Raw genomic sequence first — 244,104 nt, forward strand, 5'->3', positions numbered from 1 at the left:
TACAACTCCATAGCATGGGTGACATGCGCATTGAGCGTCTTCCTAGGAAGCAATGACTTTAAAGAATACCTCTGTACATATGTCCAATGGAGCATGATTTAGTTTGTGTCTTGAACAGAAATGTAACATTGACAAACGCTCCACCTGTTGGCATTATGGATATGTCTAAAACAGAGCTGTGATGTGCATGAGCCCTAAAAATTAAGACTCTTTTCTTTACCAGGGCGTAGTGTGGATGCAGAAGATGACAAACACAGACTGGTTTCTTCCCAAGCAGTTTTTCTACTGGCATCAAAAGGGAGATCAAGCACCAAGCAATGTGAGTCCCCGCTAAATTAAAGCTACTGCCATAGTTTGCAGAGACGACTCCATGTTTTTAGTATAGAATATTTGGTCATGACTAGTGTTAAACTACCTAATCTCTACCGAAAGCTACTAGAATTGATATGGTTGTACAGATCAAAGGCAATGTAACTTTACTAAACATTTGGTTATGAAGACGGACAATTGTCCCAAGGTGTCTTGCAATAGGTCTGCATTAAATGGTTCAACTTTTTTCCTTCAAGCGCCTATCTATAATCACCATGGTAACAGACTTCTAACGGACCCTATGTAGTCTGATCCTGCACTTGTACTCCAATCTGTCCACTACTTAACCTTACATTCAGTAGAATTGGAAGAAGTTGTGGCCATATTGAAAGCGGTACGACCAACTGCAGGATCAGACTATCATGGCTGGCCAATCTTCCTCCCTCCATATTAACCTGCATGCTGGGCTGTTGTATTCACGTTATGGCTGTAGAAGAGATGGACTTCTGATGGACACCACCAGCTCTGCTTCTTCCCAGATATGACACAAGGATTAGCCAACAGAATCCAACACAATCTTTTGGCCCAGCCGAAGCCTTTTGAAAATCTTCTATACCCCACAACTTGAACTCTTCATAATACAAAAACTTTGGTTTAATAAAGTACTGTGCTGATGTGTTCACTCTTCAGTCATCACTTAATTTATTTTATTTTTCTTTCAGATGAAAACCATCCTCAAGATGTAAATTTTTAAGAAGGCACTTTTGTTAATAAAATTGAGGATAACATTCTTGGTGTTTCTGATAATTTTTGGGCTTATCTGAAGATCAGAGCACTGGTGGGTTAGGGCAACTTGGTTAGCATCCCTACAGCAACATTTTCAGCCTTTGGCTACCCAGCTGTTAAGGCTAATAGTGGCCATGCAACTGGAATCACTCAGCCAACAGCTATTACTCACTACTATACCCATGCACACTTGGCCAACTGCATTGGTTCTGTAGAGGGGCAGCTGCCAGGCACCTGGTGGTGGCAGCTTATCTCCCACCATAAGAGGATCAGGGATGTTGCCCTTAAAGCCCCTAGCTGTCAAGGCAGGCTGGGAGTGGTAGTGAACACAGGCTTAAGGAATGTTTCAGATGTCAATGTGAACGTGCTGTATCCAGTCAGTCAATACTCTTATAGAACCATGCAATCTGATGGTGAAAACTCCTAACATGGCTGTATCTGCTCTGCTAGGGATTCATTTGCATGTGGTGATGGGCTGCTGGACAATACATGAACACCAGATGCAGCTTACATAAGGATAACTTTTTGGTGCAGAGTCTCTGCAACTTGGGCAGAGTCCTAGTGTCCTACATGTGTAGTAGCACAGGTCATGTATGGATAATGTAGACAGGTGGTGGCCACTAGTTCATTGTGGGAAGTGAGGCAGGGTAACTGGTTCGGACTTGGTACACGTTCTCTTTGGTATGAGATAGTGGTGTACATGAGGGGTTGCCCCAGAGCAAAGGTCAAACTGATTGTGGCACTGGGTTTGCTACTAGGACAGAAGGGCTTGTTGCCCCCCCACCCATTTCTATTGAGCTAAATCCCCACTCCATTTGCTAACATTGAAGTTCATAAAGAGACTGGTACAGGTTCTCAACACTTAAAACACTGCATGCCACAGATGCTGTGGGTTCTATAAGGTGTTGCACACAAAATCTGCAGGGAAATACAGCACCAGCCATGTGGATGAGATTTTAATGAAGTTCCTCCCCACGATTCAGATCATTTTCCACATGGAAATCACACCATGCTCATTCTGTTATGGTGGTCACACGTCAATGTAAAAGGGAGCCACTGCAAGATCTACAACAAATCACCCATGTCTGGGTTCCCAATGGAAAAGGGATGTGACAACCAGGACTAGGCCTCATAGCAGCCACATGGTTTGACTACAGTACTAGTGGTGTAACTTGACACTTCCATGCCTGAAGGCAAAATATGTAGTGGGCCCCACATGCCATTTTTAATATTAGTGGTAGAGTAGCCTTTTGACCCACCCTTAGGCACTAAGGCCTGGTATGACTGCCACCGCTATGCCCCTGTAGGGCACATGCAACTTATGATCTATAGGGTGTGAAATGCCTGCTAAGCACTAGCCAGATTTCCTTTGTTTGGATTAAGTGAAAACATTGTTAGGGTGTTCACATCAGCCTTCCATTAATGGGTTCCATTTGACCTTTCCATCAGAGGAACCGAACAAAGCCAAACAAACCGTAGCTTCAGTTTGCATTTCCATTGCAGTTGGCTTCCATTCTGTAAAGTAAAATTTTCAGACAATTGCGTAATAGACAAGGCTATTTCCGCAAGACACTTTATAGAACGGAAGCATTACCATTGAAATCAATGTTAATGCAAATGGAAGCTATGATTTCCATTCATCGGTTTCTCTGATGGAAGTTCAGACAAACTAAACAGAAGCCTGATGCTGATGTGAACAGGCCCATAACTCTTCTATGGGTCATTAAGATTATGGTGATACTAAACTAATATACACTAAAATTGTTGTTTTCCATATTCTGAAAGCCATAACTTATTTCAATCTAGAGCAGTGAGGGTTTGTAACCCCCTTCCCACTCCTGGATGTACTATTGGGTCATGGTAGCTGTATCGTTTGCGCTCCATGACCTAAAAGGTCACGGGAGTAATGTCTTCCCAACACATGCAGGAGCTGTGACAGCTGCTGTCTTGTACAGCAGTTGCCACAGCTCCTACACCGGGGACTGATCTGTGTCCCTGCTGATTAACCACTTAAAAGCCACGTTCAATAGGGATCGAGGCTTTCTAGGGGTTAAGCTACCATCGCTGGCCTGCTACAAGATGGCAGATGGGGACTATGGCATCTGGCTATGCCATTGACGGAAGACTAGTGGATCCTGACTAGAGATGAGCGAACTTATGAAATACTCTGTGCTGCCTTAAACTCTGGACAGGTCAGGATCCTGTTTCTTTTAAATGCTGCTGGGGAACCCGCTCGATCCACTATATAAGGCTGCGCTACAGTGCTGCATTTAAAAGAAACAGGATCCTGACCTGTCCAGAGTTTAAGGCAGCACAGAGTATTTCAGGAGATGAGCACGGCCAGCCGGTCGTTTTTCCGAGCTTTGCTCCCATTATAGAGTATAGGAGCACGGCCCGTAAAATAAAAAGAACATGTTCTATCTTAACGGCACGGGCACCTTCCCGTGAGAAAACGGGAAGGTACCCGTGGCTAACAGAAGTTTATGGGCCCGCTATTTCGGGTCGTAATTACGACCTGTAATAGGTGTTTTTACGGTCGTGTGCATGAGGCCCCGTAATGACGGGTGACTACGTGTGTGTACCCGTCATTACGGCAGCGTTGCTAGGCGACGTCAGTAAATGGTCACTGTCCAGGGTGCTGAAAGAGTTAACTGATCGGCAGTAACTGTTTCAGCACCCTGGACAGTGAATTCCGATCAGAATAGAGTAACCTGTCAAAGACGTTCATACTTACCGAACGTTCTGCTTCCTCCAGTCCGCTCTCCTGGCCGTTGCCTTGGAGACGCATCCCTCGACATCCGGCCCGACATTCCTGGGTGACGTTACAGCCCATGTGACCGCTGCTGCCGCATCAGAAAAGGTCGGACTGGAGGAAGAAGAGGGACTCGTCACCAAGACAACGACCGGGTACGTATGAAATGCTTTTTTATTTTTAATCAGCAGCCTCTTTTCTCTATCAGTGATTGATAGACAAGTGGCTGCCGATTTGTATAATATTTTTGACCGGGTTCGGTCAAAATGGGTTCGGCCGAACCCGGTAAAGTTAGGATTCTCTGCGAACCGAACTTTTCCTGATGTTCGGACCGAAACCGGGTTCGGTTGTCCCGGTTCGCTCATCTCTAGTCAGGACCCACTATGCTTGCTGTCAGTGTAGCTGACAGCTCTAATACACTGCACTACGCATGTAGTGCAGTGTATTAGAATAGCAATCAGGGCCTCCTGCCCTCAAGTCCCCGAGTGGGATAAAGTAAAAAAAATGTGTGAAAATAAAAGTAAAAATATCCCCCTTTTTCCCTTATCAGTCCTTTTATTATTAATACAAATATATAAACAAATTATACATAATTGGTATCGCTGCGTCCGTAACAGCCTGAACTACAAAATGATTTTATTTATCCCGCACGGTGAACGCCGTAAAAAAAAAAAGTAATAAACCGTACCACAATCACAATTGTTTGGCCACTTCACCTCCCAAAAATGGAATAAAAAGATCAGTCGCATGTCCCTAAAAATGGTACTGATCGAAACTACAGTTCGTTACACAAAAAAATAAGTCCTCGCACGGCTTTCTTGATGGAAAAATAAAGTTCTGGCTCTTAGAATAAGGTAACACAAAAAGTAAATTATTTTTTACCAGTATTTTTATTGTGCAAACGCCATAAGACATTAAAAAAAAAAAACGTACATATGGTATCGCTGTAATCGTATCGCCCCGCAGAATAAAGTGAATGTCATTTATTGCGCACGGTGAATACTATAAAAAAAAATAAAAAATAGACTAAAAAAACAATAGTAGAATTGCTGTTTTTTAGTCACCACGCCACTTAATAGAATAAAAACTGATCAAAAAGTCACATGCACCCCATGTAAACTGCAATGAATTACTCAAGCTGTCTCGTTTCCAAAATGGGGTCACTTTTGGGGGGTTTCCACGGTTTTGGCACCACAAGACCTCTTCAAACCGGACATGGTGCCTAATAAAAAGGAGGCCTCAAAATCCACTAGGTGCTCCTTTGCTTCAGAGGCCGTTGCTTCAGTCCATTACCGCACTAGGGCCACATCTGGGATATTTCTCAAAACTGAAGAATCTGGGCAATAAGTATTAAGTTGCATTTCTCTGATAAATCCTTTTGTGTTATAAACATTTTTTATAAAAATGATTTTCTGACCAAAAAAAGTAAATTTCATATTCTTTGCTCTAAATTCCCATGAAACACCTAAAGGGTTCATAAACTTTCTAAATGCTGTTGTGAATACTTTGAGGGGTCTAGTTTCTAAAATGGGGTATTTGATAGGGGTTTCTAATATATGGGCCCCTCAAAGCAACTTCAGAACTGAAATAGAACCTAAAAAAATAAAATAAATTAGCCAATACTTCACTTCTTACATTATACTGATAATGAGCCGTGACCACCCTGAGATGACCCCAGTTTTGACCGTTTGTATAAACGGAGACCCCTATTAGACCATTTCAGTGCCCGGTTTTCCCAAGCATTCACCCCCGAGAAGTGTATTTCTATTGAGTCCTTGGTAGATTTTAAAGGGAGGCTTCAATTCTGCCAGTACCTGCTGAATAAGAGGGCAAGGTATGGCGTGAAGATGTATAAGCTGTGCGAGAGTGCATCAGGGTATACCTACAGGTTTAGGATATATAAAGGGAAGGACACCAGTATTCAGCCCCCATAATGCCCCCCCCCCCTTTACTGTGAGTTAATGCAAATATTGTGTAGGATTTGGTGCACCCACTGCTGGACTAGGGTTACCACCTCTACCTGGATAATTTTTATACCAGCGTCCGTCTCTTCAAGTGCCTCGCTTCAAGAGGTACTGCAGCATGCGGCAATGCTAGAAGAAATCTGAGAGGCCTCCCTAAGACTCTGCTTGGGCAAACACTCAGAATGGGTGAGAGCAGGGCACAATCTAGCAGCAACATATTGTGTGTGTCAAGTACAAGGACAAGAGAGATGTCCTTGTATTGACAACAATACATGGCCACACAAGTACCCATGTACCTGTACGAGTTACCAATACAGAGACCACCAAACCAGACTGCATCCTGGACTACAATAGGTACATGGGAGGGGAGGACTTGTCAGATCAAGTCCTGAAGCCCTACAGCGCCATGCGGTGTGGTATAAGAAGCTGGCCGGGCACATCATACAGATGGCATTGTACAATGTGTACGTGCTACGTCGATGTACAGGCCAGACGGGAACTTTCCTGGAATTTCAAGAGGTGATTATCAAGAACCTAATCTTTAGGGACCTAGAAGGCGGACACCCAGTACTTCTGGAAGCGGGGTCACACGCATCGTACCAGGGCAACACTTTCCAGGAGAAGTTCCCCAAACTGGCAAGAAGAGAAAAAGTCAAAAGAGGTGCAAAGTCTGCTATAAGAGGGGGATAAGGGAGGACACAATATATCAATGTGACACGTGTGCCGAAACACCAGAGCTCTGTATGAAAGAGTGTTTTAAAATGTATCATACATCCCTTGGTTTTTAATCTACCCCAGTTTTACTTACCCTGATGATCTCCGCACAGTTTATCCCCCCTCGTCTTTCCCCTCTGGGCCCTGCTGTGTGCCCAGGCAACTGATAACAGCCACATTGAGGGTATTGCCATACCCGGGAGAACCCACATTACAGTTTATGGGGTGTATGTCTCCGGTCAAAATGCTCACTACACCTCTAGATGAATGCCTTAAGGGTGTAGTTTTTAAAACTGGGTCACTTCTTGCGGGTTTCAACTGTACTGGTACCTCAGGGGCTTCTGCATACATGACTTCGCACCAGAAAATCCCCAGTAGGCCAAATGGTGGTCCTTTCCTTCTGAGCCCTCCCATGGGCCCAAACGGCAGTTTATCACCACAAATGGGGTATTGCCGCACTCAGGACAAATTGCGCAACAGAATGGGGTATTTTATTTCTTGTGAAAATTAGACATTTTCAGCCAAAACTACATATTATTGGAAAAAATTAATTTTGTTTTAATTCCCAGCCCAATTCAAATAAATTCTGTGAAAAAAACGAATCCAGCAAAATCTGGACTCCAAAGAGCAAATAGCGCTCCTTTCCTTCGGAGCCCTCCCTTGGGCCCAAACGGCAGTTTATCACCACAAATGGGGTATTGCCGCACTCAGGACAAATTGCGCAACAGAATGGGGTATTTTATTTCTTGTGAAAATAAGACATTTTCAGCCAAAACTACATATTATTGGAAAAAATTAATTTTGTTTTAATTCCCAGCCCAATTCAAATAAATTCTGTGAAAAAAACGAATCCAGCAAAATCTGGACTCCAAAGAGCAAATAGCGCTCCTTTCCTTCGGAGCCCTCCCTTGGGCCCAAACGGCAGTTTATCACCACAAATGGGGTATTGCTGCACTCAGGACAAATTGGACAACAAAATTGAGTATTTTATTTCTTGTGAAAATAAGAACTTTTGAGCTAAAACTTCATACTACTGGAAATTCAAATAGGTTCTGTGAAGAAACTATGGAGTCTAAATGGTCAAATTACCCATAAATGAATTTCTTGAGGGGTGTAGTTTCCAAAATGGGGTCACTTCTGGTGGGTTTCCATTGCTTTGATAACTCTGGGGCTCTGCAAATGCGACATGGCACCCGAAAACAAATCCAGCTAAATCTGGACTCCATGGGCCCAAAAGGCAGTTTATCACCACAAATGGGGTATTGCCACACTAAGGACAAATTAGGCAACAAAATGGGGTATTTTGTTCCCTGTGAAAATAAGAAATTTTGATCACAAGTGACATCTAATTGGAAAAAAATTACATTTTTTTTCATTTGACAGCCCGAATCAAATAGGTGCTGTGAAAAAAACTGTGCAGTCAAAATGGTAACAACAACCATATATGAAGTCCTTGAGGGGTGTAGTTTCCAAAATGGGGTCACTTATGGTGGGTTTCCATTGCTTTGATACCTCTGGGGCTCTGCAAATGCGACATGGCACCCGAAAACCAATCCAGCAAAATCTGGACTCCAACAAACACATAACGCTCCTTTCCTTCTGAGCCCGCCCATGGGCCCAAAAGGCAGTTTATCACCACAAATGGGGTACTGCCACACTAAGGACAAATTGGGCAACAAAATGGGGTATTTTGTTCCCTGTGAAAATAAGAAATTTTGATCACAAATGACATCTTATTGGAAAAAATGACATTTTTTACATTTCACAGCCCAATTCAAATACGTGCCGTGTAAAAACTGCGTGGTCAAAATGGTAACAACAACCATAAATGAATTCCTTGAGGGGTGTAGTTTCCAAAATGGGGTCATTATTGGGGGATTCCTACTGTTTTGGCACCTCAACACCTCTTCAAACCTGGCATGCTGCCTAAAATATATTATAATAAAAAAGAGGCCTCAAAATGCACTAGGTGCTTCTTTGCTTCTGGGGCTTGTGTTTTAGTCCATGAGCGCAGTAGAGCCACATGTGGGACATTTCTAAAAACTGCAGAATCTGGACAATACATATTTAGTAGTGTTTCTCTGGTAAAACCCTCTTTGTTACAGAAATTTTTTTTAATAAAATTGAAATTCAGCAAGAAAAATGTAATTTGCAAATTTCACCTCCACTTTGCTTTAATTCCTGTGAAATGTCTGAAGGGTTAAAAAACTTTCTAAATGCTGTTTTGAATACTTTGAGGGGGTCTAGTTTTTAAAATGGGGTGTTTAATCTGGGTTTCTAATACATTGGCCCCTCAAAGCCACTTCAGAACCGTACAGGTACCTTAAAAAAAAGGCTTTTGAAATTTTCTTAAAAATATGAGAAATTGCTGTTTATGTTCTAAGCCTTGTAACGTCCAAGAAAAATAAAAGAATGTTCAAAAAACGATGCCAATCTATAGTAGACATATGGGAAATGTGAACTAGTAACTATTTTGGGTGGTATAACCGTCTGTTTTACAAGCAGATGCATTTAAATTCTGAAAATGCTATTTTTTCTAAATTTTCTCTAAATTTTGCAATTTTTCACCAATAAACACTGAATATATCGACCAAATTTTACCACGAACATGAAGCCCAATGTGTCACGAGAAAACAATCTCAGAATCGCTTGGATATGTTTAAGCATTCCGATGTTATTACCACATAAAGTGAAATATGTCCGATTTGAAAAATGGGCTCTGAGCCTTCAGGCCAAAACAAGGCTGCGTCCTTAAGGGTTTAAGTAAGGGACTTGAATAGGCAGTCATTTAATCACTAGTACAATGCACTATTGTAATATTTACTGCTTATGAAAGAAACTCTTGTCCTGTAACATTATAAATGACCTGGTATGTGGAGTTACACTAACTGGTGCCCTCCAGTTGCACCCCTCTACTGTACATCCACCAATTTGGATTCCCCTTTGTGTTATCCCAATGTGGCTGCAGCACTTCTTAGATGGCGTCTGAGACACTCCCACTGTTCTCAGATTGGCCAGAGCTGGGACAGTGGGCAGTTCTGGCCAATCTGACAGTGTCTTAGACTCAGTTTGAGGCGCTTTGGCTGTTTTGCGACTAGAGGTGACCTTAAAGCAGTTGATCCATGGTAGAGGGGTGCAACTGGAGGGCACCAGGTATTACTCCATATAACCCATCATATTTATCACTTTGCCCTGGGACGGGAGTGTTTCACCCCTGGCTCATGTTGCAGGGGCTGATAGAGAGATCTATGTTAATCTAAATGCTTAGATGCCATGGTCCCTATTAACCGTAGAGTCTGTTCTCTCCCAGCTGTTTCAGTGAAGTTTGGCTTTTTTTTTTTGACTGCCACTGACCCTAAAACAGTATCTAACTATAGACTTTAACACCACCTTCACATATGACAGCTATATAATAGCCAGGTAGGGGAAGTATGGAGTGCGCTCCATAAGCAAGCGGGTGTCAGCTGTGTTTTACAGCTGACACCCGGGACTAACCACCAGAAACCGTGATCACGCTGTTCCTGGCGTTTTAATCCATCAAATGCTGCAGTCAATCAAGGCCACAGCATCTGAGGCCTTGAAAAGAGGGGGTGGCCCCCTCCGACATCTCATCGGCACCTACAACGCTATCATGTGGTGCTGATGGTTGTCTTGGCAGTTCTGTGGCCTAATGAAGGCCCCCAGGACTGCTTCTGTTAAAGAGAACCTTTTCACCTGTCCATACGTGTGCAGCGAAGTGCACCATGTACTTGGTAAGTCTGCACAAACCTTAACTAACTTTAAAAAAAAATTCTAGCCTCCTCAGTTATTTAGATATCGGTGCTGTTATATTGGGTGCCTGATATGTAAATAACCGCCTGAAATGGGACGTTTCTTTATTTCTAAGTGGCATGGGGGTGTGTTACTTATTGCCAGGAGTCCCATTCACCTGTACCATGGTAGTGCCAGAAAATCCAGCCGACATTTGGACCGTTTTTCACGGCCCGAACTCGGTCGTGTGCAAGAGGTGTGAAAGGTTCTCTTTATGTCGTGCCTCTGGTACATCTTAAAGGGAACCTGTCACCAGCATTTCACCTATTGAACTTTACTTATCCCTCACTGGCCGCTGCTATAAAGTTCATTGCCATTATCCCCGCTCCTATAATCCTCCTCCGACTGTAAATAACGGTCCGCAAACATTTTGCACCTTTTATCGTAATAATCCGGTATCCCTTTGTGCGCACCACCAGAAGAGGACATCAATGCACAAGCGCGGGATTTTGTGTGCTGGGGGAAGGTGAGGAGGTGGAGTGAACTCGGAAAGACTTGAGGAATGAAGATTTGACTCTTTTCAAATGAAGATATGACTTTTATGCTCATTAGCATACGGTGTGGGAACACTAAAAAGCTGAATACTAAAGCTACAGAGTCGACTAAGAAGACAATTATAGGTTATATAGAAATTATTTTTCACCCACTACCACCAGGTATTGCTGGTTTAATAGGTGAAATGCTGGTGAAGGTTCCCTTTAACAGAAGCCTGTGAAAATTACAATACATTAGTATTGCAGGGTATTGTACCAGTGATCTAAAGGTTGTTGGTTCAAATTTTTTCCCTTCCCTTTTCCCATCCCTTGGTTGAACTTGAACTATGTAACTATGTAAGTCTCCTCGGGGGGCTAATAAAATGTGTTGTTTTTTTTAAAAAAAGTTTAAAAAAGTTATTCGTGCAAAAAATAAATTAAGTTAAAAAAAAAAAACTTTTTCCCCTAAAGTAATGTAAAAAAGAAACAAAATTGGTATCGCTGTGTCCGTAACTATTCTAATTTACCATTGTTTAACTTGCACGGTGAACACCATACAAAACAAAATTTAAAACGCCCAAATCGCTGTTTTTTTTGGTCACCTTAACCCTAAAATAAAATGTAATAAAAAATTATGTACCAATGAAAACGACAGCTCGTCCCGCACAAAGTCAGCGCTCATCCCACCGTTCAACCGTTCACCATCAAACCGATTTATTTTATTTTTTTAAAGTAGTAAAATATAAATAAACCTATACAAATTAAGTATTACTATAACCGTATTGTGCTGCAGAATAAAGTTAAGTTGTCGTTTTTACCGCACGGTGAAAGCCGTAAAAATGAAAACAAAAAAACAATGTAGGAATCACAGTTTTTCCCAATTTCAGTCTGCAAAGATTATTTTTCAGTTTCCTTGTATGTTATATGGTACTTAAAATGATGCCATTAGAAACCAACTCCTCCCGCAAAAAAATAAGCCCTCACACCACTCATGACGGAAAAATAAAAAAGTTATGGCACTCGGAAGGCGGGGAGTGAAAAACGAAAATGAAAAATAAAAAAAATGGCTCAGTCTTTAAAGAGGCTCTGTCACCAGATTATAAAATCCCTATCTCCTATTGCATGTGATCGGCGCTGCAATGTAGATAACAGTAACGTTTTTTTTTTTTTTTTTTAAAACGTTCATTTTTGGCCAAGTTATGAGCTATTTTATATATATGCAAATGAGCTTTGAAATGGACAACTGGGCGTGTTTTTATTCGTATGTCCAACTGGGCGTGTATTGTGTTTTTAACTGGGCGTGTTTACGTGTATGACGCTGACGAATCAGTGACCAATCAGCATCATGCACTCATCTCCATTCATTTACACAGCACATAGTGTTCTTACTAGAACGATGTGCAGCCACATACACAAGTGTCCTGATAATGAATACACATGACCTCCAGCCTGGACGTCATGTGTACTCAGAATCCTGACACGTCTGAATCTTTTCTGTGAGATTTCAGCAAGCCGCGCGTAATCTCGCGAGATTACGAGGTAAACGAGATTTCGTTTCCCTTGCTGGAAATCTCACAGAAAGGATTCAGAAGTGTCAGAATTCTGAATACACATGACGTCCAGGCTGGAGATCATGTGTATTCATTATCAGGACACTTGTGTATGTGGCTGCACATCGTTCTAGTAAGAACACTATGTGCTGTGTAAATGAATGGAGAGGAGTACATGATGCTGATTGGTCACTGATTGGTCAGCATCATACACTTCTCTCCACAACACCCAGCTAGTAAAACAAGTAAACACGCCCAGTTAAAAACACAATACTCGCCCAGTTGGACATACGAAAAAAAACACGCCCAGTTGTCCATTTCAAAGCTCATTTGCATATATATAAAATAGCTCATAACTTGGCCAAAAATGAACGTTTTAAAAAAACAAGCAAACGTTACTGTTATCTACATTGCAGCGCCGATCACATGCAATAGGAGATGGGGATTTGAGAATCTGGTGACAGAGCCTCTTTAAGGGATTAAGGCATATGCCATAATAGGGTTATATGTTATGAATTGGTATGATGCAAAACCAGTTTTCGGTTCTAGTAGAATGCGCTCAACTTACTGTGAAGCCAAAGAATCCATTACTTATAGCTGGCAACTAGGGGGCGCTTACTGCCTCAAAGGTAGTGTGTGGCTTTTACCAATGCCTGTCGGAGTTGCTTGGCTGACAGGTTTCTGCCTACACTTTAATGGGAGAGGGGAATTGGCAGCCTTCAGACACCCTTTCACTGCAGCTCATTTTCCACCGGAGCAAAGAATTAGGTATATCAAAAGCTGACATGTCCATACCCCCCCCCCCCTGACATCTGTGATTGTTAGGCCGCAGTACATGAAATCTGCTGAGTTTGTCGATATTGACTTCTCGTGTGTGGCCACCTTATGCTGTGTTCAAGTCTGCTTTGTTGGTGACTATTCGGATGCAATGGAACCCTCGAAGGAACCAAGTAATTCATTGGGGTCTGTCAGGTGCCGCTGCTATTCTTCATGTGACAGATCCTGAAATGTGTCGTGGCTTCTATTATAAACTGAAGCCACGACACAGATGTGAACGGAGCTCAAAATAGTATTTCGGATAAAAGAAATTCTCGCCTATCCACTGGATAGGTAATAAATATTTAGTTGTTTGTTGGTCTGATCACGGAGTCCCCTAAGAACTGCAGCAAGGAGAAGTTGAATGGTGGTCAAGCATGTCTGCTGCAGCTCCATCCAAACTCTGTAAATAAAAAGCGTAATACATGGTTATTATAGCTCTGCAGTAAACCTTCATACGTTTTATTGTCCCACCGTTGTACTGGGAGCAAGCACTTCTTTGTTGGCTGATCGGATCTTTTGTGCAGCCAGAAAAATGGTTTCTTGTTGGCAGCACCACAATGGATTGTACATCTGTTGATCAATTGAAGAATACGTATTTTACCTCTGGCCAAAGCAAAGAATATGGATGGCATGGGGCTGGACGATTGGAGAATCGCGTGTTGGGCGCTCTTTTGGTCAACCAAACTTTTTTTTTTTTAATCAACTAAAGTGTTTTATGTGGTTTTCCAAGAAAGCTATACTTGAGGTACTGGCCAACAACTGCGTTTTTTTTCTGCCAATCTGAGCATTTAAAGGCACCACAAGTCATAGGCCACAAAGCCCTACCCAGGTTTAGGACACCCTACAGCTGTTTCCACTTCAGTCAGTGCCCCATACTACAGTTACACTCAATTGCATACAGGTGTCTCTTCTCCTGTGACTGCCCCCTGCCTTGCTTTTTGGCTTCCGTTTCCACTGACTCCGCCAACATCTAGTCCATGGTCTCTCCAATGATGTGCGGCTCTGCATTGTCCTCCGCTTCCTTTTTTGTTTTTTTTTCAACTATTGAATATCCTATAAAAAATTTAAATAAATAAAAAATTATTACAATTTTTGATTATGGGTTTTACAATTCCATGTTTCTATATAGATCTTGCTCACAAATATTTTTTATTTATTTGATACAAACATAGAACTGAAATTCTCATTTAATTTTTAGTTTTGTGCAATGTGATCAAATACCCTGATCACGCATTGCGATGTTGCCAGACATTCTGCTCTGCTACATCTGTATTTTTACAATCCAGCACTGAATTATAATCTATTCCATGTCGAACATTTAATCCCTTGTGCAGACGATACCTGAGCATCGTAGGCTATTATGCCAGGTAACTCTGATGCTCACTCCGCATCTGGCCCCGTTTCCTGCTGTTTGGATCTTCTCATCGTGACTGTTTTTTATCATTCCCTTACAGATATGCAAAATCCAACAACTGTCTCCCTCCAAATCAATTAAAATTGTTTACAGTGTTTTCCTAACACCTCCGTGCCCTTGAAGTTGGGGCATTTTATGACCTTTTATCAGGTATCGAGGATGTTATTTTTAGACCCTGTCTGCAAAACTTTAAAGGATATGAGTTTGGGTCTATTAGGTTGTAGTAAATGGGTACAGTTAGAATATACTGTGACCTGTACATTACTGGATTATTTCTTATTTATTGTAAAGCAGCTGCAGTATACAGAGTGCGCTATTTTCTGACCATGTGCTACATCGCCCTGAACGTACTGTTGCTATCAAAAATTACATGCAAAGCACTGGCAGATGCAGAACATCTATGTGACTTGTAACCTGTGGTAATCCTTAACCCCTTCCCGCTTTGGCCACTTTTGACCTCCCTGACAGTCTCATTTTTCAAATCCAACATGTTTCACTTTATGTGGTAGTAAGGGTATGTGCACACGTAGTGACCAAAAACGTCTGAAAATACGGAGCTGTTTTCAAGGGGAAACAGCACCTGATTTCCAGTCGTTTTTTGAGCAACTCGCGTTTTTGCAGCGTTTTTTACGTCCGTTTTTGGAGCTGTTTTCATTGGAGTCTATGAGAAAACGGCTCCAAAAACGTCCAAAGAAGTGTCCTGCACTTCTTTGACGAGGTAGTCATTTTACGCGTCGTCGTTTGACAGCTGTCAAACGACGACGCGTAAATGACAGGTCGTCGGCACAGTACGTCGGCAAACCCATTCAAATGAATGGGCAGATGTTTACCGACGTATTGGAGCCGTATTTTCAGGCGTAAATCGAGGCATAATACGCCTCGTTTACGTCTGAAAATAGGTTGTGTGAACCCAGCCTTACTTCAAAATGCTTTTACCTATCCAAGCGATTCTGAGATTGTTTTCTCGTGACACATTGGACTTTATGTTACTGGCAAAATTTGCTCGAATACATTCAGTATTTCATTGTGAAAATCAGCAAAATTTTGTGAAAAGATTGCAAAATTTGCTTTTAATTTAAATATATCTCTGCTAGTAAGACAGGCAGTTATACCACACAAAATTGTTGTTAACCCCTTAAGGACGCAGCCTAGTTTTGGCCTTAAGGCTCAGAGCCCATTTTTCAAATCTGACATATTTCACTTTATGTGGTAATAACGTGGGAATGCTTAAACCTATCCAAGCGATTCTGAGATTGTTTTCTCGTGACACATTGGGCTTCATGTTCGTGGTAAAATTTGGTCGATATATTCAGTGTTTATTGGTGAAAAATTGCAAAATTTAGAGAAAATTTTGAAAAAATTGCATTTTTCAGAATTTAAATGCATCTGCTTGTAAAACAGACGGTTATACCACCCACAATAGTCACTAGTTCACATTTCCCATATGTCTACTTTAGATTGGCATCGTTTTTTGAACATTCTTTTATTTTTCTTGGACGTTACAAGGCTTAGAACTTAAACAGCAATTTCTTTTATTTTTAAGAAATTGTCAAATGCCTTTTATTTAAGGTACCTCTTGAGTTCTGAAGTGGCTTTGTGGGGCCTATGTATTAGAAACCCTGATAAAACACCCCATTTTAAAAACTAGACCCCTCAAAGTATTCAAAACAGCATTTAGAAAGTTTTTTAACCCTTCAGGCATTTCACAGGAATTAAAGCAAAGTGGAGGTGAACTTTGCAAATTTCATTTTTCTTGCGGAATTTCAATTTTATTCATTTTTTTTTTCTGTAACACAGAAGGTTTTACCAGAGAAACACTACTAAATATGTATTGTCCAGATTCTGCAGTTTTTAGAAATGTCCCACATGTGGCCCTACTGCGCTCGTGGACTAAAACACAAGCCCCAGAAGCAAAGAAGCACCTTGTGCATTTTGAGTCCTCTTTTTTATTAGAATATATTTTAGGCAGCATGCCAGGTTTGAAGAGGTGTTGAGGTGCCAAAACAGTAGGAATCCCCCAATAGTGACCCCATTTTGGAAACTACACCCCTCAAGGAATTCATTTATGGTTGTTGTTACCATTTTGACCGCACAGTTTTTTCACAGCACCTATTTGAATTGGGCTGTGAAATGAAAAAAATTTCATTTTTTCCAATAAAATGTCATTTGTGATCAAAATTTCTTCTTTTCACAGGGAACAAAATACCCCATTTGGTTGCCCAATTTGTCCTTAGTGTGGCAATACCCCATTTGTGGTGATAAACTGCCGTTTGGGCCCAGAAGGAAAGGAGCGCTATATGTTTGTTGGAGTCCAGATTTTGCTGGATTGGTTTTCGGGTGCCATGTCGCATTTGCAGAGCCTCAGGGGTATCAAAGCAATGGAAACCCACCAAAAGTGACCCCATTTTGGAAACTACACCCCTCAAGGAATTCATTTATGGGTAATGTGACCATTTAGACCCCATAGTTTCTTCACAGAACTTATTTGAATTGGGCTGGGAATTAAAAAAATATATATTTTTTCCAATAATATGTCATTTTAGCACAAAAATTCTTATTTTCACATGAAATAAAATACTCCATTTTGTTGCCCAATTTGTCCTGAGTGCGGCAATACCCCATTTGTGGTGATAAACTGCCGTTTGGGTCCATGGGAGGGCTCAGAAGGAAAGGAGCGCTGTGTGTTCTTTGGAGTCCAGATTTTGCTGGTTTGGTTTTCGTGTGCCATGTCGCATTTGCAGAGCCCCAGAGGTATCAAATCAATAGAAACCAATCACAAATGACCCCATTTTGGAAACTACACCCAGCAAGGAATTCATTTATGGGTGTTGTGACTATTTTGACCCCACAGTTTTTTCACAGAACTAATTTGAATTGGGCTGGGAATGAAAACAAAATTATTTTTTTCAAATAATATGTAGTTTTGGCTGAAAATTTCTTATTTTCACAAGAAACAAAATACCCCATTCTGTTGCGCAATTTGTTCTGAGGGCCGCAATACCCCATTTGTTGTGATAAACTGCCGTTTGGGCCCATGGGAGGGCTCAGAAGGAAAGGACCACCATTTGGCCTACTGGGGATTTTCTAGTGCAAAGTCATGTATGCAGAAGCCCCTGAGGTACCAGTACAGTTGAAACCCGCAAGAAGTGACCCCGTTTTAAAAACTACACCCTTAAGGCATTCATCTAGAGGTGTAGTGAGCATTTTGACCGGAGACCTACACCCCATAAACTGTAATGTGGGTTCTCCCGGGTATGGCAATACCCTACATGTGGCTGTTATCAGCTGCCTGGGCACACAGCAGGGCTCAGAGGGGAAAGACGAGGGGGGATAAGCTGTGCGGAGTGCATCAGGGTAAGTAAAATTGGGGTAAATTATAAACCAAGGGATGTATGATAAATTTTAAAACACTCTTTCATACAGAGCTCTGGTTATTCGGAACACGTGCCACATTGATATATTGTGTCATCCCTTATCGCCCTCTTATAGCAGACTTTGCACCTCTTTTGACTTTTTCCCTTCTTGCCAGTTTGGGGAACTTCCCCTGGAAAGTGTTGCCGCCCTGGTACGATGCGTGTGGCCCCGCTTCCAGAAGTACTGGGTGCCCCTCCTTCTTGGTCCCTAAAGATTAGGTTCTTGATAATCACCTCTTGAAATTCCAGGAAAGTTCCTGTCTGGCCTGCACATCGATGTAGCATGTACGCATTGTACAAAGCCATCTGTATGATGTGCCCGGCCAGCTTCTTATACCACACCGCATGGCGCTGTAGGGCTTCAGGGCTTGATCTTACAAGTCCATCCCTCCCATGTACCTATTGTAGTCCAGGATGCAGTCTGGTTTGGGGGTGGCCTTTCCTTCATATATCCTAAACCTGTAGGTATACACTGATGCACTCTCGCACAGCTTATACATCTTCACACCATACCTTGCCCTCTTACCCGGCAGGTACTGGCGGAATTGAACCCTCCCTTTAAAATGTACCAGGGACTCATCAATAGAAATACACTTCTCGAGGGTGTATGCTTGGGAAAACCGGGCACTGGAACGGTCTAATAGGGGTCTCCATTTATACAAACGGTCAAAACTGGGGTCATCTCAGGGTGGGCACGGCTCATTATCAGTATAATGTAAGAAGCGAAGTATTGCCTCATTTATTTATTTTTTTAGGTTCCAGTTCAGTTCTGAAGTTGCTTTGAGGGACCTATATATTAGAAACCCCTATGAAATACCCCATTTTAGAAACTAGACCCCTCAAAGTATTCACAACAGCATTTAGAAAGTTTATGAACCCTTTAGGTGTTTCACAAAAATTTAGAGCAAAGTAGAGGTGAAATTTAAATTTTTTTTTTTGTCAGAAAATCCTCTTTATACCATTTTTTTTATAACACAAAAGGTTTTATCAGAGAAACGCAACTTAATACGTATTGCCCAGATTCTGCAGTTTTGAGAAATATCCCACATGTGGCCCTAGTGCGGTAATGGACTGAAGCACCGGCCTCCGAAGCAAAGGATCACCTAGTGGATTTTGAGGCCTCTTTTTTATTAGGCACCATGTCCGGTTTGAAGAGGTCTTGTGGTGCCAAAACATTGGGAACCCCCCAAAAGTGACCCCAATTTGGAAACTAGACCCCTTGAGGAATCCATTGTAGTTTTCTTGGGGTGCATGCGGCTTTTTGATCAGTTTTTATTCTATTTTTAGGTGGCGTGGTGACTAAAAAACAGCAATTCTACTATTGTTTTTTTAATCTATTTTTTTTACAGCGTTCACCGTGCACTATAAATGACACATTCACTTTATTCTGCGGGGCGATACGATTACGGCGATACCAGATGTTTATAGTTTTTTTTATGTCTTATGGCGTTTGCACAATAAAATACGTTTTGTAAACAATCATTCACTTTTTGTGTTGCCTTTTATTCTAAGAGCCAGAACGTTTTTATTTTTCAATCAATAAAGCCGTGCGAGGACTTATTTTTTGCGTAACGAACTGTAGTTTCAATCAGCACCATTTTTCGGTACAAGCGACTTTTTGATCTCTTTTTATTCCATTTTTTGGGAGGTGAAGTGACCAAAGAATTGTTATTGTGGTACGGTTTATTATTATTTTATTTTACGGCGTTCATCGTGCGGGATAAATAACTAAATAGTTTTGTAGTTCAGGCCGTTACGGACGCGGCGATACCAATTATGTATAGTTTATTTGTTTGTTTATATATTTTTATTAATAATAAAGGACTGATAAGGGAAAAGGGGGGATTTTTACTTTTATTACTTTTAAATCTTTTATTTTCTTATTTTTACACATCTTTTTTTTAACTTTATTACTTTGTCCCACTAGGGGACTTGAGGGCAGGAGGCCCTGATCGCTATTCTAATACACTGCACTACATGCGTAGTGCAGTGTATTAGAACTGTCAGCTACTCACTGACAGCAAGCATAGTGGGTCCTGACGTTGTCAGGACCCACTAGGCTTCCGTCTATGGCATAGCCGGACGCCATTGTTTGGTGTCCGGTTGCCATAGTCACCATCGCCGGCCGCTATCGCGTAGCAGGCCGGCGATGGCAGCTTAACCCCTAAAAAGCCGCGATCTCTATAGAACGCGGCTTTTAAGGGGTTAATCGGCGGGGACACAGCGATCGGTCCCCGCTGTAGGAGCTGTGACAGCTGCTGAACAAGACAGCAGCGTCACAGCTCCTGTATGTGTCGGGAGGACGGCCGAAACGGCCGTTACTCCCGTGACGTACTATTACGTCATGGAGCGCGAACGATACAGCTGCCATGACGTAATAGTACGTCAAGGAGCGGGAAGGGGTTAATGAACATCCCCCATATGTCTACTTTAGATTGGCATAGTTTTTTGAATATAGTTTTATTTTTCTAGGACATTACAAGGCTTAGAACTTAAGCAGCAATTTCTCACATTTTCAAGAAAATTTCTAAAGGCGATTTGTACAGGGGCCACACAGTTGTGAAGTGGCTTTGAGGGCCTTATATTTTAGAAACCCCAATAAGTCACCCCATTTTAAAAACAACTGCACCCCTCAAAGTATTAAAAACAGGATTTAGAAAGTTTCTTAACCCTTTAGACGTTTTACAGGAATTAAAGCAATGTAGAGGTGAAATGTACAAATTTTGAAATAATTTTTTTTGCAGAAATTCAGATTTATTTTTTTGTAACACAGAAGGTTTTATCAGAGATATGCAACTCAATATTTATTGCCCAGGCTCTGCAGATTTAGGAAATATCAGACATGTGGCACTAGCATGCCTATAGACTGAAGCCCCGGCCTCACAAGCAAAGGAGCACCTAGAGGTTTTTCAGGCCTACTTTTTTTTTTTTTAATATATATATATATATATATATATATATATATATATATATTTATGGCACCATGTCAGGTTTGAAGAGGTTTTGCGGTGCCAAATCAGTAAAGACCCCATTTGGGAAACTACACCCCTCAAGGAAATTATCTAGGGGTATAGTTAGCATGTTGACCGCACAGGTTTATTGCAGAAATTATTGGAAGTGGGCTGTGAAAATGAAAGTCTTAATTTTTTTCTAAGAAAATGTAGGTTTAACAAATTTTTTTTCTCATTTCGACAAGGACTAAAGGAGAAAAAGCCCGCAACATTTGTAAAGCAATTTCTCCCGAGTAAAACAATACCCCACATGTGGTCATAAACGGCTCTTTGGACACACGGCAGGGCTCAGAAGGGAAAGAGCGCCATTTGGCTTTAGCAGCTCAAATTTAGCAGGAATGGTTTGCGGAGGCCATGTCACATTTGCAAAGCCCCTGAGGGGACAAAACAGTGAAAACGTCCAAAAAGTGACTCCATTTAGGAAACTACACCACTTGAGGAATTAATCTAGGGGTGTAGTAAGCATTTTGACCCCACAGGGGTTTGATAGATTTTATTAGACATTGGCAGTGAAAATAAAAATAATCCCTTTTCTTCAATAAGACGTATATTTAGCTCAAAATTGTTAATTTTCTCAACAAATAAAGGAAAAAAAGAACCCCAACATTTGTAAAGCAACTTCTCTAGAGTACGGTAATATGTGGTCACTAACTGCTGTTTGGGCACACGGCAGGGCTCAGAAGGGAAGGCGCGCCATTTGGCTTTTGGAGTGCAGATTTTGCTGGATTGGTTTCTGGGCGCTATGTCGCATTTTCAAAGCCCCTGTAGAACCAAAATAGTGGAAACCCCCAGAAGTGGCCACATTTTGGAAACTACACCCCTCAAGGTATTCACCTAGGGGTGTAGTAAGCATGTTCACCCAGCATGTGTTTTGCAGAAATTAGTGTGCACTTTTTTCCATAGATATGCCAATATGTGGTGCCCGGCTTGTGCCACCATAACAAGACAGCTCTCTAACTATTATGCTGTGTTTCCCGGTTTTAGAATCACCCTACATGGGGCACTAATCTTTTGCCAGGACATTCGACCAGGCTCAGGATTGAAAGAGTACCATGCGAAGTTGAGGCCTAATTTGGCGATTACAAAGTATACTGGTATTTCATTTTTTAATGTGGTGGTATATGTAAGCTGGGCAGAGTACATCAGGGGCATAGTCAGGTGGTATAATAATGGGGTAAAAATAAAATTAAAAAGATAATCTATAGATGTGTTTTACGCTGTGACACAATCCTTTCTGCACAGGCCGGTGTTGCACTGATAAATGGCGTCCTTTCTTATGCCCCTTTTGTTCCACACTCCGCACCTTTGCAGTTTGAGGAATTTTGCTGGGAAGTGTTGTCCTGGTATAATACGGGCACCGTTGCTTCCAGCAGATATGTTCGGGCCCTCCCCTTTCTGGTTCCCTAATTTTAGGGCCTTGATAAATCGCCTTTTGAAACAGAAGAAATGTTCCCCTCGGGCTGCACAACTGCATATTTTTTATTTCCTAACTTATTGGAGCCTTAACTCATTTTATTTTTTCATAGACTAAGGCTGGATTCACACGAACGTGTATTGCGTCCGTGCGGGCCGCGTGGTTTTCACGCGCCACGCACAGACCAATACAAGTCTATGGGGCAGTAAAGACAGTCCGTGCTTTTTGCGCAGCGTTTGTCCGCTGCGCAAAAAGCGTGACATGGTCAATATCTCAGCGTATTTTGCGCATCACGCACCCATTGAAGTCACTTCCGTGCGAACTGCCTGTTTCGCGCACCAGCTGTCAAAAGGATGAATGTAAACAGAAAAGCACCACGTGCTTTTCTGTTTACAAACATCCAAATGGCATGTCATAATGATGGCGGCTGCGCGAAAAGCACGCAGCCGCGCATCATATGATGCTGCCTCACGGAGCAGGTAAGAGGCTTTTGCGCAGGCAAAACTCTGCGTGTTTTACGTGCGCAAAATGCCACGCACGTCTGAATCAGCCCTTAGTGGTATGAGGGCTTTTTTTTGCGGGACGAGCTGTAGTTATTATTGGTACCATTTTGGGGTACATGCGACTTTTTGATCACTTTTTTTTTTCCTATTTTTTTGGGAGGCAAGGTGATCTAAAAACAGCAATACTGGCATATTTTTTTAAGTTTTTTTTTTTGTACAGCGTTCACCGTATGTTATAAATTACATGTTACGTTTATTCTGCGGATCAGTACGATTCCGGTGATACCTAATTTATAGAACTTTTTTATATTTTACAAGTTTTTGCACAATAAAATTACTTTTGTAAAAAGACTGTATTTTTTGGCAAGTTGTGAGAACCATAACTTTTACATTTTTTCTTCGACGGAGGTGTATGAGGGTAGTTTTTATAGTTACCATTTTTGGATACATGCGACTTTTTGATCACTTTTTATTCCAATTTTTGTATGGCAAAGTAACAAAAAAACTGAAATTCTGGCATTGTTTTTTACGGGTTTTTTTGTTTGTTTTTTACACCATTAACCGCATGGAATAAATAACAAAGATTTTTTCAATAATAAAGGACTTGATAAGAGAAAAAGGGTGATTTGTGTTGTATTTTATTACTTGAAACTTTTATTATATGTTTTCCAACTTTTTTTTTTTTTACTTTCTTTTTTTTACACTTTTCTTTAGTCCCACTTGGGGATAGTTAGTTATTCACTAACAGCAAGCCATTTAGGCTTCGCCTCCGGGCGGGGCCTAATCAGCTTCCGTAATGGCAGAGCAGGAGGCCGTTGTTAGGCCTCATGTTGCCATAGCAGCAGTCGGCAGCCCTGTAATTGCATGGCAGGGCTGCCGTTCTGCTCCAACCTCTAAGATGCTGCGATCGCTTTTCATCACTGCATCTAAGGAGTTAATGGCAGGAATCGGAGCTAGCTTCGCAATCAGAGCTAGCTAGCTAATGGCAGAACCCATTGCTAAAGCAAGGAACCGCTAGCTCCTTGCGCCAGCATTCACTGTGTGAAGCGGCCATGAGCCATTTAGCACAGACAGGCAGAGATGCAGTGACGTCATCGCACCTGTCTGTGCCCAGCCACTCCTAGTACAGAGGGAAGGAGCAGAGGCATCTCCTCCACTCGTCGTAGGAATGGGGCTAAGTTTGTATTTTATAACTTTTTATTAGGCACTATGGGACATTATACTGTATGGTAGCAGCTAAGGGGGCATTATAATGTATAATGGCAGCTAAGGGGGTATTATACTGTATGGGGCACCTGCTGAGGGGGCATTATAATGTATGGGGCAGCTAAGGGGGCATTATACTGTAGGGGGCACCTGCTAATAGGGCATTTTACTGTAGGGGGCACCTGCTAAGGGGGCATTATAATGTAGGGGGCAACTATGGGGACATTATACTGTATGGAGGCATCTGTGTGGGCATTATACTGTGTAGGGGCAGCTAGGGGGCATTATACTGTATGGGGTCAGCTATTTGGCATTATCCTGTGTGGGAGGCACTATGGGATATTATACTGTATGGGGGCTGCTATAGGGGCACTATACTGTGTGTGGGGTTCTATGGGGGCATTATACTGTGGGGAGGCACTATGGGAGCATGATAGTGTGTGTGGACTAAACTGGGTGTGTATGGGTGGGGATTGGGTGGGGTTAGAGGTGTGGCTTAACAGGGAAAACATTTGTCCCTCTTGACACTGCTTGAAAATTGGGAGGTATAATGCCCCCCCCCCTCACACACAAAAATATATTCTGATCTCTGAAGTTGTCCGGTGGTATCTGGTACCAAGACGTAAGCAGCAGATCCTTTAAATTCTGTAAGTTGTGTTGTGCAGCCTCCGTGGATCAGACTTGTTTTTCTTGCACATCCAACAGGTGATCGACCTTGAACTCTTTGTCATATTCCTCCAACCATTCATGAAAGCTATTTGCACTGTGGAAGTCACATTATCCTGCTGGAAGATGACACTGCCTTTGAGGAATACTGTTACCATGAAGGGGTGCACGCAACAATGGGGCAGCTTACTGTTGGTGTTTCGACAGAATACTGGCAATAGTTGAACCTTCTTTTTGGTGCAAATCATTTTACACTGAGTTTTTTTCATGGCAAGAAAAACTCTGCCTCCAAATTTCCTCAGGCATTTTGAGGCAGATTGTGACCTGCCTGCAAGTTCTTGCCGCGAATTTCACAGCGTTTTTCGCCCGCGGCCATTGTGCGCCGTGGACAAGAAACGTTGTGAACAACTCTTTCTCTGCCTCTGATTTCAATGGGAGGTCAGAGGTGGAACTGCGGCTGGAAAGAGCATGCCGTTTTTTTTACAGCGAGCTAAAAGCTGCCACATAACAAAAAAAACGTCTCTGCCTCCCATTCAAATCAATGGGAGGCGGTTTCGGACGTTTTTTGGTGCTGATTCCGTTGCAGTTTCCGCATTAAAATCAGCGTAAAAAAACCGATATGTGAACTGGGCTTTACACAAATGTATCAATGAAATGCACTAAAAAGAACATATGTTTGCAACTCACCCGACAAGGGGGTGTGACTTAATGGAAAAGGGTTTGGCTTAAGATGAGAGAAATTGCAACTTTTTTCATCACTCGTCAAATTTGGAAATAGACAAGAAAAGTGGTGGTCTCCAAGGGGACGTACATTAGGTTTCTTTATTAAGAAAAATAGAAAAACTGGTGCAAGTGCTGGTGCTGATTTAATTTTCTGACTGGCATACAGTCCAAAATGGGCCAAATATATCAGGATGCATAATAAATTCTGCGCACATCACTCCAACTATCTCAAGTACTTAAACTGGCAGAAGGTACACCAATCTTAGTAAATGTGGGCCATTGTCTCTGCCAGGGGCGTAACTAGGAAAGACTGGGCCCCATAGCAAACTTTTGACTGGGGCCCCCCCTCCCCTGGGTGTCACACAACCCCCCCCCTTGTAGATAGTGCCTTTTTTACAGCCCCCCCTCTGTAGATAGCGCCATACATCCCCCTGTAGAGAACGCCATACAGCCCCCTGTAGAGAACGCCATACAGCCCCCTGTAGATAACGCCATACAGCCCCCCTGTAGAGAACGCCATACAGCCCCCCTGTAGATAACGCCATACAGCCCCCCTGTAGATAACGCCATACAGCCCCCCTGTAGAGAACGCCATACAGCCCCCCTGTAGGGAACGCCATACAGCCCCCCGTGTAGGGAACGCCATACAGCCCCCCCCCTGTAGGGAACGCCATACAGCTCCCCCCCCTGTAGGGAACGCCATAGAGCCACCCCCCTGTAGGGAACGCCATACAGCGTCCCCCCTCCCAAAAAAATGCGACCTACAGTGTGTCCTACAAAATACATGTATCCCCTCTCCACAGGATCTCCACAGGACAGGGGATACATGAGTGATCGCTGGCAGCGATAGGGGGAACGGGGGACTGAAAGTCCCCTGAACTTCTCCATGACAAACCTCTGACTTCCGGCGTCTGCGCAGCTCAATAAAAATGAAAGGAGCGCTGGTCACGCATGCGCACAAGCACGACCGGCGCTCCATTCATTTCTACGGAGCTGCCGACACAGACCCCGGAAGTCCGAGGTTTGTGAAGGAGAACTTCAGGGGACTTTCAGTCCCCCGTTCTCCCTATCGCTGCCAGCGATCACACATGTATCCCCTATCCTGTGTATATCCTGTGGAGAGGGGATACATGTCCTGTGGATATCCTGTGGAGAGGGGGATACATGTATTTTGCTCTATTTTGCGCCTTCAGGACCAGACACCGTTTAGCCATTTTTAGCACGTGTTAGTTAAATGGCTATAACTTTTTTATTTGTTGGGCTAACGACGTGATTTTTGCGACGTTTTTTCCGTAGACAATGCAGGTTTCTTTTTTTTTATCATTTTTATACACACCTTTTTTGCTATTTTAGAATTTTTATTCATAAAGTTTGAAAATAATAGTAAAAAAATAAGCTTTTTTACATTTCAGCTATATTTTTTTGGTAATAACATAGTTTTACCCTAAAATAGACCTTTTATTTGTGATCGTCATTGTCTACCGTAAATTTTTATATATTACATGTCTATATTAGGGTAATTGGGTCAGCGCTAGCGTTACAACAATGATTGGCGGGGGGGGGGGGACGTTTTTTTTTGGGGGGTGGGTATTTTATGTGTATTTATTATTTACATTTTTTTGCACTTGACTTTACTATTTTTTATTACTATGGTCTGTCCCTCAAAGGTCAAAAAAGACCTTTGGGGAACTTTCTATATTTTTTTTCTTTCTTTTACACCATGTTTTTCCACTGTAACTGGAGCTGCACAGCAGCCCCAGTTACAGGGGTAATTAGCCCTCTCATAGTGACGATTGTCACTAATAGGGCTGTGCTGGGTCTAGTAAGACCCAGCAGCAGCCTGCCACTAACGGCACCCGGCGATCATGTGACCAGTCACATGATCACCGGGAGGAATAGAGACAGCGCCGCTGCTGCTGTCTCTATTCCTGTACACAGCGCGCATTCAGCGCTGTGTACAAGTGATCAGAGAAGACAGAAGCAGCGAAAGCTGCTTCTATCCTCTCCTCAGGGTCCCCGGCAGTCACTGACAGCCGGAGACCCGACATTCAGCTGCCCGATCGCGCGGGTAGCAAGTTAAAACCCGAGCCGTAGAAAGTCTATGGCACGGGTTTTAAGGACCCTGACCGCTGGCCGTAAAAATACAGCCAGCAGCCAGGAACCAGTTAATGGCAGAGCGGGGAGATACCTCCCTGCTCTGCCGTAGTGTTCAGTGGCGTCCCGCTGTAGCAGCCATAGCGGCTGCTAGCGGAGCCTCCGGCCATGGTGGGGGCCCGTGCCGGCGGGCGACACGGGCCCCCTCATGCCGCGGGCCCCGTAGCAGCCGCTACTGCTGCTACGGCGGTAGTTACGCCACTGGTCTCTGCCATACTCATTGTTCCTGCCATCCCTATCAGGGCAGATTTTCTATTCAAATTGAGCCAAAATTTGATGAACTATTATTAACTATTGTTAGATACTTTTTGCGCCTCACTTGACGAGGGGGGGTGGCTTGGAGGAAAAGGGTGTGGTCTACTAGGAGGAAACATTGGTGCAAAAAAAGTGGAGTAAATTAAGCCAACCGAGAAGCGGTATAAGAAAGAGAATGGTTTCTAACAGGTCTAGCAAAAAGCACCAGATTTATCAGACTGCGTGCACCACTGTGATGAATTTGGTGCATCGTCTGACTGCCTTATCTAAGGGTCATCTTTCACGGCCCGACATAGGCCATGTAAACGAGCGCCGATTGACAAGATTACTTGTTGATCGACTCTCCTTTCACAAGGAGCTAAGTATGGGGATGAGAGACTGTCACTATGATCGCTCGTCCGCGTACATTTCTACATGTCGGCAGCGGCAGCGTACGCAGGGAAATGGGCTGCCAACAATGATAATATTTTCTGCTGCGTAAACTATGCGATCACCCGATGAACGAGCGTTTTCTCGTTCATTGGCTGATGGTCGTCCTGTTTACACAAGGCAATGATCCGGAACAAGTCACATGAACACTCGTTTGCCCGATAATTTTGTCATGTAAAAGGACCTTAAGTTTACGTTGTCTAAATCTCAGACAGCATTAGTAAATCTGCCCCATTGTCTGTTATTTGCTGATTTGTGATTCTGCATAGTTTTCTATAGTTTAGTATTTTCATAGTCCCTGGCATCTCATTTACTATTCGTATTTCATAATCTGTTATTTTATCATTTGTCATATTTAGGGCATGTTCACACGTGGCGGAGCTTTTCCGCTGCAAATGTTGGTGCAGATTTGGGGCAATTACGCAATGAATCTGCACCAACATTTGCATATTTGACAGGTAATTCAGATGTTGCAGAAAACACAGCGGACGTGCCACAGATTTCAGTTTTTGGCATTGAAAAGGCTGAAATCCGCAGTGAAATTCCGCTTCTTCTCCGCAACAGACAGTGCATGCTGCGGAGGGAAAATTTCGCACTGCAGCCTATGGTCCGCAGCGGAGTTTTCCACAATGTCTGAACCAACTTTCCTAAAAATGTATTGAAACAAATGTAAAAAACGGCCGCTGGAGAATTCCACTGCGCACTGTCCGCAGCGGAATTCCACAGCAATTCCGCCACGTGTGAATATGCCCTTAGAATCTGTCAATTCTAATACTATTTTCCATGTAACACTATTGATTGACTTATTTCTTGATTGAATACATTATATTAGCTAGTCTACCGGTGTCAGCCTTCTGATTTAACACCAGAGTTTCCGTAAGACCTGGTGGTCAGGAGGACTAGGATCAGGACCTTACTTTGGAGCAGATGACTTGCTGCTGTTGTCTATCACTTTACTTTTTGCCTGTTTGAGCATTGATAAGAGCGGAGTTTATAATACCATTACAAGAGGACATGCACTTCTATATAGCAGGAGGGTGAGTCGTCACAACTATTTCCTCTGCGGGGTTACTGTCCCACACTGAATATTGTGTTATTTTATTTCATTCATCCAGCTACATCTAAAACAACCCTGTTCTGCTTAGGACGGGGACAGATTTTAATATTTAATTCAATGCCCTTATAATATTGTTGATTTTTTGTTCTTAGGATCTTCTTTAACAATTTGCTTCACTGATTCTCCGTTTAGGCTTCGTTCACATCTGCGTCAGGACTCCGTCTGAGCTTTCCGTCAGGGAAACCCATGAACGGAATCCAAACTGAAACATACGGAAACCATAGGTTTCTGTTTGCATCACCATTGATTTCAATGGTCACGGATCCGGTGCAAATGGTTTTTGTTTGTCATCATTGTTTAAGGGTACAGTTGTTTTGACTGAATCAATACCGTAGTCGACGTCTCTATTTATTCCGTTAAAATGACTGAACCCTTACACAACGGTGCCAAGCAGAAGCCATTTGCACCAGATCCATCAACATTGGATTCTGTTCATGGGTTCCCCTAACGGAACGCTCTGACGGAAGCCATGAACAGAGTCCCAACGCAGATGTCAGCGAAGCCTTAGTTATTTCCCCAACCAGTTCAATCAATTGAAACTATATTATGCATCATTATTATTATTACTACAGTACAATTTCACTTATCTGACATGTTTAGGATTATGAACGTGCCAGATTATCGAAAATACTGAGACACACCAGAATTTGCCAGACTCATTGGAACATTATCAGTGTGTAGGGCAGGGGTCTCAAGCACGCGGCCCGCGGGCCACATGCGGCCCCTGGGGCTGTCATCTGCGGCCCGCGGGACACAGAGCCGCTAGTATCGGCTCTGCTCCGAGACTCTGGAATTCCCTGACATCGCTGTCCACATATGAACAGCGATGTCTGGGGCTTCCCCTGAGCCGGAGTCCCGAGCAGAGCGCTGGTGTCGGCTCTGCTCCGGGACTCTGTGGAATTCCCTGACATCGCTGCCCATATATGGACAGTGTGTCAGGGTCTTGCCCAGAGCGGAGCAGAGTGCTGGTGTCGGCTCTGCTCCTGGACTCTGTGGAATTCCCTGACATCGCTGTCCACATATGAACAGCGATGTCTGGGGCTTCCCCAGAGCCGGAGTCCCGAGCAGAGCGCTGGTGTCGGCTCTGCTCCGGGACTCTGTGGAATTCCCTGACATCGCTGCCCATATATGGACAGTGTGTCAGGGTCTTGCCCAGAGCGGAGCAGAGCGCTGGTGTCGGCTCTGCTCCTGGACTCTGTGGAATTCCCTGACATCGCTGTCCACATATGAACAGCGATGTCTGGGGCTTCCGCAGAGCCGGAGTCCCGAGCAGAGCGCTGGTGTCGGCTCTGCTCCGGGACTCTGTGGAATTCCCTGACATCGCTGCCCATATATGGACAGTGTGTCAGGGTCTTGCCCAGAGCGGAGCAGAGCGCTGGTGTCGGCTCTGCTACTGGACTCTGTGGAATTCCCTGACATCGCTGTCCACATATGAACAGCGATGTCTGGGGCTTCCCCAGAGCCGGAGTCCCGAGCAGAGCGCTGGTGTCGGCTCTGCTCCGGGACTCTGTGGAATTCCCTGACATCGCTGTCCACATATGAACAGAGATGTCTGGGGCTTCCCCAGAGCTGGAGTCCCGGGCAGAGCGCTAGTACAGGCTCTGCTCCGGGACTCTGTGGAATTCCCTGACATCGCAGCCTATATATGGACAGTGTGTCAGGGTCTTCCCCAGAGCGGAGTACCGGGCAGAGCGCTATTATCGGCTCTGCTCCGGGACTCTGGGGAAGCCTCTGACATCGCTGTCCATACATCGACAATGATGTCAGGGGCTTCCCCAGAGCAGGAGTCCCAGTGATGTCAGGAGCACAGCTGGAGTCCCAGGAAGAGCCTACTAGCGCTCTGCCTGGGACTCCAGCTCTGGGCAAGCCCCTGACATCACTGGGGCAGCCTCTACAGAGGGCACTGGGGCAGCCTCTACAGAGGGCACTGGGGCAGCCTCTACAGAGGGCACTTTGGCAGCCTCTACAGAGGGCACTGTGGCAGCCTCTACAGAGGGCACTGTGGCAGCCTCTACAGAGGGCACTGTGGCAGCCTCTACAGAGGTCACTGTGGCGTTATCTACAAGTGGGTGTGTGACAGTATCTGAAGAGGACACTGGCATTATCTAGGGGTGTGTTGCATTATCTACAGAGGGCACTGTGGCCTTATCTACAGAGGGCACTGTGGCCTTATCTACAGAGGGCACTGTGGCCTTATCTACAGAGGGCACTGTGGCCTTATCTACAGAGGGCACTGTGGCCTTATCTACAGAGGGCACTGTGGCCTTATCTACAGAGGGCACTGTGGCCTTATCTAGGGGTGTGTTGCATTATCCACAGAGGGCACTGCGGCAGCATCCACAGAGGACACTGCGGCAGCATCCACAGAGGGCACTGCGGCAGCATCCACAGAGGGCACTGCGGCACTATCTAAAAAGGGGCTGCCCAATCTTGACATGTGTGCTAACTGAGCCGACGGACTGCATTTAGCGACACTTGGAGAAATATCTTAAATTTTAAACCTAGCGCTATTATTATAGTAATGTAGTATTATTATTCTAGTAATATAGTGTTATAGTAGTTCAAATAACTAATTGATTAACAATAATTTTGTATTGTATCAAATTTGAAAGTAATGCGGTCCGTCAACTTCCCATTTTTTCTATATGCGGCCCACTTACCCGGCCGAGTTTGAGACCCCTGGTGTAGGGCTTGAAGCAAATGCTGTAAAAGCTATTCATACACTATAGATTATAGGGATTATTCCGACCTTTATTTAATCTATTAGTTACAAAGGTGCTATGTCCAGTCATGTCATCTGCCAGCTCTTGGTTACTTCAGCACCGCTATAATGCCCTGCAGTGACCCGGAGCCTTTCTCTGGCAGCTGTGACGTTTGATCTCCTGTATACGTGGCTCTCCGGACTGTCCAGCAGATGTCAGGGGAAATTTGGATCAATCATGTTGGATTTCATGTTGGATTTCATGTTGGATTTCAACTTGCCCGATTCTTTATATGGCTGGGAAATAAGCCACCATTGAAAGTGCCTGGCAGCAGTTTGCCTCCCTCTCTTCATTGAAACAGCATGCATGCTTGACTAATCTGATGCATGTTTATGGGGAGGTTGGGGAAGATAGTTGATGTCTAAACACTCAACTAGCCAACAGATAGGTTGCCACCTACTCCACCCAGAAATAAAGACCATCTATACTGACTGGCACCTGTGATCGAAAGTGACAAAAGACAGAGGCTGTGAATGGCTGCAGCAGTCACATGGGATGAAACGTCATCCCAGGAGGCTGGCCCAAAAGAAGAACAGAAGAAAGCATCGTTATGACAACGTCCAGGTGGTAAGTATAAATTGTTGTTTTTTCTGAGTTGCGATTTTTCCAGTGGAATTGCAACACTTGGCTTTTGTTGCGGGTTTTACATTCCCATTGTATGAAATGAGGAAAACCCACAACAGAAAAGCAACAAAAACGCAGCATAAATTGACAAGCTGTGGATTTAAAATCCGCACCGCAGGTCAAAGTTATCAACGTTTTGGCTGCATTTTTTTTTTTCTGCAGCATGGGCATGAGATTTTCTAAATCAGATCCACTTTGCTGCTACAGTAAATGCTGCGGAAATTCCACACAGAATTCTGTTGCAGAAGTTCCCCAGCGGTTATGCTACGTGTGAACCTGGCCTTACAGTTAATGTACCTCCCCTGGCTCATGGGCTCTGCAGGCAGGCAGTGTGCACATGTCCGGCTGCTGAACTTCTCTGGTTTATTGCTGCTTTGCCCGCTGCAATCTCCCACACTTGATCTAGTTCTGCTGAAGTTCCTAGGGCTGGGATGGACAAAGGAGGAGAATCTAACCCAAATAGAAAGAAATAGCCTTATTATGTAAAAAATACTTGCTATTTCCGGTAAAAAAAAATGTTTACTAGCACCAACTTCCAAGTGTAAATATTGTCTGGGCTGGTTGGCTACCGATCTGATGGCAACCCTATGTATGTGCCATGAGCGTCAGGTCCAATATTCCCTACTTCTAACTTTTACTATACAAGTCCCCAAAGTTGTTCATGGGGAAAGACAATGACTATAAATGCTGTGGTGGTCCTGTCTGAGGATCAGTGCTGAACCTGTTATGAATCGGGGTATGGAAACGGACAGGTGAGCCCTCATCTACCCGCAACTCAGTCCCTGCCTACTTGCACGGCCCGTCCTAAGCGACGGCGTACAACTGGGCGACAGTCCCTACGCTCAGTAACTGCAAGACAGACAACACAAGAAAAGGGCACACAGAAGCAAAGGGGGAAGTAGGGACAGTTGCCCACGGAAACACCGTGAGCAACAAGCAGTGGTGAACGAGCCGAATCAAACCAGGAGAGTACGTAGTAGCAAATCAGAGCAGGAGAATAGTCAGGCAAGCCAGGGTCAATAAGTAACAGCGGTCAATCAGGTAAATAGCAGGAATCGCAGAGCCAGGAAACCAGACAATCACAGGCAAGGAACATGCTGCAAGTGAGGGCATAAATAGACCAAGGGCGGGAGCTAGAACCGTCAGGCCAGGCTGTGAAAGGTTCTCCCTCTCCTCAGCCTACAAGCCTGAGTGGTAACAGATCGCGTCACTCTAGCAGACCTTGGAGGTGATGAAGGCTGATTAACCCCGGGCGTCGACACAGAACCTGTGTCTGGCAAACCCTTTACAGTACCCCCGCTTTTATGAGGGGCCACTGGACCCTTCCTAGGTGGGCCTGGCTTGTTGGGGAACGAAGATGGAACTTCCTGAGCAATATACCGGCGTGAACATCCCGGGCGGGTACCCAAGTCCTCTCCTCAGGCCCGTGTCCTCTCCAATGGACCAGGTACTGGAGGCAGCCTTGGACCATTCTGCTGTCCACAATCTTGGCTACCTCGAATTCTACCCCATCCGGGGTGAGAACAGGGACCGGAGGTTTCCTCGATGTAGCCAAGGACGGGGAGCAGCTTTTCAAGAGGGAGGCATGGAACACGTTGTGTATCTGAAAAGACGGGGGTAACTCCAGCCGGATGAGACAGGGTTGAGGGCCTCAATGATTTTGTATGGCCCTATATACCGGGAAGCAAATTTCTTGGACGGAACTTTAAGGCGCAAATTTTTAGAAGACAGCCACACCAGATCCCCGACCACAAATAGGGGGTTATTTGAACGTCTCTTATCTGCCTGAGTCTTTTGGATGCTATGGGACGCCTCAAGGTTCTTCTGAACCTTGGCCCAGACTGTGCACAGTTCCCGACAAACGACATCTACCTCGGGATTGTTGGAACCACCAGGTGAAACGGAGGAGAACCGTGGATTAAACCCAAAATTACAGAAGAAGGGGGAGACCCCCGACGAGTTACTGACCCGGTTATTCAGGGAAAATTCGGCGAGGGAATGAAGGAGACCCAATAATTTTGACAGTCTGAGATAAAACACCTTAAGTATTGTTCTAGAGACTGATTTGTCCTCTGAGTTTGGCCATTAGTTTCAGGATGGAAGGCCGAGGAAAAGGACAGATTAATCTCCAGGTTCTTACAGAAAGCTCTCCAAAACAATGAAACAAATTGTACCCCTCTGTCAGAAACAATATTGACCGGAACCCCATGGAGACGCAGGACATGTTTGACAAACAAGGTAGCATTGGGTAGTTTCTTGAGGGGTACAAAGTGGCATATCTTACTGAAGCGGTCTACTACAACCCACACCACCGACTTACCTTGGGATGGAGGCAGATCGGTGATAAAATCCATGGAGATATGGGTCCAAGGTCTCTGGGGAATGGGCAAAGAACATAGTAAGCCCGCAGGTCGGGACCTGGGAGTCTTGGACCTAGCACAAATTTCACAAGCGGCGACGTAGGCCTTAACGTCTTTAAGCAACCCAGGCCACCGATAGGTTCTAGAAATGAGGTGCTTGGTACCCAGGATGCCTGGATGGCCAGATAGTGCGGAGTCATGATTCTCCCTGAGCAACCTTAGCCGGAATTGCAGGGGAACAAACAGCTTGTTCTCAGGAAGGTTCTCGGGAGCAGAACCTTGATCAGCCGCAATTTCGGAGACTAAGTCAGAATCCACAGAGGATATGATTATACCTGGGGGCAAAATACAAGCGGGATCCTCCTCAGGAGGAAGGCTGGCCATGAATACGCGACAGAGCATCAGCTTTAATATTTTTAGACCCAGCCCTATAGGTAACCACAAAGTTGAATCTCGTAAAAAACAACGCCCATCGAGCTTGTCTCGGATTTAGCCTCCGGGCAGATTCTAGGAAAACCAGATTCTTGTGGTCAGTAAGGACCGTTACCTGGTGCCTAGCCCCCTCAAGGAAGTGGCGCCACTGTTCAAATGCCCATTTAATGGCTAAGAGTTCGCAGTTGCCAACGTCATAGTTTCTCTCAGTGGAGGAGAACTTCCTGGAGAAGTAGGCACAGGGACGGAGATGGGTGAGAGACCTAGTACCCTGGGACAAGACAACACCCACTCCCACCTCGGAGGCGTCAACTTCCACGATGAATGGCTCAATTTGGTTAGGCTGAATCAGCACTGGGGCAGAGACAAAGCACCTCTTAAGGATCTCAAAAGCCTGGACCGCCTCCGGAGGCCAGTGGAGGAGATCAGCACCTTTACGAGTGAGGTCCGTAGGAGGCTTAGCGATGACAGAGAAGTTAGCAATAAATCTCCTGTAATAATTAGCAAACCCCAGGAAACACTGTAAGGCCTTCTGGGAGGTAGGGCGGACCCATTCTGCCACAGCCTGAACCTTGCCAGGGTCCATGCGGAATTCGCTAGGAGTGAGGATTTGACCCAAAAATGGTATCTCCTGCACCCCAAACACACATTTTTCGGTTTTTGCAAAGAGTTTGTTTTTCCGAAAGGCCTGGAGCACCTTCCTGATATGCTCAATATGGGAGGACCAGTCCTTGGAAAACACAAGTGTATCATCAAGGTACACTATAAGAAATACCCCCAGATAGTCTCTTAAAACCTCATTTATGAAATTCTGGAAGACCACGGGAGCATTACACAACCCAAAGGGCATGGCGAGATATTCAAAATGACCTTCGGGTGTATTAAACGCAGTCTTCCACTCATCCCCCTCTCTGATCCGGATAAGGTTATAAGCCCCCCGAAGATCGAACTTAGAGAACCATTGGGCCCCCTGAACCTGATTGGAGAGATCAGGAATCAAAGGAAGGGGATATTGGTTCCTTACAGTGATCTTATTTAAATTTCGGTAATCAATGCACGGCCTAAGACGACCATCCTTCTTCCCCACGAAGAAGAAGCCAGCACCTACCGGAGAAGTAGAGGGGTGAATGTAACCCTTGGCCAGGCTTTCCTGGATATATTCTCTCATGGCTTCACGTTCAGGACAAGAGAAATTAAATATCCTTCTTTTAGGGAGCTAAGCTCCTGGTACCAAATCGATTGCGCAATCCTACTTTCTATGAGGAGGTAACTTTTTGGAGGCCCTTTTAGAAAAGACATCAGCGAAGTCCTGAATAAACTCAGGTAGAGTGATCACCTAATCAATGACAGAAACCAAATTAATAGAAAAACATGACGTCATGCATTCATTACCCCATTTAGTAACTTCACCAGTATTCCACTTAAAAGTGGGATTATGCGTCTGCAACCAAGGGAGGCCTAAAATAAAATCGGACAATAACCCCTGCATCTCTAACACAGAACACTGCTCCATATGAATGGAGCCAACAAGGAGTTCAAAAACAGGGGTATGCTGCATAAAATAACCATTAGCAAACGGAGTGGAGTCAATACCCACTACCGGGACAGGTTTAGGCAAATCAATTAGTGGCATAGCTAGAGACATAGCAAATTCCACAGACATAATATTAGCAGCAGACCCTGAATCCAAGAAGGCACTGCCGGTGGCCGACCTTCCATCAAAAGAGACCTGAAAGGGAAGCAAGATTTTATTAGGCTTCATGTTTACGGGAAATACCTGTGCGCCCAAGCAACCTCCACGATGGTCACTTAGGCGCGGAAGTTTTCCGGCTGCTTATTCTTGTGCCTGGGACAGGAGTTCAATCGATGCTTGTCATCCCCACAGTAGTAGCAGATGCCATTCTTCCTGCGGAAATCTCTACGTTGTTGGGGAGACACGGAGGCCCCGAGTTGCATCTGTTCATCCGTGTTCTCCGTGGAAGAACGAAACAACAGAACCTCTGGAGCCATCATAGGGGAGCCAGAGGTGAAGGAACCAGAACGTTCAAGTCGTCGTTCCCTGAGACGTCGGTTAAGACGTACCGCTAAAGCCATAGCCTGATCTAGAAAGTCTGCGGTGGGATAGCTAACTAACAGGTCTTTCAGGGCGTTCAACAGACCCAATCTAAACTGGCACCTCAAGGCAGGGTCATTCCACCGAGAGGCTACACACCACTTCCTAAAGTAAGAACAGTACTCCTCAACGGGTCTCTTACCCTGACGTAAGGTCACCAGCTGACTCTTGGCCAAGGCAGTCTTGTCAGTCTCGTCATAGATGAGCCCGAGAGCATAAAAAAAAAGGTCAACAGAAGAAAGCTCAGGGGTGTCAGGAGCCAAGGAGAAGGCCCATTCCTGGGTGCCGTCTTGGAGCCGGGACCTAATTATACCCACTCGCTGGCTCTCAGAACCTGAGGAGTGGGGTCTTAATCGGAAATAGAGTCTACAACTCTCCCGAAAAGAGATAAAAGTCCTCCGGTACCCTGAAAACCGGTCAGGCAACTTGAGGTGGGGTTCAAGAGGTGAGGTGAAGGGCACTACCTGGGTAGCATCACGCTGGTTGAACTTCTGAGCCAGGTCTTGGACCTGTAGGGAGAGACCCTGCATTTGCTGGGCCAGGGCCTCAAGGGGGTCCAAAGTAGAGTCAGGGACCAGGGTAAGAAAAGGTATGTGGCCTGTGATTATGTTATGAATCGGGGTAGGGAAACAGACAGGTGAGCCCTCATCTACCCACAACTCAGTCCCTGCCTACTTGCACGGCCCGTCCTAAGTGACGGCGTACAACTGGGCGACGGTCCCTACGCTCAATAAGTGCAAGACAGACAACACAAGACAAGGGCACACAGAAGCAAAGGGGGAAGTAGGGACAGTTGCCCACGGAAACATCATGAGCAACAGGCAGTGGTGAACGAGCCGAATCAAACCAGGAGGGTACGTAGTAGCAAATCAGAGCAGGAGAATAGTCAGGCAAGCCAGGGTCAATAAGTAACAGCGGTCAATCAGGTAAATAGCAGGAATCGCAGAGCCAGGAAACCAGACAATCACAGGCAAGGAACATGCTGCAAGTGAGGGTATAAATAGACCAAGGGCGGGAGATAGAACCGTTCGGCCAGGCTGTGATAGGTTCTCCCTCTCCTCAGCCTGCAAGCCTGAGTGGTAACAGATCGCGTCACTCTAGCAGACCTTGGAGCTGATGAAGGCTGATTAACCCCGGGCGTCGACACAGAACCTGTGTCTGGCAAACCCTTCACAGAACCATTGTACTATTTCCTACTATGCTGGGGCTATTTCTTCCCAATGATGGATCACCATTAATTCTTTATCCCTGGGCTCTCGATAAATAGAAGTATACTGTATTATTATCATTACTGTGTGTGTATGTATGTATATATATATATATATATATATATATATATATATATATATATAAATGTGTGTGTGTGTATATACAGGGTGGGCCATTTATATGGATGCACCTAAATAAAATGGGAATGGTTGGTGATATTAACTTCCTGTTTGCGGCACATTAGTATATGGGAGGGGGTAAACTTTTCAAGCTGGGTGTTGACCATGGCGGCCATTTTGAAGTCGGCCATTTTGTATCCAACTTTAGTTTTTTCAATGGGAAGAGGGTCATGTGACACGTCAAACTTATCGAGAATTTCACAAGAAAAACAATGGTGTGCTTGGTTTTAACGTTACTTTATTCTTTCATGAGTTATTTACAAGTTTCTCTTTGTTTACAGCCATTGACATGTCGCAGAGGTTAACACGTGAGGAGCGGATAGAAATTATGTTGATGTCTGGTGAACGCAGTACCCGGGTCATTGCAGCAGATTTCAATGCAAGACACCCTACGAGACCACCCATCTCCCATGCTACAGTTTGCAAACTGCTTGCCAAGTTTCGTGAAACTGGTTCAGTGTTGGATTTGCCCAAATGTGGACGCATGAAAACTGTCACTAATGAAGAAACATCAGTGGCTTTCCTAGCTTCATTCAGCAAGAGCCCACAGCGTAGCACTCGCCGCATGTCACTGGAGAGTGGCATCAGTCGAACATCTCTTCGGCAGATATTAGCTACTCACAAATGGCACCCTTACAAACTCCAGCTGCTGCAGCATCTCAACGAGGATGACCCAGATCGGCGCACTGAATTTGCAGAATGGGCAAAACAAAAATTGGAACAGAATTTTTATGTGAATGGTGAAGTTAACAAACAAAACTACCGCTATTGGTCTGACACTAACCCACATTGGATAGATCCCTCCAAGACTGTTGGGACACAAAAATTGATGGTATGGTGTGGTATATGGGGTACAAAGATAGTGGGGCCATTCTTCATCAATGGAAACCTCAAGGCCACGGGATATCTGAAATTGCTACATGATGATGTGTTTCCCTCTTTATGCACTGAAGCTGGCACGTTCCCTGAGTTTTTCCAGCAAGATGGTGCACCACCACATTATGGGTGTCAGGTTCGAGCATTCCTAGATGAACAGTTTCCTGGAAAGTGGATTGGTCGTCGTGGGCCAGTTGAATGGCCCCCTAGGTCTCCCGATCTGACCCCCTTAGACTTTTATCTTTGGTGTCATCTGAAGGCAATTGTCTATACTGTGAAGATACGAGATGTGCAGCAACTGAAACTACGGATACTGGAAGCCTGTGCTAGCATTTCTTCTGCGGTGTTGCTATCAGTGTGTGAAGAGTGGGAGAAGAGGGTTGCATTGACAATCCAACACAATGGGCAGCACTTTGAACACATTTTATAAGTGGTCAGAAACTTGTAAATAACTCATGAAAGAATAAAGTAACGTTAAAACCAAGCACACCATTGTTTTTCTTGTGAAATTCTCGATAAGTTTGATGTGTCACATGACACTCTTCCCATTGAAAAAACTAAAGTTGGATACAAAATGGCCAACTTCAAAATGGCCGCCATGGTCAACACCCAGCTTGAAAAGTTTCCCCCCTCCCATATACTAATGTGCCACAAACAGGAAGTTAATATCACCAACCATTCCCATTTTATTTAGGTGTATCCATATAAATGGGCCACCATGTATATATTTATATAGGACTAAAATTTTCCTTAGGGCTACACACTGTAATAATAACCTGCAGCGCAGTGACAAGAATTGCTAATAGCAGACAAGGTAAAGTAGGTAAGATAACATTGCCTCCAGATGAGCTTACAGTCCAAACAAGTCCATAACCAGCAAATGTCGGGTGAAGAATCCTCCACAGGAGATTCAAGCAGATCAAAGGACGTCCACCACAGAGCGGCGACACTCCAGAGGTGTCAGACTTTTCTCATTTTGATCAATTAGGTCTCACCTACAATGTACCACCAACAGTGACCTGCTAAAGACAAGATGTATATCATTGACACGTAAACTACACCAACCGAGGATGCAGAGGTGGAACATTTACAGAAATGCATCTCTTTTTAGTAGACCTGGAGTAGATGACACTTGCATGTATTATTCTTACAATTATTTATATACCTTAGGGCTTATTCAAACGACTGTATAAATATTCCGTGTGACGGTCGATTTTTTTTAACGGCCGTCACACGGCTGCATGTATTTCTATGGGGCTCTTTACACGACTGTTGTTTTAACTGACCGGGTGAAGGGCCCGTGAAAAAATAAGACATGACCTATTTTTGTCTGTTTTTACGGATCCCTCAATAGATCCAAATCAGCTGCCATTACTTAGAGTGATTCTGAGTAACCCGATATAAGCTGTTCTATTAGGATTTTCCTGACATTTTCTTTGTTGCATGTGACAGTAAAAGCCATGGTCTGTAAAGAGCTTACAACATCAAAGGGATCTGATTGTTGAAAGGCATCAGTCAGGAGAAGGGTACCAAAGAATTTCCAAGGCATTACATATACCATGGAACATAGTGAAGACGGTCATCAAGAAGTGGATTACATTTGGCACAACAGTGACATTACCAAGAACTGGACGTCCCTCAAAACTTGATGAAAAGACAAGACAGAAATTGGTATGGGATGCTACCAAGAGGCCTACAGCAACATTAAAGGAGCTGCAGGACTTTCTGGCAGGTACTGGTTATGTAGTGCATGTGACAACAATCTCCCGTATTCTCCATATGTCTGGGCTGTGGGGCAGGGTGGCAAGACGGAAGCCTTTTCTAACAAAGAAAAACATCCAAGCCCTGCTATGCTTTTTGCAAGGAAACTACATCAAGTCTGCCAAAAGCATGTGGGAAAATAAGTTATGTTCTAATGAGACCAAGGTTGAACTTTTTGGCCATAATTTCAAAAGGTATGCAAATCAAACACTGCACATCACCAAAAGATAGCATACCCACAGTGAAGCATGGTGGAGTCAGCATTATGGAGCATGGTGGAGGCAGCGTTATGGAGAATGGTGGAGGCAGCGTTATGGAGCATGGTGGAGGCAGCATTATGGAGCATGGTGGAGGCAGCATTATGGAGCATGGTGGGGGCAGCGTTATGGAGCATGGTGGAGGCAGCGTTATGGAGCATGGTGGAGACAGCGTTATGTAGCATGGTGGAGGCAGCGTTATGGAGCATGGTGGAGGCAGCCTTATGGAGCATTGTGGAGGCAGCGTTATGGAGCATGGAGGAGGCAGCATTATGGAGCATGGTGGAGGCAGCATTATGGAGCATGGTGGAGGCAGCAGTATGGAGCATGGTGGAGGCAGCACTATGGAGCATGGTGGAGGCAGCGTTATGGAGCATGGTGGAGGCAGCGTTATGGAGCATGGAGGTGGCAGCGTTATGGAGCATGGTGGTGGCAGCGTTATGGAGCATGGTGGAGCCAGCGTTATCGAACATGGTGGAGGCAGCGTTATGGAGCATGGTGGAGGCAGCGTTATGGAGCATAGTGGAGGCAGCATTATGGAGCATGGTGGAGGCAGCGTTATGGAACATGGTGAAGGCAGCACTATGGAGCATGGTGGAGGCAGCGTTATGGAGCATGTTGGAGGCAGCGTTATGGAGCATGGTGGAGGCAGCGTTATGGAGCATGGTGGAGGCAGCGTTATGGAGCATGGTGGGGGCAGCATTATGGAGCATGGTGGAGGCAGCATTATGGAGCATGGTGGAGACAGCGTTATGTAGCATGGTGGAGGCAGCATTATGGAGCATGGTGGAGGCAGCATTATGGAGCATGGTGGGGGCAGCATTATGGAGCATGGTGGAGGCAGCATTATGGAGCATGGTGGAGGCAGCGTTATGGAGCATGGTGGAGACAGCGTTATGTAGCATGGTGGAGGCAGCGTTATGGAGCATGGTGGAGGCAGCCTTATGGAGCATGGTGGAGGCAGCGTTATGGAGCATGGAGGAGGCAGCATTATGGAGCATGGTGGAGGCAGCAGTATGGAGCATGGAATTTCACCTTCCAGCATGACAACGACCCAAAGCAGAACCTCCCAATCCACAAAAGAATGGCTTCACCAAAAGAAGATCAAAGTTTTGGAATGGCCCAGCCAGAACCCAGACCTGAATCCCATTGAAAATCTGTGGGGTGACCTGAAGAAGGCTGTGCACAGGAGATGCCCTCGCAATCTGACATATTTGGAGTGCTTTTGCAAGGAAAAGTGGGCAACAATTGCCAAGTCAAGATGTGCCATGCTGATAGACTTCTACCCAAAAAGACTGAACGCTGTCATAAAGTCAAAGGGTAATTCAACAAAGTATTAGTTTAAGGGTGTGCAGATTTATGCAACAACATTATTTTTGTTTTTCCACCCTAAAAGATTTCAGTTTGTTTTTCAACGGAATTGTACAGGTTATAGGTGACATTAAAGGTGGGAAAAGTTCTGAAATGATTAATCTTGTACTGACTTTGTAACATGACAAAAAACTGGCATTTTAACAGGGGTGTGTAGACTTTTTATATCCACTGTAGGTAATGGGCATTTTGGCACCAGGCCCCTCATTCTACTTTTTTTTATACTAAAAAAAGAGGCACACCTCACGCACTAGACCGTTGGGCCACTCGGGCCATTTTTGTTGCCATCCGAGTGGTACCCGATAGTCTTCAAGGACCCATTCACTTTAGTGGTTGAATCGGGTCCGTGAAAAATGTTTTGAGTCTCCGATTGGCCGGTGCACACGGTCGTGTGCATGAGGTGTAAGGGTCAGAGCTCTGTTCTCCTTGCATAAAACTTGTATACCCCATTTGCTTACACTGCTAGCTAGAATTTTTTTTTTATGTTATAGGAAAATGGAGATAAGCAGCTGCCAGATATATGTGGCTCTGCTTATCTCCCGGATGAACAGATGACCAGGCCTGTTAAAATCTAGACTTTAACTGACTTTGACATTGAATCATGCGCAACAAGTTTTTTGGCATCTATGTAGCCAATATTTTTACACCTTGTCCATTGTGGCAATTCCATGATTGCAGGTTTTATCTCCCCATTTAATTCAATGATGGAAAACCCGTAACAAAAAAAGAGCGATTACGCAAATACAATTGAGATGCTGCGGATTACAATTAAGCACCGCAGGAAAATTTCTGTGCGTTTTATCCACTCATCATTTACACAGCGTGTGGATGAGATTTGTTCAAATCTCAATCCACTTTGCTGCTACTGTATTATGATGCAGATTTTTCGTAATGAAAACCGCTGAGGAAAACCTTCAGTATTTACGCTACGTGTGAACTTAACCTAAGGCCACGTTCAGACGTGGCAGAGTTTTTCCGCTGCAAATGTTGATGCAGATTTGGGCCAATTACGCAACGAATCTGCACCAACATTTGTATATTTGACAGGTAATTCAGACGTTGCAGATATCACAGCGGACTTGCCACAGATTTCAGTTTGTGCATTGCAAAGGCTGAAATCCGCAGTGAAATTCCACTTCTTCTCCGCAACAGACAGTGCATGCTGCGGAGGGGAAATTCCGCACCGCAGCCTATGGTCTGCAGAGGAGTTTTCCGCAACGTCTGAACTAACTTGCCTAAAAATGTAAAAAACGGCCGCTGGAGAATTCCACTGCGGACTGTCCCCATCGTAATTCAACAGCAATTCCGCCACGTCTGAATGTGCCCTAACTGAGATGTCAGCTGCAGTTTTTTGGGCAGGTGACAGATCCTCTTTAATAGTGATGACTGTGGCACATCCTTATATAAAAATGTTGCAAAAATACCTGGATATACACTGCAATGTCTGCAAATATTCTAAATATCGAGTTCTTGGCATTGTTTGTTTGGTTTACCGTCATATCTGTGATTTTCACATTAATAAAGTTTTATTATATATATTTTTTATAAATAGTTATATAAAGTTTTATATATATATATATATATATATATATATATATATATATATATATATATATTCTGTAGGTTTTTCTTATGTAATAATCAAGAGAAGGTGTTTGCTAAGCAGTAATATAAATTATTCACAATCGCTGGAGCCATAGTGAAGGCTGCAATAACTGCTCCTGTATAATCCGGGTTTCTTTCGTCTTGTCTTGTTCTCGTCATGAATTTTTAATAGTTTAATAAATGTTGTGTATTTTGTTTGAGAGTTACAGAATGTTTAACACTTCAGTTGCTGAATGGAAATAATGATCTCTTTATTACAGGACACTTATAAATTGAGATTACCATCTATTATTTTCTACTTATAAAATAGTAAGGCTGGAACCAAGTGGTTTTCAGGGCATGCTGTGTATAAAACAACAAAAAAACACAAATAACAATGGGTAACGGTTTGGTGTTTTTTTACTTAATTGTTCGAACACATTCTATTGAAAATTGCATGTAAACTGTATTATTTTATACAAACGATGCTTTTAGGGGAGAATACCTCCATAATACGGCATGCCATGGAGCGTGACAAAAATTTGGATAAAAATGTAGGCACAAAGGTGCAGTATGGGCGCATAGAATTGGGCCACATATTATACAGTAGGTCTTTTTCCTGACAAATAAACCATCATCAAGCCCATTTCAGGTGTTTCCTCAAATTTACACATGCCTACTTATTTGGAGAGGAGGGCGCAGAGTTTTTTTGACCCCTTTCATTCTTGTTCCTACTTTAACCCCTCAGCGATCTATAACGTATATATCCATCACAAACGGGTGTTAGTTCCCACTTTGTAATGGATATATAGGTCATAATGATCTGTGGGTACTGCCACTGCACCCACGAGATCTGCAGCAGTAGGGTGGCTGTTATACGCACCCAAGCTCCTACCGCAACTGCCAGGGTCGGAGATAACTCTGATGCCGGGAGTTTAACCTCTAAGATGGCGCAGTCAATGGGGACGTGACATCTAAGCTGTTTGACAGAGGGAGGGGCTCCCACTGTCAGCCCATCGACACCCAAAAATTTAATCGAGGGGAGCCGATGTGTTACCATGGTGGCCGGGGGCCTAACAAAGTCTCCCAGGAGCCATGTCTATTAGATATGACCAAATCTATTAGAACCAATAGATTGCCTGTCAATTTTACTCTGACAGGCACTAATACTATGCATTACAAAGCATTATACAAGCGAACAAAAGATCACTTCTTCTAGTCTCACAAAAGAAAAGAAAATAAAATAATAAGATCAATAGAATTTAATAATATAAATCACCTCCCCACCCAAAAATTAAAAAAATAATTTTTTTTAATTAAAACATATTACATTTTTTTTTTTATATATTTATATATGGTACCGACCTGTAGAAAAAAGATAGCACATTATCTAAACCATATTGCATATCGTTTAAAAAATAAATCTAAAACTAATGGAGTTGCTATTTTTTCTGATTGCTTCCATATATTTTTTTATAAAATTCAAACAATAAATTTGTTGTACCTCCAACTCGCCCATCAAAAAACAAGCCCTCACACGGCTATGTTGACAGAAAAAAAAAAGTTGTGGGTCTCGGAATGTGGTGACAAAAATATTTATTTTTGCAGCCAAACATGTTGTTATCTAGCAAAAGTAGTAAAACACAAAACAAAACTATACATATTTGGTATCGCCGTAATTATCCGACTCATAGAATAAAAATAAATTATAAATTATACCAAACAGCGCAAAATCGCACATTTGGAGTTGTTTCTTCTTTTCCACTCCTGCTTCCTAAAATATTTATAAAAGTTAAACAATAAATTATATGTACCCCAAAATGGTGCCAAAAATAACGAATTCTCGTCCTGCAAAATACAAGCCACCACAGAGCTTTGTCAAAGGAAAAAAAAAAAAAAAGTTATAGCTCTTAAAAAGCGTTGATGAAAAAAATCACTCAAGCCTGAAGGCCCAAAATAGGCCGTGTCCCTAAGGGGTTAATGAAGAATGACAGCATGCAAGACCACATCTCTGCCAGGATCATGGGACTGGGCACCACTGTTCTCTGGATATTCAGCAGTCGGTCCTGCTCTGATAAGACGTATCTAGCCGATAAGACATAATAGTTTATAATAGTGGGGAAAACTCTTTTTAAATATTTTATAGCGTTTTTCTTATTTCAATATAAATAACCAGAGACCTTCTGCTTCTTTCAGGTCCAATGTTCCTCACTGGTACACTGGCTGGGGCTGGGTAATCTACCAATGGCCTAGCAATGATGTAGCCTGGTGGTTCTAAGGTTGCTAGACTTTTGGAAATATACTGCATTTATCCCATACTTTTATACATTACATATACTTTCTCATTTTCCTTTTACCAAAAATTTTACACCACAGCCCCCAATAGTTCTATCATTTGTCATGTATACAGGAGGAGGCACAGGACTGTGTCTCAAGTGATAAGTAGAACTCTAGTCAGTTAAGTTCTTCCTTCCCAGGTCTGTCTCGCCAGGAGATCCTCTGCTCTTTGAAGAAAATAACAAGTTTGTCAGGAAGCGTTTCTACCACTCCGACATCCTCTCCTAACACCTCAAGTGAGAAAAAACACAAGACAATTTTAGGAAGCGGGATCAACTTTCAAAATAAATTCCTCAGCTTGTCACTCCAATAAACAGCCAGGAGTAACATCCTTTAGATTTAATGACAAGTTGTAATATATATATATATATATATATATATATATATATATATATATATATATATATATATACACCTATATGTATGCGTGTGTGTAAGTAGATGGTAGTATATACTCAATACAAATGACATTTTATGCAAGCAAATACAATGGGGCATCTCCATCGTTACAGAAGACCGTAAATGCATTACACAGATGAAGATAGAGCAAAACCGTACCAGCTAGTATTGGACCGGTGGGCAAGAAGCCTGGTAATAAAGAGAAGCAAAAAGAGAAACAATGAAAGACTGGAGGTGGAGGGCAGTAATTGGCTAGCAAGCAAACTATGCTCAGTCTTGGGGGATATGTACAGCCAGGTGAATCAGGACCTGGTAGTGAGAGGTTGGGTCTGTCGAGGGTGTGAAAAAAGGTGAGGCGTCAATGCTTCTCAAGGAGAGAACATGTAGGTTATCCACGGGTCCTATATCTTTAGAAAAGACTGTAGGTTATCCCAGGGAGACTGCAGTCAGCTTCCCATTAATCATATAGTATTGCATTCGGACCCTAGCCCATAAAAGTGGCCCTAAAAAATATTCCCTTAATGTGAAAATGCAGTGTTTAAAGAAAAGCTCCACCAAGGAGATAAAATCTCTCTCTCTCTTCCCCAGTGGCTCCAAACAATATTAGAAAATGAAAACTTACCATACATTCCTTCTGACTGGAGGACATATTCACCTGAGATTTTAAGGGGTCATAATGTCGAGAGTACATCATCAATATGTACCAATGCCTCTGAAGAATAGTGAATGACTTTGCTGCTCTCCATAGGAAATCCAACATCGTCACTTCCCGGTTGTACTGCCTGTTGCCAGTTGGCCAAACTTAATCGCTGCCTAACAATCATGATCATAGAGAAAATTATTATTTAAGCACAGGAGAATAGATATGAGATATTTTTGTGATATCTCTGTACTGAACGTATTACACACGGAATATTTTGTTTTTGACAGTATCATCTGACATTAGATTCTTATGGAAAGATCTTCTAGGATCTTCTTTCCTACTTCTTGGAGAAATGTTTAAGGACTTGGTTCATTTCAACATCTCTGGTCCTGCCAGAGGGGTAAATCCATGGCCACAAATACACATACTAATAAGAACCATCTACTAAGTTACAACTTTATTACCTCACAAAGTCCTGTAAATTATTAGAATTATTTTTTTTTATCTTCCACTGCAATATCCGATCAATATGTCTAATTGCAGTTACCATAGTTCAATATTAATAACAAGCATTACTCGCTCCACTTTCTTCCTTACAATTGCTTTATTATACTGTTTATTGCTTTCTCTGCACTTATAGCCTCACTCAATTCAACATCTAAAAAAAAAACAGACTTTATTGCAGTCAAGAAAAATCTCTCAGTCCTCCTTAGGGTATGTTCACACGCTGAGCCAAAAACGTCTGAAAATGCGTTTTTCGCGGCGTTTTTCGTGCCGTTTTCGCTGCGTTTTCGCTCCGTTTTTTCGGCCGTTTTTGGAGCTGTTTTCAATAGAGTCTATGAGAAAACAGCTCCAAAAACTTCCCAAGAAGTGTCCTGCACTTCTTTTGACGAGGCTGTAATTTTACGTGTCGTCTTTTGACAGCTGTCAAACGACGACGCGTAAATGACAGGTCGTCGGCACAGTACGTCGGCAAACCCATTCAAATGAATGGGCAGATGTTTGCCGACGTATTGGAGCCGTATTTTCAGACGTAAAACGAGGCATAATACACCTCGTTTACGCCTGAAAATAGGTCGTGTGAACCCAGCCTTAAAGGGAACCTGTCACCAGCATTTCACCTATTAAACCAGCAATACCTGGTGGTAGGGGGTGAAAAATCATTTCTATATAACCTATAATTGTCTTCTTAGTCAGCTCTGTAGCTTTAGTATTCAGTTTTTTAGTGTTCTCTAAGCGTATGCTAATGAGCAGAAAAGAGTCAGATCTTCATTTGAAAAGAGTCAAATCTTCATTCCTCAAGTCTTTCTGAGTTTACCCCGCCTCCTTACTTTTGATTGACAGCTCTTTGCCTTACCCCAGCAGACAAAATCCTGCGCTTGTGCATTGATGTCCTCTTCTGGAGTGTGCGCACAAAGGGACACCGGATTATTACGATAAAAGGCGCAAAATGTTTGCAGGCCGTTATTTACAGTCGGAGAAGGAGTTTAGGAGCGGGGATAACGGCAATGAACTTTTGATAACAGCGGCCAGTGAGGGATAAGTAAAGTTCAATAGGTGAAATGCTGGTGACAGGTTCCCTTTAAAAGGGATGTCTCTTCACGACAATCTCAGTCCATATACCCTATTATGGCATAGAAATGTCATAGACCGCGGTCTATGAGCTAAAGTACCAGGACAACAAAGTAAGAGCAGCTCCCAACAAGGCTATATTCACATTACGTTTTTTACCTATGTTTGAATCGTGCAGTATATGTTTTTTTGCGGGATCCGCTGGGATGGAGAAGCGTAGTCTACTACGATTTTCGATCCTTGACGTCTACCAGCGTGACAGAGGCCAAGAGGACTCTCTTTTGGCCTGCGTCGGGCTTATGAAGCCCTATGGACGCATCGGGAGCTCTTTCGATGTACACTAATCGGACATAAGAAAACCCAGTGATGTGCACAGGGCCTGAGCTGCACGGCTGAGTATTGCTTAAATAAATTATGGTGGGGGAGACAGCAAACCATTCGGTTGAGGTGGTCCAGGCAACAAATTGTCCTATCCGTCTTTCTGATTATAGGGTCCCCCAAAACCACTAATTGTTGTTGTTTTTTAACTCCACTTGTACACAAGCCACTTAGTACAGCAAGTCCAGTCAGTGCAAGCTTAGCATCACGGGTGTAACAGGTGTAACTAGAATTCATAGGGCCCCATAGCCAGAGATTTGATCCTGTCCTTGGCACACTCGCGCACAGAGCCGTAATTAATCAAATCTTATGCAGCAATTGATGGATAGCAGTGCCATATAGCAGATCTTCCTCAGCAAATAGGAGCTAAATGATTGCACCTGAGTGGGGGATCCTTAGCCCCTGGGCCCAATAGCAGCTGCTATAGTTACACCCATGCTCAGAATAAGTGTCTGATGTGTGTGTGTGTGTGTGTGTGTGTGTGTGTGTGTGTGTGTGTGTGTGTGTGTGGTATGTGTACAGTGCGTATCCAATAAGGGTAGATTTACTAAGCAAAATGTGCCTGAATGCTGACACAAATTGCTGCAAAAAACTGGCGCCAAATTTATAATGCGTTTTAGACACTTTTTGCACCTTCCTCAACTGAAGAGGAGTCGGGAAAATGTGCAACATTTTTTAATCGCATGCACATTTTTTTAAATGCAAAATATTGATGCAAAATACACTAACCAAGAGGTGGCGTAAGGAAGAGATAAGTATTATCATGTCTGGAAAGATCTGCCAAATTTATCATACAGCGTGTCTGGTCTAGTTGTATACTATTTATATGTATGATATCTATTTTTAAGACAGTATTAATAAATCTCCCCAATGTGTGTAAAACGTGTATTTATGTGCGGAGTGTGTCCGATGTATGTGTAGCATGTGTCGGGGTTGTGCGACGTGCCACTGAAGGTTTGGGGCACACACAGGGCTCCTTGACAGTGCACCTTTGCCGTCAGCGTCTAATCTCTATAGTTAGATTATACGGAAATGCTCTTCTCCACAGTCATGTGCTAGTCCTGTAGTGTAATTTTTAAGCGACCTCTATCAGCGACCTTAAAAAACATTTAATTCAAAATAATAAACTCTTAGAACTGAATTTTGCTGCAACAAGAAACCGATTGTGCCAAGAGGACGTATTTCTGAAACCTTTCATCAGTTTTATGTAGGTTTGTATGGGCTGTAAGTGCAGGGGAGGATATCATTGTCCTGGAATAGATACTTCAGCGTTATGGGTGGAATAAATTACATTGTGACGCTCGTATCTTCCGGCTCATATTTTCGATGGAAGCAGAACTGAGGGACAGGTTGTTAGATTACACAGGCCACATACCATGAATTTTTATCTATACCCATCTGTATCATAAATGTGTAGATTTGTGACTGTAGTAAAAAGCAATTTCTTCTTTAATATTGCCGGCCGTGCAGTTTATAATGAGGGAGTCGTAGTGTGAGATTTCATACCGCCCTAGTGTGACCTTTACATCCTTATCCATCAGGGGATATCAACTCCAAAATATCATTGGATATAAGATTTTGATTTTTGTCAGCTGCAGTTTATGTTGTTGTTGTTCTTCTTATTTCTGTCCCCCCTCTTCATATTATTCAGAGATTCTCTTGTGACTGGTATAGTGCTAAGGGACTGGCGCAGGGAAAATGTGGTGCCTATTTTCAAAAAGGGCTCTAGGTCTTCCTCGGGTAATTATAGACCAGTAAACTTAACATCCATTGTAGGGAAAATGTTTGAGGGGCTATTGAGGGACTATATACAGGATTATGTGACAATAAATAGCATTATAAGTGACAGCCAGCACGGTTTTACTCAGGACAGAAGTTGTCAAACCAACCTGATTTGTTTTTATGAAGAGGTCAGCAGAAGCCTAGACAGAGGGGCCGCTGTGGATTTAGTGTTTTTGGACTTTGCAAAGGCATTTGACACTGTCCCTCATAGACGTCTAATGGGTAAATTAAGGACTATAGGTTTAGAAAGTATAGTTTGTAATTGGATGAAAGCAAAGTTCTTTGTGTGGGACCCACCCCTTTTGATAAGCCACACCCCCTTGTTAAACGTGACGAAAAAAGTGTCCAAAATCGGTAATTAATGTAGTGCACTGCATGTAGTAGTTAGTATACCATCACAATGCAGAACAGCAACAGTTAATGACAAATTCAGCTCTACTACATCTGTGCATACAAATATGGTTTTGCCCTTTAAATGACTAAAGCCCTGACGATTCTCTGGTTTGACCATTCAAACACAATAACCCTGCAGCTGCCTAATGCAAATATCTTGGCTTGGACAGTGTCCACTAGAAGAGCAGATGTAAGTGGTAACATTCATTCCTCTATTTATAAGTATGTGAGTCGAGTTTGGGCGCTTTTTGTTAATGGTGATGAATATTACGTGCCAGGCGACCAGTGTCTTCTAAAATTAGCCAAGAACAAATAATCCTGTTAGGATCCTCACACACGAGCTTTATCTATGATGTTGGGTGTCACTGCCTCTCCGCGGAACTACTGTCCCGTACTGAAAACATGATTACAGTACGGCACAGTTGTCCTGCAGCGAGGCAGTGACACCCAACATCATAGATAACTATGATGCCTGCGGTGTGTTCGGTCCGGGAAATGCGGCCGACATACGGACCGTATATCACGGACTGAACACGCTCGTGTGTGGGAGGCCTTATAGAGTTCATTATGAAGCGTTTTACATCATCCAAGCGCCATTTCCATTTGCTTTGTTGCAATAATGCATGGCTCAGAAATGATGAAATGTATAAACTGGTGACAGATAAGCTAAGAGCCACTAAATGCCAACAGGACGGCTCAGTTACCAGGCTGAACGTGTGTCACTGCCCCCCCCCCCCCCCAATCTTTCAGAGTTTTCTCATTACTGGCTTTACACAACAAACACGCAATATATACGTTTTTTTAAATAGGAAAACATTTGTTGTTTATATGCTAAAGTGCTGTTTGGGGTATAGAAAAAATTGAAAGAATTCTACTTACTATATTACTTTAGTATCATTTATCAGCAACGCAGCATTATCACTGAAAATGGTTTAACACGTCTTCTATGCCCCCTTTTTATTACCTAATTGACTTATGATTTTTAACTGAGTTCAGTGGCCCGGCGTGGACGGCATGATGCAGTGACGTCATAGTGCCGGGCAGTTGACGTGCTCCTGATCTCTTGTAGGCCTCAGGCCTAAATCAGGCTGTGGCCTACAAGAGCAAACGGCGGAGCAGGGAGACAATGGCCAGGGGTTGGCTGGCAAATTTTAGTCTGGGGGGCAAGCAAACAGCCCTGGCCCAAGAGTAGCAGCCCATTCTGGGGGCACTGGGCAATTGGCGAGATTGCCCCCCCTAACACCGCTACGGAAGAACTCCTGTCAACGGAAAAATCATCCGGCAAGAGGAAAAACGTTTCTTGATGGCGGAGTACAAGAAAGCCTCACCTGGGAATTAGACTTTCTTGTACTCCGCCATGGGGAAACATTTTTCCCTCTGGCGGATGACTTTTCAGTCGATAGGTAGCAGAGTTACATGAAGGGGAATTATTTTTCCTTGACCTCTAGTTTCTATTGTGACAATTTTAAGTTTTTTTACATTTTTATACTGCTATCTTTTTTTTGGTAGGTTCTGCTGGACCGTTTCGACTACATCGTAGATTCACCGGACTACTCCGATGATCTACTTTTTAAAAAAACAAAATAATAAAATGATGAAAGAGGGTTGCATGGGGGGAGTTTTGATCTCAATAATTTTTTTTTTTCTTATGTCTGTTTTTTTTAATACTTTATTATGGCCTTAGGGCTGCTGTCTGATTGACAGCGTTTAATTACTAAGGCTGGGGCTTAACATTAGCCAGTAACAAAGCTATCACTAACCCCTATTATTGCCCCGGTTCCCACTGTCGCCAGGGATACCGTGAAGAGCCGAGTACGATACAGTACCTGACCATCTGAAACGGTTAGGCAGCGGGGCGACCGCAGGCTGGTATTATCAGGCTGGGAAGGGCCAAAAACCGTGGCCCTTCCCACCCTGGTAATGCTAGGCTGCAGCTGCTTTATTGTATCTGGCCAGTTATGAAAAATAGGGGGAACCCCAAGTCATTTTTTTAAAAATAAATTGAAAAAAAATTACGTGAGATCCCCTCCATTTTTCATAAACAGCCAGATACAATAAAGCAGCAGCAGCCTAGCATTACCAGGGTGGAAAGGGCCACGTTTTTGGCCCTTCCTAGCCTGATAGTACCAGCCTGCTGCCACCCCAATACACTTCACTTCAGATGGTCGGGTACTGGATCTTACCCGGCTCTTCCCGGTACTCCTGGGGGCAGTGGGTACCGGGGTAATAATAGGGGGTTAGTTGCAGCCTTTTTACCGGCTAACACTAAGCCCCTTCTTAGTAATGGACGCTCTCAATCAGACAGTTGCCATTACTAAGGCAGTAATGAAGTATTGAACAACAGAGACATAAGAAATGTATTTTATTCAAATAACAACTCTTCCACACAATCCACTTTAACCATTTTATTAAAAAAAAAAAAAAAAGAAAAAAAACTTAAATCAGCGAAGTAGTCCAACGGATCTACGACGTAGTCCAAATGGTCCAGCGGAACCTGCAAAACAAAAATTAGCAGTATAAAAAATATAAATAAAGATGGCTGCCCCCACAAAAGTACAAATATATGAATAAATAGTTACTTTGGGGAACATATTAAAAAAATTAGAAAAAATATGCCCATAAAGTAAAACATATAAAATTTTAAAAAATTAAAAAATTATAACACCTTTCCTTTAGGCCCCATGCACACAACAGTAAAATAGACTTCTATTGGCCACGAGTACCTTCCCGTTTCCTTACGGTAAGGTGCCCTGGTGCCGTTGAAAACTTTAGATCATGTTCTATTTCAGGCCGTAATTACGGCACGGGCAGGCCTATAGAAGTCTATGGGGCTCCCGTAATTACGGGTGGCTACGTGTGTGTACCCGTAATTACGGGAGCGTTGCTAGGCGACGTCAGGGGATAGTCACTGTCCAGGGTGCTGAAAGAGTTAAACGATCAGTGCAGGATAGAGAGAAGGGGCTGCCCTGATCGGCAGTAACTCTTTCAGCAGTCAGGACAGTGACTATCGCTGGACAGTGAGTAAAAACCAGCAAAAAAATAATAATTCATACTTACCTAGAACTTCCTGCTTCTTCCTCCAGTCCGGCCTCCTGGGATAACGTTTCATCCCATGTGACCGCTGCAGCCAATCACAGGCTGCAGCGGTCACATGGACTGGACTGGATTGGATTGGATGTCGGACTGGATGTCAAAAGAGGGACGCGTCACCAAGACAACGGCCGGGGTACGCATGAACTTCCTTTTCTTTCTATCGCTGCGTTCCGCTGTAAAAACTCTGCCCAAAAGGGCTACCCCTTCTCTCTATCCAGCACTGATAGAGAGAAGAGGCTGCTGATTAGAGTTGGATAGAGAGAGAAGAGACTGGCGATCAGTGCTGGATAGAGAGAAGGGGCTGCCCCTTCTCTCTATCCAGCACTGATCAGCAGCCTCTTCTCTCTATCAGTGCTAGATAGAGGGAAGGGGCTGACGATTAGTGCTGTGCAATATAGCAGAGAAAACGGTTCCTTAAATACGGGTGGAATAAGGGTGACAACGGACCTGTATTTAAGGGCACGGGTCCGTAAATACGGGTGGAATACGGGTGACAAAGGACCCATATTTACTCTAGTATTTACGGGAGGGAAAAAATACGGTCGTGTGCATGGGGCTTTAAAGAGAACCTTTCACCTGCCCATACGTGTGCAGAATGTAATGGGCAGAGCTGCACAAACTCTGGGGCACTTAATTTTTTTTTCCTATCCTCCTTCGTTATTTAGATATCGGTGCTGTAATATTTGGCGCCCGATATTTAAATAACCCCCTGAACTGTCAATGGGGAGGTAATTGGCAAGGGGGCGTGTAACATCACTGTGACACTGTCCAATCAGCTACGGACAGCGTCACAGCAAGAGCTGGAGTGAGGAGAGCGTGTGTGCGTGAGCGCGCAGCTCCGCCACCACTACGGAACAGAAGAGGAGAAGAAGAGTGTGAATACTTCTTCTTCTGTTTCATGGCATTGGAGCTGTGAGCGCACGCACGCTCTCGCTCTTTAGCTCTCGGCAGACAAGGAAGACAAGTCTGATCTCTCGCGAGAGATCACACAGTCTTGTACTTGCCTGACCGAGAGCTGAAGAGTGAGAGCGTGCACGCGCACATGATCTCCTCTCTCCAGCTCTTGCTGTTGACATTGTCCGTAGCGGATTGGACAGTGTCACAGCGATGTTACACGCTTCCTTGCCAATTACCGCCCCATTGACCGTTCATGGGGTTATTTAAATATCGGGCACCAAATATTACGGCACCAATATCTAAATAAGGAAAGAGGGTAGGATTTTTTATTTTTAAGTTTCCCAGAGTTTGTGCATTTATTACATGCTGCACTCAAATGCAAATCTATGGGCAGGTGAAAGGTTCTCTTTAAAGTGTAACAACTTTTAAAAAAACTTTTGACATGTCAGAAGTTTTGATCAGTGGGGTCCGAACACTGAGACCCCCCACTAGTCGCTAAAACGAAGCAGCAGAAGTGCTCAGGTGTGCAGTGTGCCGCTTCAATTCTGTTTGGCTTTCCTTGGAGCAGTGTACAGGCTCAATAGAAAGTCTAGGAGTCCGTACATCCCTCACTCGGTCGATCATAAATTAAGCGGCACAGCGCTCACCCGAGCACTTCAGCTGCTTCATTTTAGCGATCGGTGGGGGTCTCAGTGCTCGGTCCCCCACCGATGAAAACTTCGGACATGTCACTATGACATGATAAACGTTTAGTTACAGTTTAAAGGCTATGTACACCTTTAAAAACGTATTTTATATATATATATATATATATATATATATATATCCAAAAAAGAGAACGTGAAGCAGCACTCAAATAAAGTGAATTTATTCATCCAACATGGAACCACAACGTTTCACCTCCTCTATGAAGGCATTTTCAAGTTGAAAATGCCTTCATAGAGGAGGTGAAACGTTGTGGTTCCATGTTGGATGAATAAATTCACTTTATTCGAGTGCTGCTTCACGTTCTCTTTTTTGGATATCTAACACATAAGGAGAGGTCACGCCTTTATTTTTGAAGCTTTGCACCAGCCTAGTCAGGCATTTGTTCACAGTGCTGCTCCAATCCTATGCTTTTTTCTATATATATAAAAAGATATCGATCAATGTGATTGGTGCAAGTTTTAATTACTTTTTATTGAAAATTATTGTTACTTTTTTAGATACAGCTGCTTTGTATCCTGTATACAGAGCAGCTGTATATAGCGCTGACGGATACAGGATTCAGTGCTATATAAATTATATATATATATATTTGAATTAGCGGGGACAGGTTTATGGGGAAGAATTAGGGCCTGTTCACATCACCGTTCGCTTTCCGTTCCGGGGTTCTGTCTGAGGTTTCCGCAACGGAAAGTCAAACTGAAACCACAGCTTCCGTTTTCGTCACCATTGTTATCAATGGTGACGGAAACATTGCTAATGGATTCCGTTCGTCATCGTTGCGGCAGGTTTCCGTTTATCCGACGGAATCAATAGCGCAGTCGACTGCGCTAATGGTGACGGAAACAGAAGCTGTGGTTTCAGTTTGACTTTCCGTTGCAGGGTTCACCCGACGAAAACCTCAGACGGAACCCCGGAACGGAAAGCCAACGCTGATGTGAATAGGCACTTATACTGTGCTCAGCTTCCTGCCCCTACTAATTTAAAAGGGGTCGGCCAACGCTGGGGGGCCGGGAGTATACTGCAAGGGGGCGTCTGACAGCAGAGGGCTCTATAGGAGGGAATCTCCCCATAGAGCCCTGACTAGTTACTATACTGCAAGGTTTAGAGCATCTGACTGACTGCTCTAAAAGGGGGGCAGAATCCCCCCCTATAGATCTCTCTATAGTAAGTCAGACGCTCAGACCCCCTCCCTCCCTTCCATTATAGTGATGTGAGGGCTCTATGGGGTGGATTATTCCAGCCCCATAGAGCCCTTGGATGTCAGTAAAATGCCCAGACCCCCCTTGCAGTATACTCCCGGGTCCCGATTCCAGCAGCTTCGGCCGACCAAGTTAAAGCAGGAATGTACCTCGTGCGTCTCGCCACTTCTCTTCGCTCAACCGTTCCTCCTGCAGACGTGCTCCTCTCTGGCAGTGCGTGCTGCGTACAGTGAGGAGGAGGTGTGTTACACACGTGCCCATCATGCGGCACGTCTGCTAAGTGTGCACGCCCCCTCCCCCCGGTCCAGTCCGTCTATGGCTGAAAATGCCGCCCCCCGTTTTCAGGTAGGTGGCGGCGCCTGAGGCTGTCGGCTCACCACGCCTCATGGCAGGTGTGGCACTGGCCCTACTCATGCGCTACTCACATGTTGAACACATGCGCCACTCACCCTGGATATATGCCGCAGATGCACCACTTACACATAGGACACATGGTGCTCATGTACATCTCACTGCTGGACACATGTCACTGGCATGCCACTCACACATTGCACACTTGCTGCACACCAGTCACTTACATGTTATGCACATGCCGAAGAAGCAGCAATTACTTACACGTACCAGAAATGTTGAGATCCAGTGTTGATTCTTGGTAGACACTTGGTGAGACACATTTTCCATGGTGAGAAAGCCATGTCCATGACATTGTTAAGCAATGCCGCAAAACTCAAATCTTTCCCTAAGCCCTACAGTGACAGAGAGAGCCCCCTCTCCACTCTGGATCCCTGGCGACACAGGTGGTATCTGCCCATCCCCAGGTAAAACAAGGTTAAACTGTATGGCGGAACTTGGAGTCTCCTGCCGATCCATACTACAGAGCTGAAGGAACCGTATAGTGCCCCACAGGAATATTATCCCCTAGAAACAATACCTCTAGGGAAGGTTACCTCTGTAATATGGCTTCCAATAGAACAGGGCTTCTCAATATTTTTCTACTGGGGCCTCACCAGCCAGAATATGGTGATTCCTGGGACTCATCAGTGGTCGTTGACCATGCCAACATTTTTAAACTTATCTTTATTTATCTTCAAATTTGTCCCCTGAATCCAGTATAACATTACAAGTAGCAGAAAAGGAGGCCGTTTTGTTGCTAAACCAGGGATTGGCGCAACCATAGAAAAGCCTGTGCAGCATATGATAATTTCCATAAAATCAGCCTGTCCTGCTGCGTCTCACCAACTACTGGGGGACGCCTGACCGGTGATGCCCATCTCACCATTTGAGAAGCACTGTGATAGAGCAGAAAATCAGACAGAAAAAACACCCATATGAAAACAGAGATCCATGGAGGGAGGTACAGTAGAGGCCCCATGCACCTTTATGGATGCCCTATTATTGCTCAGAACAGCACGGAGCTGTAATACGGCTGTGCGCATGAGGCCTAAATTGTCCAGAATTTAGAAAAACATCTTCCAAAAACAGTGCCACACCTGTCCATGGGTTGTGTATGGTATTGCAGCTCAGCTCCATTTAAGTAAATACTACACACAACCTGTGGACAGATGTGGTGCTGTTTTTGAAGGAAAGCGGTCATGTTTTCTAATCCATGATAGCTCCTTTAACCTCTTCCTGCACCATGACGTACTATTGCGTCGTGGTGGGGGAGGTAATGTTCGGAGCGGGCTCACCCGCTGAGCCGGCTCCATACGCAGCGGGTGTCAGCTGTGTTTTACAGCTGACACCCGGGACTAACAGCCATTATTATTCCAATCAATCATAATAATAATTGCCCAGAAAACATGGTGGCACATAGAATCCCTACAGGTTTGTATGATGATCTCGTAGGCACTCTGTGCCAATGTATGGTGACTCAATGAAAACACTTCCGTAATATAGCATTCGACGGAGCATGCCATGATTTGTTTTAGAAGCAAATAATGTGGGGGGAAGTTAATAACGGCTTTACACAACTTTTGGGGCGTTATAAAAATATTTGTACACTTTATAATTGCGCTAAAATTTGTGACTTTTACTCTTCTCGACACTTTTCAAAAGTCATGAGGAAAAGGAAGTGGGGTTAGTCAGGAGGGGCGGGGCCACCATTTTCTGATCGCTGGGACAGCCACCACTAGGACCCCCACTGTAGCTTGTCCGCATGGGTTGGTACTGTAGCTCATCCCATTCAGTACCCACGGCTGTGGCCTTGAGGCCTCAGAGGTCAGAGGTCCCAGAGGTCGGATCCCCAACGATCAAACATTGAAGGTTTGCCCATGAAGTCCTGGGGGACCCCTATAACCACCAGGAACACGGCCATCTTTTCTCACATTGCTATGCACTTCGTGTAGGAGCCTCTGTAGGACGGCATGGCATCACTTGTACTGCAGGATCGCATTTCTGCTTTCTTTGCAATTATCTCTTCTGTTCCTACAACAGACAATAGTTCAATTCTGCAGACATCAATAATGACGGGAGAAAGTACGTGTCAATAAGTGAAGGCAGAATCTGCAGACACTTATACAACACACAAGAAGTGTCTTATCAGATAATTACCTCCCTTAATAATTCATGAATTAAGAGCTTGCGGATTAATGAAGACCAGAGAATTTACGCTCTGCATTCAACATTATTCGTAGGCTGTAACTTTAACCCTCCACTGTCTGTATCATGTAGTATTCATGTTATTGATCGCTGAGACACCGGTCTGCAATGTACTAAATGACACTTTAATGGATTTTTACAGGATTGGTGGTAGTTGTATAACTAGATGACTGTGGAATTAGGGTCATATTTCTTCTAAATGTAATAAAGGATAAAAAAAAAAAAAAAATGGTCAGGTGATACAGCAAGGCATGATGGCATGATGAGAATATGTCCCCTTTTTTCCCCAGAAACAGCGCCACTCTTGTCCAAATGTCTGGTGGTGCTATTTCAGGAAAAAAGCAGATTCTTTTTCTAATCTCAGACAAGCCTTGAGGTCATCGAAACTGCTATTATTTACTATCGAGAATTATAGGCATTGCAATGGGCTATGGCAAATATAATGAAAAATTGCAATTGTTTGAGGGAACAATCCCTTTCCATATGCCCTGTTACGGCATACGCACATTATGGAGGGGGGTCCCCCCAATCAGGACCGCCCTTTTATGAGCCAAAACGGAGAGCAGCTACATCTCTCGCAGACCCATCCTGTCCATGCATTACATGGTTGGATATCCATGTTTTTCTACATTTTCCCCTCTGGCCACCAGGATGTTAGAGAAGTCTGACCCGCTTCATGAGGTAACCCCTTTAACAATAATGCAATTTTAGTTTTCATGACACGATTAAAAATTGACCGAAATCTTTTTTAACCTAATTATTTTCCACATACTTAATATCAAAATTTGTTTTCCTTACATCCACCCTTATCGCCTATTCCCTCCCCCCACCTTTCCTTCCCTCCAACCCATCCAGCACAGGTGAAGTATATTCCAGCAAGAAAAAATATATTAAAGTGTAGCTAAACTTTTGACAAACTTCTGACATGTCATAGTGACATGTCAGAAGTTTGGATTAGTGGGGGTCCGAGCACTGAGACCCCCACCAATCGCTAGAGCGAAGCAGCTGAAGTGGTCGTGTGAGCGCTTGGCTGCTTCGTGTCTGTTCGGCTATTTCCGGAAATAAATGTATCGGTGTACGGACTCAATAGAATGTCTATGAGCCTGTACTCCGATACATCGGCTTTCCGGAAAAAGCCGAATAGAAACAAAGCAGCTGAACACCCACACGAGCACTTCAGCTGCTTCGTTCTAGCAATTGGTGGGGGTCTCAGTGCTCGGACCCCCACCAATCCAAACTTCTGACATGTCACTATGACATGTCAGAAGTTTGTCGAACGTTTAGCTACACTTTAAACGTATCATCATCTTTATCATCATTATTATTTACTGGTGATCTTAAAAAATTAAAAAAGCGCTGTGTATAAGTACACGGCCTGTCTGTCCTGGCCCCCATAGGGAATTGTGGTGCAGTTTTTCGGCCGGAATGTCCGCTGCTGAAAACAGAAGGTGAAAAAAAAAGCCTATATTCACCCGTAGTCATGGCGACGCGTCACACTGACGTCCTGTAGCCCGGCTTCCTGGTATGACGTTTCATCCCATGTGACCGCTGCAGTCTGTGATTGGCTGCAGCAGTCACATGGGATGAAACTTAATTTTTTCAATTCCCATTTGGGAAGTTAAACATGCGATTGTTAGTTTACTAGTACCAGACACTAAAATACTTATGTATTGCAGTATATTGTACTTTTACCGCTTTCCTATTAAGCCCTGCCATTACAACCATCGGCACCCTGTGGTCGCAGCACGTGGGGGGGATCAAATAAGAAAGGGGACTTAGATGCCGCGGTCGCTGTGACCGCCCCGTCTCTATTACTTCCCATAAATGACCAGTCTCCTGCAGCATATATATGAACAGTTTTTAATAGTCATTAATTCTTGTTTTGACATACCCTTGACCGTCATACTTCTAGGTCCACGTGGCTATAATTTACCTGGTGTTCTAAGGCTATGTTCACACGGAGTATTTTGGGGGAGGAATATCTGCCTCAAAATTCCGTTTGGAACTTTGAGGCAGATATTCCTCTCCCTGCACGCCGATTTTCGCGGCAATTATCGCGCCGTTTTTCGCCCGCGGCCATTGAGCGCCGCGGGCATAAAACAGCGAGATATACGCTTTCTCCTGCCTCCCATTGAAGTCAATGGGAGGTCGGAGGCGGAAGCGCCCGAAGATAGTGCATGTCGCTTCTTTTTCCCGCGAGGCAGTTTTACTGCTCGCGGGAAAAAGACGCCGACGCCTCCCATTGAAATCAATGGGAGGCGTTCTCGGGCCATTTCTGCCGAGTTTTGCGACGCGGTTTCCGCGTCAAAAAACTCGGCAAAATACCCCGTGTGAACATAGCCTAATTCTTCACCAGTTTGAAGATTACGTTTTTTGAAATGTATCAGCATAGGCAAGTGTTCTGGATCCCCCTCTCTTAGGCTCTGTTAACAACTGCATCGTGGCTTTCATTTAAAATGGAAGCCATGACTCAGTACCAGATTGGTCGCACAATGGATACCAGCGGCGCCCAAGGGACTCCATTGATTGAAGTGTTCGTCGTTTTGACGGGAAAAATTGTGCAGTAACGAATTTGACAGAACCTGCTCCGGAGCCTCCAACGCAAATGTGAAAATAACCTTAGCCAGAGCATGGAGCTGCTAACAAAGGACCAGGTCCTCCAGAAAGTTTTTTTCTGGAGGGCCTGGTCTGTCCATATATTACATATTTGGCCATTGGTTTGAACAGCCAACATGTAATATTAAATTTCCCCTGCAGCGCCTGCTTCAGGGAATATGTATAGATCTGAAGTCAGACCTGTGAAGATCAGCTAAATGCCGGGCCATATGTTTCCATTTATTGACAGCAAGCAATGGTGAGTAATTGAAGCATACATTATATTGACATATGTGTCTCCATGGTAACAGACTACAAAATAAACCCTGTGTAGTCTGATCCTGCAGTTATACTTCATCCATCTGCACTCAACTTCTTTGCTCAACAACCCTACACAAGGTGTGTTTGTTTGTTTGTTTGTTTGTTTGTTTGTTTGTTTGTTTGTTTGTTTGTTTGTTTGTTTGTTTGTTTGTTTGTTTGTTTGTTTGTAGTCTGTAACAATGGAGACACATAGGGCTGCATAGGACCTGTACACTCAGATTGTTTACAAAATTGCTTTAAATTTAAAAAAATATATTGCAAAGGACATATCCTTTAAGCTTACATTTGCAGAAGACTAGACAAGCCGGGGATATGTGGTCGTTACTATTTTACTTTATGTGGGGATTGTAATGTACTCGGGGTTGGATTTTGTTTTCTTTGCACACTGTAGTGGATTTCTATACACTTATTACTTTCAATTGTTTTGTTATTGTGAGAAATGTTGAGCTTAAGTATAAAATCTCAATGCAAACATCTTTACCTTCTTACACCATTATACAATGCAGATATTTCCGTGACTTCATTTTCTATTCATTTATATGCAAAGGAAATTTACAGCAGCATATTTACAAGAACTAAGTTACCACAGGCGATGTCCTTTATAAATATGCAAAGAGTCCTTGACAGCGTGTTCCATTTATGATCGGATACAGTCAAATTCAGTTCCTGACCATAAGGATCCGGCCTAATGTTGCTTTGAAACCATTTTTACCTGACGTTTCTAGTTTTTTTTAGCAGGGAACTTAAACAGCTAGAAGGGACTAAAGGCATCATTTCTATAGACGGGGGTAAGAAACAAGGCAACTATTTATCCTAAATTTGTCTTAGTTATGTGTATGCCATCTGGACCCATTGACTTATCTGCACTTCTATTTAGGTTAGGCATTGACATTTAAGGGCTTATTCACATGAATGAGTACAAAGTCGGATGTGAAAAACGGCCATATTTCACATCTGAGTTGCACCTGTGCTGGACTCATTTTCACGAATCCCTTATAAACTTGAGTCTATCAAGGGGTCCATGAAAACGGAAGAAAAGAGGAAATGTTTTATTTTTCAACGGACCCTTCACATGATCCAATAAAACCGCGGCCGTGTGATCAGCCCCATTGAAATACATGAATCCGCGTGACGGCTGTTGTTTTAACGGCCATCACACGGACGTATACAATGTTCGTGTGAATAAGCCCTAAAGTGTTGCCTGTTTTATAAAACCCCTTATCAACAACCCTATTAGTGAAATTTGTGATGATAGAGAAGAATCCCAAATTCAGAACCTTTATCAATTACCAGGAGCAGAGAACTGCCACAAAGAGTGTCTTGCTCTCTGGAGGACCCATCAGGGCATGACAGTTCATTAATTTCAATGGACCCCATGCAATACTTCATTTTGCCTGTGGTGGCACTGCAGCAGGATTAAACACTTGCTACCAGGTTTTCCCACAGATTACACCTGATCGCTTGTGGTTCCGGTAGCGAGTCAACCTATGATCAGTTTATTTTCTGGGACTCTAACAAAAAAAGCGATTGTCCATTTTAATGCTGTTTACTTTAAAGAGGCTCTGTCACCACATTATAAGTGCCCTGTCTCCTATATAAGGAGATGGGCGCTGTAATGTAGGTCACAGTAATGATTTTTATTTAAAAAAACGATCTTTTTTCACAACGTTAGGAGCGATTTTGGTTTATGCTAATGAGCTTTCTTAATGCCCAAGTGGGCGTACTTTTACTTTCGACCAAGTGGGCGTTGTACAGAGGAGTGCATGACGCTGACCAATCGGCATCATGCATGCCTCTCCATTCATTTACACTGCACTAGCGATAGAGTTAGATCACTATGTGCAGCCTCATACACAAGCCCTAACATTACTACAGTGTCCTGATAATGAATACACATGACCATCCAGCCTGGACGTCATGTGTACTCAGAATCCTGACACTTCTGAATCTTTTCTGTGAGATTCCAGCAACGGATACGAAATCTCGCGAGATTACGAAGTAAACGAGATTTCGTATCCGTTGCTGTAAATCTCACAGAAAAGATTCAGAAGTGTCAGGATTCTGAGTACACATGACGTCCAGGCTGGATTTCATGTGTATTCATTATCAGGACACTGTAGTAATGTTAGGGCTTGTGTATGTAGCTGCACATAGTGATATATCTATATCGCTAGTGCAGTGTAAATGAATGGAGAGGAGTGCATGATGCTGATTGGTCAGCGTCATGCACTCCTCTGTACAACGCCCACTTGGTCGAAAGTAAAAGTACGCCCACTTGGGCATTAAGAAAGCTCATTAGCATAAACCAAAATCGCTCCTAACGTTGTGAAAAAAGATCGGTTTTTTTAATAAAAAGCATTACTGTCACCTACATTACAGCGCCCATCTCCTTATGTAGGAGACAGGGCACTTATAATGTGGTGACAGAGCCTCTTTAACCCTTAACCTGACATTGAAATTTCACCTGACATTATTCATGTAACTAAATAACACAAGATTGAAATTGTTTTTATGTACAGGTTGACTGTTTGGTTTACTGGATGACCAAAGACTGTTCTCCATAGCCTTTAAAAGCTGGCAGTAGTTAAAACTTTTTTTGTTGCAGAGCACCGTCTCCTCCTGGCACCTATTGGTTTCTCTCGGCTCTCTGTGAGGATGGGCCTTGGACTGTAATGGAAGTCTTTGGCTCATGTTCCCCTCTTAAATAAAACCAAGAGGAGCTGAAGGGGCATGGTGCCATAAAGGGTACCGCAACCCCTTAATTCTAGCAATGGGTGGAGAACACAGAGAAGGGATCCTTATACCCCTTTCAAAGAGAGGTTTTGTATAGCTGGAAATAAAGAGCAACTCCACCTCATGATTTTAATTTATTTAAATAATTCAATCTATTAATGTGAATGCTTGTTGCTCCAGGTCAACTGCTAGTGTGCTAAATGTTACAATGCTAAACAACATTTTTGGGAGTTCGGAGTTCTTCTAGTCCTGTTTGGAGATTATTCCAAGCTAGGAGAAGTTTAGACTAGGATATATTTGATTGCTAGTAGATGTTTGAGAGCTAGGCGATGTTGTAGGGGTAGGAGATGGTAGAAGGGTCACTTTACCCCTCCCTGTTTGTTCCGTTGCCATGTGGCCTTTCACTAGTAAACAAATACTCTGTTGTCCGCTGCCAAGAGAAATCCATCTCCCTAAATGCTTTGCAGTGAATACGCATTTCATCCGGTTCTTTGCCACAAGCGTGTGCTCCCGCAGGTTATTCCGGAGTACTCTGCTCTTACAGGCAGTACTTTGGCCATTTCTGGCAGTCCTCGTCTCTGCGCTGAGGTCGTCTGCTGAGGTAGAGGCTCAGTGCTGGGACAGGTTCTGTGCGTGCTCCCAATTCGGTTGCTATGGATTATGGGCAGTGAGGACAACGGCGTCAGTGCTGTACGTACTGGCAACTGCAGAGCAAGGATCATCAGGGGCATAGCTAAAGGCTCATGGGCACTGGTGCAAGAATTCAGCTTGGGCCCCCCTACCCCTCCCCAACACCACAAGACCCCTGCGCATGCCTATGCTTATACTATGTCTTGCCCGACAGCCCCTAGATGCCCCCACAGTATAATGCTCCCCATAGCTGCCCCCACAGTATAATTCTTCCGATAGCTGCCCCCACAGTATAATGCCCCCCATAGCTGCCCCCACAGTATAATGCCCCCCGTAGCTGCCGCCATAGTATATTGCCACCCGTAGCGCCCCACACAGTATAAGGCCCCCCATAGCTGCCCCATACAGTATAATGCCCCCCAAAGAGTATAATGCTCCCTCAGCAGCTACCATATCAGCCCCCCTCCCATACCCAGTATAATGCCCCCATTTGTGCCTAATAGAAAAATAATAACATGCGTAATTACTTACATATCTCCATTCACACGATGAGTGGAGAAGATCTTTCTCCTCTTCTGCACTGTGCTGTGAGTGACTCAGCTCAGACAGGTGCTTTGACGTCACTACATCGCGCCTGCCTGCGCCTGAGCGCTCACGGCACAGAGAATGCTGGAGCAAGGCTCCAGCATTAAATTGAACTGTATCTGCCTCCTGATGATGCAGATACAGTTGGAAGCAGGACCAATGTAGTCAGCGCTGTGTAGCAAAGGGGGGGACCGGTGGGCGGCTTAGGGGCCTGGTCAAACTGCGAATATTGTGACCCCTATAGCTACGCCACTGAGCATCAGGATTGTGAAAAGAGGTAACAGTGTGTGGGGAGATTGAATTAAGCTGAAAACCGGGTCAAAACTTAAACAAAAAAAAACGGACTGCATTCCTTTAAACCGGATTGTTACTCTTTTATGGCGCTTTTAAAATTCACTTTGTGAAATGATAGGTACACTTTAAGGCTAGGAAACGTTGGAGGGCTATGAAATGTTTGAGGGCTAGGAAATTTTTGAGGGCTAGGAGATGTTGGAGGGCTAGGAAATGTTGGAGGGCTAGGAGATGTTGAGGGGCTAGGAAATGTTTGAGGGCTAGGAGATGTTGGAGGGCTAGGAAATGTTGGAGGGCTAGGAGATGTTGGAGGGCTAGGAGATGTTGGAGGGCTAAGAGATGTTTGAGGGCTAGCAGATGTTTGAGGGTTAGGAGATGTTGGAGAGCTTTGAGATGTTTGAAAGCAACAAAGGATCATGGTCCAACATTTTTAAGATCTGGAAAAATACATATAGGGACACCTTTTAAAAGCTTTATTAATAAATGGATTCTGATTACAACCATCTTTGGGTGGAATTGTTGCTTCAAGAAAGACTCCAGTCACTATATTTATGAGACTCCTAGAAGACACAAATGATGGCAGAGCCATGACTATGTGCACCTGACAAGTGACACCTCTATAGGAAGAGGTAATTAACACATGACCGACATATTCTTTTGTTTCATGGAACATGACCCACAGGCCATAGGAAACATAAAGCCTAAATCATCTACAATTATAAAAAACATATACACTTGTTTTTCAGTTTTTCACTTTTGACCTAAGCAGCATACAGTATACACATACAGTTGCCTAACAATACTATACAGTGCTGCCACCATACACTGCAAACATAATATACCGTACAGTGCCTAAGTAGCAGTGCCACAAAATGTAAATACAACCACGCATTGCTCAAATAATACCAACATACAGTAACAAAATATCACAAATACCTCTTTTGGGGTCTTTCAAACTTCTTATTTTGCCCTGATGTGCACCACCAATAGTAGATAATACATAAAGGGAAAGGGGAATATGGATAAGAAAAAAGATGGGCAAGAAGTGTTTGGATGAATAGATTAATTCAATCAAACTGGCTATAGTGGGTATAGATTGCCTTGCAGGGATAGGGTGAACGGTCCCTTAATTTAGAACGCCCTATTATTGACTTCAAATCCCATTTAACGTTTATATTTCTGTATGTTGTTTTATACTTTACTTTATTGGTATTGTAGTAATAAACAATTAAATGGGACTAGTGAGGGAAAGTTTGGTGCACAGATCTGAATCTATGCAGTTGGAATGTTCTCAATAGACAACAGAATAGTTATATTTGTGTGTTGCTGTTTAGACCACAGTAATGTATAACCTACTGACAAGTTAAGTTGCTCTTATACTGAGCTTCAGTTGTTTACTACATTGCCAGACAATGCTGTTCAGACCCTTATTGGAAGATACACTGTATATGATCATATGTTACTATTAAACAAACAGAAGTGACCCTATTTTGGGAAACTACACCCCTTTAAGGAATTTATCATAAGGTGTAGTGAGCATTTTGACCCCACAGGTTTTGCAGAAATTAGTACACAATAGATATTGCAATTGAAAATGTAAGTTTTTCCATAGATGTGCTATTTCAGTGCCCAATTATTTGTGCTCAGATTGTGCCACTTTAGACACACACCCCATAAATTGTTAAGCGGGTTATTCAGAGTATAGTAATACCCCATATGTCAGATGTGCGGAGTACATCAGGGTATATGTAAGCTTTGCGGAGTACATCAGGGTATATGTAAGCTGTGCGGAGTACATCAGGGTATATGTAAGCTGTGCGGAGTACATCAGGGTATATGTAAGCTGTGCGGAGTACATCAGGGTATATGTAAGCTGTGCGGAGTACATCAGAGTATATGTAAGCTGTGAGGAGTACATCAGGGTATATGTAAGCTGTGAGGAGTACATCAGGGTATATGTAAGCTGTGCGGAGTACATCAGGGTATATGTAAGCTGTGTGGAGTACATCAGGGTATATGTAAGCTGGGCGGAGTACATCAGGGTATATGTAAACTGTGCGGAGTACATCAGGGTATATGTAATCTGTGCAGAGTATATCATCAGGGCATATGTAATCTGTGAGGAGTACCTCAGGGTATATGTAATATGTGCGGGTACATCAGGGTATATGTAAGCTGTGCGGAGTACATCAGTGTATATGTAAGCTGTGCGGAGTACATCAGTGTATATGTAATCTGTGCAGAGTATATCATCAGGGCATATGTAATCTGTGAGGAGTACATCAGGGTATATGTAAGCTGTGCGGAGTACATCAGGGTATATGTAAGCTGTGCGGAGTACATCAGTGTATATGTAATCTGTGAGGAGTACATCAGGGTATATGTAAGCTGTGCGGAGTACATCAGGGCATATGTAAGCTGTGAGGAGTACATCAGGGTATATGTAAGCTGTGAGGGGTACATCAGGGTATATGTAAGGCTCTGTTCACATCTGCGTTGGGGTCCCGCTCTGACGTTCCGTCTGAGCTTTCCGTCAGAACGGGACCCTGAACAGACACAAACTGACACCGACGGAAACCAGAGGTTTCCGTTTCCATCACCATTGATTTCAATGGTGACTGATCCGTTATACTTCCGGGAAAACGACGGCAAGACCCCAAAATGTCATAGTTTCCGCTGCATTTACAGGGTCTACCAGTGGGGCCAGCAAATGATGACGTGGGGTTTTAGGTGAAGAACTGCTGCACATATAATTTAATCTGGGCCGTCCTTTTTCATTATTGCGTTCCGAGAGTCATAACTTTTATTTTTCCGTTGACGAGCTGTGGGAGTGCTTGATTTTCATGGGACGAGCTGTAGTTTTTATTAGTATCATTTTGGGGTACATACGATTTTTTTGATCAGTTTTTATTAAATTATTTGGAATGTGAGGAAACCAAAAAACAGAAATTCTCACTGTTTTTTATAATTTTTTACCGGCGTTCTCTGTGCAGTATAAACAACATGTTTACTTTATTCTGCGGTTCGATGCAATTCGGGCAATACCAAATTTATATAGTTTTTAACTGTTTTACTACTTTTACACAATAAAAACCCTTTTTCTAAATAAAATAATATTTTAGTGTCGACGAAGCAAAGTGTGGGCTTGTTTTTTGCGTAACAAACTGTCGTTTTTATTGGTACCATTTTGGGGTACTTGTGACTCCATTTTTTTTAAACATCGCGACCAAAGAATGATATTCTGCCATTGTTTTTTATTAAAAAATTTTTATGGTGTTCACCGTGTGGGATAAATAATTATATTTTTATAGTTCAGGCCGATACGAATGCGGCGATACCTATTATGTATAGTTTTTTTTTTTTTCTAATTATAAAGGACTTGATCAGGGAAACCTTGGGACTTGAAGATCTGATATTCTGATCCCCTGTATAATACACTGCACTACTTATGTAGTGCAGTGTATTGCAACTGTCATTTTACAACAGACAGTAAGTCTATTACAGGGGCCTCAAACTCGGCCGGGTAAGTGGGCCACATATAGAAAAAATGTGAAGTTGACGGGCCGCATTACTTTCAAATTTGATACAATACAAAATTATTGTCAATCAATTAGTTATTTGAACTACTATAACACTACATTACTATAATAATAACACTACATTACTATAATAAAACCACTAGGTTTAAAATTTTAGAGAATTCTCCACGTGCTTATATCAACAATCCAGTTTTCCAGTTTAAGTGTCGCTAAATGCAGTCCGGCGGCTCAGTTAGCAGTGTTTGGCAGACACACATGTCAAGATTGGGCAGCCCCTTTTTAGATAGTGCCACAGTGCCCTCTGTAGATGCTGCCACAGTGCCCTCTGCAGATAATGCCACAGTGCTCTTTGTAGATAATGCCACAGTGCCCTCTGTAGACAATGCCACAGTGCCCTCTGTAGATAATGCAACACACCCCTAGATAATACCACAGTGTCCTCTGTACATACTGCCACAGTGCCCTCTGTAGATGCTGCCACAGTGCCCTCTGTAGATGCTGCCACAGTGCCCTCTGTAGATGCTGCCACAGTGCCCTCTGTAGATGCTGCCACAGTGCCCTCTGTAGATGCTGCCACAGTGCCCTCTGTAGATGCTGCCACAGTGCCCTCTGTAGATGCTGCCACAGTGCCCTCTGTAGATGCTGCCTCAGTGCCCTCCGTAGATGCTGCCACAGTGCCCTCCGTAGATGCTGCCACAGTGCCCTCTGTAGATGCTGCCACAGTGCCCTCCGCAGATGCTGCCACAGTGCCCTCCGCAGATGCTGCCACAGTGCCCTCCAAAGATGCTGCCACAGTGCCCTCCAAAAATGCTGCCACAGTGCCCTCCACAGATGCTGCCACAGAGCCCTCCAAAGATGCTGCCACAGTGTCCTCTGCAGATAATGCCACACACACCCCAAGTAGATAGCTCCATTGGGGCTCCCTCTAGGAGTGAAATCCCCAGCCAGAGCGTTGCCGACGCTTTGACTGGGGATTCCTCTACTGTTGGAGCCCCTGACATCACTGTCCATACACAGTGACGTCAGGGGATCCTCCTGGACCCGAATGTGATATCAGGGGCAACCCCAGAGTCGGAGTCCGGAACTCTGGGGAAGCCATTAACTTCAGTGTCCATATAAGTCCCGGAGCAGAGCCGCTTCTAGCACTCTGCCTGGGATTCCAGCTCTGCTCCTGACATCACTGTCCATATATGGACTTGGATATCAGGGGCAACCCCAGAGCTGGAATCCCAGGCAGAGCGCTAGTAGGCTCTTCCTGGGACTCCAGCTGTGCTCCTGACATCACTGGGACTCCTGCTCGGGGGAAGCCCCTGACCTCACTGTCGATGTATGGACAGCGATGTCAGAAGCTTCCCCATAGCAGAGACTATGCTAGCGCTCTGCCTGGGACTCCAGCTCTGGGGAAGCCCCAGACATCGATATCAATATGTGGACAGCGATGTCAGAAGATTCCACAGAGTCCCGGAGCAGAGCCTATACTAGCGCTCTGCCCGGGACTCCGCTCTGGGGAAGACCCTGACAACACTGTCAATATATGGACAGCGATGTCAGAAGATTCCACAGAGTCCCGGAGCAGAGCCTATACTAGCGCTCTGCCTGGGACTCCGCTCTGAGGAAGACCCTGACACACTGCCCATATATGGACAGCGATGTCAGGGAATTCCACAGAGTCCCGGAGTAGAGCCTATACTAGCGCTCTGCACGGGACTCCGGCTCTGGGGAAGCCCCAGGGAATTCAAGAGTACCAGGGCAGAGTCTATACTAGTGGTTCTGTGTCCCGCGGGCCGCAGATGACAGCCGCAGGGGCCTTCCGTACCTGGCCGACCAGGAAGCCGTTGCTAGGCTTCCTGGTTGCTATGGCAACCATCAGCACCCTGTGCGGGGGGCCAATGGGGTACAGATGGAGCCCCCTTGCTCCATGTCAATCACTTAAATGCCACTGTCACTATTGACAGCGGCATTTAAGGGGTTAAATGGCTGCGATCGGAGATAACTGTGATCGCCGCCGTTGCAGTGTGATGTCGGTTGTACATTAGAGCCGACACCCGCTGAAGATGAAGTGAGCAATTTGTGGGAACGCTCCGCTTAAAAGGATGTACAGTAACACCCATTTTTTGGGAAGGGGTTAATTTACAGACATCATAATTTTTATTATGTTATTGTTGTTTTTATTATTATTTTTATTCTGTTTATTGTGGTTAATGTTTGTTATTTTTTATTTTTATTTTTAATTATTTGGTTTTTATTTTATATATATTTTTTTTTAAATTTGTATTTGCTAATTATTTTTTTTTTTTATAATTAGATATTTTTATTTTCATTTACATCAACATAGAAATAAAAAACAGTAGCAAATACAGATGTGCAGGCACAAAGTGGATGCACAAAAGAAAAAATTTGTACATTACATTGGTCGTCCATACATAGGTCAACACAATATTACCACAATGTAGTATTAGGACTCAATGGGCGGACTATCTAAGATCTATTTATACATTATGAAAACATTAATGAGGCTATTGTCCACTCGGAATATGCAGTAAGAAATACAAAGCTTAGCTTTATGCTATTTCACGTCAGCATCCACCGCCTACACGAGATAAGAAAAGATTCCAACAATAATAACATGACAATAGACAGATACACTAGGGTAGGAAGAAGGTAAGGTAAAGATGGATCCCAGGAGCTATCATATTCCATACATTAGGCCTAAGTGTACTTTGAGAGCAATGGTCTCTATCATGGTGGTCTAGAGGAGTCATACATGTCCCAGAACCTCCACACACTTGTAAAGCGATCTACGCAATTATTCAATGAGGCCGTCAGTGATTCCATTCTCTTGACTTCCCTAATTCTGTTATGAAGGGTATTCAACGTAGGAGGAGTATTGCGTTTCCAATTGGCCGCACTAAGACACTTCGCAGCTGTAAGTATATGAAGAAGCAACCGGGACTGGACCTTCCCCCATCCCTTCGGCGGCACATTTAGAAGATAGGTCAAAGCTTGCCTCGGGGGTCTAACCCCCAAAACCCCCTGAATAAGGTCTCCAACTTCCCTCCAGAAGGGTCTTATTAGTTGACAGTCCCAGAAGATATGAGGAAGCGACCCCACGTCGCTGTGACATCTCCAACACCTATCTGATACCAAAGGGAAAATGCGATGGAGGAATTCCGGAGTATGATACCAATGCATCAAAATTTTATATTGGTTTTCTTTATAAGCCGCACATAGAGATGATTTCGCTGCCTGGGACCAGATGATTTGCCACAGCGACATGGGGAGCTCCCTGCCAAGGTATGCCTCCCACCTGGCCATATAGCTATGTCTGGCCATCTCCTGAAGAGGCGAATCAGCAAGAATAGCATATATCCCTGATATTAACCCCCTAGTTGAGACAGTCGTTTTACAGAGCGTTTCAAAGGCTGTGGGTTTAGAAAAACATGGTTCCGCTCGCATAGAGTTAGCAAAATGTGTGATTTGCAAATAACTGAAGTAGGAGTTTTTTGGTAAGTTATATTTAGCTTGCAACGTCGAGAACGGTAAAATCGTTCGTTGACAGGGGTCTACTATGTCAGCAAAGTAAAATAAACCGGCTCTCGACCATGGCTGGGACATATTTGTAGTAAGGCTCACAGGTATGGAAGGATTATATAGGAAGGGTGTCATTAGGGATTTTGAGGAAGACAGTGCGTACTTCGCTTTAGATATCCTCCAAATATTCCTAGTGAACGTCATTGAGTGTAGGAGGGGGGTCGTCAGGGTGTCCGCCGTTCCAGACCACAACAAAGCATTTGGGTGTGTAGGTGTGATCCATAATTTCTCAATCTCAGTCCATTTATTATATGCCCTTAGTGAGGTCCAGCATGGGATCCTTCTCAAATGTACCGCCAGGTAGTACCGGTAAACGTCTGGGACAGCTAAGCCACCCGCCGTAACAGACAAGAGCAGAACTGAGCTTGGGATTCTATGTCGTCTACCCGCCCAAATGTATTTCAAAAGAGTCGTTTGAAATTTGCACAGGTCTTTTCGTGGTATAGGAACCGGAAGGGTTTCCAAAAGGTATAGATACTTTGGTAGGATAGTCATTTTAACCGCCGATATTCTGCCGAAAAAAGACAAGGGCAGGACAGACCATCTAGATATGAGTTTGTTTATGTCTTGAAAGAAGGGGGTATAATTATGTTTGTACAGGGAGGCATATGAACTAGAAATCTGAGTGCCTAAGTATTTTATTGTGTCCGTCTTCCAAGTATATTTAAAGGAAGACTGCAGGGTCGCTATAAGTGACGGGGCCAGATTAATCAGTAAGGCTTCTGTCTTAGAGTTGTTAATTTTATAACCCGATTGTCGACTATATTCTTTTAGGACCGAATGTAGGTTGGGCAAGGAGATCTGTGGATTGCGCAGAGTCAGGAGGACATCATCGGCGAAGAGGGATATTTTAAATTCCCTATCTCTTACCATGATACCCTGAATATCCGGATTTCTCCTGATATAGGAAGCCAGTGGCTCTACGCAAAGCACAAAAAGGAGGGGAGAGAGCGGGCACCCTTGACGGGTACCATTGAAGATAGAAAGGCTTTGAGATGTAGCATGTGGCAATTTTACCGTTGCGTTCGGGGAGGAGTATTTTCTCAGCGTCCAGACTCAAGAGTAGGCCCGATGTTTCTGATTTATTGATAACATCTATCAGATCTATAGTTCTTCTAGTGTTATCCCCCGCCTGTATTTGATAATTATTAATTCCATATCTCGAACAATATTTATTTCTAATATGTGTCATAGATTCATTTCACCCTCTATTCCGGACTGTTATTTTGAGGCCAAGATTTTAGTTCTATTTTTTGTTGTCGGTATAATTATAAATTATTGTCATTATTATGTATTTTCTCTATTCGGATGCAGAATTACAGGCTCTAGCCGTGGCTAGTACATAATTTAAAAGCCAACTTATGGCTAGGGCTATGCCAAAGAGTATAGGAATTTTCTCCAAGGTAGATGGACAGTCCTATAGTGTCCATCATGTGGGTGGACTACAAAAACATCCAAAATTCAACGATTCATTTAGTCCATTCGGACTCACTGATTTCATTCTGTAGATCCATTTACTCTCTTCTCTTAATAAGAAGTTGTCCAAATCTCCTTCTCTGATCCCCACAGACAGATGACAAATGGCCCAGCCAGTTAGGTCCTTCAAATTTAGCTTGTGCCTAAGTTTGAAATGTCGACCTACGGGAGTGGGTTGGAAGGGCTTGTTTCTCCTTTCTGCTTCTTGTGCCACGCTGTCATAATGTGTTCACGTATCCTTATTTTTAGCTCCCTCTTGGTTTTTCCAACATAGTATAGAACACATTTAGCAGTGTAGCATGTAGATGACACATTTGTGGAGCAGGAGATGGGTTCTTTAATATTGTAAGGCTTCCCTCAGCCACCTACAAATCACACATTCCACATGGGAAAATCCCTGGGAATTTTTGGGTTTCCTTACGAATACATTCTCTTGAGAAATGGCTCTTGACTATATGCTGGCCAATTGTATTGTTCTTTCAGTAGCCTTGAGGCTGTAGGGCCTAGATGTTTTTGTATATCTGGGTCAAGAAGTAATATCTTCCAGGGGCTATTGATGACATCTCTTCCTATTTGTCGTGAGGTGTTGTGATGAAGATTACCTTGTTATCATTATTTCTCAATTTTTCTTTGGTTACCAATAATGTGTTCCGATCTGTACGAAGAGCTTAATTGTAAGCATTTTGAATTTGGCGTCCTTAGTAATTTCTTTCTCTCAAGCGGTTTTTTAAATCTTCTGCCCCTAGTTTGAATTTCTCAAAGTTTGAGCAATTTCTTCTCAACCTCAGAAATTCACCCGTACAGATTCCCATAATTGTTCTCTACAGGTGGGCACTTCTCATTTGTGGCTGTGTCTTTCCTATATAGGTCAGTCTTAATCTCACGTTTGTGGTTGATACCAATTTTGATATCCAGGAAGGGAATTTAGATTTTTCTGTAATTCAGTGTTAATTTGATGTTCAATTGATTTTCATTCAGAAGATTCACGAACTTGAGTAGTTCCTGTTCTGATCCCCGCCAAATAAATAGGACATCGTCAATGTAACGATGCCATATCGTTATGCTATTCGTGTAATCTTGTAGCTGATCACAAAAGACGAATTCTTCTTCCCACCACCCAAGGAACAGGTTGGCAAAGGTGGGCACACAGGCTGCACCCATCGCTGTTCCTTGGGTCTTTAGGAAGAAGCGGGCATCAAATAAAAAATTAAATTTCTAGATAAGATAAATTTGAGTGCACTCACTACAAATTTTCTGATCTTTGGATTATAGTTGGGCTCTCGTCGTAGGAAAAATTCAACTGCTTCGCGTCCCAAATCGTGCGATGCATGTATGCAGGCTGTCAATCACAATCGGCTTTTAAAAGACGCCAGAAACTGAGCGCCTCCGCCCCTAGAAGAAGCTGACTGACGTCAGCGAAACGCACGTTGAGACAAGTCCGGTTCTAGGTCGTTGAGGAGTACAGTTGAGGGAAAGCTTAGAATATGCTCTGTTACCCAGAATTTACTTATACACATGTTGGCATGCTCGCCTACAGCAATCGCCAAGCGGGAGAGCAGCAGTTGAGTATCGGTGATAGACGCTGCTCCCATTGAACCACTGACGTGCACATCAGCTGTTTGAATCTACAGCTGAATACCGCCACGTTTGCTCACAGCGATTGCATAGGGAGAGAGCGGCAGGTCAGACCGCTGCTCCTCAAACCGAACAGCTGACTTGCAGTCAACTGTTTGTTTTACAGCCAGGCATTGGCAAGTTCGCTTTCTGCAATTACTGAGGAGGAGAGCAGTGGCCACAAGAGCCGCTGTTCCAACTCAGCAGATCATGTTGCCAGCCCTTAGTCATGAATAGAACTGCTGGCAACATAGTCCATTATTGGAGCTCATATGTTATGTAATTGCAATTTGAGCAATTCCCCAAAGGCTGCTGGAGAGTGCCGGGAGAGAGCATGCACATAAAACTGCAACCTCTAATCCATCACAACTCTGATCGACAGTGTCTAAGTAGACCCTGAGGTGTTCGCCAAAGCCGACCGCAAGGTGGGATGGACTTTGCTGCTTAGAACCCAGGTTGTCTTAGCAGAGTTGAGCATTGGATAGGAGGTGAAATGCAGACGAACCTGAGCAGGAAAACAGACAGCCAGGGGTTAAACAGAAAGTCCAAATCAGAAGGCAAGCAGATATCAGGAATAGCACAGTTCAAAACCGTCCGGTAGCAGATAATCCAAAATCATCAAACAAGGAGTTAACGAGAGACAAGCCGAGATCAGTTTCCTAAAGGTCCAGAAGTCAGGAGTGCAGGGAATGTAGGAAGCTTGATCAGACACCAGAAGATAGGAACATTCACAAGCAAAGACAGGTGGAGAAAGACAGGTATAAATACAACCTCACAGCTGATTGGCAGATGGACAGAGAAGTGAGATAGGCTCAAGGTAAAAGAGGAACCGCCCAGAAGCTAGACAAGTTGTCATAGCGACCTTAAAGAGAACCTTTCACCTGCCCATACATGTGCAGCTGAGTGCAGCATGTAATGGGCAGTGCTTCACAAACACTGTCCAACTTTAAAAAAATTTAATATCTTCCTCCGTTATTTACATATCGGTGCTGTTATATTTGGCACTCGATATGTAAATAAGCCCCTGAACTGTCAATATAACTATTCTGTTGTCTATTGAGAGCACTCCAACTGCATAGATTCAGATCTGTGCACCAAACTTTCCCTCACTATTCCCATTTAATTGTTTATTACTACAATACCAATAAAGTAAAGTATAAAACAACATACAGAAATATAAACGTTAAATGGGATTTGAAGTCAATAATAGGGTGTTCTAAATTAAGGGCTGTTCACCCTATCCCTGCTAGGCAATCTATACCCACTATAGCTGGTTTTATTTAACCAAGAGATCTATTCATCCAAACACTTCTTGCCCTTCTTTTTTCTTATCCACATTCCCCTTTCCCTTTATGTATTTACAAAATAACAGCTCCATACATAGAGTAATCTAATAACAATGCTATACAATGTCAAACAGGTTGCACACCCCAAGGCCGACCCTGGATAGATATGAGAGATAGATAGAGAAATAGTGTAGCTATAGGGGTTGCAGTGGTTGCCCACTTGATATTTGCCTGAGAATTGTTGTATACCTAAAGTTTGTCTTGCAAATGGTCTCCTAGTGTTTTCCAGTTCCCAGTGTCACCCGTTCCTGCTGCCTGTACCCTGTATCCCGTGCTACCGTGCCTCTGTGCCATCTACAGTGAAAGTCAAGTTGTGTCACCGCTGCTGTCTACATTGCCTCAGGTACCCTTTCTGGACTAAAGACATTGTATTGTATCTAGTTGGCCAGCTGCTATCCCGCTACGCGGTACGGCTCAGTGGGTCCAGAACACGCGCCGTGACACCTGCCTGCTGCCTAGTCCCATCCGAGCCTGTCTTGCTACTGTCTGAAGCTACCACAGGTAGATAGATAGATAGATAGATAGATAGATAGATAGATAGATAGATAGATAGATAGATAGATAGATAGATAGATAGATAGATAGATAGATAGATAGATAGATAGATAGATAGATAACTAGCATTATATACCGTACATTGTAAGTTAAGAGAGCTGCAGTCCGGTACTATCCATACATAAATGACATATAAAATTCCTAAATAGACATAATTCTCCCCCACTCTCTGAAGGGCGATTAAAAATAAAGTTTCTTATTTACTTGTTGGGCTATACATTTCTATCCCAGGAGTTAGTGCAGCTGCTCCTTACTGATAACACTAGAATGTGTAATTACGTTGGTGATTAAGCTGTGTCCTCTGGTATATAATATGTGGTGTCAGGGCGCTGATGATTAAGTGTGCTTGTTCTTATAAAATGTGATGTTTTTATTGTATTATTTTAATAATTCATCTCAGAAGAGTTAGAGGTTGTAAGTACAATCCGTAACTGAGGACCTTTAGTCAGCAGAGGGACTGCAAGAAATTGTCCCCTTACACTAAGGGCTTATTCAGACAAACGTGATGCACGGACCTATATTAGTCTATGGGGACGAGCAGACATGTGCGATATTTTTACGCAGCGTTAGTCCGCTGCGTAAAAGTCACGACATGTCAGTTCTTTGGGCGTTTTTCGCGCATCACGCACCCATTGAAGTCAACTTCCGTGCGAACTGCGTGATTCGCGCAACAGCTGTGAAAAGGATGAATGAAAACAGAAAAGCACCACGTGCTTTTCTGTTTACAAACATCCAAACAGAGTGTCATAATGATGGCGGCTGCGCGAAAAGCACTCAGCCGCGCATCGTATGCTGCTGCCACACGGAGCTGTCAAGTGCCTTTTGCGCAGGCAAAACGCAGTTTTTTTTGCGTGCGCAAAAGGCACACGCTCGTGTGAATCCGGACTTAGGCTGGGTTCACACGACCTATTTTCAGGCGTAAACGAGGCGTATTATGCCTCGATTTACGCCTGAAAATACTGCTCCAATACGTCGGGAAACATCTGCCCATTCATTTGAATGGGTTTGCCGACGTACTGTGCCGACGACGTGTCATTTACGCGTCGTCGTTTGACAGCTGTCAAACGACGACGCGTAAAATGACTGCCTCGTCAAAGAAGTGCAGGACACTTCTTTGGACGTAATTTGAGCCGTTTTTCATTGAATACAATGAAGAACAGCTCAAATTTACGGCCGTCAAAGCCGCCTCGCAAAACGCGAGGAGGAGCAATTACGTCTGAAATGCAGGAGCTGTTTTCTCCTGAAAACAGTCTGTAATTTCAGACGTAAAAGGCAGCTATCGTGTGCACATATCCTAAGGCCTTATTCACACAAACGTGTATTACGTCCGTGATACGTGCGTGAAAATCACACGCGTCGCACGGACCTATGTTAGTGAATAGGGCCGTTCAGACAGTAAGTGATTTTCACGCAGCGTGTGTCCGCTGCGTAAAACTCACGACATGTCCTATACTTGAGCGTTTTTCACGCATCACCCACCCATTGAAGTCAATGGGTGCGTGAAAATCGCGCACAGCACACTGAAGCACTTCCGTGTGTCGCGCGTGATTCGCGCTACAGTTAAATAAATGAAGGGAAAAAAAAAAGCACCACATTCATTGCAGTTTCTAAGCATCGAAACCGTGTGTCAATAAGGATGCCACATGCGTGTAAATCACGCTGCCGCGCACCAAACACTGATGCCACACGGAACTGCAACGCGCGCAAAACTATGTGTTTTTTCAGCACGCAAAACGCACACGTTCGTGTGAATTTCGCCTAAGACTGAGATTTCTGTCATTCCCATTGATTTTAATAAAGAGTAACCTTGCATTCGCGGTCGCCTTTCCAGTGAAAACAGGGACCATGACCACATTGTTCTTTAGGTTGATGGGATCTCTAGTCCTTTGACACTTGAGATTTTGAAAAAATGTTCAATTCATAAGATATTTTTTTTCTCACTGCTGGAGCTCTCTATTGTTAAAAAAAAAAATAATCACCCGCCATTTCTTAATTATATGTACATTTTAATATAGCCTCTATGAAAACGTCCATGGGGCAAATCTAATTAGCAGCAAAACAGGAGCAGGAAGTTTATCATTGCACTTGTAGTCCAATTTGCCCTTTAGGAGTCTGGGAAAGTTGGATGATGTTATAACTCAGAAGTTTCTGAATACAATTTTTAACCTAAAGATTAATATTTACTATACAGTTTATTTGTTTTAGGGGTAATATTCTTTAAGCATTTTTATTTTTAACGTATTATACATTGAAGGGAGGGGGAGTATTGCTGTTTCATATAGGCGGCACTAAGGACAGAATACATATAGAGCTCACTATGGATGTATCCCAATTATCCAGTCCACATAACAGCCTGTATGAACAAGATTCAGGTACATATACATTCCCAGCCCTTCCCCCGCCTCATGACATAGATTCCTATGATCAGTGCTTAGGGACCAATTCCCACAGTATATATTAGGAATCTTTAGTGCGTGACGTACTGAAAAATGTTCACCTTTTTTACTATCATAGAATCCCTTAAAAGGTTATTCCCAACTCACACATTTATGGCACATCTTGCCCCCCCCCCCCCCCGTCCCACCTGGTGGGGCAGCCACCGGCCATTACATCCAGGCAGAGAATGAATGGGGACGTGGCCGCACGAGTCTCTCCATTTATTCCTGTGGGATTTACAGAAAACAGGGGATAGGTGCCGGTCTCAGAGTTGGGACCCGCATCTATCAGACATTTATGGCAAATCTTGTGGAGTTGGGAAAAACCTTTTAAAGTGACCCTCAGGGAAAAAGCTGAAAATGCCGCTTTTGAACAGAGGACTTGCGCATATCCTTACGCAGACAGGTATTACATGTACGGGACCCCAGTCGGCTCATGACAACTGCTGTTCGGGACCTGAAAATATTTTGCATGTCAAATTCCAGGCAAGACATGACTTGCTGTGACTTGTAGTTCCACTTTATATAGTAAATCGCCCACTGCCTAATAGACCTGATAGTTATAAAATTTGTTAGATTGCAGTGCCAACTGAGACAAATGTTGGGCAGCAGGTTATTTATGCTGGAAACAAGTCAAATGACCTTGACATTTGTTTTGCATTGTTTACACCGCCCCGGTATAGCCTCAGACCTGAATCTTAATGTGGTACAGCTGCTGTAATGTCACCAGAAGTAGAGAACAGTAATTGGGTTGATCCCAGAGGAGTCGAATGTATTAATTATGTTATATTCTTTATTAATGCATCATCGCAACCTACTTCGTCTGGAAGCAACTTTTACTGAAAGAAAAATAGACTGTAGAGAAGATATGGAGAAAGTGATATATACATGACCTCACATAAAAGAGAGGGTGAATCGTAGCATGAATCTAAATGGGCCCCTCTCATGGTGCTGGTTCTTGCTACCATACCAACCCCAACGGTCCAGGAGAAGACAACCCTATTTGAAGATGACTTCGGAGACAATCAATTACCACTAGGATCTATTTCCAAATAGGGGATTCATTAAGATGACATTAAAAGTAAATGTGTACATGTTCTGTATAGATGGAGGGTGGACCACCAAATCATTTCCTCTGGTGGACCCAAGGAACCTCAGTCGGACACTGGTCCCTTGTCTTGCCCCTTCTGCGCAGGAGCCCTTGATTATCTATAACACCCCTTCTAATACCTCATTCTGAAGGGCATATTATACCTGTGTTTAACTGTCCGTATTCTGCATGCAACACCCACCCCCCTCTTCTTCCAGCACCATACAGCTGTAAATTCAAAGAGCGGCGGTGGGGGTCCAGGTTTTACATGGCGAATATGAACCGTTAAACATGGGTACAATATGCCTGTCTGAATGAGGCCTAACTAAATGGTCAGTATGATATAATATTACTTAAAATAATTAATTGACAATCATTTGCCTATGTAACAATGAGCGTAGAAAGCAATACGGACATAGCACTTACTCTACAAATTTATTAACAATAAAGCATCATCATCCGCATTAGATATAAATACATTTACTAAATTGTGCAATTTTGTGCTGTTCAAGCTCATCTCTTATATACAAACAATACCACATACAGCACCATAAGAAATATTTAAGCAGTATACAAGAGGAAAAAAGTCATCATCTGGTCCGCAAAAAGTCCTCTCTTCAAAAACTCTCAAGTTCCAAGCAACCACAAGCAATTGTCCACTTACACTGGTCATTAATCGCTTGGTATTACAACCAGCCAGAGGTGTCCATCACTGATAGATCAAGGAGGACTTGGTGGCTTAGTCCTGATACTTAGATGAATCCATTGTGTCCAAAACAGATCTCAATACAATTATGTTCCCTTAGTGTTGTTGAGAAGGTTGGTAAGTTCCTCAATGTAGGAAATGGTGCATTTTAAAGTCTGGATCTTAGTCAGAGGTTGTCTACCTTGACTGTAGACAGGTGGTAAATTCCTCCTTAGGGTATGGAGGGCCTCAGCTATGGCCCTCATCCTCATCTTCTCCCTCTCACTGGCCTTTCTCCTGCGTTGGTCATTCATGGAAGCTTTGGGATTGTGGTGTCCGTGTTTGTTGTTGTGACCAACTTTGCCCTCTCCCATATCATGTTGGCAGTCAGTAGGGTATTGCAACAACCTGTACGTCACCATGTCTTCACCGTATGGCATCTCCTCCAGGCTTATTGGATGTGAACAACCAGAAAATGGAGACTCATAGGAGGCTGTTGAAGACAAGCTCTGAGGAGACGGAGTTTGGCTTAGAGAGTAGTTCTCAGGATTTTGTTTCCAGTCCCAAGATGTGGATAAGTAAGCAGAATCAGGATCAGAATCCGAACATAGGGCATATTCCTCCTCCATCTTTATGATAGGTTGGTGGACAGTCTGCATGATAGACATAGAAGCTGGAGATGTGGTGTCTATGTTCTGGACAGATGATAGTCAGCTTCTCCCTGTGGTGGTGGAGCTGTTGTGACTAAGTTCTCCCTAGGTGGGAAACCCTTTTTATATAGACCTGCTAAATCTGAGATGGTTGTCTAAATGGGACAGTTCAAAGGAGACAGCAAAGTGTTAACATGGAAAATGAACTCCTGAAGTGTGACTTTACTCTCATGGAGAATTATCAGCCTTCAGCTAAGTTGTCTTTCAATAAACAAGACTAGCTGAGGAGAAGGAGGTTGGGGCGGACAGATCTTAAGGTGACAACTCAACATATTAAAAGATTAAATGCAAGATCTTTTCCAATTAATTCTTATATGAACCAATAAGACAATAAACAAAAGCCCTGAATGTAGAATATGGACCATAAAATATTATTACTGCAAGTCAACCAAGAATCCTTCATGAACTCCCAATAGAGGCTCATATTCTGCACGGCCTGTTTTTATCGGGCTCTATCTATAACTCCTCTTCATGTATTTAATTGCAGGGATTTTGTCGCTGCGTTTTATTAGGCATTTATGCCGGCCTCTAGTCTTGCATTTATGAACATTGAGAGATTATTTGCAATAAAACGACGCTAAAGGTAGATATCTACAAAAACATCCACATACAAGAAAACATAAAAGTAAAAATCCACATAAAGGGCTGAGATAAATAAGGTAATAAGGTTAGAGAAATAAAAGTTTGTACTAAAAATAATTTAGACATAAGAAAAAAGGTCACTCTACAAAAAAAAACAAAAAAAACTGAAATCATTTTGGGATACATGCAGAGTATGGCTATGTTGACATTTGGTGTGTACGTTCGAGGTATATGTTAACCCCTTAACGACCGCCAATACGCCTTTTCACGGCGCTCTGACATAAGCCCGGCACAGGTGTCCTGTGCCGGCTAAAGCGGGTGTCGAGCGGTCTAAAGACAGCCGGACACCTGCACTATTGGGCGGGATCGATTTCAACATTGATCTCACCCGTTTAACCCCTTAGATACGGCGCTCATTAGCGAGCGCCGCATCCAAGCGGTTTTGGAGGGAGGGTGCTCCCTCTCTCACCCCATCGGCACCCTGCAATTGCAATCGCAGGGTGCCAATGCCTTCTATGGTAGCCGGGGCCTAACAAAGGCCCCCAGGTCTGCCCATAGTGGATGCCTGCTAAGCCATGCTTGAGGCAGGACCTACCATAGCAGGTGCCTGTCAGTTTTAGGGCGGATTTACACGAGCGTGTGCGTTTTGCGCGCGCAAAAAAACGCAGCGTTTTGCGTGCGCAAAAGGCACTTAACAGCTCCGTGTGTCATCACCATATGATGCGCGGCTGCGTGATTTTCGCGCAGCCGCCATCATTATGACACTCTGTTTGTATGTTTGTGAACAGAAAAGCACGTGGTGCTTTTCTGTTTACATTCATAGTTTTACTGCTGTTGCGCGAATCACGCGCGTCCCACGAAAGTGCTTCCGTGTGGTGCGCGTGATTTTCACGCACCCATTGACTTCAATGGGTGCGTGATGCGCGAAAAACTCAGAAATATAGGACCTGCGCAAAACTCAAGGACTGTCTGCACGGGCCCATAGACTAACATAGGTCCGTGCGACGCACGTGAAAAGCACGCGCGTTGCACGGACGTATATCACGTTCGTGTAAATCCGCCCTTACAGGCAATAATACGCTGCAATACAGAAGTATTGTAGTGTATTATAAAAGTGATCAGAAGATCGCATAGTGAAGTCCCCTAGTGGGACTAAAAGTAAAGTTATCAAAAAGTTTAATAAAGTTAATAATAAATAAATAAAAATCCCAAATAAAAAAATGAAAACCCCACTTTTTCTCTTACAAAATACTTTAATATGAAAAAAATAAATAAAAATGAAAACATTACACATATTTGTTATCGTCGTGTCCGTAACAACCCCACCTATAAAGCAATTACGTTATTTAACCCGCACGGTAAAAGCTGTAAAAAATAAAATAAAAAACAAATGTCAGAATTGCTGTTTTCTGTTCATCCTGCCTTCAAAAAAATGTGATAATAAGTGATCAAAAAGTTGCATGTACTCCAAAATGGTACCAATGCAAAAAAAAGCCCTCACACAGCTGCATCGGTGTGAAAATAAAACAATTATGGCTCTTAAAGCATGGCAATACAAAAACTAATAATTTTGAAAAAAAAGTGTACATACAAACTCTATATAAATTTGGTATCGCCACAATCGTAATGACCCACTGAATAAAGTTATAATGTTATTTATACCACACAGTAAACTGCGTAAATCTAAGACGCAAAAAAGTGTGGCGAAATGTATGGAGTTTTTTCCATTACCCCCCCAAAAAGTTAATAAAAGTTAATTAATAAATTATATGTACCCCAAAATGGGGCTATTAAAAAATACAACTTGTACCGCAAAAAACAAGACCTTATACAGCTGTGTCGATGCAAAAATAAAAAAGTTATAGCTCTTGGAATGCGACGATGGAAAAAACGCAAAAAAATAACTTGGTCATTAAACATATCCATAGCCTGTAACAGACAGGATGTTTTTTGGATCAGACTAGCCGTAAGGGTATGTTCACCCGGCCTATTTTCGGACGTTTTTCGGGCCGTAAACGCTCGAAAAAAAAAAAAGCAGAACGCCTCCAAACATCTGCCCATTGAAATAAAAAAACGTAATTCTGTTCCGATGGGCCATTTTTTTAAGGCGGCTGTTTTGAAAAACGGCCGCGTAAAAAAACTGCCACGAAAAAGAAGTGCAGGACACTTCTTGGGACATTTTTGGAGGTGTTTTTCATAGACTCTATTGAAAAAAGCTCCAAAAACAGCCGCAAAAATTGCGAGTGGCTTAAAAAAACCATCTGAAAATCAGTTGTTGTTTTCCCTTGAAAACAGCTCCGTATTTTCAGACGTTTTTGAGTTAGCGTGTGAACATACCCTGAGAGTATGTGCACACGTAGTGTTTTCAGGCGTATTTTGGGGCGTTTATGCTTCGAAAAACGGCTGTAAAAACGGAAACAGAACGCCTACAAACATCTGCCCATTGATTTCAATGGGAAATACGGCGTTCTGTTACGTCGGGGCGTTTTTTTACGCTTCGTTTTCCAAAAACGGCACGTAAAAAGACGCCCATGAAAAAGAAGTGCATGTAACTTCTTGGGACGTTTTTGGAGCCGTTTTTCATTGACTCTATAGAAATACAGCTCCAAAAACAGCCGTAAAAAATGCAGCGAAAATTGTGAGTCGCTTGAAAAAACTTCTGAAAATCAGGAGATGTTTTCCCTTGAAAACCAGACCAAACCACCTAAAACATAAATTAATAATTAAAACAATAAATTAAATGTGACTGTACCATCACGTGTCCCCCAAGCAATACTGCCCTGGAGGGCCCCTGTCATTACAACCGAAAGGCAGAGGCGTAGCTAGGTTCTCCAGCCCCTCGGGACAAAGATTCCGTTTGCCCCCCCCTCCCACCCCGAACCCATTTCCCAACATCTCCTTCCCCCTCGCCATATTTACTTTCTCTACTAATCAATGAGATGTAATTTTTTTTCATCTTTTTTTTGTGTAACTCGAGCATAAAGCCATTTGCACATTTTACAAGCAATAGTTATATAAGGGAGTTAACGTAACAATAAATTAAAAGAAAATAAATAAAGAGGTCAGTGCCGGACTAAAACAGATTGTATAACTGAGGCTAATGAGACTATATGGTGACATAATGAACAGCCTCCTCTTGTAGATAGTGCCACACCCCTCTTGTAGATAGTGCCACACCCCCCTTGTATATAGTGCCACACACAGGCCCCTGTAGATAGTGCCACCCCCCTGTAGATAGTACCACAACCCCCTGTAGATAGTGCCACACAGCTTCCCTGTATAGTACCAAATAGCCCCCTGTAGATAGTGCCACACAGCCCTTCTGTAGATAGTGGCACACACAGCCCCTCTGTAGATAGTGCCACACACACCCCATTGTAGATAGTGTCACATCCCCCCTTGTAGATAGTGTCAAACATACCCCCTTGTAGATAGTGCCACACAGCCGCCTGTAAATAGTGCCACACAGCCCCCTGTAAATAGTGCTACACACACCCTCCTGTAGATAGCACTACACCCCCTCCTCCATGTATATACACTACCGTTCAAAAGTTTAGGGTCACTTAGAAATTTCCTTATTTTTTAAAGAAAAGCACAGTTTTTTTCAATGAAGATAACATTAAATTAATCAGAAATACACTCTATACATTGTTAATGTGCTAAATGACTATTATAGCTGCAAACGTCTGGTTTTTAATGCAATATCTACATAGGTGTATAGAGGCCCATTTCCAGCAACCATCACTCCAGTGTTCTAATGGTACATTGTGTTTGCTAACTGTGTTAGAAGGCTAATGGATGATTAGAAAACACTTGAAAACCCTTGTGCAATTATGTTAGTACCGCTGTAAACAGTTTTGCTGTTTAGAGGAGCTATAAAACTGACCCTCCTTTGAGATAGTTGAGAATCTGGAGCATTACATTTGTGGGTTCGATTAAACTCTCCAAATGGCTTTCATGTGAAACTCGGCAGTCTATTCTTGTTCTTAGAAATGAAGGCTATTCCATGCGAGAAATTGCCAAGAAACTGAAGATTTCCTACAACGGTGTGTACTACTCCCTTCAGAGGACAGCACAAACAGGCTCTAACCAGAGTAGACAGAGAAGTGGGAGGCCCCACTGCACAACTGAGCAACAAGACAAGTACATTAGAGTCTCTAGTTTGAGAAATAGACGCCTCACAGGTCCTCAACTGGCAGCTTCATTAAATAGTACCCGCAAAACGCCAGTGTCAACGTCTACAGTGAAGAGGCGACTCCGGGATGCTGGCCTTCAGGGCAGGGTGGCAAAGAAAAAGCCATATCTGAGACTGGCTAATAAAAGGAAAAGATTAATATTGGCAAAAGCACACAGACATTGGACAGAGGAAGATTGGAAAAAAGTGTTATGGACAGACGAATCGAAGTTTGAGGTGTTTGGATCACACAGAAGAACATTTGTGAGACGCAGAACAAATGAAAAAATGCTGGAAGAGTGCCTGACGCCATCTGTCAAGCATGGTGGAGGTAATGTGATGGCCTGGGGTTGCTTTGGTGCTGGTAAAGTGGGAGATTTGTACAAGGTAAAAGGGATTTTGAATAAGGAAGGCTATCATTCCATTTTGAAACGCCATGCCATACCCTGTGGACAGCGCTTGATTGGAGCCAATTTCATCCTACAACAGGACAATGACCCAAAGCACACCTCCAAATTATGCAAGAACTATTTAGGGAAGAAGCAGGCAGATGGTATTCTATCTGTAATGGAGCGGCCAGCGCAGTCACCAGATCTCAACCCCATAGAGCAGTTGTGGGAGCAGCTTCACCGTATGGTACGCAAGAAGTGCCCATCAAGCCAATCTAACTTGTGGGAGGGCCTTCTGGAAGCATGGGGTGAAATTTGTCCTGATTACCTCAGCAAATTAACAGCTAGAATGCCAAAAGTCTGCAATGCTGTAATTGCTGCAAATTGAGCATTCTTTGACGAAAGCAAAGTTTGAAGGAGAAAATTATTATTTCAAATAAAAATCATTATTTCTAACCTTGTCAATGTCTTGACTATATTTTCTAGTCATTTTGCAACTCATTTGATAAATATAAGTGTGAGTTTTCATGGAAAACACAAAATTGTCTGGGTGACCCCAAACTTTTGAACGGTAGTGTAGTGAAATTGGGTCTCCCTAGAGGAGCCTCTGATGCCACTGCCCATATACGGATAGTGACGTCAGGGGATTCTCCAGGAGCGGAATCCCCGGGAAGAGCGTCGGCAACGCTTTGGCTGGGGATTCCTCCATACCTCCCAACTTTCAAGTATCACAAAGAGGAACAACCGATGCGGCACGCATAGCAATACAGTATAATGCCCTCCAGCTGCCCTCTCACAGTATAATACCCTCTAGCTGCCACCATGCAGTATAATGACCCCATAGCTGCCACCATACAGTATAATGCCCCCATAGATGCGTCCATACAATATAAAGCCCACACAGATGCCCCCATACAGTATAATGCCCACACAGATGCCCCATACAGTATAATGCCCACACAGATGCGCCATGCAGTATAACATCCACACAGATGCCCCCATGCGGTATAATGCCCAATCAAATTCCCCCATACTGTAAAGGATCTGCCAGGCACTGCGGGGTTAACTCCCAGAACTAATCAGTCAGCACCTGAGAATACATCCCTGAGACTGACTCCTGCTTCCACCATTCAGGCTGGCAGGCTTAGGAGTGGGAGAGCCTATCGTAACCTGGCCAGACTCAGCTAGCTCCCGCCCTCGGTCTATTTAAGCCTGCACTTCCTGTCCCTCGGTGCTTGTTATTGCTTTTGTTTCCTTCCTTGTGGTTCCTGGCCCAGCTACAGCTCCTGCTATTTTTGATCCTGCTCCATACCGACCCTGGCTTACCGACTACTCTTCTGCTTTTCGTTTTGTACCTCGCACACTCCTGGCTTGACTCGGCTCGTTCACCACTCTGCTTGCTCACGGTGTTGCCGTGGGCAACGGCCCCTTTTCCTTGCTTGTGTTCCTTGTATGTTTGTCGTGTTTGTCGTGCACTTACTGAGCGCAGGGACCGCCGCCCAGTTGTACCCCGTCGCCTAGGGCGGGTCGTTGCAAGTAGGCAGGGACAGAGTGGCGGGTAGATTAGGGCTCACTTGTCCGTCTCCCTACCCCCTGCCGTTACATAATAACAAGCCCATACCTAGTCTACCCCTGGTCCCTGACACCACTATGGATCCCCGTGAGACCCTGGCTCAGCAAATGCAGGGTCTCTCCCTACAGGTCCAGGCCCTGGCTCAGAGGGTCAACCAGCCTGATGCTACCCTGGTAGTTCCCCGCACCGCACCTCTTGAACCCCACCTCAAGTTGCCCGACCGGTTCTCAGGGGACCGGAGGACTTTTCTCTCCTTTCGGGAGAGTTGTAGGCTTTACTTTCGTTTAAAGCCTCATTCCTCAGGTTCTGAGAGCCAGCGGGTGGGTATAATTATGTCCCGGCTCCAGGAAGGGCCCCAAGAGTGGGCCTTCTCCTTGGCTCCTGACGCCCCTGAACTTTCCTCCGTTGATTGTTTCTTTTCTGCTCTCGGACTTATTTATGACGAGACTGACAGGACTGCCTTTGCCGAGAGTCAGCTGGTGACCTTAAGTCAGGGTAAGAGACCTGTTGAGGAGTATTGCTCTGACTTTCGGAAGTGGTGCGTAGCTTCTCGGTGGAATGACCCTGCCTTAAGGTGCCAGTTTAGGTTGGGTCTGTCGAATGCCCTGAAAGACCTGCTAGTTAGCTATCCCTCTTCTGACTCCCTAGACCAGGTTATGGCTTTAGCGATACGACTTGACCGACGTCTCAGGGAACGACAACGTGAACGTTTATGTGTTTTCTCCTCCGACTCCCCCATGATGCCTCCCGAAGCTCCGTTGCTTCGTTCCTCCCCGAAAGATTCAGAGATACCTATGCAACTCGGGGCCTCCGTGTCCCCCCAACAACGTAGAGAATTCCGCAGGAAGAATGGTCTCTGCTTCCACTGTGGGGACGACAAGCATCAAGTGAACAACTGTCCTAAGCGTAAGGTTGCAGCCAGAGAACTTCCGCGTCTAAGTGATCATCGGGGAGGTCACTTGGGCGCACAGGTATTTCCCGTAAATATGAAACGTACTAAGATCTTGCTTCCCTTTCAGGTCTCTTTTGGTGGTAGGTCTGCTACCGGCAGTGCTTTCGTGGATTCAGGGTCCTCTACTAATATCATGTCTGTGGAATTTGCTATGTCCCTTGCTATGCCTCTTATTGATTTGCCTAAACCTGTCCCGGTAGTGGGTATCGACGCCACTCCTCTTGCTAATGGTTATTTTACACAGCATACCCCTGTTTTTGAACTCCTTGTTGGCTCCATGCATTTGGAGCAATGCTCTGTACTGTTGATGCAGGGATTATCGTACGATTTGGTGCTAGGTCTTCCCTGGTTGCAGTTGCATAATCCTACGTTTGACTGGAATACTGGGGAGCTAACCAAATGGGGTAATGAATGTTGTACGTCATGTTTTTCTGTTAATTCTATTTCTCCCCCTAAGGAGGCGAATACGCTACCCGAGTTTGTTCAGGACTTCGCTGATGTTTTCTCTAAGGAGGCCTCCGAAGTGTTACCTCCTCATAGAGAATATGATTGCGCTATCGAATTGGTACCAGGAGCTAAGCTTCCTAAGGGTAGGATATTTAATCTTTCTTGTCCCGAACGTGAAGCTATGAGAGTGTATATCCAGGAATCCCTGGCCAAGGGTTACATTCGTCCCTCTTCTTCTCCGGTAGGTGCTGGCTTCTTCTTCGTGGGGAAGAAGGATGGTGGTCTTAGGCCATGCATTGACTACCGCAGCCTGAATAAGGTCACGGTAAGGAACCAGTATCCCCTTCCTTTGATTCCTGATCTCTTTAATCAGGTTCAGGGGGCCCAATGGTTTTCTAAATTGGATCTACGGGGGGCGTATAACCTTATTCGCATCAAAGAGGGGGATGAGTGGAAGACTGCGTTTAACACGCCCGAAGGCCATTTCGAATACCTCGTCATGCCCTTTGGGTTGTGTAATGCCCCTGCGGTCTTCCAGAATTTCATAAATGAGATTTTGAGAAATTACCTGGGGATTTTTCTGGTAGTGTACCTTGATGACATACTGGTGTTTTCCAAGGACTGGTCCTCCCACGTGGAGCATGTCAGGAAGGTGCTCCAGGTCCTTCGGGAAAATAAACTGTTTGCCAAAACCGAAAAATGTGTGTTTGGGGTACAGGAGATTCCATTTTTGGGTCAAATCCTCACTCCTCATGAATTCCGCATGGACCCCGCCAAGGTTCAGGCTGTGGCGGAATGGGTCCAACCTGCCTCCCTGAAGGCGTTACAGTGTTTTTTGGGGTTTGCTAATTATTACAGGAGATTTATTGCTAACTTCTCGGTCATCGCTAAGCCCCTTACGGACCTCACTCGCAAAGGTGCTGATCTCCTCCACTGGCCTCCTGAGGCTGTCCAGGCTTTTGAGGTCCTTAAGAAGTGCTTTGTCTCGGCCCCGGTGCTGGTTCAGCCCAACCAAATGGAGCCATTTATCGTGGAAGTTGACGCATCTGAGGTGGGAGTGGGGGCTGTGTTGTCCCAGGGTACCAGGTCCCTCACCCATCTCCGCCCCTGTGCCTACTTCTCCAGGAAGTTTTCGCCAACTGAAAGTAACTATGATATTGGCAACCGCGAACTCTTAGCCATTAAATGGGCATTTGAAGAGTGGCGCCACTTCCTGGAGGGGGCTAGGCACCAGGTAACGGTCCTTACCGACCACAAGAATCTGGTGTTCCTAGAATCTGCCCGGAGGCTAAACCCGAGACAAGCTCGATGGGCGTTATTTTTTACCAGATTCAATTTTTTGGTTACCTATAGGGCTGGGTCTAAAAATATTAAGGCTGATGCACTGTCGCGTAGCTTCATGGCCAGCCCTCCTTCGGAGGAAGATCCTGCTTGTATTTTACCTCCAGGTATAATCATTTCCTCGATCGATTCTGATTTAGTCTCTGAAATTGCTGCTGATCAAGGTGCAGCTCCCGGGAACCTTCCTGAGAACAAGCTGTTTGTTCCCCTGCAATTCCGGCTAAGGGTACTTAGGGAAAATCATGACTCCGCACTATCTGGCCATCCAGGCATCCTGGGTACCAAACACCTCATTACCAGAAATTATTGGTGGCCTGGGTTGCCTAAAGACGTTAAGGCCTACGTCGCCGCTTGTGAGGTTTGTGCTAGGTCCAAGACTCCCAGGTCCCGACCAGCGGGCTTACTGCGTTCGTTGCCCATTCCCCAGAGACCTTGGACACATATCTCCATGGATTTTATCACCGATTTGCCTCCATCCCAAGGCAAGTCGGTGGTGTGGGTGGTGGTGGACCGCTTCAGTAAGATGTGCCACTTTGTGCCCCTCAAGAAACTACCCAACGCCAAAACGTTGGCTACCTTGTTTGTCAAACACATCCTGCGTCTCCATGGGGTCCCTGTCAATATTGTTTCGGACAGAGGGGTACAATTTGTTTCATTGTTTTGGAGAGCCTTCTGTATGAAGTTGGGGATTGATCTGTCCTTCTCCTCTGCCTTCCATCCTGAAACCAATGGCCAAACGGAGAGGACTAATCAGTCTCTAGAACAATACTTAAGGTGTTTTGTCTCTGACTGTCAATTTGATTGGGTCTCTTTCATTCCCCTCGCCGAATTTTCCCTTAATAACCGGGTCAGTAACTCGTCTGGGGTCTCTCCTTTTTTTTGTAATTTTGGGTTTAATCCACGGTTCTCCTCCGTTTCACCTGGTAGTTCCAACAATCCTGAGGTAGAGGTCGTTCATCGGGAACTGTGCACAGTCTGGGCCCAGGTTCAGAAAAACCTAGAGGGGTCCCAGAGCGTACAAAAAACTCAGGCTGATAAAAAACGTTCTGCTAACCCCCTGTTTATGGTCGGGGATCTGGTGTGGTTGTCGTCTAGGAACTTGCGTCTCAAGGTTCCGTCCAAGAAGTTTGCTCCCCGGTTTATTGGGCCGTATAAGGTCATTGAGGTCCTCAATCCTGTCTCCTTCCGGCTGGAGTTACCCCCGTCTTTTCGGATACACGACGTGTTTCATGCCTCCCTCCTCAAACGCTGCTCCCCGTCCTTGGCTCCCTCGAGGAGACCTCCTGTTCCCATCCTCACCCCGGAGGGGGTGGAATTCGAGGTGGCCAGGATTGTGGACAGCAAGATGGTCCAAGGCTCCCTCCAGTACCTGGTCCATTGGAGAGGATACGGGCCCGAGGAGAGGACTTGGGTACCCGCCCGGGATGTTCACGCTGGGGTATTGGTCAGGAGGTTCCACCTGCGTTTCCCCAGTAAGCCAGGTCCACTTAGAAAGGGTCCAGTGGCCCCTCATAAAAGGGGGGGTACTGTAAAGGATCTGCCAGGCACTGCGGGGTTAACTCCCAGAACTAATCAGTCAGCACCTGAGAATACATCCCTGAGACTGACTCCTGCTTCCACCATTCAGGCTGGCAGGCTTAGGAGTGGGAGAGCCTATCGTAACCTGGCCAGACTCAGCTAGCTCCCGCCCTCGGTCTATTTAAGCCTGCACTTCCTGTCCCTCGGTGCTTGTTATTGCTTTTGTTTCCTTCCTTGTGGTTCCTGGCCCAGCTACAGCTCCTGCTATTTTTGATCCTGCTCCATACCGACCCTGGCTTACCGACTACTCTTCTGCTTTTCGTTTTGTACCTCGCACACTCCTGGCTTGACTCGGCTCGTTCACCACTCTGGTTGCTCACGGTGTTGCCGTGGGCAACGGCCCCTTTTCCTTGCTTGTGTTCCTTGTATGTTTGTCGTGTTTGTCGTGCACTTACTGAGCGCAGGGACCGCCGCCCAGTTGTACCCCGTCGCCTAGGGCGGGTCGTTGCAAGTAGGCAGGGACAGAGTGGCGGGTAGATTAGGGCTCACTTGTCCGTCTCCCTACCCCCTGCCGTTACACATACAGCATATTGCCCCTAAAGTTGCTCCCATACAGCATAATTCCCCTATAGCTGCCCCATACAGCATAATGTACCTATAGCTTCCCCCATGCTGTATAGTTCCCTATAGCTGCCCCATACAGTATAATGCCCCCACAGCTGCCCCATACAGTATAATGACGCTATAGCTTCCCCCATACAGTATAATGCCCCCATAGCTGCCCCATACAATATAATGCCGCCTTAGAGGCCCCATACAGTAAAATGCCCCATAACTGCCCCATACAGTATAATGCCCCCTTAGATGCCCCTAGTGCCAGTGCCCACATAGATTGTCTATATATAGACAGTGACGTCAAGGGCTTCCCTGGGCACAGTGCTCTGAGTAGCGCTGTGCCCGGAGAGTCCTCGGCTAGCGGATGAGCTCCTTCTGCTCCTCAACTCTAAGCTAATGCTGAAGCAGGGAGCTTACTGTTCCTTGCTTCAGCATTAAGTTCAACTGTATCAGTGTCCTGAGGATGCAGATACAGTTGACTGCGGGACAGGCTGCCTGGGATGGATGGCAGCTATGATTCCTCTCTTCAAGGAGGAGCCTCTGACGTCAATGTCCATATATGGATATTGACGTCAGGGGGGATTCCGCTCCAGGAGGAGTAGTCAATTGTACCTGCGCCCGGCGCGCCTCCTCCCATCTCTCCCAGTTGCGCTTGGGGCACATGCCCCGCCTGTCCCCACCTAGCTACGTCCCTGCGAAGGGGCACGGAGGTGTTTTTTAAAAAAAATGCCCTAATAGTTCATTATTGCTTGTATTGATCAGATGTTGAAGATAAAGGTAAAATATGTCCTCCACTCCTGCATCTACTATATATTATTATAACAGTGGTGTTGACCCCTCCACACACAACCAACACTACATATATTTTTATCCGGTTAGTAATAATGCACATAGACTTTCACAACAAGTTTAGTGACACCCAATTAAAAATGTTGGGGCGGGTTCCCACGGGTCGGATACGCTGCGTAAAAACTGCAGAAGCATATCTGACCTGGAACCCGCAGCACCTTCTGTCTGAAAAATCGCACCACATTGTGGTGCAGTGTTTCGGACAGAATTTTAGTTGCGTAAAAAAGCGCTCACACTTACTCCCTCCCTCCTTTGACGTCCATTTTGGCCTCCTACGATGAGGTTGCAGGCCATGTGACACCGCAGCCTGTGATTGTAACATTTGAAACGTAATCCCAGGAGGCCGGACTGCAGTAAGAAGGAGGGCATTGTGGGTAAGTATGATTTTTTTTTTGCGGCGTAATCACTGATATTACGCCGCAAAAGTTGCAACACTTGGCTTTCTGTTGCTGGTTTTGCATCCCCGTTGAATTCAATGGGGAAAACCAGCAACAGAAAATCAACAGAAACGCAGCATAAATTGATATGCTGTGGATTTAAATTCCGCACCGCAGGTCAATTTATTAACGTTTACGCTGCATTTTTTCCGCAGCGTAAGCATGAGATTTACTAAATCTCATCCTCTTCACTGCTACTGTAAATGCTGCCGAATTTCCGCACACAATTAGGTTGCAGAAATTCTGCAGTGTTTACGCTATGTGGGAACCTGGCCTTATAGTCACAGAGGCAATGAACCATCCCCAGCGCATACATGGCATAATGGTGGTGACCTACAGCATGAGCCAGCACCAGCCAAGTGGCGGCAACTCCAAGGATAATTATGATTGAGTATAACATTTTGTAGAATATTTTTTTAAACTTAGCTTGCAAGTCAAGCAACAACATTAAAAGCCCAAACATAAGACATTCTGGAAAAAAAAACAGGCAATTCGTAAAATTCAGCATGATAGCTGTTTTATGAGCAATCTTTCAGCTCACATTTATCAGCCTTGATTTGCTCAGTAAGGCTCTGTTCACATCTACATCAGATTCCGTCACAGATTCCATCAGATTTGACTACATGTAGTGCTATTCTTCCCATCAAGAAAACGGACACCAAGACAGACCCCACTATAAGTCATTGGGGTCCTTCAAGCACCAATGGTATCCGTTGTACAACGGCTTCGGCACTGCGCAGATGTGAACAGAGCTTTACACGCATGTATGGCTTCTGCTTATCATGCATGTCATATCCGTGTGTGTAACATTCATATACTGTATTTATAAACGGTTTTGTCCCACAGTGGTAGGCAATTAGAGGTGATTGCGTCCCCCAATTGCACCCTAGTGGACTGCCTACCCCTCGTCCCGGGCACATATGATAATAATCAAATTATATCTACCCCTCCAGAGGTGGAACTTGAAGCCCCTTGGGTAGGTGAAAAATCTGTAACAGGGCACTCAGCTTGCCTATGCCATTTTTATTGCTAGAGTCCACTTATGCGGCAGAGGGCTGTTGGACCTTCGCAGGCACCAGGGAAAATATACAAAAACATGCAAGACGCCATCTGGGAACGTTATATATAAAAAGAACCCAGCCTGCAGCTCTATGTACTTATGAAGGCCCCCATGCTGACCCCTTGTGTCCTTCTTCTTCAAACCAGGGATCACAGTCTTTGAAGTAAATATTGGAAATGTTCCTAGAATCCAAAGTGGATACTCTTTTGGCATACGTCTGCCTAATAGAAGTCCATGGGCACGTTACATATATAAGCATACAGTACATACCACGCAATGTGCTTGCGCTTTTTTATATCTCTGTGGTCTATATTCACCCCTCGCTCCAGTCCACAGTTTGGCACCATTGATGGTTTGCTGTTTAGCTACATCCAGTAAACATTATCACAAGGAACCCCCCCAAGACCTCGGTATGTAACCATGGAATTTTCCGGGACCTACTTTAAAAAAACATTGAATTGTAACATGACTCTGACAGATAAGTAAAAAGTTTAAATGTGGAAAAAAAAGGGTCATTAATTATGTAGATGTATGAGGCCCCTTCAACCTTACCACCCCATATTGGTGCCTTTAGATCTACATGGTAAATGCCACCTTGACTCCAAGTACATGTCACAAATGGACAGTAGTCCCTCACACATGGTAATAGGGGCTTATAGTTTACATTTGCTGCTCTTTGATCTCTGCTTATCGAAATGGGAATGGAATGGGAATAAGTCTTAGCACAACCATAATCAGTGATTTATAACACCGGGCAATTAATTATGTAAATGCTGGAACCTTCTCCTGGAATTTGCGCGGGTTTACACCAGGGGACCAGGAAAGAAACGAGATAAGAAGATTATCAGATCTGGGAACATGGGTAGACATGACAATATCTGGATATAGATAGCAGTGAAGCCAAGGCTGTTGATGGAAAGATTTTATCGGAATGTTTTTGTAAGGACAGGAGGGCGACCACACTATAAGTCAGATTCCCAATCAACTTGGAGAAGGTTTTATTGGACAGTCAAGCAGGGACCAACAAATTTCAGGACTTTGGGTCCGTGGGAATGGTAAAATTCTGAGCAAAAAACAGATTTTTATTAGAGTGAGCCAATCTCCCACCCTCCAAACTTGACTTACCTGGAGTCTAGCCATCCAGAAGAGGCTGGACGCAGCTGCAGGCTTGAGGGAAGCCGACATGACCGTCCTGGTAGGGAAAGGGTTAATGTTAAGAGGTGAGGGAAAGGTGAAGGAGCTGAAGGAGGGACGGGGAGGAGCTAGGGGGGACGGGGGGGCCGTTACTGCGCTTCCCGCTGTTTCTCGGCATTGAGCCGGAAGCAGCGGGAGGAGTAATACACAAGAAGCAAAGCTCCCCGTTGCCCGGCTTTTTAGTATGGCAGAGGCCCTGATTTTAGAGCGGCTGCGTGCCGCTGCTGTGCACCACGGTCCCGGATGGCTGGAGGAGACCGTGGCTGCATTAACGCGGATCCCGGACGCCGTTTCGCCACGTCGGGCACGGCGTTCGGGGTCTGTTGTAAGGGACGGGCTCCCCTCCCCCGGCCCCCCTACGAGCATGGCTATGGCGGCGGGGGGGGAGTCGGCAACAACCGCTCCTGCGCTGGGCAGGCAGAGAGCGGTAGCAGGGGTGACGGCGATGCAGGCTGTGTCGACCCGTCCCTCTCGGCGGTCCCGACCTCCAGAGCGCCTGAGTCCGGAGGTAGTCCCGCGGACACGGCGTCGCAGAGGGAGCCCGATCCCGGACGCTGCAGGCCAGGCAGCTGGGAGGACCGCCCCTTCCCAGGCCCTGCGTCCTGGCAGGAATCCCAGGCCGCGACGGGGTCCGGCGGTAAGCAGGGAGTCGCAGGCCGGGCTCCCTGTCACCCCTCCCCCATCAGATGGAAGATGTCGAGAGCAAGGTACGGCCGCCCCGCATGGTGATGTTCCGGCCAGGGGGCAGGCTTCGTCAGGATCGTCTAGACGGACGACTAGATCTGCAGCGACGTCGAGGCAACAGGTCCGGTCGGAAGTCTGGGTCCCGGCGGTCGGGCGGCAGGTTGCCGGCCCATCGGTCAGCGCGTCCTCATCCCCTTTCCGAAGAGGTCGTTGGGAGGGACAGTCGTCGGCGAGAGAAGAACTGGAGGAAGGTGAACTGGACGTCTATCGTCGAGGTCAGGATGGTCCGGCTGACGGGAACACAGCGCCTGTGCAGCCCGGTGAGTGTATAACTCCATTATTGTCTTATCCAGCGATTTTTATGTCGGGTGTCGGCGGGGGGGCTGCTAGCATAGCATCGGGGGCCGGTAGTGGCGCGGGCGGACGCGACGGAGCGGGTTTGGCAGATTTAGTGGGTTGCTTACGGGAGCTGGTGGGGCGCCTGGATAGGGCCGCGGCGCCGGTAGTAACGGAAGTGTCCCCTGCGGTAGTTTGGGAAGGCCCCAGGGAGGTGGGATCGTTGCAGGCGCGTCCTGTGGTGGCGGTTAGAGAGGCGGTCGCGGTGTCGGTGCAGACTGAGGCACAGAAGGACGGCGATCGAGTGCGCATGGACGATCGTGCTCGGGGGGAGGTGTATGTTTGTTTTGAGGGTCCGTTGGGGGCGCATTTAAAGCAGGAGGTGCGTGATCGGATCTGGAAAGATGAATATGTTGAAATTTTTTCTCTCTTGCCGCTGGCTAAATTCAATTTGGATAAGGGCAAGCGGGATGAGAGTAAAAAGGACGAGGAGGAACGGCGGCGGTATAGGCTTATCCCGCAGACGTTCGTTAATTGGTCGCAGGCGTTCGCCATATTGGCTAGTGTGATAGGGGAAAAGGCGCCGGAAAATTGTTCGGCGTTATTTTGTTATTTTGATGCTATTGGGGAGGCTCATAGGGCGTATGGGGGTCAGGCGTGGCTGCGATATGATGAGCAATTCCGTCAGCGGAAGGCGGTTCGGCCGGCGATTCGGTGGGACCAGAAGGATATTGCTCTCTGGTTACGGGTTACGGCTCCGGTTAGGCAGCCCTTTCCCGGGAGCGGTGGCCAGGGAGGCCAGACTAGTCAGAGTGGACCAAGCGGCGGGGGAAAGGCGGGGTTTTGCTGGCAATTCAATGAAGGCCAGTGCAAGTTCGGGGCCACGTGCAAGTTCAAGCACGTGTGCTCCGAGTGTAATGGGGCATCACACGGGGCGGCAAAATGTCTGCGGAAAAAGAGGTCCGGGAACCAGCACGGGGCTGGTCAAGGGGGTGTCGCCGGTGAGGGTGGAAAGGATGGCCCCTTATCTAAATGAGTATCCGGATAGGGCGGCAGCTAAGTTGCTTTATGAAGGGTTTAGTGTTGGTTTTGTTATTCCTCCGCCTCCTTATGAGGTTCCGGTTACGCGGAGAAATTTAAAATCGGCTTACTTGCATGCGGAAGTCGTGTCGGAAAAGTTGTTAAAAGAAGTTTCGTTGGGGCGCATGTCGGGGCCATTTGTGGAGTCGCCGGTGAAAGATTTAGTTGTGTCCCCTTTGGGTATTGTCCCTAAACGCGAGCCCGGAAAGTTTCGTTTGATTCAACATTTATCGTATCCCAAAGGTTCGTCGGTAAATGACGGGATTGATCACGAGTTGTGTTCCGTAGTTTATACCTCATTCGATAAGGCGGTGGGGTTAGTGCGGGCTGCGGGTCCGGGGGCGCTGCTAGCAAAAACCGACATCGAGGCGGCGTTCAGGTTGTTGCCGGTGCATCCAGAAAGCCAACGGCTGTTGGGTTGTTTTTGGAATGGGGCCTTTTACGTGGATCGGTGCCTTCCGATGGGGTGTTCTCTTTCTTGTGCATACTTCGAGGCGTTTAGTAGCTTCGTGGAGTGGGTAACGAGGGGAGTATCCGGGGTCGATTCGTTGATCCATTACTTAGATGATTTTTTGTGCGTTGGCCCGGGGGGTTCGCCGGTTTGCGGTAACTTGCTTCATGCCCTGCAGAAGGTGGCGAGGGATTTTGGGATCCCTTTGGCGCCGGAAAAAACGGAGGGCCCGGTAGCGACGATTTGTTTCTTGGGAATCGAAATTGACTCAGTGGCAATGGAGTGTCGGCTCCCGGCGGATAAGTTGGGTGCTTTGAGGCTGGAGGTGCGACGGGCTTGTAGAAGGAAGAAAATGTCGCTGAGGGAGCTTCAGTCGCTGCTGGGGAAGTTGAATTTCGCCTGCCGGATTATGCCGATGGGGAGGGTGTTTGGTAGAAGGTTGGCGGCGGCAACGGCGGGAGTGCGGGCGCCGCATCATTTTGTGAGGCTCAAGGAGGAGCACCGAGCTGATCTTCAGGTTTGGGATGACTTCTTGGGCCAGTACAATGGTCGCTCGCTATGGATGGCCCCAGCGCAGGATACGAGTGATCTGAATATTTTCACGGATGCGGCTGGGGCGGGTGGCTTTGGAGCTTACGGGGGAGGTCCGTGGTGCGCAGGTCAATGGCCGGCTAGCTGGGTGTCCAGTGGATTGACGCGGAATCTGGCCCTGCTCGAGCTGTTTCCCATCGTGGTGGCGGCTACCATTTGGGGGGACAGGCTCAGGGATAAGAAGGTCCGTTTTTACTGCGACAACATGGGGGTGGTGCTTGCCATTAATAACATCACGGCGTCCTCTCCTCCGGTAGTTCAATTGTTGCGACATTTAGTGTTGGTGTGTTTGTCGCTGAACGCGTGGGTGGTGGCGGTGCATGTCCCGGGTGTACGGAATTGTGTTGCTGATGCTCTTTCTCGCTCGCAGTGGGACCGGTTTCGGCAATTGGCCCCGGGAGCGGAACGTCTCGGTTTGGCGTGTCCGGATCATCTATGGGATCTGGTATCGGTCCCGTAGAGCAGCTGTTACAAAGGTCTTTGGCGCGCACGACGTGGAGGGCTTATGCTGCTTGTTGGAGGCAGTGGGAGGAGTGGGTAAGAGAGTGGGGTGATGTTAATACGGATAGAGACAGGTTGGTGGCACTTTTGTATTGGTTAGGGGATGCCTGGGAGGGGGGGTTTTCAGTAGCGAAGGTGAACCGGTTTATATCCGCGGTGGCGTTTGGGCTTAAGTTGCGGGGCTTGCGGGATGTATCGAAGGAATTTCTGGTATCGCAGGCTTTGAAGGGGTTGCGCAGAGGTAGGGTGGAGGCGGATAGTAGAAGGCCGGTGTCGTTTGCTTTGCTGGGCTTGTTGGGCGGTTCATTGGCATCGGTATGTCGTTCTTCAGATGAAATGGATTTGTTTCGGTTGGCTTTCTCGTTGGCGTTCTTCGGAGCATTTAGAATAGGTGAGTTGGTGTCGCCAAGTACTAAACAGGCAGGGGGGCTGAGATCTGGGGAGGTGAGCCTTTTTGCAGATCGGTTGGAGGTATGGTTGCGTAGATCAAAAACTGACCAATTAGGGAAGGGAAAACTGATAGTTTTGTTCGCTCTCCCGGGGTCGGTCATGTGCCCAGTAGAGTGCATGCGGGGTTTTACAAAAACCAGGGGGTCTCCAGATTTGCCTTTGTTACGTCATGTGGACGGGTCGTTCTTGTCCAGGTTTCAGTTTGGAGCTGTTTTTAAAAAATGTTTGACGGCGGTTGGGGTTGCGGCAGGCTCATATTCATCTCATTCCTTCCGGATTGGCGCAGCAACGGAAGCAGGGCGCTGGGGGTTGGATGATGAGGGGGTGAGGCGTATTGGTCGTTGGGAGTCAAAAAGGTTTAAGTCCTATGTCCGCCCCCATATGTTGTAATTTTGTTGTTTATGCTTGCAAATGTTATATGGTGGTGCCTAACTGTGTTTTCCGTTTCAGATTCGCCTCCTTGTCTGGTGTGGTTGATGGGTCATTCGTACGTGCACTGGGGGGCTTTGAGGGCGGATGTCCGCCCGGATGGTCGCCAGTTGCGCATTCCGCGACAGGATGCGGTTGTGCATTGGCTGGGGTTTAGAGGTATGTCGTGGAACAGGGTGTTGGCGGAATTCCAGACATATGTGCGGCTTGATAGGGTTCCGGAGGTTTTAGTGTTGCACGTGGGTGGGAATGATTTAGGAGTCCGCCCTTTTCGTGAGTTGGTGCGGGATATCAAACATGATTTGTTGTGTTTGTGGGTATCTTATCCCAAGTTGGTGGTAGTGTGGTCGGACATAGTCCCAAGGAAGCATTGGCGGTTAGCTAGATCGGTGGAGAGAGTCAATAAGGCTCGGATAAAGGTTAACCGGGCGGTGTCCCGTTTTGTGGCAAAGAACGGGGGCATTTGCGTGAGGCATAGGGATTTGGAGTCAGGATTGGGGAATTTCTGGAGGAGTGACGGGGTTCATCTGACCGAGGTTGGCATTGATATTTGGAGCTTGGCTATAGCAGAAGGCATAGAAAGGGCGGTGGTGGTGTGGAGGAACTCACAGGCTTAAGGTGGTCAAGGCCTGTTTCGCGGTGGCGGGGGGAGTCCTTGAGGCCAGTCAGTACAAAATGGTGGGGGGGTCGCATCGGGGGTATGCGTCCCCCAAAAAAGGTACATGGTTGAAGACTTCATCGGGTGTTATCCCTTTGAAGTGGTCTTCTGGTAGAAGGTATGTCACTTGAAGGCTTCATCGGGTGTTATCCCTTTGAAGTGGACTTCTAGTGGTCGGTATATCACTTGAGGGCTTCAACGGGTGTTATCCCCTTGAAGTGGACTTCTAGTGGTTGGAGCCATCTGCAGAGGTGAACGGTGCTTCCGAGCTGGTTTACGGCTGGAGGTAATTAGTGGTTTGCAGATGGCTAATTCGGTGTGTTCTTGAAAGGAACATCTGAAGGGGCTTCAAGGACTTCCTCTGCTCGGGTTAATGTTAACGTTAATTGTTATTTATGATTCTGACCCATGTTGGGTCATGTGAATTATTAGGAGGAATTCTCTGGTGGATTCCTAACTAGTTATCCGAATGTTTCGGATTTAAATTGTTTTTATAAAACTGTGAAATTAATAAACGGCTGCTGTGGCCATTTCACATCCAACCTCGGTGTCATGTGTCGTTACTAAATGGGGGTGGGGGATAGTATGGTTTAAGGTTAACACACGACTCTACCTAGGCAGGTCAAGAAGAGGCTGGACGCAGCTGCAGGCTTGAGGGAAGCCGACATGACCGTCCTGGTAGGGAAAGGGTTAATGTTAAGAGGTGAGGGAAAGGTGAAGGAGCTGAAGGAGGGACGGGGAGGAGCTAGGGGGGACGGGGGGGCCGTTACTGCGCTTCCCGCTGTTTCTCGGCATTGAGCCGGAAGCAGCGGGAGGAGTAATACACAAGAAGCAAAGCTCCCACCCTCCCACCCTTGTTTTGTTACTCCTTAGGTCTTCTGTACGTCCGTATATGAGCGTTGTGTTTTATTTTGTGTGTTTATTTAACATGTTTTTCTTTTTTCCGGAGTAGGTTCTGTTGTCATGGCAGCTGGCGGGGGGAGTCCTTGAGGCCAGTCAGTACAAAATGGTGGGGGGGTCGCATCGGGGGTATGCGTCCCCCAAAAAAGGTACATGGTTGAAGACTTCATCGGGTGTTATCCCTTTGAAGTGGTCTTCTGGTAGAAGGTATGTCACTTGAAGGCTTCATCGGGTGTTATCCCTTTGAAGTGGACTTCTAGTGGTCGGTATATCACTTGAGGGCTTCAACGGGTGTTATCCCCTTGAAGTGGACTTCTAGTGGTTGGAGCCATCTGCAGAGGTGAACGGTGCTTCCGAGCTGGTTTACGGCTGGAGGTAATTAGTGGTTTGCAGATGGCTAATTCGGTGTGTTCTTGAAAGGAACATCTGAAGGGGCTTCAAGGACTTCCTCTGCTCGGGTTAATGTTAACGTTAATTGTTATTTATGATTCTGACCCATGTTGGGTCATGTGAATTATTAGGAGGAATTCTCTGGTGGATTCCTAACTAGTTATCCGAATGTTTCGGATTTAAATTGTTTTTATAAAACTGTGAAATTAATAAACGGCTGCTGTGGCCATTTCACATCCAACCTCGGTGTCATGTGTCGTTACTAAATGGGGGTGGGGGATAGTATGGTTTAAGGTTAACACACGACTCTACCTAGGCAGGTCATGAGGTCTTCAGGTTCTCTTTTTGCCTTCTTCCTCTGTAGTTCACCATCTTGAGCATGTGACTTGTATCTTCATACATCTCATTCACTGCATAAATAATATTCCCCCTATTGGCTCATGTAATATGTGGCAGGGTATTTATTTAGACGGATGACCAGGTGGTTCACATAGGAAGAATTCCCAAGATCTCAGTATTGTGGGATCCCAGGTGAGTAAGCTTTTGAAAGGTAGATCAAACCATCCCCGGGAAAAATCCTTGAGATTATTATTACTAGAAGATATCAGATGGCCATAGACGTTGACACAGATTCATTATTGTCTTGTAGACCGCTTAAAACTTGACCAAGCAGGCAGAAGATGCCCCAAATTGATCACAGTTGGCACAAGTCATGCATGTCAGGTTTCTTTTGCGCAAACTGAACCAGATTTCTGGCGTATTTAGATTAGTAAATATCCTCTATTAAATATAACAAATCCAGACAATTGTGGTGATCACAGGTGGCAGCGGTCACATGTGCCGCAGCGACATCCTAAAAGACCGGGCTGCGCTCAGAAGGGGCGCGTTGCTAAAACAACGCTTGGGGGGTAAGTATTGGCAGCTTTTTTTGCGTGCGCAAAACGCACACGCTCGTGTAAATCAGGCCTTAGGTTGTTGCTACAAAAAGGTCCCATTATTTTTTTTAGATGTTTTGATTGTATATAATAAAGAATATTTTTTGGAGATTATTGAATATCATGGATATGCGCACTTTTCCGGTTTGTCGCTTTTGCGTGCGATAAGCTTCGTCTTCTATTGGCTGATCTCAGTTTCACTTGGGAGCGCCATTGTTGCGTCATTTACCATGATGTCCTGACATCACATCTCCCGAGTGACACCATCCGGATCGGCATACACATCACATGTCACCGTGCCGCAGCCCCTTTGTACTATTGATCAGTGAGGGTCTTAGCACTATTGTCTAGGACATGTGATAAGATGCAAACTTATACACAAAGATACACATTTACTTTAACTGTTTCATCTCTTTCTACATATATTTGTATTCTAAGGAGTTATCCCAGTTAACTTGCTGAAATCCATAAAATGTGTTATATACGATGCCCAGGGGTCACACTTCTATTTTCTCTATGATGGAATTATTAGGTAGTTGTAGCCAGTGATGCACATGATATATGAAATTCATCACATTACATGCAGACTGCATTAGAAGTGGGATTATAGATACAATCTAATTCCACCGGCATCAACAGAAATTCAGGAGCCTCCGGCAACGATGCGTGGAATATACCGAATATATAAAAAGCCTCTAAACTGGTATTACATAATGAGATCCTGCAGAGCTGTCCGTGTGTGAATGAAGAGTAAGGCCTTATAAAGAAGAGCGTATTATACGTCCGTGTGCTGTCCGTTAAAAAAACGGACAGCACACGGACCTATGCAATTCAATGGGGCTATTCACACGTCCATGGTTTTTTACGCAGCGTGTGTCAGTTGCGTAAAACTCACTGCGTGTCCTATTTTGGTCCGTTATTGCGGACCACGTCGAACATTGAGGTCAATGGGTGCGTGAAAAACATGGACAGCATCCATGTGCTGTCCGTGTTTTTCACGCCCCAGTTGCTTAAGAAATGATGAGAAGCAAAAACAAACAAACAGGAACACGGATACCACACTGCACTGAACCGCATGAAATACGGTCCGTTTTTTTGCAGACGCAAAACGGACACGTTTGACTGAATCGGGCTTAAGTCTGGTACCACACAGGTTTTTTTTGTCTGCCATTTTAAACTGCATGTAAAAACGGAAACGTTTTTTAAAGGTAACATACGTTTTTGGGTGGCGTATTTTTTTTGTATAATTTTGTACATACCCAAATCATGCAGCACAAAAACACCACAAATCAAAACACTGTAAATGTAGACTTTTAAATAATTTGCTGTAGTCATTAACCCCTTCCCCTCGCAGTCATAACTTTTTTATTTTTCCGTCGATATAGCCGTGTGGGGGCTTGTTTTTGCGGGACATGTTGTCGTTTTTCACGGCACCATTTATTGTACCATATAATGTACTGGGAAACTGGAAAAGTTTTCTCCATTGTTTTCTGGGCTTCGTTTTTACAGTGTTTATCGGAGAGCTATACTTTTTTTTATTTTTCTGTCGATTGAGGCGTGAGGGATTATTTTTTACGGGACAAGCTGTAGTTTCTATTGGTACTATTTTGGGGTACATGAGCCTTTTTTAACACTTTTTATTCTATTTTTTGTGGGAGATGTGGTGACCAATAAACAGCGATTTGGGCGGTTTACATTTTTTCTTTTTTTTTACGGCGTTCACCGTGCGGGCTAAATGTTATACTACGATAGTTCGGACTTTTACAGACGACACCAGCTGTGTTCATTTTTGGGGGGGGGGGGGAATGTGATTTTTTTAAACTTTTAAAACGTCATTTTTTTTTTTACACATACTATAAAACTTTTTTATTAGTCCTCAAGGGGACTTGAACCAGCGAACGTTGGATCGCTTGCATGATATACTGCAACACTAATATAGAAGTACAAAGATGGTAGACCTGGGGGTCGTCATTAGGTCGCGATGCGGTGGGCGCGATGGAATGTGAGAGGGGGCCGCACCCTATTTCTAACTGCTTAGATGCCGCGGTCGCTATTGACCACAGCATCTAAGGTTAAACGAGCGGGATCCCGCTTTTTACACTAAAGTGTCGGCCGGTGCGCTCTTTCTATGAAGCGGGCTCAGCCCGTGAGCCCACTCTGAGGTCATCCATCCGACCTCGGCCACATATATATATATATATATATATTTATATATATACACACACACACACGGCGGATGTCAGTAATTGTTTAAATAACATCTGGCAGCAGTGTTTTTAACCTACAAGAAATTCACGAAAAACACAGCAAAACACTGCGTAAATCCAGCACAAGTTCAGAGTTTTCGGCAGGTAGGATAAAACTGCCTCAGAATTCCTTTTTTTCCACACTTTTTGCTGCATTTTTCACTCGCAGCCTTTAAAGCTAATGAAAGGACCACGGGCAAAAAACACTGCGAAAACAAGGTCGTGGGTTTTTTCTGCCTCCCACTGATTTCAATGGGAGGTCAGAGGTGGTGACCGCGGCAAGTCTGAGTAGTCTGATGCTAGGCAACAGATTAAACATTTTCAGCCGCTTAGCAAACATGTCCCTTATAAAAACTAAAATAAAAATAGGGGATTTGAAATACTCCCCAATGAAAACTTATGGATGACATCAGTGGCGTAGCTATAGGGGTCTCAACAGCTGCAGTTGCAACCTGGCCCCTAAGCCTGAGGGTCCCGCCGAGCCCCAGTTGCCACACAACGCTGGCCGTGCTGGTCTCGCTTTCAACTGTACCTGCGTCCTCAGGTGGATAGGTCATCAGTTGTCAGAAGTTGGAAAACCCCTTTAATGGGTTGTCTGTATAATGCAGGACAGGACAGGTTCTCCAGAGAAAGACGCTCTTTGTAATCGCTCTACACTCTGGCCAAGAGATGAGGATCCTGACAGGTCCCCCCCCTCTATTAAAAACAGCATTTTTTGCCAATTTTCGACATAGAACGGTGGAGGAAAACCCATGCCAGGTCTGGAATAGCACGGGTATTAGCCAATGCCAAAATCAGCAACGCCCACACTTAGGCCTTATTCAGAAAAGCGTGTCAGTTTTGTGACCGCAAGAAAATGGACCGTATTTCAGTTCCGTGTGGCATCAGTGTTCCTGTTTTATTTTATTTCTCATAATTTCTTTAGCAACTGGTGCATGAAAAGCACACAGATGTCTGTGCTGTCCGTGTTTTTCACGCACCCATTGAGTTCAATGGGCGACATTGTTCGCAAAAAGGGACCAAAATAGGACATGCAGTGAGTTTCACGCAATGGACACACGCGGTGTGAAAAACCACGGACGTGTGAACAGCCCCATCGAATTGCATAGGTCCGCGTGCAGTTTTTTTTAACGGATAACACACGGACGTATAATACGCTCATCTGGATAAGGCCTTAGGCTAATTACACACAGGGTGAAAACGCTGTGTAAAAGTATACAGCGTATCCGCCCTGATCCCCGCAGGGAATTTCTACTGCAAAACAACACTAAATTGTGGGGCAGTTTTTAGGTAGAAGTTCCACTGCGGAAAGCAGCGTTTATAAAAAAAAAAACGAACTTATACTTACTTCAGGCCGTAGTCATGGCGACGAGTCCCTCTGTGCAGTCCGGCCTCCTGGAATGACGTTTCATCCCTTGTGACAGACTGCAGCAGTCACATGAGATGAAACGTTATCCCAGGAGGCCGGTCTTGACAAAGAAGTATAGATATCTGGGTAAGTATAAGCTTTTTGATTTTTCTGGGTTGCGATATTTGAGACGGAATCTCAGCTTTTCCGCCACATAAATCGAATCACAAGCGATTTTTTGTGAGTCTTACCTGCAAAACGTCAACAGAAAACCAGCAATTCCGCAGCATAAATAGAAATGCTGCAGATTAAAAAAAAAAAATGCACCGCAGGTCAATTTCTGAACGTTTTTTTCAAATCTCCTCCACTCTGCTGCTACCGGAATACGCTGCAGATTTTCAGCAGTAAAATACATTGTGGATTTACACTACGTGTGAACTTACCCTTACTCGGTGAGACTGCCGCATTGCTAGCCCAGTGTGCCAGTATGAATATATTTTTGCCACTGTGAGAAACTCAGCTCTGCTACATCTGTATTACGTTTTTGAAGAGTCATTACAATACATCTCTTGTAGGGTGAGAAAATTATTCTCATCAGCAAATTCTCGTCCCTATTTTACGGCAGTGCAGGTGCTCCAATTTTCTTACTATTGAAGAGCAATTCGACCCAATCTATACAGGGATGTCCTGGGTGCCAGGCCGAGAACTTTCATGCGAGATAGGGAAGATGTATCAGGATGGAGATTATTAACACACATCCGCTTTATTGAGAAAAATAAAAAACGTGCATAAAAAAAATAAGGCGAACAGCAAAAAAAAAAAAAAATATATATATATTTAATGGAGTTAATAGGTGGTGGAAGTGTCCGGGCTGGATCCTGTCTTTTCATGTCTGTGAAGGTGCTGCTCCCTGCTGAACTATATCCCTACATAAAAGGCATTCACTGCTCCCGGGACTCATAGACCCTGTTCAAACCCAAGTGCTAGTGTCAAATCCCATAAAAGTGATGGCTTGTTTTACACTCTCCGGTGCAGGAAGCGAACACTCCCCACAACCTGCACACCCACTTCTCAGCCTCGTCTCACAGCTCCGTGACAAAACAAGAAGGAAAAACATGCCGGCGGTCTCGTAGATTCTTGTGACTGGGCTGAAATACCGGCACACAGGGCTCGCTCTGTACACTGCGTTCTGTGGCGCTTAGGCCTCGTTCACATCTGCGTTGAGGTCCCGTATGACATTCTGTCTGAGGTTTACGTCAGAACGGGACCCTGAACAAACACAAATGGAAACTAGAGGTTTCCGTTTCCATCACCATTGATTTCAATGGTGACGGATCCGATGCCCATGGTTTCCGTTTGTCTCTGTTGTACACCGGACCCGTCGTTTTGCCGGAAGTAATAGCGTAGTCGAAGGCCTCAAGCACATGACCCTATTGTATGGCTCTGATCTTATATCTTGGCATGTTCCTACACATGCAGCATAAAGTGGAGGTGTTGTAAGGTGGCAGCCGGAGTGCCACCAGCTCTGTGATCCAGCTTGGCTGTGTACATGAGCCTAAAAGGGGCTTTAAAAGGAATAGAAAAGCATGGCTGCCTTCTTTCAAAAACAGCGCCACCAGTGTGCATGGGTTTTATCTGGTATTGCAGCTCGGTCCCACTGAAGGAAATGAGGCTAAGCTACTATACCACACACAACCTGTGGACAGGTGTGGTGCGGCTTTTGGAAAAAAAAACAGCCACGTTTTTCTAATACTTAGTACAGCTTCAGCTCTATTGATGCATGTATATAACGATGAATAATGATGAATTAGTAAGAGGATTGATACTATCAGCACTATTTATACTGAAAAAAATAAAATAAATCACTAATACTGGACAGCCCCTTTAAGGCTGGGGATACACAGACTTTCGTTACGCGACGGCTCCAAATATCAACAGTTCCAATACGTGCGTGCAAGAGCTTCAATAGAAATAGTAACACAGTCTGCAGAGGACTAACATCACATCTACGTCGGGACTCTGTTCAGGGGTTCCGAACGTTGGACCTTTCTGTCGGGGGAACCCAGGAATGGAAACTAAACTGAAACAAACGGAAACCATAGCTTTCCCTTTGCATCACCATTGATTTAAATGGTGACGGATCCGGTGCAAAGTTTCCATTTGTCACCACCTTGTAAGGTTTCCGTTGTTTTGACCATAGTCCACTGCGCTATTCATTCTGTCAAAACGGAAACCTTACAGAGCAGTGACAAGCGGAAACCATTTGCAACGGATGCATTAACATTGAAATCAATGGTGATGCAAAGGGAAAGCTATGGTTTCCGTTCATGGGTTCCCCTAACGAAAAGGTCAGAGAGAACCCATGAACGGAACCCCGGTGCAGATGTGAACGAAGCCTTACATGTAACTTATGCTAAACTTTTTTCATTCCTGTTTGATATATTTGTTGCAAAACATCTGCATGAAAGTAGAATGTACATGTGATACAGATTAACCAATGGACTGCAAGTATTAGGTTGGGGCCAGACATAGACGTTTTCATTTTAGTGAGCGATAAATCGCTGTCCATAGGAATGCTAGAGGCTTGACCTAATTATCCCACTTTGCTGCTATTGTATTTGTTGCGTATTTTCCGCAACTAATTCCGTTGCGGAAAATCCGTAGTATTTACGCGACGTGTGAACTGACCCTTAGGGCTCGTCCACACGCAGTAGAATACAATAGCAGCAAAGTAGTTGAGATGTAACAAATCTCATCCACACGCTGCGTAAAATTTCCGACCAGAAATTGACCTGCGGTGCGTATTTTTCGTACCGCAACATGTAAATTCCTGTTGCGGAAAGTGGACAGAATTGCGGCGTTTTTGTTGTCACCATCTCCCAACATTGAAAAAAACGCAGCAAAATCCGCACCATTTTCTTCAGTAATAAACGCAGGAAATGGTGCGATTTTTCCGCGGCGGAACGTCTGCTAGTTTTAATGGAAATGCTGCAGAAATTTTCTGCAGCAATTCCGTTACGTGTGGACAAGCCCTTACTGGGAGGTAAAACACATCAGGACGGAGAGCTCATAAACCAAATACCCAACTATTTATATATTAATTACATACAAACAGTGGTTCAAATGCAACTAAAAGTGGAATTTTGAAAGGTGTGTCTCTAGAATAAGAATAAACAGCGCCACCCTTGTCCATAGGCTGTGGTCTGGTATTGCAGCTCATCCCCCATTAAAATGAATGTGGCTGAGCTGTAATACCAGATGCAGCCAATGGACAAGACTGGCGCTGTTTCTGGAAAAACATAAGACCCTTTTTTCTAATCCTGGACAACCGCTTTAGGTCTTGATTTACATGAATGTGTTTTATGACATGTTCTGAGAGACCGAGCAGATAGACCCAAATCAACTCTTATCTTTACAATGACCAGACTTAAATTCTGTATTGAAATTTTAATTATTTAAACAGACGGCATTCACAAGAAATTCATGATTTCCCAATGTCAACAATAGTGACTGCGCTTCTTTAAAACTGACATTTCAGATGTTGAAAAAAAAAAAATATTTAAAACTCCACTTTTCAATTATATTTTTACAACTTTCACATTTTAAGTCTGCATAAAATATTTAGCAAATTTGCTTTATTTACATTGCACTGAATTTCTCAAATGCGTTCTTCTCTGATTACACCCAAAGCAAAATTCAGAGATAACAGAAAGCAGCCATATAGAAGCCCAGATGAGAGCATCAAATGTAAAGGGGTTGCATGGGATTAAAGAAAAGGGTCTGCTTTTTGTTTCCCAAAACCGTGCTGTTCTTATCATTGGTTAGGTCTGTGAATGGAACTGAGTTGTAATACTAGAGACAACCCATGTACAAGAGTGGCGCTGTTTCTAGCAGACCCTTTTTTCTAATCCCAAACAACACCTTTATATTTTATGTAGACAAACTGTAAAATGTTGACGTGTGCCTAAGAAAAATGACAAAGGTGAGACAACATTGCACAATTAAAATATTCGTATTCCATAGTTTAATAGTAACTTAAAGTATCTTGTACTGATCCTGAGTTATATGAGGTTTTCTTCTCTGGTCATGTCTAAAGCAAGGTTCTGAATTCTGCTGGACTCCTGATACCAGAGAGAAATGCATTGTGGGAGCTCAGAGGACAGTCAAAGCTAAGCTGTTAGGTCACATGTCTGACAGCAGAATGGAGATAAACCGTTGACTGTTTCCAAGACCAGCCAGCAGAATTTTGACAAGTCGTTTTTATGAATGGAAGAAACCTTATATAATAAAATATCTGTAGAGTTTACTCAACGTTTCATGCTGATTTTCACTATGAAATGTTTAAAATGACTAGACACACATAGACAAGGAATAGAAGAAAAAGGAAGAGTATAAAACATATAAAAATACTATTAACTGTTCTGTAGCAGTCTGAGTTTTAGTCTTTCAGACAGTGGCAATGGACTGTCCACAGATATTATAGAGTCATCATCATCACTCAACTCATCTGGAGACCGGGCATGTAAGGCTTTGGCTTCAGGACTTGAAAACACATTGTCTAATACATTATCTATACTGGGAATACTAAAGTTATCGGTAGTTGTTGGCAGAATAGAAGCCATTTTGTTCACAGGCATCCCTAATTTTGCGCCCTCTTTCTTGAAGGCATGTTTATGTCCACCACCGGGTGCTGGTTCACCGTCGTCCTCACTTGAAGATGTCATTTTTTGGCAGACACTTTTCTTTTGGGTCACTTTCGTCGACATAGGTGCCATTTTGCTTGAAATGTTTCCATCTGATAACGGTCTCACAGAAGCAGGAGGAATCTTCTTTACAAAAGTGAATGATTTGGTGGTGGGACGTTCGGGTGCCCTGCAGTTAGGGTCAGGCTTTCTGGTTAGATAGATTTGCTTTTCACCTTTTTGATAGTTGTGTTTGTTTGTTGACTCGTTTTGTTTATGTGTTTGAACATTTTCCTTAGAAATGACATTATGGTTAAACATGGACTTTGTAGCGTCCCCCATATTGAGGTTTCGGGGTATAGGCTTTAAAGGTAGGCATTTCAACAAGACATTGCGTTGCTCTGAGGAGGCATACTGGCCAGCGTTCTTCAAAAGTAACCTCTCTCTCAAAGGAAGATTCTGTAGATGTGTAATACAAGGAGAGTCGGATAACACCAAGATCGGTGGTGCCGATTTAGCTTCCAAATTATCCTTATTTGTTCCTATAATTTCTTGGGTTGGATTGCGGACATTGTAGGTTGCTTTTACAGGTTCGCCAGTGTATCGCCCAACTTGGACACCATGTGTCTGATCAACGCCTGTACGAGATTCAGCTTGAGGTGACATGCTAAATGAGGTGGCTTCCCAATCAATGCTACTTAGCTGTAGATCTGCCACCACGAATGAAACATTAGTAGAAGCCGCTGTAGACTCTGATTTATTACCCGGTACTGGAGAAGACCATTGCCCATCAAGTATGTCTAAATCATCTCTGATATAAGCAGGTGTTGTGGAAATATCCAGGTCTTTGTTCCTTGATACCAAGGTGACCATAGTTGGTAAAGGACCTTCATTGCCTGGTAGGTCCTTCGACCGACCACTTCCATCGAGACAAGTGGTGGTTTCAGAGTCTTCACTTACTTCTAGAATCAGTGGTGATACATTTGTCTCTACAGTTGGGGTTAAACTCATTTCAGACATGAGTGAAGCAACGTCATCCACATTAGGAAGAACCTTGGGTTTAGGTTTACTTTTCTTACCTAAAAAAAAACAAAATACATCTTCATAAACGGTTTATATTCATCATCGAGAAACATCCACTCTAGAAGAATGATCAATCAGATTGTCCATTGTGTTTGGGTAATTAGAAGATTTTGCTACTATAAGAATATTCTGTCTATGACAACCGCTGGTATGTAATCGGTTAACAGTATAATTGACCGGCATCTAAACCGAAGTGGGAAATAGACAGCGACAGAGGTGGTTAAATTCTGCCCATTACCTCCGCTACACTTTGTTAGGTGTCTTATTGAACACAGGTCTATAGAATCCGAGGGAGAAAAGAAAAGCAAGTAACGGGAAAAAGGAATAGATGTAGAATTCGAGCGGTTGTGACTAGACGAGTGACCAATATTTTATACCAACGGCCCATCACAGCTCAGCAATTTTCTGCTAACTGCAGTTATATTTCATCAGCTCGCATTTAATAACACAAACAAGAGCAACGATGCTCGGGAAAATGCTGACGCTGCATTACAATAGCTGTATACAGAAGACGAGATACTCTGAAGAGAAGCTGCCAGCACTCCTAATACGTCTGTTTTTGTGAATACTTGTATTCCAAATAAAATAATACTGGAACCTCTTCTCTTAAAAATCTGCATTATGAGGTTCCTCTGTTATGCCTTTTGTAAATGTATGAATAAATTGAGAACTGTGTGATACCATTGCCCTTGTCAATGTGGTGTGTTCCTACACTGGTCCGACTTGGTAGGGACATGCCCTGTTGACAAGTAGAATGGTAACGCCCAATTGACAATAAATTCTGAGGTAGATTTTTTTCTCTTAAAGGGGTTGTCCACCTGACAACTGATGACCTATCCACCAGAAAGATCATCAGTACGTCATTGGTGCTGGTCCGACACCAGGATCTCATGCTGATAAGCCGCTCTGGTGGCCTGCAGGCACCGAATGTTGTGGCACATAATGCTATGTACGGAGCCCGGAAGCAGTTGGCTCCGTACACAGCATAGTGGCCGTGCTGCAGAACTGCAGGTCCGCTATTATTCACTATTATGTATATTCGCTTCTCTTGGACACAGCTGGGTCTTTGATGCTGGGAGAGCATGGTGTGTTGTTGTTTGGCATAGCAAGCAGGGTAGCCCGCTCTATGAATTATCAAGGCGTCACAAATAGGCTTCTACCTGGCTATACACGTTGTGCCTCATGACGTACACACTATCCCTCCATGTTTCACTCACTTGCACCCCATTATCCATTTATTTCTATTGAGGCACTTCATTTATTACTGCCCCCTATATTTCACTTATAGTATTACACTTGCACACACACTATTCATTTATTATTTCTTACTACACATCCCATGCACCACACACCACTCCCCTCAAGACTAGTGGGAGTGGCTATTATTATTTAAAGCACCTGCTCGCCCTTTCATCAGCATTTCTGGCCTGGCTGTGTCCATTTGTAAGCATGGCCTTTTTCGGTGTTTTTGTATATGTCCCTGTGTTTTTATCGGTTCTGTTTGTGCATCTGGAACGTTCTGTTCCAGTTTAGGATTTAGGGACTCGCAAGTCTGGGGATCCTTGTCGTGGATTGCGAGCTTGCGTCCTTTTGGCCAAAATGATTACCAATACCCCAGGTATTTTTCATTATTATGTATATTCGCTTCTCTTGGACACAGCCGGGTCTTTGATGCTGGGAGAGCATGGTGTGTTGTTGTTTGGCATAGCAAGCAGGGTAGCCCGCTCTATGAATTATCAAGGCGTCACAAATAGGCTTCTACCTGGCTATACACGTTGTGCCTCATGACGTACACACTATCCCTCCATGTTTCACTCACTTGCACCCCATTATCCATTTATTTCTATTGAGGCACTTCATTTATTACTGCCCCCTATATTTCACTTATAGTATTACACTTGCACACACACTATTCATTTATTATTTCTTACTACACATCCCATGCACCACACACCACTCCCCTCAAGACTAGTGGGAGTGGCTATTATTATTTAAAGCACCTGCTCGCCCTTTCATCAGCATTTCTGGCCTGGCTGTGTCCATTTGTAAGCATGGCCTTTTTCGGTGTTTTTATTATTCACTTGAACAGTACTGCAGCTCCACCGCTATTCTGTGGCTGCAGCAAACTGCTTCCGGCATGTACTTCCGGGCCTGGGGGTCGGACCCCCACAGATAGTGTACCGATGACCTATCCAATGGATAGGTCATCAGTTGTCAGAAGCTTGAAAACCCCTTTAAATGTTTTTGAATCCTTGTGTCATACACCCTGCACTAGGAATAATGAGTCCTATTACACGGCCGGACATGGGCCGTGTAAACAAATGCCGATCAACGAGACAGCTCGTTGATCGGCGCTCGTTTGCTCCTTTCACATGCAGAAATGATTCTATATGTATAGGAACGAGCGATCATTACTACGATCGTTCGTCCCTATACATTTTGATCATGTCAGCAGCACATCTTCCTTATTACACGGGCCAATGATCGGGAACGAGCGCTCATATGAATGCTCGTTTGCCCGATCATTGGCCCGTATAATAGGGCCTTAACAGTGTATGCTTCTATGGTTTCAGTAGCCAAGTCTTAAAGAAACTGAAAAACCATTCAATTCTAACACAAGTAACATCTACTTATAACAGAAAGGAATTACAGAATTCATTCTCATCTCATATCAAGCATAAAGGAAGAAGCAAAGAGGATAATCCTTGCTTTAAGTCACATTATGGGCAAGCCACGATGCCCTGCGGCATGGAAAATGCCTCGCACACTTAGCTGCCACTGATTGGATCGACTTGCTCTTAATGTGATGCCCTGATTACCAATCCTAGATATTTTACCAGTGAAATGTGCATGCTGATTGGCTGTCTCTTCCAGGCAATCACCTATGCCACAGATCAGAATTACCAGTGGAATTGTAAGATGAATGTGATTACACGTTACAATGGACCAGGAAAGACGTGTGTAAAGTAAAAGTATTAACAAAATATCAAGATGTTCCGTTTCCCATCCAAGATTCAGTAAGGCCTTGTTCACACGGTGCTAAAAAAAACGACGTAAAAACTTTTCAAAGTACAGTAGTTTTTGACGTGTTTTCTTATTGACTGGGGATTAGACACGTTTCCGTCGCGTTTTACGCTCCAAGAATTGACCGGACGCTTCTTTTTTTTAAACATGTGAGCGTAAAAAAAACGCATTGTATGCGCTACAATGTGTTTTCCCATTGATGTCAATGGGAAGCTTAAAGCAAGCGTTTTTCGACATGTAAAACGTGGCAAATGAACGGCGTGTGAACAAGGCCTAAGAGAGCTGCAAGAGATATAAGATCGCGCCCACAAGACTTTCACAGTACACAATCTATAATTCCTTGCTGTACTAGATCATTATAGGCTAAAAGTCAAAAAGGAATCCAGCAACTTTCCAGGCAAAACAATAAAATAATTCCGACTATGTTGCGACCATTTCCTTCAGGATTCACTAAATTCACACCTTAGAGAATATATACAGTGAAGGAAATAAGTATTTGATCCCTTGCTGATTTTGTAAGTTTGACATGAACAGTCTAGAATTTTTAAGCTAGGTTAATTTTACCAGTGAGCGATAGATTATATTTAAAAAAAAACAGAAAATCACATTTTCAAAATTATATATATTTACTTGCATTGTGCACATAGAAATAAGTATTTGATCCCCTACCAACCATTAAGAGTTCAGCCTCCTCCAGACCAGTTACACGCTCCAAATCAACTTGGTGCCTGCATTAAAGACAGCTGTCTTACATGGTCACCTGTATAAAAGACTCCTGTCCACAGACTCAATGAATCAGTCTGACTCTAACCTCTACAACATGGGCAAGACCAAAGAGCTTTCTAAGGATGTCAGGGACAAGATCATAGACCTGCACAAGGCTGGAATGGGCTACAAAACCATAAGTAAGACGCTAGGTGAGAAGGAGACAACTGTTGGTGCAATAGTAAGAAAATGGAAGACATACAAAATGACTGTCAATCGACATCGATCTGGGGCTCCATGCAAAATCTCACCTCGTGGGTTATCCTTGATCCTGAGGAAGGTGAGAGCTCAGCCGAAAACTACACGGGGGGAACTTGTTAATGATCCCAAGGCAGCTGGGACCACAGTCACCAAGAAAACCATTGGTAACACATTACGCCGTAATGGATTAAAATCCTGCAGTGCCCGCAAGGTCCCCCTGCTCAAGAAGACACATGTACAGGCTCGTCTGAAGTTTGCAAATGAACATCTGGATAATTCTGAGAGTGATTGGGAGAAGGTGCTGTGGTCAGATTAGACTAAAATTGAGCTCTTTGGCATTAACTCTACTCGCCGTGTTTGGAGGAAGAGAAATGCTGCCTATGACCCAAAGAACACCGTCCCCACTGTCAAGCATGGAGGTGGAAACATTATGTTTTGGGGGTGTTTCTCTGCTAAGGGCACAGGACTACTTCACCGCATCAATGGGAGAATGGATGGAGCCATGTACCGTCAAATCCTGAGTGACAACCTCCTTCCCTACACCAGGACATTAAAAATGGCTCGTGGCTGGGTCTTCCAGCACGATAATGACCCGAAACATACAGCCAAGGCAACAAAGTAGTGGCTCAAAAAGAAGCACATTAAGGTCATGGAGTGACCTAGCCAGTCTCCAGACCTTAATCCCATCGAAAACTTATGGAGGGAGCTGAAGATCCGAGTTGCCAAGCGACAGCCTCGAAATCTTAATGATTTACAGATGATCTGCAAAGAGGAGTGGGCCAAAATTCCATCTACCATGTGTGCAAATCTCATCATCAACTACAAAAAACATCTGACTGCTGTGCTTGCCAACAAGGGTTTTGCCACCAAGTATTAAGTCTTGTTTGCCAAAGGGATCAAATACTTATTTCTCTGTGCACAATGCAAATAAATATATATAATTATATAATACAGATTTGGGATGTGGAAGTTTTTTTAAAAAATACTGGAGCGGTAGAGCTATAAATCGCATGGTCAGCAGCTTTGAGCCCTTAAAACTGCACACAGGTTCCCTTTACTAGAGGGAGTCCTCAGTTCAGGATCCACATCTTGTGAATAGCAATTACAAAGATTGTCTCCCGTTCTGGAGGACCTCTCCTGTCCTGCATTACACAGACAACTAATTGATAGAAATGGACACTGGGTAATGCTTAATTTCCCCTGGGGTGGCGCTGCAGGGAAATTGAACACTTACTGACAGTTTTCCCCACAGATTACCTATCATCGCTGGGGATCCCAGCAGGGGGACACTTTGTGATCAAATTATTGTCAAGTGACTCCTCTAACAAATAGGTGTGATCCAAAGTGGACAACCCCTTTAAGTGTATGGGCAGCTTTAGGGTTATGTAGGGAGATTGCAAATAATGGTTAGCGATAGGTTACAATCTGTCACGGGATAGTAAGAGGAGATAACAGGGGGTTGTTTTGCCAGAATGTTGGATATAATCGCGTTATCTAAACTATAAAGAAAAGGGGATAGTAAGGTATAAAGGGCCTTTTACACGAGCCAATGATCAGGCAAACAAGCGGTCATATAAACGCTTCTTCCCGATCATTGCCCTGTGTAATCAGGACAATGATCGGCGGGCAAACAAGCAAACGCTCATTCATCAGCTGATCTGCAGCAATAAAAATCATCGTTGTCGGTAGCACATCTTCCCGTGCAAACAGAGAAAGGCGCTGCCAACGTGATGCAAATGCATGGGGACGAGCGATCACAGTAACGATCAATCGTCCCCATACACAACCAATCGTTGCTCCTGGTGAAAGGAGAAAACGAGCGCTCGTTTTTACAGCCCATATCAGGCTGCGAAATAGGACCTTAATATGGAAAGGACGTGATATGCGCTAGAAATGTAAAGATATATTGAGGAATAGAAAACAATTAAAAAAATCAATAGTGTTTTTTATGTCTCTATATATTTATAAATAGCATGTGGTTTGTTTAATATTAAATTTTATATGAATTTGAAGTGAAACCGTATCGGAATCAGCGCCAAAAGACGGTCCAAATCGCCCCCATAGCTTTCAATGGGAGGCAGAGCGGGCATGCTCTTCCTCCAACCAGTTTCTGCTTCTGACCTTCCATTAAAATCATAGAGAGGCAGAAAAAAAACGGTGTTTTTTGCAGCAGTTTTTGCTCGTGTTTTTTGCATTAGATTCAACGGGAGCGGGCAAAAAAATGCCACACAGAATGCGGAAAAAAAGTGTCTAATAACGCTGGCAATTAAAAATGGATGGAAGTATACACCGACGTGAGCTTGATTTTTCCGGTCACTCAGTGAGTGTCACCTGAATGAGGAGGAGGTTTTATTGCATTTATCTGAACTATTGCGGCTTTTCTCGTAATTTCTCTGAATTGCTATTTAAGCTATGAAACGGAAAAATTATATTGCCTGAAAGGTTGCTGGATTTCATTTGGTGTAGAGCAAGCGATTATTAATTGTGCAAATTGAAAATATTGTAACCTAAGGCCAATGTGACCTAAAAGAACTCCATGTATTTTCTTGCCTCAAATCAGTAAATTGACCATTTACGTCTAGGATTGGCAGCACAAGGACAGGAAGAGACGTCATCTACTAGAAAAGGGACGGAACAATATGGCTGACCGTAATAAGTAAAAAGAAAAAACGGTCAATAGTTCCATAAAACTGAACCTGTACAAAGTAGAGATGTATGTGGTGTAATACGGTCATTTATTACATTGACGGTTCTGTTATTTTCAGCTACATGGTGTTATTTTCGAGGCTTCCCCCTTGTCCTTGGTTCCCATACATTTGGCAGTGTATTTCCAGGCGGTTACTTTCTGCAATAAAGTAAGTTATGTCATAGTAAATGAGAAGGAAAGGATTGAATGATACTTACATTGCTGCTTCAGCATCTCCGCTTCTAGTTTGTCTTTTTGGAACAGTTCTACAATATGTGGATAGGCCCCTGTGAAGAGAGATTCTTCTTCAATGGTCAACAGTGGGCCATCGGGTGGGTGATCATCGGGGAAAATGTAGCCGTCTGTCACAGATAAGGGAGAATGAGCAAATACCCAATCCATCATCTCTATAGTATCTATCACGAATCTCACCATCTATCTTATACCAGCCCTCCATATCTCATATCTATCTATCTATCTATCTCATATCTATCTATCCATCTCATATCTAATCTATCCATCTCATATCTAATCTATCCATCTCATACCTAATCTATCCATCTCATATCTAATCTATCCATCTCGTATCTAATCTATCCATCTCTCATATCTATCCATCTCTCATATCTATCCATCTCTCATATCTATCCATCTCTCATATCTATCTATCTCTCATATCTATCTCTCATATCTATCTATCTATCTATCTCTCTCATATCTATCTATCTATCTATCTATCTATCTCATATCTAATCTATCCATCTCATATCTAATCTATCCATCTCATATCTAATCTATCCATCTCATATCTAATCTATCCATCTCATACCTAATCTATCCATCTCATACCTAATCTATCCATCTCATATCTAATCTATCCATCTCGTATCTAATCTATCCATCTCTCATATCTATCCATCTCTCATATCTATCCATCTCTCATATCTATCCATCTCTCATATCTATCCATCTCTCATATCTATCTATCTCTCAATCTATCTATCTATCTATCTATCTCATATCTATCTATCTAATATCTATCCATCTCTCATATCTATCTATCTATCTCATATCTATCTATCTAATATCTATCCATCTCTCATATCTATCCATCTATCTATCTCTCTCTCTCTCATCTCTTCTCTATCTATCTCATCGCTTCTCTATCTATCTCATCGCTTCTCTCCCTCTCTTACACTCATCTATCTAATCTCTAAATGACCAGTCCAATTAATTAGGGCTGAGTGCTCCAGAGTGGGCGGGAGAGAAGGGGGGCACAGCATGTAAAGCAAAAAGTTCAAAATACATTTTGTGACATTCAAAAAGAAGCAACAAATGGTTAAATAAATATAGAAAATAACGTAACAGTACCTTAGTGTTTAATCACGCGGCGCTAAACCTACAGGCAGATCTTGCCATTCACTTGAGTATCCTAATTTGTATCCCTTGCCATATAATCCCCTTATCTCCACTTAGCACTTCCCAATGTCAGTCACGTGTGACAAATCTCTCACAATTCATTAGTGGCAGCGACGCCGGGTGAGAGTATTGGCACTTTGTAGAAAAGTTCTGAACAAATTAAATTAAACTCAGAGAAATTTTATCTGCACAATGGACCCCATTTATGAAAACGAATACAGAAAAAAGGAAACTAAAAGTTGAGGAGTTTCCCAGATTTGATCTCAGCTTCATTTACTGATATGCACTGGTTGGAGAGTAGATTTTCCACATTAGATCTTTATCAATGGATTTCTCCAATCTTGGCAGATTTTGCCAACAGTATAATGTTTATAGGGGCAATCTAACTGCCCCCTTTCCTATTCAAACAAGGGTCAGACAGGTTGGATACATCCTCATCTGATTCCTTTGTTTTCCTTGGAGATAAGCAGCGCCACAGATACTAGGCAGCCTCCTTTATATAAATTACATCCACGCTCGTCTGGACTGAACATGCATATTTATGGGGAGCAAGGGCTGTCGGCTGAACATAATTGCCCTCTATTATTTCTATTATTGGAGTCAGGCTCAGGCATGTCATTTTTTTTGGTGTTTGTTATTTCTACAGACCTGGCTTTACCCACTCAATCTCAAAGCAGGGAATCCCATTTCTTACTCGTGTCTTAACAATTCTGAAAAAAAAAAAAAAAAAAAAAGTTTCACATTTTCATAGTCACAAAAAAATAAATATAACATAAATCAAAAAATAAATAAACACATTGCCTCTAGGGAGAGAAAAGGGTCTTATGTACGATCTCCGCTAGGGCTCCACAGGATATCAGCACCACATGATATACCATACGAATGTGTACACGAGCCCTAAAGTAGTGACCATGGTGAGAAGGATTTTTTACTAATGGCCGATAAAAGGGGAACAATAAATCACACCGCAATGCATATCAAATATAAATTAGATATATGTTTAAAATTACATTTAGATATATTCCATACAAAAAAAGCAGAGCTGTTTGCAAATAAATTAATTTACACCTGAACAGATTTCAGAGTTCGATTCTCCAAAGTTTTCCCTGCTGGAACAATGTCTGCACAGTTCGCACTATGGGAATTGTCGTTTTTAAAGCAAGGACTGTAGACAAGGTCTCCCGCCCGCTCTGGAGCACTCAGCCCAATCTTGTAATACATTCACTCAAGCGGGCACCCTGGCAAATACAGCTGATAGCCACAGTTCTGGCTGAAGCTAGATGATCGGCTTATCATTGGGAGGGGTGGGGGAGGATTTCTTAAGGGTTTTCCTGAAGGGGCAAAGTCTTTAATATTTTTCATTTGAGTATTGCATTGATCAACCTAGCTGGTACATGGCACTTTTGCAGCAGGCAGGAAAGCGTCACACTCTATTACCGGACAGCCTGTAGCTGGGCATCATGTCTTGGGCCAGCCTTCCTCTCATGCATATCATAGTATGTCAGCAGGATCAGGACCTTCTCACATGAATAGTGTTTGGGCCACTCCATCCATTCCAGAGCAAAATTCTAAGAACCGAGAGCAGAAATTTCAGGTTATATTACAGTCCATCGGGGTAAAGAACCTCTTAATTTTAAGATCTCCATTACACAGGTTTGGGGTGTGCAGGAATATTTGAACAGTCAGTGAATGTATCTGCAATTACATCCTACACGACAAACATATTACTGCTTGGTCATTGTGGTAGACATCTACAAATAAGCCTTAAAGGGGTATTCCATTTTCAAGAAATAAAGGTTATTCAATGTAAAATGGAAAGCTTTACATTTTTCGAATGTACTATGCGTATTAATGCATGGTCTTTTTTATAAAATTGAGGGCGAAAAAAAGAAAACTGGCTAAAATAATGACTATTGAAGTATTAAAGGGGTTGTCTGGTTTACAAAAGTCATATTCAAATACTCTATTAGGCATCTCTTGTTTTGGAGGACCAATCAGGTCTGTGAATTACACAGACAGCCCATTAAATTCAAAGGGTACTACGCAATAACTTATTTCCCCTGAGGTGGCGCTGCAGGGAAACTGAACACTTGCTGCCAAGTTCACGAACAGATTACCATTGATTGGGGGTGACAGCACCCTGTGATCAGCGTATCATCGGAGAACCTTCCTAACAAAAAAGGGTTGTCTGCTCTGGACAATCCCTTATAATCATGGAATTAATCTGAATCCAAACATGGAGTCTAAAAGGAACTGCGCTGAAAAATTATAGTAACTCAGTTTTTTTTTAAGGAACAATAGAACACAAAACTTATGACAAATTTAATTTGTAGGACGTGTGTTTGGTTTCCAGGCACATTTACTGTACGTACACCCACTTGAGATATTCACGATCTATAAAATTGCTTAAGGTGGAGAGAACGAGATATCGACTTAGGTCATGTTATAAAAAATAAAATAAATATAATAAAAGAATAAGTACAACTATTTCTCCATGTTTAATACCACAACATTTCCAGGTGTTTATAAGCCACGTAGAACCAGGTTACTGCGTAAAATAGAAATTTAAAAGGAAAAAAAAAAACGAAAACCTTCTAAAATTCTCACTTCTCAGCTTAGTTCCTGGCTGGAAAGAAGATAAAAAGGGCCAGCTTAGTAGTAAAATGTGGCCAGCACCTGGAGGCACGCAGCCGGCCACAGCCGGAGTATAATACTGGGAAGGGGGCACTTGGGCAGGTCCTAATAATGAAAATGAGGAGATCTGCATAACATTTTTAGAACTTTTTAATTTTCCCCATGCAGGGACCTACATTAACCATCACCTCCTATGGAAGGAAAATACATCGAATGACTATACCTGGAAACACAATAGACTTGGCCTCATCCATTTGATCACTTTTACCAATTTATCCTTATTTACGAGAAATTCCTGAATAACCTGGAAAAATCAGAAAGGGAATGTTATCGCCACATCATCTCCATGCTGAAAAAAATCTAGAGGCAAAATGAAGTCTACTCACCTCAGGGTATGGGAATCCCTCACGCTTCTTGGCTTTCCTGTGATAAGAGGCAGAGGTGACAGAGATCAAAAATAACTCGGTCCCATGATATTTCTATAGGGATAGTAAGCATCGATCCACCCGATTCACTAGTCAGGAAACACCGGGCAAATCCAATTCTACCTGTCTGAGGTTCACTTTTGGACAATTGAAGAGAATAGGAGAATCAATTTGGCCATTTTGTCACGATCTTGGTGGAATGAGCGGATTGGCCAATCAGTTCTCTAATCTCCAATGATAACTTACGTACATCTTAAAGGTATATTCCATAGAATTGTTCTTCTTTTCTTTTTCGGCCTTGTGCCAGTCACACGGACAGCAGTAGTCATAGTCGTGAGGCTCGCAGTATTTCTTGCTGCCACATAACTCGCAACCTTTCCGCTCGTGCTCTTTAGTAGAACCTAAACAGGAACAACCATAACATTTCAAACACCTTTAGTTTTCAATACCGAATAAAAAAACAAACAAATTTAATGGTATTAGTACAACAACAAAAAATTGCATATTAAGTATATCTATATTTTCTTCTCTCTACATCAATGACATGAGGTGAAAATGAAATTGTAGTATTATATGGCAGCTATTCAATTGAATGGCCGTCTATGTAATGCATGGCAGCCGGGTCAACCAGAGCAGGAGCATCGGATACTTAGAGGCTATTAATTAGGTCTCATAGAGGAGGGTCCTGAGCAGGAGACCCCTGTATGTCGTCCATATACCCGAATAGGATATATGGCCAGGGGTTGTCTTAGTGAGACAGCTCCATTATATGAGACCTTAATAGAACAAATATTAAGGACCCAGAATGTGCATTAAAGACGACCTGTCTGCTCTTCTAAAATATTTGTAAGGGTATGTGCACACACACTAATTACGTCCGTAATTGACGGACGTATTTCGGCCGCAAGTACCGGACCGAACTCAGTGCAGGTAGCCGGGCTCCTAGCATCATAGTTATGTACGATGCTAGGAGTCCCTGCCTCTCCATGGAACTACTGTCCCGTACTGAAAACATGATTACAGTACGGGACAGTTGTCCTGCAGAGAGGCAGGGACTCCTAGCGTCGTACATAACTATGATGCTAGGAGCCTGGCTCCCTGCACTGTGTTCGGTCCGGTACTTGCGGCCGAAATACGTCCGTCAATTACGGACGTAATTAGTGTGTGTGCACATACCCTTACAGTAAATACTTGTATTCTCTATGAAATAACAATTCTGGAGCATCTTTTTTTTCTAACTCTACATTGTGCCATTCCTTTGTTATTCCTCCTACATTGGCAACTGGTAGTAACTAGATGGGGGGGGGGGTGTCCCTACACTTATTGAAGAGAAATGTGCCAGGGCACAGAGTCCCAATTTCCCAGCCACCAGTCGACTAGTCGATAAATGTCAGTAAAGTCAGTTAAAATATAAATTTTATTATGTATCAAACAGACAGACAACACTAAAGAGTTAAAATTATATCAAGAGACGGCCAGTGTGTGTCAAGGAGTCAGTGTGCATGTACCCAGTACAACGCTGGACGCAGTGGGAAAGACTGATTCGGCAGCTGCAGACTGCCGTGCATAGAAACAGTCCCCCACGGGTATAGGCAATGACTAGACCGTCAATGATGGATTAAGATGGCGTTAGCCCCCCCGACATGTTTCGCTGCAGAAGCAGCGTCCTCAGGGGATAACACGGGGCTAATGAGCGCGCGTTTGAAAAACTGCTCCCTATAAAGGCTCGTGTATATGACGTCCGCATGACGTGTCGCGGCAAACACCCTCCTCTGGGCCAATCAGATAATCACAAGTGACAAGCCCCCACGCCAAGATGAATGGCATGGCAGCAAGCCAATGGGACGCCGTGGTCAGGCATCCAATCACCACGAGAGCTGGGCGCAAGCGCACACCAGTCAAAACGGGTGATAGTCATTCAGAGAACTAAATATACGAGGAGACTGACAACAAGGGCAGCCAGTAAAGAATGCAGAACGGCTCCCAATCAAAATATATAAATCCAAACGAGTGGATAAAGCTAAGAGCCTCAATCGATAGTGGCAATAAATGTCAAGTACCATATAGAACAGTATAAACGTCATGATAACCACAGGGAGAGCATAAATCCAGCTGCACAACGTAGCATGCAGAGTCAATGCACACAAGTGCATGATACTATATACACATACATACGTCCAGTGGACAGAACCAAAAATAAGAGAGCAGGGATCAAAGCAAGTCGTGTGTTGTGTCAAATAACAGCATCAATGATAATTAAAGTGCTTATCAAGCATTAGTATAGTATAACTAGATATACATCAAAACTGTATATGTGGTGATCAGTGTATCACATAACTGTCAAACCGACAGAAATATCACAAGAAAAAGTATGTTCAGCAGGAACGATTAATTCAGCAAAAAAGGTTTCGCAAAAAGGTTTATGACAACAGAAGAAGAGGGTTCAGTACCTCCTACAGAAAAGCCATGAAGGTGAACCCCTCATTTAGGCCATTAGGACTCAGAGAACTGAGCCTATGTATCCATCGTGCCTCCTCCTGCAGTAGCCTCCTATCTAAGTTACCGGCCCTGGGTCCAAGTTTCAACTGCGTAATGCCCCAAAATTGAAGGACCCTGGAGTCACTCCCATGGAAAGATCTCACGTGTCTAGAAATAGAGGTGTCCTCTTTCATATTAATACTGCTAACATGTCTAGAAATTCTTCTCCTGAGTTGCTGGGTGGTCTTGCCAACATACAGTTTGGGGCAAGGGCATCTGGCGACATATACAACGCCAGTAGTTTGACAGTTAATAAAGTGTTTGATGGAAAATTGACAACCATTTAGGGGGTTGGTAAAACACTTGGTTTTGGGCATATATGTGCAGAAGGAGCACCTACCACAGGGGAAGGATCCCACCGTGGGGGCTGAAAGCCATGTATCACGAGGGATAAGTGTACTAGAGTAATGACTCCGCGTGAGAAACTCACGAAGGTTCCTACCGCGTCGAAAAGTCACATTTGGAATGTCAGAAATAGCATCCGCTAAGTCAGGATCAGACCGCAGAACAGCCCAATGCTTCCCTAAAATCTTAGATATCTGAGTGGAACAGGTGTCAAAGTTGCCAATACACCTAATTTTGGAACCTACAGATCTTTCCTCAGCATTAGTTTTTCTGCCATAAAGCAGTTCCTCTCTAGGAGTGGCCTTGGCTTTGGCATAAGCTCGATGTAGGATTTTTTTGGGGTAGCCTCTTGCCAAGAATTTGTGGAAGAGGGCATCACATTCTAATTTGAAAGTGTGTTCCTCGGAACAGTTCCTTCTGGCCCTGAGGTACTGACCAATAGGTATCCCCCTCTTAAGTGCTGGCGGGTGAAAGCTACCATATTGTAAGAAACTATTGGTAGCAGTCTTTTTTCTAAAGACATTAGTGTGGACACCGCCACCAGAATCCAGAGAGATCTGAAGATCAAGAAAATCAATGGTGTTTTTGTGTATGTGGTGAGTGAATTTCATGCCAATATCATTGTGATTAAGTATATCCATGAAATCATGAAAGAGTGTAGTGTCACCATCCCAGAAGACCAGTATATCATCAATATACCTCCCCCAGAATAGTATATGACACGTGAAAAAAAGTAAATCTTCATTAAAAATTAAAGTGTCCTCCCACCACCCTAAAAATAAATTTGCATAAGTAGGTGCACAAACTGTGCCCATTGCTGTGCCCTTTACCTGGTGGTAGAATTTACCGTCAAATAAAAAATAATTGTGAGTTAATAGAAATTTAAGAAGTGAAAGTATCAGAGTGTTGTGTGCCTGGAATTGTATTCCCTTGGTATTCAAAAAATACTGGACCGCCTGTAAACCCAAATCATGCTTGATATTAGTGTAAAGTGATTCTACATCAATAGTGGCGATTAAGGTAGTGTCAGTGACATTGATCCCCTGGATTCTGGTGAGGGTGTCCTTGGTGTCTCTCAGGAAAGAGGGTAAGGCCTTAACAAAAGGTGCCAACATTTCGTCAACATATGTGCTGATGCCCTGTGTCAGGTTGTCATTTCCAGAGACAATGGGTCTCCCAGGAACTGGTCTTGTAACCTTGTGAATCTTTGGGAGTGCATAGAAAGTTGAGATAGTCGGAGTGGAATTGTACAAGAATTTAAATTCGTCTGAAGTGATAAGTTGTCCAGACTTAGCATCATCCAATAGGGAGCATAGCTCAGATGTAAAAAGATTTGTAGGGTTCCTTTCAAGGATGACATATGTAGATCTATCATCAAGTAATTTGTGGACCATGGATGTGTAATAAGTACGATCCATGACAACAATATTACCACCCTTGTCTGAGGATTTTATAATAATTTCATCGTTATTACACAGTGTGTCTAGTGCATCCTGTTCCATTTTATTCAAATTATAATTAATGCCATGTTTGTTGGCTTTGAGTTTCCCCAATTCGGAGCTCACCAGTTTAACAAAGACATCGATATGTGCGTATTGTGCAAAGGGAGGGGTCATCCTAGATCGAGGTCTTAAAGAAGAGAAAGGGCCAATAGCTGAGCTGATGCGATGTTCGTTTTCATCAGACAAGTCCTCAAGGGCCTGTAGGGTCCTGCGTTCACTAAAGTCCATTTGATGTTCATCATTGGTCTTGGTCTTAAAATATTTATGCAATGCCAGCTTCCTGGCAAAAAGATGAATGTCCTTAACCCAAGAGAACTCGTCAAAGGCAAATGTAGGGGTATACGAGAGAAATTGGGACTCTGTGCCCTGGCACATTTCTCTTCATTGTCTAATTATCCCTGCCAGCCACTAGAGGGTCTCCTTTTTGCCTTTCCCTACACTTATTGACACTGTGTAGGGACAAGGGGAATGACATCACCCAGTTTTTAATTTATTCATGAATTTTTAGGAGTATTAATAGAGGAAAAGATGTGAAAACCATTTTTTTTTAATCTTACTTCTACACTGAGATATGATGGCTTAAAGTTACTGCTGAGGTCAGAGAAAACTCAGATCATGGTTGCTTAACTTTTAATTTCCAAATATTCTAACGGTGGTAAAGTTTAGATTTGCCTTTTTTATATCGATATATAATCTATACAGTGATAAATAACTTTGCTGAAACATTACTCCAATTATCTTTTACTGATCCCAAGAGCTGCATTCACAGTTCTGATCAATTCTTCTTAGCTCATATTTTACAGCAACTCCTGCTGTTTTAGTGTCTGTACACAGCATGCTTTGCTGAATTGCTCTGTTAACTTCCACTTAGTTACAGCATATATTATAGCCCACTGATTAAGACGAGCATTCCTTACTTTACCATCTACTGAGCCCACATCCCTAAGCATTCCCTGCTGCCTCAATGTCTGTGCAGGGTTTTGTCTGTTTTTTGCATTGTGGGAAACATAGTCTCCCCACCAGGCACTGCACAGTAATCAGATGTAGAATAAAACAGACCTCCCAGAATGCCATGCATTGTGCAGCATAAGACATGTCATTTTAGAACCTTAGCCACTTGTATAGGGATGTGTCTGTCAACAAAGTGTTGACGGATTCCAATAGCAACCAGAAAAATTCTGAATGCAGCTCTGAAAATAAGATATGATGTAACTTAAGATCAGTATAAGATAAGTACTTACATAGTTACTCCATTTTTATATCCAAATGTAAAGGGTAAATGAAGTATACAAGGTGAGCTTTTGAACAGCAAAGCAACAGTACCAGGTGTTAAACCTGGACACACGGGTGCAGTACTAAGAACCAACATACCTGGATGGCTGCAAACAGAGCAGTGAACTTTTTTTTTGAAAGTCTTGGTCATGGCGGGTTCATCAAACTGCTTCCTCCACTGGTAAAACCTACAAATAAAAACAAAGCCATAGACCAATGAGAATAGGGCAAAACCTGCCAAATTGATGTAGACTCTCTCTTTGATAAATGCATAAAAAAAAAATATTTGCAGAATAATCAATTCGTATTTCCAAAATCAAACAGCGATGGGCAACTAGCAGCCTGCAGCCACCCGGGATCATTCGTGGCCCCTCTTTCCTTTTCAGTGTAGGTGTACAATACTGTACACAGCTCATTAGTGCAGTCTGATGTCACTTTATGCTCTCTACTGCCCCCTGGATACACACAAAGCGGTTTAGGATATGTGTATAGGGGGCAGCAGAGAGCTTGAAACAGAACATCAAACATCACTAACAAGCTGTGTACTGAACCGTTTTACTGTGCAAAGTCCTAGACCCAGCCCCTATGAGGTATTTATGTTCTGCAATGTTTTAGGTTATTCTCCAGCCTGGAGACCCAACCGGGACATGGCTCCTTCTGGAGAACAATTGATATAGTCATCAGAAGTCACCATTAACTATTACCATTATTAATAATGATAACAACAGCAGCAGCGACTCATCCAAATATATTGCTTTATGGGACTGGATAAATACAATTTATAGGTTCATGGGTAAAGTCTGCATTAAAGACCATCTTCTAATGTCAGAAGATGTCATCAGTGGTGGGCCAAGAGCCTGGAGACCTGCCGCTTCTCACATAGGACTAACCTCAGAACTTCGCAAAGTACTCAAACTCCTTTGGAACTACTTCTAGACTAGTTTTTCACGGGAAATTTTTGACTCAATGCTCACAGTGCTCCACCAAAGCAACAATTAAGATCTATATTGCATCGGAAGACTTTTAGGTGCTAATGCCCACGTCTTTACGCATCACAGACCCTTCCTGATGGCAACTCAAAACTTTTTTTCAGGTAGATTTCTCCTTTAAGATGTACAATTAGAGACCTGAGGAGATCGCTGTTCTAGGAATAGATGTTCAGATGGAGTCACAAGAGAGATGCCATCTTACCTCTGCAGAACACTCTCTCCATGAAGGGACTTCATAAACTTCATAGCGAGTTCTCTTCCAACACCAGGCAAACCCTTCAAAAACATAAGAAATCCATAGGACAGAGTAAATACTTGTACATTTTTTGCACTTTAGGCATTTTTCGTGTCATTGTTAGATGCGCTTTTTAGTGTGACCAGATGTTACATTAAAGTCTATACTGAAACATAAAATGCATTACATACAACTTCGTTTTGTCTTGTGGTGTGGTATTTTTTTTGCTGTTTTATTGTCAGTGGTGTTTTTGTCAAAATGCAGCACTCTCTGGGTATGGCATTTTTTTTCTGGTGTTTTTCCCATTGGCTTCTCTACAGGACTTCAAAAACACAAAATGACACACAAAGAACGCCACAAAAAATGCTGTTACATTTTACAAAACACTGGCTTTAATCATGCAGTTTAAAAAAAAAAAAAAAAAAAAAAAAAAAAAAAATCGCTGGGGGGCCCCACTGATCACTAGAACGAGGGTCCTAAGTCCTCTCTTCCTCCTCACCCACACAACCGCTTTGAGGAAGAATATGAGTGGAGCCGCTGTCGATTATGTCCCTCCATTCAAACTCTATAGGGGCTCCCTATCTTGCCAACTTCTACAACAAAGTGGCAGCAGCGCCAGGGAAGTACCGCACCACAACCGCGAACAACCTGCATGCATCATATGTCCTAGGGGGAGCTACACTGGGGGAGTCACTTGTTGAGAAGGATCTGGGTGTACTTGTTAATTATAAACGAAATAACAGCATGCAGTGTCAATTAGCTGCTTCAAAGGCCAGCAAGATATTGTCGTGTATCAAAAGAGGCATGGACTCGCAGGACAGGGATGTTATATTGCCACTTTACAAAGCATTAGTGAGGCCTCATCTAGAATATGCAGTCCAGTTCTGGGCTCCAGTTCATAGAAAGGATGCCCTGGGGTAGGAAAAAATACAAAGAAGAGCAACGAAGCTAATAAGGGGCATGGAGAATCTAAGTTATGAGGAAAGATTAAAAGAATTAAACCTATTTAGCCTTGAAAAAAGACGACTAAGGGGGACATGATTAACTTATATAAATATATGAATGGCGCATACAAAAAATATGGTGAAATCCTGTTCCATGTAAAACCCCCTCAAAAAACAAGGGGGCACTCCCTCCGTCTGGGGAAAAAAAGGTTCAATCTGAAGCCTTCTTTACTGTTAGAACTGTGAATCTATGGAATAGCCTACCGCAGGAGCTGGTCACAGCAGGGACAGTAGATGCTGCAAAAAAGGCTTAGATAATTTCCTAGAACAAAAAAGTATTAGCTCCTATGTGTAGAAATTTTTACTTCCCCTTTCCCATCCCCTGGTTGAACTTGATGGACATGTGTCTTTTTTCAACCGTACAAACGATGTAACATTTTCAGCAGTCATCTAAGCTGCTGTCGACGATATGCCACCAATGTCTGGAGTAAGCCAAACCACTTTAAATGGAATGGAAGTCCTATTCTAAAAAGATTATTAATACTTTGTGGTCCCCCAAGAACACCAGTAAGAATAAGCAAAGTACAGATCAAGAGTCTAATAGCTTAATTTAAATAATTTGTCCAACCCCTTGAATGTTTTAATAAAAAAAAAAAGGCTTACAATGGTGGCAAATCACAAAAGTAGTAATACTCACCTTCTCACATCGCTGCTACAGCTAGTTATTGTTCAATATCAATCCAGGCCGAATCCATGAATCTGCTGAGTTAACATCAATCAGCACTTCCTGCTGCGACAATGTCTGCACAGAAATTGCTCTGGTGTCTTCCTTTCTGGGAACTCTCTTTACCCCAGGCAATGTACCGTAATCTTGTGTAACAAAGACTAATTTCCTCAGAATTCAAGTAGGCAGTGACCATAAAATAATAATAATAGGAGTTCAAATACGCCGTTAGGGGTGTGTCCGTCAACAAGTTTATAGACTGTTTCCAATAGCAACCAGCAGAATTATGAATAAAGCTCAAGGTTATAACGCAGACTGTTACTCAGGATGAGTACAAGATAAGTAACGCAGTTAATGTCCAAACTAAAGTAAACCATCATCTATATTAGAGAAAATACTCAGTTATATTAGCAAATATACACTACAGGAGTACGAGCCTTTTCTAAATTGAATTCTCATCACTGTGGAATTACTTTCCTGGCTCTAAGGAAGAATGATATTGAAGCGGTATTTAAATATAAAAGGATAAACGTTTTCCAATTATCTATTTTACCACACGCAGTATTAAAAAGGAGTTATGGAGTATGGAAATTAGATGAATTAGATGCGAGTGACTGGTCTGTGTACAGAATATAAACAGATAATAAATGCAAAATTCCATCATGCTCAGGATCCTCAGCAGCCTGAAGTGAAATTACGTTTAAAACAACAAACGTATGGCCAGAGCCCTAATCTGAACGATGTCCTAACAAGTGCAATTCTGTGGGTGAATCTGCGCCCATCAGACAGGAGTATCAGGGGTCGTTTAACCCCTTGGAGATTTGTTTTTCCACAGACATAGCTGAATGAGGGCTTGTATTTTGCGGGACGAGCTGTTGTTTTTTTTGGTACCATTTTGGGGTACATGCGACTTTTTGATCACTTTTTATGACATTTTTGGCGGTTGTAAGGTGACCAAAAAACAGCAATTCTGGCCTTTTACATTGTTTTTTTTCTTTTTTTTTTACAGCGTTTAACTTGCGGATTAAATAATGTTATATTGTAATAGTTTGGACTTTTACAGAAGCGGCGATACCAGTTATGTTAATTTCAAAAAATGTTAGCATTATTTTAGGGAAGAAATGAGAATAGTTTTTTTCTCTGAACTAATTACTTTTTTTTATATAAGTTCCCCTAGGGGACTTGAACCAGTGATCATTGGATCGCTTGCATGTTTTACTGCAATACTACTCTATTGCAATACATCAGGATTTTTACAGGCGCCTACTAAGGGCTTAATAGGAGCACAGAGATAGCAGACCAGGCTGCAATTACAACCATGGGCACCCCACGGTCGAGTCCCAGGGTGGCCGATGGGATGGCGGAGGGGGCTGCCCCCCAATTTTAAACAGCTTAGATGTCGCACTCGCTATTGGTTAAATGGGCGATTCTGCCCGTTGCAGCGAGGTGTCGTCTGTGTCTTACAGCCGACAACCGCTCCGTATGAGGCGCGCACAGCCTGTGAGCCAGCTCCATACTTTTCCTTGGCGGCTGCCACGTACACCGCATGTCGCCAAGGGATAAAAGGAGAACCGGTCAGCTCTCATGTCACTTAACCCCTTGCAAAAATGTGAATGGAAAACTGAGTGTAACCTTGGAGTGTCGCCGTACACAGTCACCACTGATTGGAAAGTCAGTGACAGGGACACGCCCCATCAAAAAAGGGGAATGGTTACACCCAGATTACAATTTATTCATGTATTTTCAGGAGGAGTAGAAGAGGAACAGCACAACACAGTTGTAATAAAAGTTGTCCAAGCATTGTTATTTCATTGTGAACGTATTTTTCTAAAACAGATATATCAGTAGGACGGGTCTTTATTAGATTACCAAGCATCGAAGCAAATGGCTGCTTGATCAGAGGGTCGGAGGATGTATCCCGATCTTTTTTTTTTCCATGAATCAATAGTAAAGATAAATACATAAAAACTTTATAAATCTTATTAGGACAAAGTGGCATCTTGCGGACCTTCCAGCAGCATGCCGTTCTCTATCCCTGTCTGCAGGCTCTATGCAAATGTTCAGAAACCTCTTCTGTCCCTAAAAATCTGTAAGAAAAGTATTCCTAATACACTAAGGCCATAGTGTTCATGTTTTTTTTTTTGGTCTTTAGCACTATTTCCCTGCACATTTACTTGTCAAAATCTCAGCTGCCTGTTGCTACCACTAGGGGGCCCTTTCTGTATACAGCTTCTATTGACCTGAATAGGAGCCACATACAGATCGCACCCATGTGGTTGCAACAGGCAGCTGTAATGTGTAAAGGCTTAAAAAAAAATTGGGACTGTATTGGTATAAAAAAAATCTCTGAATTCCATTGTAAATCATTTTTCCCTCCGCAGCCATTGCTGGATCTTCCACTTACGCTGCAGCATTTTAATGGCCTTATTTGCACTTTAGTTTTGTCAATCCAGCGTTTCCTTTTCTCCGCAGTACAGAGTGAATATGCCGAGCTCGGCATTCATTACTCTGCAGCACTCATCACCCAGCAGATCATGATGGCGGAAATATCAGTCTTGGCACTTCAATGCTCAGCAGCGCGGTGCAGGACTGGACATGACAGCAATGACAATACATTACACACAATACTCCATCATGATGTGCGTCTCTATAAAGGACAATTTCTTCTTTACAGATGACAAAACTGGAGTCAGCGACCTGCGACCGTCACATCTGTGATACTGGGCCTGTATTGTTTGCAAAGGGAAATGAAGCATTTTTTGGACGATCGGAAATACTTTATGAAGTGCTAGTGCAGAAAAGTAAAGATTGGTTAAGGCGCTCTGGACAAGCTTCAGGTGCCCCTTTCCAATTATTATTATTTTTTTTTTAATTAAAGGCTTTATTTTAAAGAAGAAAAAAAAAGGGTCTTAAAGGGGTATTCCTGTTTGTTAAATAAGCCCATTCCAAGGGCTAGAAAAAGTTTAAAAAAAAAAACTTCAATGTGAGGTTTTCAAAAGTTTTCTATGGTTTGTGTAATCTATACTTATATGGGCACCTCATTAATGGTTTTATTCCTAATTCTATGGTACTGTATGCGCTTCACGTTTTGCCAAGCACGCACAGTAGTTCACAAGGCCACTCCATTCACCGCTTAGTGAACGCGCATTGGCCCGCGCAGGTGTGGTCTGCTTATTTTCCGTGTCACTACATCTTCAGAACCGTGCACACGCTCCGAATGCGTCATTAGGGTATGTGCACACACACTAATTACGTCCGTAATTGACGGACGTATTTCGGCCGCAAGTACCGGACCGAACACAGTGCAGGGAGCCGGGCTCCTAGCATCATAGTTATATACGATGCTAGGAGTCCCTGCCTCTCCGTGGAACTACTGTCCCGTACTGAAAACATGATTACAGTACGGGACAGTTGTCCTGCAGCGAGGCAGGGACTCCTAGCGTCGTACATAACTATGATGCTAGGAGCCCGGCTCCCTGCACTGTGTTCGGTCCGGGACTTGCGGCCGAAATACGTCCGTCAATTACGGACGTAATTAGTGTGTGTGCACATACCCTTACAGAGGTTCACTAGCTGAGAAATAAGTCAATCAGAGTGGAGGTACTCGTGAACCCGGGTTGTGAAAAGACTACAGCTGAGATTTCTGGGACTTGTAGTAGAAAGACCACTTTTACGCGACCGCTGCTAGAACACAATCCGCTATATTGCCTATACACGCTGGATACTACGGTGAAATTTGGCAATGGGGAGGTAAAAACCATGGAGAGGGGGCTGGATTTAACAAAACTAAAACACAGCGGGAGAGTTGAAATTGTATTACAGAACCAGAACTCCCCCTTAACTTCTTTTTAGGATGAAATAAATTAGAGTTGGAGTATGGAGACCCTTCAATCTATTCACTGCGCAAAACAACTCCCAGGAGGACCCTGCCTGGACCTTTCATTTCAGCTTAATTTAATGGGACCCTTTAAGTGTACTAGGACATATGGATATAAAAGGGGACTCTGCCTTTAGCCCAAGTGAGGAGCTGCTGCAAAGAAAGTCTCTTGTTCTAGCGGACTCTGCGCGACCATGTGTTACATGGTTGTCCATTCATTTAAATGGGTGCCCGCAACTTTCACAAGAACAGCTGCTGAGGGTTCCAGCATCTGGGCAGCTTGCCTTAAAGTGTAACTAAGCATTTGGACATGTCATAGTGACACGTCAGAAGTTTTGATCGCTGGGGGTCTAAGCACAGAGACTCGTAACAATCGATAAATGAAGCAGCAGAAGCGCTCGGGCGATCACTGCGCGCTTCATCTCTGATCGGCTAACGTTCAGCGGGCTCAACAGAAAGTCTATAAGTCCGTACACCGCTCGCTCCTCGGAAAGCCGATCAGAAACGAAGCGGCACAGCACTCACACGAGCGCTTCTGCCGCTTTGTTTTAGTGATCGGAAGTCATAAGATTTTTAAAAGTTTAGTTACCCTTTAAAGAGGGGATTACCCAGTTGAGGCATTAACTTTATATGTGTCTTCCATACTCGCTGATGAATAGTTTCTGAGGCGTGCCATTTGCTAAGCAGTGTCCAAAGTATGCGCAGGCCTCTACTTTAAAACAGGCCAAGGAAGCTATTGCCCCATTCAGCAAAAAGGCAGGTCGAACGTATGTATTTACACCTCCAGGATACCGACTACCACAGAGAAGAGGCGTATTATGGATTGCTCAATAAGGATGTATTTTATTTCTTAAAGGGGTTGTCCAGGATTAGAAGAAAAAGGGTGTTTTTTTTATCCTAAAAACAGCGCCACTCTGGTCCATGGGCAGTGTCTGGTATTACAGTTCAACTCAATTAAATAAAAGGTGCAATATCAGACATGGCCCATGTACAATAGTGGCGCTGTTTTCGGGAGCTTACCCCTTTTTACTAATTGCAATCACCCCATTTTGGAAAATGTGTGACTAAGAGGGGAGACGGTGTTCTCCTGACTGTTATTCTTCAAGATATGAAATCCGGAATGCATGACACTAAAAGTTGTTTTTTCCTTCTCTTCCCCCTCCCCAACTATAAAGATCTGCAGTAAAAGATCTAATCTGTACTAATGAACTCGACAAAGCCACTTCATTGGGATTCCTCAAGCATTAGTGGCTAGGAAGTGCTGCCCGGGTAGTTAACACTTGAGACCACTCTGCTATGAAGGTGTTGCCCATTTAGCACAGGTATGAGAGTAGCAGCAAATTGGAGCCAGATGTCACCAGACGCCGGTGTCACTCATCTGCATTATACGGCCGGGAGCTGGTAATACAGACTGTCTGACCCGCAATCTATGCACTTTGCTTTGTTTTTTTTATCCAGGTGCTAAAAGCAAATACTCATCCAAAACCCTCAAAAAGGAGAAACTACGGTATGTAATGAATATTCTTTTTTTTAAACAGATTGGATCAAAAAAATGAATAATTGCTTTCATCTTTTCTACATTGCAGGCCATATTCCAGATCACACTACTGCCAAGGTCCCAAATAAAATGTAAATAATTTAATCATTTATGGAATATAAACACCTGACCCTTGTCCCGTGGATATGCTATAACTGTTGAGCTTGGGAATACCTCATTAACGGAGGATTACTTCAGGTCAAATTAATACACCGAGTTATGTCTAATGCAGGTCCTTAAGAGGCGACACATCATACAAGATCGCAAAAGAAAGGATTATTGTGTCATGCTCCGCCCCCTCAGGCCCTGCAGTTGGCATAACACAGTATCCGTTTTGTCCAGAATGTGGCTTTAAGTTGTTTAACCCTTCCTGACTGCTGACTGTCATTTGACAGCAGGTGGTGCGGGTCCCCAGTATACAGCGACATCTGTTCGCATCTCTGAAAAAAAGCTGATGAGCGCTCTTGCGAGCACTCATTCTCTAAGCAGGAGCTGTAACTCACAGCTCCTGAATTTAGAGAAGCCTTTTGAGTACAGCTGGGACCGGAATAAATTCAGACCCCAGCTGTTTAACCCTTTGATCGCTGCTGTCCATGACGGCAGCGTGATCAAATACGACTCCCATACTCACCGGAAAGCCAATGATGCGATCGGAGACTGCGGGCTGTCTGCTCAGTTTGCCTGCTGTTAGGGCACACTATGTGATTCCCTATTAGCAGCCTGTGTCATAGTGACACAGTGTAATCTATTAACATATAGGGGTATACGAATACGTTATAAGTAAAAAAAAATAATAAGGTTGTAAATAAAGTTAAAAACATTAGTTAAATTTTTTAAAAAAATGTAAATAAAAAAAAAAAAGTTAAAAGTGTCATAATTTTGCATAAAATATATTTTTTATTTCCCATATATTACATAAAAACAAAAATCCTACACATATTAGGTATCTACACGACCGTAATAACCTGAAGAATTAATTTAACAGGTTATTGTCCTATATCGACGCCGCAAAAATAAATGTTATAACTTAATTTTTTTCTACTTTTAAAACGCGCAGAAATATAAATATATATATATAATGAGCACACCAGGATTTCAATGTGAAAAAAATCAAGTGATTGACTTTATTCCATAAGCGACGTTTCGGCAGATGCAACTGCCTTTTTCCAGCATACAAATGGAGTGTCAAACCCAAGTTTATATAGGTTGAGTAAACAAGGTGATGATAATACAATTAAATAAGGAAAATAACAAAAATAAGTATATGTCAGATATGATATAATGATACAGTGAACATCAAAGGAAGTGAACTACTATATAGAATGTAGCATATCAGTGTGCAAAAAAAGTTGAATAAACACCAAAGATATATAAACATATACATTAATTAGTTATTGGAAGTGTGAATCTAAAAAACACAGGCCTATAGGCCTTACTGCGAACATGCAGTAGTGTAGGGCGGGTGTACCTGGTTTCGGTCAATTCACAACACTGTGCGCATGCGCACAATACAACAGAACATCTTAGTCGCCATTGTACTGTACATTAGGGCCAGTGCCAAGGTCATACTATGAGCAGTGCAGGGATGTCAGACTCCTGTCAAGGAGATAAGGGAAGTCATATTTCTAAAGGACAGCCAGAGCCCAAAGACCAAGAGGTATTTAGTAGAGGGAACAGTCGCCCAAATAGGGAGATGGTGCCCTCCGCTAGTGGACAGTTAAGGGGTGAGGCTCTGTGGGTGAACACAGGCTATCACCGGAATAAGCTGTACAGGGTACCAAAGTGTTGTGTCCTGCGAAAAAACGGTTGACAAACCGCATATTATCTGAACCTTGCCCAAAAAGTGTGGTGTATTATGACCGATTGCAGGAACCCAAAACCCTATGTAAAGTGCATTTCTACGCTTATATGGGGTGTACAAAAACACGAGTAATATTTGTATATGCACACAATAGAACTTAGGGATAATTTGTAACAAAAAAAGAAAGTAACAAAACGGATTCCTCATCATTCTCTGGTGAGCCAAGGATTGTAGTGACTTGAAGTGGGTGTGTCTAAAAACAATTTGAAAAAATATTGTAAGTAGATATAATTTATTGGGTATATATATATATATATATATATATATATATATATATATATATATATATATATATATATGTAGAGACATCAAAATTGTATACACGTCATAGTACAGAGAGGGAGACATGGAGAACTATCAGCCTTAAAAAAAAACTAGTATATTTAGAATTTTTAGAGTACCCTGCTAATTTTGAAATCTACATTCATGCTGTTGGGTTTAAGTGTCCCCAACCGATGGATCCATTGTAATTCCTTCCTTTTCACGAGTTGCGACCTACTACCCCCACGTCTCAGTGGAGGAACATGGTCTATGATCCTGAATCGTAGCTGCCATTCACTATGCTTGAACTCAGCAAAATGCATAGATACGGGTAGATCTGGTCTCCGATTACGAATTGTGTGCTTATGCCGATTAGGCTTTGTTTTGAGATCCAGTGTGGTCTCTCCAACATACCACATATTACAGGGGCACTGAAGAGGATACACAACATGATCACTATTGTACGTCAAAAAGTGTCTGATGTGATAGGTTTTATCCTTAGACAGATCTGTGAATTTGTCTCCCTTTAGTATGAGGGGACAATAAACGCAGCTCAAGAATGGGAAACACCCCTTGCGAACCGAGCCAGTTAGGGAAAGTTGTCTAGTCATCTTTTGAGGACCGACGTCAGAGTTTACAAGTCTATCTTTGATGTTTTTGGATCGTCTATACGAGAACAATGGTGGGCTCTGAAATTCTGGAATGTTGGATAGGCCATTTCTCAGAATAGGCCAGTGTTTCCTTATTATGTTAGATACGTTCTTACTGTGTTCCGTGTAAGTAGAAACAAACGGGACGCGATTATGAGGGACTTTGGACTTCTCTTGTCTCAATATGGTGGTTCTATCAACCATTTCAACCTTCTCTCTATGTTCCTGTATAATCTTCCTAGGGTAACCCCTCAAGATAAATTTAGAGGCCATTTGTTTAAGGCCTTCTCTAATATGACTATCATTACTTGTAATCTTTTTACCCATAAAAATTGACTAGATGGCAAGGATTTCACCATAGATCTAGGTGGATTACGCTCGTATTTCAAGATATTATTTCTATCCGATGGTTTAACATAGAGGTTAGTGGAAATGTCACCCATTGAGATGTAAACCATTACATCCAGGAATTGTACAGCAGTCTGAGAAAAAACCTTAGTAAATTTGACATCCGGATCGATGCCTTTGAGGTATTCATGAAAGTCAAGGAGTTCAGGTACAGTTCCTTTCCAAATGAGGAAGACGTCGTCTATGTATCGCCACCACTCCAGAACCTTGTTGAAGTGGTGGGACGCATAGACAAAGTCCTCCTCCAGGACCGACATGTAAATATTCGCATACGTGGGCGCCATGTTGGCACCCATGGCGGTACCCTGTAGCTGCAGATAGAAATAGGACTTCTTCAGTGGATGTCAAAGTGACATCCTGTAGGCGCGTCAAGAAGTCTGCAGTATCTCTTATATAGGACTTGTTTTCCATGGCATATTTCCTGAGGATTCGATCGAGATATGTGGCTATGTTCGTAAATATGGAGCCTGACCCTGAGACTATAGGGCGTCCAGGGGGATCCAGAAGGCTCTTGTGCATTTTTGGTAGGGTGTATGACTGGTGTAGTTGGATAGTCTGGTTTAAGAAATGTATAGGAATCTTCGTCAAATAGTTGATGTGTCTTGGCATTGAGCAATATCGCATCAATGCGCCTCATGAGACTGAACTTAGGTTCACTTGTAACACAGCTATACACCTCAGTATCACCTAGTTGGTGTTTAATCTCTGCCATATATGAGATCGTGTCCATGATGACAACCGCACCCACTTTGTCAGCGGGTTTGATGGTGCGGTCGCCATCACGTGCAAGGTCCCCTAAGGCCGACATCTCCTCTCTTGCCCTGTTAGGTTTTGAAAAATGTTGATTTGTGGTACTTATGCGTAGCTGGTTAACCCGTTTTACTGCCTCGATAAAGGCTTTTATGGCGGCTGCCGTCTCTGATGGAAGGAAATTGCTCACAATCCAAGCTGTTTTAGGCAAGTTTCACTGTCACCAGTTGTAGAAGACATCTTATGCTTAGCAAACCAACATTTAAGTTTAATAGAGCAAAACAGGTGATGTAGGTCAATATCAATATTAAACCAATCAGAAAATGTTGAGAGACAAAATGATAGCCCCTTATTCAAAACCTGTAATTGAATGTCAGTTAGTGGTTTAGATGATATATTTACCACGAGATTCATTCATCCCTGCACTGCTCATAGTATGACCTTGGCGCTTGCCCTAATCTACAATGGCGACTACGATGTTCCATTGTATTGTGCGCATAGTGTTGTGAATTGACCGAAACCAGGTACACCCTCCCTACATTACTGCATGTGCGCAGTAAGGCCTATAGGACGACGAGTGCATGCTGTAGTCTATGCTAATTCACAGATACCCTCCTGTAATCTATAACTGGTGAGTCGCCACCTGTGTTTTTTAGATTTGCACGTCAAAAACCTAATTAATGTATATGTTTATATATCTCTGGTGTTTATTCAACTTTTTTTGCACACTGATATGCTACATTCTATATAGTATTTCACTTCCTTTGATGTTCACTGTATCATTATATCATATCTGACATATACTTATTTTTGTTACGTTCCTGATTTAATTGTATTATCATCACCATGTTTACTCAACCTATATAAACTTGGGTTTGACACACCATTTGTATGCTGGAAAAAGGCAGTTGCATCTGCCGAAACGTCGCTTATGGAACAAAGTCAATCACTTGATTTTTTTCACCTTGAAATTCTGGAGTGCTGCCTTATTTTTTTTGAATCTACTGGAAAGGATATAGCCTTCATCCTAAAAGGCTGGCACCGGCATTTTTCTTTATCTATATGGTGCTGCTCATATATATATATCTATCTCTCGCATAAAACAAGGCCTTATACAGCCACGTAAAAAAAAAAAAAAAGTTATGGCTGCTGAAAGGCAGAGGCAAAAATAGAAAAATTTAGCTGTCAAGGGGTTAAAATAAAACAGTGACAGCTAGAGTTCCCCCACAGCGGTATCAATATCAGTCCCTTCCCATTAGTGCCAGAACAGAACCCCCCTTCCTTGAGTGCCAGGCACAGAGCACCCCCCATAACCCTGATAGCCACAGTGCCTCCATTACTGCCAGTAACAGTGACCCCAATTAGCCACAGTGCCCCCATTATACTTTCCCTTTGCTGCTCCCCTGACTTAGGAAGTACAGGACTTGGCAGAGCGTGTGGGAGCCCTCTGATGGCAGGGCAGGAGGTGACATCAATAGACGGCATCTTTCTATACCACTGAGACACGGATGTTTGTGTCCAGATGGTTGCCGGCTCCACAGAAAGGCGTTGCAGGTCGTGCACATTTATCGTTCTAAAATCATCATGTTTCTAGTCTAGAGAAATAATCGGAAAACTTGTGAAACATTACAACCTCTATGTCTCAGGAACGCACCGCACTGACAATACACGGACACTATGGAGGAGACTTCTATGTAAGACGCGTCTACAGATTCTCAGCGCAGACACGTAACACCAAGCTGAGAAAACGGTTTCAGATGGGAAGTGCCCGACCCCAATCACGTGTGTGTAAAACAGAATACACATATAGAAGAGAATTCAGAAAGTTTCAACACTCATTAGATACACGAACATCTTACTATAGAGACGGTCATATACTTCATTAACCTCGTACGCCCCTTTGATTAGATACTCGCAGATCCTCCTGTTCCCCAGCTCAAGTCTTTCTGCCTCCTTAGGGTCGGTTCACAATTTGTGTAAATACTGGGGATTTTCAAAATTCGTTGCGGAAAATCTGCAGCATAACACAGTAGCAGCAAAGTGGATGAGATAAAACAAATGTCATCCACACACTGCGTAAATACGGAGCAGAAAAAAACGCTCAGAAAATTGACCTGCGGTGCAGAATATTATTGTACTTGCGTAAACGCTGCTTATTTGTTGCGGTTTTTCCCGCAACACTTGTCTGCCCAGTGTAAAGGGTCATCTTAAGGGTGATATTACACGGCCCGTCGTGGGCCGTGTAAACGAGCGCTGATCAACCAGGAGATATGATCAGTAATGTATCGGGACGAGCGCTCATTCCAGCGATCGCTGGTCCCCATACATGTCATGTCCCTGGGAGATGCGCTGCCGACAACCATAATAGCTTTGTTAGTTATAACGATGCACTCAGCCGATGTTTACACAGGACAGTTATCAGCAATGAGTGTTCATTGAACGCTCGTTTGCCCGATAATTGGCCGGTGTAAAAGGGCCATAAATTTGTGCCTCCCAAATTGGGAAGAAATTTACAGATTATCTGTGGCCGGGTTCAACATTCGCTCCAGCAAGAATTATATCAAAGTAAAGTTATAAAATTCTGGCAAAATAACTCCTGCTTCATCCCATCTTTCTCGGAGACATCCCGGCGCGGTATTTCCACCATCTTGCCCCTGCCTCCCCACCTTACAGTTACACTGCTCTCCCACTCCTCTACATAGCGCCGTCATCAGTTTTGATGGCTGACAATTTCCCTTCTCCCTACAAAAAGTCACCTATTAATCATAAGAGTGGAAACCCCTTCAGTCTCAGGATATCACTGAGTAATTGCCCAGCGGAGCTTCAGGTAAAGTGATGCATTATACAGCCCGCAGCTTCAGCATGTATATGTTATGTATAGAAGTGCACAGATCAACACCATTTGTGTATTACATATACTGTATATCCAAGCGGTTCTCACTTTAGGTATATAATCACATCCCAGGAGGATCGCTAGGCCGACCATTGACTCTCTGTCCAATCCCAGTCTGTCTTTAATGGCGGAGACTTCATAGCAGTCAACGTGTGGATCCTACAAGAAAACAACCACTGCTATTAAACCAGCAGAGACCTCACCACCGACATATTAACGAAAGACAAAATAGTGTCGTCTCCCAGTGACTGGGATGTATATAGCGACACATTTATTACATTTCATATATAGACAGTAGAATATATATCAATTCTGAGTTAACAGGGGGTCCTCTGTTCAGGTTACTCGTCTCTTGGCCAGAGTGGTTATAAAGAGTGTCTCTCTCTCTCTCTCTGGAGGACCTGCATACAAAGACAACCCATTGATTTGAATGGGCACTGTGTAATGCTTCAATTCACCTGTGGTGGCGCTGTAGTTAAATTGAACAGCTACTGACAGGGTTCACCACAGATTGCAGCTGATCGCTGGGGGTCCCAGCAGGGGGACACTTCTAACAAGTTGGGATTGTCTAAAGCAGAAAATCACTTTAATACATGCATTTAAACATCTGAGATTGGTCTGTGATCTTGGACCGCTGCTGATTTCCAGAATGTGAGGGCTCTATTAGATACTTAAACCTGTGCCACTGCTCAGGGATTTCAATTACTGAAAATCGTAAAACTACTTTCTAAGCAAAGAGCCAGTCACAGCATTAATTTCCAGTACTGTACAGTTGGGAAACTAAGCTTTCCTCCTGAGCTACACAACAGTGCCACCTACTGGAGAAAAAAAAAAGTAATTGCGCCTAAACTTCTGTGGTTAAAGAGGACCTGTCACCTCTCCTGACATGTCTGTTTTAGTAAATACTTGTATTCCGCATTAAACAACAACTCTGGAGCATCTTTTCCTAAAACTCCTTATTGTGCCGTTCCTCTGTTCTTCCTCCTAGAAACTTGGTGTAATTATACCCCTTGTCAAAGGGGGCGTGTCCCTACCCAGTCTAACTCTGTCAGCACTGATTGGACATGGTCAGTCTGTGTAGGGACACACCCCCAACTGTTAACATCCATTTGCCCATTTATTCATACATTTTTAGGAGGAATAACAGAGGGACCGCATATCTAATCACCCCCTGCACCTATTCAAAGATTTTTGGGTCTATTCACTTCTGATGATTATGTAAGGATTTGTGCATGTAGACATAGGCGGCATGTGTGCACTTTGCACATCTTGTACTTTTATTTTTGGGAGGGGTTGTGCCACAAACTTGACTTTGTCTGCTTTTTATACGCACTGTTACACTTTGATACACAATTGCATAGCGGAGCCCATGATTGTAAAGTGCTGGATGACATATTTACTGTGTGCCAGGTGTCTACTTTCAGACTTCTGAATGGCAAATCTTCCCAGTTCTGCAGTGATATAACCCCCCCTGCCATGTCAGTGGATATCAAGTTGTCTTCGGTCTAGTTTTTCCATGCATAAAACCTTCTTGGAAAGTCATATATTGTGAACAATACAACCTGTACACTAGATGGCGCCAGTAACTTAGAAAAAATGGTAACATGAGCGAGTGCGGTCTGACCTGAAGTTCTCTTATGGTTATCCTATGACATGGGTGACATTGTCTTCATCCATAACACGTATGTATCAGCAATATCTAGACATAGGAGCATTTTTTTTAAAAAAAATTTTAAGGATTCAAATGTTACAATTCTTATATTTCTCGGTTAGATCATGGAAAACACATTTAATGGCGGGATAACCACTTTAATGTACAGAAAAATGTTAAGAGACTAATACAGTCTCCAGGAAGAGTTGGGGTTCAGCTCCTTCCCAGAGAAAAGGGGAGCTGCCTACCTGTGTGTATGGTGTTGCTATCCTGACTTGGGCTCAGTTCACATCTCGTTTTTACTGTACGTCTGATGTGACCATTTTGACGTGAAAAAAGTGCCAAAATGTGCGCCACAGCGTGTATATTTCTATGGTCAGGACGGATGCCCTAATGGTGTAGCTTGTGCTAACGTTTTGTTTGCTTACGTTCTATCCTTCTACTATGATTTTCAGTACTTTTCCAAAACGTATCCAACAGGTATATGTTTTTATTTGTATTAAAGTCAATGGTGACATATAGACGATGTATGCAATATTAAACCCTACGTTTGCATACGTAACACATATACGTTTTTGTCACCATATATGGGAAATTATCCAGATTATGAGATAAAACAAGTCCTCCCCCTGCCAACCCCTCAAAACTGGCGCAGAAAACACCGCAGCCATCCCTTACTTCTTCCTTTATATTTTGACTTTACAAATCTTACACTTTAAAGTTTGTTTTTTGTTTTAGCTCAAGAACAAAAAATGTATACGTTTCTAGATGTAAGAACGGACACAACGTATATAAACATATACGAAGTATACCACAAAAAACGTAAGCGTATGTTACAAATGCAAACGTTTTTTGTAACTTTAAAAACGTATATGTCGTCGTATTCCACAAACGTGTGCACAAAACGAGAGGTGGACCAGCCGTATCCAGGTGTCCTGCAGTACTATAGGGCTTTTGTTTTTGTTGGTAGATGATAAAATAAAACAAAAATTTTTTTTTGATGAGGAATCAGACCAAAAAAAAAAGAAGACAATGTCACCCATGTCATAGGATAACCATAAGAGAACTTCAGGTCAGACCGCACTCGCTCATGTTACCATTTTTTCTAAGTTACTGGCGCCATCTAGTGTACAGGTTGTATTGTTCACAATATTTCACTTTCCAATAACATTTTATGCATGGAAAAACTAGACAGAAGACAACTTGATATCCACTGACATGGCAGGGGGGGTTATATCACTGCAGAACTGGGAAGATTTGCCATTCAGAAGTCTAAAAAGCTGGATGATAAACCTGTGTGAGGAACAAGCCAAATTGTCAACTACCCAGCTTTCCCAGAAACAGATACAATTTTACTCTACTTCGTTATAGCAACTTGACAAGAGAATAACTGCAGAAGGAGCTTGCTATATTTTCGTGAAAACATTCTAAAATTTAAAAATATATCTATCATACATATATTAGGGATGCACGATGCATCGAAACGTCGATATTGTTTCGATACTAAGCTGTGCGGCCGCACAGCTAAGTATAGTAATACATGAATGTATGAGAGCGGGGCTGCGGCTGTGTAATAGTCATTGCCTCGCTCCTGAGAGAAGCGTGCGCTGTCAGGATGATGCGATGCGGCCGGCGCTGCACTAATGATCTGCGGCACTGAAGACAGAACATCGCGGGCACACTGCAAAACACCCCCATGTTCTGTCTTCAGTGCCTGAACCGCCGCTCATTAGTGCAGCGCCGGCCGCATCTCCTCATGCTGACCGCGCACACGCACTTCTTGTCAGGAGCGGGGCAATGGCTGTATTACACAGCCGCAGCCCCGCTCTATAACGGCGGAGATCAGAGAAACCGCTCATCTCCGCCGCTATTCTCCTGAATGCTGCGATCACAGCGGACTGCAGCATTCAGGGGAAAATGTAAGGGGGGGATGCCCCTGGATCGCATCACAGGGAATTCCTGTGACGCGATTGAGGGACATACCATATATGGGCAGACAGCCCAGGGTCCATTGAAGGACCTCAGGGCTGTCTGACCATATTTCCTGTTGTTAGGGCATACTGAGGTATGTCCTAACAACTGCCTGTGTGCTATCAGCATATAGATATATACCAGTACATTAAAGTTTAAAAAATAAAGTAAAAACAAAGTAATGTTACATAAAAAACAATACACCTTCACCTTTTTTACAATAAACATTAAAATAAGTCTCAATACATAAAATATACACGCATTCAGTATTGGCGCGGCCGTAATAACCTGCACAACAATGTTTTTGCATCATTTATGATGTGTACGCTGTAAAAAGATAAAATAAAAACTGCTTTCTATCACTTATTATTGTGGGGCACGAGGTGCGATGAATTTAACTTCCATGTGCCTCACATTAATAGTAATTAACCCCATCATGTACCTCACACATTAACCCATTATGACTGAGAAACATGATGGGGTTAATTGCTATTAATGTGAGTCACGTGGAGGTTAAATTCATCATCACACCTCGCGCCTCACATCAGAAAATAGAAGAACTTTTTTTTTTTTTTATTACTGTTGGCAAAGTATCGAATTGGTATCGAAATCACAATACTAAACAAAGTATCGGTATCGAAGTCCAAATTCTGGTATCGTGACATCCCTAATATATATATATTATATAAAAAGCTCCTACCTCATTCTGTCCACTATGGGGCAGTGTTCCATTATACTCTATGGTGTTGTATAGGCAGAGGAAGACTCAGCGGCTGCTGCCTCTATATCATATGTATTAATGTGTAGAAACGGTAGGATCCCTGCACAGCAAGAATACGTAGATCTATGATGGTTTCCAAATACTAAGTCATGCAGTGCAGAGAGGATATAGAGGGGACACAGCTCATACCTTCACGTTCATGGTGAAATTCCTGTATACCGTTTGTGCGCCATAGAGAAAGACGTCCCCATCATTGGTGACACATCCATCCACGTGGCCTTCTGCATTGAGATAAGCGCACATTGCTTCTGCTTCTCCGGCGGCTTGAACCCACGGCACCCCCAAGCAGTCCAACATGCGGAGGCACTGTGCAGAGACGCAGGACAGAAGACAGGACTTCATTCTTCTGCTGTTCTCTCAATAGGACAGGACATTATACATGAAGCTCATGGTAAATGGTCATGTCATGATTTTATATACATGGCAGTATCAGGTGTTATAATAACGCAGAATATTCTTATAACTTAGAGAAAAGTGCCCCCCACCTTAGATCTATAGACATGTCAGTGGTGTAAACGGCACCCACCCGGCCCCCTGTAGTGCCGAACATGGGACCCCTAGTCTCTCCACAGAAGTGGACCCCACCTATCAGACATTTATGGCACATACAGTTAAAAAACGCCTGTCCCCTCTACTGACAGCTCTGTTTTAGTAAATACTTGTATTCCCCATGAAAAAAAAAATATTCTAGAGCATCTTTTCTTAGATCTCTACCTTGTGCCGTTCCTCTGTTATTCCTCCTGTTTTTTTTAAATGAAATTAAACTTTTAAAAAACTTTTGTCATGGCATAGTGACATGTCAGAAGTTTTGATCGGTGGGGGTCTGAGCACTGAGACCTCCACCGACCACTAAAACGAAACGGCAGAAGCGCTTGGGTGGGAACTGTGCCACTTCATTTTTAATCAGCTTTTCTTGGCTTTCCCCGGAGTGGTATACGGGCTCAATAGAAAGTCTATGGGTCCGTACACTGCTGGCTCGGCTTTCCAAGGAAACGAAGCGACACAGCGCTCACCCCAGCGCTTCTGCCACTTCGTTTTAGCGATCGGTGGGGGTCCAGGTGTTTGGACCCCCACCAATCAAAACTTCTGACATGACAAAAGTTTTTAAAAAGTTTAGTTACACTTTAAGAATAAATTAACAACTGTGTGTTACCACTGCGAGGGGGGGGGGGGTGGAGTCTCCCTTCACAGACTGACAATGTCCAATCAGGACTGACAGAGTTAGACTGTGTAGAGACACGCCCCTTTAACAAAAGGAATGGTACCACCAAGTTGTCAATTTATTCATAAATTTCTAGGAGGAATAACAGAGGAATGGCAGAGATCTAAGAAAAGATGTTTCAGGATTTTTATTTCACGAGGGAATACAAGTATTTACTAATTAAACATGTCAGGAGAGGGGACGGGTCTTTAATACGTGATAAATGTCTCAGATGAGAATACCACATATCATTTTGTGGACATTAGGAGAGGTACAATATGGAAATGTGATCCTTGAAACAGAAAAGTTTGTGCACCCCTGATCTAGGGGAACGTTATAAACTAAACCCCCGACTATGATGAGCACATAATGGACGTACATCTTTCAGCACGGCCTTGAAGTAGGATCGTCCCGGTCTTGCAGGAGCCGTTTTCTTTGAGGCTCCGTACCTCATCTCATTCCTCTTTTTCATCGTGTCAGCTTTCACCTTCGGAGCTTCGCCCTCAGTTACAAACACCAATTTCACACCCATTAAATTCAATGAGGAGACACGGAAAAAAAGGTTCCTTGGAAAAACACGGTAAGAAGCAATAAGGTACAAGTTGGGATTTCAGAAAACAAACACGGATCTCAGTCTTTACAGGGGTCACTCTCTCCAAGCTCTGCGGCAGACCTAAGCCACATGGACAATATATAGATCTGTGCACAGACTTGCTGCCGAGTTCTTGCTGGACTTGTGCTTATATACAGAAGTCAAATTAGACAAAGCAGAGCTGCAGTGTAAAGCATGAGGGAGGGACAGAACAGCAGCCTGAGCCTTTGACAACACAGGAGGGGGGTTTTCACACTACACAGATTGCTTATAGACAATGTAGATAAATGGGAGTCACTGATTTAGTAACTTCGGCATCTTAGGCCATAGGCTTTATAGGTGAATGGTTATATTGAGGATCCCAATGTACAGGCCGTGTTCATGAGCCCTTAGGGTCTCTGCAGGGACCAAGAGTTTACCCGCTGGGTGTACCTGTATACGGAAGGCAATATAAATCGGTTCCTAACACATTTTTCTAAACTTCCCGTCAATATTCTCATACAAAAAAATTCTACTGTAAATCTCCATCTTAAAATTGCTGATAACAGGGAACAGTAGAGTACACCAATCTGAACAGCAAATGGAAAAAATAAAGATTGTAGATTTAGAGTCATGTTAAAGAGGTTGACTCATGACCAATGTGAGGGGAGATGAAGTGGCATAGAGGTCCGCCAGCACCAATGCCACTTGGCTGTAGTGATCGGCGGGGGTTATAATGGTCAGACCTCTCCCCCTCAGACATTGCTGGCATATCCAGGCGCCATGCCACCAATCCCTGTCATGAGGCAACCTCATAGTTTTTTTTAAGATCTCTGCTTGCTGTCATTCAATAGGAACCTTTATTGTGTACCCAGCTATTGAGGGCAGGGATTTTTATTTTTTAACGTTCTTCATCACGGTGTTCCAAGGGCCACAGTTCTTTAATATTCCCATTAACGTAGCCATATGAGGGCTTATTTTTTGCAGGGTAAGCTTTATTAATGACTCCATTTTGGGGTGCATATAATAAACTTTTATAAAATAAAAATAAAAAAAGGTAAGTGGAAAATAAAATGCAAGTCCACCATGGTTTTTTGGTATTTGTTTTTACGGTGTTCATAAATGACTTGTAACTTTATTCTGCGGGTCAGTACGATTAGAGGGAAACCAAATTTCTATAATTTTTGTGTTTTCCTCCTTTTGCACAGAAAAAAAACCAAACACTTTTTGGTTTTTAAATCATGTTTTTTTGTGTCGTCGCATGCGGACAGCCATAACTTTTGTTTTTCTTCAGCTGCTATTTTCATTGGGACCATTTTGAGGTACATGCAACTTTTTGATCACTTTTTATCCCAGTTTTTGGGACGCAGGAATGAAAAAAAACAAAGCCTTTTTTTTTTTGCGTTTATCGGGTAGGTCAAACAACATGACAATTTTATATTTCAGGTCGTTACGGACGTGGCGATTTTTTTTTCTTTACACTTTTTTACCTAAAGGGGTTATGTGGGGACCAAAAATTGTGAGTACACTCGCTAATATACATTCTGGTCCCCTGACGCGCTGATTGTGAGATATTTTTATAGGGCTGCTGGGGGACCGGACGTCTTCTTTGATGACGATACGACTCTGTCATGTGACCGCATAGAGTACAGGGGGGCCATGACGAAGAGTCGTGTCGTCATCAAAGACTTCCGGTCCCCCAGCATCACTATAAAAATCAATGAAAATCTTAGAACGTAACGGGGGACCGGAATGTATATTAGCGAGGGTACTCACATACTGCAGGGACTACACTGCTAAAAAAAATTTGGTCGACTACGCTATTGTTTCCACTAAAAAAACAGAACGGAGAAAAACGGAAACCATTTGCAACACAAGCATTACATTAAAATCAATGGTAATGCAAACAGAAGCGATGGTTTCCATTTGACTTTCCATTCATGGTTTCCTACGGCGGAAAGCTGCAACGGAACCCATGAACGGAAACCGAACACTGATGTGAACAGGCCCTAAATATACAACGTGAAGCTTCTAGTACGGACACTCACCTGAGATGAGGTTTGGCTACAACTCCAACCATTTGTTTGACGGACTGTGCTTCACAAACCCAAATACTCAGATCAACGGCGAGAGTCTTCCCACCGAGACTCTGTAATGAGACGTGCTGCTTTACCGGCTCCAGGATCGGCCACAGCTCATGAACCCCCATAGTGCTCCGTCACATTCACACCACACCCCTAAATGTGCAGAGCATAAAATATTACAGCGTGAAACACTCATTATATGATTAATCACTGTATAAATGAAAAGTTATAGAACTTTCTAATATACTTTGCATTTTCAAGATATTTGTTTGCTGTCAGTGAATAAGAACACATTCAGCAGCTGCAAACTAGTATATTTCTAGTCCTGCTCTCAGCTGAGAAGTGGATATAATTATACACAGTGTAGACAATGCTCTGTGAGAGAACTATATCAGCAAATCTCTCTGGTAAGCCGCGTTCACATCTGTGTCAGGGCTCCGTTCCGACAGGGGCGTCGCCCTGACGGAGATGTGAACGCAGCCGTACTTTGCTACAATGTATCAGCATGAAGTCCAAGTTGTTTAGCTCACAGAGCATTGTCTAGACTGATACAATTGTATCCATTTCTCAGATGAGAACAGGACTAGGTAACGATGGGTTTGCAGCCTCTGAATATAAACAAGAGTGTTCTCATTCACTGACAGCAAACATCTTGAAAATAGTGAGGAAGGTTTCCGTAAGGTTTCCGTTTTAACGACGGAATCAATAGCGGAGTCGACTGAGCCATTGCGGATACAGTCGTGTACATGAGGCCTTAGGCCCCATGTACACGACCGTAAAAGACCTCCGTTTTTGCGGACCGCAATTGCGGTCCCCAAAAATGGACAGATTCATTCCATCATCCGTTCTTGGTCCGCAATTGCGGCACGGACTCCTCCATAGAAGTCTATGGGGAAAGCCAAAATTGCGGATGGTTACGGAGGTGTGTCCGCAAATACAGAAGTGTTGTTAAGCAACACAAAGGGGATTTCCTTTTAACCTGGCCTGCTTTTTTGCGGATCCATATATACAGATGCACTGCGGACCGTATTTGCAGATACCATTCAGCAGAAACGGGTACGTTGCTGATGACTATAAAGCAATACGGAACAGTATTTACGGTCAGTATTTGCGGATACGGTCGTGTGCATGAGGCCTAAGGCCCCATGCACACGACCGTGCCCGCAATCATGGCTCGCGACTGCCACCCGCATTTTTGAGCCGTGCTCTCATACAAAGTATGGGAGCACGGCCCGCAAAATGCAAAAGAACGGACATGTTCCATAATTTTCGGAACATTTCTACGGCACGGACACCCACCCGTAGCGCTACGGAAAGGTGTCCACGTTCAATGAAAGTGAACGGGTACACTTTTGCGGACCGCAATTGCGGTCCCCAAAAACTGAGGTTTTTTTACGGTCATGTGCATGGGGCCTTAAGGTTCAGAAACCTCAATCAGTAAAAATCTGTCTAGAGCACGGTAGATCCTAGAGGGGGAGGAGGGGGATGCAGCTGCAGTTCCTTACTTAGGTTGGTCATATCTCATCCACATGGCCGGTACTGTAATCCACATCATTTCTGTGTGGACCCGGCTTAAAACAGCATGAGCTGGAGAGGAAGCACCCTCAACTGGATTTATATAAATGGCTGTCCATGTAATACAAGAAGGGCTTGAGTCCGCCGGAATAGGAGCTGCTTGTAAAGAGGGGTGTCAAGCAGGGGACCCCTTCTATGATCTCCGTATGCCCTAATAGTGTATATGGACAGGACTTGTCTTCATAAACATCCCCTTTAAGGCTATGACTCCATGCTGACTTTTGGTCACGTGACAATCAGGTGGTAACGGTTACCTCAATGTTTCCTTATGCAGGAAAAAGACACAAATTCTTCCAATTTCATGCAATGTAAACCACTTTGCAGAAAAAGTTTTTTTTGTGATGCGTTTTTTAACGTGTGGCAGAAAACGGCTCATGTAAATGCATACCTCCCAACCATCCCGGATTCAGCAGGACAGTCCCGGATTCAGGGCAGTGTCCCGCTATCCCAGGCGGCCGGCGGTATGTCCCGCTGTCAACTGTATCTGCGTCCTCAGGACGCAGATACAGTTGAACCCAATGCTGAAGCAGGGAACCATCAGCTCCCTTCTTCAAAATCAGTTCAGAGCGGAGGAGCAGAGGGAGCTCCTCCGCTCCCCGGGCACAGCGCTCCTTTAAGCGGGGTGCTCGGGAAAAGCCCTTGATGTCACTGTCCATATATGGACAGTGACATCAGTGGCTCCTCCTAGAGCGGAATCCCCGGCCTGAGTGTCTGCTATGGGGATTCCGCTCATGGAGTAGCCACTGATGTCACTGTCCATATATGGACAGCAACATCAGAGCTTCCCTCTAGGAGCGGAATCCCCAGCCTATGCTCTGGCTGGGGATTGCGCTCCTAGAGTCCCAATGGCGCTAACTACAGGGGGGTAGCGCTATTTACATGGGCACTATCTACAAGGGCACTGGCACTAGGGGTAGCTAAGGGGGCGTTATACTGTATGGGGCAGCTATGGGGGCATTATGCTGTATGGTGGCAGCTAAGGGTGCATTATACTGTATGGGGGCAGCAATTGGGGCATTATACTGTATGGTGCAGCTATGGGGGCATAATGCTGTATGGGGCAGCTATGGGGGCATTATGCTGTATGGGGCAGCTATGGGGGCATTATGCTGTATGGGGCAGCTATGGGGGCATTATGCTGTATGGGGCAGCTATGGGGGCATTATGCTGTATGGGGCAGCTATGGGGGCATTATGCTGTATGGGGTGTCTATGGGGCATTATGCTGTATGGGGTGTCTATGGGGCATTATGCTGTATGGGGGCAGCTTTGGAGGCATTAAGCCGTTTGGGGAAGCTACGGGGGCATTATACTGTATGGTGGCAGCTATTTGGCATTATACTGTGTGGGCTGAACCAGGTGTATATGGGCGGGGATTGGTTGGGATTAGAGGCGTGGCTTAAAAAATTGGCCGACACGCGCCGCATCGGTTGTCCCTCTTTGTGATATTGACAGTTCGGAGGTATGTGTAAATGCACCCTATTAGGGAATTGCTATTTAGGCCATTTTCCAACACATACCTCCACCCAAGGGAGGAGCTTCAATTAGGGTCCTTATAGGATGGGATGTAGATTTTATATAGATCTAATTGAATATGCTCTCTGTACATAAATAATAAATTCCTGCATAATTAAATACGCAAAATCAGCGCTTATCATAATTATTTATATTCCCACATCCCGGGCAAGTCATAAGGTTTTCGTCACTGCACATCTCAGCTACGTCACGATCTCACCTTATAAACCCTAGCGCTGGCCTCCATCCATGCCCGACATTGTTATCACTACGTACAGCGAACTTCCCGCCATACTAACTCGAATTGTACGGAGAACAGTGCAGCGCCTATCACAGAGCAGAAACACTTCCGGTTGCCGTCACATGACAGGAATGACGTAACGTGAAAGTGCTCTGTTAGATTCGCTGCTGAGCTATCGTATCTCTGAGTCTATAGACAGGACTATAGTCTGACGGACCCCCACCATGTTGTATGACATGACTGATTGACATATCATAAACCTATTTTATTGGAAACCACCTTTGTTTGCAAATATATTTGGGGGAACTGATAACATTTTAACCCATTTTACCAATAATTGTATTTCTTTTGGTTATACAGGTAGATTATTATTGTTATCCTACTCAATTATCAGAAAATATCTCTTCATGTACCTATCAGATGCCAACCTGTGGCAGGAGGTTCATGCTACTCCCCGATATAGTCTGTGCAATGTTGAGTATAAAGTGCTGCTATTACCACGAAAAATGTCTCCTTGTTTTGGAGACAGGTAGAGAACATAGGGTCACCCCCCACCGACTAAGGCTACACCGCTAGGGCTAATGACGTGTTTCCGGCTGAATGGCCCAGATTGGCACGTGAGGTGGGCGGGGCTTTGGATCATGCTTCCTGTTTAGCAGCAGGAGTCACGTGTGACGGTGATTGACAGCAGTGCGGACTGGATGAGGCGGTTACCGGAGAGCCGGAAGTAAAGGTGAGTATCTTCCCGCCAGAAGAGTTGATAGATTTTTTTACGACGAGGGTCGTTATCATTACACCGGGGCAGTACGTGTTCTGCAGCAGTTTCCTCTCTGTCATAAATGGTTGAAACCGGTTGTGTCTGACCTCTGAGACCACCAACGGTCCCCAGAACGACCGGTCTCCTGACCCCACCAGAGAAATCGTGGCACATCGCACAGTCACTGTATCTCCCATTAATGGAAACTGATCAGAATTGCCCAATTTCACACAAAAAAAATAAGTCTGCTTGCTGTCAGTTAATGAAAACATTACTTGTTTACACCCAGAGTAGGAAAATCAGTCCATACCACGTCCAACCAGAACTATGTCTGTGCAAGCTTTCAGCTTCTGTCTGCAAACCAGAATGTTTTCATTCACTGACAACAAGCGTAAATCTTCAAATTGAAACGTGAAAATATATATTGCAAAGCTACACAACTTAGACCTCATGTACACCCGCGTTGGTTTTATGGTCTGTAGGTCCGTTGTGGTCCACCGTACCGCAAAAAAATGACACATGGATGTTGCGCATCCGCGTGTCATCAGGACTCCACAGCGCTTCACCAGTATCGGTGAATCCGCAAATCCGGACCGTAAAATGACTTGACCTGAGTTTTAGCATTCCTCTTTGAATCTAATCCTGGACAGCCCCTTTAAGGTTAGGGCTACACTGTGACCTTGGCTGCGCCCAGGTCAAACGGGCACAGATCAGTGTCGCGCTGCCGGCATTGCAGTAATGAAAGCGTACGTGGCTCGTTGTGTATTTCCCAGGCCGCAGCGTCATGTTCGTCGCAAGAAATCCAAACTTGTTGCCGTTCTTGTGACTAGTGCTGCGGTCGCGGCAACCTGTCATTTGACAATTGTTAAAAAGAACCTGTGACCTCTCCTGACGTCTGGTCTAGTAAATAATTGTATTGCCCACAAAATAACGATTCTGGAACACTTTTTCTTAGATCTCTGCATTGTGCCGTTCCTCTGTTATTCCTCCTAGAAATGTATGAATAAATTTAAAGCGGGTGTCACTGTCCAATCAGCACTGAGAGTGAGACTGTAGGGACACACCCCTCCAACAAGGCGAATGGTAACACCCAGTTGTCAATTTTATTCTTACACTTCTAGGAGGAATAAGGGTATGTGCACACACACTAATTACGTCCGTAATTGACGGACGTATTTCGGCCGCAAGTCCCGGACCAAACACAGTGCAGGGAGCCGGGCTCCTAGCATCATAGTTATGTACGATCCTAGGAGTACCTGCCTCTCCGTGGAACTGCTGTCCCGTACTGAAAACATGATTACAGTACGGGACAGTTGTCCTGCAGCGAGGCAGGGACTCCTAGCATCGTACATAAGTATGATGCTAGGAGCCCGGCTCCCTGCACTGTGTTCGGTCCGGGACTTGCGGCCGAAATACGTCCGTCAATTACGGACGTAATTAGTGTGTGTGCACATACCCTAACAGAGGAACGGCACAACGCAGAGTTCTAAGAAAATATATTCCAGAATTGTTATTTTTATGGAAAATACAATTATTTACTTAAACAGACGTCAGGGGAGGTGGGAAGCGCCAGTGCCTCGGATTTCCTATTTTGCGATGTACCTGCGACAATGACGCGCGGAGGAGACGTGAGGCAGGAGATTTATATCTATTATCCGCAACTGACAGAGGTGGTCACTGATCGCTCCCACAAACCGCAGCCACGCATGGTGACCCCCGACACGGACAGCAGGGGGCGGCAGCCCGCAGTCATGTAGGGCGGTGTCAGTGCCTCATTGAGGAAACGGCAGAGCTTCCCGCACCGTGTGACTGGTTTTGAATCGGTGATTGAGTCCAGAATTGAAAATCCAAGTCTATTAGTAAGACTGGCTTCACATGTTGCAGCGTTTTTACTGTGGCGTGAATGCCCAGCCCTAGTGCCCTGCTGTGACGTGGATGGCAGAAGTCACTCATCCTGGCTGCCAATATTCAGAACCAGTTCCACAGGAGGAGATATAAAGGTTTCTTTCATCCGGTCTTCGGTTTTGGCTCCTCTACCTGCCTTGTTTTGGGGGGCGGGGGTGCTTGTCTGCGTGCGCTCGTCCTTGCAGTATCTGCGGATCCCGTCACCGTAGGACCCAAGTCCGCTCCTACATTCAGCGGTTCTGTAACTGTTTTGTGTTCTTTATTATCATCGGCAGATTTTGACAGCTGTTTTACTGCCTGATGAGCAATGGTTAAAAGGAAGGAATCGAGTCCAGTGAACACGCCTGGACATGGGAAGAGAGCGCGGCCGGACAGTGAGGGGGAAACCAGGACTGCCTACGAGAACGGGGGATCTCAGGCGGTGAGTACAGTCCCTCCACGTGGGTGTAAGTGGGACATCTCTGGTATAATCTAATCACTTTGTACTGCACATTGTTATTATATACATTTTGGGCATTATTCTGGGTGTGCCTTGACATGTCAGAAGTTTTGACCAATGGGGGTCTGAGCACTGAGACCCCCACCGATCACTAAAACGAATCGGCAGAAGCATTCGGGTGAGCGCTGTGCTGCTTACTTTCTGATGGACTTTCCTCGGAAAGCCCAGCGCGTGGTGAACGGACTCCTAGACTTTCTATTAAGCCCGTACTTCTCCGAGGAAATCGATCAGTAATGGTTTGTTTCAGCAATCGGTGGGGGTCTCCGTGCTTAAAGAGGCTCTGTCACCAGATTTTGCAGCCCCTATCTGCTATTGCAGCAGATCGGCGCTGCAATGTAGATTACAGTAACGTTTTTATTTTTAAAAAACGAGCATTTTTGGCCAAGTTATGACCATTTTTGTATTTATGCAAATGAGGCTTGCAAAAGTACAACTGGGCGTGTTTAAAGTAAAAGTCCAACTGTATTATGTGTGTACATCGGGGCGTGTTTACTACTTTTACTTGCTGGGCGTTCTGATGAGAAGTATCATCCACTTCTCTTCAGAACGCCCAGCTTCTGCCAGATCACGCTGTGACGTCACTCACAGGTCCTGCATCGTGTCAGACGAGCGAGGACACCGGCACCAGAGGCTACAGATGATTCTGCAGCAGCATCAGCGTTTGCAGGTAAGTAGCTACATCGACTTACCTGCTGACGCCGATGCTGCTGCAGAATCATCTGTTGCCTCTGGTGCCGATGTGTCCTCGCTCGTCTGACACGATGCAGGACCTGTGAGTGACGACACAGCGTGATCTCTCGAGAACACGGCTGTGTCTGCACTGTCAGAAGCTGGGCGTTCTGAAGAGAAGTGGATGATACTTCTATACACAACGCCCAGCTAGTAAAAGTAGTAAACACGCCCCGATGTACACACATAATACACGCCCAGTTGTACTTTTACTGTTAAACACGCCCACTTGGACTTTTGCAAGCCTCATTTGCATAAATACGAAAATGGTCATAACTTGGCCAAAAATGCTTGTTTTTTAAAAATAAAAACGTTACTGTAATCTACATTGCAGCGCCGATCTGCTGCAATAGCAGATAGGGGCTGCAAAATCTGGTGACAGAGCCTCTTTAAGCCCTCACCGTTAAAAATTCTGACATGTCCAAAGTATTTTAAACGTTTTTAGTTACACTTTATCTTTTCAAGAACAATTTCTATGAGGACAACCCTTTTCACTGTGACCTATTATGATATGTGCATAGGGGGGGGGGGGAGAGGAGTTCCCGCACCAGGGACCCCCATCTCTCAGGCAATGACATGTAACAGAACCCTTTTTGATAGTCTGATCTTGTTTTACTAGAGCACCGCTGAGGTTGGGATCATTGAAAGTATTTTCTTGAGGAACTTCATGTGTCACGCGCAGCTCGGGCCCTTCCAGTTTGGACCAAATGTCAACTTTGTTGTTGGGAACAATGGAAGTAAGTGGTGTAGACGAGATCGAGTTTTCTTCAGGCCGTAATAACCGTCCATGACTATAATGACTCCTCTGATGTGGTTTCTGCGGAGATCTGTGTCACGGCGGTCCCTTATGGAGCGCCATATTCAGCGGAGCGCCCACTGGTTCATAGACTATACAGATTACACCCTGCAGATGTTTTTTTTTTTTTTAATCAAACAAGTTTTTATTGATAATACAACATCAGTTATACAGCCTTTACATTTCCTACAGTACTTTACAGAAAACATATAAAATTAACATAACATCACTTAAGTAGTGCAAAATTTCTTCAAGTACTTTATGGCATGTATACAACATCTTTGGTTATACCATCACCTATTTCTCCCTCCAACTGAACTACCCCCCTCCCTTGCAGTACTCCCTCTCTTCCCTGATTTTTCCACCACTCCTCCTCCGTGTCTCTTTCATAGTAAACCGATATTTCACCAGACCTTAAACATGTATATGTGCCATCCCTCCTCCAAATCTTATCTAGTGATCCGCATTGCCATAGGCTTGTACCCATTTACCCCATTGTTTCTCGTATTTCTGAATTGTCCCTCTTTTCAGATATATCCGCTGTTCCAGTGATACCGTGTGGTTAACATACCCAACCAGTTCAGCTACCTCCGGGGGATCCGCCTGCAGCCAATATTTTGCGATTAGTTTCCTAGCTTGATACAAAATCTTTTTAATAGACATTAGCTCCATTCCATCCCCTCCTTCCTCCCCAATGCAGCCCAGTAAGAATATTTTAGGTTCTATTGGGAAATCTCTCCCATATACTTTAGACACCACACTTTTAACTTCCTTCCAATAGCCTTCTAGCAGCGGGCAGCTCCAAAACATATGCTTTATGTCCGCCCCATCAAACATACACCTGGGACATTCCTTAGTTGATCTAATGCGCATTTGCCATAGCACCTTAGGCGTCCTATACACCCTGTGTAATAGAAAAAGTTGTGACCTCCTGTGCGTTACACTAATAGAGAGTTTTTTAGATGATCCCAGTATCTCCTCCCAGTCTTCATCCCCTATGGGTCCTACATCCTCTTCCCATTTACGTCTGATTTCCACCAACGGGTCTCCCAGAAAACAAGAGAGTAGCGTATTATATAGCACCGAGATAATCCCTTTAGTGTCTTTTGCCCCTAGTACCCGCTCCATCCCTCCCATGGTGGAACAGCTCAAGTCCACCAGTCTCTCTTGAGCCTGCGCCGCATGCCTTAATTGAAGATATTGGTAGAACAGTCGGTGTGGGAGTCCAAACTCCTCCTGTATTCGAGCAAAGGGCTTAAGAACACCTCCCTCATACAGCTGGTACACATATCTAATCCCCGCCTGTTCCCAGTCTTGAAATCCTTCCAGCATATTAAATTCCCATAGGTATGGATTGCCCCATAAAGGCATATAGTTGGAGCATCCCGTGGCCCCCAATAATTTCTTACTTTCCCACCAAACTCTATGTATTAATAGTAGAGTCGGTTTCCCTCTCGCCTCCCTCCTTAATTTATGAGATTCCATGGCCTCTAATACATCCGTTCTCTGACCCATATAATACACCAGTTTCCCACTAGAATCCCACTCCTCCCTATTCTTCCAGCCCTTAAAGTGTTGTAATTGAGCCGCTAGATAATATATCCATGCATTCGGGATAGCTAACCCTCCCTGTTCCACTGGTAGTTGTAGTTTATCCAGTTTTATCCTGGGGATCCCCCTTTTCCACACCAAGTCCCTAAACAAGTTGTGGATTCTTCTGAACCAGTATTTAGGCAACCACACTGGGGCATTGTGCACCACATAAAGAATCTGGGGCATCAGAATCATTTTGATGAGATTTGCTCGACCCAGTGCTGACAGTGGTAGCCCGAGCCATATTTTGGTCTTATCCGTGAGTTTGTTCAACAATGGTATCACATTTAGTTCAATAAAGTCCTGCACCCTCGCCGATATCATGATTCCCAGATACTTAAATTTCTGTACGCACGGTACCTCAACTCCTCCAATCACCAACGGCGTATCTACTGGCTGGAGTGGCAACAACACCGACTTATTCCAATTAATTTTTAGTCCTGAAAATCTACCGAAGCGCTCCAATACATTCATTATCACTGGCAATGAGTAATTTATTTCCCCCAAGAACATCAAGATATCGTCCGCATATAATGCTATGCGCTCCTCCAGCTCCCCACACCGAAACCCTTCTATCCCTGGATGCTGTCTTACCATATTGGCTAGGGGTTCAATTGCCAACGCAAATAGTAGTGGCGAAAGTGGGCATCCCTGTCGCGTCCCCCTCTCCAGTCTGAAGGAATCTGACATCCTTCCATTTGCTCTTATCCTAGCTACCGGCTCCTTATATAATAATTGTATCCATTTTATAAATTGCTTTCCAAAGCCAATCCGTTCCAAGACAGCCCACAGATACCCCCACTCCACACTATCAAACGCCTTGGCGGCATCTAAAGACAGCACTGCTCTACCCCGTGCATCCGGAGCATCTGTCTGCAAAATCAGGAAAAGTCTACGTAGATTAACTGCTGTAGAGCGCGATGGCATGAATCCCGACTGATCTGTCCCCACAATTTTAGTCACTACTCGCGACAGCCTATTAGCCAGTACTTTCGCTAAAATTTTAATGTCCGTGGTTAATAGAGATATCGGTCTGTATGAGTCAGGTTGTTTCCGGTCTTTCCCTTCCTTGGGGATTACGACTATAACAGCTTCATACATTGTCTGCGGTAAACGCCCCCTGGTGAAACTATCCTGGAACACTTCCAGTAACTCCGGCAGAACCGTCTCCCCATATGCTTTATACAATTCAGTGGGTATACCATCTATCCCTGGAGCCTTTTCGTTTGCCATAGAAATTAACGCTTCCTGTATTTCCTCTAGCGTAATTGGCTCTTCCAATCCCTCTCTCTCCTCCTCCCCCAGGGTAACCCATGTCATTTCTGACAGATATTCTGACAGCAGATCCTCCGAGTAGTCCACCTTAGTACAATACAGTTCCTTGTAAAATGATGTTAACACCTCTAATATATCCCCTGTTTCTCCAACCAGAGTCCCGTGCACTGTCTGCAGCTGATGAATAAACGCACTTTCCCGCATCGGCCGTGCCATATTTGCTAACAGTCTGCCCGCCATTTCACCCTCCTCATAGTATTTTTGTTGTAAGAATAGTCTTTTATTAGCCGCTTGCTCCAGCTGATGTTCCCTAAGCAATTTCTGAGCAACCTTCCATTGGGCTAGTGTTTCCGCAGTGTTATTAGTAACGTGCCTCTCCTCTGTTACTGTGACCCTATCTGTCAAATGTTGACCCATTTGTCGCGACTTAGTTTTAATGAGCGAGATCTCCCGTATATACACTCCCCTTATAGTCGCCTTCATAGCATCCCATAAAATATCCATAGGGACCGTACCTTTATTAAATTCAAAGTATTCTTGCAGACTCATATTTATTATCTCCTCTCCCACTAACCGTATCCAGAACGGGTTCAACCTCCAGTGCATTCTCAACCCCCCCATCTCTGAGCTTGTTCGGAGCTTGAGTAACATTGGGGAGTGATCAGACAGTGCCCGTGGTAAGTATTCCACCCCTTCCACACATTCCATCCCCATTCCATTATTAAACATTAGGTCTATTCGTGATAATGATCCATATGTAGATGATACACACGAATACTGCGTAGTAGAGGGCCATTTTGCCCGCCAAATATCTGTAAACCCAGCCTCCATCATGTACTTTCCGAATCTCGTCAGGCCAGTATCCCCCACCCCTCCCCCTTTTGGAAATTTATCCCACCCTTTGTTCATTATGTTGTTGAAGTCTCCCATCAATATAGTCGGTATCATAGGCCACCCAGCCAGTTTCTCCAGCACCTCTCTCATCGGACCCACAGAATACGGGGGAGGCACATACAACACCACAATTATACATTCCCAGTTAAACAATTTACAGTGTACCCCAACATATCTACCTGCCCTATCTTTAAAGGAATCTATACAGCTAAAAGGCACATCCCTATGAACCAGGAGGCTAACCCCCCTTGAGTATGTAGAATGAAAGGAATGGAAACTATGTCGGATCCAAACCCTATGCGCTTGCTGCACCGTGTCAATAGTAAGATGAGTTTCCTGCAAACCCATCACTCCAGCAGACTGTCCTTTCAGGTATTCAAAGATAGCTCGCCTTTTTGTTACCTCCCCCATACCTCTCACATTCCAGGACAGAAGATTTACCCTACCCCCCATCTGAATCTTTTTTGCATTTGACAGTGGCTATTTCCATTACTCCCAATGACAATCAGAGCGTACTGCGTTTCAAACTCCCTTTCCCTCCCAAACATCCCCCCTCCCCCCACCCCCTCCCACTCAACTTTCCATAAACCTACCCTCCTCAGAGGGCCTGGGCTGATGAAGAAAACTTCACCACTATGACCATACAGCTTCCCTTTCACATTGTAGAAATCCATCTGTTTCCACAATTTAACCTCCAAAACCAAGAACCTCCCGCCACCTTCTCCTCAATAAACAAGTAACATTTTTATGACTCCTACATTCAATTCTGCCTTTAGACTGACAGCATCTTTCCTCTCCTCCCGCCAACAATGAGCTATAGACATCATCTTAACAAAAATCACCCTGCAGATGTTTGATGGTTTATGGGAATAAGGCTAGTTATGGAACTGTGTTTTAGTTCCGCACAATTTTCAAGATCTCTTGCTGTCTGTGAATGGATACATTCTGTTTACATTTAGAGACTGCAAATATCTGCTGACTTTGGACAGCGGAGAGTTTGCTACAATTGTTGACGGTTGCTGCTTAGATATATATGTATACTGCTCACCTAAAGCTGTTCTATGGACATAGATCTATAGACCAGTGTGTGTATAGCAATACCCGTACTCCACATACAGTGCCGGTCCCTTAGATCTCTGGTCAGGGACATTAAATGGTGACCTAGTGTTTCAGAGTTTTGACTAGACCTCCCTATTTTCTGTCTTACAGGTGGTAAGAGTGCGGTTCTGACCGCCCTTATTGTGGGACTGGGCGGGAAAGCTGCCATCACAAACAGAGGTTCCTCAATCAAAGGCTTTGTGAAGGATGGACAGACGTAAGTATCATCTGTTGTTAGAACTGTTGGGGTCAGTTCACGTGGAGGTTTTTGTTCTGATTTTGAGGCAAAACGGCGCCAGAATACGCCCAAAATTGCCCCCCATTGATTTCAATGCGAGGCAGAGGCGTTTCTTTCCCGGGCGGCTGTTGACCACTCGTGGGAAAAAAGCGGCATGTTTTTTCTTGGAGCGGTTTTGCTTCTGGCCTTCCATTTGAAATCAATGGAAGGGATAAAAAAAAAACGTGTTTTTTACCAAAAAATGCCCCCAGTTTTGTATTTGATTCATTTAAAAGAAACGCGGCAAAAAATGCTGCCATTTCAAAATTTGTCCCCAAAAATCATGAATGAATTTTGAGGCAGATTTTTTTTTTTTTTTCTGCTTGACAAATAGCTCTTTGTGAACTGACCCTTACCAGGGTTGGTGTCTGCCTTTTTATTTTCGCTGTTGTCTGCATTGACTTATCCGGTCATGATCTACGAGGAGCGTCCTGTATGAACAGACGGTATATACACAACATGTATCAGATAAAGCAGCGAGGGATCAGAGACCATTGTACACATGAAAGATTTTCTGCACGGAGTTGGAAGACTTAAAATAAAGAAAGAAAGGGGACCTTCCAGCATCATCGGAGGCCGATTTACAGTTGAGAATTCCCCAAAAATAATCTAATCCATAATCCAGTAAAGAAATAACATGCAAATAAGATCCGTATTATGTTTGGGACGATACAGCATTTGATTCCTGATGGTTTCTGCTATGGTTGAAAATCTATAATTACGGTACATACCGTATATAATTTAGGCCGTTTTTTCACGGTTGTGGAAATCAGGCCATATTGATTTTTTTTTTAATTGAACGTATAATATTCCGCTCTATAACATGCTACCCGCAGATGGAGCAGCATTTTACATGTCGCTGATCCGTTTTGAGCTTTTTTGGTAGATTACTTACCACCTGGCAGTAGGTTTGGAGCCACTAAGAAACCAGCGTCCTGTTGTGTATTTGGGGTTTAGTTTTCCAAACCTGATGACCTCGATAGCGGACGTTTAGGGAATGGTCAGTGCAGTAAATGACGACTTCTAGAGCCCGGGACCGTTCACTGCGCAGTAAAGCAATGGCGTCCTCGTCTTTATGTGCAATGTGCATGCACCTGATCCCACCGGACTCCTTAGGCCTCGTTCAAATCTGCGTTGGAGGCTTTGTTAGTGGCCTCTGTCACAGATCCGGCCCAAAATACCGGAAACAACAGCACGGCATGCTGCGCTATTGTTTCCGGTAAAACGACGGAAATGACGTAAACCTGATGGAACCCATTAAAGTCAATGGGTTCCGTCTAGCGCCGATGGTGTCTCATCTATCGGTATCAGCGCTACCTGAATTTTTGTTGTTCTGCTCCTCTGACGGATGAAATGCCATCAAATAATAAAAGAATCCTAATTTACCTGTTAAATCCCCCATCGTTCCCATTCCACTGTCTTTGCTCCCATCAGTCTCTGTTTACTGAGCTGCAGCAATGACATCACGTTGACACATAACTGCCGGAGCCAATCACTAGCCTCGTGTCTGCAGAGGTCGTGTGTCGACGTGATGTTATTGCTGCGGCACAGGAACGGTGGCGGGGGAGGGTTTAACTTGGGAGTTATGAAGCTTTTATTATTTGATGGCGTTTACACCCAAGACCCCATTTTTTTTTTTTTTTTTGGTGATCCCGGACAACCCTTTTAAAGCTGGCCATCATCCATTTTCTCATGTGCATGAACTGTCCAAATTTGTCAATTTTATTATTTTTTTTCCTGTTAAGCATTTCGTTAACGGCAGTCTACCAATTCCAGCACCGCAGATCAGACTATGGACGGAGTGCCCCACAATATCATTTTTCCACATAACTGGGGCTCCGCTTTAACCCTGAGAAGACTGTTCTGTGCGTTTGCATGTTTCACTATCTCTGATCAGTGACCCAACTTGTATATTGATCTCTATAAAATTCACCATCTTAATATGCGTTCATTTTTGATATTATAATGAGCTCGTTTACGGATACTCTATATAAACTGTTTGATTTCAGTTCAGCCGATGTCTCCATTAAATTGCGGAACCGAGGACACGATGCATTCAAACCTGACGTGTATGGAGAGTCCATTCTTGTACAGCAGCGTCTCACAACAGATGGCGGCCGCAGTTATAAACTGAAAAGCTCCTCAGGTAGATCCAAATAATGTGCACCAAGTCCGTTTATCTGTGTGCTCCATCTCAACCACATACCCCCCTCTACCGATAATACTCTCCACCCGGCCCCCGTCTCCTACTGCCACTGCTAAGTCTTCACTGTGTGGTGCTGCCACCTGCTGGCCACATTAATTAGGTCACCTCTAAAGTTTACCAAGTCCAGTACTCTGCAGAACAGGACAGGGGAGCTAGAGGCCGCCTATTGGGTTCAGACTCTGGTAGTGGTCGCCAGCATCGTTTATTTACTTGTGGCACTAACTGGGTGCACTGTGGATGGTGGCACTAATGGGGCACAGTTCCTTTCAGTTATACCTAGTACAGAGCCTGCATAACACTTGCATGTATTCTTTCTTTCAAGTTTTCAATCCAATGTTTTATGTGGTTTGTATCCATAGGTGAACATGAGCTTTAAACACGATATCCAGGGGTGATATGTGTCTTATTGGTGCATCAGAATTTGCTGGTAAATGAAAATGAGGAGATGTATCAAAACTTGTGCAAAGGAAAAGCAGAGTAGTTACCTGTGGCAACCAATAAGATTCCACCTCTCATCGGCCCTACCCCTTTCAGTGGCGGGCCGTATACATTTTATTAAGATGGTAGTCCAGCCCAAGTGCTTATATGTATTCCAACACATATTTGTACATAACCCCATGTCGTTCATTAAAGCTATGGATTCACAAATTATTACGTTTATTTGGGGGTCTTCTAGATCTACATTGCAATTGGCGAAACTGCAAAGACCTAAGGATCTGTCGGGCCTGGCTCTTCCTGATCTCTATGTCTATCTGGCTGGTCACCTTAACTACCTGGACTCCTGGGTGTCCCCTGGGGAACCAGTGAGTGCGGAGAAACATTTAGCAAGTTACCTGGGATTGCCTAAATTGTGGCCTGTACTAGATCCTTCAGTTCCGCTTGCAAGACAATCCTTACCAGTTCATAAAGCGGCCCGCAAATTTGGGACGCAGCGCTAAAAATCTGGCAAGACCAGATAATAGCGGAGATACCCCTATGGCACAATAACGCCATCAATCAGTTGAGTCACTCACAGGATGATGTTTTCTGGTCACGACTAGGTATAAACATCATTGGTGACCTATTTGAAAACAATGGGATGTGATCTCGTACCCAGATTAATGAGACCTATCGAGTTCCACGACAAGCCATATATATATATTTACAATGGCGCCATTCGCTACAGGTCCAGTATAGTGGCAGAGTCATTTCCATCTCTTATCCCTTAATTGGTATTATTAGATCCCAGGGCTCTAGAGGTCTCATCTCCTCTATATATTCCTTCCTCCTTCACGCAAAGGCAAATAAAGCAGCTTTTCCAGCATTGGATAGGTGGCAGGAGTTGATTCCATCCCTGGATGAGGAATCTATTAGAATCTCATATTTGTGTCTCCTGCTATTAGCAATGAGCTTATACAGCGTTACATCATTCATCAGTTCTCTCACACCGGTCCGCCGCCACAAAATGGGTGGGAGATCTAGTCCTCAATGTCACAGATGTCCAGATAGCCCTGCAGGTTTCCAACGTGTGATATGGGATTGTCCTGTGATGCGAGACTTCTGGACTGAGGTCACAAATACTGGATGTCCCGGTGATGCTGGATCCGGGTGTCTGTTTGTTTGGGTTGGTGGAGGAGGAGCTCTGCTCTATAGACGTTCGCACGAGCCTTAGGGAGACGTTGATGGCCGGAAAGGCGATAGCCATTAGATGGATGAATAATCAATCCCCTACTAGATCTATGTGGATTTGACTAGTATATTCAATAATACCTTATGAACGCATAGTCTACATTAACCCCTTAATGACCAGCCTATTTTGGACCTTAATGACCAGGCTATTTTTTTACGTTTTTCAATCGTCGCATTCCAAGAGCTATAACCTTCTTATTTTTGCGTCGACATAGCTGTATACGGTCTTGTTTTTTGCGGGACAAGTTGTGTTTTTTAATAGCACCATTTTTAGGTACATATTATTTATTGATTAACTTTTATTAACTTTTTTTTGGGGGGGAAATAGAAATAAATCTGAAATTTCGCCACTTTTTTGCGTCCTAAATCTACGCCGTTTACCGTGTGGTATAAATACAATAAGTTTACTCAGCGGGTTGTTACGATTGCAACGATACAAAATTTGTATAGTTTTTTTATGTTTTACTACTTTTACACAGTAAAAACGCTTTTTTTTCAAAATGATTTGTTTTTGTGTCTCCATATTTGAAGAGCCGTAACATTTTTATTTTTTCGCCGATGCGGTTGTATGAGGGCTTTTTTTTTGCGGGACGACTTGTAGTTTTTATTGGTACCATTTTGGAGTAGATGCGACTTTTTGATCACTTTTTATTACATTTTTTTAAAGTCAGGATTCACAGAAAAAAGCATTTTTTCCATAGGTTTTTATTATTTTTTTGAAGCCGTTCACCGTGCGGGTTAAATAATGTAATAGATTTATAGTCGTAGTCGTTACGGACGCGGCGATACCAAATATGTGTAACTTTTTAACTTTATTTAGTTTTTTTAATAGTAAAGCATTGTGTAAGGGGAAAAGCTGGGTTTTTCATTTTTTTTTCACATTTTTTTTTAAATTAACTTTATTCAACTTTTTTTTCACTTTTTCACTAGTCCCACTAGGGGACTATAATATGAGATTCTGCGATCGCATTTATAATACACTGCAATACTTTTGTATTGCAGTGTATTACTGCCTGTCCGTTTAACACAGACAGGCATCTGCTAGGTCATGCCTGCGGCATGATCTAGCAGGCATTCACTCCAGGCAGCCTGGGGGCCTTTATTAGACCCCCGGCTGCTATTGGAGACACAGACGATCGTATCACCGGGTGTCGGTGGGGGAGAGAGGGAGCTCCCTCCCTCTCTCCAAAACCACTCAGATGCGGTGCTCGCTATTGAGCACCGCATCTGAGGGGTTAAACGGGTGAGATCGATACTGATATCGATCTCACCCGGCAGAGCAGGGACGCCCCCAGCCCTAAGCTGCCTCTGGCAGCCGAGAGCAGGGAGATTTGACAGTTCCCTGCTGTTTACTTATTCCGATGCCGCGACGTAAAAAGTCTATGGCATCGGAATAAGGCCCGTTAGTGACCGACGTAGAAACACGATGGGCCGGTCACTAACGGGTTAAGGGTATGTGCGGACAAAATTAAAAAATGGCTCCTAATTTTCAGAGGTTTTTTTCATCAAAGTCGCGTTTTTCGCTGCGTTTTTAACGGCCGTTTTTGGAGCTGGTTTTCTATAGAGTCTATGAAAAACGGCTCAAGAAGTGATATGCACTTCTTGTTCGCTGGCATTTTTTTAAAAGACGCCCCGACTGAACAGAGCGCCGTTTTTTCCTATTGAAATCAATGGGCAGTTGTTTTGAGGCGTTCTGCTTCTAGTTTTTCAGGACTTTTACGGCCCGAAAAACGGCTAAAAACACTCCGTGTGAACATATCCTAACAGAAAACACCCTGATAAATGTCACTGGCGTGGGACCGGTGCTGTCATTCTGACCTTGCGTCTTATTCTAGTACAGAATTCTCAGCAGCTCTTCCAGCTATTACTATATAAGGAGAGGTCTCTTTACCCCTGCCGGAACTTGCGGGCTGTGGATGGAGCTCCTCCTTAATATTTCATGCCTGATTACTAGAAGACCTGCATATATTTTGTTCTTCTAGAATGTCGCTCGCCCAGAATATTATTATGGGGTTTATTCTGATAATAAAGGACGCCGGGCACTGTATGTTATTTCAGTTAACCCCTTCCCGTCGCAGACATTTTTCAGATTTTCATTTTAGTTTTTTTCTCCCCATTTTCCAAAAGCCATAACGTCTTTATTTTTCCGTCGATATAGTCCTATGAGGGTTTGATTTTTTTGCGGGACGAGTTGTAGTTTTTCGTAGCACCATTTACTAGGAAATGGGAAATAAATTATTTGTGGGGTAGAAAATGAAAAAAAACAGCGATTCCTACATGGTTTTTTGCGCGTCGTTTTTAGGAAATTCACCGTGCAATTAAAACAACATGTTAACTTTATTCTGTGGGTCAGTACGATTACGACGATACCAAATATATATCGTTTTTTCTATGTTTTACAAGTAAAAACCTAAATGTTAAAAAGGAATCTTTATTTTGTGTCGCCAAATTCCAAGAGCCACAACTTTTTTATGTTTCTGTTGATTACGTGATATGAGGGCTTATTTTTGCGGCATAAGCTGCGTTGCGGGGGGCGCGATGAGCTGTTAGAGGGGGTCTCACCCCTCTTTCTAACGATTTAAATGCTCCGGTCGCTATTGACCGCGGCATGTAACGAGTTAAACTAATGGGATCGCGCTCAAGCATAACACAGCCGGCACCGGCATCGTATGAAGCGGGTTCACTCCGTGAGCCCGCTCCATACTTCCCCTACCGGACCTTGGCATGTGGATACGTCAAATGTCGGGAAGGGGTTAAGAGTTACTATCATTGTAACGCGCTTCTGTATTATTAATGGGCATGTCTGCTGTGCGGGGGCCCGGATGTTTATCGTGTTTTGGGTTTATATGACTCCTTTGATAAACTGAGCTAAAAAAAAAAAAAAGATTCCACCTCTCAGAGGCCCTTTTGAAAATGTAAAGAAACCATCTGGTTGTCATGGGCAACTATTCTCCCTTTAGTGTTGATACATCTCCCCCTTAGTGTTCTCTTGTCTAAAGAAAAGCTATTATTTATTTTAAAGGCTCGTTGGTTTCCTCTAAGAAAGAAGAACTTCTATCAATCCTTGACCATTTCAACATACAGGTAATGAGAATATAGTTACATAATGAGGCTGAAAATCCTTATATGACGTTTTGTGATGCTTTACAATATTAAAGGGGTTTCCCAGACGCTAAAAATTGATGGCCTGTCCTCAGGATAGGTCATCAATTGCTGATGGGTCGGGGTCCGTCTCCCGGGACTCCCGCCGATCAGCTGTTGTGATGGGGCTGCAGCGCTCGTAATCGATGACACGCATTTAGTGGCGATTCACAGGTATTGCAGTCATCTTCTCCCATTAAAGTGAATGAGAACAGGCTGCAATACCTGTGAATCGCCACTAAATGCGTGTCGAACATTCACCGTGAGCATGAAGAAATAAAGGAAGCATAGCTTGTACGAGCGCTGCACCCCCATCAAAACAGCTGAAAGTCGGACCGGTGACCCATCAGCTATTGATGGCCTATCCTGAGGATCGGCCATCAACTTTTAGTGGATTGAAAAACCCTTTATGTGCCTACTGGTGGAAGGGATTGGAGTGCAGGATTACACTACACAGAGAGACACGTCTATGCATAGGAGCTGTGGACATAAAATGGTAGGAGGTTTTTTTATCAAGACTAAAGTGTTTTTTGTTGTTTTTTTGCATTGTAGAATTAGAAATAAAAATGTTTTGCAAAGGTTGACATAGCCTTTAAATAAATATATTGGTTTTTATGCTGTGGCACTTAAGGCTTCGTTCACAGCTGCATCAGGGTCCCGTTCTGACGCTCCGTCGGAGCTTCCCGTCAGAATGGGACCCTGACGGAAACTGTAGGTTTCCGTTTGCATCACCATTGATTTCAATGGTGACGGATCCGGTGCCAATGGTTTCCGTTTGTCTCAGTTGTGCGAGGGTTCCATCGTTTTAACGGAATAAGTAGCGAAGACGACTAGGCTATTCATTCCGGGACCCCGACGGAGATGTGAACGAAGCCTACCTCTTAAAACGTGCTAGTTAATATCTTGATTTATTTCTTATTGCTGCTTTGTCAAATATTGAATAACCGTATTGCTATTATTTTGTATAGCGTTTTACCTCTCGTGGATTTCTCTACAGCTTCTCTGCTTGGTAAAAATCATGTGTTTCACCCCGCCACTCGTTTCGTATTGAGAAATTGTTGCATTTTTGTGGTTCTTTGCAGGTTGACAATCCAGTGTCTGTGCTAACGCAAGAGATGAGCAAACATTTCCTACAGTCTAAGAACGAAACGGACAAGTATAAGGTGAGTTGTAGTGCCATGTACTGTGGTATTAACCTGAGATCATTGGCCCCATGGCGTTCCTCTAGCTGATAAAATGTCACATCTTACAATCCGTCATTTCCTCTCATTTATAGCACTTCAGAATATATTTTTATTTGTATTTTAGTTTTTTATGAAGGCAACACAATTGGACCAGATGAAGGATGATTATTCCTACATTATGGAGACGAAGACTAGAACTCGTGATCAAATCAATTTTGGAGCTGAGGTAAGAGGCTGTTTCTCAGACAGGAGCACTTTAAGGGGGTTGTCTGACGAAAATAAAAAAAACCTTCTTGGTCTTTGAATCAGCAGTGACGGACGAGGGGGTTGGCTGAGTGGCTCAACTCATCAGCTAAGCCAGCCCAATCATCCGTCTCCGCTCATTCAAAGACCCACAGAAAAGAGGGGAACTCTCAGAGACTGTTGGGGCGTCACCACAAGAAGGGCTGCTCTGAACTTCCAAGTCCACGTGACGGGGACTGAAAACCTGAGATCCCTGCAGGTTTGGAAGAGAAAGTATATTACCAAGTTTATTCATTTCAGAAAAGAAAAATAATCATTTTTATTTTCGTTGGACACCCACTTCACAGAAGGGCAGCTGTAGTTGGTGCTTGACACCCCCTATATAGATCCGATTCCCAGTTTGGCATTGCTGTGTGTATTTTTGTCAATCTTTTCTCTGTTATTTTACCTAGTAAGCCGTGCAAGTGAAATATTCATTAAGAAGTTTACTTAAAGGGTTTACCCAGATTTAATATCTTAGAGGACCTGTCATCGCTTCTCATTTGTCTGTTTTAGTAAATACTTTTATTGCCCATGATACAACCGTTCTGGAAAACCTTTTTTTTAAGAACTCTTTTGTGCCGTACCTCTGTTATGCCTCCTGGAAATATATAAATAAATAGACGGCTGGGTATTATCAATCTTGTTGTCGATAGGGTGTGCCTACACCGTCTGATGCTGACCGTTCTAGTTTAAAAGTGTCCGTATGTAGGGACACACTCCATTGATTTAAGGAATGGTAACACCCAGTTGTCAGGTTATTCATCCCAGGAGGAATAGAAGTTGAGCGGCACACTGCAGATTTGTAAGAAAAGGCATTACATAAAATAACAATTGTGGAGCATAAGTGTGTAGTAAAGCAGACCTGTTAACCAGTGCTTAGTCGCATTTGGTCACAAAAAGTCTAAATAAGATTTCATTTTCGATAATTGATTTTATTCCTGTTCAGAGACTTCACGAGCTGAAACGTCAGTGCTTGGAAAAAGAAGAGAAGTTTAAAAATCTGGCTTCGTTAGGAGAGATGAAGGAAAAGCTGGAGGATCTCAAGTGTAAAATGGCCTGGGCCATGGTGAGACCCTCCCCTCCCCCTCATTTCTATTGTTGTTTTTCAATATTTCGTATTTCTTTCGTTCTATGTATTTGTTCTATGTGCATTGAGCCGAACCCTTTCTACTGAATGTCATGGATGTACAGAATGTTGCTCGTTCTACTCATTGCGAAACACAGGTATTTGCTGTAGCCACTAGGAAACTTGATTTAAAAAAATGCTAGGATATCCCCGGCCCACAGACGTTGACCAACTTCAGTCTTCGATTACCGTCCGTAGGAGACAGACACTCCTCATTGTGAAGCAGCTGTTCTTTTCCTTTTTATGTTGGTTTAGTTTTATTTTATTCCCCCTCTTGCTGGTAAACGCTGTACCCATTGGTCCCTGTCTAATGGCGGGCGCACAGTGTCTATTTCCCTGTGCAGTTGTCTGCCTGTCATTGAAGATAAGAGCGCAAGCTCCTCTGTCACCCATTAGCTTGCGGGTCACCCCTCTTTCCTGCACTCTTCACCTGTAGATGGCACACTGAGGGGGTGTCCCTGCTGGTCCCCCGTGTACTGGAAAGAAAGATGTCCTTCCCTGGGGGGTAAGTTTGGTAAGCCCGGTACCCCTCTCAACTTGTGTGTGCCATTCCTGGCGCCTCTCCCACTGGACAGCGCAGACAGTACACACTGCTGTGAGCCCCTCTCAGCTGGAATGGGGTAGGAACAGCCATTGGCCAAACATTTTACCCTCCGGTCCCCTCCTCTGACTCTGAGACCGTTACTTTTCAGTTAGGGGATCTTTATCTAGCAGAATCTAGGTAACACTTGGTGGCCATTACCCACTTTTTTTAAGGGGAGTCACTGTCTTGCCTATTTGAGTATCTGAGCGGACTCATTGTCACCGCCTTCTCCCATCAAGTGTGACGACTCCTCTTCTGCATATCAGATGCCAGAGGAGACGCCTCCCGGTAGGCAACAATTGGCACTCACTAAGCTTGTTCCCAAGGCAGCCTAAACTTCTCATGTAGTCTGTCTACTCCTCTATGTGATGCATGCCGGCCCTCAAGCCAAGTATCTGTGACCCGCCACACCCAGCATTAGCCACTCATCGTAGTGAGATGGCTGAACCGGAATGGGCTCATTCCCTTTTCCGTGCCGTCGGTGACCTCACTGTCATTCATTCCTCCATAATGGGCATCCTGGTTTCCCTCTCGACTAGCCCTCTATGAACTCTCCATCTACGTCCTCCGGTGGCTGGCCCTCGTTCTCACTCGCCAACTGTATCTCCTTTATTGTCAGTCTCTAAGTCTGCAGCCAGAGAGGTCTAGTCTGAAGGAGACCTTTCTGATCTGGACAAGGAGCAGTCCTCCACGCTGGCATCTGCAGTACAGTCTCCTTAAAGCGCTCCGAGAGACCTTACAGTTGGCGAGGTCTCTCGGGCATCTGTAGAGTAGATGACTATGCCCTTTTTTCTTCCTTCTGTTTCCACCCCTGGGGATTGCTCTAGGACGTTCCACGGTCTGTGTTCCCCAATGAGATAAACGAGAAAAGGGATTTATTGAGTGCTCGCCATGAAAACCCTTTTTTCGTCGAGTCTCTTGGGGGGACACAGCTCCCACCTATTTGTTTCTTACAGTTGGTGGTTGTCTGCTGGATGGTTTTCTTCTCGCTAATTCTGATTATCTGTTCGTTACTTTGTTTTTCTGCTTCTACTGCTTGCGGACAGACTATATATCGGTGTCTGTGGGCAGGGTATAGCCTGTAGGAGGGGCCACTTTTTTATTTTTTATAGTGTTAAGCCTCCTAGTGGCAACAATCTATACCCACGGTCTGCATCCCCCAATGAAATGCAGGAGAAAAAGATTTTACGGTGAGTACTCCAAAAATCCACTTTTTGGTTGAAACCACTATTCCCCCTTCTTCTTTAAAGGGGTATTATGTTGTCCAGAATTAGAAGAAAATGGTCTGGTTAAAGGGGTTTCCCATCGTGGACATTTATGGCATATCCACAGGATTTGACGTAAATGTTTGATAGATACGGGTCCCACCTCTGGTACCCGCACCTATCTCTACAACAAAGCCCCCTAAATCCCGTTCTACCTTGCGCTGCTCCTGCTTCGTCCCGGCCGTTTACTGGTTAGGTAGTTGGGTGTTAAGGAAACAGCCAAGCTCGCTGAGCTACGCTGTTTTCATAACTCCCATAGAAGTGAATGGGAGTTATGGAAACATCGTAGCACGACAAACTACGCTATTTCCGTCCGTCCCTGTGCCACGTAATATAAAGTGTTCATGAAAGTGCACAGACTACATTAGACTTAACATTACTGCAAGAATTTATTTTTTCACCTTTCATTTTCAGGTGAGCGAGACGGAGAAGCAAATCATTCCGTTCAGGGGGCAGATCGCTGGAGAGGAAGGACGCACAGTCAAATTTGAGCAGAAGATCAATGAATGGCAGGTAGCTAAATTTTAGTCAAAATAAATATATATATATTATATGTGTTTGTTAATTTTTTTTTAATTTCTGATTTCGACTTGAAGTCCCTTCTGCCTTTATTGTTGACTCTCCTCTCCTCCACATCAGACATTTTTATACAAGGAGTACATCTATGGAACAATTTGCCACATCGATGGCCATGTCTCCCACCACCATGCCTAGGGGCATTTAAATCCAAGTCCCTGACTTTGGCTGCTTTCACAGGTCGGTTACGCTGCATAAAAGTATGCAGAGCATAAGGCCTACAACCGGCGTGGAATTCCAACTGAAAAACCGCACCAAATTGTGGTCAGATCTTCAAGTGGAATATCCGCTGAGGAAACCATGCCGCAAAAGAAAAATACTTACCCCTGGATGTTGTCATAGCGACGCGTCTCTCTGTTCTCCGTGCAGCCTGGCCTCCTGGGAAGACCCTACAGCCCATGTGACTGCTGCAGCGGAGAACAAAGGAACGTGTCGCTGATAAAGGCCGGAGGATAAGTATTAACTTTCTTATTACCTTCAAATTACCTTTTTTTATTTGCTATTTTTTTTGCGGAACCACAGCGTTTCCGCCGCAAATATCGCAACATTTTCTATTTGTTGCAGGGTATACTTTCTCATTGAATTCAATGGGGAAAACCCGCAACAAAAGAGCAGCGTTTCCGCAGCATAAATCAATATATGCTGCAGATTAAAAAGATGTACCGCAGGTCAATTTATTATATTCCAAATGTAGTGTAGTAGGTATATGTTTAAATATATTGATAAGACGATCGGTCTCCCTTTGAGGGGACGAAGTCCCTTGTGGACCTTAGGTAGACTATAAAAGGTAGCCACCTGAGGACATTTCCCCACCAAAAAAGCCACTTCACGACCATCAATTATCTTACGCTTGGCCTCAACCACAATTTCCTTAAGCTCTTCCAGAAAATTATGCGTTGGATTCTCAACCAGGACATGATGGCAAACTTTGTCCTTTAGTATGTTCATGCACATTGTTATGTATTGACTGCGGTCCATAATAACCAAGTTTCCCCCCTCGTCAGAGGGTTTAATACTGATTTCAGAATCATTCTCCAGGCTCTGAAGGGCCAACAATTCCTCCCACGAGGTTATGACTCCTGTAGTTATCGGCCTCCAATCTACTCAGTTGGTCAGTCACCATTTTCAAAAACACCTCCAACAAGGAGTTCTCGTTGAGGGGTGGGTTCTTCGTTAAGGGCATTCTCAAATCAGTAAAGGGCCCCTCGTCCAAGTCTCTTTGGCCCTCATCTCATACCCTGACATGAGGAAGATCTTCCTCCCAAATCCCCAATTCTGCACATTGCCGCTCGTCGTGTGTCTTGAAAAACTTCTTCCATTTCAATTTCCTGATAAACAGGTTAAGGTCTTTGACTGATGAAAAAAGGTTAAACTTAGTGGTTGGAACAAAAGATAACCCCTTTCTGAGTAACCTATTTTCTTCAATCGTGAGGTTTTTAGCAGACAGATTAATAATCTGCATATCATCATCATCATCAAAGTTAGGGGGACAGATGGTTAGAACTCCCTTTGGTCCCTTAGGAGATCATCCGAGATGGGATGATTCCTGCCTAAAAAACCTTCTCTAGTGGGTGCTCGTCCTCTATTCCTAACCCTTTGTACTGGGCCTGACTGAATTCTACCCCGAGGCCTATTACGTCCAGCAGTTCTTAAAGGGTATCTCTCAGTACCTCCTGCTCTGATGAGGACAATTCAGTGTCGGCCTCCCGGTATCCTCTAGGCTTAGGACCAAAGACAAACACCCCACCCTCTCTGAGTCAGTAGTGTCACGCACAAACTGGAAATGCTTCCGTTCCTTAATATGTGCTGTACATTTTTCAATGGCCTGCTGTGAGATATTTTCTCCAAGCCCGCACTACCTATAAGATTTGCACCTCTTTGGCAAACAGACCAATGTTCTAAGTGTGAAGGTTTTTTGTTTGGGAGCGTTATAGCGACACATGCTGTTACCAGTGTATCTGAGACATCCTAAATAAGACCTTGTATTCTTGTATCGCTCTGGCCAACAGACCAGTAGTTTGGTTTACTGCTCCTGTGCGATGTTGTATCGGCATTGGAGTTCAGGGAACTGTGAACAATCATATATCAGGCACTCCACAAAGGACCTAAAGGGGGCGTGGCTTAGCGGCGTATGTGAGAGGAAGCAGGAACCGGAGCTCCCGCTGCCGATACCCTGGAAATCATCCTGAGACTCCACTATACTAACGCGGACATACCTGTAGTGACAGGGGAGAAGACGGTGATCCTCCAGGTACAATTCTGGAGCTGATTGAGGCTGTTATGACCCGGTCCAGGAAATCTAAGGCGGCAGAGGACGGTGAGCTGGGGCTGCAAGATGGCGCCGACATGTGCTCGTATACAGAGAGCAGGGATGTGAGAGGGGCGGCAGCATCCAGGCTGGAACGCTTTGCGAGGAAGGTCCCTATGAAACCTGAGGCAGCTGGAGGAATGTCGGATGGAGGGAAGGAGCAGGCTGGCAGCTCAGGCTCGAGATATGAGCCGCTGCGAGCACAGATGGAGTCAGAGGAGGAGGAGGAAAATGGAGGAGACGCTCCAGGAGGTTCAGGAGGAGGATTGAATGGAGGCACGCAGAACTTGGACAAGCCGGGCCCCACGCTGGCAGATGTTTTTTCGGCGGTAAGCCTGAGTAATACTACGCTGGCTAAGCTTACTTGCCAGGTGGGGGGAATCAAGGAGGATTTGTCTATCATACGCCATGATTTGCAGAAGGTGGCAGAGCGCACAACAGCGGTGGAGGGCCGAGTCAGCAACTTAGAAGATGGCATGCTGCCCATGAGACGGGATGTAAATGCGGTGGCGGAGGATGTAAAGTATCTCTTGTCTAAAACTGACGACTTGGAGAATCGTTTAAGACGAAATAATGTGAGGATGGTGGGAATCCCTGAAAAAGGACGGAAGGGTCTAATCCGGATTCCTTTTTTGAAAAATGGCTATTGGAGGTCTTTGGAAAAGAGTCACTGACCCCATTATTTGCAGTGGAAAGAGCCCATAGAGTACCCACACGTCCTGGTCCACCTGGGCGGCCACCGAGACCTGTTCTGGTAAAGCTGCTCCATTATAAAGATAGAGACATAATTCTTCGAAAGGCCCGGGAAAGGCAAGATATTCGGGTGAACGGTGTGAAGGTGTCTTTTTATCCGGATTTCTCTGCAGAAGTCCAGAAGAGGAGGATGCAATTTCTGGACATAAAAAGGCGGCTGAGGAATCATCGAGTTCCATATTCTATGCTGTATCCTGCAAAGCTACGGGTGGCGGCATTGGGATCCGTGCAATTCTTTGAAAGTCCGAAAGATGCACTCAGATGGCTGGACAATCATGATGATCAACTGAGACACGATCGAGAAGAAGCGGCGGCGTGATCAACAGGCGGATGGCTAAAGAAGGGACTCTGCTATGAAAAGAGGAAGATGAGTTACATGATGGCATAAGGCCTTGTTTTTATGCAGTTTTATGTTGGTCTAAGGTTAGGCTGCAGTTCATGTGTCATTGATGGTTGGAGGGGAGGAAAGTGCTGTCCGTTCAAGGGCAGACTGAGATGTTGGAGTCATTAAAAATACTAATTGTTTATTGAGGAGGAGGTAGCGGGAAGCTCTTGGTTTTTGAGGTTAACACTGTAGGGGGAAAAAGAATGTGTTTTTACAAAGTGAGTGGGAAGCTGTATGGTCATAGAGGTGAAGTTTTCTTCACCAGCCCGGGCCCTTTTAGGAGGGTATGTTTATGGATAGTTGGGGGGGTTAGGGTGGGGGGAGGGGAGAGGTTTTGGAGGGAAAGGGAGTTTGCAACGCAGTACACTCAGATAGCCACTGGAGGTAATGGGAATAGCCACTGTCAAAAGCAAGAAATGTCCAGATGGGGGGTAGGGTAAATCTGTTGTCCTGGAATGTGAGAGGTATGGGGGAGGTAGTTAAAAGGCGGGCTATATATGATTATTTGAAAGGGCAGTCCACTGGAGTGATAGGCTTACAGGAAACTCATCTTACTGCTGATACGGTGCAACAGATACATAGGGTATGGATACGACACAGCTTTCATTCTTTTCATTCTACATACTCGAGGGGGGTTAGCCTCCTAGTGCATAGAGATGTACCGTTTAGCTGTTTAGATTCCTTTAAAGATAGGGATGGGAGATATGTTGGGGTGCATTGTAAATTGTTTAATTGGGAATGTATACTTGTGGTGATGTATGTGCCACCCCCGTACTCTGTGGTACCAATGAGAGAGGTGTTGGAGAAACTGGCTGGCTGGCCTATGGTACCGACCATATTGATGGGAGATTTTAATAATATAATGGATAAAGGGTGGGATAAATTTCCAAACGGGGGGGAGAGATGTTTGTCTGACAAGGTTTGGTAAATACATGACGGAAGTTGGGCTCACAGATATCTGGCGGGCAAAGTGGCCGTATACTACGCAATACTCATGTGTATCATCTACATATGGATCGCTGTCCCGAATAGATTTAATGTTTAATAATGGAATAGGGATGGAATGTGTGGAGGGGGTGGAATATTTGTCACGATCGCTGTCTGATCATTCTCCAATGTTGCTAAAGCTCCGAATAGGTGTACAGACGGGGGGGCTGAGAATGCACTGGAGGCTCAACCCATTTTGGATATGCTTGGTGGGGGAGGAGACCATAACCATGAGCTTGAGAGAGTACTTCGAATTTAAAGGAACAGTGTCATGGCAAATAATTTTTTTATATGTTAAAGATGTTAGTGCTGTAATAAAAACGTTTATATTCATTTGTGTGTTTGTGTTTTACTGTTTCTTATTTTTACACTTTTTCTTCCCTATGGGGGCTGCCATTTTTTGTTCCATTTCTGTGTGTGTCGATTAACGACACACACAGACATGGAGTACGGCAGCCACAGTCCCATAGGGACTGTGAACGGCTCCCGTCCCATTCACGTCCGTGTACGGCGTCTGTGTGGGAACTGCGCATGCGCCGCTCCCACACAGTCCTATTCGAAATTGGCGCCGTCCGGCGCCATTTTCCTGTGGACCGGAAGTCGCGGCCGGACTGTAATATTACTACTTCCGGTCGCGGCTTCCGGACTTGTGCACATGGAACAGCGGCAGCAAAGGGAGCGGACGGGCCGGAGGGAGCCGCGGCGGCAGGAGCAGGTAAGACATTTCAATGTATGTTAGTGTTTGTGTGTGTTTACTACTGTATGTAAACCTACTACACTGTGGGTTACCTCAAAAAATGGCGACACACAGTGTAGGAGGTTAAACCTTTCAAACCCCTCGTTTATCCCGGCACTAGCCAGGATAAAGGAGGGGGGGATGCTGAGAGCTCACTAGAGCGAGGGCTTTTAACCCAATGTTGCAATGCTGCAACATTGGGAACAGCTCCATCTAGTGACCAAAAATGGGTAGTATTATAAATTAGAAATAATTTATAATATTTCCTGGATGTTTTTAGGGCAACACCATGCCTTTAATAAGGGTACGGTTCCTACAGACATTCTGTGGGATGCTATGAAGGCGAATATAAGAGGGGTGTATATAAGGGAGATCACCCACATAAAAACTAAGACAAGGCAAATGGGTCAACATTTGACGGATCGGGTGACAATAACAGAGGTGAGCCACGTTACCAATAACAATGCGGAAACTTTAGCCCAATGGAGGGCGGCTCAAAAATTGCTTAAGGAACATCAGATGGAGCAGGCAGCTAATAAAAGATTATTTTTGCAGCAAAAATACTATGAGGAGGGCGAGATGACGGGTAGGTTGTTAGCAAATATCGCACGGCCGGCGCGGGAGAGTGCGTTCATACATCAGTTAAGGACAGCAAGTGGGGCTCTGGTGGAGGAAACAGGAGATATACTAGGTGTGTTGACATCATTTTATAAGGAACTATATCGCACTAAGGTGGACTATCCGGAGGATCTTCTGTCAGAATATATGGCAGAAATGACATGGGTTACTTTGGGAGAGGAAGAGAAGGAGGGGTTGGAGGAATCTATTACTTTAGAGGAAATACAGGAAGCGGTGAGTTCTATGGCGAATGAAAAGGCCCCAGGGATAGATGGTATACCCACTGAACTGTATAAAACATATGGAGAGACGGTTCTGCCGGAGTTATTGGAAGTGTTCCAGGATAGTTTCGCCAGAGGGCGTTTACCGCAGACAATGTATGAAGCTGCTATAGTTGTGATTCCTAAAGATGGGAAAGATCGGACACAACCTGACTCTTACAGACCGATATCTCTGTTGACTACAGACATAAAAATCTTAGCTAAAGTACTAGCTAATAGGTTGTCGCGAGTAGTGACTACAATAGTAGGGATGGATCAGTCGGGATTTATGCCAGCACGTTCTACAGCAGTTAACTTACGTAGACTTTTCTTAAATTTGCAGACAGATGCCCCGGATAGGCGGTGTAGAGCAGTGTTGTCGTTAGATGCCGCCAAGGCGTTTGATAGTGTGGAATGGAGCTACTTATGGGCTGTATTGGAGCGGATAGGCTTTGGAAGGAATTTTATTAAATGGGTACAATTCTTGTATAAGGAACCGGTGGCTCGGGTCAGAGCAAATGGAAGGATGTCGGACTCTTTTAGGTTGGAGAGGGGGACGAGACAGGGGTGCCCACTTTCTCCGTTACTGTTTGCACTAGCGATTGAGCCACTAGCAAATATGATAAGACAACATCCGCGGATAGAAGGGTTTCGTTGTGGAGAGTTGGAGGAGCGTATAGCACTATACGCGGATGATATACTGCTGTTCCTGGGGGAGATAGATCATTCACTGCCAGTGATAATGACGATATTGGAGAGGTTTGGCAGGTTTTCAGGGTTAAAAATTAATTGGAGTAAGTCGGCGTTGTTACCACTCCAGCCAGTGAATACACCACTGATGATTGGAGGAACTGAAGTGCCGTGTGTACGGAAATTTTAATATCTGGGGATTACGGTATCAGCAAGGGTGCAGGACTTTGTCGAGTTGAACGTGATACCATTAATGAATAAATTAACAGATAGGACCAAAGTCTGGCTTGGGTTACCGTTGTCAGCGCTGGGACGAGCAAATCTCATCAAAATGATTCTGATGCCCCAGGTACTCTATATTATGCACAATGCCCCAATGTGGTTACCTAAATACTGGTTCAGGAGAATACATAATTTGTTTAGGGACTTAGTGTGGAAAAGGGGGGTCCCCAGGATAAAAATGGAAAAGTTACAATAATGCAGAACAGGGGGGGGTTAGCTATTCCGAATGCGTGGATATACTATCTAGCAGCCCAAATACAACACTTTAAAGGATGGAAGAATAGGGAGGACTGGAACTCCAGTGGGAAACTGGTATACTATCTGGGTCAAAGAACGAATGTATTAGAGGCCATAGAATCGCATAAATTACGGAGGGAGGCGAGAGGGAAACCGACTCTGTTACTATTACATAAAGTTTGGTGGGAAAGTAAGAAGATATTGGGGATTGCAGGATGCTCCAATTATATGCCTTTATGGGATAATCCCTATCTATGGGAATTTAATATTTTGGAAGGATTTCAGGATTGGGAACAAGCAGGGATCAGATATGTGCACCAGATATATGAAGGAGGTACTCTTAAGCTTTTTGTGCAGCTACAGGAAGAGTTTGGACTCTCACATAGGCGGTTCTACCAATATCTTCAGCTCAGGCATGCGATGCAGACACAAGAGAGGATGGTGGATTTGAGTTGCTCCACTATGGGAGGGATGGAACGGGTGCTGGAGGCCCAGGACACTAAGGGGATTATCTCGGTGCTATATAGTATGTTACTTACTAAATTCCTAGGACATCCGTTGGTAGAGACTAGACGTAAATGGGAAGAGGATGTAGGGATGATAACAGATGAAGAATGGGAGGAATTAATCGGATCGCCCAAAATACTCTCTATTAGTGTAGCACACAGGAGGTCGCAACTCTTTCTGCTGCATAGGGTGTATAGGACACCTAAGGTGTTGTGGCAAATGCGAATTAGAACAACAAAAGAGTGTCCCAGATGTATGTTTGATGGAGCAGATATAAAACATATGTTTTGGGGTTGCCCGAGGCTGAATGTATATTGGAATGCAGTTAAAGGAATGGTAGCTAGAGTATATGGTAGAGATTTCCCACTGGAACCTAAGATCTTTTTATTGGGTTGTATGGGGGAGGAAGGAGGAGATGGGGTAGAATTACTGGCTATAAAAAAGGTTCTGTACCATGCTAGGAAATTAATTGCAAAATATTGGCTGCAGGCGGATCCCCCGGAGGTGGCTGAGCTAGTTGGATATGTTAATCACACGGTATCACTGGAACACCGAATATATCTGAAAAGAGGGGCAATGCATAAATATGAGAAGCAATGGAGTAAATGGCAGAACACCTATAGTAATGCGGCACATTAGATGAGATTTGAAGGTGGACTGACGCATATATATGTTTAAGGTATGGTGAGATCACGAGCTGGCATACAGGAAGGAGGGAAGAGGTGGAGGGACTTGGCGAATTAAGGAACAGAGGAGGTACTGCGAGAGGGGGGGGGGGAGTTCGGGGGTTAGGGAAAGGGATATATATACTGGTACAACTAATGATGATGAAAGGCAAAGTGTAACGTAAATTACAGGAATTCTGTTCTAAGCACAAGATGTTATGCTGTAACTTTGCTTTTTTTCCTGTTGACTGATTTCTTTGTACTGTATCAGAAATGAAAAGAATGTATAATTCATGTTGTATTTTCAATAAAAACTTGTCTGATTTAAAAAAAAAAACAAAGGACCTAAAGGACTCCACAAAGGAAAAAGGGTTTATGGAGAAAAAGACTTTCACAATTGTTAACAGTTGTGCACAATAGTCTTACGTTGACCATTCTGGAGACCCTGCAGGTCAAGGTCGCAGGACCCTTTAATGGGGTTTTCTGTTGATGGGGCGTCTTTCTATACTGATGAGTTATCCACAGGATAGGTCATCAGTATTTGGTCGTTGGCGGTCCGACACCCGGACCCCGCACTGTTCGGGTGCCTCCGGCACTGGGAGTGATACAGTGTTCAGAAACAGAAGACTCCATAGACTGTATAGCAGCTGTGCTGCACTACTACAGCTCTGCTCCTATTTACTTGGATAGCTGCAGTACTACAGCTCTTCTCCTATTTACTTGGATAGCTGCAGTACTACAGCTCTTCTCCTATTTACTTGGATAGCTGCAGTACTACAGCTCTTCTATTTACTTGGATAGCTGCAGTACTACAGCTCTTCTCCTATTTACTTGGATAGCTGCAGTACTACAGCTCTGCTCCTATTTACTTGGATAGCTGCAGTACTACAGCTCTGCTCCTATTTACTTGGATAGCTGCACTACTACAGCTCTGCTCCTATTTACTTGGATAGCTGCAGTACTACAGCTCTTCTCCTATTTACTTGGATAGCTGCAGTACTACAGCTCTTCTATTTACTTGGATAGCTGCAGTACTACAGCTCTGCTCCTATTTACTTGGATAGCTGCAGTACTACAGCTCTGCTCCTATTTACTTGGATAGCTGCAGTACTACAGCTCTGCTCCTATTTACTTGGATAGCTGCAGTACTACAGCTCTGCTCCTATTTACTTGGATAGCTGCAGTACTACAGCTCTGCTCCTATTTACTTGGATAGCTGCAGTACTACAGCTCTTCTCCTATTTACTTGGATAGCTGCAGTACTGCAGCTAACGAATCCCCCCCCCCCTAATGGGTCGTCCCCCCATTGTCTCTTATAATTGAGCTTTACTATGATAGACTATTCAAGATTGTGACCTTTTCTGCAGATGATGGGACCTTTCACAGAGCTCTGAACCTTTCTGGAAAGTGCAGTTTTTTTTTTTTTGTGTTTTTTTTTTTTCCCTGCTTTGCTTACTCGCCGTTAATTGTGACAAGAAGGGACCCAACTACAAGTCCAGGTCACTGTGGCAGCCTAGTCATCCGTCCTCTTGGTTTGGAGCTGAAAAATTCCATCAAACTCGCTCCTCAAAAGCGGGCAGGGGTCATCCCTTATATTCTCAGGCATTAGCTGTAGTGAGGATTATCTTAAGTATTTACAGTAACGTTGGACGTCTTTACAGTCCGAATGGTCCAGAATGGCAACTTCTATATCTGTTATTAGCAGGGTCATGTACTTGGGCTTGTTACAAGAGTTTCAGTTTCCAAGGAAGGACTCTTAATCTAGTAGAGGAGAGAACATAATGAGTGATGTTATCGTACCTGTGTCCCGGTCACACATGCTATTTACATGTTTTATTTCCCTTTTGAGGGCAAAGTGAAAGAATCTGAAGGAAGTTTCCGGGCCCTACAAGAGAAACTGGAGGAGATCAGCAGGGAGGCCCAAGCACTAAAGCCCCAGGGTATTTCTTTGAAAGATGGCATGCAACAGAGAAAGCGGGCGTATCATGAGTCTGAGGTACGTGTTACTCGGAGTCCACACGCTGCACACGATTTCCACCACAGATTTTGCTGTAAAATTTTGGTGCGTAAAAGGGTGAAAATGTGCAACAGAATCGACATAATGTGAATTAGAAAATCTATTAAATTTGTGCTGATTATTTCCGCTACATGTGGATTGGGTTTTTAAAAAGTATTGTGCTGAGGATTTTCAACGCAGAATCTGCACTGAAAATCCGCAGCCGTTTCTTAGCATGAGAATTCGCCCATATGTGTTCAAAATTATTACAAGGTTGTAAGTTGGGCCAAGTTAATGGGGTAATCCAGTGAAATAAAATTGATGACCTATCCTCAGGATAGGCCACCAATGTTTAAATAGGGGGTAAGCAACTCCTGGCACACCTGCTGATGTTTGTAGTGGCCCGGCGAGCGATGCTTCCCCTTAATTTCTGCACAGTGACATCACATTCGTAGCGACGAGCCCCGCAGCACCTTGAAACAGCTGATCGATGGGGGTGCCTGGGTTCAGTGCCCTACTGCGGATAGACCATCCATGTTATTTTTATCAGAAAGCCCCTATAATCAGGAACTTAATATTGATGAACGCACGGTTGGTTGAATCGCACTATTATTGATTGGACAGTTGCCAATTTAAGATGCCTTCTATAACTGATCGCAGCAACCGTGTTGGCTTGTAAATTTCCAACCATTTTGATTTTTAGTTCTTTATAGGTCCAAAATTCTTCTCTAATTATTATAATATTTTTTAAATCTATATCTTAATAGGGGCTGGAGCTCTGTTTTTCTGCTACAAATACCCTACAAATACCCTACTTCTCAGTATCAGAAAAACAAAGCCCCGAACGTTAAGATATATTTGAAAGTCAATCAGGACAGAAAGTAAGACTTAAAAATGATAAGGTGGCCAGTCACTACAAAGCTGCCCTGGGCAAGGCAGGGTGTGTATGTTATATATCAATAGGGAGATGGGATTAGTCGCTGCCAGACCCACACCTCCCAGGGGAACAAAGGGTTAGGCATGGTGAAATCCAATTCTGGAAAATCTTTTTTTAGACCTTTTTATCCTTCTGTTAAGGGGGTTTTACACAGGACGATTATCGGGTAGACAAGCGCTCCGATAACGCTCGTTGCCAATAATTGCACCGTGTAAACAGGGCAGCGATCAGCGGATTAACGAGCAAACGCTCATTCATCTGCTGATCGTATAGTTTTAAAAAAGTAAAAGATTATTGTTGTCGGCAGCAAATCTCCCTGTGTAAACAGGGAGACGCGCTGCCGACGTAATAATGTATGGGGACGAGCGATCAGAGTAACGACTGCACGTCCCCATCCATAGCTCTGTGTGACAGGAGCAAACGAGCGCCGATCAACGATGTCTGGTGTAACGGCGCTCACTGCACCGGTCATGTGTCGGCCGGTGTAAAAGGCCCTTTACGCCTCCTGGGAGGGTATACATAAACTGGGCAGTGCCATTCACTTACCAGCACTGCTTGGACAGTTTGCATATGGACATGCCTACGTAATAGGAATGCAAGTACTCAGTTGTTCATTTATTCCTGCATTACTAATAGGAATAACCGAGGATCAACACAAAGCAGAGTTCTAAGAAAATATACTACTCCTAAAATGATAATGCTGAAGTATAAGTATTTACTGTAACAGATGTCAGGAGAACGGAGAGGCTAGATCTACCGCGTCTTGTGTTACGCAATTCACAAACCTCGACACAAGTCACTCATTGCTTTATCATGTCATTATTTAGTTCTGGCTTGTCACGCGTCCTCACCTCTGTAAGCCCACCGCATTGTCGGCAGATTGTTTGAGGTCCCTAGTAACTAACAATTTTGTGACAAATTCATAAACTTTTTTTTTTGTTTTTATACTTAAGGTTTTGTATAACCGTTTCAGGATGGAACTGAAACGTCTGGAAAGGGACGCCGAGCAGCTCAACAGACGTATCCACGAGTTACAAAACAGGTGCTCGCATAGGACATGTAGTGCTCCCTCTTTTTTATTTTTATTTTTTATTTCTGTTAGAGGTTGGTTCTTTAGCAACTGCAGTGTGCGTTGTTCAGTATTGTAACAGTTCTGCAACAGATGAGGTATGGAGAATAAGGAAAAGTGCACCAGTACTGTCAATTATTGAGAATTCTAAGAGTCACCATGGAGTCTTGTGACCTCTATAAATGCAGTCCCCCACCTGCTTTTATATAGTTGCAGAACTCCTTGGTAGCTGGTAATATTCTTCTCATTTTACAGTATAATTACATTATACTATATATATACACTATACTTCGATACATTACGAAACTTCTTTCATCTGGTATTCTAACCTTTTACCAAAAAAGTCAGAATATCCGATATTTCACTGGGCTTGGTTCTGGCACTATAATCTGTATGACCAGAAGCGGAAGTCAAAAAGATGGACCCTTAATGATGACTGCTACATCTTGAAGGGAATGTGGCATCAGAAAATGACCTATTGTGTAAATCATATTTTTTTGTAAGTCTTTTGGGGGATACAGACCGTGGGTATATGCGGTTGCCACTGGGAGGATGTTGAGAATAAAAAGCGTTGACATTTACGTATATGCCCCTTCTATAGTCCGTCTTCGCTTAGTGGCCGTATTAGAGTTCATTTTATTTTGGATCTTTCCTTTTATGGGGGTAACGGTTGACGCTGTCCCCCTGTGGTCCATGTGGCTGCTGTAAAGCAAATCTCTAAATGCTGTTCACTGCAGCTCAGGCAAGATGGCCGCCCCCATAATCATGTACAGTAAATAGAATCTACAATCCGAAAATAAAAACGGTTTAAAAAGATGGATTAGGTTTTACGATCTGGTTTTAATTAGGAAAAAACGACAAGTGATAGGTTTACTTTAACCAATGTCTTTGTCCTCGTATCTATTTTAGTTCAGATAATGTGTCTGAGGAAGAAAAGGTCGCAAGACTGGAAGAAATAAATCAGCTCAAGTTTCAAATAAAAGCACTTCATGACCAAGATGCTACAACTTCAGAGCAGATCAACCAGTTTCAGCAAGCCCTTTATAGGGATAAGGAAGAACGCAACAAATCTCTGTATGTTTTTTCACTTCAGTAATGGTTAATGTATATACCTATGGTTGGAATATCCCTTTTAATCTGCCCCATGTTTTATAATCCCTTTTAACCCCTTCCCGCCGCAGCCCTTTTTCAGATTTTCATTTTCGTTTTTTTCCTCCCCACCTTCCAAAAGCCATAACGTCTTTATTTTTCCGTCGATATAGTCCTATGAGGGCTTGATTTTTGCGGGACGAGTTGTAGTTTTTCGTAGCACCATTTATTTTGCCGTATAATGTACTAGGAAACAGGAAAAAAATTATTTGTGGGGTAGAAAATGGAGAAAACAGCGATTCCTCCATGGTTTTTTTGCTCGCCGTTTTTACGGAATTCACTGTGCAATTAAAACATGTTAACTTTATTCTGCGGGTCAATACGGTTACAGCGATACCAAATATATATAGGTTTTTTTCTATATTTTACTACTTTTACAAGTAAAAACCTAAGTGTAAAAAAGAAAATGTATTTTGTGTCGCCAAATTCCGAGAGCCGTAACTTTTATTTTTATTTTTCCATCGATTTACGTGGTATAAGGGCTTATTTTTTGCGGGATAAGCTGTAGTTTTTAATAATACCATTTTGGTGTACATGTTTGATCTCTTTTTATTTCTCTTTTTGTGGGAGATTAAGTGACCGAAAAAATAGAGATATTGGCGTTTAGAATTATAATTTTTTTTACGGCGTTCACCGTGCGGGTTAAATAATAATATATTGTAATAGTTCAGATTTTTACGGACACGGCGATACCAATTATGTTTGTTTATTAAAATTTTTTTACTGTGCTCTAGGGGGAAAATGGGAAAAGGGGGGTTTTTTGAACTTTTAATATTTGACAAATTTTTTTACGCAAAAAAACTTTATTTAACTCATTTTTACATTTTTTATTAGTCCCCCTAGGGGACTTCAACCAGTGATCGTTAGATCGCTTGCACGATATACTGCAATACTAATGTATTGCAGTATATCGTGATTCTGACAGGCTTCTATTAAGGTGCACAAAGATGGCAGGCCTAGGGGCCTTCATTAGGCCCCCAGGCAGCCATAGCAACTATCGCCCCCCTTGCGTTGCGGGGGGGGGGGGGGCGCGTTGAGCTGTTAGAGGGGGTCGCCCCCCTCTTTCTAACTATTGACCGCAGCACTTAACGAGTGGGATCGCGCTCGAGCGTGATGCCGCTCGTGACTCTGAGGTGTCGGCTGTAACAAAAAGCCGACACCGGCATCGTATGGAGCGAGTTCACTCCGTGAGCCCACTCCATACTTCCCCCTACCCGACTTTGGCGTATGGATACGTCAAATGTCGGGAAGGGCTTAAGGAAGACTTTATTGAGGGAAAGCGGTCAGTCAAAGGTGGTATCTGGAATGCCTGCTAACAGGAACATTCGTTTAAATGAAAGCTATGTACACCTTTTGGGGGGAAAAAAAATTATTTTTTTTCAAAATTGTGTATCCATGTGTTTGGTGCAACTTTCGATTTTTTTTTTTTTTTATTAAAAATTATTTTTACTTTTTGAGATACAGCTGCTTTGTATCCTGTTTATAGAGCAGCTGTATCTAGCGCTGAAACCTCTATCCGTCAGGTCAGCGGGACTGACAGGTTCAGTGTCATCGGGTCCTGCATGTTTCTGACACGCAAGATCGAGCTGTTGCCGATCACATCTGAGTTCATAATTTAGATGTGATCGATAACAGGTGGATCCTAGGCGTCAGAGAAATGCAAGACCCGCTGACACTGAACCTGACAGATTCAGGTCTCGGCGCACGATACAGCTGCTCGGTTAACCGGATACAAAGCAGTATCTCAAAAAGTAGAAAATTATTTTTAATAAAAAGCAATTCGAAAGTGGAAACCAAACACAGTGATATACATTTTTATTAACAAAAAAAAGTTTTCAAAGGTGTACATAACCTTTTAAAGGGGTTTTCCAGTCTCTAAAATTGATGGCCTCAACTTCGATACCGTGCACCCCCAAATGGTTCGATACCGTTATTTCATGTATTTCTATACTAAGCTGTGCGGCCGCACAGCTAAGTATAGTAATACATGAATGCATGTGTAATACAGTCATTGCCCCGCTCCTGAGTCCTGATAACAAGCGCGCGGAGTCAGCTTGATGTAATGTGGCCGGCGCTGCACTAATGAGCGCCGGCACTGAAGACGGAACATGGCGGGCACACTGCAAAACACCCCCATGTTCTGTCCTCAGTGCCTGCATCGCCGCTCATTAGTGCAGCTCCGGCCACATCACCTCATGCTGACAGCGTGTGCACTTGTCAGGAGCGGGGCAAGTGCTGTATTACACAGCCCCGCTCTAACGGTGGAGATCAGAGAAACCTCTCATCACCGCCGCTATTCTCCTGAATGCTGCGATCAAAGCTGACCGCAGCATTCAGAGGTAAATGAGAAGGGGGGGATGCCCCTTTGGATCGTGTCACAGGGAATTCCTGTGATGCGATCGAGGGACATACCGTATATGGGCATACAGCCCAGGGTCCATTGAAGGACCCCAGGGCTGTCTGATCATGTTTCCTGTTAGGGCATACTGAGGTATGTCCTAACAACTGCCTGTGTACTATCCGTACACAGGCTAGTGTACTGGCATGTAGATATATACCAGTACATTAAAGTTTAAAAATAAAAAGTAAAAAAAAATAAAGTAATGTTAAAGAAAAAAAAAAAACACTTACACACACATTACAATAAAAATTACAATAAGTCTCGATACATAAAATATACATATTCGGTATCGCCGCTACCGTAAAAACACATTTATAGCGTTATTCATGTTAACGCTGTTATAAAATACTAAACTGCTTTCTTTCACTTATTAATGTGAGGCATGCGGTATTATGAATTTTGAACCTCCATGTGCCTCACATTAATAGTAATTAACCCCATCATGTACCTCACACATTAACCCAATGTTGTCCATTATGTGAGGCACGTGGAGGTTCAAAATTAATCACACCACACGCCTCACATCAGAAAACGGAAGAACTTTTTTTTATTATTATTATAAGTAGCGTTTTGGTATCAAGTATCACAATACTACTCGAAGTATCGGTATTGAAGTCCAAATTCTGGTGTCGTGACAACTCTAATTCACTGTGCGCAAGAAGAAGAAATGATGGGGAAGCCGCGCTCGTACGAGTGCTGCGGCCCCTTCAAAACAGCTGATCGGCAGGGGTCCCGGGAGTCAGACACCGACCCATCAGCTATGGGCCATCAATTTTTAGCAACTGGAAATCCCCTTTAACAGCATGAGACTTGATCTTTTAAGTGGAGTTGTACATTATTTGATGCCAATATTTTCCTGTCATTCTCAATAGTAACGCAGAGCGTGAGCAAAAATACAAAGTGGATGCTCTTAAAAAACAGATAAAGGAGCTGCAGGATAGTAAGACGGACAGGTTGAGAAGATTTGGACAGCACATGCCCGCGCTGCTTTCTGAAATTGATGGGGCTTACACGCAGAGACGTTTCAGGAAAAAGCCCATTGGACCATTAGGTTTGTGTCTTTGTTATCAGTCCATAGATCCGGTGTTGTGGTTGGCGCTGCTTTTGCACTTCTGAGACACCAGTGATTGGGCCAATTAAAAGTTCTTCTTTTTTTTTTTTTCATGTGTCTTAGGTGCCTGCATACGTTTGAAAGACCCTCAGCTTGCGCTGGCCGTGGAAAGCTGCCTGAAGTCTCTACTCCATGCCTTCTGCTGCGACAACCATCAGGATGAGAGGATGCTGCAAAGCATCATGGCCAAAGTCTTCCCTCATGGTCATAGGCCACAGATAATTGTCAATGAGTTCCGAAATGAGATGTATAACGTTTCCCAAAGGTGAGAAGGGAAATTCACTGCTTCTATATCCCTTTTTAATAATCCTCTACGTTAATTATCTAAACGCTAGTATTGACCTATCTATCCATCTTAAAACGATATTCCAGTTTCAGCAAATAAAGGTCATTCATTGTGTAATGAAAAGTTAGACAATTTTCCAATATACTTTTTGTGTTCATTCCACAAGGTTTCCAAGAGCTTTGCTTGCTGTCACTCAATACAAATCGCGATTTACTTTTAGTGGATACAAATCTGTCCTGCTCATGTGATGTAACGAGCCGTGCACCTGCGTGTCCAAGACACAGCTCTGATAGCTACTGAAACGAATGAGCGCCTGTGTGTCCATCGCATGACCAGGACTGACTTTTATCCACTGGAAGGAAGCTACGAAGGTTCCTTTTGAAAGATGTCAAGCAGAGATCTTGTAATCTTTGAGAAATTGGTAAAGAAAGTAGATTGGAAAGTTGTTTAACTGTTAATTATACAATGAAAGAAGATTCAACAAGCAAGTCTTCCCTCTGGAGGACCCAACTAGTCCACGTGTCTCATCTTACCAATGAGAGCGGATACGTGTCACATTTAGGGGTTCATTTTTTCCCCCTACTACAGTGGTAAGGAGATGAATAGTTATACATCTTTTCACCCCCTGAACCAAATCAGGCCACTTGTCAACTCCATGACTCGAATGTTTAACAGATCGCTGAGATTTTTGCTGTATTTAAGTGTAAATAACTTTCCAAAAACTTTTGACATGTCTGAGGTTTTGATCATAGACTTTCTATTGAATGGCATGTATGAACTCTGCACATCGTGAACTTTTATATGTAGGTGATGGGTCCCCTTTTAAATTGTTGTATGAATGTCATGTCAAAAATGTAGTTTGTTTTAGACGTTTGCATATAGGTATTAAAACACTTTTATTTATATATATATATATACTTTAAATGTATCTTTTAGAGCAGTGGTTCATCCAGATTATCCAACCGTATTGACCGCTTTGGAAATTGATAACCCCGTAGTTGCCAACTGTTTGATCGATATGAGAGGAATTGAGACGGTGCTACTTATTAAGGTATCTGAATTCTCTATATTACACAATGATTTATCTCCGCTCCTACCAGGATCAGTCGTTGTCATATACAACATTAGGTTTTCCATTACTGCACGTAATTAAAGGACAACTCCACTTTCAGGCAACAGTTTGCAACATTTCCCAGGTAAAGTCGTCTTAAAGAGAACCTTTCACCTGCCCATAAATGTGCAGCATGTAATGGGCAGGGCTGCACAAACCCTGGGGCACTTTACATTTTTTTTCCTATCCTCCTCCGTTATTTGGATATCGGTGCCGTTATATTTGGCGCCCGATATTAAAATAATCCCCTGAACTGTCAATGGGGCGTGTAAAATCGCTGTGACCGTGTCCAACCCGCTATGGACAGTGTCACAGCAAGAGCTGGAGAGAGGAGAGCATGCGCAGCTCGGAGATATGCGCGCGCACGCTCCCACTTATTCTTCAGCTCTCGGCTTCGTCCTTGTCTGCCGAGAGCTGACGAGTGAGTGGTAGAGTGCGCGCGCATAGCTCCGAGGCTCCCGCTGCAACTGCCGAGATTGAAAAAACCTTCGATCTCAGCCGTTTAACCCATTAAATGCCGCAATCAATAGCGACCGCGGCATTTAAATCTATTGACAGAGGGAGGGAGCGCCCTCTGTCACCCATCGGCAGACCGGGAATGTCATGGCAGACGGGTGTCTAACAAAGACCCCCAGGCCTGCCCTGGCTGTATGCCTATTATGCCGTGCCAGAAGCATGGCCTAATATATTGCCTGTCCGTTTTACACGGACAGGCAATAATGCTTTGGTGTACGAAGTATACCAAAGCATTATATCTGTGATCAGAAGATCGCATGGTGATGTCCACTAGTGGGACTTAAAATATAAAACTAAAAAAAACATTGAAAATAAAATCCATTTTTTTCCATAAAAAGTGGTTTTATTTAATAAAAGTGTAAAAACAAACATGAAAGTACAAATATATGGTATCGCTTCGATCGTAAAACAACACAAAAAATAAAGTTAACACATTAATTCAACGGTATACTGAACGCCGTACAAAAAAAACCGCTAAAAACAATGTTAAAATCGCTTTTTTTCTGTATTCCCCCACCAAAAAAAAATAATAAAAATTAATCAATAAGTCCCATGCACTCCAAAATAGTAACGATGAAAACGACTCCTTGTCCCGCAAAAAACAAGCCTTCATATGGCGATATCAACGGAAAAATAATAGTTATGGCTCTTGGAATGCGTTTATGCCAAAATGTATTATTTTTGTTTAAAAGGTTTTTTATTGTGCAAACGTAGTAAAACATAAAAAACCTAAACCTATGGTATCGTCGTAATCGTATCGACCCATAGAATAAAGGTAACATGGTAGCTATGCCGCATATTGAACGGCGTAAATGTAAAAAGCGTAAAACAATGCAGGAATAACGCGTTTTTTTTTTCAATTCCCTTCCCCCAAAAAAGCTAGTAAAAGTTAATCGATATAATATATGCACCAAAAAATGGTGCCATTGAAAAGCACAAGTCATCCCGCAAAAAAAACAAGCCCTCCTACTCCTACGTTGATGGAAAAATAAAAGAGTTCTAACTCTTGGAATGTGAAGATGAGAAAAATGAAAAAAGAATGCTTGGTCATTAAGGCCAAAATAGGCCTGGTCGGTAAGGGGTTAAAGGGATATTCTGGTTTCGGCAAATAAAGCTTATATGTTGTATAATGAAAAGTTGTAAAACTTTCCAATATACTTTCTGTATTAATTCCTCGTGGTTTTCAAGCTCTCTGCTTGCAGTCATTCCGTTAGAACCTTCATTATGTTTTGACAGTGGAATTGGACTGTCCTGAATCTGTCCTGGTCATCTAATGATCACACAGCTGCTGGTCTCGTTACATTATAGTTACCAGAGCCGTGTGTCCATCAGATGACCAGGACAGATGTTTACCTACTGAAAGTAAACAAGTTGTTGAATGAAGGCAAGCAGAGTTCTTGAAAGTCGGTGGAAATTGATGCACAAAGTGTATTGGAAAATTGTATAACTTTTTTTAAAATGTGCAATGAATAACCTTTTATTTGCGCCTGTCATACTTCCTTTTTATTGCAAAATTATCGATATGTTTATTAGATTTGAGCTGTAAAATGTTGTTTCAAGCTAGACCTTTACTTGGCCTGCAGTTTTCTGCCATGGAGTGTGGCCGGCACAGATGCATTTCACTAGAAATTGTGTCTTGTACTGTTCATTACCAATACTTTTTAGTTTGTTGTGTGGTTATTAACATGTAGCAGAACATACAACTAGAAGTGTAACTTACTGTTTCAATGTTTCCTTAGAGTAACGGTGAAGCTCGAGAAGTAATGCAGAAAAGACTTCCACCGAGAAACTGCAGAGAGGCTTTTACTGCTGATGGTGATCAGGTGTATAAAAACCGCTATTATTCCTCCGAATACAACCGAGCCAGATGTCTGAGCCGCGATGTGGACGGGGAAATCAGGTTTGTTTGGTTCTCATTCTACTTTAAAGGCTATGAAAACCTTTTGAATCCTTTTGTGTTGTTTTTTTTTATAACTTAAACACTGTATTTAAAGAGGCTCTGTCACCAGATTCTCAAACCCCTATCTCCTATTGCATGTGATCGGCGCTGCAATGTAGATAACAGTAACGTGTTTTTTTTTTAAAAAAAACTTTCATTTTTGGCCAAGTTATGACCATTTTTATATATATGCAAGTGAGGTTTGAAATGGACAACTGGATGTTTTTTTTTCGTTATGTCCAACTGGGTGTGTATTGTGTTTTTAACTGGGCGTGTTTACGTGTATGACACTGACCAATCAGTGACCAGTCAGCGTCATACACTCCTCTACATTCATTTACACAGCAGCGATGTGCAGCCGCATACACAGAGATTAACGTTACTGCAGTGTCCTGATAATGAATACACGTGAAATCCAGCCTGGACGTCATGTGTATTCAGAATCCTGACACTTCTGAATCTTTGAGATTTCCAGCAAGTGAAACTAAATCTCGTTTACCTCCGTAATCTCGCGAGATCTCGCTTCCCTTGCCGGAGTCTCACAGAGAAGTGTCAGGATTCTGAATACACATGACGTCCAGGCTGGATTTCATGTGTATTCATTATCAGGACACTGCAGTAAAGTTAATCTCTGTGTATGTGGCTGCAGATCGCTGCTGTGTAAATGAATGGAGAGGAGTGTATGACGCTGACTGGTCACTGATTGGTCAGCGTCATACACGTAAACACGCCCAGTTAAAGACAATACACACCCAGTTGGACATAACGAAAAAAAAACGCCCAGTTGTCCATTTCAAACCTCATTTGCATATATATATATATAAAATAGCTCATAACTTGGCCAAAAATGAACGTTTTTAAAAAAAAAAAAAGAAACACGTTACTCTTATCTACATTGCAGCGCCGATCACATGCAATAGGAGATAGGGATTTGAGAATCTGGTAACAGAGCCTCTTTAATGTTAACTTAGATGTGATCCATAACCGGGTGGATCCACGCAGGACCCGCTGTCACCGAAGCAGTCAGTCCCCCTGCCTTGACGGATTCAGATTTCAGCACACAATAAAGCTTCTATATATCCAGGATATATAGAAGCTGTATCTTTAAAAGTAAAAATAATTTTTTATAAAAATAAATTACACAGTGGCACAAATCCTGCTCGTTTAACCCTTCAGATGCGGCACACAATAGCGAGCGCCGCATCTGAGTGGTTTTGGAGGGAGAGAGGAGTCTCCCCCTCTCACCCCACCGGCACCCTTCTATACGATCGCACGGTGCCGGTGTCTTCTATGGCAGCCGGGATCTTAATAAAGGCCCCCAGGTCTGCCTCTAGCTAATGCCTGCTAGGCCATGCCATTTTACACGGACAGGCAGTGATACCCTGCAATACTGAAGTATTGCAGTCTATTATAAAAGCGATCAGATGATCGCATAGTTAAGTCCCCAAGTGGGACTAGTAAAAAAAAAAGATAAAAACCCACTTTTTTCCCTTTACAAAATGCTTTATAATAAAAATAAATAAATAAAGTTACACACATTTGGTATCGCCGCATCCGTAACGACCCCAACTAAAAAGCTATTACATTATTTAACCCGCTTGGCGAACGCCGTAAAAACAATGCAAGAATTGTTGTTGCCTGTGCATCCTGCCTTAAATAAATGTGATGAAAAACTCGCATCTACTCTAAAATGGTACCAATAAAAACTACAAGTCGTCCCGCAAAAAAAAAAGCCCTCATGCAGCTGCATCGGCCGAAAAATAAGAAGTTATGGCTCTTCAAATATGGAGACACAAAAACAAATAGTTTTGGGAAAAAAAAGTTTTTTTACTGTGTGACAGTGAAACGTAAGAAAACAATATAAATTTGGTATTGTTGCAATCGTAACAACCCGCTGAATAAAGTTATTGTGTTATTTATACCACACGGTAAACAGCGAAAATTTAGGGGGCAAAAAAGTGTGACGAACTGCTGTTTTTTTTTCCAAATTTTAAAAACAAATAGAAACAATTTCTGCTAATCTAATATAGCTCAAATGCTGTGGAAATTTGTTACTCCCATTAGGTGTCTCTCGCTTTTGTAATTGCTGCCCACCCCGTGTTGTCAAGCAAATCTGTCTCTTGCTTCAGTAGAATTGGACTGCAGAAGTTGGGGGGGTGTCACCTCACTGCCTGCCTATATAGGTCTCTGTAGTGGGGAGGGGGGAGCAGGAGGGTGTAGCAGAGAGAAAGTGCGTCAAACACGGACACACTGCCAATACAAGTCTATGGGTTGTCTAGCTGACTGATTCCTTCCTAGGAGGCTGCACTCTGCACCTTGGTGTAACAGGCCCTCTATTTGCAGTTGTCCCCGTACAACGGGCCAGGTCTGATTCTTACCTGGGTATTGAACTGTAAACCTTCCATGACCGGCCGGTGCGCTCTGACGTCTCCTCGAGACCGGACTTCTTTCAAGAGAAGGCACACCAATACTAAATAGGAATTAAATGCTGTACAGTCCTCCAGAAGGGCTGTCCCGTGAGACAGACTTATCACTGCAGTCCGGGATATGCTTTGGATCTTCCTGGGTTCTGAGGTTTTTTTGTTTTTTTTTCTCCTTTTCGGAATATTGACAAGTTTTTTTTTTACTGACCACTTGCTCACAAGTTTCTTATCTCTGGGTTTTTTCCCTCACTCTGAACCCTTGTACCTCCTAGCCAATGAGCCTGCTTCGCAGTGGTAGACCTGCCGATCTACCACTATTCCCATAGCAGACCTTACATCTTGGAGCTTCCCAGGTTGCACTGGCGTTCCCGGGTTCCCCTTTACAGAAATAAAATATGCAGCGAGCCTCTGCTAGGTACAGGAGACTCATAGAGCTCTCCATAGAGCGAGGCTCCTCTGGGTGCTGGGAGACTCTTGGCGCACTGTACCTATAGGGTCGATCTCACCAGGCTCTGTAGTTCAACCTTTGGCAGCTGATTCAGCTTCTAAGTTACCTCACGGGTCTTCTCTTTCCTGTCTCCTTGCTCCCAGGCTGGATGAGATTTCTGAGGCTCCTAGTGTCAAGAATTCTCCCTTCCCCCTACAAAAACTGTGACGGTCAGCCCTCACTCAGGTGAGGTTGTGGGCAGTGTACTGTTGCGCCGCGCTATGACGTAGGCCCTGCTGGGCTACAGAGAAAGCTTTTTAAGTCCGTTTCTCCTAACCATTGCGCTGTGGCCTTCCTCCCCCTCCAGGGTGCACTCGTCCCCATTAATCAGGTGGTGGGTTCTCAGAATTTTTAACTCCAGTCCTTCTCTGGTCTCAATGTGGACTGGGCCTGGCCGTTCCTTCCTAGATTCAGTGATTTTGTCAGGGTTAGTTTCTTCAGGTGGAGTCAGTGAAGACTGTGACCAAGTTTTCTTTCTGTGATCGATATACGATCTCTGCATTCCAATACGTCCTGCGCACCGGTGCTTTCTTCAGACTGGCGCCGGCCCCTTAAGCCCTCCTGGGGGTGCTCGCCATGCTCTGGGCAGTTCTCCAGTACAGGAGGCTCTCTATCATACCACACTTGGATGATATTCTGATTCGGGCCCACTTCCCTTTTGAACCCTGGACGACCTTTAATTCATCCTGGACATTCTACAGACTTCCTGCTCGATTGTTTTCCAGGTGCTCTTCCTCCATGGAAGCCTTTCCTCCTTAAACTGTGTCACATTCGCTTGCTTTATCCGGAGATCCTAGCCCGCTGTGATCGATCTCCCATTGCTTGTTCATCTTGTTCCCTGCTGGTATTTTTGAACCCTATCAGGAGTTCTCCTCTCCAATTATTATTCCCCAGGGCCACCCTTTGACCTGTCTTTTCTTCACTGGACTCCCCTCTTAGAGAGGTGTCTACAATTTTTTTTTTTCTTTTCCCCAGGAGTGTTTGGATCTGTGTGCAAGACCGAGGTTTCTTCTCAGACGTGTGCCCTGCTCTCCAATGGGTCGCCCCCTCCTGTTTTTTGGCCCACAACTTTTCGGGACCTTAACCTGGTCTTTGAGTGACAGTCGCATTCATTTAGGACTTTTTCGGATTCTGGTGAATGTTCTCTACTACTTCTCGATGTGGCCACAATTGTCTTTGTCATCCTGCCACACACCATATACAAGTCTATCGCACTAAAGGCAGAGCTTTCCACTGCCGGTTAACGGCTCATTTCTTCAGCCCTATGGGGGCTCATTGGCTGGCGTGCCTGCGGTTTGGAGAAAGACAGGTGCGTGCGGCCGTTTCCTGACGTTCTCCACACTGTACTCTGTTCTATGAATTGTACAAGTTTGCATCCCAGAATGTTTTTCCCGATCACAAGGTTCTGCAGGCATCAGTAGATTAGACGACCGCTTGTGTCCCCGAATAACTCGAAAGAGAAAAGAGGAATTTTTTTGAGTACTGACCGAAAATAACCTTTTCTTTTAGCGTTTATTGTGGAACACACCGCTCCCACCCAGGCATCTACTTGCATTTACTGGTTCCTCTTGTTTGTGGATCCGACCTATTAAGAGTTTTTTTATTTCAAATTTTTTTTTCTAGGTTTACATTCTGGTGGCCTCTCCTGGTTACTTCTACTTCTGTACAAACTGATTAGCTCCGTGTCGGGGGGAGGCATATAGCCTGTGTAGGAACTAACACTTTAATCCTTAGTGGCAGCAGCCTATACCCACGGTCTGTGTCCCCCTATGAAACTTATGAGAAAAGGATTTTACAGTGAGTGCTAAAAAAAAAAAAATCCTCTTATTTACACTTGGCCACCTGGGAATAATATATTAACAACCTTAGACTGTCATGTATGAACCACCCATTTACACTAGGCCACCAGGAGAAAATGTTTTATACCCCTCTTCCCAGTATACCTTAGACTTTACCCAATAATATACCCTAGTTATGACCCGCTATTTTTACCACTAGAGACTAAATTAATAACCCCATCGTCTACCCTCGACTACCAGGAATTAACTCCCTTTTTACCTGAGACTGCAAGGAGTACAATGTGAACCCCAAAGTCTAAACCTGGGTGCGTCCTATAGTCGGGTGCATTTGCTGGTCCGAAAAATACTGTATATGGTGTGTGACCGCTTTACGACGAAGGACGGATATTTCCATCCTGTGCAGGAGTTAGTTCCCGCAAAAGGACGGATATATCGTGTGGGTACTGCCAGTGCTATACACAGCCTGACAACTGCCGGAATTGAAGCGCGCCCAAAAAGTGGTTTTATTTAGTAAGTGTCAAAACAAATCACACATACACATATATGGTATCCCCGCGATCGGAACGACTTGAACAATAAAATGAACACAATTAAACCGCCGGATGAACGGCATCCAAAAAAAAATGCAAAAAACAACGGCAAAATTCTCTCTTTTCTCCCTTTCACCCCATAAATAAAAGTTAATCTATAAGTCCTATGTACCCCAAAAATAGTACTAATGAAAACTACACCTTGGCCCGCAAAAATCAAGCCCACATACGGCCACATTAACGGAAAAATAAAAAAGTTAAGACTCTTGGAATGCGGCGATTCAAAAACAAGTAATTTTTTTTTATTGTGCAAACATATAAAACCTTTACATATTTGGTATCCCTGTAATCGTGCCGACCCATAGAATAAAGGTGACATGTTATTTACGCTGCGTAGTAAACGGCGTAAATTTATAACGTGAAAATCAATGCTGGAATAGCTGCTTATTTTCAATACTCTCCTAAAATAAAGTTAATAAAAGTTAATCAATATGTTATAAGCATCTAAAAATGTTACAATTACAAAATACAACTCGTCCCGCAAAAAACAAGCCCTTATACGGCTATGACGGCGGAATAAAAAAAAAGTTACGACTTGGAATGCGACCGTGAGAAAACATAAAAATAATCCTTGGTCATTAACGTGCAAAATGGCCTGGTCATTAAGGGGTTAATAAACATTCTTTTGTTTTGTTTTCTGCAGTCACCTGGAGAAAGAAGTTAGTCACATTGAAGCTCAGTTTCCCACTATTCAGCAGGGGGTACGTTCCATAGACAGCGACATCAGGAAAAATGACGGCTTACTCCGCCAACATCACGAAACAAAGAAAAAAATACAGGTAAATGATGTCAATAGCAATTGTTAACCCTTAATGACCGGGCCTGGAAATGGCTTCATGTTCAGCTACATTTTTCAGTTTTTACCTCTCTGAATTTCAGCAGCCGTAGTTTTTGTTTTTTTTCCATTGACGTGGCCGTATGAGGCCTTGTTTTATGCGGGAGGAGTCATTATTATTTTTTTCATAGTTTTGGAGGTAGAAAAAATGTATTTTTATGCTGTGAATATAAGAAAAAGCGATTCTCTGCATCGTTTTTCTTGTTTATTTTTTATCCCGTTCACGTTTCACGCTAAATAACCCATTAGATTAGTTCTTCAGGTTATTATGGTCGTGTAGATACCTAATTTGTGTAGGTTTTTTGTTTTTATTTAATGTAGGGGGCAATAAAATATATTTTATGCAAAACTATTTTTTTTTTTTTGTTAATTTTTATTTTTTAATCCCATTAAGGGATAACTTTTATTTATAACTTCTTTTTTACTTGTAATGTATTCGCATACTGCTGTATTCTAATACATTACACTCTCACTATGGCACAGGCTGCTTTTAGGGCAGCACATAGTGTGCCAGTACAGCAGGCAAACTGAACAGACAGCCCTGGGGTCCTTTGTAGGTCCTCAGGGCTGACTGCAGAGGGATTCCCCAGTGTTTGATCATGTCACCTGGTTTTCGGTGACTAGATCAAAGCGGGGAGTTAATTTGATCTTGCCACGGATCGCGGCGATCAAAGGGTTAAACAGCTGGGGTCCGAATGTTTTCCGACCCCAGCTGTATTCAGCAGGCTGCTCTAAGATCAGGAGCTGTAAGTTACCGCTCCTGCTTAGAGGACGAGCGCCCATCAGCCTCTTCTACAGCGACGCCAAAAGACGTCGCTGTAGACTAAGCACCTGCAACGCCTGCCGTCAAAAGATGGTGGGCGGTCATTAAGGAGTTAAAATCAGCCTGTGCAGTTTCTTTACGTTGACATGGAAACAATGAGGTCTCTTGCCCTTTGTCACCTTTCAGTCTAGAATTTCCTACAGATGATGTGTCCGAGGATTTAGTGTTTTTTGTTACAACTCCTATGAATTGACCACGTTTATGACTTTTCCGTTTGGTGTTCTTTTCCACACAGATACAGATCAGGGAAGCGAATGCTCGAATAACCGAACTTGAAAATGTGGAGGAGCAGCCATCTATTGACATAGCTACATTGGTAAAGTGTTTTTAATTTTAATGATTTATCTAGTCTTACAGGGAACAACTAATAAAGCATCATGTTAGTCGTAAATTAGGGAATCAAGAGGGTCCATTTAAAAGGGTAAACTTTTGGATAAACCATCAATATATGATCGGTGCGGTGCCAAACCCCAGGACCACACTAAATGGCAAAACGAAGGAGTCACAACACTATCAGAAGCACTGTGGCCTCTTCATTGTTTACAGACAGCAATGTCTATACTAGTATGACACTGCAGCGCAGCCCGTTCAAGTGAGCAAGGCTAATATACATTACCGGCCTCAAGCCACACTCCTAGATGGCGCTGTGCCTGGTTCGATCATACATTGATGGCGTATTCTTAGGATAGGTTATCAATTACAAATACCATGAAACCATTTTAACCCGCTAGTGACCGCCAATACGCCTTTTCACGGTGGCCACTAACGGGCCTTATTCTGATGCAATAGCCTTTTCACGGAGCTGCATTAGAATAAATAAACAGAGCAGGGAGCCGTTAAATCTCCCTGCTCTCCGCTACCAGAGGCTGCTGGGGGCGTCCCTGCTCGAACGGGTGAGATCGATATAAGTATCGATCTCACCCGTTTAACCCCTCAGATGCGGCGCTCAATAGCGAGCACCGCATCTGAGTGGTTTTGGAGAGAGGGAGCTCCCTCTCATCCCAGAGACATGGCCTAGCAGATGCCTGTTCGGTTTAAACGGACAGGCAGTAATACACTGCAATACAAAAGTATTGCAGTGTATTATAAAATCGATCGGAGAATCGCATATTAAAGTCCCCTAGTAAAAAAGTAAAAAAAAAAGTTTTAATAAAAAAAAAAAAAGTGAAATTTAAAAAAAAAACAAAACACTTTTCCCCCTTACAAACTGCTTTACTATTAAAAAACCAAAATAAAGTAAAAAAGTTACACATATTTGGTATCGCCACGTCCGTAACGACCCCGACTATAAATCTATTACATAAGTTAACCCACACGGTGAACGTCGTAATATAATAAAATAAAAAAACATGCAAAAATTGCTGTTTTCTATGAATTCAGCCTTAAAAAAAAAAAGTGATCAAAAAGTCGAATCTACTCCAAAATGGTACCGATAAAAACCACAAGTCGTCCCGCAAAAAAAAAGCTCTCCTACAACCGCATCGGCGAAAAAATAAAAACGTTACTTCAAATATTGAGACACAAAAACAAATAATTCCCCCCCCCAAAAAAGTGAACAAAAGTTAATCAATAAATATGTACCCCAAAATGGTGCTATTAAAAATTACAACTTGTCCCGCAAAAAACAAGACCTTATACAGCTATATCGACGCAAAAATAAGAAGTTATAGCTCTTGGAATGCGACGATGGAAAAACGTAAAAAATGGCTTGGTCATTAACCCCTTAGTGACCAGCCCATTTTAGGCCTTAATGACCAAGCTATTTTATTCGTTTTTCTATAGTCGCATTCAAAGAGCTATAACTTTTTTATTTTTTCGTCTACATAGCTGTATGAGGACTTGTTTTTTGCGGGATTAGTTGTGCTTTTTAATGGCACCATTTTTGGGTACATATAATTTTTATATTAACTTTTATTAACCTTTTTGGGGGGGATTATAAAAAAAAACTGAAATTCCGCCATTGTTCTATGCGTTTTTAAATTGACGCCATTCACTGTGCGACGTAAATAACATGTTACCTTTATTCTATGGGTCGGTACGATTACGGCGATACCACATATGTAGAGGTTTTTTATGTTTTACGACTTTTGCACAATAAAAACACTTTTGAACTAAAATTATTTGTTTTTGCATCGTCGCTTTCCAAGAGCCGTAATTTTTTTATTTTTCCATCAATGTAGTGATTTTTTTGGGCTTGTTTTCTGCGGGACAAGACGTAGTTTTGAATGGTACTGTTTTGGGGTACATGGGACTTATTGATTCATTTTTATTATGACTTTTTTGGGGGGCAATGGAAAAAAATTGCAATTTCGCCATAGTTTTTGGCGTTTTTTTTTACGGTGTTCACTTTGCGGTTTAAATTACATATTAACTTTATTAATGGAGTCATTACGGTCGCGGCGATACCACATATGTGTACTTTTTTTTTTTTTTTACACTTTTACTAAATAAAACCACTTTTTATGGAAAAAAATGGTTTTATTTATTTTTTTACTGTACTTTTTATTAATAATCTTTATTTCACTTTGATGACTGATTTTATTAGTCCCACTAGGGGACTTTACTGTGTGATGTTCCGATCGCTGCTATAATGCTCTGGTATACTTCGTATACCAGAGCATTATTGCCTGTCAGTGAAAATCTGACAGGCAATCTGTTAGGACGTGCCTCCGGCGCGTCCTAACAGGCATATGTCCAGGGCAGACCTGGGGGCTTTTATCAGTCCCCCGGCTGCCATGACACCCCATCGGAGACCCGCGATTGCATTCGCGGGCCGCCGATGGGTGACAGAGGGAGCGCACTCCCTCTGTAAACAAAGTTAAATGCCGCGGTCGCTATTGACGGCGGCATTTAACTGGTTAAACGGCCGCGATCGAAGTAAACTTCGATCGCGGGCGTTGGAGCAGGAGCTCAGCTGTCATCAGACAGCAGAGCCCCGGCTCCTGCCTGCACGGGAGACCCGTGCAGGACTTAGACTAGGCTGACGTGAAAAGGCGTCAGCCTAGCCTAAAGCCCAGTAGTGAATCACGTTAAAAGGCGTATTAGTGGTCACTAAGGGGTTAAGGTCTAAAATAGGCTGGTCATTAAGGGGTTAATTAACTCGCACTGTGATCGCAGTAAAAAAAGAAAAAATGTAACAGCCAAAATCACTGTTTTTTGGTCACCTTCGCTCGCAAAGAAAATGTAATAAAAAGTGATCGAAAAGTTTTACGTATCAAAAAATGATACTAATAAAAACGACCGCTCGTTCCACAAAAAATAAGACCTCACACCGCTGAATCCACGGAAAAATTTAAGTTATAACTCTCAAAGTGGTGAAACAAAACAATTTTTGATTTTAACAAAAACTTTTTTTTAAAAGAAACCTATATACATTTGCTATCACTGTAATCGTATTGCGCCGTAGAATAAAGTTGTTGTCGTTTTTACCGCACAGTGAAAGACGTAAAAACGAAAACCAAAAAAACAATGTAGGAATCGCAGTTTTTTTTTTCCAATTTCTGCCCGCAAACAGTTTCCAGTACATTATATTGTACTTTAAATGCTACCAATAGAAACTACAACTCCTCCCGCAAAAATGAAGCCCTCACACCGCTCCATTGACAGGAAAAAGTAATGTCTCTTGGAACGCGGGGAATGAAAAATGGCTCTGTCCTCAAGGGGTTAAAGAGATTGTCTTATGAAGCTAACCCCTTTTCATAAAAGAAGCCGGGGATCTGACTGCTTTAGCCCCCAATGATCAGCAGTTATTGCTGGTGTAAGCAGAGTCTGGGTATACTTGAATAGAGCGGCTCATAGAGTGGGGGGCCGAGCGGGAGAGAAAGGGACAAGGATAGGGTTTGTGTGTGTGTTTTGCTTTGTGTTTTTTTTTTTAAATTTTTTTTTTGTAGCTTTACTGTTGTAGAGCTTTTCACATACAAAAACAGATAACAAATTATTCCTGATTCTTCCATTTGTAACAGAAGGGTGAAGTGCAAGAAAACAAAAAAAGAATTGAACATGTTCAAGAAAAAATGGAGAAGGCTACGCTGGAAATGGAGGAGTTCAAATCTCTGTTCTTGGAGTCTGAGCGTCAGTATGAAGACATTAAATCGAAGATCAACTCGGTATCTGAGGTCGCTGACCCAGTGAAGGTTTGTTGGGCTTTATGATTTAGCCATAATCTAAGCTCTCAGTATGCGATAATGTAACATTTAGCCCTGGTCCGCATCAAAGGTTTATGTTCCAGGTGGATCACATGATACATGCAGTAGTGTTAAAAAAGCAAATAAAGCGCAAAATGCAAATGCACCGGAAATACGACACATTTAATTCCAAATCAAAACAATAATACAATTTATCCAGCCAGTTTGTGTTAATTCTTTACAGAGCATAAAGAAAAAGGAATATTGGGCTGTCGAAAAAAAAATTAGTGCCAGCATTTTTCTTTAAAGGGGTTTTCCCACAAGGGACGTTAATGACATATCCACAGGATGTGTCATAAATGTCAGGAAGATGCAGCTCCCACCTCTGGGACCCTCACCTATCTCTAGAATTGGGCCCCCTAAACCCCGTTCTAGCTTTGTCTGCTATCGCTGACTCCCGGCCCCTTCCTGACTTTATGGTCGGGAGATATGAAAACAGCGCAGCCCGCTGTGCTATGCGTTTTCCATAACTCCCATAGTAGTAAATAAACAAAAATGTAAAAAAAAATAAATGTTTCACTTCAGTTTTCTTTTTACCCCATACACCAATCATCATAAATAACATTATATATTTATTGTACAGGTTGTTACGAACGTGGCGATACCAAATATGTGTATATAGTTTTTATGTATTGGGACTTCTATTTTGAAAAGTTTTATTTATTTTAAAAAAGTGGTTCTATGTAATTTTTCTTTTATTTTTTATTTAACATTACTTTTTTTTTTTAATCCCATAGAGGGATTTTTATTTTTGAAATGTAATGTACTGGCAGATATCTATATGCAAGTACATTAGTCTGTGTACAGATTGTTCACAGGCAGTTGTTAGGACATACCTTAGTATGCCCTAACAGTGGTCAGAAAGCCTTTGGGTCCTTCAATGGACCCTGGGCTGTCTGCCCATCACTGGTATAGCCATTGATCGCGTCACAGGAATTTCCTGTGACGCAATCAAAGGGGAGACCCCCTTCTCAGTATTGCTTTGAATGATCAGCTTTGATCGCGGCATTCAAGGGGTTAACGGTGGAGAGAAGCGGTTTCTCTTCTCTCTGCTGTTAGAGTGGGGCTGCAGCTGTGTGTTACAGCCGTTACCCCGCTCATCATGGCGCGCGGACACTGGCTGTCACACAGGACGAGAATACCCTTCCTAATATGCCAATCACCCGCCGCTCAGTATTTTCGTCCTGTGTCGGCAACCAGTTAAACACTCAAAATTGTAATGCATAAAGTGAAAAAAAAAAATTCAGATTTCACTTTACTGAACTAATATTTAGTGGCATAACCATTGTTTCTGAGAACGGCTGACATCTGTGTTGCATGGAGTCTACCAACTTCTGGCACCTCTGAACAGGTATCCAGTCCAGGACGATTGGATGACATTCCACAGTTTTCTGCATTTTTGGGTTTTGCCTCATAAACAGCATTTTTTATGTCACCCCACAAGTTCTCTATGGGATTAAGGTCAGGGGATTGGGCTGCCACTCCATTACCTCAATCCTGGGTGTCTGTAACCAAGATCTTGTTCACTTACTGCTGTGCTCTGGGTCATTATCATGTTGAAACACCCATTTCACGGGCATTTCTTCTTTGGCATAGGGCAACATGATCTCCTCAAGTATTCTAGTCTTCTGATTGTAGCAGTATTCACTGGTAACTTCACATCCTCTTTGATCTTTCTGGAGGTGATCATTGGCTGTGCCTTTGCTATTTTGGCTATTCTTCAATCTATTCGAACAGTAGTTAGAATCGCTCACTGCTCCGTTTTAGTAATCGGTGGAGGTCTCTGGGCTCGGACCCCCACCGATCAAATCTTTTGACGTGTCACTGTGATATGTTGAAAGTTTATTCACACTTTTTAAATGATAACATTCTGGCTACCAGCAGCCAATGCTAGAGGAGCTGAGGAGTTAAATGGGAGCTGTATAAATGGGCCTTCAGGTAGCTCCCGCTAGTGGTGACTGATGGTAGAAAGAATCTTAGGAATTAATGGATTGTGTAAAAAAATCAGTAAAACGGAGCTCGGACCCCCCCCCCCCCCCCCCTATAAAATTGGATTATGAAACTGATCAGCACCGACTTTTAGATCTAAAAGCAAAACTATGTTCATCTTTGGAGGTGCACTTTAATCTTACATAATAAAGAGTATTAACCCTTTAGCTGCCAGGAATTTTGTTTTTCACACTTGTAAACCAAAGCAAGACCTGATTTATAAAATAAAAATTATAATTTTCTCATTTCTATAATTTGGGGACTCCATAGCCTGGGTATAGGCCCTTGCCGTTACGAGGTGACTCTAGGAAGGCCCAGGCAGGCCACACCCGTCCCGCAGACACCGGCTAAATCCGTTTTAGCCTAGTGCCTGACATGACCTGATACTCAGGTTTGCTTTTTATTGTAGTTTAATTTATTCCCTTACTCTCCTTCGCTGCGGGTGGGTCGTCCGTCTGGTCGCCAGCCTCGTCGACTCCCTGCAAGTGCTGGGAAACCAGGCAGTTCTCTGCACTAAATTCTTATAATTGTGGATCACTTGACCTAATTCTCTGCATGAGTAGATGGAGTGCCAGTAACCCCACTATATGTGCAAGGTTACTGAAGAGGTAACCCTGCGCACACCCGAAGATTACGGAGGGTGAGTATGGAAAAAAAAACAACCTCCCCCAAGGTGTTACTTATAGACCTTAATGGACATATTCCCTTGTGGGGGGGGGGGGGGGGTTCTGTAATAGGAGAATGAACCCTATCTGGGGACAATAGGTGCTGCATATTTCCCCTTTTTTTCCCCTATACTGGGACCAGTTTTGCAGGGGAGCTGCTTCCTATCCCTAAATACCTTCTATTTTACCGGTTGGGGATAGAGCACCACGCTGCGCCTTTTTTTTGCACCCTCCTGCCACTCGTCGCCTCAGCGCATGTGGCTGGGTCTTCTACACTAGCCCCCAGCCTGCATTAGCGCTTGGCTGCAGTATTATCCATTAACGTCACGCCCCCTCTCATTCACGTGACCCCGGCGGCTCTATTGGCGGAAGGTCTTCCCATGGAGGTGTAATCAGAAGCAGGACGGACACTCCAGCACGGGCTTTCTGAGTGACGGTCTTATCTTCCCCACATCGTTTCCTCCGCAAGTTTCTGTGTTCTGGCGCCATTTCATTAGTGCTACTGATGGGAGCTGCTGCGGGAGTCTTGCATACCATCATCTCATTATCTCCACGTTTTCTGTAAAGTGGTAGACCGCACCAGGGGTCTGGTCGGCCAGCCTTAGGGCTGATTATCTGCTTTTTCCTAGGGGTCACGTATTTTGTAGGTGCAACGTTCCCCAGGGGTCATTTTTCCTATTTTCACACACTGTTTGTTGTATTTTTTTTGGGTTGTCTGTTTCCCTGCTCCCTTGTGACATTTCCTCATCTCTGTAGGCTTCCACCAGGCATCCGCAAGGGCAGCCCTGGTTACGTACTTTTAATTGTTGCCTTAGGTGACATGGTTGAGTTTTTGGAATGCCTGCCTTCCTAGATAGCGGCTGAGCTCAATTCCCCTCTTTCCTCCCCCATGGAAACTACACTGTCTACCTCTTGTGATAGATCCCATAAGAGTCAGAGGTACCAGAGACAAGTCCCACTCCTATTCAGGTTCCCTCCGAGGGTCCCATGTTAGTCATCACTGGAGAAAACTGCTTCCAAATAGGATCAGGTCATCCTCTGATTCAGATTTAGAACTAGAGCAGGATTCACAATTGGCAGCCATCATGCTGGTGCTGATATGTGCCATCAGAGACACCTTTCATGTAAAGGGCTACCCCATTTCAACTTCTCAGGAAAAGTTTTCCCAGAACAAGTTTTCCTTCCTGACCACAGGTTCTGCTCTGTGCCTAGCCTGCGCCTCCGCCTGGGTGAGTAAGACCGTAAACGGCTGCACCGCAGTATCTTGGAAAGAGCGCCACAGCAGGATATGGCTGATTTAGGCAATTCAAGCTTCTACGTTCCTCTTCGAGGGTTCCCTTGGGTCAGCCTGCTAGAATGCCCGTGAATCTCCTAATCTGATTGCTATCCAGTGTTCTATTTGACTAAAATCTGGGGTGGCCAATCAAGCTTCCAAAAAAGCCCTTGTCTGTCTTCCCTTTGCAGACTCTTTAGCAAACGTCTGGATGAGATTATTTCTGAAGCTATGGACGGTAAGAGTTCTCTTCTGCTTGAGAACCGCCTCCACAGTCTTCCCTCTGCTCTCTGAGGTTTTGGTCCTTTCCTAACTCCTTCACCCGAAGGTCATTTTCTTCCCAGAGACAAGAGGACTGGTCGCCCTGCCGAGCCCTGACGCTCTTTCTTCAAGCCCAGACCTGCCTGGAAACCACTCTCATAGGCCTAAAAAAAAACTCCTTTTCCAAGACCTATTCATTCTGAAGGATTTTTTTTCCCACTCGTGTCGGCTGTCCAAGAAGGGGGACGACTGCTATCCTTTCGGGAGACATGGCTGGAAGCATGGGTTCGAGAGGTGGTGTCGACAGGTTTCAAGATAGTGTTCTTTCTGTCGAGTCCACCTTGTGCACTGGATTGATCTTCTGCTTTTTCCCGGCTGTTTGCTCCCTACTCCTGCAAAAGGTCATCGTCCTCAGACGGAACGTTATCACTCTAATCTCTTCCGTTCCCCAAAACGACAGGTGACTCCATTAACTCTGGATATGAAGAAACTGAATTGCTTTGTTCTCGTTCTGATGTGTCACATGAAATTCGTGTGGTGGGTGATTGCATCGTTGGAACAAGGAGAGCTCCTCTAATCCGTAGCCACGCATACCTCCACACTCCCATCGCAAGGTCCCGCCGTCTCTTTCATCTTTTCGTCATTTCCATACTCAGAGCTCTCTATTACCTACCAGTGTTATGTACAGATGGCAGGCAGTGGGGAGGGCACAGTAGGAATTGATGTTGGGAAAGGGGGCGTTTTGGCAACTTCTCCAGTATAGCCCAGTAATCGTTCTTTTCCCCCAATGAAGGCCCCAGATCTTGTATCTTGTTCCTCCTATTAAACCTTGCCAGAGGCAGGGCTTCATGAGAGGATGCTAAAAGCACAATGCATTGCAATACATTAGATCGGTACAATACAATACCTAGAGGGACTAAAAAAAATGTGTTAACTTTTTTAGTAAAAGAGGAGAGAAAAAATATTAAAAGTTACAAAAAAAACATTTTTCCCCTGAAGTAATGTAAAAAGTAAATAAAGTTATCATAATTGGAATCACCATGACCATAAAAGTCAGAACTATTACAATATAAAATTATTTAACCGGCAGGGTGAGCGCCATAAATAAATAGCTCCAGAATTGCTGTTTTCTGGTCATCTTACCAACCAAATAAAATGGAATAAAAAGTAATCAAAAAGTCTTATGTAACCCAAAATGATACCAGAAAAATGACGGCTCGCCCCGTAAAGATCAAGCCTTCACACCGCTCCATCACCCGAAAAATAAAAAAGTTAAGGGTCTCAAAATATGGCAACACAAAACCAATAATTTTTTTTTTATAAATTCGTTTTGAAAGAAAGGAAAATTTTTTTTTTTTATTTTTTTTTAAAAAACAAAACACGTTATCTATTTGGTATCGCCGTATTCACCGCTCGGAGAATGTCAACGCAACCCAAAAAACTATGGCGGAATTGTAGTTTTTTTTTTTTTTTTCTAGTCCATCCCACAAAAGCTTACCAGTACATTAAATGGTGGCATTAAAAACTACAACTTGTAACCCATTGTCCTGGCCCTTTCACTCCTTTATTTGACAATCCAGACTTCACACCAGCGGTGGGGGTTGAGGAATTTCTTTCTTGGAGGAAACAGGACAATGTTAGACTCACAGACACTCATGAGCTTCCCACTTTACTGTCCCTGAGGGAATCTTGTCCTCACAAAAGACTATCTTGGATGGAGTATCTACAGCTTAGGGCATACATTTCCTCTTTCTCAGAGTGTGAGGCTCCCGCTTTGGACAAAACAGCATTGGAAACCTTCCTATTGATACCCTCTCTGCCGACTAAACTTTTATCAACACTACATGCTTCTCTACGAGCCTGCCCCGAGCTTTCGCAACTTAGATACGTACAGGCGTGGGATCGTGAATTGGGGTTTCGTATACAGGACGAGGATTGGCAAACATTTTTTTTGCTCACCCATAAATTGCCATCAGCCTGTTACGCCCAGGAAAATAATTTTAAGATTCTCGCCCGTTGGTATCGATACCCGGTCTTGCTACATAGAGCCTTCCCCTCCGTGTCTGACCAATGTTGGCGCTGCCTTTCCGCTTTGGGAACCATGTTGCACATATGGTGGGAATGTCCCATCTTGTATCCATTTTGGACTAACATATTTGAACTGTATAATGCGCTGTTTGACTCTCAAACTCCTATTGAACCTGCCATTGGACTATTGTCCCTTTTGCCAGGCAATGTCACAGTTCTGAAAAAAGGTATTTTCAGACATTTTCTCACTGCAGCTCGGTGTGTGATCCCTAGACACTGGAAATCTACGGGATGCCCTTCTCTTCGTGAATGGGTAACCGAATTGAATCACATCATGAGAATGGAGGGCATCTTGGCAGGAGACAATGGCAAACGAGACAGATTCATGACTACATGGAGGAGCTGGATTCTGTTTGCGGAGAGTGAGGCCCTTCCACGCTGGCTGGAAGAACACACCTACATTTCTTTTGTCAGTCCTACGTCTTGGGTAGCGGCCACCCCTCTCCACTCTCCACCTTTTACCTGCTCTGCTTTCCTTCCTTTCTTTCGCGACCCCCCCCCCTTTTTTTCATATTTTCTTACATTTATTTATTTCTATTATTATTATTTTTTTTATTTGCTTCCCATTTGATGATTCATATGCTAATGTACACTTCTTGATGCTGACATTATATATACTCTTTCTGTATTGCATTTGCATTGTATTCAAATGTTTTATATGAAGTGGTTCAGTTGAACTGCCACCCGTTTATGTGCAATAACGGTTATATGTTTGTACTGAAAAATTTAATAAACTTTGATAAAGAAAAAAAAAAACTACGACTTGTAAGAGCCCTAATACGGCTGTGTCGTCAGAAACATAAAAAAGTTATGGCTTTTGGAATGCGGGGAGGGAAGAAACTAATGAAAATGGCTGTGGCAACACGGGGATAAGGACTCCTGGTCTACAGAGCACATTGGAAAATTGAATTTGATGGAAAGGAGTGGCAGCAATAATGGCTCTCGTATCTTAAATGAATGTAGCACGTCCTGTTTAGTAATCATTAAAATTTGCCCGACGTTTACCCTTTTAAAAGTGGATTTTCAGTCCTCTGATCTGCGGTTACACTTTACTGGACTCCCTGCCCTGGCTCTGCTCTTCTGCCCAGCATTGTAGTGTGGAAAGAGTCGGCACATGCTGGTGAAGGAGCGCTCCATAGATGAGGCAGTGCTGAAGTTTAATATTCGACTTGAGTATAGTCACTGGAGGAGCATACTGCGTCCCCCTATGGCAAATTGAGAGAAAAGGGTTATTCAAAGTTCTGGTGACATCCGTCATTCTAGCTGCCAGTATCCTTTTCACAGTAATGAAATGAGGGAGCCGTATATAGCTATTCAGCTCCTTCCATTATGAAAACGGACTCTACCAGTGTAAGGTTGCTTTATTATTTACTAGCTGGCAAAAACAACCAAGGATACAAAGTACCTGTCATCCAGTACCCCTAATCTAGCCCTGACTTTCAAGTTCGGACACATGTAGGACCTGAGGGTTTGGACAATTAGGGGTCCCAGGTCTCTGCTCAGTTAGGACAGTAGTGAGGTCTATTTGCTTTTCTGTCTCCTGAAGATTTAGGATACTGGTAATGGGGCACTTGTACCGCCTCATGTGGAGGTTGGGCCTATAGCAGCGTCCGGAATAACACACAAAAAGTTGTCGTTTGAAGTGCTTGGGATATGGAGCCAACATTGATGTGATCCTTTTATTCTTCTGTTTCAGGAAGATCTTCACAAAGTGTACCAAGAAGTGGAAACCTGTAAGCGTCATAAGAAGCACTATGAGGAGAAGCTCCGGGAGCATCTAAGTGGAATTAAGAAACGCAAAGACGAACTGCATGCCAAAGAAAAAGACCTGGAGGTAAAGCGGCAACCTGTGGTTGAGACATTCCCTATTACTATTGTGGTGGTGTTTTGTATATTATTATTTAAACATATTTGCCTTTTTTCCCCAATTTTTTTTATTCATTACCTTCAGAAAAAGTAAATAGATGATAGGTGACCGTGCATAGTATGGGGGCAGCCCTGGGGTCCTAGAATATCATCTGATTAAGAAAAGGCCTAAAAGTAGCAATTTACCTTGAAAATGTATACTTCTGGCCATTTAACGCCACCCTTGCCGCTTTTGTGTCAAAAAAAAAAAAAGAGGCAGGGCCAATTCTTTGATAATTTACTGGTGGAAATTATAGCGGAAATCTAGACCAGCTCCTAACTTACGTAGATTTCACTATGTGGGGCGTAGCAAGGTGGAGGCCCATGGGAAGAGAAAAAAACGGATGGCGCACGGGCAGTCGAAAGGTGCATCACATTTATTAACAGGCGTTCGCCTCTTTATAAACGTGTCGCGTCCTACTCCAAAGAATTGTTTATTAAGATTGGCCTATAAAACGCTGGTCATAATAAATCTGCCCCTGTATGTTCCCCGTGTTTGTGCCAGTTTCCTCCCACACTCCAAACACATTCTGATTGGTTTCATAGGATATTGTTTGTCAATTGTGCGATAGAGAATTAGATTGTGAGCTCTGCTGGGGATAGGGACTGATGCAAGTGATTAGTGTCTGTGTACATTGCAGCAGTATACATTGGCGCTATAAAAGTGAGAACTACGCAATTTTTGCAGTGGTCGCTGCTGGACTCCTCACGGTCTCACACCATAGTAATCCTTTTATTGATGGGGATTGTCTCATGCAGGCGTCCAATTTTATAATCGAAGCCGGCACAGCAAACAGCTGATCCATCGGCCCGGCCTCTCTTACCCCCAGCGATCAAAAGTGATCACCAGGGGAAGCTGCATCTGGACACTGCAGAGTAAGTGGAGCATTACATGACATCCATTCATATGAACGGCCAACCATGTAATACACGTACGGGCTGACTCCTCCTATAGCGTGGCTCTCCGTTCTGTCTCATTGATGGGGTTCCTGAGCGAGGATCTGCCCTCCATGTCGTCAATATGCCCTAATATGGACAGTGGTTGACTTGATAAGACAAACCCTTTAAACCTAATCCCTGGAGTCGCACAATATTTCCATGGACTTCAAGGCCTTCTAAATAGAGGAACAGAGAATCATTCAACAGGCCAAAAGAATGTTTTTTTTGCAATTTGTCACTACAAGCCATTTAGCTGATGGATTCCGCTTTGAAGGCTGCTATACTAGGACGCTGCATTATATACAGTACCCGAACATAAACTGTGCACTATTTCTTCTCATGTTAATTACATTGCAGACCGGGGGGAGTTTGGAATTGCGGCCGGACAACCACAGAAGTAAAGTGAGCTGGTATCTCCAAACCAGAGGCTCTGAACGGCATTCCTTTAAAGGGGTATTCCCATCATAGACATTTATGGCGTTTACGTGGGATATTTATTAACTCCCTGCCTGGAAGCGGCAGCAGGTGGGACTGGAGACTCCCATTCTAAACATATGTCCTGTGGATATGCTATACATGATGTCTATGATGGGGTTAACCCTAGTTAAAATGTTTCCTTATTGAAATTATAAATAAATAGAATAATTTTTTATTTATTTTTTTCAAACTATGCAGCAAAAAATCTCTAAAGCAGAGCAGATTTTTCCTGAGAGGATTGAAGTTTCCCGTACAGCTAGGAGCTTGGATACTGAAATTAACCACCTTCGAGCAAAGATCGACACAGAACATCATCTTCATGGAAATAGAGAAGAAATCATAAGGTAGGTTCATTGTGATAGAACATCAGTTACATCTGGTTAACGACAGGCCTGTAGTGACAGCAGACTGAGGTGGCGCACTTCTCTTCCTCACGCCTCCTCATGGTTGTCACATGTACGTCAGTATTTTGGGTAAAAAATTGGTACTAGTCCATAATTTGGCGCATCGTTTTTTCAAATCTGTTTTACATATCGCAGAGCAGGATTAAAAAATGGCGCACGTCTTTCCCAAATATGATCTGCTTCCTCTGTCTCACGCGCATTACGTCTCTTTTCGGCCAGATTTTGCATTACGATTACAGCCAATCAACGTTATTCCTTGTATACTGAAAAGTTATCCAATATACTTTGCATATGAATTCCTCACGGTTTTCGAGATCTCTGCTTGCTGTAATTTAATAGGAACCTTCATTGCTTCCTTCCATGACCTTTATCATCCGTTCTGACTTTCTCTCTCGTGACAATTTGTACCTTTTTTTTTTTTCAAAGGGAGTATCATGCTGCTAAGGAGAACTATCGCGATATGGAAGGCAAAGTCAAAAACCTGAAAGTGTTTGTCAAACTGTTAGATGATATCATGACCCAACGATACAAGACATATCAGCAGTTTCGCAGGTGGGTCTATTCAGTCATGTCGTGTGTTTCCTACTAAATATTTCATGACAGACTTCATCATAGAAGATTGTGAAACCTCTTGTCCACTATTGTCCTGCAAGACCTTATTGCTCCATAATGTATCCCAGATAAGAAAGCCAGGAACGTTCAGGTAAATACGCAGTTAAAATAGCCTCCTGTTCACCAGCCGCAGGTCTTCCCTCTTCAATGCGCTCCTTTAGTGTGTACGAGAGGAGAACGTTCACATCGCCCATTACGTTTCCTTTCTGCATATTTAATCTGTGTTGTCGAATCTGTATTAGAGTTTTTGCTTTGTGGTTTTCTCCTTTTTTACAATCCTTGAACATGGACCCAGAAAATGAAGTGATCTGTAATAAAGCGGCACAATTCTATCCTCGCCGTGACGGCCTCGTGACTTCTGTATTCAGTATAATATTGTCTCTCTTTTCGGATGACATTTCGTTCAGTCATGGTACGATCTTCATTTAATTGATGTGGCTGATCTAGTCTCCGCAGAAAAAGATTATTACTTAAAGGGGTTGTCCAGGTCGGCTGTTTTCTATATTGATGACGTCTCCACAGGACAGGTCATCAGTATATGATCAGTGGGGGTACCTGGACCCCGCACCGATCAGCTGTTCTGGCTACTTTAAGGTGCCGGAAGCTATGCAGGGTCGGTACACACTACGTTCCATACACTGTATAGCGTACACCGCTGCACCGTACACCGATCATATTCTGATAACTTATCCCGTGGAGAAGTCATCTGTATAAAAAGCAGCCCCGAACCTGGACAACCCCTTTAACCTTGGATTTATCGATGGGCTTATTGGACTTTTCTCCACTTATGTTTGCAAAGTGAATAGAATGGTTTTTAATTTTAGGTTAAAAGTGTATTCTGGTTTCAGCAAAAGTTTATGTATAATGGAAAGTTAGGCAATTTATTTTGAATATAGATTGTGTTTAATGTCCTCAGTTTTCAAGATCTCTGCTTGCTGACAGTAATTTGGAACATTCAGCTTGTTACAATAGAGAGCTCTGAGAGCTGTACGGTAACCCGTGGAGCACTGGTGTGAGCGTCACATAACCAGGGTAACATTCCCATTCAATGGTTGTAAGCCGAGAGAAACGTATTTTATTATACAACGAATACGTTTTATTTGCTGAAACCTTTAAAACCTCTTTAAAATTGTCCCAGAGCTAGGAGACAAATATCCTGGCTGCTTTTTCCTCCTACTTAACCCCTTAGGCCTCATGCACACGGCCGTGCTCGTAATCACGGACCGCGATTGCTGCCACGGCTGGCCGCGGGCAGCATCCCCCATTTTCGGCCCATTCTCCCATACAAAGTATGGGAGTACGGCCCGTAAAAAGCAAAAGATAGGACATGTCCTATCTTTTGCGGTACACTTCTACGGCATGGTCACCAATCCGTAGCGATACGTACAGGTGTCCGCGGCCAATATAACTGAGTGTGTCCGTAATTGCGCATTCCAAAGCGTTATTACCTTTTTTCTATTTCTGTCTACATAGCCGTATGAGGACTTGTTTTCGATGAGACACATTTGTGTTTTTTAATGGCGCCATTTTTGGGTGCATATAATATATTGATTAACTTTTCTTAACCTTTTTTGGGGAGTGAATTGAAAAAAAACAGCTGTTCCAGCATTGTTTTTCGCATTTTAAATTTATGCCGTAAATATCATGTTACCATTATTCTACAGGGCGGTCGAATTACGGCAATGCCAAACATGTAGAGGTTTTTTTATGTTTTACTACTTTTGCACAATAATAATACTTTTAAACAAAAACAATTTTGTTTTTGGATCACTGCATTCCAAAAGCCATAAGGTTTTTATTTTTCTCATGTGGGCCTAGTTTTTGTGGGACAAGTTGTAGTTTTTATTGGTAGTATTTTGGGGTGCATGGGATTTATTTGAATAACTTTTTTATATTTTTTTTTGCGGGGGGGGGGCGGTGGAAAAAAAAATAGGCATATAACCAAGGCAGACCTGGGAACCTTGGTTTGCCATGGCAGCTGGGGTCTAACTGCCGGTGATTCCATTTGTGGGACACCGATGGGTAACCGAGGAAGCCCTCTGCCGAAGCACTTAAATACTGTGGTAACTATTGACTGCAGTATTTAAGGGGTTAAACAGCCGGTATTGGAGGTTTCTTGCATCGGTAGCAGCGGGAGCCCGGCTGTCAGTCACGACCAGGCTCCCACGTGATCATTCAGGCACAGATTTGTTGCCTGTACATGCTTGTCACAATGCGGGAAGGTGAACCTTCCCATGACGTGAATGTATGTAATAATGCGGGAAGGGGTTATAAAGGGGGAATACACAAAATATAAATACATGTGCATTTTCTAGTTGCTATTGACAAGAAGGCAGAGAGGTTGTTCTGTATTGGTCTCCCCGGTCGGAGCGCCTTACGTTGCCTTACGTTTCTATGTGAGAAGCTCTGCTCTGAAATTCTTATACAAGGACACGGCTGCAGAGACCCCGAACCCCCTCCTCTTTAGCCCCTAGAAGTGGTCGAATAAAAACATTTCAATTGTGCATTGTGAGATCTTGAACTGTTCACACAATTGAGCAGTTATTCTAGATTTACATAAAATCTCTATACAAATTATTAAATCCGGATACAAAGCGTGAGCTGGTTCATATATCCGACCTTTAGGACCCTCACTGATTTAGAAAAAGAAAGGACTGAGGTCTCTTTGGCTTCAGCCCTGCCCAACCGCATACCGGGCCACCCGCTGTGCAGGGAATGGCAACGCCGCTCCACTTAGGTGACCAGGACTGTGTAATTCCCTGCACGGTGGTTGTCTGGGAGCGTCGCTGTGCAGGGAAATGCTGTAAAGGAGCCGCAGTGCGATACTAGGTACTGAGTATCAGTAGTACGCCCGCCGATCAGAAAGTGTTGGCATATCCTGACAATATGCCATCACTCCCTGTAGTGGGGAACCCCTTCTACCCCTCCGTGACATCTGCCGTACATGTGACCTCTGCTTCGCAGGACATTATATGGTTAACGGTACCATTAAAAAAAATACAACTCATCCCATAAAAAGAAAGCACTTCTACGTCATTGTCGACGGAAAAATAAAAACTTTATGGCTCTTGGAATGTGACGATGAAAAAACAAAACATTTCTGAGCCCTTAAGGGGGTTAATATTATTGGGTTCTACATGTTTCTACATAAGTGGAAGCTCCGTGATAAGAAAGTAAATCTCTGCAGTACGTGGAGTTTTTCTGTTTTCATGGGTTTTCTCTCCGTTCTCCAGTTTCGTCCTCCGCTACAAATACTGAAGGTTTTATTCGGTTCCTATAAAGTTTTATAAGATAAGGAATCTAGATTTTAAGTCCCACCTTCTATCAGGACTGATCTATAGAATTTGCTGCTGTTATGTAACCAATCAATAAATACGGAAGGTGAAATCCTTCGGCTGCGTTGTATCTTATGTCTGTGCTGTCAAAGTATCACGCGGCTCCATCAAACATCCGTTGACCTTACGGTTCATAAACTTACATAACCATGATCCTAGTTTTCTCAGACGTTCATTGAGCTGAATGTAAGCTGCGGTCCTCAGTGGTGACCTTGGCTCTATCATTGGAAGTCCTCATTCTCTCTCTCCTCATTCCTTTGTAGGTACCTTACTTTACGGTGCAAGTTTTACTTTGATTCCTTGCTGTCTCAGAGAGCTTATTCTGGAAAAATCTCATTTGACCACAAGAATGAAACCCTATCAATAACTGTAAGTCATTCATAAATATATATATATAATCTTAATTTAAAATGTGCTTAGGTAAAGGATTGATATGAGATTTGTCACTTTCTATCATAGGTACAGCCCGGGGAAGGAAACAAGGCAGCACTGTCTGATATGAGGTCTCTTTCCGGAGGAGAACGATCTTTCTCTACTGTGTGTTTTGTGCTTTCTCTCTGGTCAATTGCAGAATCTCCCTTCAGATGTCTGGATGAGTTTGATGTCTACATGGTATTGTTAATTTCACGTTTTTATTTATATAGCCTTAGGGTCTAAGGCCCTATTCACACGACAGGGATTCCTGGCCGCGTGACGGCCGTCACATGGTCGCAGTAGGAGCAATAGACTCCAAATGGGACTGTTCACGCGACTGATGTTTTGACGGCCGGTCAAAAAAATGGAACATGCCCTATTTTCGGCCGTTCTCCCGGCCGCATGGCTCCCATAGGAGTCTATTGGGCTATGTAAAGCACGGCTGTCACTCGGATGTGATCCGAGTGGACAGTCGTGCTTTCTGCTGATCGCTCTCCTCCTCAGTGCGAAGTGCATGTGAGAAGGAGGAGATTTTTTTTGCTCCCTGTAGGAGCGGAATCCCTAATCCCCTGCCACAGCTTCGGCCGAAGCTTTGGCCGGGGATTCCTCTCCAGGAGGAGTCCCTGACGTCACTGTCCATATATGGACAGGAACGTGAAGGGGAATCCTCGGCCACAGCGCGCGACACTATGGTGATTCTGCTCCAGGTGAAGTCCCTGACTTCACTGAGCATATATGGACAGTGACGTCAGCGACTGCCTCTGAGCGGAATCCCCGGTCACAGCCGTCCCTGACACAGCTGTGGCCGGTGATTCTGCTCCAGGAGAAGTCACTGTCTATACAATGGACAGTGAAGTCTGACTTCTCCTGGAATTGAATCACCGCCCGACGGGCCGCTATGGCCGGGAATTCAAGGGGGACCCCTCCAGGAGAAGTCCATGAAATCACTGTCCATATATGGACAGTAAAGTCGGGGACATCTCCTGGAGCGGTCCCCAACAGTGGCGCTATTTACAGGGAGGGGGGTGCCATCTACGGGGCGGGGCTGGCGTCTACGGGGGTGCTATGTGGTACCTACAGGGTTTTGAGGTACCTACAGGGGGACTGTGTGGCACTACCTGCAGGGGGGCTGTGTGGCACTACCTGCAGGGGGGCTGTGTGGCACTATCTACAAAGGGCAGTGTGTGGCATTATCTACAGGGGGCTTTGTGGTATTGTCTACAGAGGGCAGTGTGTGGAATTATCTATAAGCGGCAGTGTGTGGAATTATCTATAGGCCGGTGGATGAGGTGTTCGCCTAATTCCAGGCATGATGGATCTTTTGCAGATTTTTAGAGCGAAATCCAACAAATTAGGGTATGTGCACACGATATCGACCATTACGTCTGAAATTACGGAGCTGTTTTCAGGAGAAAACAGCTCCGTCATTTCAGACGTAATTCTCCTACTCGCATTTTGCGAGGCGTCATTGACGGCCGTAATTTAGAGCTGTTCTTCATTGAATTCAATGAAAAACGGCTCAAATTACATCCAAAGAAGTGTCGTGCACTTCTTTGACACGGCAGCCATTTTACTCGTCGTCGTTTGACAGCTGTCAAACGACGACGCGTAAATGACAGGTCGTCGGCACAGTACGTCGGCAAACCCATTCAAATGAATGGGCAGATGTTTGCCGACCTTTTGGAGCCTTATTTTCAGGCGTAAATCGAGGCATAATACGCCTCGTTTACGCCTGAAAATAGGTCGTGTGAACCCAGCCTTAACAGTACAATACAAGTGAATGGGTTTATTCAAACCCCATTAACACATAGAATAAAAACAAAAGTCTCTGCAGCAACGTTAGCACGTAGCACATCATCCGTAGATATAAATGTTTTGGAATAGTTGCTCCTCATCAGTACAGAGTAGGTTTCTGGTTGGTTGTGTGAGATGTTAGGGTATGTTCACACGCAGTGTTTTCAGGCGTATTTCGCTGAGAAAACGCCTCTAAATATGCCTTGAAAAACACTAGTGAAGCGCCAACAAACAGCCTCCCATTGTAATCAATGGGAAAAACAGGGTTTTGTTTAGACTGTTTTCTTAAAGGGAATGTGTTGCCAGCAAAACATGTTGTTTTTTTTTAAATTAAACATTTAGTGTGTGGGTGATTAAACATTGTTCAAATTTTTTTTATTTTTTTCACGAGTCAGAAAATATTATAAATTAGATTCTAATTTATAATATTTCCCATCGCTGGTCACTAGATAGAGCTATTCCCAAAATTGCAGTATTGCAAAATTGGGAAAAAAATCCCTCGCTCTAGTGAGCTCTCAGAATCCCCCCCTCCTTTATCCTGGCTAGTGCCGGGAGAAACGAGGGGATTGAACGGTCTAACCTCCTACACTGTGTGTCGCCATTTTTTGAGCTAACACACAGTGTAGTAGGTTTACATACAGTAGTAAACACACACAAACACGAACATACATAGAAATCTCTTACCTGCTCCTGCCGCCGCGGCTCCCTCCGGCCCGTCCGCTGCCGCTGGTCCAAGTGCACAAGTCCGGAAGCCGCGACCGGAAGTAGTAATCTTACTGTCCGGCCGCGACTTCCGGTCCACAGGAAAATGGCGCCGGACGGCGCGCATTTCAAACTGGACTGTGTGGGAGCGGCGCATGCGCCGTTCCCACACAGACGGCGTACACAGAAGTGGATGGGACGGGACCCGTTCGCAGTCCCTATGGGACTGTAGCTGCCGTATTCCATGTCTGTATGTGTCGTTAATCGACACATACAGAAATGGAAAAAAAAATGGCAGCCCCCATAGGGAAGAAAAAGTGGAAAAATAAGAAAAAGTAAAACACACAAATAAATATAAACGTTTTTAATAAAGCACTAACATCTTTAACATATTTAAAAAAAAAATGTGATGACACTGTTCCTTTAAGTCGCTGTGTTATAAAACAGCACGTAAATGGAAGAAGCGTGTCACTTTCTGAGCTGTTTTTCATAGGGTTAATTGAAAAACTGCTCCAAAAATGTCTAAAAGCCTCAAAAAAGTCTTCTGCTTCAAAAACCACTGAAAAGCGGAGGTTGGTTTCCCTTGAGCACAGCTCTGTAATTTTCAGCCACTTTTAATTGTGCAATACCTTTCATGATTACTGGCTCTCCGAAGGTAGTGATTCTCCTTGCAGAGATCCAGCTGGTTGAGTCCTTAGGGCAATGCTTCCTGGGAAGAAGTATGCAAAATAGCTGTCTCTCTAGTGCCACCTATAGGTGACTACCCTGTAAGGCAATGACTGACCCTTTATAATTGACATTGTACCCCACATGTTCACCTATGCATCACTAATAAAAATATAACACATAATAGGGGCACAGTTAGGCTTTTATATTGCTCATTATGTAACGCGCTCCTGACTCCTTCCTCTTCTCTGCCTTGTAGGATATGGTGAACAGGAGAATATCAATGGATATGATGTTAACAATGGCTGATTCTCAGAGGTTTCGCCAGTTTATTTTGTTGACCCCACAAAACATGAGGTAAAAAAAAAAATCATTCATCATTGTAATTGTGCCTGTGGAGTGTGAAAGCGGTTTTCCCGTCTTAGACATTTTCTGTCATAACCACAGGATTTACAATAAATATCTGACAGATGGGGGTCCTAGCCATGGGACCCTCTGACCACACCCTTTTTCACCTGGTGCTGCTGCCGCTGGGCCTAGTGAAGAACGGGCCGCGTGTGCGCTATGCTCTCTCGTCTGGATTCCTATGGATATGCCATAAATGTCTTAAGTTGGGAATACCCCTTTAACTAACATCATTAATATGGTAATGTGATCGGTGGAGGTCGCACCCCCTATCACTGCTGGATCTGACATAGCAACGTTCATACTCATGCGGCTGTTTCTGATTCAAGCCAATGGGGCTGAGCTGCAGTACCGGACGATGCAGCATTGACGTATATGTTGCTACTGCAGTAAAGTGGCTGCAACGCTCCCGGGGTTGGAATCTCCACCAATCACACATTAATAGCCTGTCCTAAGGATAGACCATCAATGTAACATCCTGAAGACCCCTTTTAAATCGAACCTGTCATCGGTTTTGACTACTCTAAACCAATATAACCGCTATATAGGGACTAGAGAGATATTTCAGAACATTTCCATGTATAACATCAGTAACAAAGCGTATTAAGAAAAATACGTTTTAACAACTTCTGTATGGAAACGACTAAAAAAACAAAATAAACACTTCGAGAGTAATTTATATTCATCGCGGGAGTTGGTAGAACTTTTTTTTTTTTCTACAGCGGCTGTACATGGACATGTTGTGAAATGTCTCTCCACCCCAAACTGCTATATAGCGGCTAATCAAAAACTGATCCGATCCCCGTTGTATGTTTTTGTATTTGTCCATGAACTTATTTGCGTCCTCTGTTCCTTTGGCAGCTCGCTTCCCCCCAGTAATATTATTCGAATTCTCCGAATGCAAGATCCTGATCGAGGACAAACCACTCTGCCCTTTCAGCCTGTAGACCAAGAGGAGGAAGAAGACAGCTGAGATGTCCTCCTAGGATATACGCCATTGAATGTTCAGGTTTAGCAGCCCATTATGTTGCTGCTTGACTGGCTAAGATGTGTTATTCTGGTGTATAGACATTTGAAAAAAAAATCCACAACAAAACACTTATGAGAAATATATAGGATAATTATATTATTTTTGTAAATGTGCAATAGTTTTATATATTTACTATCCTATTTTGTTACATATCTGGGTCATGCCCAACTGGTTGTGTTCTTAAAGCGTTAAAAATCCGAAAGAAATGTGAATTGTTAACTATTTTTATAGTAAAGTTGTTTTATTTAAAACTTTTTTTTCATGAAAATCTTATCGGAAGGATCGTTTATTGGTTGAGGTAGTCTCGTCTTTAAAAGGTAGTGGGTTCTTTAGAACGCCAATGCATCTTTACTACGACTTGGTGCCTTTTTCAATGTAGTTGCGATTAAAGACTCAACAAATCAAGTTAGAAACGCATCGGTTTAGACCTAAATGTCTGAGTGGACTCCCGAAGCGCTCCTCCGATTATAAACCTTTTCTCACTATATTCTCTCTCTCAGGGCTTATTCAGACGGCTGTAGATCTCGTCCATGTGACGGACGCATGGATTTCAATGGGGCTGTTCACACGGCCCTTGTTCTAACGGGCCGTGTGAAGGGCTCGTGAAAAAATAGGACTCAAGTCTATGAGGGATCTGTGAAAACGGGTGCGACTCAGTTTTTCACGTCCGAGATTACACCGGTCTATTTGAATAAAGCCGTAGAGGGAGCACGCTGACTTTATAGAAAGGAGCTGTTGGTTTAGTAGCTGGAATGAAGCTACGATCTATGTAATATATCCATGGGGAAGATTACTGACGACTCTCCTGTAGTAACCGTAAGTTTCACGTGGGATACATTAGATCGTAGCTGCGTTCCAACTAACCGTTCCTTTCTATGAAGACCGCGTGCTCTCTCACTGTGAAGACTCCATCGTAGCTCAGCCGCTAGAAGAACTAAACCCTCATCAGTTCCCTTCGTATACGTCACTGCCATTATGGTGCAGATTTTTTACATCTATTGTGTACCAGTAAAAGAAGAGATCTCTCCACATGGGAATAAGTAAGGCCCCATGCACACAATCGTTGTTTCATGTCCGTGTGATATCTGTCGTTCAACAGACCCATTCATTTCTAATGGGCCCGTGCACTCGACCGTGGTTGCCACTGATCCGTGTGCAGGTCGTCAGACAAAGCCGCTAAACAGGTCTTATTCCCGTTTGCGGCTCAGATTCGCCTGCTCAAGTCACACCTAAAGAAAGAACATACGGGATGGATGCGGAGGACACACGGATGACCTGTGGACCGCAAAATACGGATTACGAATCTGTTAGGGAACGCAAAATACAAACGGTCATATGCATGTCGCCTAAGAAACACAATGTGGGCATTGATGAGATAGTTTTTTCCTGGGGATACTGTGGCACATGTTTTATTGCCTGTATAGTTGGAGGTGCGCTATAATGTTCAGTCAGTTAGTCTTTAGTTGTCATCTGTCCACTAAGCCAAGTATTGTACTGATCATGAATGACAGCTGGTAATGGCCGACCAGAACCTGTCCGTGATGTATAATAGCACGGCGTCCAGTCTAGTCGTAAGAAACCGTGACCAATACCTGCCCTGATGTCCAGATAACGGCGGTCCCGGGTCACCACAATTCTGTCCTGCCCAAATCAATGGACAGGTGAGGCAAAAGTGCTGACAAGAATATTCATCTCCTTTCCCATGGACTTCTTTTGTATGTTCTCAGTGATATGGGTGAATCACATTGGATAAGTCTCCTGGTGAAAACGAAACCCAGAAAACTTGAAACAAGTTCACGACCAGGTTATTGAAAATACCAGTTGGGCGGGTGTACAATGGCATGGAGATGTTCTGTGCCGCTACTCGACCATGAACGACCATTTCATGAGGCTCCTGGTGCCGGTTCTTGTGCTGATACAACAGAAGATAAGTGAATTTTACGTGCCACGCTCCGCAGCACTTGGCGGCCTCGCTCTGATTTTGCGCGGTTCGTGGCTGAGCTCTTGTTACTCTCAGATTCACTTATAGGTGACCCGGGCAGATCTAGCAGACGAGGAATTTTATGAATGGACTTGTGACAAAGTTGGCATCCTATGGCAGTGCCACGTGTAAAGCCACTGAGCTCTTTGGTACGACCTATACTTATACCAGTGTTTGTCTATGGAGATTGCAAACCAGTACATAAAATAAAACACCTGCACCCATTAATTAGGAGGGGTGTCCACATACTTTTGGACATATAATGTACCTGTGGGTACTGAAAATCCATTTCATTTTCTGGTGTTTTAACCATGAATTGGAATTGATCTCCGCAAGAACGAAAATTTTTTCATTTAAGGAATTGGTCACTTTTTCTTTACTTTCCCAAAGGTGCCGGAAGGCGCACACAAAGTCCTTGGTCACATGCCCCTCCATCATCGGCCATCTTGGCATCAGAGCGCCATACAGTCTGTGATAAAGATTGGACTAAACAAAGGGCATCACTGTAGATCTTAGTACATTATATCAGTAAGTGACTTTCTGTGCTGTTTCCAGCACATTTTGGAAAATAAAGTGGCTAACCTCATTTAACCCCTTTCCGCCCTGCACTGTATTAGTATTTCGTGGCTCACAGTTACATCTACAGTGTTGTGAAGGCTCAGGAGCGGAGGCGGTGCCATCACTTGCGGGTGTTGGCTGTAAGATATAGCCATCACCATACCTCCCAACTTTCAAGTATCGCAAAGAGGGACAACCAATGTGGCGCGCGTATTGCGCCACAGAAGTTTTTTTGCTTTTAAGCCAAGCCTCTAATATCCACCCATACACACCTGGTTTAGCCCACACAGTATCATGCTCCTATAGTGGCTCCGACAGTATAATGCCCTCTAGCTGCCACCATACAGTATAATGCACCCATACAGTATAAAGCCAACACAGATGCCCCCACTGCAGTATAATGCCCACAGAGATGCCCCATGCAATGTAATGCCAAAACAAATTCCCCCATACAGCATAATGCCCGCACAGATGCCCCCACAGCTGCTCCATCCAGTATAATGCCACTTGTAGATTCCGCCATACAGTATAATGCCCCCACAGCGGCACCATACAGTATAATGCCCGCTTAGCTGCGCTCCATACAGTATAATACCGCCTTAGTTGCCCCATACAATATAATACCCCCTTAACTGCCCCTGGTGCCAGTGCCCATATAGATAGCGCCACAGTTCCCCTGAGGATTTGTGCGCCCCCCCCCCCCCCCCGCCTGTAGATAGCACTACCCCCTGCAGCCATTGGGACTCCCTTTGGGGGTGGAATCCCCAGCCAGGGCATCGGTCACGCTGCTGCCAGGAATTCCGCTCCAGGAGAAGCACCTGACATCCCTGTCCATATATGGTCAGTCCGGGACTGTCCCGCTGAATCCGAGATGGTTGGGAGGTATGGCCAACACTCTGCTCCAACTCGGCTGCTTAACCTTAGGTTGCATTGACCGCTTCATCTAAGTTATTAGAAGGAATAATGGAACTCGCTCTTTCACCCCATCGGCGAACGTGGGGTGCTGATTGGTTATTGGCAGTAGGGAGCCGGTCGGTTTTTCACGGACACATATAATACATTGCAATACTCCCACAATTAAAAAAAAACATACAGACCGGGAATGTAGATTGCGAGCACCACTGGTGGTGGCGAGTGATGACAATCCCTGTACAGCGCTGTAAAATATGTTAGTGCTAAATAAGCAGCATAAATAAATACATTTTAACCACTATGTGAAACATGTTCTTCATCTTTCCACAAGATGGCAGCGTCTTCAACAGCAGAAAATCGTATATTCATGCCTTTCACAATGGGCAAATGAAAGTTCTTGTCCCCTTTCAGGATCCTTCTCTGCATATGTAACCCTTAGGCTACGTTCACACGCTTAACAAAAAATATCTGAAAATACGGAGCTGTTTTCAAGGGAAAACTGCTCCTGATTTTCAGACGTTTTTTTAGCAACTCACATTTTTCACAGCTGTTTTTGGAACTGTTTTTTTTTATAGTCACTGTAACTGCTCCAAAATTGTCCCAGGAAGTGACATGCACTTCTTTTTCGCGGGTGTCTTTTTACGTGCCGTTTTTGTAAAACGAGGCGTAAAAAAAACGCCTTGTCGGAACAGAACGCCATATTTCACATTGAAATCATTGGGCAGATGTTTGTAGGCGAAAAACAGCTGAAATCACTACATGTGCACATAGCCTTATAGAAGAGCCTGAGTTCTTGCTGCAGTGTATTTAACGTGTTAGAGTCAAGTTAAAGATGGCTACATCTGTGTATGGCGTTTAACTTCTGTCGTTCTGCTTTGTATTCAGCACTGGTAGTCCCGGAAATGAAGTGCTCTGTAGTAAAGTGCAATGTCCGCTTCTATGTGGCACAGTTCTGTCCTCACTGACGGCCTCCTGACACTGCTGCATCTGTATTCCGTATACTATTGTTTTCCTTTTCGGATGACATTTAATTCAGTCATGGTACGATCTTCATTTAATAGATGCGGCTTATCTATTCTCCGCAGAGAGGATCATTACTTAACCTTGGATTCATCTCGAGGCCTCTTGGACTTTTGTCCTTGTGCTCAAACAATGAAAACGTTGGAGAATAAAGGGGTTTCTCGGTTTCAGCAAATTTTATATTATCTTTTGTAGAATTAAAAGTTATACAAGTTTCCAATATAATTTCTGTGTTAATTCTGCACAGTTTTTAAGAACTCTGCTTGCTGTTATTAAGTAGGAACATTCATTGTTCACTTCCAGGGGATAAAATTCTGCCCATGGTCATGTGATGGACACACAGGTGCACAGCTCGTTACAGTTACAATATCAGAGCTGGTTTTTTCGAACGATCCCAGCACCTGTGTGTCCATCACGTGACTATGTAACGATCCCAGCACCTGTGTGTCCATCACGTGACTATGTAACGATCCCAGCACCTGTGTGTCCATCACGTGACTATGTAACGATTCCAGCACGTGTGTCCATCACGTGACTATGTAACGATTCCAGCACCTGTGTCCATCACGTGACTATGTAACGATCCCAGCACCTGTGTGTCCATCACGTGACTATGTAACGATTCCAGCACGTGTGTCCATCACGTGACTATGTAACGATCCCAGCACCTGTGTGTCCATCACGTGACTATGTAACGATTCCAGCACCTGTGTGTCCATCACGTGACTATGTAACGATCCCAGCACCTGTGTGACCATGGACAGAATTTTGTCCACTGGAAGTAAACAATCCTACTTAATAACAGCAAGCAGAGATCTTGAAAACCGTATGGAATTAATACAGACAATATATTGGAAAATTGTATCAAACGCTTCTAAAAATGGTGGTGTTATTAAAATGTAACGTGAGTGTTTTAAGGCATTTTTTTTAGTGGCGTTTTCAGCAGCGTCTTTCATTTGCTTTGTACGTGTTTTTCTTCCATGGGAAAAATGCCCGAAAAAACGCCATACCCAGAGCTTGCTGCTTGAAACAGAAAAAACAAAAAAAAAGCCACTTACCAGAAAATTGCCTCAAAAACACCACAAACCAGAACGCAGTTGTGTGTAGTGCATTTTCAATTTGACTATAGACGTTAATGCAACATCTGGCCGCACTAAAAAATGCATTCGAAAAAAACTCAGCAAAAAAATTACAAACATTAAGAAAAATGGCGTGCGTAAATCCAGCCTGTAGAACACGTCACGTTGACCATTTGCAGATGAGCGGAGTAGACTGATATAGTGGAGTTTATCCAACAAAACTTTATAAGTTGTATTTTATTAATTTAATTCCCTGCTTATTCTGGCGTTAGGAGTCCAGTGGGCGGTCCTACTCAGTGATTGACAGCCTTCCCTGTATGAGTGTGCATGGAGTCCAGGCAGACACAAAATGTCTAGTTGGCAATAAACATTTATTCCTTTCCTCATAGTGGCTCTGACCACTGCGGGTGTCCCACTGCCTGTATTTGCCCAGGACAGCGCTAATCGCAGATGCGCCTCAGTGGGTCCTCGTGGACACCGCCCGCTACCACACACAGTACTCAGACAGGAGATGTGATCCCCGATGCCTGCGTTGCACCTCTGTCCCGTATAACTACACAACATTTGCCACATCCGTGGTGCACTGCTACCTTTCGCAGTGTTACAGGTTTACTTTGGATGTGACTAAGTTGCGCAACTGTATGTATGGTGCAAGCAAGTTCACAGTCCACACGGTTTGATATAGTCTGGGGTTTTCATCTACAAGTGCCGGAGCCGCTGGTATCACCCGCTGTATTTTTCCACTTAAAGAGGCTCTGTCACCAGATTTTGCAACCCCTATCTGCTATTGCAGCAGATAGGCGCTGCAATGTAGATTACAGTAACGTTTTTATTTTTAAAAAACGAGCATTTTTGGCCAAGTTATGACCATTTTCGTATTTATGCAAATGAGGCTTGCAAAAGTCCAAGTGGGCGTGTTGAAAAGTAAAAGTCCAACTGGGCGTGTATTATGTGTGTACATCGGGGCGTGTTTACTGCTTTTACTAGCTGGGCGTTCTGATGAGAAGTATCATCCACTTCTCTTCAGAACGCCCAGCTTCTGGCAGTGCAGCACTGTGACGTCACTCACAGGTCCTGCATCGTGTCGGCACCAGAGGCTACAGTTGATTCTGCAGCAGCATCAGCGTTTGCAGGTAAGTAGCTACATCGACTTACCTGCAAACGCTGATGCTGCTGCAGAATCATCTGTAGCCTCTGGTGCCGATGTGTCCTCGCTCGTCTGACACGATGCAGGACCTGTGAGTGACGACACAGCGTGATCTCTGGAGAACACGGCTGTGTCTGCACTGCCAGAAGCTGGGCGTTGTGAAGAGAAGTGGATGACACTTCTATACACAACGCCCAGCTAGTAAAAGTAGTAAAAACGCCCCGATGTACGCACATAATACACGCCCACTTGTACTTTTACTTTTCAACACGCCCAGTTGTACTTTTGCAAGCCTCATTTGCATAAATACGAAAATGGTCATAACTTGGCCAAAAATGCTCGTTTTTTAAAAATAAAAACGTTACTGTAATCTACATTGCAGCGCCGATCTGCTGCAATAGCAGATAGGGGTTGCAAAATCTGGTGACAGAGCCTCTTTAAATTCCAGGGATTTGGTTAAATGTTGTAACCGGACAGAAACCACAAGTTGTCAGCAACTTCCCCTACACCTACCAGTGAGCGCGCTCATCTCACTCTTCCCATGATCTCTCTAATTTATGGCCTAATGCACACGACTTTAGTGGTTTCGCGGGCCACAAAACCACAGATCCATTGCGGTCCATTTGTCTGCAGAAAACTTTCGTTGTGCATCCGTGTGTCATCAGGATTCACAGATCCGCAACAAAAAAAGAAAATGATGTCACCGGTTTGTGAAGCTGCATATGTGTGCTATGACCTGTCCTGAGTTTTTGCGGCCTCCACGCAGATCCGTTAACATAACAGTCGTGTTCTTAGGGCCATAGAAATGAATGGGTCCATGTGCTATCTGCAGGATTGCGGATAGCACACAGGCGAAATATTACGGTCATGTGCATGAGGCCTATCACTGCTGCTGGTGATGTAGAAACACCCTACTATACATCACCCACCTCTTCCACCTGATGTCGTGAGCCCGGTGCTCACTGGCTCAGTAAAGTCAGAACCCCCCTCTACCTACTCTCAGCAAGCCGCTGTGCAAGAGCTACCGCCAGGAGTTAGCGCACGTCCCGCTGGCATGGCGACCTGGCAGTACACCCGACATTTCTCCCAACTGCTATCCTGGCTTCACACCCTGCGTGTCAGCGCTACTCACACAGAAGAGGGGGACAAGAACAAGAGAACGTAGACTGAAAAAGAAAGACGGGGAGATGCCAGATGCACACAAGAAGGGCCACAAACACACACCGGGACCATGGGAGCATTCACCCCCCATACAGGCAGTCCTTATCAGTGGTTGACATCTACGCCAAGAATCAGCAGGGAATTTCATTACTAATTTTACGATATACTGAATATTTTCTCACAAAACTTTCAATCTTCTCAGCTGCTCCTGCTCTATAACCTAATGCCTGCAGATCACACTGCATGTTGAATGTGACCGGTTCCTTTTTAAGTATACCTAAAGGGAAAAAGTGGCAGAAATTTGCAGCCGTGCTGAAAACTAGTTTTTCAGGGTGTATCCCCTCCCTAGTTCCACCCCTGATTATTCTGGCCACTATTTACAAAATCAAGGCGCACACGTAGTCACCGCATTTGCCATTGCGGCCCGCCACCAGCTTGTCATGTGTTTTACCCCGCTACACCCACCAGAGGTTGGCGCTGAACAGGAAGTTACAGGACCCAGCGCTGCGCCCGGAGCCCAAGTGGACTTTATTCAAAGGGGAGGGGGATTGCTGTGTGACAGTATATACAAGGCGAGGGGTATTGCTGTGTGACAGTATATACAAGCGGAGGGGGATTGCTGTGTGGCGCTATCTACAGGGGTCTGTGTGGCGCTATCTTAAAGAGGCTCTGTCACCAGATTTTGCAGCCCCGATCTGCTATTGCAGCAGATCGGCGCTGCAATGTAGATTATAGTAACGTTTTTATTTTAAAAAAACCAGCATTTTTGGCCAAGTTATGACCATTTTTGTATTTATGCAAATGAGGCTTGCAAAAGTCCAAGTGGGCGTGTTTAAAGTAAAAGTCCAACTGGGCGTGTATTATGTGCGTACATCGGGGCGTTTTTAATACTTTTACTAGCTGGGCGTTCTGACGAGAAGTATCATCCACTTCTCTTCAGAACGCCCAGCTTCTGGCAGTGCAGATCTGTGACGTCACTCACAGGTCCTGCATCGTGTCGGCCACATCGGCACCAGAGGCTACAGTTGATTCTGCAGCAGCTTCGGTGTTTGCAGGTAAGTAGCTACATCGACTTACCTGCAAACGCTGATGCTGCGGCAGAATCAACTGTAGCCTCTGGTGCCGATGTGGCCGACACGATGCAGGACCTGTGAGTGACGTCACAGATCTGCACTGCCAGAAGCTGGGCGTTCTGAAGAGAAGAGGATGATACTTCTCGTCAGAACGCCCAGCTAGTAAAAGTAGTAAACACGCCCCGATGTACGCACATAATACACGCCCACTTGGACTTTTACTTTAAACACGCCCACTTGGACTTTTGCAAGCCTCATTTGCATAAATACAAAAATGGTCATAACTTGGCCAAAAATGCTCGTTTTTTAAAAATAAAAACGTTACTGTAATCTACATTGCAGCGCCGATCTGCTGCAATACGAGATAGGGGTTGCAAAATTTGGTGACAGAGCCTCTTTAAGGACAGTGGTGTAATGAGGGATTCTTTCATTGATGCCTATAATTGGTGTTTATAACTGTCTATTTTACTGCTGGACTTGTAATATAGTATTTAAAAAAGCAATTAAAACCAATTTTAAATATATTTTCGTATTCTCTTATTTAGTCGCTATATTAGCGTTTACTGGGGGTATTACTTTTGGTCATCAGATCGCCCACCATTGATGGAGACTCGCCCTGCTCCCTAACTGCCCCGCTCAGGAGCTGCCAAGACTTAGAGGGAACATTGCCCATAGCCATATACACGGTGTTCCAAATTATTTTGCACATTGGATTTAAGTGTCATAAACATTTAATTATTAGTTTCTCAATTAAACTCATGGATGTATTGTGTCTTAGGGCTCTTTGGATCATTGTAATCAATCTCAGACACCTGTGATAATTAGTTTGCCAGGTGTGCCCAATCAAAGGAAAACTACTTAAGAAGGACGTTCCAAATTATTAAGCAGGCCACAGGTTTCAAGCAATATGGGAAAGAAAAAGGATCTCTCTGCTGCCGAAAAGCGTGAAATAGTGCAATACCTTGGACAAGGTATGAAAACATTGGATATTTCAAGAAAACTTAAGCGTGATCATCGTACTGTGAAAAGATTTGTGGCTGATTCAGAGCACAGACGGGTTCGTTCAGATAAAGGCATAATGAGGAAGGTTTCTGCCAAACAAATTAATAGCATTAGGAGAGCAGCTGCTAAAATGCCATTGCAAATCAGCAAACAGGTATTAGAAGCCGCTGGTGTATCTGAAGTCCCGCGAACCACAAGGTGTAGGATCCTCCAGAGGTTTGCAAGTGTGCATAAAGCTATTATTCGGCCACCCCTAAACAATGCTCACAAGCAGAAACGGTTGCAGTGGGCTCAGAAATACATGAAGACTAATTTTCAAACCGTGTTGTTTACTGATGATTGCCGTGCAACCCTGGATGGTCCAGATGGATGGAGTAGTGGATGGTTGGTGAATGGCCACCATGTCCCAACAAGGCTGCGACGTCAGCAAGGAGGTGGCAGTCATGTTTTGGGCTGGAATAATGGGGAGAGTGCTGGTAGGCCCCTTTAGGGTCCCTGACGGTGTGAAAATGACCTCTGCAAAGTACGTAGAGTTTATGACTGACCACTTTCTTCCGTGGTACAAAAAGAAGAACCGTGCCTTCCGTAGCAAAATTATCTTCATGCATGACAATGCACCATCTCATGCTGCAAAGAATACCT

At 43.8% G+C, this 244,104-nt stretch overlaps 4 protein-coding genes across 5 annotated transcripts in view; 2 read left to right on the forward strand and 2 right to left on the reverse strand.

Moving 5' to 3' along the window:
- Window positions 1–1,091, forward strand: part of LOC142760404 (uncharacterized) — a 17,830-nt gene extending 16,739 nt beyond the window's left edge. The window contains exons 21-22 of the mRNA XM_075863591.1: window positions 224–319; window positions 1,032–1,091. Coding sequence (XP_075719706.1) covers window positions 224–319; window positions 1,032–1,063 — 128 coding nt within the window. The 3' untranslated portion in view covers window positions 1,064–1,091. The remainder of the gene's footprint in view (window positions 1–223; window positions 320–1,031) is intronic.
- An 83,511-nt stretch (window positions 1,092–84,602) lies between these two features.
- Window positions 84,603–85,154, reverse strand: MSGN1 (mesogenin 1). The gene has a single exon (XM_075863592.1). The coding sequence runs from the start codon at window positions 85,152–85,154 to the stop codon at window positions 84,603–84,605; it is 552 nt and encodes a 183-aa protein (XP_075719707.1).
- A 29,650-nt stretch (window positions 85,155–114,804) lies between these two features.
- Window positions 114,805–160,710, reverse strand: GEN1 (GEN1 Holliday junction 5' flap endonuclease). The gene is made up of 14 exons (XM_075863873.1): window positions 160,609–160,710; window positions 157,264–157,452; window positions 155,024–155,210; window positions 153,573–153,749; window positions 149,089–149,199; window positions 135,103–135,176; window positions 134,011–134,099; window positions 128,505–128,655; window positions 128,216–128,252; window positions 128,053–128,133; window positions 126,633–126,763; window positions 125,844–125,905; window positions 123,995–124,138; window positions 114,805–117,096 (listed from the first exon to the last, which is right to left on the reverse strand). The coding sequence occupies exons 2-14, from the start codon at window positions 157,422–157,424 to the stop codon at window positions 115,748–115,750; spliced, it is 2,754 nt and encodes a 917-aa protein (XP_075719988.1). The 5' UTR covers window positions 157,425–157,452; window positions 160,609–160,710; the 3' UTR covers window positions 114,805–115,747.
- A 549-nt stretch (window positions 160,711–161,259) lies between these two features.
- On the forward strand, window positions 161,260–234,007 carry SMC6 (structural maintenance of chromosomes 6). Of its 2 annotated transcripts, none has more exons than XM_075861068.1 (27): window positions 161,260–161,362; window positions 163,567–163,712; window positions 165,139–165,256; window positions 170,287–170,392; window positions 172,462–172,598; window positions 177,349–177,410; window positions 178,550–178,630; window positions 178,776–178,877; window positions 179,883–180,002; window positions 182,325–182,423; window positions 192,764–192,910; window positions 194,801–194,889; window positions 195,826–195,990; window positions 199,339–199,517; window positions 199,641–199,842; window positions 200,800–200,914; window positions 203,230–203,390; window positions 209,372–209,507; window positions 210,622–210,702; window positions 214,349–214,519; window positions 222,543–222,680; window positions 224,366–224,511; window positions 224,998–225,123; window positions 228,782–228,887; window positions 228,978–229,130; window positions 232,354–232,451; window positions 233,361–234,007. In XM_075861068.1, the coding sequence occupies exons 2-27, from the start codon at window positions 163,599–163,601 to the stop codon at window positions 233,470–233,472; spliced, it is 3,264 nt and encodes a 1,087-aa protein (XP_075717183.1). In that variant the 5' UTR covers window positions 161,260–161,362; window positions 163,567–163,598; the 3' UTR covers window positions 233,473–234,007. The 2 variants fall into 2 exon arrangements, with proteins under 2 accessions (XP_075717183.1, XP_075717184.1); XM_075861069.1 differs by lacking the exon at window positions 161,260–161,362 and adding an exon at window positions 161,366–161,433.
- The last annotated feature ends 10,097 nt before the right edge of the window (window positions 234,008–244,104 follow it).

The sequence above is a fragment of the Rhinoderma darwinii genome, chromosome 4 (assembly GCF_050947455.1).
Source record: "Rhinoderma darwinii isolate aRhiDar2 chromosome 4, aRhiDar2.hap1, whole genome shotgun sequence".
In the NCBI taxonomy this organism is placed as follows: Eukaryota; Metazoa; Chordata; class Amphibia; order Anura; family Rhinodermatidae; genus Rhinoderma; species Rhinoderma darwinii.

Coding starts and splice junctions, on each gene's coding strand:
- MSGN1 (XM_075863592.1), bottom strand. CDS start 85,154: ATGCAGACTGTCCACCAACCTATCATAAAGATGGAGGAGGAATATGCC.
- GEN1 (XM_075863873.1), bottom strand. CDS start 157,424: ATGGGGGTTCATGAGCTGTGGCCGATCCTGGAGCCGGTAAAGCAGCAC. Junction 128,656..134,010: donor CTCTGTTTGCAGCCATCCAG/GTATGTTGGTTC, acceptor GTTCCTGTTTAG/GTTCTACTAAAGAGCACGAG. Junction 117,097..123,994: donor GGAGATGCTGAAGCAGCAAT/GTAAGTATCATT, acceptor GTTTTTTTTTAG/GTAAGAAAAGTAAACCTAAA.
- SMC6 (XM_075861068.1), top strand. CDS start 163,599: ATGGTTAAAAGGAAGGAATCGAGTCCAGTGAACACGCCTGGACATGGG. Junction 192,911..194,800: donor GGGCGTATCATGAGTCTGAG/GTACGTGTTACT, acceptor TTTATACTTAAG/GTTTTGTATAACCGTTTCAG. Junction 194,890..195,825: donor ATCCACGAGTTACAAAACAG/GTGCTCGCATAG, acceptor TATCTATTTTAG/TTCAGATAATGTGTCTGAGG.